Source organism: Carassius gibelio, chromosome B4 (assembly GCF_023724105.1).
Source record: "Carassius gibelio isolate Cgi1373 ecotype wild population from Czech Republic chromosome B4, carGib1.2-hapl.c, whole genome shotgun sequence".
NCBI lineage: Eukaryota > Metazoa > Chordata > Actinopteri > Cypriniformes > Cyprinidae > Carassius > Carassius gibelio.
In genome coordinates, this window is record NC_068399.1 from 24,244,679 (window position 1) to 24,533,036 (window position 288,358).

General features: G+C 36.6%; 19 protein-coding genes and 2 long non-coding RNA genes across 34 annotated transcripts; 11 read left to right on the forward strand and 10 right to left on the reverse strand.

Annotated features, from left to right (window-relative positions):
• The first annotated feature begins 15,388 nt into the window (after window positions 1-15,388).
• Window positions 15,389-26,528, forward strand: LOC127956573 (uncharacterized). Its single transcript, XM_052554604.1, has 3 exons — window positions 15,389-20,577; window positions 21,208-21,454; window positions 26,449-26,528. The coding sequence occupies exons 1-3, from the start codon at window positions 15,721-15,723 to the stop codon at window positions 26,526-26,528; spliced, it is 5,184 nt and encodes a 1,727-aa protein (XP_052410564.1). The 5' UTR covers window positions 15,389-15,720.
• Window positions 26,529-44,862: 18,334 nt separating this feature from the next.
• Window positions 44,863-55,530, reverse strand: LOC127956195 (leucine-rich repeat neuronal protein 3-like). Its single transcript, XM_052553973.1, has 2 exons — window positions 55,223-55,530; window positions 44,863-48,464 (listed from the first exon to the last, which is right to left on the reverse strand). Exon 2 carries the CDS (start codon window positions 48,137-48,139, stop codon window positions 46,019-46,021), a length of 2,121 nt encoding a protein of 706 aa, XP_052409933.1. The 5' UTR covers window positions 48,140-48,464; window positions 55,223-55,530; the 3' UTR covers window positions 44,863-46,018.
• A 21,088-nt stretch (window positions 55,531-76,618) lies between these two features.
• Window positions 76,619-80,664, reverse strand: LOC127956297 (uncharacterized). Its single transcript, XR_008153525.1, has 3 exons — window positions 80,480-80,664; window positions 78,693-79,113; window positions 76,619-77,154 (listed from the first exon to the last, which is right to left on the reverse strand). It is a non-coding gene; the product is annotated as an uncharacterized LOC127956297 (long non-coding RNA).
• A 132-nt stretch (window positions 80,665-80,796) lies between these two features.
• On the forward strand, window positions 80,797-126,176 carry LOC127956296 (uncharacterized). Its single transcript, XR_008153524.1, has 3 exons — window positions 80,797-81,123; window positions 83,592-83,701; window positions 125,018-126,176. It is a non-coding gene; the product is annotated as an uncharacterized LOC127956296 (long non-coding RNA).
• An 11,840-nt stretch (window positions 126,177-138,016) lies between these two features.
• tnni4a (troponin I4a) lies at window positions 138,017-142,771 on the forward strand. Its single transcript, XM_052553871.1, is given in 6 exon segments — window positions 138,017-138,031; window positions 139,073-139,120; window positions 140,134-140,265; window positions 140,420-140,509; window positions 141,153-141,323; window positions 141,594-142,771. Coding segments are annotated over 6 exon segments (543 nt in total). The 3' UTR covers window positions 141,681-142,771.
• A 4,217-nt stretch (window positions 142,772-146,988) lies between these two features.
• LOC127956451 (non-muscle caldesmon-like) lies at window positions 146,989-192,948 on the forward strand. 5 transcript variants are annotated; one of them, XR_008153567.1, is made up of 17 exons: window positions 146,989-147,150; window positions 168,350-168,446; window positions 175,620-175,763; window positions 177,144-177,486; window positions 177,571-177,606; window positions 177,685-177,897; window positions 179,374-179,471; window positions 180,767-181,037; window positions 182,139-182,279; window positions 184,519-184,562; window positions 185,250-185,325; window positions 185,439-185,576; window positions 185,708-185,803; window positions 187,262-187,330; window positions 187,615-187,658; window positions 189,424-189,460; window positions 191,531-192,948. XR_008153567.1 is itself a non-coding variant. In XM_052554351.1 (16 exons), exons 2-16 carry the CDS (start codon window positions 168,373-168,375, stop codon window positions 191,542-191,544), a joined length of 1,794 nt encoding a protein of 597 aa, XP_052410311.1. In that variant the 5' UTR covers window positions 146,989-147,150; window positions 168,350-168,372; the 3' UTR covers window positions 191,545-192,948. The 5 variants fall into 5 exon arrangements, 4 of the variants coding, with proteins under 4 accessions (XP_052410311.1, XP_052410313.1, XP_052410314.1 ...); XM_052554351.1 differs by lacking the exon at window positions 187,615-187,658; XM_052554352.1 differs by lacking the exons at window positions 146,989-147,150; window positions 187,615-187,658 and adding an exon at window positions 167,729-167,891.
• Window positions 192,949-196,716: 3,768 nt separating this feature from the next.
• Window positions 196,717-203,459, forward strand: LOC127956452 (troponin T, cardiac muscle). 3 transcript variants are annotated; one of them, XM_052554355.1, is made up of 13 exons: window positions 196,717-196,801; window positions 198,506-198,523; window positions 198,627-198,650; window positions 199,109-199,135; window positions 199,252-199,273; window positions 199,368-199,425; window positions 199,790-199,906; window positions 199,985-200,062; window positions 200,145-200,258; window positions 200,356-200,468; window positions 200,554-200,644; window positions 201,529-201,569; window positions 203,177-203,459. In XM_052554355.1, the coding sequence occupies exons 1-13, from the start codon at window positions 196,732-196,734 to the stop codon at window positions 203,220-203,222; spliced, it is 819 nt and encodes a 272-aa protein (XP_052410315.1). In that variant the 5' UTR covers window positions 196,717-196,731; the 3' UTR covers window positions 203,223-203,459. The 3 variants fall into 3 exon arrangements, with proteins under 3 accessions (XP_052410315.1, XP_052410316.1, XP_052410317.1); XM_052554356.1 differs by lacking the exon at window positions 201,529-201,569 and adding an exon at window positions 201,815-201,852; XM_052554357.1 differs by lacking the exon at window positions 196,717-196,801 and adding an exon at window positions 198,237-198,275.
• Window positions 203,460-205,903: 2,444 nt separating this feature from the next.
• Window positions 205,904-207,959, forward strand: arl1 (ADP-ribosylation factor-like 1). The gene is made up of 6 exons (XM_052554454.1): window positions 205,904-206,035; window positions 206,406-206,543; window positions 206,624-206,705; window positions 206,786-206,897; window positions 207,214-207,392; window positions 207,475-207,959. The coding sequence occupies exons 1-6, from the start codon at window positions 206,032-206,034 to the stop codon at window positions 207,503-207,505; spliced, it is 546 nt and encodes a 181-aa protein (XP_052410414.1). The 5' UTR covers window positions 205,904-206,031; the 3' UTR covers window positions 207,506-207,959.
• LOC127956499 (small subunit processome component 20 homolog) lies at window positions 206,859-214,208 on the reverse strand. Of its 2 annotated transcripts, XR_008153574.1 has the most exons (10): window positions 214,061-214,208; window positions 211,756-212,696; window positions 211,568-211,658; window positions 211,400-211,485; window positions 210,713-210,838; window positions 209,741-209,843; window positions 209,506-209,642; window positions 209,349-209,420; window positions 207,172-208,725; window positions 206,859-206,998 (listed from the first exon to the last, which is right to left on the reverse strand). XR_008153574.1 is itself a non-coding variant. In XM_052554458.1 (4 exons), exons 2-4 carry the CDS (start codon window positions 208,651-208,653, stop codon window positions 208,097-208,099), a joined length of 225 nt encoding a protein of 74 aa, XP_052410418.1. In that variant the 5' UTR covers window positions 208,654-208,725; window positions 209,349-209,444; the 3' UTR covers window positions 208,055-208,096. The 2 variants fall into 2 exon arrangements, 1 of the variants encoding a protein (XP_052410418.1); XM_052554458.1 differs by lacking the exons at window positions 206,859-206,998; window positions 209,506-209,642; window positions 209,741-209,843; ... (3 more) ...; window positions 211,756-212,696; window positions 214,061-214,208 and having other exon boundaries at window positions 208,055-208,198; window positions 208,364-208,422; window positions 208,590-208,725; window positions 209,349-209,444.
• On the forward strand, window positions 212,308-217,486 carry slc5a8 (solute carrier family 5 member 8). Its single transcript, XM_052554450.1, has 15 exons — window positions 212,308-212,703; window positions 212,837-212,902; window positions 212,980-213,031; window positions 213,470-213,537; window positions 214,069-214,223; window positions 214,634-214,774; window positions 214,866-214,995; window positions 215,149-215,237; window positions 215,736-215,845; window positions 215,930-215,997; window positions 216,080-216,166; window positions 216,720-216,892; window positions 216,962-217,065; window positions 217,144-217,232; window positions 217,339-217,486. The coding sequence occupies exons 1-15, from the start codon at window positions 212,362-212,364 to the stop codon at window positions 217,447-217,449; spliced, it is 1,785 nt and encodes a 594-aa protein (XP_052410410.1). The 5' UTR covers window positions 212,308-212,361; the 3' UTR covers window positions 217,450-217,486.
• lyrm5a (LYR motif containing 5a) lies at window positions 217,219-218,479 on the reverse strand. Of its 2 annotated transcripts, none has more exons than XM_052554456.1 (3): window positions 218,413-218,479; window positions 218,051-218,134; window positions 217,219-217,895 (listed from the first exon to the last, which is right to left on the reverse strand). In XM_052554456.1, exons 1-3 carry the CDS (start codon window positions 218,464-218,466, stop codon window positions 217,683-217,685), a joined length of 351 nt encoding a protein of 116 aa, XP_052410416.1. In that variant the 5' UTR covers window positions 218,467-218,479; the 3' UTR covers window positions 217,219-217,682. The 2 variants fall into 2 exon arrangements, with proteins under 2 accessions (XP_052410416.1, XP_052410417.1); XM_052554457.1 differs by lacking the exon at window positions 218,413-218,479 and adding an exon at window positions 218,274-218,390.
• Window positions 218,480-218,619: 140 nt separating this feature from the next.
• usp18 (ubiquitin specific peptidase 18) lies at window positions 218,620-221,994 on the reverse strand. Of its 2 annotated transcripts, none has more exons than XM_052554452.1 (10): window positions 221,612-221,994; window positions 221,405-221,498; window positions 220,533-220,669; window positions 220,373-220,452; window positions 220,130-220,264; window positions 219,750-219,845; window positions 219,427-219,576; window positions 219,203-219,343; window positions 219,072-219,115; window positions 218,620-218,922 (listed from the first exon to the last, which is right to left on the reverse strand). In XM_052554452.1, exons 1-10 carry the CDS (start codon window positions 221,691-221,693, stop codon window positions 218,826-218,828), a joined length of 1,056 nt encoding a protein of 351 aa, XP_052410412.1. In that variant the 5' UTR covers window positions 221,694-221,994; the 3' UTR covers window positions 218,620-218,825. The 2 variants fall into 2 exon arrangements, with proteins under 2 accessions (XP_052410412.1, XP_052410411.1); XM_052554451.1 differs by having other exon boundaries at window positions 221,405-221,501; window positions 221,612-221,990.
• A 604-nt stretch (window positions 221,995-222,598) lies between these two features.
• Window positions 222,599-225,063, reverse strand: pex26 (peroxisomal biogenesis factor 26). The gene is made up of 5 exons (XM_052554453.1): window positions 224,689-225,063; window positions 224,456-224,602; window positions 223,319-223,641; window positions 223,062-223,208; window positions 222,599-222,970 (listed from the first exon to the last, which is right to left on the reverse strand). The coding sequence occupies exons 1-5, from the start codon at window positions 224,892-224,894 to the stop codon at window positions 222,867-222,869; spliced, it is 927 nt and encodes a 308-aa protein (XP_052410413.1). The 5' UTR covers window positions 224,895-225,063; the 3' UTR covers window positions 222,599-222,866.
• Window positions 225,064-225,489: 426 nt separating this feature from the next.
• rhno1 (RAD9-HUS1-RAD1 interacting nuclear orphan 1) lies at window positions 225,490-227,132 on the reverse strand. Of its 2 annotated transcripts, none has more exons than XM_052554101.1 (3): window positions 226,975-227,132; window positions 226,502-226,697; window positions 225,490-226,425 (listed from the first exon to the last, which is right to left on the reverse strand). In XM_052554101.1, exons 2-3 carry the CDS (start codon window positions 226,679-226,681, stop codon window positions 225,733-225,735), a joined length of 873 nt encoding a protein of 290 aa, XP_052410061.1. In that variant the 5' UTR covers window positions 226,682-226,697; window positions 226,975-227,132; the 3' UTR covers window positions 225,490-225,732. The 2 variants fall into 2 exon arrangements, with proteins under 2 accessions (XP_052410061.1, XP_052410062.1); XM_052554102.1 differs by having other exon boundaries at window positions 226,965-227,101.
• A 301-nt stretch (window positions 227,133-227,433) lies between these two features.
• LOC127956970 (forkhead box protein M1) lies at window positions 227,434-233,430 on the forward strand. Of its 3 annotated transcripts, none has more exons than XM_052555301.1 (9): window positions 227,434-227,578; window positions 228,282-228,688; window positions 228,769-228,908; window positions 229,266-229,448; window positions 229,532-229,660; window positions 229,748-229,807; window positions 230,092-230,149; window positions 230,245-230,429; window positions 231,114-233,430. In XM_052555301.1, exons 2-9 carry the CDS (start codon window positions 228,319-228,321, stop codon window positions 231,891-231,893), a joined length of 1,905 nt encoding a protein of 634 aa, XP_052411261.1. In that variant the 5' UTR covers window positions 227,434-227,578; window positions 228,282-228,318; the 3' UTR covers window positions 231,894-233,430. The 3 variants fall into 3 exon arrangements, with proteins under 3 accessions (XP_052411261.1, XP_052411263.1, XP_052411262.1); XM_052555303.1 differs by having other exon boundaries at window positions 229,269-229,448; XM_052555302.1 differs by lacking the exon at window positions 227,434-227,578 and adding an exon at window positions 227,675-227,790.
• A 339-nt stretch (window positions 233,431-233,769) lies between these two features.
• On the reverse strand, window positions 233,770-238,099 carry LOC127956574 (cystine/glutamate transporter-like). The gene is made up of 11 exons (XM_052554605.1): window positions 238,033-238,099; window positions 237,010-237,147; window positions 236,786-236,911; window positions 236,350-236,449; window positions 236,206-236,250; window positions 235,989-236,112; window positions 235,808-235,905; window positions 234,960-235,077; window positions 234,738-234,887; window positions 234,479-234,656; window positions 233,770-233,964 (listed from the first exon to the last, which is right to left on the reverse strand). Exons 1-11 carry the CDS (start codon window positions 238,097-238,099, stop codon window positions 233,900-233,902), a joined length of 1,209 nt encoding a protein of 402 aa, XP_052410565.1. The 3' UTR covers window positions 233,770-233,899.
• Window positions 238,100-241,353: 3,254 nt separating this feature from the next.
• On the forward strand, window positions 241,354-247,015 carry LOC127956875 (phosphoacetylglucosamine mutase-like). The gene is made up of 13 exons (XM_052555130.1): window positions 241,354-241,444; window positions 241,914-242,122; window positions 242,232-242,416; window positions 243,223-243,290; window positions 243,482-243,615; window positions 243,697-243,892; window positions 244,759-244,916; window positions 245,005-245,088; window positions 245,176-245,274; window positions 245,408-245,527; window positions 245,634-245,756; window positions 245,831-246,004; window positions 246,082-247,015. Exons 2-13 carry the CDS (start codon window positions 241,916-241,918, stop codon window positions 246,169-246,171), a joined length of 1,638 nt encoding a protein of 545 aa, XP_052411090.1. The 5' UTR covers window positions 241,354-241,444; window positions 241,914-241,915; the 3' UTR covers window positions 246,172-247,015.
• A 209-nt stretch (window positions 247,016-247,224) lies between these two features.
• Window positions 247,225-251,738, reverse strand: ngs (notochord granular surface). 2 transcript variants are annotated; one of them, XM_052555131.1, is made up of 11 exons: window positions 251,475-251,738; window positions 250,761-250,929; window positions 250,533-250,682; window positions 250,324-250,443; window positions 250,146-250,241; window positions 249,597-249,731; window positions 249,390-249,500; window positions 249,176-249,286; window positions 248,569-248,693; window positions 247,650-247,901; window positions 247,225-247,549 (listed from the first exon to the last, which is right to left on the reverse strand). In XM_052555131.1, exons 1-11 carry the CDS (start codon window positions 251,654-251,656, stop codon window positions 247,462-247,464), a joined length of 1,539 nt encoding a protein of 512 aa, XP_052411091.1. In that variant the 5' UTR covers window positions 251,657-251,738; the 3' UTR covers window positions 247,225-247,461. The 2 variants fall into 2 exon arrangements, with proteins under 2 accessions (XP_052411091.1, XP_052411092.1); XM_052555132.1 differs by having other exon boundaries at window positions 247,225-247,544; window positions 251,475-251,737.
• A 969-nt stretch (window positions 251,739-252,707) lies between these two features.
• On the forward strand, window positions 252,708-259,381 carry LOC127956791 (cyclin-C). Its single transcript, XM_052554990.1, has 12 exons — window positions 252,708-252,886; window positions 253,395-253,501; window positions 253,667-253,751; window positions 253,880-253,949; window positions 254,031-254,082; window positions 255,072-255,127; window positions 255,623-255,658; window positions 255,731-255,822; window positions 256,838-256,905; window positions 257,052-257,131; window positions 257,204-257,322; window positions 257,959-259,381. Exons 1-12 carry the CDS (start codon window positions 252,855-252,857, stop codon window positions 258,011-258,013), a joined length of 852 nt encoding a protein of 283 aa, XP_052410950.1. The 5' UTR covers window positions 252,708-252,854; the 3' UTR covers window positions 258,014-259,381.
• A 625-nt stretch (window positions 259,382-260,006) lies between these two features.
• LOC127956202 (failed axon connections homolog) lies at window positions 260,007-268,508 on the forward strand. Its single transcript, XM_052553989.1, has 6 exons — window positions 260,007-260,454; window positions 262,619-262,754; window positions 262,835-263,031; window positions 263,185-263,402; window positions 264,612-264,728; window positions 264,832-268,508. Exons 1-6 carry the CDS (start codon window positions 260,195-260,197, stop codon window positions 265,116-265,118), a joined length of 1,215 nt encoding a protein of 404 aa, XP_052409949.1. The 5' UTR covers window positions 260,007-260,194; the 3' UTR covers window positions 265,119-268,508.
• A 1,257-nt stretch (window positions 268,509-269,765) lies between these two features.
• On the reverse strand, window positions 269,766-273,178 carry LOC127956299 (POU domain, class 3, transcription factor 2-like). Its single transcript, XM_052554138.1, has one exon. It carries the CDS (start codon window positions 272,942-272,944, stop codon window positions 271,928-271,930), a length of 1,017 nt encoding a protein of 338 aa, XP_052410098.1. The 5' UTR covers window positions 272,945-273,178; the 3' UTR covers window positions 269,766-271,927.
• Between the last annotated feature and the right edge of the window lie 15,180 nt (window positions 273,179-288,358).

Below are 288,358 nucleotides of genomic sequence, written 5' to 3' on the forward strand. Positions count from 1 at the left end.
GAGAGCTAGAGTAACCTGTTTTAACCACATTAGTTAAGTCTTGACCTCTTGGGAACGAATGGGACTCATTAAAGAGCTAAAAATCAAGATTGACTGACCATTTTTCTCAGTAAATATATTTCTAGAGGTGCTGCTGACATTAAATTTTCACCAGATGTTGGTAACAACTCAAATAATCCATACGTGCAAATAAAATAAAATAAATAAGTTCAGAAATTAAGTTATCTGTAATAGAATATAATGACCCAAGAAAAAAAAGTATTGTATATATGGTTTAGGGATGTCAAAGGCAAATGCTGTTTCTAAAAAAGAAACCCTGTATTGCTTTTCATTTATTTCTTTGTACTTTATTAATGTTTGCTTGAATGAATCCTTGGGGAACTGTGTTTGTTTACCTTCAAATACTTGCAGGCCACATTCCATTGTTTTAATTCAGCATGTTTTTTAGTGATATTGTGACAAAACTCAATTTCAGTGCATTAAGGTAACCTTGAAGAGATAATGTGAAAGGGACTTTTGTGTTGAAATAGAAAATGATTATTTATCAATTATTTATTTATTTTATTTATTTGAGGTATGAAGGTCTTTGCAGGTTAGGTTAAGTTTTGAATCCAGTACAAGGGGGAAGAGGATAGTGTTTATTACAAAAAGTGATTGTATGGTTTCAGAAGACCTATAGCACTGTTTTGTCATTTTTGGAAATTAATATCTGTGGTTAGAGTTGAATAGATTATACCTGCTTGAGTCTTTAGAAAATAATTATGTTTCCACCTTGCATTGAAATTCAAGTTATTAGTATTAGCTAATGCATTCAGCATCAAACAATTATTATAACAATGTACACTATTTTGCATCATTTACCAATTTATATGTTGTTTATTTTTTATGTTTTTTATTTGTTCATTTATTTTTATTTTGAAAAAATTAAGCAGCAAAACTGTTTCCAATACTGCTAATAAATCAACATACTCGAATGAATTCTGAAGGGTTGGAGTAATGACGCTGAAATTTAAGCTTTGCATCACAGGAATAATTTATATTTTAAAATACAATAAAACAGAAAAGATGTATAAACTATCTATCTATCTATCTATCTATCTATCTATCTATCTATCTATCTATCTATCTATCTATCTATCTATCTATCTATCTATATATATATATATATATATATATATATATATATATATCTCAGTGCTTCTTTTACTGTATTTTTAATCACATGAATGCAGCCGTTGTGAGCATAAGACACTTTCAAAAGCACTAATTTTAATTTATACAGATTTAAATGTCAAAAATGTATTATTATTTTTTTGTGTATGTATAAGTTGTATTATTAAATGCATATTTAATGCATTTAGCAGTAAAGTTTGTTATAAATTGTCCTATACTTTTTCTTTTTTAAACATAAGAAAGTAAGTCGCACAGGTTTGGAACGACATGGGTGGCTAAATTGACAGTATCACGCATGTTTTCCTTCCATCATTTTTCCTGTCATGAGATTGTGGTTTTTGTGTCAGTATACAGTCACCGAAGGCACTGTCCTCTCGGTTTCGCGTCCTCCTATAATGAGAGGATCTGTTGAGTAAATGCAGGCGGATGACAGTTGGTCTCCAGAGCTGGGGCTTCCCTGGTGTAAACAGGCTCTGTGTGATTCCAGGGGCCCGTAGACAGGCGCTTCATTACCATCTGTGTCCTGAGAGAACCTCCTTCATAATTAATGTTTCCATGATGGATTACACGCGCTGCCTCCGAACACTGCTGACTCCTACTCGTTTTTGTGTTTTTCAGCAATACAATTTAATTGACGTGTTTGCTTTCCACCTCCTCCTGACGACGAAGTGGTTTCGCGGGAGCATTTGATGATTAAAACGTCCCGTGATGTACAGCTCCTCTTTGTTAGAGGAAATTAGTTTAATGCTTTGCTTCACCCTAATGTTTTTTAAACAATGCTGGATGGTCCTGAAAAATGACACTTTATTGTGGACCTCATAGGTGGCTTCACCCAGCTTTTTTGCATTAATCAACAGCATCGTTACTGATGCAGAGAGCCGAGTCAGCAAAATCAAGCCTCCATGTTCACTCATGCTGTTCGCTGGCTATTTGTTCATGTCAAAGAATAGTAAAACATTGCGGTCTGATACATATGGATTATTATTGTAATGTGGCGTTAAAATAACTTCATCACGATTTTACTGTGTTTACTGTAACCCAAGAGGCTTATTGCTTTAATAAAGCAGCAGCAGATGTGATCCAGTGTGATAAAGACAACGATGTTTACAAATAGTTATATTGTAATTAGTAAAAAATATTTAATTAATATAAGGGTTTATGATTGCCAAGCAGCTTAGTCATTGATTTGGCATCAAACATGTCTCATCTAATCAGAATTTTGTGTCAAAATGAAATAAATATGAAGATCTGACAGTCTTCGTCAAAGAAAAACAAAGCTCTTGTTTTGTGTTGATGTGTGAGATCATTTGCATATTTTGTCAGTTGATCACGATAATTAAGAGTTACAATCTAAAGCATCTGTAGAGCAACCCTTTATTCTACGCTTTTATTTTCACAGTATTTTTCATTAAATTGGCAGATGTTTTCTTGTTTTTACGCACAGCATACAAACAATAATACAAGAAAGCATTATAGTTCACAAATATTTGTCACTGAAAATCTTTGAACCCATATACTACTGTCAACATTTCTGAAGTGAAATATAAATAATTATCGGGAAATTATATAATTTATTAGTTGACAGTTGGATGACGGACAATAAATAAATAATATTAAATAAAATTAATAATAAATAAATAAATTGTATTAAATGAATATTAAAATAAATAAATAAGATATACTTGATTTTATTTTTTATTTATAAGTTGTACATAAATATAAGGATAAAACGAATTGCTTCGTGGCAGTTTTGCACAGACCAATCACACTAATCAAACTTTTTTTTTTCCCCCACTGTTTAATTTTCACTATAATTTAATTCAATTTTCAATGTTGGAAAGTACTTTTTTCACTTGTTAAATGGCTCTGAAGCAGTTTGCTCGCCTTGTTTTGGCAGTCTCACACGCTCAATAATCCAGCCGGTTTCGTTTGCGTTCAGATTACACTGTGTGCATTGATTATTTAGCTTTTTCTCCGTCTCTCTGTCGTTCTCTCTCTCTCTCTCTCTCTCTCTCACCTACAGCTCTCTCTGATCATCTCATCCATCAGTGGGACAGAAATCCACTCAGTGCTGAGGTATTCTCAGCTTTACATATCTCACACCGGTTGTATCCTGATCTCTCATAAACGAGGTCTTTCATGTGTAAGGGGAATTCGCTCCTGTCAAGAAGAGCGAAAAAAAGATAATACAGCATGGCTTATCCATGCTCATTTTTCTCTAGCATTGTTCCCACTCATCTATAAAACACATTTTCTTGAATTCTCTTGCTGTTTGAGCTATATGACACGTGCCAGCTTTGGAAAACGAATACTTTGGATTCTCCCTGTACGATCCATCATCCCAAACACTGTTTGGAAGAAATGATGCACAAATCTCAAACTTATAAGTGCTCTAAATAAACAGTTGTTTGTCAAAAAGTGGCCTCTCACCATTTAAAGTCGACATTAATGAATTTACTACATGCGCATTCCTGGTTTTATTATATGTGATTCATTGTCTTTATAATTAAAGAGAAGACTGATGTTAAGAGAAATTGTAAATTGCTGTAAACGTAAATTATCATTTGTTTCACTATTTTCTTTTTCAGGTGATGTCAACAAGACCTAATTTTGGTATGTAAAGCTCTCTCTCCAAGTCGATTTCTACTGGATAAATTATACAATAAATATCCTGTTTCTTTCTGAAATATGTAGAGTAATGGAAGTGAAATGGTGTTGATCTACCAGACTTCACTCTAAAGAGTTTTGTTCTCTCAGATGCATTCATCTCTGTCACTAAATTGCTCCAAAAACTAGATCGTTCTCATTATAGTCTAAGAAGCTGTAATGATTGATGCAAAAGCTGGATTTTATTGCATTGGATGGCAAATTTACACTAGCTTTTAAAAGTTTGAGATCAGTAAAGTTTTTTTTTTAAAGAATGGTTTCATTCAGTTTTGATGCATTTAACTGATCAACTGAAGTAGTTAAGACATTTATAATATGAAATAAATTAATATTTCAAATTAGCTGAATTTCAATGCTTTGGATGGTAAATTTATAGTCCTGAGATGAGGTGTATATATATATATATATATATATATATATATATATATATATATATATATATATATATATATATATATATATAATATGTATGCATTCATATGGATGCATTCAGCTGATCAAAAGCTTGGAATCAGTAAGATTTCTTTTTTTTTAAAGAAATTAATAATTTCATTCAGCTACGATGCATTCAGCTGATTAAAGTGGCAGGAAAACCCTTTATTATATGACCTTTTTTAATAAATGAATACTTTTATTAAAAAAATGATGAATGTAACTGATCTAAAGATACAACAATATTAAATAAAATAATAATAATCATAATAATAATAATAATCATATATTTCATTTTTATTATACTATGTAGTAATACATAGAAAATACTTCTACAAAAAATAAGCATATTAAAATGATCTCTAAAGGATCATGTGACACTGAAGAATGATGCTAAAAATGCAGCTTTGACATCACTGAAATAAATTATATTTTAGAATATATTCAGATGGAAAACTGTTATTTTCAGCTAAAATAATATTTCACAATATTCTTGTTTTTACTGTCTTTTTTATTAAACAAATGCAGCCCTAGTGAGCATAAAATATATATTTTTAAAACCTAAAAAAATCTTACTGTCCTTGAACTCGTGAACACTTGCCCATGTTCATAAACAAAGATGAATAATTGGTTTGTGGGCAAGTAGTGCAGTCAAACATCAGCTCGACTCACGTTTAGTCAGCAAAGATGTAGTGTCCATCTGTGTTTTCGAAGGGTTTCACTTTCTGCTAAAGACAGATCAGGGTTGTAATGTTCTTGCATCACTTTTTGTCTCCCAACTGTCAACTTGGCTTTAGTCTGCGAACGCAGTCATAAAACAATACGTTGAGAGTTAGCTAATTTCTCACCTATTCCCAGAATGTAATGGCACACGGGAAGGAGCGTAAAAAAAGACGTGAGCGGGAGATAATTGACAGCTTGTGAGTAATGTTCAGCTGTCTGCATTGGCAAATGCATTAGGAAGAGCTTCATCCTGAAGATGCAGTGCACTAATTCGACGTACACGACGGCAAGGAAGGTTTTCATTTAAAACGAATTAGCATGTGTGATCGTCTCAAATTAAGCAGAGCTTCAGTTCTGGCATCACATTTTTCACCTGAAGCTGATTCAGACTGATAGCCTTAGGCGTTTTATACACTATATTCACCCTCTGACGTGTTTCTTTCCTTCCTACCTGTGTTTTATTTGAAACAATTTGTTCTGTTTTAATTAGCACATTGCATCACCTCAATACACAAAAGGGCCTTATAATTTGGAAAAGTTGTTTGATTTAATTTAAATGGGAACTAAATGCTTTTGATTTAACATCATCCTGTTTCTAGCTAATTCTGGGTTTCCAAGGCAACCCGTGGCAATCTGGGGCAAATATGTGTTGCTCTCAGTAAAGACCACTGGGATTCATTCAATTGCTTTTTAAGAAATGCCTCGTGCCCCCCACCCAAAAGGACAGGACTCATTTTCCAGATGCTTCTTTCTGTATGTCAGCTCTGGTTAACACAAGGTTTTGTTCTTGTTAAGTGTAAATGAGTCCAATTGTTTCTCGTACCTTGAGTCGAATCAAAGAACATCTCACATGTTCACCACACACTCCTGTCTAGCTTAAGCTTTGAATTTAGTGAGATGTATGTTTTTATTCTGCCGTTATATAAGCTATTTCTATTACAAAAGTGCATGGTAGTTATACATTTCTGTCAGAAATATTACAGCTCCAACAGCGTAAAGAATGAACTGTTGAATGACAGCAGACACATCTATTTCAAATAAATGCTGTTCATGCTCTATTTGAGCATCATGCTCTATTTTCTATTCATTAGATAATCTAAATAATAAAAATTTGCTAACTTTTGCAGTGTTTATAATAATGAGGAATGTTTCAAATCAGCATTTCAGAATGATTTCTGAAGGATCATGAAGACAGAAGTAACGATGCTTAAAAAAAAATTCTGCTTTACATCAAAGGAATACAATTATATTTTAACATACATTCAACAGAAAAAAAAAATCGTAATAAAAATATTTTACCATATTATGTTTTTACCATACTGTTGATCAAACAAATGGAACCTTGGTGAGCATAAACAAGACTTCAAAAACATGATATGTTTTTTTTTTTTTTTGGTTCTTTTTTTTGGTTCTTTTTTTAATTAGAATTTTTATTTAGCAAGGATGCATTTAATTGATCAAAAGAGGCAGCTATCATAAATAGATTTATATTTACAGTTATTCATCAAAATAATTTGTGGCTTCAACTAACTGACTGAATAAATGTTCGTAATTTATATATATAATGGCATTAAGGAAACATTTCAGAGTCTAAAATATTTCATTAAGTTATTACTTCTTCAGATGCATTCTTTTGTTAGAAGATCGCTGACAAAGTTACTAGGAAACGTTTGAAATTGCATTGGCAATGCAAGGCAATATTAAATATCACCTTCATGTTTATTTTTAGTAAAGTAAAAGAAAGCATGCAGCAATTTAGAAGATAATTTTATTATTTAATATTGATTATCTAACCATTAAAAGTTAATTTCATTCAGAAAACAAGTAGAATTTTGATCTAAATGAGTTTAATATGCATTTTGACCTACAGTATGCAGACACACCGATGTGTTCAAGGGTTAATTTCTTGTTTTGAAAGCAGTAGTGTTTTTTGATTGAATCTGTTGTTACCGCAGTAAATATTTGTAAGGGTTTTTCGGGACAGAGTAAACATAATTTTCAGAAAGCAATCTCTCATTGCACTGCAATTTGCACGAATACAAACATGAATTAAGTTTTGAGATTCTTGTATTAAATTGTCATCTCGCTCATGACTAATTAATCAAAAGGAACTCCTCCAATATTCTCTGTGTCTGATGGGTTTTGGTTCCGGGTGAATCAGCTGGAGAGGAGATCTCGGTGTTACCGCGGCATTGATCATATTACATTCTCTCAGGCCCCCAGTGCTCAGTTTAATTGCCCCAGACTAAATCAAATAGGCTTGGTCTCTGGAGGGGAAGGGAATTGCATGCGTCTGGGGTGTAAATCAAGTTCAGGTATAGGCCAGATGAGGGAGCTGGGGCAGGACCCGAGCCATTGAGAGCGGATGAACCTGTCACTGTCATCAAACAGTGTGACAGCTCGGCCTTCAACTTCCTTTTCATTGTCATAGCAGAAGAAAACAGAGCATACAGCTGCACATCTTACCTGTCACTTCAGTGTGTGTGTGTGTGTGTATGTGTGTTTGACTGTCTATGTCTCAGTGTATATGTACTTCCCAAATGCGTATGCAAAAATAGAATATATATATATTCACGAAACGTGGATTGTGTGCCTCTCCTCTTTTCCTCCGGACTCTGGGACCCTGATTTCCAAAGGAAATGCAAAATGTACTTTCATCAGAGAACATAACTTTGGACTACACAGCAGCAGTCCAGTCCTTTTTGATGCGAGACGCTTCTGACGCAGTCTGTTGTTCAAGAGTGGCTTGACACAAAGGAATGCAACAGCTAGAACTCATGTCTTGCATACGTCTGTGTGTAGTGGTTCTTGAAGCACTGACTCCAGCTGCAGTCCACTCTTTGTGAATCTCCCCCACATTTTTGAATGGGTTTTGTTTTACAATCCTCTCCAGGCTGCGGTTATCTCTTTTGCTTTCACTTTTTCTATCACATCTTTTACTTCCCTTCGGCTCCCTATTAATGTGCTTGGACACAGAGCTCTGTGAACAGCCAGCCTCTTTTGCAATGACCTTTTGTGTCTTGCCCTCCTTGTCTAAGATGTCAATGGTCGTCTTTTGGACAACTGTCAATTCAGCAGTTTTTCCCATGATTGTGTAGCCTACAGAACTAGACTGAGAGACCATTTAAAGGCTTTGCAGGTGATTTGAGTTAATAAGCTGATTAGAGTGTGGCAGCAGGTGTCTTCAATTTTGAACCTTTTCACAATATTCTAATTTTCTGAGATACTGAATTTGGGATTTTCCTTAGTTGTCAGTTATAAACATCAAAATGAAAAGAACTAAACATCTGAAATATATCAGTCTGTGGGTAATGAATAAATATGATATACTACAAGTTTCACTTTTTAAATGGAATTAGTGAAATAAATCACCTTTTTGATGATATTCTAATTATATGACCAGCACCTATACACATGTAAATATTTTCTTAAATCTATACTGTATGTGTATTTATATATATACATATAAATATACACTTTACACACATATATTATGTAAACTTTTATTTTGCAAGCATTAGCAAGCACTAATATTTATGCAAGTGTATGTGTATGTGTGTGTATGCAGTATATGTGTAAAGAAAGAGTTTAACAGCTGCATTGAGCAGTGGGCCGGTGTGTGCTGGTAAACTCCACATTAATGCTGCGATTGGCCCACAGCTGCTAAAGGTCCCTGTGGAGGTTTGCTGTAGGTGTCCTCGTTTTGCCAGATCGATCGGGGTCAGGCTTTACCCGGCATCAAGACTTCCCAAGTTACGGCATTAAACTTTCATTCTAATTGAACTTCAGCAAAGCTAACTGAATCTGTCGCTGTGAGCTGTCAAAAAGCATCAGTCAGTTAAATGGAGCTGTACGCTGGAAAATGATTATTAATACTCGTTTTTCCATGACCTTGTGGCAGGCTTCAACAGTAATGTTGTTTTTCACTTCTGTCACGCTGGGACTTTCCAGAAAAGAGCTACTCAAAGCTTTTCTTTTCCGGTGGTTTATATGCTGTTGTGTTTCACAGGGGTCTGACAAATCTAAATATAAAATTCCCCAAGTGAATACAATGCCAAAGGGGAAATGTAGCATTCAGAGAAAAGTGTGTTGTGCGATTTATTTACTGAATACCAACACTGACATGCGTAGTTTCAAAAACAGTGCTTTTTGAACTATTAAATCACATTCGTCTTTTATCATAGTCAAATATCTGAGTTGGAAAACATTTGCGGGGTGGTTCAGAGAGAGTTTATCCGTCTATGCTGTGATATATGAGGCTTCAGGTATCACTCCGTAGAGCCATGCGTGTGTGCTTACTCTGCAGAGTTTGCCTCAAATCATCCATCACCATCATTCATGAATCTGGAAATATTTGCATCCCTTGGCATTCGATGCAAATGTGCCTTTTCCCTATAATGTGTCTTCGTCCTCTCTTATATGTAATGTTTTGGGAATAGGGCAGGTTATGTTTGAAATAGCATACAATTATACAACTTATAGTGTTCCTCCATTGCATCCCATATATATATATATATATATATATATATATATATATATATATATATATATATATATATATATATATATATATATATAAATTATAATATCGTGAAGTAATGTCACAAAATAACTGATTTCTATTTGAATATTTGAATATAATACTGAATATATTTGAATTATAATTATTATTATCAATGTTAAAACAGTTGTACTGCTTAATATTATTGTGGAGATTGTAAAATTAATTTATGAAATGACTTTTATTCAGCAAGGATGCATGAAACTGATAAAAAGTGACAGTTAAGACATGGATAATGGCACAAGAAAAACTTTTTTTGAACTGTCTATTCATTGAAAAATCCAGAAAACATTGAAATGTATTATGATTTCCATGTGTTTCCTGAAAATAGTCTTTTAATATCAGGCGATTTATGAACTCTGTCCGTATATTTCAGCTCAAAGCCTCAGGGTTGACGGTCAGGGAAATATGTTGTGCCAGGGCTGCCCACCGCTGCAAGCTACGCTGGCTAATTAAGCACCAGATTAGCTAGTCAACACGCGTAGCTAACACTGATCTAAGTGCGGGTTTGGTTCTGTGCCTGTTAATGTTGGCCAGCTCTTTTCAAAATGCAAAAACCTTGTGCACATCAGTAGCTTGCGGCTCTAATTGCAGGTGTTCCCTAATGAGGCTGTTTTATTCACCAGCCTGACCCCGAGCACAAAACCAGCTGCCATGCCAGTGCCATGCCCAGAAATAAGGCTAATTTATGTCTGCTAACCGGCCTGATAACACAAGCAAACAAGTCGCTGTGCGATTAATTGATTGGTGATTCTACACAGCTGGAAATCATCAGGGAGACTCTATCAAAAGATCTGGGTGTTGTCAGTTTTAAGTAGTTGAGTCAGTTGGCCCCTTTGTTTCTTATCTTGCTGTCTCTCTCTGTTCATATCAGTGCAAGCTACAGTCGCTAATTAGTGACATCTTACGAAAAAATAACTTCGACTGCAGACGAATAATGTGAATTATATATATTTTTCTTACCAGAAGCTTTAAATTAAATTGCAAGTAAAAATTATATATATTTTTTATATTTAATGGCAATAACCAGCTGTTTGTATGTACTATTCACATACTACAATACTTATCATAACATTGTAGTTATTATAACAATACATTCACATTACACAAACTTAACTGCTGTATAATAATAATAATAATAATAATAATAATAATAATAATAATAATAATGTCACTTGTATTGTTTTACATTTATTGTGATGGTTCATTTAGATTATTATTATTATTATTAGGCAAGGCAAGTTTATTTATATAGCACATTTCGTACACAATGGTAATTCAAAGTGCTTTACATAAAAGAAATTAAAATAATAATGAGGAAAAATAATAACAAGAATAAAGCAAGCAATTTTAAAACTTTTTAATTTCTTTTTTTTTACTAATTTAAAATTAATTTAAAACAGTTAGAAAATGATTTTACATCAAATCAAATTTTATTAAAGTGTAAATACAGTGCAATCAGTTCGACAATCAGTACAGTTATTATTATTATACTGTACAACTATATTAATTCTATAATAATATTATAATTAATTACATTTATTATTAATAATGTTGTTGTTATTATTATTATTATTATTATTTTTATTATTATTATTATGTATGCTTAATTGAAAACATTTAACAAAATAATGTAAATAATAAAATAATGTTCAATACCCCACCAAAAACAAATGTGTCAGATACAGTATATATATATATATATATATATATATATATATATATATATATATATATATATATATATATATATATATATATTCTGTTTATTATATATTCTGTTTATTATATATTCAGTGATAAAAAATATATAAATGCATTATATCATTTTTTATACTTTTATTTCTTGTACAATGTCAAATAAATCAATGTATTGTTATTTTTAATTACAGTTACTGAAATGAATCGACCAAATTAACTAATTGGCTAAAATGAATCATATTTACACATATTCATGCTACACTGCTGTTTGTTTACTACGCCATTATTTGTTAAACAGGTGAACTCCTTTCACGCTACTTAAAAAATCTAGTTCATTAAATAGCACCTTTTAGTAACTCCCTGAACGGTGCAAACGGAGTAAGCGAGCATGTTTACTTGATCAGACTGTAACTGAGCACTCGATAGCTGCTGTGTCTCGTAGCGCTGCCAGTGTTCAGCTGAGAGAGAAAGCAATCAGAGCAATTAAGCTAATAATGCTTGGTGACATCAGCATTGTTTGAACATCTATACAAAATCACATCTGATTGGCTAGAGACCGTGGGCCCAGGCTTGTCTTGTCCTGTGATCTTTAGATGGGAGAGGTGCATAAAGGACATTGAATCAAATATCTCTCGGCTATGCTCTTGATTGCGTTATTGATGTGTTTAAAACAGCCCGATGCAAATAATGAATAGACTGTGATTGCGAGATGATGCTGAAACATTGTAGAATTGGTGAATAAGCTAATAATGGAGCGCTAGCAAACTTGCTAAAGTTTTATAGGAAGTCTCATTTGAGCAATAATGGATCCACAACATGTTTTTATTACACTGTCATCGCCATACCAGACTTATTTTTCATCCTTTTATTTTCCATCTGTGCCATTTCCCTTTTTATTGATCATAGTGCATGCCGCACATACAGAGACATGAGTCCGTGCCAAATTGAATCAGATAGCTTGCACCAGCCCCTCAGTGACATGGTATGTGGTTGAATGTTGACATCTTCACTTATGCGTGGTTTGTAGAAACAATCATGTGGCAAATCAACTTTAGTTTGGGTTTTGAAAACGTGGTACTTCTGCAGCCCTGCGGATTTAGCTGTAAGCTTTTACATCTTTTGGTTGAATCATCGGCATTGTGCTATTTAATGACCTGTGATGCAACATTGATTTTATTAGAACTGTCTAATTAATTTAGCAGATTTAGCCAATCATTATGAAGTACAGCGGGCTTGTAGCAATAAACACCCGAAGGCTAATTAACTGATTCAAGTGGATTTTTATTGCTAATTACACAAAAACAAATCTGTTGCTGCAAGGCCTTTCTTTTATGTATTTTAGTTTAATTAAAATCATTTTTTTTATTAATTATCTGCTTTTTGAGAAGCATCATTGTGTCTTTAGAATAGATCAAATTCTAAAAATCACAAGCCTAATTTTCGGTGTGACCATACATTTTGTGAGAGTCATGGCGTGATCTAAATGATCTGGTTGCTAGAGTTATCTTGATGGTTACAAAGGTGATCAAAAAGACTTGGCACCTTGTTCTGGGTGTTGTCAGGATGTTCTGAGATGTTGTTAGTGCGATGTAGGTGTTACCTTGGTGTTTTTGGGTGGATGTTCTGAGTGGTTTTTCTAGCAGGATTTGGGTGTTGCCTGGATGTTCTGAGTGGTTGTTATGGTGTTCAGGGTGTTATAATGGTGTTCGTAACTGTTTCTAGGGTGTTATGAGTGATTGTTAAGGTGATTTGGGTATTGTTATGAAGTTAATAGTGATTGTTAGGGTGATCTGGGTGTTGTCATGGTGTTCTGAGCAGTTGTTAGGGTGTTCTGGGTCCTGTTAAGATGTTATGAGTGCATGGTTGTTAGGGTTATTTGGGTGTTGGGATGTTATGAGCATTTGTTAAGAGTGATCTGGGGTATTTTATGATGTTAAGATCGGTTGTTAGGGTTATCTGGGTGTTGTCATAGAGCTCTGATCTGTTGTTAGGGTGTTATGAGCAGTTGTTAGCATGATCTGGGTGTTGTAAGGATGTTATGAGCGTTTGTAAAAAATGTAAAAGATTGGATGACCAATAATTTTCTCCTATTAAATTCCGATAAGACAGAGAGATTACTTATTGGACCAAAAAACAGTACTGAGAATTTTGTAGATTACAGTTTGCAACTAGACAGATGTACGGTTACTTCCTCTACTGTCAAAAATCTGGGTGTTATATTAGACAGCAACTTGTCTTTTGAAAACCATATTTCCCATATTACAAAAATAGCATTCTTCCATCTTAAAAACGTTGCCAAGCTAAGAAACATGTTACCTGTTTCTGATGCAGAAAAGCTAGTTCTTGCATTCCTGATCTCTAGATTGGACTATTGTAATGCACTGCGCGGTGGTTGTCCTGCTCAGAGGCGTAGCAATAGGGCAGGCAAGGCATGCAATTGCCTGGAGCCCCACATTTTGAGGAGGCCCCCGACATCTGACCATTGGAAAAATCAGAAATCTTTCTTAATATAACTACTCATGCATTTGCTAATATAAACATTAAGAAGACTTGTTCTTCTGGCAGCCAGAAGCGTAAAAAATGAGGAACAAAAATGAACATGCCAGTGGTAAATGATGGCGATAAGATTGACTAAAAGATAATTATATGACAAACTTATTTTTTGTTGTTAATTCCAGCTTATATTTGTTTATTTATTAAAACTAAATTTCACATTACTGCCAAAATATTTTTTTTCTCCCCATGGTAGTTACTGCATCATTAGAGAAAAGCGCAGAAGCAGAATACAGGTTGAGCTACCTTCTAAATGTTCTCAATAATAATAATCATAATAACAATAGTAATATAGGTAGAGCTACATCTGATCATCCTTCTAGCTGGTTTAAAATATTTTTGTTTTTGTTTTCACTTGCCCGACCGGAAAAATATAGCCTGATAAAAACATAGGCCTAAGTGACAAAAAAAACAAAAAAAAACAAAAAAAACAAGGCAAAACGCAAGAAAGATTCTTTTAATTTTATTAAGACGACAACATACAGAACTACATAATTTTGCTATAAGTATGATTGTGTAACCCAGTGTAATAATTTACGAAGTGTTTTTTTTATATATATACATATGTGCATTTCATAAATGTATATGGTTTTGGATAAGTTCCATGTTAATTAAGTTGATATTATTTTTATTTTTGTATTTTTATATTTCTTCTGTTTATCCAGTCATATTCACTTGTCCACGTTGGGTGTCCAATCTATGCTCTAGATTAAGGTGAAGGGGGCGGGAATAATTGAGGGCAAAGTTGAACGAGGAAGAATTGGGAGAGCACGAGGGAGAAGAGCGTGCGATCATCTGGTGTTATATTGTTTCACAAAATATATAGTGTAACTAATGCTATAATGTGTTACAATAGTTTATGTAGTTAAGGTGTTGTCGGAATGAGAACAGAAACTGATACTACAGAGACGGTTGGCGAGTCGTCAGCATGAGGATTCGTGGCAGTTTCAGATGAGGATGATTACAGATGACTTGTGAGCTAACGTGAGTGCTCGGAATTCCTTTGGCCTTAAGGAAATCGCCGCGATAGTGGAGTTGACGGACATCTAACCTCGTGAGGTGAAACACGCTCTTCTGATTGGATGGTTCAAGGTATTTTTATTTTTTTTGTTTGTTGCTCAGTGTTGAGTGAAGCGGTCGTTTGTTTATTTGTTGACCACAACGTACCCCAGCATCAAACAGGCCTGCAACGTGAAAATAACGAACTTTCATATTGATTGAGGTTAAGTGTGAGCTCATATTGCCGGCTTAGTATTTGTTTGAAGAGTTTATTAAGTTTGAGTAAGAGTTTGATGACTCAAATTTGAAGTATAACAACAGAGGGGAACAAATATCCATTTACAAAAAGAGTGAATGTGAAATGTGTACTTGATTTTATTGTTTTATTCATTTGTGTGAATTTGTGAAATTCATATTGCTTATTTAAATAATTTTATTTTACATTTGGAAAAAATCCTGAAACGTGATCATTTTACCTTTTATCCAGTAAATTGTTATTTACAGTCTACTTGAGTGTTTTCAGTTTATTATTATTTGAGTTAAAAAGGAAATATAAATATACATTGTTATTTCATTGATTGGTAAAACAATTGATTTATTTACAGAAGTTAAATTCTAATTCATTTTTATTTGAATTTATTTTAAAGTTTAAGGGACCCAAGGAACTAAGTAACAAACACAGTTACATAGAACAAGTTGAAGTGAGTAAATAACACTTAGCTCACAATAGTTGATAAACCAAAGTTTATTCATACGAACTCAGAGCGCACCATTATCTATCTATATAGGAAAGGGAAAAAAGCGCTACATAAATTGGAGGCACCGCTGGGATCCTTGCGTGTCCCATTACAGTTGTGTTGTAAAAGAAGAAACAAAAGTCTCCGTCTTCATCTAGTTAGCACAGTGTGACCATGACTGCTTACTCTATATATCCTGGTCTGGTGGATGAGCTTAAAGGATGGTGTCGAGGAGAAATGCTTAATGAGGCACATGCGCTGATGGTCATTGTCCCTGAAGATGTAGAAATTTCTCAAATAGAAGACACCCTCCAATCTGTTAAATGTCTGGGACGAGTGCGTGTGAGAGGACGCATGTACAACAGTAAACTGGATAGTTTGACTGTTTTATGTGAATGCAAAGAAGTTGTAGACTTTTCTAAAGTCCCTCCTGACATACTACCCACAGGCGGACTTGTAGCCTGGCCGATTGTCATGGTGACACAAAGTCCAGTATCCCCAAGTGCTCCCTCTAGGGCAGAGCATTCATCTACCGCTGTGGATGATGGCAACATTCAGGAATTGTTGGGTGCACATGATGGCTCGGCTGAGTCCATTATTCGTGCCGTGGGGGATCTGCTGTCTAAAATAGAAAAACCAGTTAGTGATAGCAGCAGTTATCGCCGCCTCCGTGTTTTTTCTGGGACTGTGCCAACTCCTGCCGGAGAAGAGCCTTTAGAACATTGGCTAGAACAAGCTCGTCTTATGGTTGAAGAAAGCGATTGCTCAGACAAAGAAAAAAGACGTCGGATTATGGAGAGTTTACGAGGGCCAGCCTTGTCAATAATAAAAGCTGCTCGTGTAACTACTGCTGATCTCAAGCCAGAACAATGTTTAGAGGCCATTGAAAGTGCCTTTGGTTCTGCTGAATCAGGGGAAGAGCTGTATATTGCTTTTCGGTTGATGCAGCAACAGCCAAGGGAAAAACTGTCCGATTTTTTAAAAAGATTAGAACAAGCATTGACCAAAGTCATACAGCGAGGTGGTCTGTCGGTTGCAGCTGCAAACCGTGTAAGAGTGGAACAGTTACTTCGTGGAGCAGTGGCTGCTGATCTTATGTTAGTTAATCTTAAACTGAGGGAAAGGAAGGAAAATCCTCCATCCTTTTTGGAGTTGTTGAGTGAGATTCGCAGTGAGGAAGAATATGAGGCATCAAGGGCTAAGCTAAACTCCACTGTGCATAAGATCCAGGCTAAAGCAGAGGTAGACGATAAGCAGACAGAAATCCAGACTTTAAAAACTGAGTTAAAGGAACTGAAAGCCATGTTTGCTTCTATGGCAGCCACCCAGCATGGAACTGTGAAAGAAGAGACATCTGCTGGTTCAAGTATGAAAACTACAACCTTTGAAAGTTGTCCAGACCCTGAAGTGACTGCGCTGAAAAAACAGGTCAAAAGATTGCAGCAGAAAGTTCAAAGTAAAAAGCCTATTGCCTCTGTGGCCTCCTTGCCTGTGGAGACTTCTAGAAATTTCCCTGGTACATATAAGCCAACAACGTACAGTGATTCGGAGGAATATTACTGCTACCGCTGTGGAGAAAGTGGACACTTCGCCGCAAAATGCAGAAATGCTGAAAACCAAGCAAAAGTTGTTCGAAGATTAATCCAGTCACTGAAAAAAGCCAAAAGTAGAGACTTGCTTTCATCTGAGCCAACATCCAGTACAACCAACTGTTCAGTAAAAAGGAGTGCTGTAGACATACAAAAGCAAAGGCACCTTCCAGAAGGCTTGGTTGGTCCAATGTCTGTTGTTCAGCTAAAGGTGAACGGACATGAATGTGATTCCTTATTAGACAGTGGTTCACAAGTAACCATCATCTTCGAAGCGTGGTACAAGCAGCATCTGTCTGATGTTCCAATTCACCCAGTCACAGGTTTGGCAATTTGGGGTTTAAGTGAGTCCAGCTACCCTTACTTGGGTTATGTGATGGTAGATGTTGAGTTCCCTGCCAAAATCACAGGAACTCATGAAACCCTTTCAGTCTTGGCCTTAATCTGCCCGGGACCATGTAGTCCAGATCAAACACCAGTTATTTTGGGTACCAACGCTAACCTTTTCAAGCGTTTGGCTCATTTGTGTAGAGAAAGTGCTGGAGTGGACATTGCACAGACATTGGGCATAAATGTGGATTCAGTTTCCGAAGAATTGTCATGTGACCCTGCTAGGATCTTTGGTGAAGACGAAGGAGTGGGCAGTGTAAGGTGGCTTGGTCCTGGCCCTTTGTCCTTGTCCCCTGGAGGGGATTGTGTGGCAATCTGTAATGTAGAGTTAAATGAACCATTAGGAGAAGAGGTTCTGTTGGTAGAGGCTTCTCCAGATGCCACTCTGCCAGTTGGAGTGTTACTGCAGCCCATGGTAGTGCCACATTCTGAAATGGATGTTCACCATTTTCCAGTACTGATGCACAATGAATCCCTGAAGGACACAGTGATTCCAGTAGGAACAGTGGTTGGTCACTTGTATTCTGCAGAACCAGTAATATCCACCCCAAAGACAGGAGAGTTTGATACAAACCTCATTAACTTTGGAGATTCCCCAATTCCTGAGACATGGAAGCAGAGGTTAAGGCAGGCATTGTCGGAAAGAGCTTCTGTGTTTTCACTACACGAGTGGGACGTGGGTTTGGCGAAAGGAGTGGAACACCATATTCGGCTATCCGATTCTAGGCCTTTTCGTGAGCGCTCTAGGCGTTTGGCTCCTGCGGATATTGATGATGTTCGGAAACACATTCAAGAGCTTATGAAATCTGGCATCATCAAGGAATCACGAAGTCCCTACGCCTCCCCTATTGTTATCGCCCGAAAGAAAAATGGAAGTGTAAGAATGTGCATCGACTATCGCACACTTAATGCTCGTACAGTGCCTGACCAGTATACTACTCCTCGCATTGACGATGCACTAGACTGTTTATCAGGGAGTAGATGGTTTTCCGTCCTTGACCTCAGAAGTGGTTATTACCAAATAGCTATGTCTGAAGAGGATAAGGAAAAAACTGCTTTTATATGCCCCTTAGGATTCTATCAATTCGAGCGTATGCCACAGGGCATTACTGGGGCACCCGCGACTTTCCAACGCTTGATGGAAAAAGCTGTGGGGGATATGAATCTGATTCAAGTCCTTGTATACCTGGATGACCTGATTGTCTTTGGGAAGTCATTGGAAGAGCATGAAGAAAGACTTCTGAAGGTCTTGGACAGACTAGCACAAGTGGGACTAAAAGTGTCATTGGACAAATGCCAATTCTGCCAGACCAAGGTCAAATATGTTGGACATATAGTCTCTGCCGAAGGCGTTGCAACAGACCCTGATAAGGTCAAGGCAGTCAGCACATGGCCGCAACCAACAGACCTTAAGTCCTTGAGATCTTTTCTTGGCTTCTGCGGATATTACCGTAGGTTCATAGCCAACTACGCTGCGATTGTCCGACCTCTTACTGAGCTTACGAAAGGTTATGCCCCTACCCAGCGAGGTAAAAAGTGGGAAAAAGATCGATCTAAGGCTTACTTGAAAGAGTCGGAGCCTTTCGGAGACAGATGGAACCAGTCATGCTCTGATGCCTTTGAGCAGATAATTCAGTGTCTTACTAATGCTCCAGTCCTAGCTTTTGCAGACCCCTGCAAACCCTACATTTTGCATGTAGATGCCAGTCTAAAAGGGCTAGGTGCTGTATTATATCAGGAGCATTCATCTGGTCTGCAGCCTGTGGCATTTGCTAGTAGAAAACTGAGTAATTCAGAGCAGAAATATCCTATACACCAGTTGGAATTTCTTGCTTTGAAATGGGCGGTCATGGATAAATTCCACGATTACCTATATGGAGCTAGATTCACAGTACGTACGGATAATAATCCACTTACGTACGTTCTTACGACAGCTAAACTCAGTGCCACTGGACATCGTTGGCTGGCTGCACTATCCACCTACGACTTTGATGTGTTGTACAGACCAGGCAAGAACAATACTGATGCAGATTTACTGTCCCGTAATATGGCAGATGAGGAAATAAGAGAGGGTTGGCAAAGCATCTCTGAGACCGATGTAAGGGCCATATGCCAGGAAGTTCATGTTGACTTAAAGCTCAGCAAATCACCTAGGTATGTAGAGCAACTAGCAGCCTCACCTGAGTGTATTCCTGATGTGTATGCTTTCCCTGTTCAACTGGAATGTGACTTCTTGGAGCAGAAATCCATAGCTGATTTGACAAGAGCCCAGAAGAATGATGTTGTCCTGAGGAAAGTAATTGAAGCTTTAAAGCAAGGGACGTGGCCTACTGAGGTAAAGGTGAATTCTGAGTTGTGGCTTATGAAACGTGAGAAGAATAGGCTTCTAATTAAAGAAGGTTTGCTTTTCCGCTGCAGTCAAACACCCTCTGGAGAAGAAGTTTCCCAACTTGTCCTACCTACTGAATTCAGGGAGGATGTGTGCAGGTTGTTGCATGATGATATGGGTCATCTGGGTGTAGAAAGAACCACAGATCTCATCAGGAGTAGATTCTACTGGCCCAAAATGGCCTGCGAGGTGGAACAATACATAAAGAATTGTGGGGAGTGTATTACTCGCAAGACACCATGTAGTAAAGCAGCTCCTTTGCACCAAATTACCAGCAATGGACCGATGGATCTGGTCTGCATTGATTTCCTCTCACTTGAGCCCGACTCAAAAGGAATAAGTAACATCTTGGTAGTCACAGATCATTTTACACGGTACGCCCAGGCGTTTCCCTCAAGGAATCAGACAGCTCGCACTGTAGCCAAGATCTTAGTGGACAAGTATTTTGTGCATTATGGCTTACCTGGGAGGATCCATTCCGACCAAGGGCGAGACTTTGAGAGTAATTTAATCAAAGAGCTCTTGCTTCTGTTGGGGATTCGAAAATCACGTACCACTCCGTACCACCCTCAAGGTGATGCTCAGCCTGAGAGGTTTAATCGTACCTTGCTCTCGATGTTGGGAACCTTGGGACATGAGAAAAAACGTCAGTGGAGTCAGCATGTGGGGTATCTGGTTCATGCCTATAATAGCACGAAATGTGATGCTACAGGGTACTCTCCCTACTATTTAATGTTTGGAAGGGAAGCAAGACTCCCTGTTGATCTTTGTTTCCAAACATCTGCTGAAGGAACAGGGGAAAGACAACATTTTCAGTATGTCGCCAAGCTGAAAAAAGATTTAAAAGAAGCTTATCAACTAGCCTCAGAAGCTTCAAACAAAGTGCATCAACGAAACAAAAGAGCCTATGACAGCAGCATTAAATTCCAGGTCTTGGATGTCGGTGATAGAGTGTTGTTGAAGAATCTGGGACTGAGAGGAAAACACAAGCTTCAGAGTCGATGGAGTTCTTTGCCATATCTGGTAGTTGACAAAATGCCTAACTTACCAGTGTATAAGGTGAAACCTGAACGTGGTGGAGGAGTCAAAACTATACATCGAGATCACCTCTTACCGATTGGACAGTCTGTGAGAATGCTGGAGAGTCCAGGTTATGCATTACCTGAAAAGACAAGAAAACATTCAAACTCAAACCAAACACACAAAAAAGTGCAAAAAGAAACCCAAAATCACTTATTTGAGATGACAGAATCCTCAGAGTCAGAATGTGAAAGGGTTAATGTGCCTTACCAGAAATATGTGCACAAGTTGCTGAAAAATAAGAGGACCAGGGACAGATCTCCTGATAGCGATGGAAATGAGCAAGAAGCTGATGATACTGGTCATGAGGAAAGTGATCAGGCTGAGGAAGACTGGACTGAAAATGATAATGTTGCTGAATCTGAGTCAGACTCAGAAGTTGAATCAGACACTGTGACTGTTTCTGAAAGGAAGTGTACAAAACCAAAAGCGGTTATGCCTCCTAGTCAGAGAGCCCATAGTAAGAGACCTGTGAAGCCTGTTATAAGACTCACTTATGACGAACCAGGAAGAAGTAGTGACCACCCAATTGAAATTGTCCATAGAGGGGTCATTATAAGACTAGGTCAGAGTTAAAATAACTAAATGAACAACCAGGTATAGACTGTAAAATTTTGATTTAAATGTCTGATGAGGACATTCAGACAATTGGAAAGGGGAGGGTGTAACCCAGTGTAATAATTTACGAAGTGTTTTTTTTTATATATATACATATGTGCATTTCATAAATGTATATGGTTTTGGATAAGTTCCATGTTAATTAAGTTGATATTATTTTTATTTTTGTATTTTTATATTTCTTCTGTTTATCCAGTCATATTCACTTGTCCACGTTGGGTGTCCAATCTATGCTCTAGATTAAGGTGAAGGGGGCGGGAATAATTGAGGGCAAAGTTGAACGAGGAAGAATTGGGAGAGCACGAGGGAGAAGAGCGTGCGATCATCTGGTGTTATATTGTTTCACAAAATATATAGTGTAACTAATGCTATAATGTGTTACAATAGTTTATGTAGTTAAGGTGTTGTCGGAATGAGAACAGAAACTGATACTACAGAGACGGTTGGCGAGTCGTCAGCATGAGGATTCGTGGCAGTTTCAGATGAGGATGATTACAGATGACTTGTGAGCTAACGTGAGTGCTCGGAATTCCTTTGGCCTTAAGGAAATCGCCGCGATAGTGGAGTTGACGGACATCTAACCTCGTGAGGTGAAACACGCTCTTCTGATTGGATGGTTCAAGGTATTTTTATTTTTTTTGTTTGTTGCTCAGTGTTGAGTGAAGCGGTCGTTTGTTTATTTGTTGACCACAACGTACCCCAGCATCAAACAGGCCTGCAACGTGAAAATAACGAACTTTCATATTGATTGAGGTTAAGTGTGAGCTCATATTGCCGGCTTAGTATTTGTTTGAAGAGTTTATTAAGTTTGAGTAAGAGTTTGATGACTCAAATTTGAAGTATAACAACAGAGGGGAACAAATATCCATTTACAAAAAGAGTGAATGTGAAATGTGTACTTGATTTTATTGTTTTATTCATTTGTGTGAATTTGTGAAATTCATATTGCTTATTTAAATAATTTTATTTTACATTTGGAAAAAATCCTGAAACGTGATCATTTTACCTTTTATCCAGTAAATTGTTATTTACAGTCTACTTGAGTGTTTTCAGTTTATTATTATTTGAGTTAAAAAGGAAATATAAATATACATTGATATTTCATTGATTGGTAAAACAATTGATTTATTTACAGAAGTTAAATTCTAATTCATTTTTATTTGAATTTATTTTAAAGTTTAAGGGACCCAAGGAACTAAGTAACAAACACAGTTACATAGAACAAGTTGAAGTGAGTAAATAACACTTAGCTCACAATAGTTGATAAACCAAAGTTTATTCATACGAACTCAGAGCGCACCATTATCTATCTATATAGGAAAGGGAAAAAAGCGCTACAATTGCATCTTATAAAAATTGCTGTTAATAGTGTTCATTGTCTGTTTGACTGTCTTTATTTTTTCCGAAAATTTCTGCCATATGCACATTAACTGACAGTCACCACTGATATACTACTATTAAATATTGTAGAAACTAAATTGTAAATTGTTCTGTAAAGTTGCTTTGCAATGATTTGTATCGTAAAAAGTGCTATAACAAATAAACTTGAATTGAATTGAATTGATCTGGGTGCTGTTTAGGGTGTGCTGATTGGTTGTTATGATAATTGGGTGTTTTTAGAGTGTTCTGTTGCTCTAGAGTTGCTCTAAGCAGTTGTTAGGGTGTTCTGGGTGGATTCTTAAGTGTCATAGGTCCCATAGGTAACCAATACTTAATTATCATTCTACCTACATACCCTGACATGCTCTTGCACCCCACACATTGACAACCCCTAAGGTAGCAAGAGGGTCTGGCTGCAGACTTGCACTTGCACTCTCAGACACTTGCACTTCCGTAAGTGACGTCACTTGCAGTCTTTATTTTTTATTTTATTGATTTTTTTTTTACGTTTTGTTTGAATTTCCCAACATTTTATAACAGTAGCCAGGTGGCGAAGACAAGAAAAAAATAAACTAAATTAAAATTTCACTTGCAATCGCTGCTTTAACTCTCTGCTACCTGCAACACTTGCAATCGACACAAATGGTGCTTGTTGCCAATAGAGACAAGAAGCTGTGGTGGTGAATAAACGCAACGCGCAAAGTTTCGCGTTAAGCATTTTTCCATATAGAATAAACTGTCTACAACTCGTTTATATCACTGTCTTTGTCAATTAAGCTACATTATGTGTTTTATTTATAATGATTTTCTATAGGAGGAAAACGCTTAATGTACAATTTAACGCACTTCGTTCTGTACTCATCTGCTTGTCTGAACGGAGCTGATCCTTTTAAAATCACTTAATGCATTTCATAATGCACGTTCATATTTGCTGGTCTGTGTATACTTTGAGTCAACAACAAGACATATAGGCTATGCCTACTGAATTGTCTTTATCATCTTAGTCTGTTATTAGGCCACATTAAGTGTTCGCATTGTGTTCATAGCCATCTGCTTGCCTTGTAGTACATTAAATAATCACTATATATCGAATTTGATATTTTAATTTAATTTAACGTATCCTAATACATTATGCCATATAAAGTGTTTGTTTTTTTCTACACGAGGAAAACGCTTAACGAAAAACTTTGTGTATAGTAGTAACGTTAGGCCTACGAATTTAGTTTTAATCGTTTATTCACCACCACAGGGTCTTGTCTCCATTGGCAACATGCACGATTTGTGTTGATTGCAAGTGACGTCACAGGTAGCGGAGAGTGCAAGTAGCGATTGCAAGTTACATTGTAATTTAGTTTCTTTTTTCTTGTCTTCACCACCTGGCTACTGTTGTAAAATGTTGAAAGATTCAAACAAAAAGTTATCAATAAATAGAAAATAAGTAAATAACAATAAAGACTGCAAGTGACGTCGCTAGCGGAAGCACAAGTGTCTGAGAGTGCAAGTCTGAGAGTGCAAGTCTGAGAGTGCAAGTGCAAGTCTGCAGCCAGACCCTTCTCTAAGGTAGGCCGACTCCACTTGCATTCATCCACATGATTTGTGGAGATGAGAGGTAATGTGATTTATATAGTTTAATTTCGAATCACCCAAGCCATGCGTTCCACTTCAAGCACTGGTTACACACCAGTGTTAGTTATAGTTAAGGTTGGAGGATTTGAAAAACTTGTAACCCCATGCTTCGGGTCACTTCTCTCTGTAGCTGTGCCCTCTCTCACACTTCTTCTGCTGTGTTCTTTATTTCAGTTTGTCAGTTTTGGCCCTCACTGACTGGAGATGGCAGCTTAGTTGATCTTCGTAGATGTGAAATGGAGAGCTGTCTGTCCTGTCTGAATGGCTATTAATGCTGCCCATCAAACCTGTCACGTGGATTTTGTTGATGCTGGCTTTTGCTCAGATTGCTTTTAGGGAACAAATCAGCTGCCTTTCCTGTTTTCAGTCTCAGTAGTAACATCAGTTCGTATTGTAAAAGGGGACAGTTCGTCTTTCTCCTCCAGCTTTTCTCGCGACGCTCATCTCAGATGACTTTTCAAACCGTTTCTGATTTGTGGAACGAGGTCTCTTTTATTTCTCCTCCGTGGCCTGTTTGAATGAGGCATTTTCTCCTTCTAAGCTACATGTGCGGTGGAGAGTGGAAACTCTACAGGAAGCTGGAGCTTTTTCAAATTTAGCACAGCTCAGGAGAGGTTTTTTTTCTCTATTTGATGTCCTGGTGTCTTTTAATGAAGCCTGACACACATTTTTCTTCTACTGCTTCAACAATCCCTGTCCTCATGAATAGCCGCTCAGATCGAGGAAGTTGAAAATTGCCTGTAGTGTCTCGGTGGATAATGTTTTCATTGAAGACACAGCCATCCAAATGACAGTGTGGGGTCGAGCAAGATTGGCTAATGGTGAGGTTACTGGCGAGGCCTATGAGAAGATAAAGGTCACGGCTCTGTGTGATCCCAATCTGCTACAGTACTGAAAGAATCACTTGAAGAAATTGAAGAAAAAAAGAAATTAAGCATTATATATATATATATATATATGCATTGTTACATTTTCTTCATGCAATTAAGCACATTTTAGTACTATTTCTACAGTATATTATAGGTTGAATTTTTTTTTTTACATTTTAGTAAATTTTTTATATTTTATAATATTTTTTACATTTTTATTAGTGCTGTCAATCAGTTAAAAAAATGAATTAATTGCATTTTTTTTATTCCCACCTAACAATTAAGTTTTTAAATATATTTTTATATTGCAATAATTTTAAATTTGATCTTCAAATTAATGTAGAAAGAGCATAAAGACATAACATGTTTAATATTTGTTTAATTAGCTAAATTACAAATAACTGTCTGCATTAACACACTAATTTTGCCTGCACTAATTTTTTTCTATTAAATGTTTTTCTTGTATGAATATGAATAATATGAATAATAATAGTGAGACTAATTTCAAGACAAACTTTTTTGATTCAAATTTTTGCACATTTTTTTTTTTTTTTTTTGAGGGGCTTTAGCCTACTATTTCCACTGCCCGATTTATTTATTTTTCTTGGTTGTTTATACTCTTCATTTTTATAGTGGTGGCATATTCCTTTAACATTTCTAGACTACAAATAGAAAACACTATGAAATGAGTCTAGTTTTCTTTGCCACTGTGGGGGCTCTTGTGGATGTTATGCATCGTATGCTAATTTATTTTCATTTGTTATCAGTCAGGTCTTCCCTCAAAGCTGTTTGGAGTTGTCTTTTGTAGAGAGAAGCTACTGTTTGTGCTGTCATAAGCATGCGCTTACGTGGGAGCCCTCGGCACTGGCTCTGACCCACGACCGCAGCGCATCAGCCGATTGATTGGCTGGATTCACTGTCGTTATCAGATGTTTTTGAAGCCTGTTCAATGTCTCCTCAGGGCCCTCCAATGATGCCCTTGTGCGTTGTGCCCAGAATGCAATCTGTGGCAAACAGCCCTACGCTCCCAGGGAGGATTAGCAAAGCCTATTTTCTCACGCAGCTTTCTGTTTTAACCGCAATCTTCAGAACGGGGAAGATGAAATATGTATATTTCCTTTATTGCATGAAATATTGCGTGCATTAGGCGGTCTGTGTTTGTTTACCTAAATATGGATCCATTTAAAAAACATATATGACCCTGGGTTGTTCAAGTAATATGATTGGGACCCCAAATCTGAATCTCAGCGCAATTTCCTCTATAAATCTATTTAAACTCCATTCCTGGCAGCACAGATCTCTTCTAGCACTGTGATCTGAGAGGCTTTCTTTTACCCTTCAACCTCCTGTGGGGTAACACAAGAGTCTTTTCTCGCACACAAACACTTGCTGTGGGCTCCAAGGACACACGGTCAACCTTTACAGTGGCGTTGACAGCTTTATAGCCAGAGTTATTGCCTGCTTAATACCACCCACCCATTTCTAGTGTTCTTTGCATTAACACTGTAATTAACACACCTACCCACATGGCGCCACGTTCACGTTAGCACCGTTGATTTAAAGAGCGAGGTTTCGGAGGTCATGCATCTCGCTCACGCTCAGAATCAACCTCCAAGGACCATTTGCGGCAAAGAGGTGAAGCTTTCAGTCGGAAATCTTATTTGAAGCCTCGCCAAGCACGCAAATCTTCGGATACCCGAGGCTGATTTCTCCCCGCGGGACCCACGTATACCTGCGAGATATGATTTATTCAGCATTGCCAATTTTCCCACCTGCCCCGCAGTTATTACAGTTTGCAAAAGCAGATCTCTGACCTATTTCCTTAAACAGGATTTGATCCATTTTATCATAACAGTGCTTTAAGAGCTTTAAAATCCTATCAGGAAGGCCTAACCGTAGCATCTTGGTCAGTGCGACACGGAGATCGTCCCATCAGTGCAAGCGTGAACAGACTTTACCTTCACCTCGGCGCCTCTGTGGAGTTCGGAAATAGCAACTCGCTCTCCCAGCTGGTTCTCCGCATGGTGATTTAGATTTTCAAGTCTGCGGGAGTTTGGTGGAGAACGCGGGCAGTGTGAAAACGCTCTGGGATTCCACTTCTTCATTTTCATGCTATTTCGAGCCTTTATTTGGTAGTAGCCTTTCACTCTAAGGCCATGTAATTTTCTTTGCTCATTTGAGGGGGCTCTCAACTCTGTAAGTGGGGGAATATATATCTACTCGAGTGGAGGAGGTGTGCTGGTATTGATTTCTCCTATGCACGTCTACAGGGATACTGGCAGATATGATAATATAGATTTCAGAACAGTGGTTGTATAAAGGTGAAATGTTTTATTTCTATGAGAGTATCAGGAAAAAACGGAAGAGTATTGATGGCTGTCAAACACATTTTAGACATTGGCTCCACTCCATAATCAACTCACTGGTTGAGCCAGTTTGTTTTAATGTTTCTGAATGTGACTCGTGTAGGCTGGCTTGGGAGGGTTAGTCTGATGCTAAATGAAGGTTGGCAGTTTTACAAGTATGGGTCAGTCGAAAGGTCAAATGCTTTTACAAATGCATTGGAGCACATGGGCCTGACTTGTCCAATGGTTGCTGCTTTCTCTGAACTGGACTAGGCCTTGGGGAAATCGTTCCTGCAAGCATTGCAGAAGGAGATTACAAGGTCAGTCCCCATGGAGAAGTGAGCTAAAGGGTAAATTAGCAGTAGCTCATAGATTGCCCAAACCTCATGGGGTTTAAACATGCACCACTTGAGTTACCAGTGCAGATTGTACATGCACTGCTGTTCAAAAGTTTTGAGTCAATTTTATATATATATATATATATATATATATATATATATATATATATAAACTTTAGATCAGGCAACACTATTCACTATTGAGTAGTTGCTTATTAGCAGCTAGCATATTGACTGTTTATTAGAACAAAAACACATTTTAATGCACGGCCATATCCTGGATCCTTTAACCTTATTAACCTTCTTTTGAACATTGTATTCACCAAGGAATTATACTAAACATCCATCCATCCATCCATCCAACCAAACCACCAATTTGGTTTTATTTTATTTTGTCTTTTTACTAGAATGAAGATCATTCAGATGAGAGATGTCTCTCAGAGCACTGTACTGAACATGATTATGGGTCTTTCAGAAGGTCTGAACCTGACCCGAGTGAAGGATTATACTTAATGTAACAAACATTAAGTATTATCACCATTAAAGTTGTTTAATGACCAGTAACGCCAGGATTAGGTGTGAAATAACCACTGTTGATAAAAACGTGATGAGATCACATAATCACAGAGCCGGAAATGAAAGACAGAAGGGTTAGAATCCTCCTAAATAGCATGCACTCATCCGTAACTCATCAAGCACACCATGAGGTATAAAGGATGTCCACTCTCGCTACTCTTTGGCCAAAGCACTAACGCAGCATTTAGTCCTTTCACTGGCAAAGCAATAACATCTCAGGGAAGCAGCAGGTATCATTTATGTGTACTTTTTATTTTCCTTCCTAATTTTTTTTTTTTTCCCTGCAGAGGCCTGGGGGACCCTGAAGTGGACAGTGGCCTGGCACAGCTATGGAAATCACTCTGTCATCATAATTCAGCCACTGGATCACCAGCTCCATTAAGTCAGCTTGCAGCTGTTGCTACCTGGGGATGGGTAATTGCTCTGCAGGAGTCAGCCCTGCCTTCATGCCTCATTAGGCAATTTTGCCTGCATTTCACTACCCCCTCGCCCCCCACCCGAATGAGCGAAGAAGCTCTGTTTCGCTTTCCTTCATCCAGCAGCGGAATACAAACCAGTCGGCCCCATCCCGAGATCAACCTTACATCAAATATTCACACACACATACGCGTCCAAGCGTAGATCTCTTCTTTACTCTGACAACAGTGCTAGATTCATCAGAGAACAATGACCCACATGACGATAATTCAGGCTGGCAGGACACAAGGCTTTGCCCATACGTGTTACCTGCACCGGGAGTTACACATGCTTTACATTATTCATTCAGTGCAATTTGCTTTGTATGGGAGATGAATGAATTGAAATGTTCAAGGGTTTGATGGGTTTAGACACCGTGCATTTTGTTCAGCCTCGGGATTGTTTATCCTTGGACTCTTTTGAAACCTGGTTTATCATCTGTTGAGAGACATAATGGTACTAGGACTGCACCATGTACTGTAGCTAAGACAATGCTATCTTTTTATCCATAGTAATAGTTATTCATTTATTTACATAACCATTTGTCCTTTGTAGGCTCAGTGCACATATAATTTTATTTAAATTTTTACAATGACTTGAAGAGTTAAGTCAGATATTTATTTCATTTGAAACAGACCATTTGAATGGTTTCACAGGAAGGAATCAAACTTACAAACTCCAGTGGCATTTTTGCCATTGCATATTATCAGAGATGTTACTAAAAAAATATCAGCTGTTATTAACATTTCTGTTTTGACGTGAGACTAGGAGGTATTGTGAAACTAGTCACACTGTAATTGTTGTGATGATATTCACAATGTTATAGCACCAAAAGATCATTGCAGAAATTCTGGTTATATCTTAACCGCAACCAACAGTTCAATTTCAGTCTAGATTCAAGAAGTCCAGTGATGTAACCAATCTCACAAGGTTTTATTTTCCAATCTAGTACCAGAAAGATGTAAAATCGTCTGTCTTCCGAGAGTGATTTCCCCGAATGGATAGAAGAGGCCCTTTGATTTGTGAGACAACTATGAAATTATTTTCTGAGAAATGAAACCGTCTCCTGGCCAAAAGATTCAGTATCTGACAAAAAAAAAGAAAAAATAGTAAAAAAAATCGCTCAACAATCAGTGATCAAAACTGGACAGAATCAAATTACTGCAGATCTCTCCTGCAGTTTCATCTGCCTCCATGGCAGGACAGTGAAGAGGGGAAAAGAGAGGAAAGTACTGGGAAAGAAAAAGAAACCAATGCCACAGAATAAAACCCTCCCTGAGGAGTTGATTAAGGAGCATAAAATTGCGTAATGTGGTAATTTCTAATACAAACGCGGAGGACAGGCTTTCAGGCGCCTGACTTAGAGGCTCGAGCAGAATGTGACCTGTAAGCGTTCTTTAAGTGTAATGATGCTCCTTAGACTTTAATGCATTCACTATAAATTTTGCACGTGGCACAGTTTGTTAAGATAAATGTGTGTGGAAATTAAATGAAAAAATTGCTGGTTCCTTCCCACTCACACGTATTTAAAAAAACTAATTTGGTGATCCTATGGGGTAATACAAAAATAAATAAAAATAAATACATACAAATTTTGCATTGAAACTTGCTCCAAATCTCCAAAATTGCTTGGAAATCCGGAGATGTCCCTGTGAGTTCAGCGTGTGAAGCATTGTGAAAAGATGGCTTTGTGATGTTGCTGATGTTATTAAGTAGGCAACCATAGATATACTGCATATGGCCTACATTCAACGCTCCTGGATGTTTTCGAGTGGAAGGGGTAAGGAAATTTAGGTTGTGACATCCCTATATGGCAAAACTGAACTTCATGAATATTAATTAGCTTGCACTTGCATTGATATGTAATCATTGATGTTGCCTAATTAATATTCATGAGCAATAGAAGTGTTACGGAATTGGAATCTTTTAATGTCCATTAAGAGCTTAAATGTCAACAAACGTATACAGATTAGATTCTAAATAACATTTTAATGGTTTAGATCATTTAGTAAAATATACTTAGAATTTGAAGAAAACAAAGAAATGATGTAACCTCTAGCCTGCGTTCACCTGCATGTTTATGATTGCATGTGTTCAGCTCAGTATTCAGACAGATCTGACCTCCTGTTACTCAGAGGAAGGGCTTTATTTTGAGGACGGCTATACAGCCCCCCTCCGCTCTAACGGCTGAGTCCTGTCACCTTTGATCTGAATGGCTCTCCATTATGTCAGAGTCTTCACATGAGCCTGGAGCTTCCCACAGCTGAGCTTCATCGGCCCCTGTGACCTGCTCTGGAGTATCTGTGTCATCTCTCCCTCACTGCCTCATAAGAAGCTTTCATGCACATCAGTCATGGCTTACAGATAAAATGTAGGCGTTGATAAAGGAAAATATATGGTCATGAAAAAATAGACTATAGGATCTCAAACAGATGTATAAATAAAATGATTTTTATAAGGGTGAATTAAAATTTCTTTTGAAGATTTCAGGATTCAATAATTATTTAAAACAGTCAATAATTATGTATACTGTATATATTTTCCTCCAAATTAATTGTGTGATGTAAAAACACTAATTTTAGCATTTAAAATAAAGATATTTTTCACACTTGCATTTACATTTAATTTAATTTTAGAGCAATATTTTTTTTTTCATGCTATGTTTCTTGCATAAATTAAATATGATTGTACATATACAGTACATTCTTTCATTATGGTAATGCAAGTTTGTACTAAAAAAGATTTAATTTACAAGCTACAATAATTCTTTTTCCTTAATTCACAGTATTTTATTTATTTTTTTTTGGAATTTTTTTTTAAAAAATATAAATTGATGATTTTTTTTTTACTACATTGAACAATGACCCTGTCATTTCTTTGTAAGAATCAACACATGATAATGTAAATAAGAGTGTAAGAGAGGGACTGTGTGTACAGTCATGCCATGATAGCCATATGGAGAAATGTGGTTCTGTCATTCTGTATCACCCATTATTGACTGGGAGATCTGCTTAGAACCCCCGACAGAGCTCCGCAGTGGCTGCTGGCAGCGTATAATAATGCAGATTTGGCTCTTTCTTCCACAGTGTCTTTTCTGTCTCACATTAGTTTTGCTAAGAGGCTGCACTGCTCGACAGGGTTCAACTTCCATGCATATACTTTGAACACACTGCTGAATTTTAACAGCTGCATATTTTATCTCCACATGAATGCATTATTGACAACCGAAGGCTACATATAGTATCGAGCATAATGTGGCAGTGTTTAAGAGAATATAGATCAATAGCAATTTCCTTGTTGGTTTAATTTCTTTGTTCACAATTGTGTGAGTGGTGTTGTGCGTTTCAGACAGGCGAGGATGTCTGAGGCATCTGTGATTTGCACAGATAATGGTTTGTATGTTTGAACGACAGTTTGTTAGATCTGTGCAATTACAGCAATGTATTTACCAGATGCATCAGTGGGTTAACAGCACTGTGAATTTGAATATTAATAAATGCACTCTGTCCAGCTTCTATACTGATTAAATGTTGACTTCTGACACCCACTGGAATTGAAATTTCTACATGAATCTGTGCACGTTTAAATAATACAAGCCGAATTGGCTTGATTTTTAGCTTTACTCAGTAAATAACTCCAATGTGCGCTGACCATGTGTTTCGCTCTGATGTGGAAAGCAGATCACCTTGCAACACCTGAGAGCCAAATCAGACCTGGGTGATGTGTTTGTACCTCGAATGAGAGCAGCGTTACTTAGACATTGCTGTCGGATTGATTCTGAGATATGAAATCGTGTGATGGCCATTTTGCTTTAGGGTTTTGAATGACGTGACTGGCTGTAGAATACATGGATCTTTTGCCTCAGTGAATATGATGAGTTTCTGTGAACAGAAATAAATGTTTTTTGATAGGTTTTGCCTTTGATCAGCTTCTTTAGTCTTCATATTACCATAAAGTCTCACATGATGAAAAGAGAGAAGTAATGAAAGTTATATCTGGCTAGAGCTTACAGGAGGTAAACCCTCTCAGTTTGACATAACCATGTTTTTGATATCTCCGAAGGCCAAATTTCACTATTCGTATCATCTGTAAGTGACGATAAAGGATAACAAGATGATTATAAGAGAGAGGACCGTTAGAGACTCAAGGTCTTGGTTGCTGACGCGCTTGGTCGCGTTGCCAGGGTGAGAAGACGGATGAAAGGTTCGTCCCTATGTGACGGCGAGTGCCTGGGGAAGATAAGCGCGAGACAACAAGAAATTCTCAGCCTGAAGGAACATGCAGGGCACAGAGAGACTAGGGACAGAGGAACATGCAGGTGTACCCCATTCATAAGCACCGCATGGAGCAACATGCACTCTTTTTAAGGTTTGGGGAACAAGGGATTGAAAAGAAAGATCAATATGGTTTGTTTTGTTGAGGCAGCTTGTTTATATAGAAGCAAACAAGATTATGAACAAACGAGCGAGTTGCACGCCCAACACAGGGCACCCCAAAAATATCATTGCATTCATAAATAAGTGATTTTTTTTTTTTTATGCCTCCGAAACTTTTACGCTCAGAAAGCAGAAGAAAAAGAATTTCAGATGGGTTTCTTCCAACTTTCAAAGGATGGGTTTTGCTGCATTTCTCTTTGAATTATTAGGTAATGCCGAGATATGTTTGTGTTTTTATCAAACTGTTTCATTTGCGCTTACCTGCTGTTTCCTATCACAAGTGAGCCCAAACGATATCCCGCCTCACACCCACTGTTTCTTCAACACCTCTCTGTTCAATAATACTGGGACCTTGGCCAAGATGAGGAGCGACAAAAACGCAAATCTTTAATTTATGAATCGCAAATAATTCATGCATTCAAGCTGTCAAGAGTCCACCTTGAATTATTGTGCTTTGTGTTTGCAGGGATGTAAATAAACCACAACGCCCAGGACTGATGTGCGCCCTTTTTGTCTTTCAAGTAGAAGATGTGTTTACCATTGGCTTCACGTGTGCCGTTTGTTCCCTGTTGTTCCCCACAGTTTTTCTTTGTAATCGGCATACAGGTTTGACAGCAGATCTCTTTGGACGGCATTAACAAGCTGGAGTTCAGATGTTTCTTTTGTGTCACTGCTGGGCTCCTTCCAGGTGTGTTATTGTGCTATTGATGCTTGTTGGGTTTCACCACACTTATGCTGTATACCAAACCACATTGATTTGTAGGACTGCTTGCATATAAATGGGTGGAACCTTATTGGATTTGTTGGTGGTGGAATCACAAGTCTTGACTGAACTGAAAATGGAGGGGTGTTTAAAGCTTCAAGCTAGTCTTTTGCGCTGGCGGCCAAAAGATCAATATTATATTCATGAAAGAAGATGGCTGTGTTGAGACATTTTCTCTGTGTTTTGCTTTTTTTTGTGTGTGTGTGATCTAAGCGTGGTTCCAAAGTTTGGTAAACAACAGTGATTGGTCCATTGGTCCACTTTGAGATCCACCAAATCTCCTTCAAGCACTGCTTCCACTTCGGTTTTGATTAGGACCTCTGCTTTAGTTATCTTCGGTTAAATGAAACCACAGGGTTACACTTTGTGCGAAGCACTGTTTTGATTGTACTCAAGGAGAGCGATAGTTACCTTCAAATGTCTGTGCCATTAAATCAGATGTGTAGCTAGCTATAAACATGTTTATGAGATCTAACTTACTCAGCAGATTATCTTCAAACATTTGCTTAGCTTTACAACAGATACTGAACAGAAAATGGGCCACAGAAGATATTTTAAATGATGTACTTAGGTTGCATCATAAATTGCGTTCTGAACATTTTGGAAATGTGAAAATGTGTGAAATGAATCTAGTGTAGCTAGAAGAATCTGTGTTGAAGTTTGTGTATTGTGTTTTCGGTCTTCCCCAAACATGCCATCACCAGCATACTGTATCTTCACAGTGTCTTAGAAATCTTACAGTGTTTTTTCACACATTTCGACCATGTTTTCCCAACCATGTGGGATCACTGTACAAGAATTATATGATTTTTTTTTTTTTTTTTATGATATAAATAATTGTTTTGAGTTTCTAATTTTCAAGGTTTTCCATGACCTTGGAAATCCTGCTTACAAAATCTTTTCTGTACAAATATTTAAAATAATCTGCAGAAAGCTATTGTAAATATTAATATTCATCAGTTTTCTCTTTTGATTTAACAGATGAACTTCTCCCAGATAACTGATGTCATCTTATTCCTGGAGACAATCAACTGAAGGTTCAACGTGGTGGAGGATAAATTTATAATTCTGTTAAACATGCCAATATAGAGCATTGGGCAGGGACTTCAAGCTTAATTGATGCAGTAAAAATGAGCATAAATGTCTTTATTGCACCTTTAAAAGCTGTTCCCAACAAAACTCTATGGTGCAGAGTGTTCAGTTAGCAGCTCACGGCCTCGTTCAGTCTCCTAAAGAGCCCCAGCGCTTCGGGGATGGCCTGACATTCTTGTGTAGCCCACGCCAGAATCAATACAACAAAGGTCATTTGCTATTCCAGTCATAGCCAGCTCCATTCCCACCGAACTGTATTTGATGCATACCAAAGATTCGCACAATGACTGCACTCCTCTGTCATTATGCAAGCAACATAGAGCATCTATTCAGCAGAGAATAATGTCATTTAGTCATCTGTCCACTTGAACTCCAGTTTAGGAATGAAGGGAATAAAGAGGTTGTTTATGTGTGTATAAGTGAATGCCGTTGCTGTTTCCTGAATATAGTCAATAAGTGAATTTTACAATGAACATTCTGTTTCTTTTAGAGGACATGCTGTGCGACATGTTGCAAGCTGGTAAGATATGCTGTGTTTTTGCATGTTTTGTTAGCTAAGAAGTTCGTTACATCACTGTTACCGCCTAAACTTAGTTCTCTCTCCGTGGGGATCAGGTGTGTACAAGTGTTGTTTCTCTAAGCTACTCTGACGACTTCTTCCACATGAACAGCCGATTCGCTTAGACATGATACTGATGTCATGCATCGAATGAAAAAGTAAAGCCGACTGGGGAGCAGCGGGAAGGCGAGGCTCTCACCATCTGTGCGAGTGACCTGCCAAACACAGGCTCATCATCATCATCACTCAAAGAGCCTACTGAAGGCACCTGACTACTCATTTGTCCATCTGCCAGTGCTGGACTGCCCTGGTTCTGGCACCCTTCAATTGGCCCACTGAGATGTCCATCATTGCAGCCAATCAACAGCGAAATGGAACATTGTTGCTTGATTTGTTTAGGGTGTGATACTCTGTTGGTAGAGGTCAGGATTCATCTAAGCTGATGGCACATAGGCATATTTAGCGTAGCTTTTTAAACAGTATCTTTTAACGGTTTCATGGTAATTGTAAAAAATACAGCTATTCTCTACAAGATGCATGTTCTAGGATCTAGATATTGAGTTATTTTTGCACTGAATTAAGTAATGGATCGCTAAATTACTTACATGGTCCATGCCGGGATGTATCATTATCTAGCATGCTATTGATTACAGGGCTAATTTAGCCTGACATATTGCATGAAATATAGCTCAATTCAATTCTGAATCCCCTTACTACCTTGTTCAGTTCTGTTTAGGTACAAAGCAGCAGCAGCAGCAGCGTCAGGTTGTTTGGCTAACGGCTAGCCTCGATGAATAATTCCCTTAGGGAAGAAAAATAATGTAGTGCTTGTTCAAAATAAGATTTCGATTGATTAGCTGACATTGCAGCAGGACAGGGTTGATATTCTTAAAAAAAAAAAAAAAAAACGTGTTCTGTGCACTGAGAGGATTATCACAGCCTCATGAGGGGTCTAAGGTTAGAGATATAATAGGTTTTACACACAAGTTCATCTGGATTCTGCGAAGCATCATTAAGTAAGCAAGGTCACAGGGTGCAGAGAAGAAAGTCGACGTCCTCATCATCCTAAATTGTTTAATCTGTCAGTTTCTTGAATCGCTCCTAAACCCCACAGACCAGAGTTGGGAAAATTATAAAAAGTGGATACAAAGGCATGGGTGGAGTTGCTGGTACACATTGACGTGGTGATTTCTGACTGCGTTATCATGATACAAATAAAAGGTTTGTTCATCCATGAGTGGAAATTGAGAAGGAATAAGGATGTATGCCTACACACATGTACTGTCAGAGTCAATCATTCCCGTATTTGCCTTTTAGATTACGATGAGGACGATATTACTGCTGCATGGTGCTGGGAAAACAAGAAAAGGTATTTTATGCTGTCAACTGAAGTGTGCAAATGAAAATGTCTCCAGTAGCTGAAGATGATTGAATCTGATGGCCAGTCAAAGTCCCCAAGTGTACTGCCTGATCAAACGCTATTGTTTTGCATTCCTTTGCTGTTTCCCATTCACATGTAGTTGATTCTGATTTGTAGATGTGAAATGTTTCGTAGGCCTGTCTGATACAGGGTAATTTATTTTTCTAAAATGTAGCTAAACAAGATTCAATCAAATGTGTATGATTCTTTCTTACATGTTTTTACAAGCACTATGGTCATACCATATGATGGTAATACTATGGTACTTTTTTGAAAATTGATCCCAAAAAATACCATTATTTTATAGTGAACTTAATGGTGCTCATGAATACCCTTACAAAAATACTTTGGTACTATTGTTTTTTTACTATGGTTTTTTTTTTTTTTTTACCCTGTTTTTTCAACATTCTTGGAAGTATTTTGGAGTACCACGATAGTTTTTTTTTTTCTTTGAAAGTTATTTATCAAAGTACCATGATATTTCATGATATTGATATAATTACTGCACCATTGTACCGCTACAGTGCATCTTGTAAGGTTATTCAGGAGTATTTTTACTCATTTCTTTCAGTTCTCATGGACAAAACTGATTTGTTTTAAGTCTGACTTCAAACAAATTGTTATTCTGTCATTGTCTATTTCTGCATTTTTCTTTCTTTCTTATTATTTTTTTGCTTGCTTGATGTGCATTTATGAACCTTGCCTGTCGATGGCAGCATTCGGTTCTGACAATGGAGCTAATTTCTACTCCCGGCCATCAGTATTTCTACATGGCTTACATAAAGGGCCACATAAATACGGTGCTGGCTTTGTTCTGCTGAGAAAGCACACTGCCTAGTAACATCACTCCAGATCGCTGGGATTGGTTTTGAAGTCCTTCAGCGCTCCATTGGCTTGCGGCTTACTGCTGTGTCGTGGTATTCAAAGCCTGTGCGTCTTTGTGACTTGAACTCTGGTGGCAAGTCATAGATCTGATGCTAGTTATTGCATCAGCATCATAGAATATGTCTAAGTAGAAAACTAGAAAAAGTAGGCCATGTACTTTTTAAATGGGGTGTTTTATAAGACGTGGAGCTGTACCAGTACATGACAAAGAGATTGTTTCAGAAAGTGCGTCAATATGATGTATTTCTGTTGGCGGATGTTGAGATATAATGTGGTTTGAGCTCATTTTGAAAAATAACCCCCTGGCGATCTTTCGTTCATGTAGTAGTCAGTTCAAACAAGGCAGATCTGAGAACAGCAGCTCCTGACAGTCTCTACCTGGAGTGGGATGCTTTGGCTTTAGAGACGGCCATGTTCCTGATTGATTCCCCTCATTGGCTCTATGGATACACTCACACACACTCCAGTTGCCCAGCACGTCTCACTTCCATCCTGTTAACCCACACTGAAGGTTGGGTTGGAGACACTTCTTCTATCTTTGGTGCTAACTGTATGATGGCATATATTAACATGCACCTGCAATGGCTAGAAAGCAGTCAGCTCAGGTCTGATGTTAATGATTGCACTGGCACGAGGCGCAAGGATCCATGTGTGATGAACCGGGCTCGCTCTGGTTATCACTAATGGCCTGAAAGACTTCAGAGAAAGGTGGACAGGTCTCATTAACACCAATGTTCTTCCAGAGGTGAAGTGCCTGGCAGACAACAGGCCTCTCCCTCAATGTAATTGAGATTGGCAAACGACTGTGAATCCTGAATCTTGAGGTACTGGTTATTTCATCTAATATAGGGCTGTTTTGAAAGGTCAAATAATTCCACCGAATGGATCTTTAAAGAGAATTTGTTTGGCAGCTATTTACATAATTGAAATTCAGAATTGTCTGTGCATGATTTTGAGGCGTCTTGTAGATTAACTTGATGGAACCGACTGATCATTTTTGTGAGTGCAGATAAGCACGTGGCACAGACTGTCACCAGACAGAGCTGCTAACTACCAGCATGCCTCATCAGAATTGCAAAATAATCTAAATAGATAATTAATGTTGAATGCAATTATCATAAATATGAAATTGCAGTGCATTTTTAGCTGTGATCTGCTATAATTTGGGGGATTCATTTTATTTTGGATGAATGGAAGTAGCTTAAAAGGCAGTGAGAGAGAGAAGAGTAAGGGAGAAATCAACAGAGGATAATGAACATCAAATACTTTTTTTCTGCAGCGCAGGCAATTGTTATTGTAGTTCTCAAGGAAGCGTGTAATGAACTGAGGGAATATGGCATTTTTAATCTTCTGGTGTGTCACAAGGAGCAGGGCTATATGGAATGCATAAGGTGTCAATGCACATGCTTCCAAGTTTCAGAGATGGAAATGAATGGCAGTTCTGATGTCGTCCCACCTTGCATAAATGTATTAAAGGGATAGTTCATCCAAAAATAAAAAGTTTGTCATTAATTACTCACCCTCATGTCATTCCAAACCCACAGGACCTCTATTCATCTTCAGAACATAAGTTAAGATATTTTTGAAGAAATCCAAGAGATTTCTGACCCTACATATACAGCAGTGCAACTATCACATTCAAGGCCCAGAAAGGTAGTAATGATTAGAGCTGTAATCGGGCCATAAATGTTAGGCCCGACAGGACCCGAGCCAGACAGGTTTCAACCCGAGCACGACAAGCACATTTTGATTGAGAGCTTTTTAAAAGCTGAACCCGTTTACAGCCCAACATTATTCAAATGTGTGCACACACACACAGCTCTTTTGCCTTTTGTGATTTATACCTGTTTTAACATAATTTATTCATAACTAACGTAGACTAGACCACTTGGAAGTTGGAATAAAGAAATTAAATAAGTCCTCTGTGACATCTTAACATCTCAGCACTCTTTTTAACAAATTAAATTAAGATCAATTTTAAATTAAGATGGGTATTTGTCAATAATTAAGATAAAGGCTCTGCCAGATTTGCTTCGCCACTTGCAGCTGACATTTAATAAAAGAATAATTCCAACATTAGTGTAAATACTCTGTCCACATTATGCATTTAAGATGAATGTTTAGTTATCATTTGAAAAACCTTTACTCACAGAGATTAAGCCTACATGTTTTTGTGGAGGAAAATTATTGAATCCTGTGCTCACTGATGGTGCGTCATTATTCACTCATTATTCTCATTATAAACATGGTCAAAACTTTTCCACACCTCAGACTTTGCTTTAGTTGCTGGTGCAACCAAAACGTAATTGCCAGAGACAAGCCTCTGCATCCTACACCTACTCAGCATCCATTTTCACATCTTTCTCTTCTTTCAAGCCCGACCCCGGCCCGAGTCTGCGTAAGATGATATAAATGAAGCCCAAACCCGACCGAACCCGTCGAGTCCCATCGGGTTTGGGCAAAGATCTTAAACTCTAGTAAGGCTATCATATGGAATATTTTAACAATGTCCTTACTGTACTTTTCACATTTTATGGGAATGGTAAAAAATAATAATAATTACATTTAAAAATAAATCATGATTAAGGGATTTTCTCAAAATGGCTACAAACTTTCTTTTTAGATCAGCTGTGACTTGTACTTTTTATTTCTATGTTTAATGTGACGTTATCGTGGCCATCGACATTGTGGTTTTCATGGACTGTGGGCATGACTATTATTTCATAAACACTATATGGATCAAAAACACTTAACACTTGATTTGTTCTTTATATCTCTGATAACCAGGTTACAGTGCACTCCATTATTATTGGCACCCTTGGTAAATATGAGAAAAGGCAGCTGTGAAAATAAATCGGCATTTTTTTATCCTTTTGTTCTTTCATTCAAAAAATCCACATGGTGCTTCTTCTCTCAGTTCACCAGACACTCATTTTCTACAGGTTTCAGGTCAGAGGACTGGGACAGCAATGGCAGAAGCTTAATTTCACCCATTTATGTGTTGATTTTTATATTTGTTTTGGATTATTGTCCTGATGGAAGTTCCAACCATAGCCCATTATAAGATTTCTGACAGAGGCAGTCGAGTTTAGATTTTTAATCTTTTTGGTATCTGATTGTGAATACATTATACCATGTATCTTAACATGGTGTCCAGGACCTCCAGCAGTAAAAGAGGCCCACAACATTAAAAATCCAGCGGTATATTTAACCCTGGACATGGGGTACTTTTTATCCCTGTTTGTACTAAACCCATCTGGTTGATTTGCTGCCCAAAACCTCTTTTTTAGTTTCGTTATTGGTCATGGGTTTGCATGGGTCTGCTGTGGGTCATTGAGCCCTGGCTGGTAGATATACTTGTTCTTGTGTTGCCATCCAGATACATTTTCCTGCAGCTCTAAAGTGATAAGTCGCATTGCATTTATGACATGATTGACTCTAATTGGCAATGAGCAAAGATTGCAGTATTGAATTTAATAAACAACTGTATCCAGGTTTTATTGACCTCCATGGTTTTTCCTCTGATCCAGGGGTCAGTACTTTGAAAATGATGCTGGGACACATGCAAGTTCAGCATCAGGCATTAATGGTGAAAGGCTCGGATTTGTTTTACATTGGTGTTGCATAGCAACGGTGCCTTAAAAGCTACCCTGTGTATCGTCAAGTTTGAGAAATGGAATACTGTGGATATTTGCTGTGTATACATTTTAAAATCACAAGGACCCCATTTACAGTATCCCTTAATGTGCCGTTATTATGTCATTCTAGACCGTATTGGTCTAAATTGGGCTGTCTCCATTTACTTGTGTGCACTCCAAGTATTTGCTGCTTTTTGCTCATTATAAAAGAATGTATAAGCTGGCATAATTTGGAAGTGACAAAAACACTAAAATATGGGATTATTATACAGGACTATATGGTTATGCATTTTTAGATACCATAGTGACATTTAAATTAATTCTGTACAAGTTTTTGACATAAATGTATGGCATGCTATTTTCATTTTAAAATTTGACCTCAGAAAAGTAAAATTTATCCCTGAAAAATCTATTTAATGGGAGCAAATTTAATTCCTTAATAAAGAATTTATATTTCTACAATAAATTTCTGACACTGGCCGTGACTATTTTTCTGTCCAGCACACATGTGAGAAATCTCATTTATTGTCCATCTCTTTGTGTGCAGACATGAGTGTGAATAGCTCATTAGCCCATCCATTGATTGGGCTTCTCAGCTGCATTTGTGAAATTCTTTTCCACAAAGACACGGGCTAAATGGCAAAGCAATCGATCAATAATCAGGAAAGCAATGATCCATGCCGGAATCTGAGTGCCAACTGGCTAAAAGGCTCCCTAAGGAATCTGACGTTGCCCTCATTTTCACTCTGAGGTCTTAGGAACAGAGGACTGTTAATGAGCCATAACAGGATTGACTGTTTTTGGTATGATAAATGTTACTGAGGTGAAACTTGAAAGATTGTCAAAATGAAATAACAGGTTAATGCCATTTGAAAATATAGAGATCGTATTTGTTAGCATTTTAACGGTGCATCCAAAGAACTACTCTGTTTTTGATGATTGCTCATCTGTGAGTAAAACTTTTTGTTAACCTCATGACAAATGCATCTGGTGGCTGTGGTGCTCTTATGGGCAAGAAACATATCTGTCTTGACATTTTGTCTCTCCAGGAAATGCATTCAGTGTGGTCACCACCCAGAATTTAATACTGCCTGGTTAAATGCAAGATTGTCTTTCAAGGGGGAATTTTTTTTTTACCTAAACTGCATTTTGTGTAAAATGTAGTATGTCAATAAATTACATAGTTGTTTTTATTTCAGAGTTGTACTCTAAATAAAAGATATTTCAGTGTGAACAGTGTAGTATAATTTTGTTAACATTTTAATTTTGCCCCTGCATGATTACAGGGAACTAGTTAGCTCTACATCACACATTGTTTTATATTTATTTTAATGGAGGTCGCGGCACAGCCTTATTTTGTGGGCCAGATAACATCAGGGTGAGCTCACATAGATTATAAGTGCTATAATTATCCAAATCCCGGGGTGCTTGTGAAATAAATTAAAATTATTGTTGTCATTTCACTTTTTTTATTGCAGCAGAGACCTGTAGCAAGAAAGGCCCAAGTACAAGTATGTAGTTTTTAATAGGGCAATAACTCTGATGTCCAGCTGGGTTTGGCTCAAAAACAAACAGAACTATTGGATGGTTAATTTCTCCTTAGTGAGACTACCTAAGCGAAAAAGACAGTTGTTAGAATTTTTTCCTGCATATGTTTTCAGGCATTATGGAATTGAATTTGTCTTAGACAGCGTAGGTAGCTTGTTCAACAAAAATCTGTTTAGTGAAATAGAGGAGACCTCATTGTTAGGCCCCTAAAGCTTTTAAAATCTCTCCTACTCCTTTCTTAATAAAAGTTATTATCTGGAAATGGTTTCAAATGCAGACAGATGAGTTCTTATATAATGTTTGATGGCCTTGGAGTTCTTTTATCTGTGTGAAGTACAGGGAAATATATTTGAGGATTCATCACGTTTAATTTTGTTTTGTCCAACATTGTGAAATGTTGCTGATTCCATTCATTCAGAATCTATTAGTTTTAAAATAGATATTTTGCATAATTAGTCATTGAGTTTTTACTTTTGTACCAATGCTTTCTATCTGTTGCAGGCTTATGTGGTTTGCCATACATCTGCTACAATGTAATTTTTCTTATGATGCAGTACAGGTATACCGTATGGTGACCTTGTCTGTATCTGCAGAAGCACCTCAACCTGCAATATGACTGAAAAGGGAGCGCAAAGGCTTGTGGATTTCAGTCTGCCTGAACAGTGCCAGCATAGAGTTTGAGTTATAATTTAGCTCTCCTTGTGTTTGACTGATAGCCGGCCTCTAAAAGGCTTGTCTGCACTGCTGAAAGCCTCGCTGATGTATGAGCATGACTGTCTGACAAATCCTCCGTGTCAGTCAGTGGCTGACGAGCATTTGTCATGTTTGTAATTTTTTGGGTTGTGAGTCTGTGCTGGATCTTAAATGGAGCAAATACAATGTGATTCTTTGCAGCTGATTCGGTTGTCTTGACTTGAACCAGGCAGTTCCCTCTTTATGCCAATGGAAGAATAGTTCTCCAGAAAAAAAAATGTTGTCATTTGCCAACACAAGTTTAGCAGAACGTCTAAGCTGTTATTTTCCAAACGTTTAATTTATTATTCATTGCTCATTTGCACTGCCACATTTTCCATGTTGACTTGTTTTTGTAGGCTTGACAGTGTCTATTCCTATTCACTTCTATTGCACCGGTAAGAGCACCTTGGAGATTATGCTAACCTTCTTTTGTGTTCTGCAGAAGAAAAGGTCCTATGACTTTGGAAAAACATGACAACATGAGAACATTCATTTTTAGATGAACTATTCCATCAAGACATGTTTGTTAATCATGGTAAGGCTTTTCCCTAGAACTTAGATCAGTAAAAATACTGATTCCACCATGAGAAGAAAAAAATGCTGACATTTATTTAGTTTTGAAATTACCTTGAGCACATTGGTCTCATTGACTAATGTGCTTAGGGTAGAACAGACAGCACAGTCAATGTAAAAATCGCTTTTTCACACTCAAAGCAAAGACGCAATGCTTTAAACCATGTTTATGCTAAAAATACTCAATATATTATTTGCACAAATTTGCATGTGAGGCTGGAATCATGGCTCTGTTCTCCAGGGATCTCTCAGGAAACCATTATAAGTAACATTCAAAAGTGTTTTTTTTTCTCACTCTCGCTATCTCTCTCGCTTCCTTTCTTTTTTTCTGGTCTAAGATTCAGGAGTAGGCACTTACCCTGTCATGATCAACCTTCTGCAATTTATGTCTGAGAGATGCTTTTAAAGTGTCTGCATTCAACAACATCCAGTCCTGAAGGTAATATAATCAAATATAATATACATTTATGTATATAGATTCCTTAAGATGTACATTTGTGTTTTATTCAGCAAATGACTAGTCTCGTTACTTAAGTTGTATCTTTCATACTGCAAGTAATTCACACTCGTTTGTACTGCCTGGCTACTGCACAGAAGATACCTGTTACATTTCTGGATAGAATATATAACAATTTTAGGCATGAAAAGACAGATCTGCTTTTAAATAGAAAAACAACATAATTCATCAAAAGTCATAATTAAATCATAATCACTGTAATCATCTATTCTACTAGATTTCCTTCTCAACAAACCCTCGGGTCCCTAACACACCTATATGGTTGTCGTACAGCACAGACGGTATTGCTTGGGACCAAAAGGACTGTTCCACTACTCTTTACACATTTAACAGTCAGGTATGAGAAAAAAAACCTTCCTGATATCTTAATATCATCTGTTTTCAGTGAATAGCCTAGAAATATCACACTGCATATTTTAGCAGCAAGTCTCTGCCTCTCGCTAGTTAACCACTGTTCCACTGCCACTTGCCACATCTGACAGCTCATGATGAGGGGCTATAGAGCTAGTTATAGATTTTTAGACATCCCTTCCATTTGAATTTGATGTCTGTATCAAGGCAAAAAGATAAATGGCAAGTTGGAAAAGCAAGTTCTCCGCTCTTGCCCTGTCAATTTGCTTTTAGTTTTTGTGGTCCTCTGCAAGTGCAGCTTAAAATGCATTGTCCAACACATTTATGACTGTGGCTTGCACCTCAACAGCAGCTGGCATTCCTTTCCCAGAAATCCAGAGCCTTGTAAAGGGAGACTGCTGGCTGGTCTCAGACATCAGAGCCATTTTGGAAGGGTATCGGTTCAGTTCTCCATAAATGCAGTGGTTCCTCATAAAGACATAAATAAGAAAGCAAGCCACTGAGATCCCAATGAAAAGCACACCAAAAGCAGCAATCAGCACCATGTCCCACCTCTCAGAGTCCTTTACGTCTTGTTCTAATCCTTTAGTCAGGACATTGACACATCTGCTGTCATGTTTATGATGGATGCTGTGAATGTCCACACACACTTTGTACTGTGTAGCAGGGCTGAGATGTGTGAGATTATATACAGTCACGTCAGATGTTACCCTAGCTGTGAAAGCCACAGTTGGATGGTTTGCAGTGGGCATTGTATACCACTTAATGTTTGGTGCCAGGCTACCATGAGAGGCATTCCAGGATATCAAAACAGAGTTGGTCTGTACAGATTCAATGTTGACATTCAATGAGTCATTGACAGGTTGTGGGAAGTATCCATTTACCTCCACTGAGACAGATTTCAGGTCTGCCCCAACAAGATTGTGTGCCACACATGTGTACAATCCAGCCTCGCTCTCAGTGATATCATAAATATCGAGTGTGCCTTCAGGGTGCATGTAGAATCTTGCAGAAACAGCATTTGGGATCACCCTTCTCCCTGACGGAGTCACCCAGTATATGTCTGGCTCAGGTTCAGCAAAGGCACGGCAGTGAAGAGACATAGATCTCCCTCTTTCCACACTGATTTGTGTGGGGAGGCTTTCCGAAGAGATGAGAGGCAGACAGATTTCCATCATCTCTCTGAAGTGAACCTGCCGCACATGCTGACCTTCATACTCTGGAGGTTCCACACAAAACAGGGAATCAGGCTCCATGAAGCGAATGTTTGTCTTGTTCATGTTCATCCATCGCACAACACAGTCACAGCGGATGGGGTTAGAGTGCATGCTAACCTCCCGGAGATTTGGGAGGGACTCTACTGTTATCCTGTGGAGGGCACTTAAAGCATTGCCATTTAACATTAGAGTTTCCAACCTCGGCAGCCTATAGAAAGCATTTGGATGTATGTAGGAAAGTTTGGGGTTGTTGGTGGCTTCGATTTTGGTCAGTTCTGGGAGGTTGTTCAGGGCAAAACTATCAATGGACACCAACTCAGGCATGCTGTTAATGCCCAGCTCCTTAAGATGGAGCATGTCCACAAAGTCACCCCTCTGAATTCGCCCAATGGGGTTCTTATTAAGATCCAAAAACTTGAGGCTCTTCAGATGCCTGAGAGCACCATGGGGTACCTTAGGGAATGTATTATCATAGAATGAGATACTCTCAAGATTGTCAAGGCCCAGAAGTGAGTCATCTGGTATCTGTGACAGGTTCATTCTAGTAAGAACCAGGCTACGAAGGTTTCTCAGAGGCTTGAAGTTCATATCCTGAATAGAGAGGACAGGATTTTCCCCAATCATTAGAATTTCCAAATTTGGTAAGGGCTCAAACCATTCGCTTTTTATACTCTGAAGTCGGTTGGAGTTGAGGTGAAGTCTCAGCAAACTCTGAAGTCCACGAAAAGCCTCAGGAGAAATGAGGGAGATAAGGTTATGATTTAAGTAAAGCTCCTGAAGGTTGGTCAGTTGAGAAAGGCTGTTGTCTTGTAGGGCGCATATCCAGTTCTCCTCCATGTGTAGGGATAAGAGTTGAGGGAGGTGGCCAATATTGACATCACTTATTGATGACAGGTTGTTTTGGGAGAGATCAATCTCAGTGATGTTTGGCAGGTAATCCAATGGGTGCTCAATCTTAGCAATGTTGTTGGTCTGCAGTAAAACGACTTGTGTATCAGATGGCAATCTCATGGGCAGGTCAAAAAGTCCGAGGTCATTACAGTCAACAGTGGGAGCCTCCATATAGACAGAGCTAGGGGAAAACCAGGGTCTAATCTCACATACACAAAGTTTTGGACAACTGAATCTCTCTTCTGTAGCAAGAACCAAGGTAGTCACTGCAAGACCCAGTAGCAAATAATCCGTGAATGATATGTCCTTCATTTTGGCACAGTTCCCACCAGTTAGTAGTTGGTTCTTAAAAATTTTGTGGCAAAAGCACTTCACTTCAAAAAATAATCAACCATTTGTGGTGATCACTTCAATCCAACAGAGGGCCTTCCCTAGGCCCTGACTGATGTGCTGTCAACAGATGCGATGTCCCGTCTCCCGTAATTCAGACTGAAGGTGGTGTATGCAATTTTACTGGTTGGGTAGATAAAGGTAAAAAGGTCACCATCAGGTAGCGGTGGTTTCAGTTAGGCAGAAGCAAGGTCGTTAATTTCTTTTAATAATACAGATGATGCCATCAACAGCCTAATCCACTTACCTGAAGAAAATAAGAAGAAAGAGATGAAAAATATTAGCATATAATTACCGGAAAAATGCAAGGGCATCACTAAGGCAAGACAGAGGCATGCTGACATTTACAAAAGCCACATTAAAGCCCTGTGATGTCTGCTGACATTTTATTCAGCAGTACCTTGCACGCTAAGCCTTTGACATACGGATATGCATGTCCTTCACCTTGGATATTATTTTGGGATTCTGAAGCTGAAAAATGAGTGAATTATGAAGCTTAGTATGTTTGACATATAGGCATTAATAGGGTTGCTTTTTTTTTTTTTAAAGGTAGATTCGCCAGACGCAACTCACCATGATGAAATTTTCTATCCATATACAAAAAACATTCTCGCTATACTCCACTTTAGTGAAAATATCACAATTGGCTATAAGCAACATATACCATGCCCTGAACACAAGATATTTAAATGGCAAATGGCACATTAGGTCTCAACATTACTTTTAAACAAAATGTGTTATTGTTCCACTGTCAAAATTAACTCTTTGGTGTACTATGTGGAATGCTGATGAAAAATCAGCAATTATGTTAGAGCTGTCCGTATCACCAGGGTTACTATGAAATGTGCCATAGCCAGAATGCAAGCAAGCAAGCAAGACAGACAGAAAGAAAGAGTCTGTTCCATCACACGATCTATCATCCCTCTTTTCAACTTCAGTGCCTAAGGAAGGTGATGAAGTGAGGATACCACAGAAAGTCTTCAGTAAGCTTCACAGATGGAGAAACCCAGAGTTCATCCCTCAAAGCTCTGTGGAGGTGAGAGTGTGTTTTTTGGTTGAGTAATTGAGGGGGCGAAATATGTGATTTTCCAAGGCAACAAGATTATTCATTAATCCAAACACTCAGAAAAAGCTTCAGTACAGGAACCTTTATGATGAATAATATTTGCAGCAACAAAATCTGTTTGAAGTACATTATATATAGGGTCTTCCCCAGATCAGCTGATTTCTGTCTGGGTCGGGGGTTACTGCACCTGTTTTGTTGTCTCTCTATCACCAAAGTGTACTTGTGTTGTAAACAGAGATGCTAGGAACTACACTGAATTGTCCCATAGACAACAACCATCACATTGTTAATAAGCCTAATGAGGACTTTTAAATTTAGGTGTTTATTACACCTCATAGATGGGCCGCTACTCTCACAGTGGTTGGAAAATGGCTGTTTGACAATACCTGTGTCAGCCATAAATACTGGAAAATGCATCTAGTTTTCCTGACTGACACGAATGGCCTATTTTCCTGACGTGTTAAATGGAGCACTGCTCCTACAGCACCTGCATGTTCTCTCTAACAGTGCAGGTTCACTACTAATGCAGTACGTAAGCATGCTTGTCTGTTGACAGCATAGCGTTAATGTGCAATAAATGAAACTGCAGTTTGTTTTTATTCTAATCTTTAGTCTCTTCTTTTAAATTGTGATAGTTCTGGATTCCTGATTTTCCAAGATATTAAGAGTATTAAGATATTAAAATTATGATTTAGTATTTAACAAATGTTTGGAATTATGATGTATTTAGGAGAACTGCTCTGGCGACCCACGTGCAATGTTTTAGCCTTCTTTATATTTTCTGTTGTGCAGGAATGTTTTTTCATCTTTCCCTTTTAGATAAGGTCATGCTTTTGATGCAGGGCCAGAGTTTCCGTGTTCAGTGATTTCACATCGTGAACAGGACCATTTAACAATGCATAATAAAGGTGTAGTTCAGTGGGGCATGAATAATTTTGCACTGCTATGAGTGTGTTAAATCAAGGTTTCCATAGTCAACAGCATCCTCTGCAACTGTTAGATTTCTGTACATTATTTCAGAATGTAATTATTTGGCTACATTTAAAAAAAAAAAGATTAATGGAGTTATTTTAGTCATTTTAAGACTACAAAATCGATACACTATCCTCCAGAAATAATCATGTTACAGCACTAGTTTCTGTGATGGTAAATAATTTCTTTTTTTAGGGGGTGTTATGGCTGGCTCATGATTGTGTTGTGGAGGCTGTTTCTGTTAAGAGTATCTACAGAAAACACTCCCAGGAGAGGGAGCTGTACACTGATACAACTAAACCTGTATTAACCTCCACTGACTCTGTAACTGCAATAAAGGTATGGCGCACCCATAAAAATTTCCAGTCAAAGACAAATGAAGGAAATTAGGCTTAACCCTGTTAAGTGTAGGTGAGAACCTACAAACGTAAGAACTTAGAACAACACCGTTGCTCATAGAGCTTAAGTGCCAATACCTTGCATAGTGTGCCACACTTTTAGAGACGGAGAGAAATGCAACTAATACCAGAGAAAATGGAATTTCAAGATGGATGCCTCTAATCACTGTCCTGATGTACTGCAGAGTCAGTCAACGAAATTGGAGAGAAGAGGAGTCAGAGAATCATTCCCGCTATTATTTGTCAGACATGATATCACAGAGCTAGCTAGCATCATCTTGAAAATATAGTGGCATGTTTGAATAAATGTGTCCAGTGGGCAGAAGCCCTACTGACCCTGGGAAGTAACTCAGGCTGAATGGTGGCAGCCCGGCTCCTGTGTTTGCTTTGGGCTGAGTTGTTTGAGATAGGCTGTAAATCTTGGGCTGGGGACTGATAACTGAGCTTGTGGTCCCCTTAAACCCCAAGTAAGTGCCTCTGCAAACTGGAAAATAGCTGTTTTTAAATAGGGATCCACATACATTAATGCTTCAATCTTTAAGAATCGGCTAAAAACACATCTCTTCCATCTTTTTTTGACCCTCTAACTCTAGCACTCTCTATTCTAATTCTAATCTTTATAAGAAAAAAAACTTGCACCTTTTAGACTTGCACACTATTTCTAAAAATAGCAAATACAATAATGTATTTTGATTTTATTGTTTTATTCCTTACAGGTCTCAAGCCACCTCTTCCTAGCCACTCCATCTCCAGGTTATTTTAAGCTAATTATTATAAGCACTATAAATATATATATATATATAGGGTTAGAACATAAAAGTAACATTTAACTGACCAGCAAGCTTACATGGTTGTTTGAAATGCATAGGATCCCAGGTGTAGGTAGCTGTAGGCTTTCTTTTTGCAGTTAAACTTCTGTCAGACAGATCGCATGTACAGAAAGTAGGGCAGAGGTGGAATTGCTTCCTGTAGAAATAGCCTTTTGTATTATAGAGATGATTCAGAGGAAATATTGTTCAAATGGTCTTGAGAATTTTTCTCGCTCATTCATACAAATGTCTACAGAAAGACACCCCTGCTCTTAAACCTATGCTCTAGCTCCTCTTTGTGTTTCACTTAAGCTCTTATTTTTCCCCTCCTGTCTTCACATGCTCTGTGTAAGCTGTTCTCTCAGACCAGAAGAAGACGCAAAGGGTCTAGGTGCCAGCCAGTTTGCATAGGCTTCACAATGGGTGGCATAGTCTGTTTTGATGCTCCTCCCCCTGCCCTGTACTTCACTGATTTGCCATTACACTATTTTCAAGGTAAGGGAAGAGTCCATTAAACAGGCGTTGCTTTGCAATGTGTGTGCATAATGAAGTTTCCAGTGCAATGCTCAAGGAATGTTTCCCTTTGCACCTGCTCCTATGTGCTCACAAAATCAGCACAGAGTCGACATTTAATGCAGAATCAATGTTCCAAATTAACCGATGGACCCCACAGGTTACAGCTTTTCCACTGCCGTCGTTTGTTTCCCTCAATTAATTCAAGTGTACGTTAACAATTCTGGTATTTTGTTACTGATTGTTTGATGCTGATTTGCTCTATTAAGAAAATCTAGTTTGTGCTTATATAAATTAAGCTGAAGTAAATATCAGCGCTTGCAAGGCAGAAAAAGAACAGTGGTGATGTACTAAAGCACAGGTTTTAATATTTGGTTCTATTTAAATGAAATGCCAGATCAAAGCCACTTTTGCTGTTGTCATGACACTCAGCGTGCATCTTATTTTATTTATTATTTATTGTCTCTCGGCTGTGCATGCACCCTCAAATCAAATGCAAAACCATCTTTACCATGAAAGATGCTTCTGAATGTCTGTGATATTTGATTGATTCGGTTGCGTCGCGGTGTCGTGTCGACTTCAAACTCTTACTTATTTGATTACTTATCGTCAGTCACTTCGCAAATAGTTGCAAGGTGGAAGGACAAATCACAATTTGTTTAGCAAATATTAGAGTGGATTTTGAATAGTAAACATCAATTACCTTTTTTTTATTTTGATATTAGGCTAAATACGTGGGGAAGAAAGTAAAAAGGGGTATATCAATACAGTTCTACCATGCAAGCACTAATTAAATGTATTTATAGATATATAATTTAATAACTCCAACTTTACATTCTCATTGAGTTTTAAGAGTTTTCCAGAATTCCAGAAGGTTCCGAATATGCTCTATGAAAATTATGACTCATATCGTTATAACCACATTGGTCATCCAGAGACATGTAACGTTGCTATTTGCTCTAACATGCATAACCCAGCACTAGGAAAAAAATACCATGCACAATGAGCAGAATAATTTCTTCCCTAAACTACACTATACAGTATATGACAAATCTAATTATGGAAACCAATCAAATCTCCCCAGGGTACAAATACAGCATTTCACTCTAATTGGGCCTGATTGATTGAAAGCATGTTCCCAACAGCAGGTGTCAGTCATACTATTGGTGTAGCGGTGTATGGTTTATTGTGTTATAAACATCTCTAACTTGACTTTTTAGACACAATGAGATCCCAGTTCTCACAGTATGTGCTCTATACTGCACCGGATGCCTCTACTACAGGTATAAGTCTAATCTAAGAACAGATGGAGAGCACAGCAGTGCTTCTCAGATGGTTCTGCTCTGTTTACTCGTGAAAACACAGATAGCATATGCTGCTATCATATTCTCTTATTAAAGTCTATATTTTGAAACAGAACTAGTCGAGGCTTTTGCAACAATGAGACAACGTGGAGTGTGGCGACCTTTTCAACAGACAGACAGAGTGTTCCCTGCCTTAGATCTTTCTTTTTTTTTCCTTATTTGTTTTAGACATGGCAGGTACAACTACACAAAAAAATATATAGCTCTAAATGTAAATTCCTCATGTTTTTGCATGTCTTCTATATTAAGATATTATATTAACATTTTCATTAATGCATTTGACAAAGGACCAAAGTGACCCTCAGTGCAATCAAGGTATGCTTTCAATGAGAATTAAACCCATGATATTAGTGTGGCTAGCATTATGCTCTGCCAGAACATGAAAGCATTTTAATCTTTCATTTGTTTGATGAAGTGTTAAGCTAATGAAATGCTACACTTGCTATTTTTCAACACTCATGTTGTGATGTTTTGTTTCGAAGCCCACACCACTTTGCAGTGACAATGCAGGCTTGCATAAATTGGATTTCAAACCACACATCCACCATTGATTTGTGCTTCAAACTGTTTAGTATGACGCAACGATCAGAGAAAGCAATTTTCCAGCACCTCGTCATACAAAGAGGTACTAAGATCAGTTAAACACTCCAGTGTGCTCACAGAAGCCGCGTCTGAGAGATCCTTAATATCAAGGGTTTTACTTATTGTCTGTTAATTAGTGCAGCCATCGAGTGGCCCATGTGATTACATCTGTGATTAAGAATTGCCTGCTCAGGTTTTTAGACCTCTTAGGAGTTTGGAGAGTTTGGCATGAAAGAGACTCCAAGGACACAAATTGGTTAGAGTGTATTGTCTACCAATAAGCCACAAACATTTTCGCTTTGCAACAAGTCAGTGGCCCGGCATCAGTGAGGGGCAACTAGTAATGGCAGTCCCAGGCCCTGTGATGGTCCCACTAAGGTCCTCTATGGGAAAGCCCAATCTTTCTATATTTTTATTTTGCCCGTGAAACCAAGTGATCTAATTGGTATCTGCTTGCTAGTAGAGGATCATATATGGATATTTATGTGATGCATTTTTTTTATATCTAAATACTTTAATATTTTTCATTTTAATAATTGAACTGAGTTACCCCAAATATGTGTTAAAACAATGCATGCATTGCAAACACATAAATACTATTTGCAATCCGTAAGACAACCTCTGACTTGTGGTTTAGAAAGTGCAATGCCAGTCTGCAATGATTCCTAACCGCGTCCATATACAAAGAGATGTGGGAAGACAAACTCGCTGGTTGTGTGATTAACAGCTGGGGTAAAAATGTCATCATCTGCATAGGAGGTGTTTTGCTGTGGACTGTATAAATTAGGCTGAAGCAATGCATGCAGATCAGACGAATGGTTCAGAATCACAATGCCTCCATTCAAAGTGATATACATTCATTTAACGATACTTACTGTACAGTGGATGCTCGAGGCGACTGCATTTGAAATTCATGTGCTATAGGGGTGCTGTAGAACATCTTGGACGGCAACAGGGTGATTTAAGGGACATTGAGAACAGCCAGATGCAAGACTGCCTGTGGCTATTCGTCCAGGACGTGCCTTGTGTCCAAAAAAAAATATGCATGACAAACTGGAGCACTGACTTCCCAGCAACAGGAATTCTGTGCTCCAGGTTGGCATGGCTATTTATTCGACTACCTACGTGCTTGTTATCCATTTCCCTCCATGTCTGCTTCTTCACGGTCGTTTTGCAGTAAACTAATCACTCTGACGCATATTCTCTCAACTTGAATGTGGATGATCATGCAGTAAAAACCAACTAAGGTTAATATTTATCAACCAAATAGATGAGGTGGATCGGAAAATGTTCAAACTTACCGTTTCAACATAAGTCATTCCGGTCAATTAAGCGGCATGTATTCCGTTCATCTAGCGCAATGCTCCAGAGAGCGGAAAGCCCGCGCCACGCAAATGAAAATAAGCGCGCGCCGTCTTCTTTTTACGCAGATGGATAAATAGTAGCGTGTCGCACTCCTAACGTTAAGATTTCGCCGTGCGAATGAGGCAAAATCCACCAGGTGAGAGCCGTCTGGAAGCTTTTTAGAGCCCCTCGCACTGACAACCTCCTCCTTCCTCCGCGTTCAGAGGCGCATCTGCAGCCGCTCGTTCGGTTGTCACATTGACATGCCGCTGTCTGCCCAGCGGTCATTAATATCGGAACAGCCCCTGAATCTCCAGAGATCAACCAATAGGGGCGGGGCGGAGAGAAACTCTCGCAGCTGATTGGCTAAACAGCCGCGTCTGTCAGACAAGAACAGTTGAAAAAATAAGGAGAGGCAGAAGAAAATGGATAGATAATATGTTGATATTAATTTCTGATTGCGTTTTATTTTGGGGTTGTTGTTGTTTTGTTTTTCAGATTTTTTCTATGAGAAAGAGTATGAAAGATTATCGTGTGTTTATATAGTTTTTAAATTAATATAACCTCACGTTTAAAGCATAATGTGGAGGCAAACAAATGCTAGTTGTCACACTCCAGTGAATATTTCTCAGGGTTGGTTTATTTTTTTAATTTAAGTTAATTTCAACAGGTTCTCAGTCTTGACTTACAAAATCAGTGCATATTGTTATTGTTTGTTGCTGTTACAATGAAAACTTAATCAAAACCATGTAGGATAGGCTTTTTATCTGAAATTACACTGTAATACACTGAGATAATTAAAGATCATTTAAATAAATCATTCATGAGACTGCAGATATACAATAAAATAACATACAATTGTTTTGTCCAAAAAAAATGCTTATAATTATTAATTGGCTACAATCATTTTGTTTTTTAAATAATTGTATCATTTTCAAACATTTAAAAGATGTGAAAACTTGGGTAATCACAATGAGATTACCTAATGAGAATGCAGAAAAGGTGTAGCAACTTCATTTAAGGACCAGAACTGCCCACCAACAAGAATTTTGGGACAAAATAAAAAAAAAAATCTGGAAGCTGAAGGTTGCCTTTGCGTGTATCCAATTCTTTTGGTTCTTGTTTCAGGAACTCTGACAGAATACATCCTTCTGCTGTGACCCTGTTTTTAGGGATGAATTCACTGTGAAGGTGCTTTCCTGAAACGGGTCTGTCTTGCTTTACAGCCCATGCACAGGTCCTTCACAGCTCACCCTCGGGACTGCACACACCTTGAGAAAACAGGGATATAACTCATAATAAAACTCCCAATAGGGTCGGACACTGAACCATTTTTTTTCTGTTCTGGCATCAGGAGACTGGTCTGCCGAAGAAAAAATGTGCATCTGCTATAAAAGCATAAATCTGGGTTTTGGTTGATGTCAGCAAGTACCAGGTTTTTCATTTGTCCATGCCCCGATTTATGAAAAAATTTAGAGAAATATTAGGAATTTGTGAGGCGGTTTCGTCGTGGCATTTCGCTGCATCTGTTTTCTGACAGACAAGGCCTTAGAGGGCATTTCAGTTTATTGACTACAGTCCCACAGTTATAAATATTTTTACAAGAAACTTAGAGAAGATGGTCTTACAGCCTCTGACAAAGACATAGAACCTGTAAAGTTTTCTGAAGAGCCTTTAACAAAAGTAATTTTAAATCTAAAGCGTATTGATTCTGAAACCACCATTATAGCCAATACTTGCACTGTTGTAAACATTATTATTAAACTGTTTAAAACTGATTTTAATTTATGATAATATATTTATGTCTAATGGATTCGATGCTTGTCAGTCATAAACTGCCCATGCCAGGTTATTGAACTATAAACTAGTGTTCCACCAAGCAATAGTCAACAGAAGTCCTTTTTTTTAACTGCATATGTCTCTCCTGATTCAGGTAAGACAACCTTTTTTTTTTTAAGAAATAAAAGAACTTGTATTTTAGCTAGAAATAGCAGTTTGAAGTTTAAAATTTTTAATGATCTTCATACAAACATGCAGGTTTTCGCTTTACAAGATGTAAACTGATAAACTGGAGTCATGTGCATTACTTGTGGATTATTTTGATGTTTCTATCAGCTGTTTGGGCTCTCATTCTGACAGCACACATTTGCTGCAGAGGATCCATTGGTTCTGTTCTGATTTGTGACTGAACAGAGAAATTGCAAGTGACTTTTCTTTTTTTTTTTATCTCATGAGAAAATTAAGACGAGATCACAAGAAAATGATTCATGACCTCTAAGGTCTTCTGTATTATTCTGATTATTGCAATTTATATAGAACTTCTATCCTTATTAAATTACTGTTGCAGCCGTGTTATAAAATAAAAATGTACTGTGTTAAAGCAATGCCCTTTTGATATGTATACAGTAATAGCTGTTACACGATCTACAGATAAACAGTCTAATTTCTCATTATCCATTGCATCAGCACATTGCTTTGCAGTTTGGTGGAGTTGCCGAAAGGCTGGACAAATGATGCTCCGTAATATAACGTGAAAGTGGCATGCCTGCAGAGACGCATGAGGTTGCCTGGGAATACGCCTCTCAAGCTGTAGCAGTTCTTGTGGTATGGGGCTGTCTGTGCCTGCAGTGCAGCTAACAGGCTTCCCAGGTGGGGGGTTGTTTAGTTAAGACTGATGTAGGGACATCCTGCCACCAGCCAACCACACACAACATCTCACTCTCCTCATTAGGCCTCCACACTCCCATGATGCTCAACTTACTTTGCCAAGTTAAAAAATAGCTAATTTTCGCTTCCAGTGTGCAACAGAACCAGTGACTGTGTTCTTTCTTGCCTGCTTTATTGCTTTCTTTCTTTGTCTTACTTCCTTTCTTTCAGGAACCAGGTGCACTGCGAAATTTATTTCACCTATTAAACGCTGCATAATTTGTAAGTAAAAGAGTGAAAAAGGGTAGATTTATTAGCCGGTGATTACAAGCTTGTGTCAGCACACTGGCTAGCCCTGCAGTTTAGTTTATGTATCTCCAATAAGGCATTTGAAGCTATTTAAACATCCTTGTTAAGAGCACAAACGTCCTGAGAGGCAGCTATCAAACATATCCAGCTTTCTTCTGTTAAAGTCAATATTATTAATATTCTCACCAGCACCTGTATAACACCATCATCTCTTCAAGCGTTGCTCTGAATGCTACAAAAGCTGACTGGATAAAAGGATAGATTTATTTTTTTTGTTCCATGCAAAAAAAGCAGAGTGAGATTGCAGTTTTAGCTGTGGGATGTTCAAGGGTCTCTCTGAGGAGTTCTGTTGTCTCCCCTGGTGTTCTGAATGAGTTCCCAATAAAAGTGTTGAGGTTGACCTTCCTTATCTCAGCCGATCATGAGGGGAGGCTCCAGGAGACCGGTGCCATATCTTGGAGCTTCGATGTTGGGAAAAGGGTGGTATACATAAGAAAAAGAGAATAGAGAAGAAAAGGCTTTTTGTTGGAGGTGGCACCCTGGTGTTGTGGAAATGGACAAGTGTGGTGACTGAGCTTGAGTTTCAGATCTCCTTGCATACACAGACTTCAAAAGCTCAGTAACAGATTTATGACTGGCTTTGGCTGTCCATTGTTGAAAACCATTTTTATGTGTGTGTGCATTTCTGTGCAACAGAGGCAGAGTGATTTTGAAATTGAATCCTGGGATTTCCACCCAAGCCTGTATAGCTTTTACTTCTTATGAGATACAGTACAGCTTGATGGGATGGTGCATGTTGAATTGTGCTTTGATAAATTGCCCTGTGCAACTTCTGCATGGACGCCCTGAGTTCATATCCAATATTTCAGTTGAATATTACTCAGTATTTCTCTCATCACAGTTCTCTTTCATCAATACCTTTTTCTCTTGATGTTTCTCATATATCTGGTCTTTGATTAGTCCCTCTCTTTTCTAGCTGAATACTGGTTATAGTAAAGTAGGTATGTATTCCATTTAACTCAAATGTAATCTTTCTTATTTTAATACATTTAAAATTAATTAAAATATCTCTTCTTGTCATTTATTACCATATTTTGACAAAATACATTGAAAAATCTAAATAAATAAGGTATGTTGCCATAGGTATACATTTTTTTGTAAAGTTTATTAAACAGTTGTCATGGCAGAACCGGTGTGTGTCTTAGTTTTGAACAAATCGGTTAAGTGATTCATTCAGTGACTCAATTATAAAAAAAAATTACAGTATCAAAACAAATGTCTTATTCTTTAATATATATCATAGGTGCTCTTAATCTTACCCCACACCTAAACCTAACAATTAAATTACTAACTATTAATAGACAGCAAATTGAGTTTACTGAGGCAAAAGTCATTGTGAATAGTTAGATAATAGTGAGAATTGGTCCCCAAACTAAAGTGTGACCAAAACACTTCTCATGGCTACTTTTACACTTTTATAAGTGTGCGAATTTTTTTAGAAAACAATGTAAAAATGGAATATATATATATATATATATATATATATATATATTTTTTTTTTTTTTTTTTTTGTTTCATTTTGGAAAACAGATTTTTATCTTGTACATTTAACTGGATACATGCAGCATTTTGTTTATAAACCTTTCTGAAGCTATGAGTTTAGAATTCAATGCAGGCAGAACAATTGCAACTATTATACTGTGTGTTTTTATACTCTCCAGCCATATGTCAGTTTGCTCAATAGATGCATGAAAATGGGGGCATGCATTGTGTATAACACTCAGCCCAGATGTTGAAACCCTGCAGATCAATGCTCTATCAATTCCCTTTGATGTGCTGGAAACAGCAACAATTTCATTTTCAATGGGAGAAAAATGGCTGTAAAGGCCGTTTCTGAAGTGCACAGACATGGCAACAACCTTCAGATTTGTTGATTAGACTTTAGCAACGATTGTGCTGGAAAAATCTCACTCAGAGTATCCATTTATGACAAAAAAATGAATAAAATACAAATCGTTCAAGCTTACTAAAAGGAGGAATAAGAAACACAATAATTTGGAACGTGTGGGAACAGTCCAAAGTTTTTGCATGAATGCCATTGTGAAATGAAAATTTTTATGACGTTGGAACTATAAGAACAAACGAACACAGAGATGTGGCAGCATTGTGCCGGCATCTGAAATCTCCCTTGTTACTCTTTTGTTTCATTATATTCCTTTGTGCCACCACAGTGAATGACTGGTACTGATTATGCAAATGAGCCAGAGGAAAGAAGCATGGGTAATTATCACAGTTGTGGATAGGCTTTGGGGAAAATGCTCCCTCTGCATAGAGACGCTATAAGAAGAAAAAAAAAATGTTCAGAGCTTTGCACCAGAAACAGCTTCGGAGTAGCTACCAGTAGATGTATGTGGTCTTTCAATGAAATGCATTGGTAGATTTCCAGCCCATATCCTCTCTAATAAATAAAATAAAATACTGTTTTTAATTTGAGCTTAAAATGCACATTTTGTGAAAGTCCTATTGTCATGTTTTATTCCTAATTTGAAATCTATTATTTAAATGTAACATTGACAAACCGTTGTTTTTTCTTCCTCCACGCAGGTAGTTTAAGGCTGTAATTTAAGTTTAAGATAGTTTTAAGATTTAAGGTAGTTTAAGAGTGTACTGACTCACCTTTAAGGGATGGAAAATATTACAGGTATCTTAAAATGGCAGCACTATAACAACAATGAAACAACACACACTAAACTATTTTACAAAGTTTAGTGTCTATGCTGAAACTTTGGTCTGGGTGCTAAAAGATTGACCTATATCATTATCTGTGTCACTGGAGGATGTCTGTTTATGGAGGAAAGCCTCTCTCAAACTGTTATACTAGTGTTAGAACAAACCAACCTGAAAATGTAGAAACAGAGGGCTAAACCGCTGTGACTGGGTTAACAGAGGGCCAGCGCAGGTCTCCCTTTCCATTTAGTAAATGTAGTGCCTTAGTTTGTATGTCAGTTTGTCTCCTGGTCCTACTGTGCGCAAACTACCGTAATGCAGGTCAATAGGCGGAGAAGCTACTCTGGTGCTAAATTGGAACCTCTTGAAATTGGCTTCTGCCCCTGTATTTAGCCCTGACTCTACTGCGGTGCACATGCTGCACACCTAACTGAACATCGTCTGTCGGAAATTGAATGCTTTTTTTTTTTCTCAGAGTAAAGTTTGGTTTAAAAATACCCCCATTGTTCATGGAAAACAATAGCCGCAGATTTGCGGCGGGTGACAAGAGATGACGGTCCAGAGCTTTCTGAAAAGCACAAATGCGGGTCTCTGCAGAGAACATGCTCACATAAATCATGTCCTGAAAAGAAGCTCCCTTGGGAAAATAAAAGTGCATTTGTCGGGGCAGTCAGCAGAGTTCATAGCTCACGGGCAGGCGGCCAGAGTCTTGTGCTGCAGCTCTTGCATCTGATCGCATATCAAATGGGATTATGACATTATGCGCGTTCCTCAGCCCTGTATTTTTAATTGAATTACATGCTCCTCTTAATGCAATAATCTCCCGAAGATCCACTGCATAATGTTCAAATCAATGATAATAAAATTAGGCCGTTTCTTTTTGTGAGTCTTGCGGGAGCGACTCAAGATCTCAGACGTCGGATTGCGCCAGAGACGCCGATGCTTGCATAAAGCCATGTGTGAGATGACACCCACGCTCGGGTGAAACACGTTCCAGAGATTGATCTGAATCATTGGGGCTGTTAAAATGGTGATCCTCCCGCATCTGTCCATGTGACACCGTGGTGACTGGTTTTCAGAGAGGGGACCGCGCCATAGGGAACCTTTTGCACGCTGACAGCCAAATAAAAGGCTGGCCGAGGCTCTTTGCCCATTAACGTCATCCCTGAGAGCAGATTGTGTTGCCACGCAATTATACTGCACTGATTCTCAAACAGCGGGTTTGGTTATCATTAATTCATCAGCTCAGAGATGGAGCCTGGCTGGACAGGCACATTTACGCCAGCTGTAGTGTGGGGAATTTACTTTCTTTGGCTGCACAGGCTATTATTCATGTGCATTTTTCATTTATTTGTACAGAATTTGGATTGTTGCACACACATGTTATTTTCACTTTTTATTGTGCGAGGAGAGAAGGATGCATGAGATACAATTTGCACCGAATCCCAAATTATGTTAAAAAGGACATTGCAGAGGGCTAAAATGTTTTTACACAGTAGAGTAGACCAGGACAAGTTGTCATGAGGACTGTGAGCTAAATTACACAAATGTCTTGTTCATTTCATACACCTTGACTGTGGAAACTTTTGCGATTCTATGCAAACTAAATTCCAATATTATGATATTTCATATCAGTGTCACATTTTGTAGTAGTATTTGTCAAATGGGAAGGTTGTCACTTGTCACATATGTTTTGTAATAATGTTTTCTTAATAATGGTTTGATATTTTTACATGTTTGCGTTTCCATTTCTCCACCATTTTGTATACCACAATTGTTTTTCTGTTTAAAAAAAAAAAAAAAAAAAAACTTAAATAGACTGTAATTTGATGTTTAGCTGCAGGTTCCAGTTGTGACAATGTCTGTTAAATGAACTGCGGTTTTTATTATTTATTTATTTCCTGGATAATACCATTGGATATGTGCAAAATAATTTTTATAACCAACACTTTTAGATGTACTGTATGTCTATAAACATGGACTTTCAAAGATAAACCTACCATCAGTGAAAAGTGTGACAGCTAGCCCCAGTCTTCCCTATACATTAAATGCATCTAGAAGTTGCCATTTAATTCATAAATAGCAAATATAAACTCTTATTTTTATTCAAATGAAGTCTATTTCCTATTTCAGTTTGGCATATTCAGTGAGTAAATTGCTTTTAGTTTTACATTAACAACTCATTCCAAAGCTGATCGCCATCATTTTTGTCCTCTAGTGAATCATTGGTAAATAACCTACAGAATAATATAGAATCTATTTCCAATCATCAGTGCAGACTCCAGCGAGCTGAATCACTGTCTGCCGCCTCCATGAGCAGCTGTCCGCAGTAATGGAAACTTATCAGTGACTGGTTGGAGATGATTTTCGCAGGCATCAACTTCATTGACAGCCACTCAAGCGTCAAGAAAACAGCAGTCATCATGTGACACCCGCAGAAAACAACCTAACGCTCACAGCTAGTACTGACGTTAACGTAACGTCAACTACTATAGGGAAGCTAACAAGCTGACATTAGATGTTCAAACATCCGTAGCACACAAATGTTAAGTGAAATAACACAAATAACATCAGTTTTGAAATAGAGTTGGGAAACAATTAATCGCACCCAAAATAAATTTTTTTGTTTACGTGAAATATGTGTGTGTACTGTGTATATTTATTATGCATATATAAATACACACACATGCATGTATATATTTAAGAAAAATATGTTTTAATATTAAATATAGTACTGGGCGATGATTAATCGCATCCAAAATTAAAGTTTTTGTGTACATATAATATATGTACAGTGTATATATAAATACATACACACGCATGCATATATTTAAGAAAAATATGAATGTTTATATATTAAATATAATTATATATAACATAAATTATATGAATATAAATGTATACATGTAAATGCATGTAAATATTTTAAAAACATATACTGTATGTGTGTGTCTTTATATATACATAATACATATATAAAGTACACACACATATAACCAAAAATGTTTATTTTGGATGTGATTAATCGTTGCCCAGCACTAAAAGTATTTATATATAATATAAATTAAATTAATATAAATATATACATTTAAATATTTTCTAAATATACAGGTGCATCTCAATAAATTAGAATGTCATGGAAAATTTCATTTATTTCTGTAATTCAACTCAAATTGTTAAACTTGTGTAAGACCAATAACAATAAACAAGTAAATAAATAAATAAATTTTTTAGTGAATTGTTGGCCTTCTGGAAAGTATGTTTATTTACTGTACATGTACTCAATACTTGGTAGGAGCTCCTTTTGCTTTAATTACTGCCTCAATTCAGCGTGTCATGGAGATGATCAGTTTGTGGCATTGCTGAGGTGGTCTGGAAGCCCAGGTTTCTTTGACAGTGGCCTTCAGCTCATCTGAATGTTTTGATCTCGTTTTTCCTCTTGACAATACCCCATAGAGTCTCTATGGGGTTCAGGTCTGGTGAGTTTGCTGGTCAGTCAAGAACCAACACCATGGTCATTTAAACAACTTTTGGTGCTTTTGGCAGTCTGGGCAGGTGCCAAATCCTGCTGGAAAACGAAATCAGCATCTTTAAAAAGCTGGTCAGCAGAAGGAAGCATGAAGTGCTCCAAAATGTCTTGGTAAACGTGTGCAGTGACTTTGGTTTTCAAAAAACACAATGGACCAACACCTGCAGATGACATTGCACCCCAAATCATCACAGACTGTGGAAACTTAACACTGGACTTCAAGCAACTTGGACTATGAGCTTCTCCATCCTTCCTCCAGACTCTAGGACCTTGGTTTCCAAATGAAATACAAAACTTGCTCTCATCTGAGAAGAGGACTTTGGACCACTGAGCAACAGTCCAGTTCTTCTTCTCCTTAGCCCAGGAAAGATGCCTCTGACATTGTCTGTGGTTCAGGAGTGGCTTAACAAGAGGAATATGACAACTGTAGCCAAATTCCTTGACACATCTGTATGGCTTGACCCCAGCCTCAGTCCATTGCTTGTGAAGTTCACTCAAATTCTTGAATAGATTTTGCTTGACAATCCTCATAAGACTGAGGTTCTCTTGATTGGTTGTGCATCTTTTTCTTCAACACTTTTCCCTTCCACTCAACTTAACTCAACCACAATTAAAAAAACTAAATACTTAAACTACTTCAATCTGTGAGCAATTAATTTATTTAATACACAAGTTTCACAATTTGAGTTGAATTACTGAAATAAATGAACTTTTACATGACATTCTAATTTATTTAGATGCACCTGTATACTGTATGTGTGTGTCTTTATGCATAATAAATATACACAGTAAACACACTTTTATTTTTGATGTGATTAAGCACTGCCCAGCACTATTTTGAAATAGCTGAAGAGTTGAAATCGAGTTTAAACCATTTCAAACCAGTGTGACATGTTTTTTCTCCCATGTTCTTTTTTTTTATGTGCACCAATGATTCATTTATAATAAAACTAGGCATCTTTATTGAGAAAAGTAGGGTAAATTTTAATTGCATGTCGTCTTTAAGCCACCTTCTGTGCTGTTTATGTAAAAATCTGAAACTCTGCTATTAAGAAAACATAAAAAGAGAATTTCCAGCAGGGGGGATTTTCTCTCTGTGGACTTTTAGCAGGCCAATTTTAGTGTGATTGTGCCCCATAATTGTATTTTTCCTGAATCAATAAGTGACAAGAACGATTGTTAGCGTAGAAACAAAAAAATCTGAACTGCAACTAAAGATGAATATAAAATATATGGCAAGCTTTTCCATTTAATTAAATCAGCCCTTAACAAGTTCCATAACGTCCATTAAAACAGTTTTTCAGTCTAGGGAGAACAATGTGGGAATCTGTGGGAAACAGTGATGGCGGAACGTGCTCTTTTTATCCGGTCTGACTGTACAAATGGACCTCATTGTCTATGGAGAAATTTGATTTTCTGCCATGCGCCAGCTCTACATAAACTCCTCTCTGGGGTCTGATGCCACCATGCTCAGGCTTATCAACAGCACTCAGGGTGTGAGATTGAGTTCTGGCGCATATTAAACCATGGGGAGACCAGGGACGAGAATCAGAAATACAGCATAATCCCTCTAGAGATCCTCCTCTCACATCTGCTTTCATCTGGTACCGACTCGATCCTCTGTCAGAAAAAACTCTAAAACTCTAAAAACTCTTCCCGATGAGCATGGTCTTCTGAGTGTGTAATTTGCTCCTTTATCTCCTGTTCAGAGCTGGCCCCTAAAATGAAGTCATTATCATCATTCCTTGCAAAGCTCAAGCTTGGTAGGAGAAGCCGTCCTTCTTGGATCCCTAAAGAGGCTGGATAAAGGAGCTTCGCTATCGGCTCTTCGGAGTGAGATGGCTAAAACCACACATGAGCTCAATCCACCTCCCTGCTGCACTCCTGCTAAGCTGTTGCTCGGCATGTTGGAGAAAAAGTGCTACAGAACCTTCACATGCTCATGGTGCTGTTTTAAATAGTATATTGTGCTCGAAATGGCACACGAACATACTACTCTTGCTTTTTTTTCTCAGTATACAATTAGGGCTGTTGTTAAATTATAATTTTTAGGGTTTCCCCACCTCCAAAATTCCAGTTTATCCATTAAGTATATAACAAAGCATACTGCCATTAATACTGTATCCCACAATGCACTGTGCTTGATCTGATCTTTCGTTTAGTAGCATCAGCCACAATCAGTCAATTTTCTTGGCTCATCATGTGATTAAATTGTTAAGTTAAGATGTGTTTGCATATGTTTTGATGTGTTGTGTTGTGTTGTGTTATGTTATGTTATACTGCACAGCAAAATACTTTTTAATACTTTTTTTCTGTTCTATTATTATTATTATTATTATTTTACTTTCTTAACCAAGATAAATTTAATAGACAAGCAAAAATAAATTCAGATAAGTCTTTTTTTTTTCTAGGAAATGCATCAAAATTAAGTGAGTTTTTGTTTGAAACAAGAAAAAAATATCTGCCAGTGGGGAGAAAAAAGTTAACTTGTTTTAGCTTTGAAATAAGTTTTATTCTCTGAGTCCATTTAGCAGATATGTGTCATTTGTCTTATTTATAAAGTATTTTCTCTTAAGAAAATGTATCTTGATTTAAGAATAAAATGAAAAAACTAAATAAATATTAAAAGCAGAAAACAAGTTTTCCTCTTTTCCTTTATTTACTTTTTGTTTGTGTCACTCAGATGTATATATATATATGGCAATAGCAGGTTTTTCTTGCATCAGCATGGTAGAAAGATAAGTGATAAATTTGTCTACATAGCCTGTTTCCTTCCTACAGAGAAGAAACACATTGTGGTTACATAGTTCGTCAACCGCAGTGTAAGATGCTCTACACAGAGACAGCATGAAGTAATGCCTCATTTATCGCGACCCAAGAAAGTCACATGATATGTATCAGCTGTGATATACAACAAGAGAGAATGTTGGAGATATGCACATGTGCTGCCATGTGTGAATGAGACAGCGTGAGATTATTTTTTGATAAACCGATGATGATGATGATGCAATGGAATCCCGTGAGGCTTTACCTCATTTCAAAGATAAAAACATGATTGTAAATAAGACTTTTTCAGGCAGAAGTTCGGCGTGGGTGAGTCAGAACAGACAGCCGTGGGGATGGAGATGGAGTGTTGCATTGGAGGGAGAGAAGGAAAGAGGGCTAGCAAGCAGTGAAACACAGAGCGTCGCACATTAAGCATCATGCTGATGAGACGCCGCTGGGTTGCTTGTGGATTTGAGGTTGGCAGCGGGGCCTCCACATTTACCCATGCTCCCTTGGTGATGAGCATAGCTGGAGATGTGTGATTGTCATGGTTGGGCAAAATGTACCATTTGGCTCACATTGAACTGATGAGCTGAAATTTAAATTACATTTACCAACTGGAAATTAATTTTATTACTTGCCATTCATTTTATTAGGTGCACCTGTTCAGCTACTCATAACGTAAATATTAAATTAAATTTATGCATTTAGCAGGCTATCAATTTTTACCTATCATGTGCTCCCAGGGAATCAAACCCTCAACCTTGCGCTTGATATCGCAACTCTCTACCAGTTGAGCTACATGAACACATTACAATCAAATTCAAATATCTAATTAGCCGATCACATGACAGGAAATCAATGCATTTAGGCATGTAAACATAGTCTAGACAATCTACTGAAGTCCAAACCAAACATCAGAATGGGGAAGAAAGGTGATTTAAGTGATTTTGACCATGGCATGCTTGCTGGTGCCAGATGGGCCGGTCTTAGTATTTCAGAAATTGCTGATCTACTGGGATTTCCATGCACAGCCATCTCTAGAATTTACAGAGAGTGGTCCAAAAAAGAGAAAATATCCAGTTTGCAGCAGTTCTGTTGGCGAAAAATGCTTTGTTGATGCCAGAGGTCGGATGGGAATGACCAGACTGGCTCGAGCTGATAGAAATGCAAAAGTAACTCAAATAACCACCTGTACAACTGAGGTATGCAGAACTCTCTGAACGCACAACACATTGAACCTTGAAGTGGATGGGCTACAGAAGCAGAAGAGCACACTTAGTGCCACTGGCTCACTAAAATTGGACAATAGAAGATTGGAACAAGCTCACCTGGTCTGATGAGTCTCTGTTCCTGCTGCTACATTCAAATGGCAGGGTCAGAATTTTGCCAAAGGACATGATTATCAAGAAAAGTAATCATTTCACATTATAGACCAATTACTCGAGCTATTCTCATTTTCAGAGTGTGGCACAAAACATCACCTCTGATGTTCCTCTGGTGTGTACCGCAGCTGCGCCACTAATATGGCGTGCAAATTTTCAAATGAACTCGTGTACAGTGGGCATCTGGCCCAGATTCACGCTGGGATACTTATCCTGTCAGGAATAGAGAAAGAAAATCATTGTTTTCAGATGGGATGATAATTCAATCTGTTTTTCTTTTCCTCCGTTCCCAATCGCCACATCCGTGAATGGAGCTTTTGTCCAATCTCCGGCACATAAAGTCATCCCAGAAGCACGTACAGCCCACGAAAACGTGTTCTCTTTGAAATGTCATTGCTTTTTAACAGCTAAATAACAGTGCTTTTGCAATAGCATGTTATTGCTGTTCTGCTAGTTGGATTTTTTTTTATAGAATATGTTGCATTACAATAGCTAATGGTTTTGTTTATGGCTGTATGTTGCAAGGTCTCCGCCGTTGAGAAAGAATAGACCCCCCGGATACACACAGGAAGGAGTCATAGCAGTAATTATGTTTAGGATTGAATGTGAATTATATTTCTGCATAGCTCACATCCACTACACACTGACTATTAACGGTCAATGAAAACGCACATATACATAAACAGAACAACCAGTTCCACTAATATAAAAACCACTCGGGAGATGTTACACTTTCATTTCTGCAATATTGCTTTCTTCCGTGTTGTTTTCCTGCATTGTTTTACTGAAGCCTGAAATATTCGGTTAATTTGTCTCGCTGGCCCTCTAAATGAAGATTAATGTCATGCTGGGCATCTAATGAGCACCATAACGCCGTTCCCATACCACTGCAGCGACAGAACGTTAAAATTTACAATTATTGGCTTCAATTTCAGCAATTAAGCCCTGAACTTAACATTTCAGCAGATAAATTAGTAATTATAAAGGGATGGAGCTCAATTACATAAACATAATTGACATTAATGTATGCGCTTGTGAGAACACAGACTATGTGAAATATAGAAGATGTCAAGCTTCAGTTTTCCCTCATTTTAAATATTGACATTTTATGAAGACTAACCATTGCACTTTAAAGCAGACGTCACTTTTCATTTCTTGACTAAAACAGGCACTTGAATGCAACATTTCATCCCAAATGTAAATTGTTTCATAATATCTTGGGGACGTTTAGTGCTCAGTCTCACAAAGACTTTTTTTAAAGCACATCCATCTATATATACAGTACAGTGAAGTTTCTAAATTTGCAGAGAGAGGGCCGTCTGAAGCACAAGCTTTGCATTGGTCTGGGTTTTGTGCCAAATCGCAGATCTGATAGCAAGTGCCAGTGGTTGGCAAACAGTTTGATTTGAGGTGACTTTGTTGCTTAATGCTATTCCTGGAGATGGGTTATACTAAAATGTAGTACATTTTTGTTTTCCCATCATATCTGTCTGAAAGTATTAAACAAGATATGAAACTTTTTTGTACTGGGGTACTACTTTCAATAAAGGTTAAATACATTTGTTAACATGAACGAACAATGAATAATACTTCTAAAGGATTTATTTATCTTAGTTAATGTCAGTTTTGAATTAAATGCAAGAAATGTACGTCAGCAAGTCATTGTACATGTGAAGGCTGTCACTCAGATTTGTTGTTGCTAGTATAGTAATTCAGAGTAAATACAGTTATTTGGATGCCCTGTCAGCAAACTCTGTCTCCTCCTTTTCATCCAACAACAATCGCAGGAGGTGCTGACAGAGAGATACATTTCCCTGTCTTGTTAAAGTACAGATAATGAGATTTGGACACAATCGCAATGCAAATCTAACATGTTTGCATAGCAAGTGCTGCTTTTGTGGATTTAATGATCTTAAAGATGGGGTTAATTATACACTGTCATATGTAATGCATATCTGTGTAGGTTGCAGGGAGGAATGTGCAGTCATGTCGTTGGCGCCTGTTTTGCAAGCGCCTGTCTTTGAGGCCAACTGTAATATTAATGCGAATCTGTGTGGCTGCTGCAACATCATTATTAACTGTCTCGTCACATTTGCAATTTGTTTATTATCCCCTTAATGCTGATGTGTCGAGATAGAGATGCTGAGCCGGTGCTAGACCATTAGCCGTGTGGTAATAAACTCTCTCCAGCTCTTAGGTCAGAGTGTTCATGCTAGTTGAGGGAAGTGAAATTAAACATTTAAGAAAGGCTGTCAGTGCTAATGGGAATATGTTCCTGCGCGTGTGTTTCTATGTTTCGGAGAAAGGGCTTGTGGGAGCAGCGTTTTTTATTTACTACTCGTGCGCTCTGACAGGTTAAGTGATTAAATCCATGCCTCATGCTGAGGGACAGCATATCCCTACAGAGAATCTTCCAGACAACTTAGGCCTACATTTCTCCAGGCTGAGGACAGCTCACTTACTGGGTCCCCGTAGTGGGACACATCAATGGCAATCAGCAAACCTGTCTGCGCTTAAACCTTGACAATAAGCACTTGTCCTGATCCAAATAATCCCAACTGCTCACCAGAAACATCTGGACTTTCAGATATAGTGAGAGTAGCCTATTAACGTCCCTTTCCTGGCATTTATGGGGAACTTTCATGCGCCGTGAAGAAGAAGACTGGCGTGCAATGTGCAATGTGGCCTATCATGATTTCAACTCAAAAATAAAAAAATTGTTTGCATTAATTAAAAATAAATAAATAAAATATGAATATATAAATATAGATGGAAACTTTAAGCTTGCTGCCTTTGAAAATAACTGAAATAAGCTGAAGTACTAAAATTGCTCAAATTAAAACAGCAAGAATATAAAATACAGTTTAAAATAGTAAAAAAAAATGACAGAAAAATCTGAATTAATAATATCATAGTATAAAAAATTATACTAAAATAACACTGACTATAATAAAATAACACTACAATGAATTAGCAAAAAATATATATATACAGTATGGTGTTTTATGCTTAAAATCAATTAATTGCCATTGGCTTTATGTTGTGTCTGTGTTTCTTATTCTGCTGAGATATCCGTAAAAAATTTATTGGATTTGTAGAAACATACAGTTTTAACTCCAATTTTCAAAATGGTTTTGCATTGATTGAATTGTCTTTGTCAAACCTCTTACTGAAGAATGTTTCAAAAAGGCAGATGGAGGAAATTAAAGGATTTTCAGCTTTCTTTCAGAACCAAGGCTGTCAAAATTGCACAGTCACTGTTGAGCTCTTTTGCATTGCAGATTCTATCTTCCTATTTCAGTATATTGTTTTCAGAATGTATAATCTGAGATTGTGAACTATGATAAATATAGTACTGGTATACTACTGACTGTGGCCAAGAGACACAAATCATTCATGAGTTCTCATTAGAATGATTTTTTATGTGGTTGCTCTGATGTCGTTTGTGCCATATAAGGTCAAGCCGTAGTGAAGTTTTGAACTGTTTGCTCATCAGTAGCAAAAAAATAAAAGTATCAAACCAACTCAAAAGCACCACTGAAGTTTCAAAACACCACGGGATCCTCCGGGGACATGGAACACATTTTACGCAGTCTGCATTTTAAAAAGCTTCAATCTAATGAGGAAGGAATTAATTCAGCTGGGATTTTTGATTCTGCCAGGCCACGATTAATCCCATCAGTAAACAAAGCAGAGGTCATCTTGTTTTGGAGAACTCCAATTAGACCCTAATCAGCACTAATCAGACAAGCTGCTCGCCAGAATCTCGCCACATCGTTTTTGCCTTCCAGAGAGCTTTGGCTCTTCTCTTCCTCCTCTTTGCTGTTGTGTATTCCCTGCCCTTAGCACTGAGTGTGGCCTCTGCTCTGTGATTTCGTGTTCAAGGAGTTAGAAGGAGAAAGAAGGCTAATTACTAACACTGTGGCGTGTAGGCACTCATTAAATAAATAAAGATTAAAGGAGAAGGTGTTCACAGACCAGAGCGGCTTTAGTCCCAGCTTCATTAGCAGCAAACTTTCCCACACCAGCAGAATAAATAGTCACGCTTTCCCTAGACTTGCAATGGACGGTTTATTTAAAGGCCCAGCTCCTCATTTGAAATATTTCAGACACTGCAAACATCTGGTAAAGTACTCTATCACATTAGAGTAATGTGTTATGCAAGACCATACTAGACTAGCCTTTTAAAGAATTAATAAAATAAAATATCAATTAAAAAAAAAAAAAAAATTAAATGTTTAAAATGAAAAATATATATATATATATATATAAAACAAAAAAGAAGTTTAAGAGCTTTTTCATGACAAAGACTTTTATGTATAGTATGCCTACGCAGAAATTGATTTTCAAAAACAAATGATCCCTTACTGGAGTAAAAAGTGTGTCATCTAGCTTCATTCGGAGTGAAAAATAGTGACAGCTTTTGAGCATAATCTCACATGTATATGTAAGATGTTGTCAACTTCAGCAGAACTGTCTGGCAGAGTGTGAATGTGTTTGTCACAGCTATTTACCATGTAGGGGAAACCGGGGGCAAATGTAACATTCTTTACATTTTTCATCATTTCACACACTATACTACAAATCTCCTGCCATCCTTTGGTATACAAAAGTGAGTAATTGTATAGTTAATGTAATTTTGAGAAATAATTTGGAAATGTTTTGCCTTTAGAAGATGGTGGAGATCTATGTGTGTGTGTGTGTGTGTGTGTGTGTTTTAACTATTTAATTGTATTTCATACGTGTCTGGGGGTGTTATTGTTATTAAGTGCCGTACTATTATATTATACATACTTTTTAACTATATCTTTAATTTAGTACTAATTACATACATTGCCCTCTATGAGTATTGGACAAGTAAAGACAAAATTGCTTTCTCTGCTGTCTGTCATCAACTACTGTTGTTTTTCTCAGCCAATCAGGTCGTCTTTGGTTGCTGATGTCACTGGTAGTTTCCAAACTCTTGATTTCTGTATGCCCTTTGTTTTTCCTCTAGTTCTAATTGACTTCCTCTTTTCATTTAGCATCCAAATTGCTTGCTTTTCTTTAAGAGTCGGCTCTCTCGTCTTCATCCTGGTTTGTGTGTGCCATCGTCGAATGCAAGACTTAAAAGGCAGAAGCAATGGCTATAACTGATAAGACACATTCCCTGCTTTTATTATCTGAAGAATGAATGCAACAGGACACATGCAGCAGAACACTTAGAAAGATCTGTGAGGAAACTGTTCCAATACTTCAGCTCACATCAGATAGGGAGATGAAACTCTAAAAGTGCTGATCTTATTAGGTGTTAAAACATCTTTGTGTAGAATCACCCAATAATAAAATGTGACATTCTGTAGTTTTGTCTCATGTTCATCTTTTAATCATATTTACAGATTTCTTGACTCCACAGCAAACAGAACAATTTGTTCTTTACTGTTCAAATACTTATGGAGGGCACTGTAAATGTGGGTGTTTTAAATGTTATGTTTTATACATACTCGCGTGTGTTTATTATTATTATTGTTATTATTATTATTATATTTATTATTATTTTATACTTGTCTGTGGCTGTGTTAATATATTATTATTATGTGTAGTAATATAACATATAATTATAGTTTGAATTGATTAATTATTTAAATGTTGGTGTGTTATAAATGTTATATTTTGCGTACATACTTGAGGGTGTGTTATTATAATTAAACGATTTGTAATCATTATTTTATTTTATTTATATAAAAAATGTAATATTATGGACATTTAATTTAATATTATGTAGTTTTTATATTTATATACATTTTCTGCGCATGTGCTGAATTAGTGTAGTCACTTGTGTTTTTGATTTAGTGGTTTCTGTTACAAACCCCCTCGGCCTCCATTACTAAAGCAACAAAAAAGACATTGCTTTAGGTATCTCAAAAAAAAAAAAAAAAGATCTGAACCTTTGGGGCTGATCAATAATCCAGATCTACTTTATTTATACTTTGATGTGTTCATCATTCATTTCAACTTTACATCAATTCTGTAAAATTACAGTGTGGTTGCAAGGAGCACTCAAAGTTATTGCCTCCAATGAATGCACCAATGTGGATTCATTAATTTAACCAGACAACACGGTTTGCTCCTGCATACAAACAGAGAGCACAGGAACGTTTTCTCCCAAACAGACAAGAGGACGATGAGTCAATGTTTATGTACCGTCAGCGATGTTGGCAAACTCTGCCTTTCATTGCTATGCAGTTAAACCTGGCACGCTTTTTGTGAGCACCTCAGCATAAAGGCTGATTTGTGCTCGAGGGGGTTTGGCAGTTTTTGGCAGGCCATTGTTTGAAACATTTGGTGGGCAGTCACTTTTGTAGGGGTAAGCTTGATGGGACAAGTTCTCATTTGTTTTATCTTTATTTTTTTGTGGAGCAAGCAAAACTTCCTCATCATATTCGCTCTTTAATTTGACTTTTTTGATAGAAATGACAGTACAAGCCCCAAAAATCATTTAAGGACTGAACAGGATAGGACTGTTGTCCCCTCACGGCTAACTGTGGATCTAATTATCATCTACTTCAGCTATTTGAGGAACTGCTGCTGTGGTATTTGCATACGTTCTTTGGGGAGACTAATGCTCAGATGGGGAACGGGAGAATTTGTACATCCTCCCGTAATTAAAACATGATTTAATGTAGCACAAGGATGTCTATAATACCTGGAGTAAGCTATCTGTTAGCTTCCCATTCATCTCTATGGCAGTCGCTCTACTTGCACTGGATTCCACAGAAATGCATGATTAGAGATGTGCCATCTTTGCTAATGGTAGCTCGTTTTTGCTGCCAGGATGTTTTGAGCCATAAATGCCATGTGACTAAAGGTCTTTGTGCCTTCAGATGGTGTATTTATGACATTTGATCAACAGTGATGATCAACTCAGCCATGCTAACCAACCAAGCCTACATTTACACATTTTGCAAGCACTTTTGTCCAAAGCGACTTTGAATAACTTTTCAGGTTTCTCCAGAAATCGAACCCATGAGCTTCGTGTTGCTTGTAGCTTTAATGCTTTTGTCGTCTAGTGACTCTTGAGGAAGTTTCACCAACTACTGGCCTGGCATGCATAATATAGCATTTTTAGGCATTTTTTGCTGATAGTTTTGACAACATTGACATCTGTATGCAAAGCTTTTCTAAAAAGCAAAAGAAAACGTTTTAATACATTATTGTTGTCTAAACAGGCAGTTTATCCACCAAAGCATATTTTTCCAGGATGGGGGATGGGCAGGACAAATATCTCCAACCATCAATAACTATGGTAAGAAATTACATTTTGTTGGTTTTTGAGTATTTATGTCTTGTACCCGATGACATCTCCAGAATACACCATCTTAATATGAAAAATAATGTTTTGGAGGAACATTTTGTTCACCATAGGTCTAGCTAAACGCTGCATCTCCACAGCTGGCCTGTCATTTTAAGCTTGCTAAAAATATCTTCCTAAAGGTACAAGGTAATTTGTGACTACACTGCCTTGCAAATATTAAATGTAATACCTACTTGAACACGAAACTGTGAAAAAGTAGCTTCAATATTTATTTGATTTTATTGATTTTACATCAGTTTTCACTCTCTGTTTTGAATTGTGGTACTGTTTTGTGCCTTGCTTCTGAATTCAACAGCTTTCCAATTGAGATATTACATTGAGAGTTTTCCTAGTCATCTGGACTAGACTAACTTCTCGCTAACTACAATGACCTAGATAACTTAAACATATTTTAAAAAAACCATTTTTAACAAGTCTCACTTTAAGGCACTAGCGTGTTACACAGTTACATAAATTATTCATTAGCTTTACAATATTAATGTATTTGGCATTTTCTTGCTTTTAAGATCCGGGGTAAAAAAATCTGGGGTGGTTTGATGAATATTTATTTCATAAGCTGTCGAAAAGTATGTTTTTTTGATGTGTGTAAGGAGATCTTTCAATCTACTGAACAGGTGTTTGAGCACAAACACTCATCCATCATATTTAGTTTTATTATTATTATTCATAGAAAATGTGCATTTGAAAATCTGTTATACCCTTGACCTTGGCACACAGAAATTATTATTCCTTGGCAAAGGCATCAGGTAAAGTGATTTCAACTTTGCATGCAACTAAGCATCTGCGTTTTCCCTCAACATTGTAAAAGCCGATTTGGAATCACAAATATTTAATATCTAATACGCAGATTAAATCAAGCTTATGCCACATGTGACTCAGTGGAAAACACAGTGCCATGATTCATCCTGATTGCATTACAGGAAAGCCAATGCGAATGGAATGGTAACTTATAAAATCCTTTTTATCGTTATTCACCACGGCCCTTCAATTTATCGTCGTTCGGAGGGAAACACATGAGTGATTCCCTGGTGCACATGGCCTTCCTTCCATGAGGTGTAAAAACAGATTGAAATGGAAATCGTCTGGATGACATGGATCAGTTTTGAAATCTGCTGTTCTGATGGCGGCTGAGAGGAAGGTGATGAGGAAGAGGGTGCTTTTGTTATCTTCCATCTGAGGAACGGCAGAAAACAACAAAAAAAGAGAGAGAAAAGATGTGTGTTCTCTTCAGTGTGACAAAGGAGGGTGTCGTGGATTGACAGTTTATTTTAGAGGCCACTGACTTTACATACAGCAGGAAAATGAAATATAGAGCTTTTAGTGAAAATCCCAGAGGGCCGTTGCTCAGAATCACCTTATCTTGGCCTGTATAATGTCAGACAGGAGATTCTGCTATTTTCTCTCAAACAGTGGTGATTAACTTCACTGTTGTGACAGGGCGGATGGATGGGTTTACATACAGTACCATATTTTGAATGCAACCACGGACTTTAGTTCCCGCTATACTCTCAGCTAAGTTCCTTCTGCTCTTTGGTTGAGGGTAATAGGAAAGTTCAAAGTATCCTGGCACTTTTACAAGCTGTTTCAAACTCTTGAAACAAACTCCAAAGGAACTTCACTTTTGCCTGATTTCATTCCATTTAAATCAACCTTCTCTACACTTCTCTGAAAGATAGTAAGATAGTAGGCCTGACATGGGAATTTGGCATTTTGTTCTTTCTCCTCTAAATGGTCTAAAGAGGTCAGGAGTCAAGTGTTTTGTTCTTCGATTTTACCTGAAGTGCAACAGGGCCTTTACAGTTTGGTCTGGCGTGTGTGGAGAACATCTAAATGCTCTGTGAACACAAATGTTTAATTCATCTTTAAGTATCTTATTATAAGACAGACTATAAATATTTCAATTAAATCTTTGACAGTAGGATTGACATTAGTATTTGTCATTTTATTCTTCAGAGAGGTTGAGTATTTAGAACAATTTCAATGTCAGAATTGATTTAAATCAACAATTTTCCACATTTTGATTATAAGCTTGACCCGTTTTGTCCTGGTTTTGTTTGAAATGATGCCATGCCAGTTAATTCTAGTATATTCTCTTCTAGTATCATTGTAGTACAGTATCTCATCCTAAGAAAATCTAGATTTTTGACAATTTCTTACATTTTGATAGGCTTGACTTTGGAATTTGGAGTTTTGTTCTTTCTCTTCTAAATGGTCTATAGAGTTTTCTCTCTTCGCAGGGGTTGAATGTTGAAACAAACTTCAAACACACTTTTCACCAATTTGTTCTTCGATTTTGCATGAAGTGGAAAACATCTGACAGTCTTCAAAAACAAATATTTAATTTAGTTTTCAGCATTTTATCGTAAGACATAAGACTTAATATTACATTTAAATTCCATTCCTATTTTCTTAAGTTTGATAGTAGGCTGGATAGTTGGCATTTTGTTCTTTTGTCTTCTAAATGGTCAGGTGGTTGAGCATTTAGGGCAACTGCAACATGAAATGTTTGGTTTAAATCAGCATTTTTCTGCACTTTAATAATAGACTTGACTTTGGAATTAGGCTTTTTTTTCTCTCTCTCTTCTAAATGGTCAAGTTGGTTGAGTGTTAAGTGCAATTGCAGCATCAGACTATAGAAATGTACTGTAGACTCTAAAGTCATAATCTTAAATGGGCCTACATAAAAATAGATTTCCAGTTTGTTTAATTACCTGCAGTCCTAAAAAGGTTCATGTTCCCCATTAGTTCTGGTGGAATCAATTGTTTCTCACATGGCCAGCTGTGTTTAAGCAGGGCTTTGCTGTTCCACTGAGTCAGCAGAGCCACCTCCGTCAAGTTTTTCTCTGTTGATATAAACCTCTGCTGAATCCAGCTTCAACTTTCATTAGTCGTTGTCGTTATTTCCTCAGCTCTTACATATGGCATTGTGGGATATCGGTTTTTATGGCAGGTCATCTTTCATATCCCATTTCCTTCGCCATTTGAAGGGAAGTTCACAGTCTAGTCAGATTCATTTTGTGTTTGAATATTGATTTTCTTTTTCTTTCTCCTTCCGAAGAAAGCCTCTTAATGTCCTTTCTCTTGGCAGTAATTTTGACACTCCGCTGCTTGTCTGCTTGATTAAAAGTGGTCCTGAAAAGGAAAAAAAAGAAATGACATTATATAAAATAATTTCAGATCCAAGACAGCTGTGTCACATTGGGCAATAAATCCATCTCGGAGAGGAACTTATTACCTGGCTACTGTATGCTACCAACAGACTTACAACTGCTGCATTTAATTTAGTGCAATTGTATTCTCATAAGCATGTGTCTTATTGAAATGTTGGATGTCTCATAAGCCCTGTGTGTGTCTGTGCGTGAGATTCCTGATGGAGGATCAAAGGTATTGTCTCATATTGTCAGCCAGCGTGAACAGAGACATGTATTCCCACATGATCTCTCCAGAAATAGCACAAATGCTCATGCTGCAGAGGGCACCTAAGGGTGCATTTGTAAAAACCTAATTTCATTTCTAGGGTTCAGTACTTGCTTCTATTCTACTTGCTGGAAATCCTGATGCTGTGTGAAAAGTTTAAATACAAAGATCTATTCTTGCATCCTAAAAATGGCCAACCACTAACTGGGGAGGATATTTCACTGATAGATGGACAGACAGATAGATTGTATTTTATGTCTACATTTATTTAATTTATTATTTTCAAATATTTTTATATTATTTTTTTATTTTAATATGTATTTCTTGTTTTATATTTTTACATTTATTGATTTCATTTCTACATTTCTACATATATTATTATATATGTATATACATATATACATAGACAATATATCATACATATATTTATCTTACATTTATTATTTATACGTGTTTCTTACATTTTTACATTTATTATTTTTAATCTTCTTTTAAGAATGTTTATTATTTGCATCTACATTTAGGTTTATTTTATTTTATTTATATCTTACATTTATTTTAAATCCACATTTATCATTACGTAACATTTGTTATTTTAATGTTACCTTTCTCTATTTACTAAAATGCATATATTAGGGGTATATATATATATATATATATATATATATATATATATGGGTATATATATATATATATATATATATATATATATATATATATATATATATATATATATATATATTAATACAATTGATTCCAGTTTTTAATTGTTTTTTATATATTTCTTTTCATTTATTTAGATGGAATAGTGTAGTTTCTAAAACTTTCCTCCATCATTATTAAATTGAGAAATTATTCCGAATGGCATAAAATAATTCCCCAGGACATTAGCATTGCCAGTTTGTTATGCAGCAATGTAATATATATATATATATATATATATATATATATATATATATATATATATATATATATATATATATATATAAAAACACTTCTGTGGAATCAGAAAAGAACAAGAAAAAAAAAATCATACATTTAGAACGATATACCCCGAATCCCACTGGACTGTCCTCAGTACCTTTCAAGGCTGAATGAGTGCAGAAGACTCTCGGCGGACAGCAGAGGAATAAGAGAGCTGGACATCTATGGGATCGGCCTAACGGTGCATGAAAGCAGAGGGTCTCAGCGGCTCTGTATCCCGGCCAAAGGAGCGATGTTGATCAGAAAGTCACTGGAAATGGGTGAGAGAGCTGCCAGACCGTCTGCCAAGAGCCCAAGCCTGGGATCAGGGCCTTCACGTCACTGGGTGGAACAGCAGGCTATTTGCTGGCAAAACAAGCTCTTTTCACAGCCTGTCGTAGATACGTGGCTGTACATGGGACGCCGGCAGCTGTTAAATAAGGTCATGGCAGGGACGTTCTCTTTTTTTTTCCCCCAAACACAAAGTCAGGCAGGACAGTGTACGGGAGTTAGTTTCTAATGCTGAAACTCTTGAGCTGTGCGAACAGTGAGCGGACGGCTTGACAGCCGAGGGAAAGGATGTCATGCCTGGGCTGTCGGGGAGATTAAGCAGCCGACGAGGCGAGTTTTGGGTGTTTACTGTGACAGAAGAGAATCTCGGAAAAGAACAGCCTGGAGGAAGCTCTTCCGAGAGCCTCTTTGCACCCGCAGATCCCGAGACGCAGCGTTGACCCAGGCGTTAGCCCACACTGCTGGCCCGGGGTAAAGAGATTAGCAGGTTCAGTGTAATTGATGCCGGTGTCTAAATCTATTTACCAAGGTCGACTAATGACTGAGTAAACAGTCTGATTTTAGACTACTATGCAAATTTCAATTATATGTGGTGTAGTGTTTGAAACTGTACGCTTGTAACTAAGATTTGAGCCTGGTTTTGTAGTAATGTAGTAATATTGTTATATTTATTTGTTTATATTTATTTCCCCTATGTACCAAATGTATTATTGTATGTACAAGTATTACTCTATTACTCTAATACATGTGTTACATGTTTTATTTTAAATCTACATTAATCATTGCATGTATTATTTTTGCATTTCCTTACATTTTTATACTTATTATTATACATCTACACTAATTATTATTTTTAATTGTTATCATTTTTATAGTTATTTTTTTTTTAATATATTTTAATATGAACTAATATTAATTCCCTTTATATTTTTACAAAATAATTTTTTTATATGTATTTTATAAAACAACTAATTTTTGATTTTAGTATTTTTATTTATTTATTGTATCTCTGCCAAATATTGTCCCATCCTAACAAACCGTACATCAATAAAAGGCTTATTTGTTCAGCTTTCAGATGATATATAAATCTTAATTTGAAAATAATTGAACCTTATGACTGGTTTTGTGGTCCAGGGTCACACATGTGGTTACTCTCTTGAAATAAGCAGCTATCTTATAACTGTTTCTGGGTAATTTCTCCTAAAAATTGTCATCATTTTACCATGAAAATATGGATAGTCATTCATTCTTCAAATCGCCAGTTTGTCATTTTTATTTAAAAGTTGCCTCTGTCGTGTGTCATTTTCAAAATCTACTATTTACCACAGTTTTGCAAAATAACAAGCACTTTAGTAAAAATCAGCGAGTAATATTGAATCTTTAATCATTCTGAATGCCGCTGGATCTGCCTTCTCCAATCTAACTCCATCACATGTCCATCACACACCAATCCCGGAGATTGTCTTCTCATTCTCCCTGTTTAAAACCACTGATCACATACTGAAGAATCTGTCATCTCGGCAAGACTGACGGTAATATTTATTATTCAGATGTTCTAAAGAGGGTAAATATATTCGGTTAGCATTGTATTCAAAGGTTTATTTTTCATGCCTGGGAATAAGACACTAGGTATTTATTTTGGAGTGCATCTTTACATTAGTATTGCTCATCGATCCCACGTCTGCACCAAGGTCAGTCTTTGACTAGGACTCCAGTCTTTCTGCGATCGGAGGCACTGGGGATTCAGCAAAGGCTAATTGTTGACTGAGTGGGCAGTTTATGAAGCGTTTACATAACGGAATGTCAATAAGCATGCGGGCAATGTGCGAGTAATGTTGATGTTGTTGTGTGTGTTTTAATTGGCTCCTTCACTGAAGTGTTTTTGGAGAGACTGCCAAACCTAAAATAACCACACAGATCTAAATAAAACAATAAAACATTTTAGAAAAAAAAAACTATTAGTAAAAGATCAGAGGCTTGGCTTCAAAGAGAGGTTGTGTTTGTTGTTTGAGTTTTTGAGGGAAAAGTATAGAAGTGCATTTGCCGTTGTTAAGACATTAGTTTTATTCATACATATTAATTTAATATATTTAGTAAAATATTTATATTTTTAGATATATACTTATTATTGTTCATTATTAAATATATTTTAACAATTATCATCATATGAGAAGATGTTAGTTTAGTTAGATATTATGAATAACCTATTTTATTATTACTTATTTTTAATATTTTAGTCTATTTTTACATATAATATATACTTTATTTTTACAAATATATATTTTTTTAATTATATAATGAAATGGTATTCATTTTTCTTATTTTATTTGTACTATAATGAAATGTATTTAGTACATTATACGTTTGTATATATTGATGTACTTATTACTGATTATGCATTACTGAATATAATTTACAAATTATGATCATGTGATAATGTTTATTTATTTGTTTTAAATAACCTATTATGAATTTAAAAATTATAATGTCTTTTTTATGTATAATTTATGTTTTATATTATTATAATTAATACATGTTATGAAAATATATTTATTATACTTTTTATATTATTATAAACATATTTAGAACATTATTTACAGTTTTATATATTTAAGTACTTTTATTAACGTATAATTAGTAATTATTTATTAATTATGCAAATTAGTTTTCAGACGTGTATTTAAATACAGACAGTAATATCAGACAATAATTTGCGCAAATATGCTAAACCATTTTTGGCATATTCAAAAGAATATAAAAACCTGGGGGTTTGTATAAAATATTGCATTAAATTTCATCATAAAAGACTTAGAATATTAGAAATTGTATTTGGTTTAGTATAAGTGTACTTGTCATGTTTTTGAGTTATGGCTTTGTATGTGTTTTTGATGTGGTCGTGCTATAATATTGTCATGGCATTGCTCATCTCTACTCCTCAGAACAGCACAGTGCCACAGCAGGCTTTGTTGAGCATGCCACAGCAGAAGATGCGCGAGGAAGGAGATGACTGATCACAAGACATACGTTTTCAACAGCGGGCCGCTAATCAGTAAGTGAACTCCAGGTGAAATTACTCGTGTTGGCTTTCTTTGGGCACAATGCAGTGGTAATGTATTCAAACTATTTATTTTTTCCATGCAACTAAACTGTGAGCCACAACTGTCCTGTCCTTCAGCTGTTGTGCAAAATTATTGAACCTGGGAAAGTAGAGTATACTTCATTTGTTAAAGAAAATGAAAACAATGCACAAGTCCGACATAACCTCACTAAATTGAAAGCCATAATTCAATACCCTGCTAATGCTATGTTCCTTCTCATTTGTTTTCTGTGCTAGTGCATTTATCCCCCAGAATATAAAAGCATATTAATGCACAGTTTGAGATCTGCTGCTTTGGGTGTGTATTTGATTGAGATTTGTGGCACGGCGCTCGCTGCCAAGTAATAACATTACTGTTTTTGCCGCTGCATTAATCTGACAGTGTGTGGTTTCCATCATGCTAATCGGAGAAAATTACTTCCCTTCCATCTTCAGTTACTTAAAGGTTTTTTCTTATTAAACATATACATATGTTTTATTCATTGTTTACAGTCCATTGCATGTCATGTTTGTGTGCGGCTCATTTTCTTCTCGAAAGTGAACACCTAGAAAAAGTATCCAACTTTGTGGCAGGAGACAGCTGTTATCACAGTAAGATGTTATTGCATTGTTTTAATCTGTAGCCTAACTAACTTAATTTCTTCTGGTAAGCTCAGGGGGGCTTTTAGGAATGATGTGTGCTCAGGATATCAGTATCACCAACCCGTAAGCGCAGACTGATCCAAATCAGCTGCAAAGATGCTTTTCCATTACAGACGCTCACCTCTGACTCACAGGGAAGACACTGAAACTGTATTTTTGTCTCTCGTCATGGCCATGGTAACTGCTTGTCTATTAAGTTGTTGAACAGGAAATGATGTCATCAAGGATGCTAAACAGTGTCAATCAGTGTTAGAATTACTTTTTTTTTGTTTGATATGACTGATAAAACAACATTTGTGTTTGTTTATACAGCCACACATGTTCATATGCAATTCCTAAAGGAATAGCTCAGAAATAAAGATTTGGATCCATTGTAGTGAATGGCTGCCGTCAGAATGCGAGTCCAATCAGTTGATAAAAACATCACAAGTTAAAAATGTCTTAATGATGGAGTTGTTTCTTACAGACTTGCCAATTTTTGTTTGACAAAAACATTAATTGATGGACTGGTGTGGATTTTTTCCGACCATTATGATGTTTTTAGCAGCTGTTTGATTTCTTATTCTGATGGCATCCATTCACTGCAGTGGATCCATTGGTCTGTTTTGATGAAGAAACAAACTCACATCTTGGATGGCCTGAAAAAAATTGGGTTGAACTAATCCTTAAAATACAACTATTTGAGAAGCCCTGTTTTAACCCATCCTACATTAAGTGACGGTAGAGTGCAGTGATATTTATTATATTCTTCTTCATGTGCTGTAGCACCACTTTTTATGATTGATTGACTTTGAGTGATGTGCGCAGGAAAGAGAGATCCCCTCAGTGGAATAAGGAATAAGGGTGTCCATGCACATACTCCACACTCAATGCATTATTCAGACTGTGACGGAAGTGACAGTTGTCTCTTTTCTCTGAACAAGGCAAGCTGTGGTGTTTGTCGAGATTTATATTGCTCAGGTAATTAAAACATAATGTGTTACTTCTGATTAAAACATGAATTCACTTTGCTGGGTACAAGAGTAAATGCAGTCAGAGCATGATAAAAACGGTTACAAAATTTGCAGTTTACAGTAATTAATTACAAAATGAAGACAAGAATGTTAAGTGACAATGCATTTCATATGTCTTATCAAGGATGTATTCGAAATGTAATGCACTGAAGCCACAGTGAATTGTGAGCATGAATAGGATGAATTTTTATATTCAAATGTACTGTATTTAACAGTCTTGAAATACTGGGTAATGTATACAATTGTTTTGAAGACTCCTGATATTGAGTTTTAAATCTTGATTAGTCCCACGCTGTTTAAGCTATGGATATGAATTATACATCAAATCATGCTCCTGTTTTACAGTTTTTGTCCTTGCAAACGCCAAAGCAGGCAAAAAAGCCTATAAACGCACATCTAAAGAACAACTCGAGCCATAACTTGAGATAAACTTGCATTTTTTTTTTAATTTGATGGTATACTTGTATAACCTACTAGAAAAGGCAAGCAAATATTAATTTTGAACACCTGAATTAGGAGAGAAATATGCACAGATCAAACACTGTTTAACAAGCAAAAACCAAACTCCAAAACAGTTTTAAACAAATGTATTGGTGGATTTTGATGCAAGAGAATAACAAGGGATGGACCTTTTCTCTGGAGGAAGCATTACTATGGATTATGGACTCATATTTTGGCTGAAAGCATAGGATTAAATTTAAAACACCTTATTGATGGATTCGTTTTTTTAACTTTTCACAGCACAAGACACCTTGTTTAAGATTAAATACTGATATGTGTATGTGCAACAATCATTCAATTCACTTCAGGCTAAATACAATAACTGTCCTACTACATAAGCCTATATAATCATAAAATATAAAGCAGGTTGCATATGGGGTGCATTAACAATGAAAAAACCCAGCTGCGGTAACCTCAAGTGAAAAATGAAATGGTTTTCTTGAGTATTCTGCCAAGATCCTAATTGAATGGCATGTCCTTTTGAACTCAAATGTGTGTTTAGCCTTGAGTTTCTCAGTTCGGTGTAGAGCTTTCATCAGAAGCGCTCGAAGGCGTTCTCCATTGACTGCGGCGAACAATCGAGGTGGAAAAACGCAGCGGTGCTGTCATGTACCACAGGTTCATGAAACATAGATGTGATGACTTTGAAAGCCGGGCTCTCTGAAAAGGCTTCTCTTGTCCGTGATTCATTCTAACGGGCTCCTCCGGGGGCCACTCTCTTAATCTCCTTGCAAAACATTGTTACATGTTAAAGGACAAAATGTGGCGATGGGAACGGTTTCCGGCCATTCATTCTGGGTTCAACTGCCTTTAAATGCCATTTAGAAGTCTTGTTGTGCATTTCGTGAAAGGTCGACATTGCTCATTGGGCAGAGAAAGCGTGCCCTCCCGTGAGATGTCGTCCCGGGGGACTGATGGTTACTGCAGTGCTTCAGTGACACACATATCTGCACTAGCACAGGACACTGGAATGTGTCTCCTGTTTTGATAAATGAGGCCTCCAAACTCTCTGTGATTCAGCAGTGTAAGTCATTTTCACAATGCAAGTAATTGCCTCTTTTGTGCCTTTTGCCGTGAAACTATGATGGCAAATGTTGTTAGCGTTGGCCCTCTAAAATGTACACAAATTGAGGTGATGCTGGGAGGTTAGCAGGGTGTTGTTTTTATTCCCCAAAGGATTGGAGAGGACATCCACCTAACTGGATGTCAGAAACACATGTAAGATGTTGATCTTGCTTTGTTAGTTCCTATAAAACATTAAGAAAATGAGTTGATATATTTATAAATAATATTACAGGTACATAATATTGGTACATAATAAATAAAAAAATAACTGTTTAATGTTATATGTTGTGTATTTTATATATAACATACAGTGTGTCGTTTGGCATCCATTGCACAGATAAGTGAATGTCTATTTAATTATACCATTTTAATTTAATGTCATTTATATTTATTTATTTTATATAATTTTTTATTTGAATTTATTTTTTGCCATTATAATCCTAAAAGTCTTTCTGCATCCTTTGCAAAGATAAGCAAATGCATATTATATTTTATAATTATTTTTATATTTGTAGTTTATTTAATTTTATTTTTTACAGTATAATCCTGTATTATGATTCTTCTTCTCACAGTATTGCATCAATACTTATAGTCTGTTATTATATTTTATATTTTTGAGGGCATTTTTATGTTTTTCCTTTGCAAAGATAAGCAAATGCTTATTTAAAGTTACATTTAATTTTAATTTTTAAAATATGATTTCATTTTAGTTTTATTGTTTTATCCTTTTTTTCCCACTACCCTTTTATATTATAATTTTTCTTCTCATTATACACTTTGCACATTTGCTGCATGTTACTGTTATAGTTGGCGATTCCCAGCCCTAATGCTAACACTTTTATTCCTGTTTGTGTCTATTTTAGTTTTTGCTTGTAGACAGATGTAAGTATCCAGGTGTCCTGTTCTAGCACAGACGTCCCATTTGACTCCCCAATAGAGCACTTAGAACTGAAAAGCCTTTGATTCATCTTGATAACTCCTGACATGTTCGGCGTCTGCAGACCTTTCTGCTTTTACAACAAAATGCAGATCCTCCACTTGCAATGTCACCGGTGATAGATGAACAGGTAAAAATGGTATTATTGGCAGACCAACAATGACAGCGGTATATTTAAAAACATCTCTGGAGAAATATAAAGTATGCTTGCTCCCAAGGACATCTCAGAGCAGGAGCGAGGGAGGGGGGGAGGGAGGGAGGGATTAGAACTGAGCAGAGAGGAGAGAAATTGTGGGCAATCCGTACGTGGAAGACACAGAGGCTGTAAATTTAACCGAAGTGAAGCATATTGGGCAGCGCCATAGTCAGCCATCATTCCAGAGATTGCATCCTTCTCTCTTTTCATTGCAGCAAAGCACACAGTTCATTGCCATCTGCACGAATCTCTCACATTGCCACTTTGCAGGAGATTGGGTGAGCTCATAAACCACCGGGCGCCATGATATCTCAAGGGTAGATGACGGGAATTGGAATTGTGCCTCCTTGCTAAAATAAATGGGCTAATAACATTGCTATACCAATGTTTACTCACGCTTTCAGAAGTTAAAGTGATGTGATCCTGCAAATGATAACTGAAGTGTGAATTACGAACTGAAAACTTTGCTTTAAATGACTGCAGGAAGTGGGACTGTTAAAAAACCAGTTTCTGTGGAATGTTTCATCTACTTTTTGGTAAATAACTATAACTGTTTGTTTGGTAGCATTGTAATGGAAAGAAATTGAAGAAATTGCAGTTGCCCCCCCCAAAAAAAACCTTGTAATCATATCACATCAAACAATTTAGGGTGAAATAAGAAATTTAAAACTGTAGAAACTGTTTTAGAAGTTTAAGTTTTAATCATTACATTATGTTTGATGGTAGTGTGTGCAATGGAAAGAAATTGTGGCGAGGCATGTAAAAATACAGCTTTAGAAACCAAGAAGCAGCTGTTCTATTGAATGTCATGCCCATTATGTCTAAGCTGACAATGTTCCCACCCACTTTTCAGATCACCCTTATGCCCTTGGTAGCAAAAAATGCAAATGCATTATTATTCACATGTATGCAAATTGTGATTAAGTCATCTTAAAGGAATAGTTAATCATAAAAAAATGAAATCATATTTAGCTACTTTCCATGAAAATTAGTAGGAAACGGTCAAAGAAAGCCATGTTTTCAAAATGTTTGCATGTCCCATTAAAGGTTATAGTTACTTTTTTTAATTATTTACTTTTCATTTACTTTAAAATTGTTCCAAACCTGTATAAGTTTCTTTCACAACATTAAAGAAGATATTTTAAAGAATGTTATTAACCAAACCGTTTGACAGCAGCCATATGACTTCCATAGTATTTATTTCCATACTATGAAAGTCAGTGGCTACTGTCAGCTGTCTGGCTAATAACATTCTTCAAAATATCTACTTTTGTGTTCAACAGAAAAAAAGAAATGAGGTTAAAAGATAATGAAGACAATAAACATTTTTGGCTGTACTGTCCCTTTAAGTTCCTTGAGATGAGCTGTTCATTATGCATGCTTGCAAAGTTACTTGACATGGGTCCCAGCCTCTCCATCAACAGATAATTACCATGGTGTGAAATTTTACTGGTCGCCCACTCTGAATCCATCATACCTAGCTTAGCATTTTCAAAAAGCATTTGATACTTGCCTCACTTTAGCCTTTCAAAGTGGCTCTGCTCTTGAGAGATGTTAATCGCACGCGTCTCTCCAGTCATCGGTTATCGAGGTGGGGCGTTAACATTGATTTCCATTCAAGCAGCTTGGAAATCACGTTTCCTTCGCCCTGGTGTGCCCTACAATTATGAAGAGCCAAATACGGCATGTTTGCGTCTTCCTGGAGAAGAGGATTTAGAGTGAGTGTCACTGAAGTACAAGAGGAAAAGCTGACCAATTAGTGTACTGTAGTGAGCTGTGATGATAAGCTGTGTGATGGGACTTCATTTCCTGCCTTTGAGTGAGTGTCGCGTGACAGCGAGTAGATGCTCATTATAACCAGATGGATCCTTTATTGCTGCTCATCACACCAGTGCTTCAAACAATGTGAACGGCGAATTTGTTTGGAGGAGGTCATTTGGGCCAGACGTTGCTGCAGGCTTGTGTTCATTTCCAGATTCGAGGCCTATGATACTCACGCCTGTCCTCTTTTTTTCTGATCTGTTCACCCAGCATTGTGATTCAGGGCAGAGGTGAAATGGCTGCTGGGATTGTTTGAGACAGATGCTTTGAGGACATTCAGGTAGGTAAATAGATTGTTGATGTTTGTCCTTCAGAAGCAGCTTCTTTATCATGAATTTAACTATTCAGTGCAGTGCTAAAGGAGAGACGTTGTAAATCAGAGAAGTTATTTTCATGTGCAGTGCAGTAGAGTTAAAGGGGAATCTGAGGCTGTTTGATCTGAAATGCAAACTTTATTGTTGGTCTGTTTTCATCTTGTACTTTTAGGTCCGAAGCTGATATATGTTGTTCGTCATCATGAGTGAGTTGTAGAGGCAGGCTGTTTAGCACTTTTTACTAACAATGGAAGAGTTCATTTTTATAATGACAATATTGTAAAATAAGCAACCTAATAAACATTTACAAAATCAAATTAATCTATAAAAAAAAAAAATCACATTACAAAAAATTCAAATCCCAAACTTTTTGACATTATTAAATTTATTAATTGATTGTTGGATATTTCAAAAATTAAAAAAACAATTCATAAATCATCTTATGCATGATTTATTTTTAATCAGAGTAAACAACTTTGTTGATTGAATTTCATAAATATTTTCATTTTATTTTGAGAATGTAAATTAGATTTTGCATAAATGAATCAGATTTTGCTAATGTTTTTATATTTTAAATGTGAAGTGCATGAACTAATGTTATTTTCGTATTGTTTAACTATTATAGTATTTATTTGTTTATGATTAATATATTCATATTATTTATTAATATTTCACATTAGATTTATACATTTAATTTCAGCAATTTGACTTCTCTTTTTTTATTCACCTTTAATTAGTACTCAAAACTAAACTTATTTTAACTAATTTTAAAACTTAACACTGAACATTTTCTTAAGTTTAAAAACATTCTTTTTTTAAGAAAGTGGATTAGATTATGCATTTACAAATCAGATTTTGTAAATATATTAATATTTTAAATGTGAAGTTCATAATCCAGTGTTATTTTAATATTATTTCTGTTTTAAGAAAGCATTTATTATTTCATATTTGATAAATCTTTTAATAAATATGATTTATCAATATTTTAAATCAGCTTGCTTTCTTATAAGTTAAATTTTTAGAAATGTTACTGAATGGTTGAAGAAAAAAAATGATTTAGCTTTCCTTTATCTTTTATTTCCATTTCAGTCATTTTAGTATTTACATTTTCTTACATTTAAGGATTTAATAAAAAATGGTGTATTTTAAACAGTAAATAGAAATGAGCAATCATGCAAGTTAACAATAACAGCACTGAACTGGACCCCAGACCTCCTGTATGAAGTTGAGTGTGTCAAAACTGCTTTCAAACTCTGACAACAAAACTTGGATGTCCACCATAAGTCCTAGTATGAAATAAATTGCACACAAACTTCAATTCCGTATCAACTTGACATGTGGTGGCTCTCAAACACCAGCTAAAATGATATACGGCTGTACGAGAGCTTATCTGTTCTTTTTCACACGACTGGCCGCTCTATTTGTTTGTTCCTCTTTCCTCTCAGTGTCCATGTTTGAGTGAGTATCGGCATTGAGGAACAGACTGGATCCGTGTCTCCGCACAGCAACCTACAGCCTTGAGTAATGGAGGCCATCTGCTTCCAAAGAGCTCCGTCAGCAAAAAAGAGTCAGCCGAAAAGATTTCAATTATCAATATACCATTTAATACATCGCTGCAGGCCGAACAGTCTGGCGTTCAGACAGCGCGAGATGGAGGATGTTATTCCTCAGCTACATGGGTGGATTCTGCAACGCGGCACATTGGGGTTCAGAGCTGACTCTCATCTATAACACCGTGGATAAATGACCACGTCTGAGGAGAAGCAAACATCTCTGCACCTTAGCGGACCGGTTAGTGCAACTCTGTTTACTCACACAACAAACCCAGCAGTTTTTGATCACGACAAGGCGGTGCACGGTAGATACAGAGGCTTGAAATTGAACGAGTTTGATATGTAAAGTAAAACCAGTTAGAGGCTCTATAATGGTGTGCTGAACATCTTTTGATGCGTTCGTACATTTCTAAACAGATCTCTTCTAAACACCTGCTGAGATGAACAAAAGCTCTACAGAGAATTATAAATATATACGCTCTTTTTCAAGATTACATTTGCACTTGGAGTACTAAGAGATGTCTGATGATGGTAGATTCACTTTTTCCTTCTCCTGGCTTTCTGAATGAGAGAGCAACCCAATTACACAAATGACAGAAGACAACAGTGCCATTTAGAGAGTGTTGGCGCTCAGTGAGACACAATGAAATTCTGGGAATGGTTTCACTATGTCCCAAGATTGCATATATATATAAACTTTGTGTATATAAGCTGTCCTAATACATTTATTTGGAATGGAATTGAAATCGATAGATAGATAGATAGATAGATAGATAGATAGATAGATAGATAGATAGATAGATAGATAGATAGATAGATAGATAGATAGATAGATAGATAGATAGATAGATAGATAGATAGATAGATAGATAGATAGATTATTCTATCTGTTTTCTTTTTAACACAAGCAAAAAAGGCCTCTAACACTACTGTAGCTTGCGCTATTCTTTTTTCTTTTATATATAATAAAAACAACCTTGCTACGTGTTCTGCATTAATCTAACTGAGACTTGTCATAACATTTGCATATCATTGCTCTTTTTGTTGATTTTGATTGCTTCCATTGTATTCACTTGTTGGTGTCTGCTAAATGACTAAATGTAAATTTATGATAATTCTTGGTTACAGTGACACTAATAGTTCTCATTTCTGCCAGGAATGCAAAAACAAGCGGGAGTTAATTATATTTTGATCAGAATAACAACACTGTACATTCAATCATGTTTGCTTACATATTTTTTGATCAGTGCTTCAATAACTTTACTAAAGTGCACACATTAGGCTATGTATTCACATGTTTACTTCATATTTTATTAAATAAGAGACTGAAAACTGGAGTTATAAAGCTGGAAATGTATTACTCCACAGGAATAAATGACAAAAAAAAAAAAAAAAAAAAGTTATTTTAAATGTTAATAAAACTTTCTTGTTTTTACTATAATTTTTTTTTTTTTTCAAAAAATGCAGCCATGGTGAGCATAATAGGCTTTAAGAAAGATCTATATACATTTTAATTTAAATATTTGTATTTCATATTTTAAATGAATATTCAAATTTTAAAAGTGACAATAAATGGAAGATGAATGGTAAAAAGGGGGAGGGGGGATGCCGAACCAGTGAACTTTGATTCTTTTCACTCAGAGTATAAATACTGAATATAAAGATGGAGTCTGAATGGAATTGTGGGTATTGAGACTTGGCCCCGTGCCATTCTATAATAGTCAGCTGTGCTGTTGTTTTGAATTGTTTTTGTTTTTTTGCATTGGCTCTGTCATTATCCATCTCTCACGTCTCTGGCATTGAGGGGAGGTTTCACCTTCACAGTGAATATACTCAAGGAGTCTATTTAAGTTTGATATTGCACACCAACCAAGATACAAAGCACAGACTTACTCTTTCTGCTCACCTTCACTATGCTTTTCTTTCAGTGCTTCATGTGACCAATATATGAAGGCTCATATATTTTACATTACCGTATATATCATAATTTCTTCTTTCTGCAGAAGAGTTTACACCCGAATGCATCCTTGTCAGTACAAAAATTTCCATTAAAAATGCATTGTTTTTAGCTGAAAGCTGTAATAACGTGACATGAAATTTTAACATCCAACAATAAGACAAAACCCTCTGGAAAGGTTTATAAAAAATTCACAACATATAGACCTGTACACTTCACTATGTTTGATGGTAGATGCCATGCTTCAAGTGCATCATATTTCCAATTTTTCTTTCTTTTTCAATGTTTTCTATTGGGGTCAGCAAATAAATGGTATTGCATTTATTTACGTATTTACTTTGTGTGAGAGAGAAATAAATGCATTTATTCTGAATTAAATTGAACTAAGCGATGATAAAGAATTTAAATATTAAGATTTCTGTTTCAAATAACTGAGAAAAAAAAAAAAAACAATTCCCTTACCATTCTCACTAAAATGCTGATAACCAAACAGTTGCTGGTAGCCATTAACTTTCATAGTAAGGAAAAAAATACTACTGAAGTCAACTGTATGGTTCAAAATACCTTCTCTTGTCTTCAATTGTAGAAATATTTATAGAATTTATAATTAAATGTTTCCTAAAGGGATAGGGATAGGGATACCCAAAAATGGAACACAATTAAGATATTTTTGATGAAATCCGAGAGCTTTCTGACCCATAAAGAGCAAATATACTACCATGTTCAAGGCCCATGAAAGGTAGTAAGAACATCATTAAATAGTCAATGTGACATTAATGGTTCAACTGTAATGGTATGAAGTTACTAAAAATATTTGGTGCACAAAGTCTATGCTGGTCAGAGAGCTCTCGGATTTCATCAAAAATATCTTAATTTGTGTTTTGAACAAGAACGAAGGTCTTACAGGTTTAGAACGACACGAGGGTGAGTAATTAATGACAATTTTCCTTTTTTGGGTTAACTGTCCCTTTAAACACCACATTTGAATGTCAAAATGATTAAAAATCCCTCTAGAAAAGTTTACTAAGTTCACATCATACAGACCTGTAGCTTTTTAACATGTTTGCTGTTTGATGCCATGCTTCATATTTCCAAAGCGGCTATGATCAGGTTTTCCCCAGCATTTTCTCTTCCAACATCTGCTCCAGAGCCTCAAGGTTAGATTTGCCTCTAGGGTGTCCGGGATTTTTCACAGCATATGTTGTTTATGAGCAACTTCAAAACCAGCTGCCCTTTCCTTGGAACAAAGCCGTAAAGTTTACGGATTCGGTGTTGATCAGAGATACCAAAATGTCAGAGTCAACAGTGCACAACTGTATTACAACAGTGTTGTTGGGATTTTATTTATTACTTTCTCCTTTCAGACAAGGTTTCCAGTGAATCCCACTTGCATTTCTGTACAAAATGAGGCTCATGCATAATGGTTCCTGTTGGTCTTCAAAGCAATTTCAAGACAAATGATGGACTGCGCCGGTCTTTAAGCTACTGTCAGATAACTGTAAACACTGAGGGACATGAGGGACGTGTTTCTAATATACTGTATGCCAATTTGACTTTCTTCTTCTCCCAAGGACAGATTACCACCTGCTGAAAAAAACCCTATTTTATGTGCATGTTTATGGACAGCTGGACTCAGGAGACAAGCCTGATTGATGGCTGAGAGCTCTGGGGAAAAAGCTGCCCTACCCTCAGACACGCCTCTGGATCCATTTATCACAATCACTCACAGAAAGATGGAGGCATCGGCAGAAAAAAAGAAAAGTGAGACGGTGCTCTACGGACAAAACTGCGACCGGTCCACAGGCGTGCATCACGGAGGGAGGCTGAGAGATAATTGGACAGTTAGTGGAAGAAAACACTCCACCGAAGAGACAGTTTGGACAGGGAACACGGATGGACAGATGGATGGAGAGGAAAACTAGCAGACGAAGAGTATCAGAAGTGCAGGAAGCCTGCCCCGTCACTCCTGGGAGTCTGTTATTTCAGGTGACCACTGCCGTTTCTCAGTTCTCCTACAGAATATGCCGCTTATGAAGGTGAGCTGAACGCTTTCAGATGTGTCGGAGCATTTTCATAGTTTGGTCTCTTGGACATCCCGATCATTTGAAATGCAATTATGCTAATGGAAGTGGAGTTGAGGGTCAGCACGGCACTACTCCGTGAACGCTCTTCACCCTTGGAGTAATGAGGCTTAAAAGCATATCATCCCCACACTTTAATAGATGCGAGGTGGAGAGTTAGCAAGGCCCACGTCAGACAAAGAGCTTTTGAAAGTGTTTACCAGTCACAGCTGTATATGAGGTGCAAAGACAGGTCAAATAGACTTTCATTGTCTTACCTTCACTGTCCTCGTGCTGTACAACATACAAATTCCAAAAAGGGTTTCAGTGATACAATAGAAGAACCATTTTTGGTTCCTCAAAGAACCTTTCATTGATCAGTTCTTAAAAGAACAGTTTTTCTTAGCGTGAAGAACATTTTAATAATCTAAAGAACCTTTTATTTTTTTGGAGTGGAAAGTTTCCATGGAAGTTAAATGTTCTTCATCAGGCCACCAGTGCAAATAAAGCTATTTGAAAGAGTGTAATTGGAAATGTGACTATGTTTATTTGAAAGCCTGGAAGTGTCTTGGATCCTGGATCTTCCCGCCTTAAATTCACAGGATTGGTCGGGCTGGTAGGGACCATACTGTATATTTAGAGGAAACAATCTGGCATATGAGAAAATATTTTAACATAGAAAGAAATTACACTCTTCACATTTAATTTACACTTTCTTTACACTTATTTATTTATTTTTTCATCTTGATGTCCACATTTAATATCACATAAAGTTTTTTAGCTGTAAATAAGTGTTACTTGGCTATTTCCCACATTGGAAAATATTTGGATTAGAAGCAATTTTCACTCAGATATTGCTTGTAAATTTATTTCACAAATAATACAAAGAGGGACCAAACTGAATTAAACATAAATTCTTTAAGTAGAAAAACTATACAGGAATGTTAGGATAACTGTATACTGTACAAAAACATAGCATTTTCTTTGTAAAAGTACTCCAATAAAAACTGTGGTTAGCACTTTATTTTACAGTCCTGTTCCTCATGTGCATACTATGAACTTATTATAGTAATTACAATAACTATGTAATAACTAGGTACTAACCCTGAACCTACCCCTAAACCTAACCCTACCCCATGTAGTTACCTTGTGTTACCAGAACTTAGTACACTGTAAGTACACTATAAGTACATGTTAGTACACGTACTGTAAAATAAAGTGCAACCAAACTGTGTTTACAGTGCACAGGTATGGACATTATCCAGCGTATTCAGAGGCTGGAGTTAGTATAATTTAGAATTTTGTATATTTATATTTAAGATTCTTCTTTTCAGTTTATTTTTCACGTCATTATTATTGTTACTTTTAGTTTAATTTTAGTTGAAGATTATTTAGTTTTTATTTCAGTTTAAGTATTTTAGGGCTGCTAAAGATAATGTGATTATAACTATTTAAAATCTATTTATAAGCATTTAAAATCATTAAACGACTTTAATTTTCTCAACACATTTTAGTGTTACCATCATGTTTAATGCAGGCAGATTGTAAAGGTTTCACATTTTATAAAACAATGTATTAAAAGCGGAAAAGAATACTGGCAATTATATATAGATTCCACAGTTTTGTTTCTGTCTACCTTAAATTAAATAAAAGATTTATGCCAGAAACTAGCACCCCTTGTGGCCACAAAGAGAATGCATTGCGTTATGAATCCCAATGAGGCACATTCTATAATGCAGTGCAGCACAAAAATTTTAGCTTGCGTAACAGGAAACAAAGTATGTTTCAGACCCTAATTTTTCTACATGTAAATAGCCTCTTATGACTGGATGACCAAACTCTTTAATTAGGGAATTAAATCTTTTTTTTCCATTCTTGAGCTCCAATATTGTTAATGCTTTGCTGGTTTCTCTGTTTTTATAACCTGCTTTGTCTTGTGGTTTGGTTAATTAGTTACAGTAAGTGCAAGTAAACAAATATTTACTCTCATTTCAGTGCTCTGCGTCTGTGGCCCAGATCGGCTGTGCTGAGCATCACAAAATACTGCTGCTCTGTATCGGAGTTCTTTAGAGATTAGCCGTAGCCTTCCTCTACATTACTCACACATCTAAAGTAGAGGAACCGGCTCCCTTAGGGCCCACTGTGCACACACAGCGATAATTAGCTTCAAGTGTTCTATTCTGGGATAATAGAGGAGCGTGTCACACCAGACAAACCTCCACAGCCAGCCAAAAGCACACCCCCATCGCTGTTTGAGTCCTAGCGTGTTGAAATATATGGGTACAACACAGCAGGCTACGTTTGAGCTCTCGGCGTCGAGTTTTTCCTGCTAAGTCAACCGAGGTCGATTCTGAAATAATGTTTAATTGTTTGCCCCCGGAGGATGTTAATTAAGGAATTTAATTTGATATGATATCCACACAACCCTGAAAGCAGGCCAAAAATGGAAGACTTGTGGATTTTCCTGCGAGAGAAGCCGGATGCGGCGTATTACAGTCGGATCGAACAGCATTCTGATGAAGCTTGAAAACACAGATGGTGACAATTAAAAGACAGCACTAACTTTTGTTATCGTCTCAACCGCCTGACAAGTCTGTGAGTGATGTTAGATCAGAGAAATGTGATCGTCTTTGAAGGTTTACACAGAGTACTGTAGACTGCAGTGCTGAGCTGAAGTGAGGAAGATAGTGTGCCCTCGGTCAAGCTCGCTGGACCGAGAGCATGATGCCATCTGGAGATGTGAGGGCTAATAATTCGGGTGGCCAAAGCATAGTTAGGAGGATGAAAATGATGCTTCAGCAGGTCACATACAGTCTGGCTTCACTATATTGTTTTAGTTTCACTAGATAGTTGAGGGTTCCTAGTTGAGAAATGGTTTAAAGGTCCCGTTTTACGCGCTTTTTTGAAGCTTTGATTGTGTTTACAATGTGCAATATAACATGTGTTCATGTTTCGTGTGTAAAAAAACAGTATTTTTCACACAATTCACCTATCTGTATACTGCTGTTTTCACTGTCACAAAAACAGGCTGATGACTTCCTGTTCTAAGAAGGCTCTACTTCAGAAATACGTAACGAGTTCTGATTGGGCCAGCGGTACCTGTGTTGTGATTCGACAGCAGCTGAGAGCACACTGCCCTCCTGCTAACGTGATTGGGCTAGAACGCACGTGCTGGAGATGTATTTATAGTCACAGGAGCATTTTTATTGACGAAATGCACATGAAAATTGCATTCGTTTTTTTGCACAGCCCTAACATCTAGTTAACAAAGCTAAACAGCGTTGCCCTTTGTGTAAGAAGTTACAGAAACTGTTAAACGCACCAACTTAAATAATAAAATACACTTACCGGTTGTGGTCCATAAACAACGCCTTCTCCAGAAAAAGAGGGAACTGCTCCATCTTTCAAGAATAATCTTTGTGCAAATCCGGCATTAAACTGATTTAGATTGAGAAAGTTGTCCTCAGCAAGCTGTCCTCAGCAAAATGAGCTGCACATAGTTTTACATGTGCATTATAATTTTCGGGAACCGAGTTAAACATAAATGGTAACCATTAATCTCAAAGTACAGCGTTCCTGGGAAGCCCAAACAAAGATGATTGGACTCAAAACAGTGTTTCAACGACATGGCGACAAACACAAACAGCTCTTCCTTCTTCTCCGTCGGAGCGCAACAAGGCCACGCCCCCTGTTTGTGAATTCATGTGGGCGGTGGTTAGTCAAAAAACTGTTTTAGTGACGTCATTTCTGCAGGAACTGGAGGGCTGTAGTCCAAACGGGTCGTTTTTTGTAGGCAAATTCTGTTAAATCAAATATCTCGCTTGGCATTGAACTTTGAGCTTTAGAATTTTACAGATATTATTTATACTCTAACAACAACATTACACACTAACTAAAGTTTAAAACATGGAATCACGAAGAAGGGGACCTTTAAGATTGATGGATTTCTGTTTATTGATGCTCAAAAAAAAAATCTGATTATCAAACATGAATATGAACACGTCTGAATATGTTTTTAGGGTAATGTTCGGAGTGCTTTTAAGAAATGAGTACAATGACATTTTTAATTTGTATAAATTATATAATACAAAATTAAATGTTATTATAAAATTATTATTATTATTATTATTATTATTATTATTATTATAAAAATTAAGTAATACAGTTGTAATTAATTCCTAATTATTAAATAATAATAATAATATTATGATTATTATAAAAAGTAATATAGTGCTAATTAATTCTTAATTATTTAATTATTATTATTATTGTTGTTGTTAAATATTTTAATGTAATATAAATATAACATAAACATTTTTATGTCCCAATTACATAAAATAACTGAATATGTGCTTTGGGGTACTTTTTAAAATTATATGATTTATAAAATATTAAATTATATAATAATAATAATAATAATATGAAGTAATGTAGTTTAATTATTATTATTGTTATTATTATTATACCATACATATGAATTAATAGTTGTATTTAATTTGTAAATATTTAATGTTAATAATCATAGTAGTAGTAAATGTATTGATGGAATATGTGTTTGTAAAATAAATCAATTATTTTTGTAATTTTACATTTATCTTTCAAATGATACATTTTCATTCATATTCTGTTTATTTCACTTACTATACACCATGCCTACACTGCAGCAGAATAACAAAAGATCACTCCTGTTCCACTGAATGAAGCTGTCTACACTATAACACAGTGACATCTTTAGAGGTATTGTCACTGCATGCAAATTTTGTTGCTGAACAAATGCTTGTCAACGCCAAATAATAATAATAATAATAATGCTTGAATAAAAATGCTCAAGCAAAAACAGCATGAGTGGAATGAGAAAGTTACTAATGTGTCACTTTCCATTAAACATACCAACATAATATAATTGCACTCAAATTATATCAAACGGTAAGTGTGTCAAATTATAATTAAAATTATAATTTGACATGCATACTATAAATGTTTCCTCACTTTTTACAAGCACGCTCTTTCAGAGGCACTACCAGCCATAACGTTGAGGACATTGGAAGGACGTTTAAAAGTGTAATTCTCAGTTTATTGCACTCATTTCTTGATCTTTTGCTTCCTCTCTCCCTTTATATTTTATATATAGGTGCATGTACTCCTACCTCATTGAAGACTGTTAGATGTGATCTAGCAGTTCAAGAGTGAAGCTCAGATAAAATCTTATTAGCACAGTCGTCCTCACTTTACCCTCAATAGAAGTGACATAGCTGAGAGGAAGTGAAACACGGGTCAGTATCCCGCAGCAGGAATTGGCCATTAATCCCCAGCAGCCAATGAGAAACACCAATAAAGCAGCTTAACTTTACAAGACTCAAGCTAACTTTTACACTCGCCGACTAGGACGAGCTAATGAGATCCAGAAACTTGTGCAACTGCAAAGGCCACTTAACTCGACTTCATCTTACGTCACTTTTATCTCAGCTGTCAGTTCTGCTCGGCTTGGTTCATTGATGTGAAGTTTAATGTTGTGGATGGGCAGGTCAAATTGCTAGCGTTTGTGCAAAGCGAAAAATTAGTTGTCATTCATTTCACTTTGATTAAATTGGCCCTGGCGTCGCTGTGTTCATTTAATTTGGGCTAAAGTAACTCGTTAATTCACACGTCTTCAGCTGCTGTGAGACTCTTCTCACATGTAATTATTGTGGTAATAATTAATAATTTTACTTGAGTTGGATATGCATTGAGCATTGCCTATTGAAATCAAAAATGCTTTTGAGAAAATGTGTGGCTCCCTAAGTAAAACTTATTTTTTTTAAAATGCAATAGACTGACCACCCAGCTAACAAAATATGTTCTAATAACATTTAATTATAAATATAAATATTAAGAATGTTCTGATGTTCTCATTAATTTATTTTTTTTTATTTGTAAACATTCTCTGAACACTCAAAACATACAGTTTTTTAAAATGTTTCAATTTAAATGTTTCAATCGACGTTCAATGTTACTTTTGAATGTTTTCTGAATGTTCTGGAAGAAGTAACATGTGAAAATTGCTTTAAAATTGCACCTGACATTTTTTCAGCTATAGCTAAAAACTCAAATTTCCTCAAATTTCCCTTTGAGGTAGACATATGAGGGGTGTTATGATCATGACGTCCTGGGTCAGGCTGAAGGCACAACGGTCGCCCAGGGAGGGATTTAGCCACAAGCGCTCTGCAGCCTGCCAAAAGCCAGTGGTACTTCAATTTTGGGCTTCAGCACAGCTGCAAAGAGCTGAAAAGCTTTTGAGAGCCCCCGAACACTAATCCTGATGAAATCTCACTATATACAGACAGATAAATATACTGTAATTTAATACACATAGAGAACATGACTGTACAAGGCCATTTAACCATGACTGATTGTTATGTTTCCATGTCAAGAGCCATTTATTGTATTACCCCCTTTATTATGTTTATAGTGAGGTTATGGACACTCAATTGCATTAGACACAGCATCATCAACACGTAATATTACATTTGACACGCTGTAAATCAGAAACCAACATCTGACAAATGATGGTCATTTTTCCATCTCCTAAACCTCCATCTCCATCTCATCTGCAGTGTTGAGTACGTTTAATTACTGGGATTTACGACACAATGTACAGTAAATCAGTCGTACCTCAGTCAATTAGCAATTAGAAAAAGATAATACCTGGCTCACAGGGAGTGCCAGGGAAGTCTCCAGCCATCTGGGATGAATGGAGCATCCGGGGACTGGCCATAGAGTTTTTGCTAAGTCTAAAATGGAGCATTCTGGGTTTTTCGCTGGATTAGAAGGTTTGTTGAAGGGAAGCACCAGGCATGAGGAAATTGTGTGCGGTGTGTCAGGAGAAATGTGTATTTCATCTGATAAAGTGTTTTTACTGGATTGCATTAGTAATGCACTGTTGCTTATCCACCTTGGTGCTGGAGAATACAAACTCTTAACCTAGAGGAATGAAAAAGTTTTTCACGCACACAGACAAATCACGGCTTAAACTCAGTACAATTCAGTAGTTTAAATCTGTACTTTTTAATATTTCCAAAACACTTCCTATATCTGCTATTTTATTACACAAACAGATAGTCTTATTCAAAACTAATGCAAATATTAGCAACATTTAAAGCAGTAATCTTTCTCTCCAACTAGATTACTGAATCTGTAAATTGAATATGCAACAGTATTCTTATGAATTTTACGTTAAGTAATTCTACCACACATACACTTACCTAATTGCATAGATAATAAAACAAACAATACAGAGTTACTAACAGCATCTAAAATGTAAATCATTCATGTTTTAACAGCTTAATGGATGTATATGTTTTCCTCATTGATAAGTATTGAATTCATTGAATTAGGCGCTTGATACTACTGTATTTATGACATTTGAGATAATGGAAGCACATTTAACGAGCACATTTTAAAACCTTACAACCTTTACTCATTTAACGATTACTCATCATACAATATTTATTTTTTGTTTGCTGTGGGACACAAAATTAGTTTTCTCAATATGCAAAAATTATCATAAAATACACTAAAACATGAAATTATCATAAAAGTAATAAAAATGTTATTCATGCACTGTTATTCAAATATGATTGCTTGATTGGGAGAAAAAGACCCAAATTTATTCAACTTTGTTCATATTGTCCATTCAGCAGTGACTGCAATAGTCACAATGTTTCCATTTCAGATGTTGTTAATATGCATCCACATTGTACATTTTGGTATCAATCCAAACATACCAAAAAGTATAGCCTATGTTTTTGCTAATAAATGTTACGACAACTAAAGTTTAATATCCGGAGCAGTCTGATTCATGAATGAATCATTCAGAATTGTTTTGTGAACTGGATCAAATGAGTCATTGAAAAAATATGACTCAAAATATTAATTCATTCTTAAATCTGATATTGCATGCACAAGTCGTATGGACTGTTTTTTTTAATACATCCTTTGGTTAAGCTTTTTTGTTGTGCTGCATGTATAATAGACTTCAGAATTTGGAATTGGAATCACATTAATCTTTTTTTTTTTTATGTAACTGTTTCTTTAAGATGGACTAGAATACCGTGCACACTGCTAGCAAGCTCCTTATGACAAGTTTTAAGAAAGAAAGTGCAAATATAATTAAAAATCAATGACAAGCACCCTGTAGTTGGAGAAATTAATGCAAAAACTAAGAAGAGAGAGGTTGCAGCAAGCGTTTTGATTAGCACAACTAGCATGAAGCGCGTAGCTGATGAACTCTTCCAGCCGTGTTCGAAGCTACTGGGATTATCTTCACAGCTATTCTCTTTAAAGGAACTTCTCACAATCTGATTTCCCATGTGTAACTGCTTAGTATTCCATCTGAGAAAGCCGTGGAATTTTAATAAAGGTGCATAAACCAAGCTCTTTCTTTAATGTATCGATAGAGTTTGTTCAAAAGTCAGTCTGTCGCATCTTAATAGCTGCAGCTCCACTTCAGAGGTCCTTCCGCAAAACCTTCTAAAACCTCTTAAGTCCCCTTTCCCTCGTGTTTGTTTTTAAGCATTGTTTCCGACTTTGAGCGAGTTCCACGGATGTCGAATTGACAGGATGAAAGGCCAAAACCTCAGAGAAGAGGGCTGGCTCATCCTTCAGCCCTGCAGCGATGGCTCAAAGGGGATTGTATCATTCATCTCCTAGACTTGACAACATTAATTTATCTGCCAGTCATTCCGGGAGCCTGAGCCACTTTGATGAACCCCCTGAGTCTCAAATCATTAAGACAGTGTCTCACAAAACTTTGCAGCATTTAGTGCATAACAAGAGCACATCTCTAAAGTAATTATCCTGGACAATGGCACTTTATCATGCCTTTATGCAATTACGCATTCAAAAACACTTAGCAGAAGGAATCTGAGGGCCCGTCCCTCTCACTTTCACCTTTCATTCCTGTTAGATATAAAGCAAACAAATGAAATGTAATGTACTAGAAATGCACAACTACATTATTATATTGCTCTTGCCAGAAAATTGCTATGTGATTTTTTTAGGTGTTGTAAGTGGTTTTGCCATGCATTTGTTGGGGTGTTTGTTGGGTAATTGCATGCTACCATCTAGCAGCAAGTCTTTTAATATGAATTATATATGTCTCTAAATATAGTGGTTACACTGTTTAAAATAAAGGTTATTTATTGGTTCCATGAAAAACTGTAACCTTCATGGAATTTTTCCATTACAAAAACGGTACTTTATAGTGCAGTCTGATTCATGAATGAACCATTCAGAACTGTTTTCTGACTAAAAATAATGAATCATTGGACATTACTTGCATGAGTCTTATGAACCATTTTTATAGTGCTTTTGCACCCTTTTATGAATTTTGAATGCTTTGTTCCTGCATTTGTTGTGTTGCATGTAAAGTAGTCTTCAGAATTTAAAATTGTACCTTAAAGAAGTTCCATAGAACCTTTTTATTCTACAAATGGATTTATATAGTGCAAAATGGTTCTTTACATTCTTAAAATATGGTTATGGTTTTTGCAGCAATGCCATAGAAGAATGCTTCTTAGTTCCCCAAAGTAGCCTTCAGTTATCGGTTTTTAAAAGAACCATTTTTTTTCCTGTGTGAAGAACATTTTATTCAACTAACAAAGTTTTTCCACTATAAGGAACCTTTTGTGGAATGTAAAGGTTCCATGGATGTTAAAAGTTCTTAATGGAGCCATCGATTACAATTAAGAACCTTTGTTTTTCAAGAGCGTGAATAATTGAAATGTCCCTAACACTAATAAAACAATGATTCTTTTAAGATCTGTTCATTGAAAGGTTATTTGGGAAAACTGTAGTTCTATAGCATCGCTGCAAAAACTCCCTACATTTCTACAGGTAAGAGTGTGGTTTGCTCTGGGTGGTTTTCAGGTAGTGCTAGTCATACCTAGTTGTGCTTATCAAGAGTGTGATGCAATTTTAATACATTTGAAGTCCAGTGGTTTCAGTTATACACTGAAAGTCGATAGTTAGTGTAAGGGTTTAAGTATTTCCAATAACTTTTATATTCATGCATTTAATAGACACTTATTCGAAGCCATTGCATTCATAGTATACTGTAAATTTGATCATGCATTCCCTGGGAATCAAACCCATGACCTTAGCATTGCTACAGTATCTAATGCTATTCTGTTTGAGCTTCAGAAATGCTTTGTAATACTCTCCACAATAATAATATTAGTGATGCTTATGCTGAATTTTTGAAAATATTACTCTGCTTAACTTTCACATTCATTAATTCTATCCCATTTCTTTGCATCAGTCACTGAAGTGGGGGGGGGGGTGTAAAACTGCAGTGTGTCTCCATAAAAAGGACTTGGCATGGAAATCAGGCTCCTTTCCTCAGGGGCTCTGGCCTGTTTTAGATGATAATTGAAAATGATGTAAAAATAGTGGTCTGCTGCAGACACAGGTCATATCTCAGAGGAAAGGGCTGGCATTTGGCCTCTCGTTTGAATGTCTGTATAATTAACTAGACTTTTGCATTTTATAGCCAAAATATAAGTGGCGCTTGCCTGCACAAATCTCTCCACCACAGTGTTAGTATTGGCAGGGAATTGCTTTGTGGTCGCTAACGTGTTTTTTGTATGATTTTTAGCAACTTGCTATAAGTGTTCTTGGGGGGATTTAGATTGTTGTTGTGAGTTAAACAATAAGATTCCATAGTTAACTCAAAGTTTAAGCTTTAGTAAACACTTCTAATTACATAAGCCTTTAATGCAGCATTCAAACATGTGTCTTAAAATGTTTTGGCATATTCTGAAAACCGTTGTGGCCTCAAATTAACGCATTTTCATTACTTGTGAGGAGGACTAACATGTGAAATCATAACTTTTCAGTACGCTGAAAACTGACAGCAGATGTTTTCTTTACACTTCACTGATGATAATCAATTCTCAGGTTCAAATCATGAGAGGAGTCAACGCAACATCAGAGCGCTATCACCAATCAGCTGTCAGCGCCGCAGTCGATCTTACAATGTGCTTAGTTGCTATGGACACAAGAGAACCGAGTGGACCGGTATGACACATGCCAAATCTGGAGCAGACTGAATGTAACGGGACTCATCTCATACTCAGACGTGCATTGGTAATTGTCATTAAGGCATCAAATCATTGTTTTACACAACCATTCTTTTAAATATTTCTCAAACAGACCCCTGATCATTTGCATAAGGCCAAAGAAAGATAAAGCCGCTTTGATTTTTGCAGTGATCGCAGTAAGGTGATTGTATCAGCGTTTGTTGGGATTAGCAGTAATGAAGAGGATCAACAAGCATGTAATCTTCTCTGTGTTGTAATTAAGCTACAAAGGAACACTTGATACTGGGATGTTGGGTTAAAGACGCAATTAACATCATATGACAGTCAGTAAATTTTGAAGAGAATTTTATTGCTCAGAGGATGTTCTTTCATAACTCAGGAGTTGTTATGTGACTCCTAGTTATGTTTCATTCAATGGGATACAAAAGAAGATATAAAAAAAAGAAATGTCAAGGTGTCAGTCCATGCAATTAATGTCAGTGGGGTCCAGTGTTGTTTTGAACACCATTGACTTCGATGTTAATGGGAAAAACTGTTGAAACCTTCTTCAGTATCTTGTTTTTGTTTTGGTCTCACAGAAGAATGTAATTAATGACATTTCTCCAAAATTCCAAATGAGACACTGACATGTTGAGCCTGGGACATCAAGCCGATGGTTGTCTGTCGGGCTAGTTTCTTTGGTGTGTTCCACTCGTCTGCTCTTATCGAGTTTTGCTGTTGTTGAATCAGCATCAGGGCCGAGTAAGTGCTCGAGAATATTGCATTCCAATAAGAGAATTTTTCATGAAAACATGACTTGCTTAAAATTAAGAAAGTTATTAATGTAACTGATTTGGTTCTTTTCTAGAACTGTTCAATAAAATGTTCTTTGGGGAACCCATCAAATTATTTTTTTATTTTTTTTTGGCATCGCTAAGGAAAGGGCTTTCACACGGCGTAGTTCTGGGAACTGGACAGCATGGTCTGAGAGAACCAATCTCTTCCTTGGGCCAGTTTATGGTTGCATTCACACCAGCAGCAAAAACTGTGAAGCGGTGGACAGTGAGATCTTTATTCACTTCATTTACAAACATCAACAACCGGTGAATGGAGGACACCATGTTCAGAGCTGTTTTTGTTGTGTGTCATGGGTTTCATGATAATGGAGATGGAATATAAATACACAATTTACGTGATTGAAAGAGCATGAAAATCGGACCAATTTGGCCAATCAGCATTCGCTTACATCCCCCTTAAGGGCTAATTTAGTTCCCCAAAACAGAGTTCCTGGAATAAAAACCATTCCTAGTTTCTGCAGTGTGAACACACCAAACAGCGAGAACTTCCACCAATAGTTTTAGAACTATGAAAAGGTTCCTTCAGCGTGAAATCCCCTAAACTCCCTCTTGGAACCATTATTTTAAAGAGTGTAGCCAAAATCTTGATTTGCTCTCTAGGAGAACCAGCTGAGATATTCAGGAGATTAATTCTACTCTGTTTTGACAGTTTTGGACTTCTTGTCCCGATGAATTCACCAGTGACAGGAGGTACTGTTGGCATTGCATGAGGGAGGATCTACAACATTAATGATTCTGTACTTAACATCACTGCCTCGTCGGAGTGTGGATCAGACTATTCACTGGCAAATTCCTCTCCTCTCACTCATCATTTTGCTGTTGTTTGTGAGTTCCGCCGTCCGCTTGTAATTGTTCTTATCAAAGACGAGATGTCTGATCACGTGTGAATGCCTCAAAAGAAGAGAAGGCGCAAAACCGCCTGGGACCTTACAGCCGGAGCAATACTCCAGAGTTTCATAAGCTTTTGAAAGTTTTTTAACAGGATGATTTCAACACTGCCTGCAAGATCAGACAAACTTTGATGTCAGAAGTCAGAACAGAGTATCGCATCAACAAGCGCTGTAATCTCCAAATAAAACAGCCAAGGCTGACTGGGGATAAAGCCAGAAGGAATTTCTCGAAACGACTACCATTTGTCAGTCGTCGCACAGTTCCGGTCGCAGCAGGGACGCCCATCGAAGTGAAGCTTGTAGACAGGAAAAAGAGGGTTCGATTCGTATGAATCTGAATGATTTTTCTTCTTTCACTCTTACTTAATGCAAGTTTCAAAATGAATCACCTCAAGTTTCTGGATCGCTCGAGGGGCTTTTGTTCTTGTTCTGCAGTGAAATGGCAACTGCAAATGTTCTCAGAAAAGTGATTTGATTAGATGAAGCGAGCTTAGTGGATCCAAACGTACTCAGGCAATGTCTCAGTAGAAGCGTTAAGGTCAACAGTGCATCGCTTAAGAGTTTTCTATTGACAGACACAGCCATAATGTCCAAATGCAATAAAATAGCCCTTTAATTGTCAGTTAACCTGCAAGATTAGGTTATTTATTACGAGCCATTTAGCCAAGCGCTGAGGCCTCATCTGTCTACAGACCATTTGATTCTGCAGTCGCTCATTAATTTGAACGTATAGCATTGTAAGCAAGTCCAACTGCGAGCGGAGCTCAGTAAATGTGATTATGGCTTGCGGGGAATGCAATGATAGCTCTTTATTTTTTATGCTCCATAACACAGAATTATGTGCTGCTTACTGAAATCATTTGCCGGGATATGAGGACATCATCTCGGCTTGAGCTGTCTCTTTGTTTCTTATTATTAAAGCAAAGGTCAGAGCTGAATCTGGAAAACTGTGACAATGCCGATGTGCGCCTGCGTGTGTGCAGTGAGGTATTGGATTTAAGAGTGTGTTGTCGAACTGTTTGCTGCGTGTGCTGTTATGAACTGCAAACACTCGGAAGGCCTGGGAAGGCACAAATAAGAGATGTTGGGGAGACTGCTGCAGTAAGTCGCACACATCAAGCGTGAAGCCAGACCACAGTGCACAAGTTGCTAGGCAACACCTTGAGGTCGCTTCCCACAGCTGCTGTCCTGATTAGTTAATTGTGTAAGTAAACAAAATGTTGAGTAAAATCACCAGATTCGCCATCCAGCACTGAACAATCCGGCACCTGGCACCACAAACCAATTTCTGGTAGTATCCAGCCACAGGAGCTGTAAAATGTCTTCATAAAAAAATTCTTGAAACCAGTGTGAAGTTGTTTGATTGGCTTAGGTGGTCTAAGCAGGTCCAACTGGCCTTCAGAGGTGACTGACTGAAAAGTGCCTAAAACCCCAAACCAATTTCATCCATCCAATTCCAACCATCAAAAAAAAAAAGGGCGAAAGATGTTTGCTTTGTCAAGTTTTGTAATTAAATATTAAATACATTAAATTTTTAATGACTTATTGACTTAATTGTAATTCCCTTTATTTGCATTTTACCCTTTTTTCATTTTCAAAATCCTCATTAAAATAATGCATCTTTCTTTCTTATTTATTTGTTTCCCCCTTGCTTTCTTCATTTTACTAATAATTCCCTTCACATTCCCTTTTGCTATCATAAATACTTTGCAATTTATAAATACTTCCCAATTTAATCTAATTACATTTTCGTAATTTTTTATATCATCCTTTTTTCATGACAGTTAAGTGCATTTAACTCCACCTTAAGTGCATTGTAATTTATTTTTTATAAAATATATGTTCTTATATTTTGACATGTTCTTTTTTTTAAGGTACATTTTAGCCTTTCTGCCTTTATACTCATAGGACAGTTCGATTAGAGAGAAGAAACGGGGGATAATAGGATTGAGAAGAGTCTGAATTCAAAGATTGTTTCAACACAAGCCGAGGTGCTGCCCACAGTGCTTTGACTGGACCTGTCCTTGACAGATTTTCTACATTGTCAAATTACACTTACTCTATACAGACCAATAATTTAATGGCCAGTGTTACAGAGAAGAGCGTATTATCCGTGTTATTTGAATGAGGAGGCTTTCAGCTGGTGGCAGCCGACAGTTCACTGTAATTTCACCTGCTAAAGGTCTTGCCTGTTCTGCAGCCTGGCTCCCTTGAGAAGGCTCTCCATAGCAACCGGTCTTTGTTAGTTGCAGACATGTAACTCTGTTCACAATGAGAGCAAATGAAGGATATTCAGACAGCAAAACACGGCCAGCGACAGCTCGCCCCTATCTGATATTCACGCTCCAAGTTTAACTCCCGTTAGTGTGACTGAATCAGAGAGCTGTGGTAAGAATAACTAATGGCCAGATGGAGCACCGTTGATCATCGCAGTCTGTTCGATTCCCATCACAAAGACAAACTCCGTGCCTTCAAGTATAAATGCATTAATCACTTGTAACACAAATGCTGTCGATGGAGATGTCTTCACACACCATTTCTTGATTAGACCGCAGCAGGATGGCGCTAATGAAAGCCACGTCTCGAAGTTTCTCATCTATGTAAGACATTATGCCTACTGTTTGTTTGACATAATTAATATATTTGTGAATGCCGTAATTTTACTTCAGCGTGAACTGGACCTTTCATAGGAGGATGGTCTTTGAAGCGTTCTCATGAACTGAGAAACCAAAAATTCCCTTCATCTTTTGACATATGCGAGATGCTGTACAGTAACAAGCTGTGGAACAGTCTTTGCATTACCTTCTTTCTGGTCCCAACATTAGGAAAGAGTGGATTAATTTTATTTTTAATCAAGACCCAGACCGTGTTAGTAAGAAATGGTCCTTTGATCACTTCATTTTACTGCGGATTTGTTTACAAACAAGGCACAATTCGAAGAATCTTCAGAGAGATTAAAACTAAAAGGTGATGCTGTGTCAACTGTATTGGATCTGATAATAATGACACACTGTTTTTAAACTGTTTTTTATCACTGATCACTATTTCTGTGTCTGTTATTACAGATTATTTGATATGTATTGAGTATTTATGACAGCGGCGTTCATCTATGTAGGATGTACTGTCAAAAATACATAACTGTTAGCCAAATCGTAGCAGTGTGCATTTACTTGAGAGTCTACAGTCCTCCACACCTATTCACCAGCGTTCTGATGAGGGGGTTAAAAACATGACAGAAAATAGCCTATTACTTCTACATTTATCTTAAAATATTGATTACATTATAAGGGGACTTCAGAGAATAGTAAAAAATAATAATAATAATAAAAAAGCAGTTCATGACCCTTTTAAGTGGTGTTTATGGTATGGACTGCATTCATGACGCAGTTGCACAGAAACTATTGACAATCAAAGCGATTACTCTCCCAGACGCCCCGTTGCAAAGTGCAGCACAACGATCCTTTGACTTTTGTTGAGGATGACCTTTGCTACAGAGAAATCCAAGCGAGGACTCACCAGTAACCTAATTAATAGGAAATGTCACGGGAGTAATTACAACCCACCATGTGAATCATCATGGGTGTGATGCTGCTGCGGGGAAAACAGGTGACTTTGAAGACTTTCCTTTTATTTGGCTGTCCAAGAAAATGAAAATACTATATGCTAGAGATTTATCATTGGATCGTCGCCTGCTGAAACTTTTGAGTCCAAATGGACCACAAGATGAGTGTCACTGGAAATGTAAACAGTACTGTGACTGTAGCTCGGTAGTAATGGTTATACTTTTGTATTTTGAATATGGTACTAATGATTACCATATTCATATACCTTGGTGTCAACATGTTACTCACAGTTACTTTAAGGCAAAACACTACTCGCAAAGTACTGGTTTATGTTTTTATGTTTAAGGCTCTTTATTGGAATCTATGGTTCTCTGATACAAGTCTACATGTATATAGATTGTGAGATAGCCTTTAAAACTTTAACCTTTAAGAACTTTTAATAACACAAAAGATGAGTTTGATGATGTTGGCATGAAAAAGAAAAGTTTAGACTTAGAAAAGTTTGAAGTTTGAAGGTTTTACTCTGAGAAGTCGGAGAAAGTCTATAATTTGTTTTAGCAGATTGTTAACATGTTTCTAGCATGATTTAGCACATTGCCAGCATGATTTAATACATTACTAGCATGTTTCTAGCATGATTAATACATTTCTAGCATCTTGTAGCAAGTTGCCTCAATGATTTAGCACATTGCTAACATGACTATTTCTAACATATTTTAACATGTTGTTAGCATGAAGTAGCATGTGTTTCTGGCATGTTTGTCAAGTTTTAAATGTTAATAGTTTCATCTAGCATGTTTTAATGCTTTTTAACATATCGCTAGCACAAAAAAAAACGTTTCTAGCATTTCAACATATTGCTAGTATTAATTATGTTTCTAGCATGTTATGTTGGCTTTGTCACCCCAACATAATAAGTAATAAAGACACAATTGGGATATATTAAGTTGCTAATTTTGAGATATAAAGACATGTCTTGACAAAGTCACATTCGCAAGAAATTAAATCACAATTATGTAAATCACAGTCACAATTATTTTACTTTGTTCTAATATCTGTCTATGTTGTACTTACATAAATTAAACTGGTAAAAAATGTGTAGCCTGAATGCACTGTAAGTCGCTTTGGATAAAAGTGTCTACTAAATACATAAATGTAATGTAAATGTAAAAATAAAACTAATTTCATTGAAATCAGTTTACATTTAATGTAACACCTCATTCTTTGTAGAGATGTAAACAGTGCTTGGTGTGAAACTAAACATCTGTCACAATGTCTTGACACATAACCTTGCTGGCGGTCGGGATGATTTGGACATGAATTAACATGAGAGTGATTTACTGCTTGATATTTTATTGCAACACGCCTCATTAGAACACATGAGAATGATAAATCATACAAAGTACTCAGTAGACTCCGTCATGTTGGATTTTATGAGGGTTTTTGTTTGTTTTATCTCTTTTATTCGGTGTCCTTAGACACTTTAAAACTCAAGGATCCGAGACCAGGATTTTATTTAGCACAAGATCGGTGATGGACGGACAGACTTCAGCAAGACAGATGGGCAGATGTGGCTTCACAGCAGTATGTTCATTTTGTTCTATATTTCAGTTGAAATGAGCTTTTCAAGTGTTTTTTTTTTTTTTTTCTCGTCTCATTTTTTGAAACTGTCTGTGCTTCACATCTGCTGTGGGAGCTTGAGAATATTCAGATTCTTTATAGAACAGACCCAGACACTCGGATTCTGCTGTTCGCTCCCAGGCTTTGAGATATACACAGCACAATGCATGCTTACATTAAAGTCAGTATCATCTAAATTACTTTATAATGAGTACAGCAAAAGTTAGAGCCAAAATGAAATTACTTATGAAAGTATGTCATAATTCACACTTATTTTCTACAAGTGTAGAGGAGGACAGATTCATAAATTAGCTGAGAGGATGTTTGAGTAAACAGCTCTGTCCTCTTTCACACTCATATCTGAAGGTGTACAGTATTTCAGCCAGACACTATTCCCGTCTGCCTAGACTTTAACTTTAGAAATGTCCATTTCACCTTTGAAGGGACATTTTGCTCCCATATGAGGGACAATTGTACCCATAATCCTGTGCTGACCTTTTGTTCATAGATTGTCTCTATCTATAATTACTTTTTCCCACAATGTGGTGGAGTTATGGGGGACAGGGGGTTGGTGTGGGTTCAATGGCGGTAAATATGTTATATAATCCTGAGTTATATAAAACTGAGATAAAAAAAAAAAGTAAAAGAAATTGTAGGTTTTTAAACCATGCAACTAGACAAACATGAGCTTAAACAACTTTTTAAAGGAAGGCTCCAGTTTCGATACAAGTTGAGTTCAATTGACAGCACTTGTTGCATAATGTTTTATATAATATAATATAATATAATATAATATAATAGATTTTAGTTTGACTATTTTCTTTATTGTGTGTGTGTGTGTGTGTGTAGTAATAAGATTTTTTTATTATGTAAACTTTATTTAATTGTGTGTGTAGCCATATATGTGTGTGTGTGTGTGTGTGTGTGTGTGTCTGTGTGAATGCACACAGTTGTCTCATGTCAACACTAACAGTTTATAATATTTAATGCAATTAATCTTGAGACATGAAAATGTATTTATTTTAAATATATTTATAATAATGTGACGTCATTTTAAAGTTAATATAATATAATTTTAATATTGAAATTTTGTCGTTTAAATTTTATATTTTGTCACACACACACACTTTATTATCATAGTAGTGCATAAAAAATATATCATATTTAGTCTTAAGCCTATAATATCATATTTAATATAATATTTAATCTTAAAAGTTTCTAAATAGTATTTTTTAATAATATATAATATTACATTTAATAATTTAGATTTTCTTTGTATGTGTGTTTTATCTCATGTTAACATTTAAAGTATATAATATTTAATCTTAAGGCTATTTATTTATTTATTTATTTTATTAAGCAACAATCCATTATTTTTGACTTTGACATGGTGCTACAAGTGCTTTCAGTTCAGCTCAATTTGCATTGAACCCTTTAATGTTCCCTTAATAGGCTTTAATAAACACTTAATTTTTTCAGTCAGTTCACATTGTTTTAACATTGTTAGACTTGCGTTCCAGTTCACCGTTGTTTCCAGATTATTTTTTCTCTGCAGCTTGCCGACTCCAAACGACACACTGTCCTTACCCTCTCCGAGCTCAGCTGGAGGGATGTTGCTGATACCCATGATGCTTTAGGTTACGACTGAGTGACAGATGCTGTAACACTGGCAGAGGTTCAGTGAATTGGATTAGCATTAAGGATGTTTGAAGCTTCCCTCTTTTTTAATTAACAGAAACCTCTGACAAATATTTCAAAACCCTCGGCAATGACCGCAAGCTCATGAGAAGATGAAATAAACGTGTGTGCCGTAATGTTACTCTGGCTACACATGAAAAAAATTCTATTTACCGATCTGATCTCAGAAATGCAGGATCCTTTCGGCTCTGCTTGTGCTGTTTTACTGTGCGCATCTGAAATCAAGCACATCGAAGGGTCAAAAGGTGCAGCAGAACCAAGCACACACTCTGACAGCCGTGAGAAACATACTAAATGCTCTCACAGACGGACAGACCTTTCCTCACCTCCTCAACACCCTCTGTGAGTTTCAACATCTGCACTCTGTGTTAATGAACTGATTAGTCCGAATGAAGAAAGGATAGTTTGTAGCGCTCACCATGCTGCCAACTGTCAGCGCCGCTAGTCAAATGAGCGCTGGAGATGTTTGGACTCTCTGTCACTGTTGAAGCTTGAGTGGATTTTAATTAGCGTGAAGATGATTGTACTGATTATAACATGGGTGAGAAAAATCGCTTTTTGTTGTTATTGCTGTAGAAATTAAAGTGGGATAAAACAATAATTGGCAGATCCCCAGAAATATTAATGTAGGACAATGTGAAGATCAGAGGATCAAATATCTTTTTTTTTTTTTTTTGTACTTCTGTATTTATATTTATGCATAATTTTTTTTTATTATTATTGAATTTAATTTTCATTCACACCTGAATTTTAAATAAAAATGTAGCGTATTCTAAAATGTTTAATGTAATCCCGATCAATTGAATGAAGCTGTGTTACCTTGATACAAATATATATTATGTAAACACATACTTTTATGTTGAATGCAATTAATTGCGATTAATAAATAACAGCATCATTTATTTTCATATTGTGTGGATATTTTAGGAGCTAAAATATGGTCACTATTTCTAGTCGTGTTCAGTTTCCAGGCCTACTGTATTATAAATCACCGTTTTACATTTTTGTAGTTCTTAATTACTCTTGCAGTGTGACGAATGACTTTCATTTGAACAGCAGGATTAACATTTAGTCATGATTGTCTAAAAGTTTCCTAATTTACCTAAAATCACTCTAATAATAAATAATGTAAATAAAATTTATGTTAATTCTCATATATAACAAACCCACATACAAAAACCTTGTGCACATACGGTACCAGTCTAGAAATTCTTATTCTGAAATCTGATATGAAAACCAGGGACTATTATGCATTGAATTTTAAGCTCACACATTAACCGTCAGTCACTCTTCCATTGTAATGCAGGTCCATGCTCCCCCTTAATCTAAGTGAGAAATTAAACAGTGTTTACTTTGGCTTAAAAACTAACTTAGTCATCTTTTGTTCCCATTCATTAGTGATGGCAATTTCCTTTGTGCAGATGAGAGTGAGAGAGGATTGATTAAATTCTGCATTAAAAATGAAAAGTGTGCGAAAAGAAGGTCACAGAGTGACTTTACCCGCTCTGAAGGGCTTTACAACTTTGTACAGTAAGAAGATACGATTCTGTGTATATATATATAAATCAAACAACTCTTGATTGATTTCTCCTGAGGGAGGATTATGAATGAAATAAATCTGTCATTGGACATCCATTATCACACTGCCTATTCAAGTTTATTGGGTTAACAAAACTTAAATGAATCATACAGTATCTCTACAGAGATATCTTATTCTATCTCTATATCTAGAAAAAGTCTCTACAGAATTAATCATATCTTTATCCTACAGCACCAGCTGTTACATAAGTGAAAAAAAGCACTGACATCTGTAGATAGACACGAGGAGAAAGCATCATGGGAATCTGGCAAATTTAGAAATCGGAGCTTTGCTTTTATCACATTTCTCCTGCTATACTCAAGTCGTCTCTCTAAGCAAGTTAACATGATAATCGCAGCGCACGTATGACTGATCTGTCTTTATGTGGGATGTCTCTCAGCAAGGTAATTCCCTCGACTTCCCTGTGATATCGTGGCATTTGTCCAGTCTCCTTTCAGGAATGAATGACCAATCATTTCCTGTTGTGACAGGCATTTAGATGAATGTGATCTTGTGCTATGGTGTCATCCGCTCTAATGGAGTCACGGTAATTATTGCGCTCTAGGGAACGTGATGTTTTATCAACAGGACTCTTGATAAGCTGTGAAGATGCACCCTGCAAATAGAAGCTGACGTCAGGGGTATTATCTAAAAAAGCATCCAAAAAAAAGTGTATTAAAAAAATATTTGGCTTTGCAGTACACCTATTACTTATGGAAAGTCAATTATATTGGGGTCACATGAGTCAAATTCAACATTTAATTGAGGCAAATGCAAAAAGCATCCATTTAAACCCTGGTTTGTCCTTTGAGATGTAACTGTTTACTTTTATCTGTGTTCTTTAGTTGTTTTAGCAACCCTGTTTATTGTCACAATTGAATTTCAATAGTTTCATGCCTCTGGCAGCCAGTCATTTGCCACAAAAACACATTGTGGTCGACACAAACCATATTTATCTTTGGGTGTGATCCTGTGTTGTTGCTTTTAACTTGTGGTTTTATTTTCCAGTTTTATAGGATGAATACATCTGATGAAGACAAGTTTCAACCTGTCCACGCCGGCATCCGGCTACATTGACTGTAGCTTCTGCCTTGTATCAGATGAATTTGCACCAGAAATGCAACCTATGACTTCAACAGCAAAAATAATAATAATAATTATTATTTAGAGCCTCCTCCACAGTTGTTTTTTATATCCTATCCCTGCACGATTATACAGTATTTAAAGGTGCAATTATTATTTTTTTCTGCTGTCATAAACCCTGTAAAAGCACATTTGACTTACTACTTTTTCAGAATTCAAATAAAATGTTTATATATTTTTTGAGGTATAAAATTCAGAGATAGATGAATGGATGCAAGATTATGATAGATAATCCTAAAGCAGTCCATGCACGATTATATGGCTGGTTGCATTTTATTATTAGCATTGGGTTTTCTGCCAAAACAGGGTTTAATAAAAAAATTATAATTTTTATGTAATCTGTATGTGTGTGTGTGTGCGCGCGCGCGTGTGTGTGTGTGATATGAGAATATATGGCCATCAACCTCCGAAATCACTCTAGAATACGAATTAAACACTCTGGGTTGCCACTAATGCATTTTCCCTGTCTCTTAAGGCTAGCGTCAGCCAGCAAAGGGAGCCAAGTATTCAAGCTCAACGCTTTGAAAGCATGGGTCGACGTCTCAGCTGAAAAGAGTAGCTTTAGATGCTAAGCCCGTCCAGGAAGCCTCAGAGCACACTCTCTGAATCCCACCATTAACGTCCATGGATAAAGGTAACAATGATTCACGCTAAAGCCGATAGCGTCAATCGGCAGCATTCGTCACCGGTGGCATTCGGCTGTCAGCGCAGGTGATTCATTATGCTTAGCTGATTTTAATTAGCTTTCCTTCCACAGCTAATTGGTCACAGATCGTAAGCAGAAAAGAGTCTGTGCCTCAAGGCGAGGTGTTAAGACGACTAGAGCGCTTATATCAAATCTGATTTAAGTAATAAGCATTTTCAAAAGGCCAGCTGGCTATCAGTGGCAGGTACATGTCATGTGACCTTTTTAAAAGGCGTGCGTGGAAATGTAGCAGTAAAGTGTGTTCTAGCTCTCTGTGTTTCCTCCGTTTCTGTTGCCTCTTTTCTTCTATGAATTCAGATGAGCTAGATTTTGCTTTTATTGTGAGAAGAAAGCAATATCAGTACAGAGGCTTGTGACAGCTTCAGGAAGGCGAGTTATTTGTGAGTATCTTATCAGCAGCTGTGGCAGCAGACGTATGGCGTGACTTTATCTGTGACAGAGGAAGCCATCACGCACAAATACACACAAACATGTGTGTGCAGACACATGAAGTTCAGACTTCAGTGCTTCATGTGTGTCTGCACCTTCATATGCCGCATCTGCCGCTTGTATCATTGCTCTGATCTGTTTACTTACAGGAGAACTTGGAAGGAGGAAAAATGCTTAGAGTTTTCATTTTGAGCACAAACGTGCTCGTTGCAAATACAATGTAAAAAAAAAATCTGTAAAATATACTGTAAAAAACAGGCAGCTGTGGTTGCCAGAATGATACCGTAAAAATACAGTAACACCGTTTTAAGTTTAACGCTCTTACCTTATATTTACAGTTTAATACCGTAATTTAACTGATATAGGCTAATGTAAATATGCCAACTTATTGAAGTACTAAAATCTGTTTTTTACCTTTGTAATAAATTAAGCAGGTGGTGATGAGAAAGTAATGTTATGAAACAAAGCCCATTACAAGCAGATTTTAAATAATAAGATACATGGAAGGTGTACAGTGTCATTAACACAAGCACCAAACACCATCATGGTAAGACTCATTAAACTGAAATATGCAATAAACTTTAATTTAACAACATTATATGTAACATACAACCCTAATAAACATAACACATAAGAAAACAAATAAAAAGAAACATAGTTATTTCAAAGAAAAAAACTGCAAATTCAAACAAATTTTGAAATGCAAAGCAGATAATTTGGGGAATGTCAGTTTGTTTTTTCCCTGTAAATTTTCCAGGAAATTACCGTTAACCATTTAACAGGTTTGTATTGTAGCATTTTCACAGTTTTTTACAGTTAAAATCACAGTCATTTTTTACAGTGTAGCAGTTCATTAGTAGTCTTTATAATTTCAAATGCCTCAAGTGTGTGCTCAAAACCTGGGTTTTTGCGTGTCTAGAACAATATAGCCTGTTATAATTTAATGTGTCACCCACTTCATGGTCCAACCATTGCATAAAATGGAGATGCATATACTGTATTGCTGAGAGATTGTTTTTTCATAGCTGAAGAAACACAATTTAAAATTTGTTTCATTCTGTAATTTTACTAGTATGCATATACTATTATAGTATTTATAAATGTTTAAGTATGTTTTCGATCTTCATTTTAAGCTTTCTGTTTTATTTTTTGACATATCTGTATAACTTTTGATTTATTTTTAATCATACTCTTGGTTTCTATTTATGCAGTGCTGTGCTGAGTAGCCCTGCTCACCATTAAATCTCATTGGTCCAAAATCTCACACCACATAGGTGTTTATTATTCAACATCAAACATCGTCTGATTGGCTATGATTGTGTCCCATCAGACAGACAAATTTAGTTTAGGAAGAAAAGTTTCATGCTGAAATCTCCAATCTTGGCAGATCTGAGAATAGTTTAGGACATTGTTGAGTTGTCTCCTAAAACTTCACAGAGTTTGCCAGAGCTTTCTTACTCAGGAAAAAAATCTAAGGAACAACAGTCTCCGGTTACTTTTCATTTCATGTCATTGTCTAAGAGAAACAATAGAGATATTTAAAAATATATCTCATTTGCGATTTTTCTGTCCTATGGGGTGGACACCTTAAATAGGATTTGACTAAATGAATTTGCCTGAGATGCTTTGCTCTAAGCATTTTCAACAAAACTATCAGTGTGCTTTGAAATTGTATAGCCCTGAAAGCACTAAGGATATCGCTTGCACCATTTATATTGCATTACAAAACTGGAGACTGTGGGTGTCAGAATTGCCTTCAGCCTGTCTGTTGTCCCGGCCTACGTTGCTCCGAGAGATGGCAGACGAGGTAAATTGAACTGATCTGTGTTGATTAAGGTTGAATGGAGGGCAGAAGAGAGCAGGGACTCGAAGGTCACCCCCTTTATCTATAATCACATCACAGTGGAGCTCTACTGGTGGATCAGCGTCTCATAATTACTCATTATTCATGAGTCGGTCAGAGAGAGAGAGAGAGATTCACATGATGTACTGGTCCCTTGCGATCCTGAAATGGCAGCTACAGGAGATGTTTAGTTAGAATAATGACATAAATGTTAATCCTGCTGTTCAGACGGGTAATGAACTACCTGTGTTTGTTCCCAGCTGTTAAAACACAGCCAACTAAAATGCAGAGATTAAAGGTTAAAAACACCCTTGCTCATCAAAATGTTCGGCTTGTCCCGTGGCCTCTTTTCCATGTCTGCTGGATCATGCAGTTTTAGGGGATCAATATCCAATCCTTCTTATTACAGATTAATCCCTGAATATCCCAGCTTCATTAAAACTATATCTGACTGTTGCTATGTTCAGAATGCAATGCTGTATAATACTTAGCATTCTGAACTAACAATAAAACAGTTGCATGCAATTCAGTGAGTGGCACCTCTAAATTTATGCATTTTTTAAATTGCAGTTTGCAACCTGCAAACCTAATCTAGTTGTTTAACAAAGCTGGCATTGTGCATTATGAATATTGTGGGCTCTTTGTCAGATTGCAAGTTGCTTCGGATAGAAATGTTGGCAAAATGCATAAATGTAAATATGCTAGCAATCATACCATTTACTACAACGCAAAAGCTGATAGATCTCTGCTGATTCTGTAGCCAATGAGCTTGCTTGCTCAATTTTTTTATTTTTTGGTTCAGTGTTTGCTGTAAGCTTGTCCTGCAGCACTAGTTTCTATGAAATCATCCACCTCCCCAGCACCACCTGTCTAGATCTGCTAGAGGATTTATTTATTGTATATTCGTGCATCAGCAGCATATTTTACATACTCAAAGCAGCATTTCTGTGTATCTGTTGGCAGTAGTAAGTCCAACCAGCATCGGCAAATATATCTTGTTCATGAAAAAATCTAATATATTAACATGCTATTTCAAGAGTTGTTATAATTGAATTGATATTCAGTGTTTTAATTTGTTTTGAAAGGGTTAACCTCTTATATTTTGCTGTGTTCATCATGAAGTGATAATGTTGGTATTCTGGAATATGAGGGTGAGTAAACAGACAGAATTTTAATTTTTTGGGTAAATATATCATATGTGTTCTTCTAAACCTTTTTGTTGTACAGTACATTTTATAAAGGGTATTAATATTATATCAGTTCAATGAACATGCTTCTCTTGTGATCATCTGAATGTGCTTTTAATGTGGAAATTACTCCAAGGACATTCTTGTTTGTACAACCGATTGCATCAGTGATTCCCATATTACGTTCCATCATAAAACACGATTATCAGCGCAAAAGGAACGAACCGAAAGACCATGGTTAAAAAAAAGAGTCCTATTTTTTCCTTTGATAAATCCTGTCTCTTTCAGTTGGGGGTGTCTAGAGAACCAGAATAGATAGAAGTCAAATTCATCATCGCCTCATATTTCATATAGAGTTCTGCTGCAGTGCACACAGTTTATTACAATGCTTCATGAAGCTGTCTCCTCAAAGTGCTCAGAGAGAACGAAGTTCATTCAAATGGCTTTGATGCCGATCTGAAATTCAGTTGCATTGTGTCAAAGAAGAGCCAAGTCCCAAGATGCCTGCTGCTTGAAGCACCATCCTTCTCTATTGTTTTTTCTCTAACCGTTTAAGTACTATTGTTAGCTGTTTGGAGCAAAAACAGTTTTCAGTTCTAAAAAAAGTAGGTAAAATCGAGGTTAACGCAACATTGCACTTAGTTTAATGAAGAACAGAGAGAGAAACGGCACATTGTGTCACTGCTCCAGATTCGTGTTGCTCACTCACCTTAAGCGTAGCTCTTTTAGAGAAAGACAAGGAGCAGAAGATAAAGGTGACAGCTAAAGATATACATTGACGTGATAAAAAAGTTAAGTCTTCTTCTTCTAAGACACATTTCCTTTGGCACTGTGGCCCCGGCTGTGGAGCCAAGGCAGTCATTATGGGTGAAAAACTGTCCCAGTTCAGGGCCCTGACTTTATTGGAATTGCTCGTAAGTGTCACTACGTCACACTTGTCCCCCGAGGTGTATTACTCTATGGTGAAATAAGTGCTGGGTGATAAAAGAAAATTCTCTATAAGTCGTATCAATGCCAGAGGGAGCCCGCAAATGCAGAAATGGCACTGCACAGTTGTACGGACAATATATTGGCAGAAATAAATTTGACTTTGAGCAAGCCAGTGGAACACAGGTTTTCTGATCAGAGAATGTTTGAGCTTTATGAGCTAAACGAAGCCTAAACCAAGAACTGAATAAGAGACTGTTCAATTAATAAAAAAAATTCCAAATGACATTAGATTCAGTTAATAGTTCCATTCCATCTCAACAATGTCCTAAGCTATTCTCAGATCTGCCAAGATGCCCAATAAATAGTGGGTGGGTAGTGGGCGGGTGTTTCTGTTCAACAATCCAAAACATGTTAAATAAAGTACGTGCATCCATAATAAAAACGTGCCTCACATGGCTCCGGGGGGCGGGGGGTGGTGTGTTTGGGGTTTATGAAGTCCTGTAGTGGATCCATGCGTTTCTTGTAAAAAAAAAAAACCATATTTCAAATGTAATTAACACTTTTCTATCCGTCATACGTGGAAGCAGTTCTGGCGAATGATGTTGGACGTTGGCATTGCATGATAAGTGACGAACGTGGAAAGAGAACAAAAATAGCCAGCCATGAATTAGAAGCACAAAACAAGGATTTGTAAAGAAAAATGTTGGAGGATTTTGATATAATCCAAGAGGAGACTGCTGAAGTAAGGAAACTTTGCTTCCTTAAACAAACAAACTTGTGAGACTAGCATATCTCAGAGGTTGCAAGCGCATGTGTCCAACGTCATCTGCTGGAATGTTTCCGCAGACAAGAGTCACAAGAAGTGAAAGAAAAGTGTTTATTACTTTTGAAATATGGATATAAAAATCAATTAAATAATTATTAAATAATAAAATGTTTTACGCATTTAGTTTGAAAACTCCGGGGTTGCTTTCGGAAACAATGGCGTGGCTGCCCACGTTGATGACTGTGTAACCGTATCTCTTGAGTATGTCGCTGTATTTGTTTTGGCATGACTCCCAATTGACATTTTCGGCCGCCTTGTAATCATTAGTTACTTTGAGTAACAATTCCACCTCAGCATCTGTCCACACAAAGACATCCTTGCATCATGCTCATTGTTGAACCTGCCAGTGACTAGCCAATTGACTTTGTGTTTACACTTTTACACGCATGCCAAGTGTGCATGAATCAAGTCAAGTGACATGCGTTTTCAGTAGTGTAGACTGAGATCGTTTCTGAAATGCAGCTAAAATGCCAGTGTAAACGCAGATCATTTTAATTCTAAAATGCCGTATTAAAACAAAAATGCACTTGTGTGAACTGGGTCTAAATTATAGGTGAGCCCAATTATTGCATTTATTTTTTGCTGGCTCCAAACAAATCCGTCTGAAAATGTCTGTTTGAACAGATTTTGCTGTATTTATTTTAAATGTGTTTATTATTGAAGGTATTTTTCATGATTTGTTGATGATACCTAATATGTTAGCTAATGTTAACAAATTGAACCAATTGAAGTGTTTACATGAGGAATAATTCTAGTATCCTGCTTTTAAGGGGGATTCTGTATTGTATAATAGGAAGAGTCAGAATTTGTCCCATGAGTTTTGTGAACATGGAACTTTCTTGGCTATAATAAAACACTGTTTGGAGTTTCTCCTCTGACAGGTTGAAGCAGACAAATGAGAAGATTCACAGCCCACCTGAAGCCCAGGAGAACGCCGTCTGAGCAGGCATACCAGCAGAGGCCGCTACTAATTATCAAGATCCTCTTCATGAGTGACATCTGCCTCCTACCCGTCTATTAGAACATCACCAGCGGCTTGAAGAAAAAAAACAAGGAGAAACCACACAACAACAGGGGCTTCCACTATGCTTTGTTAGCTCAACATTGTCACTGTGAAGGTGGTATCTGTTTTGTATTTTACACAATTATTTATGTATTTTTAGTGCGTGAATTCTGTTGTGGGCTTATGGTGCGATAACTAAGGTCCATCTGATGACAGATGCGGTCTGGTTTATGATGAGAGGCTTTCTAATTAGCAAGATCAATGCAGAAAGTAATTTATTCAGGGTCATAAGCTAATTGGTGCCAACTTAACCCTTTCATAATCACATATGAATTTCGTAAATGTGCTTTCAGATTTGTTTGTATAATGTACTCTCTTATAGGGTTATTTTGTTATTTTAAGAAATACGAAACCTCTTTATCTCTTAATAGTAACAAAATATGAACTGAAATCCAAATTCAGCTGCAATTATGCAGCATGGTGACTAAACAGGTGATTAATTCTTCATCTTCTGGCCTCCTGATGTAAGTAATACTGATGTTGACTATGGAGACTGTAGGCATGGTGACGGTTCGTCTGTCGAGCGGCTGCCCATTGATGACCTCGTCCGTCTGAGGCATCTGGCGCTCAGTGATGCGCTTCTTCTCTGTCTCATGCTCTATCAATCCCAATGACGGAACACAGCACCAGACTGGACCCGCATGGCCATAAGAGGTGCTGGAGTCAACCCGATCGACAGCCTAGCTCACTTCTCTGGTCTAAGGTCAACACTGGGGTCACTCAGCACCTAGAGTCACCCTGGGTAATGCTGGATTCACTCATGACATAAAAAATCCCTGGACGTCTTTTCGATTGCCTTTGTACACAAGGACAGGTTCAGTCAAAAGTTAATGCAAAATATCCTTTGAAAACCAAAAAAGCAGTGCATGCTATTTTATTGCAAATTAAATAGCAGTCCATTCTAATTGTTGTGCATTCTTAACAGTATTAATTCTTGTAGTACTTAAAAATATTATGTATGTTAAAGTAAAACAAACTATTTGTAGTGGCAACTAAATAGCAGTCCATACTGGTACGCTCTAAATATGTAATGTAAGTACATTCTAAAAATAAGTGCATAATGGCTGTAGTGCAGACTAAATAGCGGTAAACAGTTGTTGTGCATTCTTGAAAGTAGAATATACAGTATGAGTGACAGTACAGAGTCAGACCAAAAGTTTGGACACACCTTCTCATACAAAGAGTTTTCTTTATTTTCATGACTATGAAAATTGTAGATTCACACTGAAGGCATCAAAACTATGAATTAACACATGTGGAATAATATATGGAATTATATACATAACAAAAAAGTGTGAAAATGTGTCATATTGTAGGTTCTTCAAAGAAGCCACCTTTTGCTTTGATTACTGCTTTGCACACTCTTGGCATTCTCTTGATGATCTTCAAGAGGTAGTCACCTGTCCTGAAATGGTCTTCCAACAGTCTTGAAGGAGTTCCCCGAGAGATGCTTAGCACTTGTTGGCTCTTTTGCCTTCTGTCTGCGGTCCAGCTCACCCCTAAACCATCTGGATTGGGTTCAGGTCCGGTGACTGTGGAGGCCAGGTCATCTGGCGCAGCACCCCATCACTCTCCTTCTTGGTCAAATAGCCCTTGATGCCTTCAGTGTGACTCTACAATTTTCATAGTCGTGAAAATAAAGAAAACTCTTTGAATGAGAAGGTGTGTCCAAACTTTTGGTCTGTACTGTATATGCATAATTGGTAGTAGTACACTAGTTGTAGTGATTACAAGTAATGTGTATTTGCAAAAGTAATGCAGTTTATTTGTAGTGCTAACAAAATAGTAGTCCATACTAGTACATACTAAATAGTAGTAGTGCATACTGTTTGTAGTCCATATTTGGGATATGGTACATTCTGAACAAACTTACTAGAAAGTTGCACTCAGTTGTATCCTTTGAAAACCAAAAAAGTAAAGTAGTACATACTATTTACGGCACAAACTAGATGGCAGTACATGCTAATTGTTTTGAAAATAGAATATACTGTACAGAACTAATAATATAATGTACATATTGTACAAGGTTACGTAATGCGCTATTTGTAGTAACAACTAAATAGCAGTCCATACTAGTCCTTAGTACATTCTAAATAGAAGTGCATACTGGTTTAAGTCCATATTTGGGAATAGTACATTCTAGCTATATACATACTAAAAAGTAGCACTATACTTCTATTCTTTAAAAACCTCTAGTACCCTTGAAAACCAAAACAAAGTAGTTTGTAGTGCAAACTAAAAAGCTGTACATGCTAAGTGTTGTGCATTCTTTGAGTAGACAGTACTGGTTATTTACATATTTGCTAGTAGTACACTAGTACTAAGAAATAATGTGTATTTGGTGAAATAATTAATGCAAGCATATTCCGCGGTACATTCTAGTAATTTTATTTATAAAGCACATTTAAAATAAACCTTAGTTGGCCAAAGTGATTTACAATATATTGAGAAAGAAAAATAAAAGCAAGTAAAAAAACATAGACACATTACACAGATTTACAAGCACAAAAAAAGATGCATTTTTATTTGAATTCGGCTAAACAGTTCTGACAGGTAATGTCAGGCTGTTCCACAGCTTAGGGCCAGATACTGAAAAAAGATTTCAGGCAAGAAAGGTGACAATTTTGGGATTTACAGTAAGTGACCTAGAAGGATTGTAAGTAACAATTAAATCAGAGATATTTAGAAGCAAAGTTATTGAGAGCTTTGTGAACAAATAACAGAATTTTGTAGTCAATTTGATATTGGACTGGCATCCAATGCCAAGTACATAAGAATTGTGTGATATGATTTCATTTGCAGCTACCCATGAGTAGAAAGGTAGCTGCATTTTGAACCATTTGATAATAAAAGTGGTATGATATCCCAAATGTACTCAGTTGATCCCTGAAGTAGCATATATAAAGAAATTAATAATGGTACTAAAATTGATCCCTGGGGCACACCACATGTAAGGTGAGCCATCAAGAATGAATTGACACCTTAACTGACAGAAAAAAAAAAAAATTTGACAGAAAAGATTTTGAAACTGTACCTGAGATTCCAATCGAGCATTCAAGCCGAGATTAAAGAATCCTATGATCCATGAAGTCAAAAGCTGAACTCAAATGTAACAGCACTAAAGCCATGGTATCACCAGTGTCTGTGATCATTAAAATATAATTGAAAATGTTAAAAGAGAAGACTCAGTGATCTGAAGGGTTTTATTAAGCACTTGTGGTGTTAGTATAATTTAATTGTGTTTGGAAATAGTACATTCTTGCTAGAAAGTTGTATGAATATATGTTTCTGAATATAGGTTTGTTGAAAAGCTACTAAATGGTGTGCAGTGCAGGGAACAGGAGTCATTCTGCCCTCAGCTCCTGCAGGAAACAGCCATCAGATGCAACAGGGTGATGCCGCTTACAGTTTCCATGGAAATCCAAGTTAGTAGACCACATGCAACAAGGTTCAGTGGCTCAAAAAATCTCAAATGCTAAAAAGATTTAACAATCTGCATGCAGTTAATTCTCACAATGCTGTCAACTGTTTGCTTTGTAAATGAATGCCTATTTCAGTTCAACTCCCCCTAGTTTACTATATACTTTTCTAAATTACTATTCTTGAGTCATGCAGCTGTGCTTTATGTCACTGTACAGTTGCTAAGCTGAATCATCTTGGTTGCATACAGTTGTTATTTCCATTGCTAATTATTGCAACACTTATTTTTAACAGTGTTCAGCTGATAATCTGCAATGTAGATGCCATAACTACACTTTATATCTCTACAGCATATTCATAAATTAGCCATGCTTTCTAACAATATTTTTCCCAGTAAACATATAAACGATAGTTTCTTTATACTGTAATAGGCAACTTATATTTGACGTCACCGCTCATGACAGTTTGTGGTAAAGGGTTTGGGATGAGACTGAGATAAATGTAAATGTTATACTGTAGATTTCTCCAGGTCTTATTATAGATGTTGTTGTGCTCATTGTTACTGTTGTGCAAATATGTCAAACTCTGACCCCTAGTGGTGGATTGTGATATAGGGGTTACTGTTTGAGAAGCTTAATATTAACAACAAGAGGGATGATTCACTTTCAGTGCTGTAGAACATTATGTAATTTAAAGCACTTGTATTGAATAGCTGGTGATCAGTAACATGGCTGTACGCTCTAAAAGACAAACCTTGAGACTATATTGCTTTTGGTGACCATTTGTGCTTTTTTATTTATTTTTTCTTCACTGTATGCAATATTTTTGCACAATGTGGTCAGATTAAACCAGATTTACAAACCTGTACATTTGTTACATAGAACTATTTTTGAATGTGGCTAAGAAAATTAAAATAAAGACAACATACACGGGTTAGGGTTAAGGTTAGGGTTAGACTTGTTACTATAGCCATACATTTCCATTTAATAAAAGAGCTTATCATGTAACCCCCGGAGGAAAAACATGATTGTTACAAATTGGAGTATCCGGATTTATATCAGGAATTTTCAAATATACCTTGATTTGTTTCCAGACTTTAATTAGATTTGAAATAACTGTTTCCATTTATATATTTCGCATCAATTTTGATGAGACTATTAAGCAGAGCTGTTAATGAAGTCTTATTACAAGAAGCTTCCTCAATTGCTAACTATTCAGGCTTGTCACCTATCCCCACTGAACCAATCTTTCTCCACCACGCTAAAAGTACTCAAGTTAGCTGCCCAGTAATACATATTAAAATTGGGAAGCCCAAACCCTTCTTGATACTTAGGTTTATTTAGATGTTTCTTGTTAATGCTAGCTGTCGTCTTGTTCCAAATGAAGCTGGATATAATAGATTCTAGCTGTTTAAAATTATAAAGGGGATGAAACAGTGCTTGAGGTTTAATACTCCCACTGATAATAAAATGCCATGTGCTTGATGTGTATTTGCAGGTATCATAAGGGAAAAAGTGAATTTTCTTTCATCTGATCCACATTTTTCCCAAAGCTACACTCCACAGCAGCAGTGGATGGAGGGCAGATGTTTCTCTCAAGAGCTCAAATCCCTTTAGCATAATGATCTAGTGCAGCTCCAGCTAAATATTTGATAGTCGGCCCAGTGTGTATATATGTGTGCATTTGATGTTTGTTTGGTCCTGTCACACTGGGCCTGTTTGAGGTCAGATAAAGGCTGTTCCTGATTCCACAGGAGGGAAAACACAACCCCGGATGCTCCTCATGATAGGCCGGGAGATTGTTTGAAAAAGCCCCAGTTCTGATAAACACCCTGAATATGAGTTACCAAAAAAAAAAAAAGCATGTCAAAACACAGCAACAAGTTCCCGCTTCTGTCTCCTATCAAGAAAAACATGTTCTCTCTGCCCCGGGAACGGGTGCTCTCATCCGTGTTAAACAGTCGACTCCCCCCTGAGAGCTGGGGTGAAGACAGAAACCGAGCCTGTATCCCGAAGGCTAACCACTCGCTCGCATCCCGCAGAGAGCCAGTGACGCCATCCGCGACTCACCAGCTTTCTCTGATCACTCGAGCGGAATGCAATGGATCTTGCTAACCGTAACCCGTTTTTCAGCAGCGCTCCTGAGTTAAACGATACCACTGGGTGGCATTTTCTAGGCCGAACGCTCTCCTTGGGTGTTTGATATACATATAAACTCAGTGCTGCTGCTGTTCAGGCATTTCTCCCACTACAGTCTGTTCAGGATTTTACAAGTGATTTGTAATGACTAGAATGCGTGAAAAGAAGAAGATTCATCAAGACCTCCTGCATGCTGGGAGATCACTGACATTACAGATGTAGTACTTAGAACTTAATATTTGCTGAATTAATGCAATATATTTGTGATGCCAGCTAAATAGGACTCCATATTCCATGTGTGTATTAACTACATGGTTGTATGGTTGTAGTCAATATTTTTCAATATACTGTATGTCAGTTAATTAATAATAGTCTATATTTAGTCAAAACTTATAAATAGTAAATTTTAGCTACATTTTATACATGCTAGTATAAATTGTATCATTTGAAAACCAACTTAAAACAGAAATCCTGCATGTAAATACCATATAATCCTATATTAGTACCTTTTTGTCTCATGCATATACTATTATACATTTTATTGATATTTTGAATTTGTTTTTACTTATAGATTTTGTTTTCATTTTAAATTTACATTTTTAGTTATTTTGTTGTGTTTGTCATTTTTCTAAATAATTATTATAGTTTTTTCTTCATTTTTATATCTGTTTGATCATCTTTTTTATGTATAGGTTTAGTATTTTTGTTGTTTAATAATTTTTTGTTCCTTTTTTAATTTTTGTTTCAGTATGTCAGGTTAAACTGAGTGAAAATAAAAAATGTTGCTTTGGCAACCAAATGAAATAAAAGATTTTAATTTGTTTCAGGTATTTGTTTTTCAGTACCAGTATTGTTTTATTATTATTGAGATATTATTATAATTATAGTTTTAATAAATATTTTGGTTGTATAATAAAAAAATATATCATTTTTCATTTTAATTTTGCTTTTAGTTTTGTAATTATGTTTTGTCATTTTAAAAAAAATCCAGTTAATTTGTCATTTTAGTATTTCACAAACTAAATGGAAATGATAAATACTGCTTTGGAAAATAGCAGAAATAAGTTACTTTTTTATATGTATTTTTAGTCAACAGTTTTCACTTAGAAATTGGCAACAAATTTCATAAAAATAATTACAAGGAAACTGCAGGTAACACACAGAGTTAAATGTGAAATAGTATTTTCTAAAATGCATTCAGGTTATCTTTGTTTTACTTGCAACTTTGAAAAAATATATATATATATTTTAAACTGTACAGACACTGCTGGGTGGCATTTCCTTGGCTGAAAACCAGCTTTGGGTGTTTAATATGCAAGCCTATGGACTCGCTGCTGCTGTTCAGGTGTTTCACCGTGCTATGATTTACAGCCTGTTCAGGATTTTGCAAGTGATTTGTAACGGCGTATGCGTTAGAAGCAGATTTTTCAAGTCCTCCTGCATGCTGACATTTTGGAGCATGAAAACCCTCCCGTCCCATCCACGTCTAACCCTCTCGCTTACAAGTGATTAGCGACTTCATTACCCATGAGCCACTCCGTCACTCTGGATAGGCCTGTTTTGGGCAAGTGGATCCCGGCGGTGATGTACGGGGAGTGACGTCAAGCTGATTGCTAATGGGGTGGGCATTTGAGAGCAATTTTCCCGATCTGCGTAGGGTCGCTGGGGAATCACTTAATGGGAAATCGTTATGCAAATCCAATGTAATTAAAACGGGAACCACATGACTCAGAACCTAGAGTGTATGTGTGTGTGTGTGAGTGTTTCGTGGGTTTTAATTTGCATCATTAAGCAGCCAAATTAGCAGTAGACAGAATGAGCAGCTGATTATTTTAGGTTCATGTCTGATAATGTGTTGGTGGGGTATAAAAGGGCTATAACAATTCCAGGACGTTCAAGCTGAACATTATTCGTGAAATATTCTTGGCAGCAAAGGTCTCTTATTTTGGAGTCACTTAAAAGGGAATTATTGCATGCATTAATGATAGTTTGGATGGGTTATTATGCTGTTGGTTAAGAAGCCGCACACAAAATTATCATAATGAGTGGGGCACTCCCACAGTGGGCTTGAATTGACATTATTACCCAAACCAAGAGTAAGAAAATCACTTTAATTCACCGTAATAAGATTTCCTGGAGGACAATATTGTTTCTGCTGCAGATCCGTTGGTTGCTGAGGTTTACTGCTGTTTTTTAAATGAAAAACACGACAGCATTTGCGTTCATCCAGGAACATGCATATAAGAGCTGATAAATGAATGTAAACAGATCTCGGGTTTGTATATTCTCGTAGGAAAGAAACATCGTAAATGAGATCTTCTAATTGTTTCTTCTTGACAGCAATGAGATGGAAAGCAAATGTACTTTTGTTCAAGTCCAGTGCTTTTGTTTTCTTGATGAAAGTTAGTTATTTTGCATTTGTCTCCTTTAAAGTTCCAGACAAGATCTTAATAATGTTTGCCGGATTTGCATATTTATGACAGAAGTATCAAATGCTCAACAAGGCTGCATTTATTTGATAGTAAAATACAGTAAAACAACAATATTGTAAAATATTATTGCAATTTAAAAGTAACTGTTTTCTATCTTAATATATTTTAAAATGCAGTTTATTGCTTTGATGCAAAGTTGAATTTCCAGCATCATTACTCCAGTCTTCAGTGTCACACGATCCTTCAGAAATAGAAATATTTTTGTGGAAACCATGATGCATTTTATTTAGGATTCTCGAATAGTCCAAAACAGTTGAAGAACAGCATTTATTTGAAATATTAATTATTTATAACAGTTTGTTAATGTATTTACTGTCACTTTTGATCAATTTAATGCATCCCTGCTGAATAAAAGCATTAATTAATTTAATTTAATTTAATTAAAATAAATCAAATCATACTGACACCAAACGGCAATGTACAGTATGTACATTGAACCAGTCTTATGTTGCTGGGGTATATTTGTAGCAAAAGCCAAAAAATATATTGTATGGATCAAAATTATTGATTTTTCTTTTATGCCAGAAATCATTAGGAAATTAAATAAAGATCATGTTCCATGTAATATGCATTGCTAAGAACTTCATTTAGACAACTTCAAAGGCGAGTTTCTCAATATTTAAATTTTTTGCATCCTCATATTCCAGATGTTCAAATAGGTGTATCTCGGTCAAATATTGTCCTCCTAACAAATCATACATCAGCTTTATAATGTATACATCTTAATTTCCAAAAATGGACCCTTGTGACTGGTTTTGTGGTCCAGGGTCACATATGAGAACTCAATATACTGTAGGTTTACAGTATATTGATAGGTAGGTAAATCTTAACTCAAAACTGAAGTGGTTTCTGTCATACATTCAGCCTCTGATTCATACAGTTTTCCTCTGGATTTGTTTAGATAGAATATCATCTAATATAAAACAGTAGAACTGATTAACTAATGACTTTAAATGTGTGTATTTCTAGTAGAATACTGTCTAGACACCCAGTAGATCATAGTAACCTTTCAGATCCCTTTTACAGCCACCCAGCTGCTTAAACTACAACTTTATCTATTTTTGATCAATATTCTCAATCTGATCAAGATTTTTGTTCAAAATTCAGTTTTTTTATTATTATTAAACTTACCCACATTCCAGTGTTATAATTTTTTGTGTTTGTGTGTGTGTGTGTGTGTGTGTGCGTGTTAATTATTATCAAATGTTTAGTTGTTGTTTAAATATAAAGTCTCTCTGTTCTTTCATTTGACATATTGCATGTTCAGATATTCATACAACAAAATATTCTTGGAGTCATGAAAATATTACTGAAAATCATAAAAAAATCTGACAGCAGCTGGCAACTTTATACATTAAAACAAAAAAAAGACTGGCAGGGAAAGAGTTAAAACCAGGTGTAAACATGGCCTCAGAACACCTCAAGCTACATCAGGTCAAACTAACCTTGAATGTCCAATTCAAAGTTTGTCTTGACACGTCGTTTTTCCGGATTATTACTGTAGCTTGATTCTTGCATTGTTTGAACCGTCAATCTTTCAGTTACCAGCTTAGGTCATTAACCGGTATTATCCTCGAGAGTTTGAGGGCTGGGGTCATGTTATCAGCGATGACAGTGAAGAGCATGATAGAACCGAGTGAAAACCAGTCCTCCTAAAAATAAACGCCGTCATTGGCGCGTGCTGCGGTGCACATGTATTCACTTCACCACAAACAAAAGCACATGAGCGATGCGTCATGGGACGCTTGCGGCTTGTGTTCACTCCATCTCTCAGTGCCTGTCAACAGCTGCAGCTCTCATACTCCAGATTCCACCAAAGGTGGATGTCCTTCCACTGTCCCCTCTTTATGAACGCAAAAGCCAAACCAGGTTTGCCACGTAATCCATCGCTGAACCATAAAATGCATTACGGGGTCATGTGTTTATCGATCTGAGGCTTTTAGACCAAAAGTTGCCCTCTCAACCCCGATATAGTGATAAATGTTCTCGCTGTGCCTCTTTCCCCGCTGTTTTTATGACTTAAATGCTATGATCCATTTTCAAATTCTTCCAAGAAGTCTCGAGGTGATATTCACCTGTAATTAATGCCACGCTCGACTGAATACTAGGACTCTCGTTTGAGATTCAGGCCTCTGAGCATTGGTGAATTATAGCGTGAGACCATAAAATGCTCAATTAAACAGTTATGTGCATTTATATCTGACCGTAGGACACCCGGAGCCTTTGTTGTCTTTGGGGTGGCCGTGAGAATCTTAATCACCTGAATATATGAATTCTAATGCATGGGAATTTGTCTATAGCATTTTCTGTGCTAGATCAGCCATTAATGTGGTGTTTAACCAATTCCAGAACAATGGTGTGCCAAAAGCTGGCATTCATGGGAGGCGCTGCACTCGGAGTTATTTTGGTTGGCCATTCACATGTGAGAGGTGAGGCACAGATCAATCATTGAAATTCACACTACGCCATCCTTGTACCATCACTCCTCTTTTCACGCTCCTGGTCTTCTCTTCAAAGGTAAGAACCTTGCATTGATGCTTTTTATCATGACTAACAGTCTGCCGTGGTCCACTTCAGAAGTGTTTTAAGTTAGAGAGCAGAGAGCGGTTGAAGAGTCTCTTTAGATTTGAGCAAATGGAAGTGTTGTTCACTTCCTTTGCTTGAGTTTTTGTTTATTTTTGCATATTTTCGGTAGGATTAATGACACTAGGGCATGCAGACTAATAGTGTGGGATATTGTGAGGTGGATGACAGGGTATTACTGGAACGACATTCTGGAGGGACTTTGTTGGTTGTAACTGTATATTGTGTGAGATGCTGCCAGTCTCATCTGTCTGTCAGAGATGACCAGGTGTTGTGGCTTTACACCATCATAAACATGTTTATTTACTTGTTTATTGTTAAGGCAAAATGTTAATTTATTTATATAAAAATACACTTTTCCCCTATTTATTAATTTAACCTAAAATGTATTTATTTAAAAATGGATCTAATTTATTTTAATGCATATTTTTGTCAAAAAAGTTAAATTAGTTACCTAAGATTATAAAATTAAAAGATACATTATTAATTTAAATTAAACCTAAAATGTTGGTGATTGACCATTGTGGTGGCTAAGTACACTTATTTACTTAATTTACTGTTCAATAAATAAATATATTAATTAAGTTAAAAAAATTGATATATATTGTTAGGCAAAATGTTCATTTATGTATTGCGCAATTTATTTTAAACATTTCTTTATTTATTTTCCAATTATTAAAATTTATTTTAATGCAAGATATATTGTCAGGCATTTCTGAATAAAAAGTGAAGGTAGTAAAATTAAGTCTGTGGTGACTGCTGAGACTGATCATAATGGTGGCTAATTACATTTCACATAGGAATGGACTTTGTTTGAAATGAATTTGAAGTAAAATTAACAGGAACATAATCTGAATTGTAAACCAAATAAATATTGTTGGAGGAAAAATTTACGTCGGCAACCTGCACAATTTCAGATTTTTAGTTCAAAATAAAATTCTAAGGAGTAAAAATATGACTTTTTTTCCCCCTTGCAATACTAAAGTACTGTACTGTTCACTCCTGTGTATTGTCATACACAAGTCCTGAAGAATGTCAAACATGAATGTCAGGTCAATGACTCGACTGTTTCTTGCCAAAGTCATGCCAGATATATCAAGGACGTTAACATTAGCAGGAAAGCTGTTGAGCCAACAAGCTGCTGAGTGTTTGTCATTTACAGCCAATATTCCCCTCAGATTATATATTTCAGATGACAGGGGGAAGGTGGGGAAGTTGTGGCATAATGGTTAGAGAGCTTGACTCCTAACTCTTAGGTTGTGGGTTCGAGTCTCGGGCCAGCAATACCACGACTGAGGTGCCCTTGAGCAAGGCACCAAACCCCCAACTGCTCCCCGGGCGCCGCAGCATAAATGGCTGCCCAATGCTGTGTGTGTGTGTGTGTGTGTGTGTGTGTGCAGTGCACTTTGGATGGGTTAAATGCAGAGCATGAATTCTGAGTACGGGTCACCATACTTGGCTGTATGTCACTTCATTTTTCACTTTTTATATTTCACTTTGATTGTGAAATCCAGATTCAGGATGCTTCTTGCATCTGATTCATTCCATGCACTTAAGTTGCAGTAGATTTATCCTCACTAGATGACTTTTTTCAAACATCACAGGGTTAAATTCACACTAAAACACAGTCTAAATTTCCTGTCCTCATGCTTTCTATCTCTGAATTCCTCCCTGAGCACCATTTTCCCAGAGGAACCCCATTAACCCCTGCTCACAGCGTTTAGTGAGACCGTCAAGGTCACTGTTTTCTCCACGGGGCCACAATGTCGAGACCCCGATCTCTTTGAACCGCAAGCCGTAATGAATGTATCTTTGAAGATGCTGAGAAAAACGGCTGATGCACACAGAGAGATAGTTTATTATATTGGTGGAGTAAAGGTCATGGTTCTTCCGTGTTTGAGTCGCGGCAATGACCGGTATTAAAGCAAACCCAATGTCCGGTACAGTGCTGTGAACTGTCTGCATACTGGAATTGCATTAGTGAATCTGTAGCTTTTGATGTCAAAGGACGGCAGGTTTCTTTAATGCATTTAAACACTCTTTGTGTGGCGTCACTCTTAATCCCAGACAGTTGTTTGGCATTTGACTAGTGATGCCTGACGTGTGCAGATATGAATGATGAAGTGCTGAAAAGTGACCACAATTATTTTGGCTGTCTTTCAGGTCACATGGTGTATTGCAGTCATGTCTGAAGGGTGAGTGTTATCTTTATTAGACCACTGACCCTGTCAATGTCATACTCATCCAGAACTGCTTATTTACACCAGGTTATGATTATAAACTGTGAGTCAGGGTTATTATAGTTAACTAAAACCAAATGAAAAACTTAACAAATAAAACCACACAAAACAAATGTTACTTGTAATTTACTAGTCATTTATTTATAATTTAATTTATAAATAATACACAGACTTGATGAAATATTAGTTGTTTTTTTAAATAATACTACAGTATGTAGCCACAGAAATAAATCTGTCTCTTTTTAACTCATAGATAATATCAATAATACAAATGTTATTTTATATTACAACCCTATTTATTTACTTACCAAAAACTACTATTTTTGCTTATGTAGTTTCTTAAAATAATATAATATGTATAAAACAATAAGTACCGTAATAAATCATAAAAGAAATCATACTAAATTGCCGCTGAACTTTTTGAAAACCATAGTAGCTACATAGATTAATCTAGATTAATCTAGAATTAATCTTAAGAAATATTTACATTTTCTGTAAAATATAGATAATGTTTTTTTTTTTTTTTTTTTTTTTTTTTTTTTACATGCAATGATGTCTTTACAGACCAGTAAGTGAGATCTCATCACTTGTCATGACAGTTTTGACTCACTGGTGCTCCTAATTGTTTCCCTTTTAATGGTTTCCATGCTGATTAGCAACAATTGAAAGTAGCAGTGCATGTGGTGGAGTCTCTATATATTAAAGTCCAGTGACCGCTTGAATGGATGACCCTAATCCAGCTCGAAATGGTTTTCAGTTGATCAGTATTTCTGTAAGGACACTGAACAGCATGTTAAAAACTAATCTGCACTGTACATTTGCTCCGCTCCGCTTAAAAATACACTGAGCTACTGAGCCCTCAATTTGGAGATTCTAACAGTAATCAGGTCAGGCAGTTAATGCATGCACCACGGCATGTGTAGATTAGACCCGCACACAGGACTATCTTAACAGAACCGCAGACTATAATGAGCTCGGCTTAACTCTCACTCTTCTGCAGAAAAAGGCCAAATCCAAGTTCTCAGCAACACGCAGACTTCTGCTGAAGGTGGGTCAGAAACAAAGCTGAACATTTACAGTACGATGACTCTGACTGTGTGTGTGTGTGTGTGTCCCAAAGCTCAGTAAATAGTGTTTGTGGGATGCTGTTGTGGAAAAAAAATTCAGAGTTGTAAATAAAACAAAGATAATTGGAGTATATATAAAATAAAATAAAAAGATTTAAATCTTTTTTTGAAATTTTCACATTTACTTCAGTTAACTCACTTTTTATTTTATTTTTGTTATTATTTGTGAAGTTTAATAGTAATTTCAGAAAATTCTTTCAAAATATTTATGTATTTTTGTAATGTATTCTACATAGATTTTTACATTGGAAATTAATGGGGCCAATTTTGGAAAATTTAAAAGCAGAAATGTTTATTTCTTTATATATATATATATATATATATATATATATATATATATATATATATATATATATATATATATATATATATATATAGGGTTATTATAGTTGACAAAAAAAATGACTATTCACTGAATTAACTGAATCATTTATTATTTTCCTTTATCTTAAATGATGCACTGATCAAAATAAATAATTTAGTTTGATTTAGTTTGTTTCTAGAAGAACAGAACAAAAACAATAACGAATTAAAATGACAAACACAATTCATTTTAATGTGTAAAGTGTAAATGTAAAGATTAGATAGATAGATAGATAGATAGATAGATAGATAGATAGATAGATAGATAGATAGATATCTAGAGAATGTGTGTGTGTGTGTGTGTGTGTGTGTGTGTGTGTGTGCGTGCGTGCGTGCGTGCGTGTGTGTGTGTGTGTGGATTGCGACTTAAGAATTGTACTCAGAACTGCTTTTATGTGTGTTTTTGTGCCTTCCACTGATTTGCATTAGTAATTTGCATTAGTGACTCAGGTGCTAAAGTAACACTGAAATCATGTGCAAATGTTCAGCACTGTCACTGGACACAAGTGAAGAATGGTGTATTTTGTACTTACCTGACACCTCTCTCACCTTTTCCCCGGCTGACCCTCAGAGCAAACTGCTGAAAAAGGCAGAAAGCTTGCTGGTGAAAGAAAAAGAGCAGAAAGAAGTGGAGAGAGAAAACACCCTGAGGGAGAGAGCGCCGCCCCTCAAACTCTCTGGCCTGTCCGTCCAAGAACTGCAGGTGCAACACTTTACTGTTGCAGATATTTACATTGAGAGCTGCCACTGGGCCAGATGGCTGCGTTCCAAAACATCTCTCAACATATCATGAGCACTCGTGTTCATGCTGTTTGCATTAGTGATTTGAGTTGATGTATCATCGTCGGTCTTTACAGGAGCTTTGTAGAGATTTGCACCACAAGATTGACATTGTGGATGAAGCACGGTATGACCTCAATATAAAAGTCGCCAGAAATGAAGCAGAGGTATGTAAATGAAAAATGAGGTATGAAAATAATTATATACCATGAACTTGGAAGGGGGATTTCTTTTTCTTTTACCAGATTTGAAATCTGTCTAGTTTTAGCCTTTCTTAAACTTATAAATAATATCAGTATTTCACCTTTCTGAAAGAGTATATTTTATTAATTCTTTCATTCATTTATTAATTTATTCATGTTTTAATTAATATGTTTGTTTGTTGGTTGGTACGATTTTAGCTATGTTTTAGAAGGCTGCATTTATTTGATCACAAATACATTAAACAGCAATATTGTGAAATATTATAACAATTTAAAAGAACAGTTTTCTATTTGAATATATTTGTTGTAATGTAATTTATTTGTGTGATTAAAGCTGAATTTTGATGAATATATAGCTCAAAAGAATAGCGTTTATTTAAAACAGAATATTTTGTACCTTTATAAATGTCTTTAATGTGACTTTTGGTCAATTTATTGTGTCCTTGCTGAATAAAATATACATTTCTTTCTAAAAAAAAAAAAAAAAATGTTATCCCAAACCTTCAAGTACTTTGTCCTTCAGAAAATATACAATGTTGTTAAGGACTTTTCTTGACACAGACACAAGATTTATTAACTGAAGCTTGATATATTTGTTCGTTACCAGATTCTCTCATTAACCCAGAAGATCTATGAACTGAAGGGAAAAATGAAGCGGCCGAACTTGAGAAGGGTGAAGAAGTCTGCAGATGCCATGCTGGGATCGCTCACAGACACCAGAACTATGAAAGCTGATTTCAAAGCCAACCTCAAAACAGTTAAAAAAGAAGAAGAAAAGGTAACACTCCAGCTCACTCTCACACGTCTGGCTGCTATAGCACAGGCCGTGCTTTCAGCTCATTTGCTCAGATGTGCTGTTTCTGAAGACACGGTTATTTTAGAAATCAAGTGATTTCTTTAAAAGCCCGGTGGTGATGAAATGTTGGCATTTAAACCGCCCCGTCTGTCTGCCTGATGTGTGTTGCCACGGTCCGCCGCGGCCGTGCAACCATTTGAGTTGCTCTCATCTCTGTCTTTCTGTCTCACTGAAGCATTTTCTGTCCATCAGAAGGAAGAGGTCACAGACTGGAGGAAAAACGTGGAGGCGATGTCAGGCATGGAGGGCAGGAAGAAGCTTTTCGATGCCGGACAGTAGACAACAGAGAGAAAAGAGGTTGCAAATGATAAAGGGGCATTGGCATACAAAGCTCATGTTGTTTGTTTGAATTTTAATCACCTTCAACATTTTATGGTCAATTATTCATTTATTCTGTCAACCAGCTATGGCTTCCATGCAACATTAAAGGAATAGTTCACCCAAAATATTTTGGAAATTTACTAACCCTGAGGCCATCCAAGATGTAGTTTGTTTCTTTAACGGAACAGATTTGGATTAATTTAGCATTCCATCACTTGCTCACCAATGGATCCTCTGCAGTGAATGGGTGCCGTCAGAATGAGAGTCCAAACAGCACCACTCCAGTCCATCAATTAATGTCTTGTGAAGAGAACGTTGTGTGTTTATAAGAAACAAATCCATCAAGGCATTTAACTTTAATCCATCACTAATGGCCAAAATATGTCTGCATAATCCACAATAATGCTTTCTTCAGTGAAAAAATCCATCTTCTGTTCTCCTCTCGCATCAAAATTCACTAACATGTTTGTTTAGAACTGATCTGGACTGGTTGCACTCGTAAATAGTGCTTGGTCTGTGTATATTTCTCTACTGATTCAGATAATCAGCAATATTATGGAATTTGTGATGTTTTTACCAGCTGTTTGGACTCTCGCTCTGACGGCACCCATTCACTGCAGAGGATCCATTGGTGAGCAAGTGAAGTCCCTTATGCTCACTAGCAGCATTTATTGGATAAAAACTACAGGAAAAACTGTCATGTTGTCAAATATTACAATTTAAAATAACTATTTTCTATTAGAATACATTTTAAAATGATAAAGGGGCATTTTGATAGAAAGTTAATTTTGTTTGTTTGAATCTGATTCACCTTGAACATTATTTTATGGTAAATTATTCATTTATTTTGGCAGCCAGCTGTGGCTTGCATGAGATATTAAATTGTGATTTGCTGCGATTAAAATGTGCAAGCGGCGTGCTGTCCATAGAGAGGGATCAGATAATAGAACAACCTCATATTCACATCATATCATATCAACTGTGTAAATATTTGCTTCATATTCAGTGTTGATTGAAACCAATAAAGCTACTGCTTACCCTCGGGTGAAGAGCTTGATTATTTTATTACCTGTTTGAAGTTTACAAACAGAAAATAGTTTAATTTTTAATAAAAGATTATTGCGTGAATTAGGACGTTGAAGTCCTTTATTAAAATATCAAATATTTGATTAAAACATGCTGTAATGTCAATGCCACAGGAACTGCTAGTCGAATACCCAGTTTAAAGCAGTTCTAAGTGTTGACCTACAGATGGCGCTCTGCATTTATACTACATCGACTGAAAACAGGCATTACATTGACACCAGGGGGCGACAAACTCACAGACTTATCAGCAGGCCTCAAATGAAGCCTTACATCAGTCGTAAAGTCACAAGAATACCATTGTAAAAAAAAGGGGGGGGGGCACTGTATCCTCTATTACAAGTCAAGTGTTATAGTTTTTATCTCAAATAAAACATTCTGTGTGTGGACAGATGTAGTGGTGTTTAGAGAAGGAAGTACAGGGAGGCGAAGGGAAGGAATTTGGGTGGCACTGTATCCTCTATTACCAGACAGATGGCAAACCAACACAGATATAACATCTGTCATTAAGACCTGGGTCAGCACATCCACTTCGGCAAAGTTAAAAAGGTTAAGGTCAGAACAGAGTCTTTAAATCAGCAGCGTAAAAAGTAAGTCTGTGATTTTAGCTGAAGTAGACCAGTGAATCAAAACCTGCGGTCTGGAGCTTTAGGATATGTGTACGTTTGTATATGTGGATATGAGTTGTTAACATGAAGTATTACTTAACATAGAAGAACAAAATATATCACATATTAATTTTATGATCTCAAATTATTGTCAGGCTAAATAGAATATTATCATAGAATTATTTATTTTATATAATTTTTTTCGCTCAAAAACAGCTAGTAGATTTCACAAATGATTACGAAGAAATGGCAAGTAACACTGAATTAAACATGACACTTTGAAGTTAAAACACTGTAAAAGCATTTTCTTGTAAAATGCACTTTAGCATTTTTTTGCTTTTTTAATTAAAAAAAATTTTAAAAAAGGTTTGCACTTTACCTTTTACATGCATTTATATTTTTACCAAATTTATTTATTTAATTATAAAGCTAGATAGATGGATGGATGGATGGATGGATGGATGGATATATAGATCTATCTAGGAGTGGTGGTGTTTGGACTCTAATTCTGACGGCACCCATTCACTGCAGAGGATCCATTGGTGAGCAAGTGATGGAATGCTACATTTCTCCATAGATAAAGCAACTTTTTCATTTTTCCAAACACATCAAAATAATGAATAATATTTTGCTATATTTAGAGCTTTTCTGGATACTCAAAGCGCTTTACGTGAAAGGGGGTATCTCCTCATCCACCACAAATGAGCAGCATCGACCTGGAAGATGCGACGGCAACCATATTGTGCCAGAATGCCCATCACACACCAGCTTACTGGTGGAGAGGAGACAGAGTGATGAAGCCAATCAGTGTATGGGGATGATTAGGAGGCCATGATGGTCAGAGGCCAATGGGGAAATTTGACCAGGATGCCTGGGTTACACCCCTACTCTTTTCCAAAGACATCCTGGGATTTTTAATGACCACAGAGAGTCAGGACCTCTGTATAACGTCTCATCCGAAGGACGGAACAAAGAAAAAATCTATTATAAGTTATTTTGAAACCTTTGTGCATAATCTTAAAGCATGCAGTATCTTTTTACTATCCTATTAATGCAGGTTTCTCATTTTTATGATTAGCAGATGGATTTGGTTTAGATTGGATACAGATGCCGTCTCTTTGGCAATGTTAGATGCACATTGTTCTTCCTCCCTGGAAAATGACTTCCAAAGGTTCACTGTATCCTGCCGCACTCTTTTTAATGCCAGGAAGGTTTAGGATCAATGTGAGAGAAGTTCAGAGATCAAGGAGAATTATCAGATTTTTTAGTAACGTCCTCAGTCAGTTCACCGAGTTGATAACCGAGATGCTGCACTTCATCTTCTGTATATTAAATTCAACAGGTCATACCTTGTACAGTTCATTATTTATAGTAGAAAATGTAAAAATGTCTCGCTTGGTAAGTTATTAAAGTTTAAATCTTCAGTGTCCACAATCACGAGGCGATTGGAGATGAAGAGTCATGTGAAATCACATCCTGAAAGATATAAAGCAAAGCAGATATTAGCACCCTGGGGTTCACCTACAATTCTCTGTGATGTGAAGCTCTCGATGCTTCAGATGTCCTGGTTAAATCAAGTTCATGTACTCCCATAGAGAGAGACAATCTTCAGATATTCCCTTTCTTAGAGCAAGTTTAGGCAAGCGGCTAATATGTTCAGGAACTCGTTTTTATATCTGAGGTCATCTGAGGTCTTTCCCTGATGTTATAAACCAAAGCACACTATAAAAGTAAACATCTGAGATCTTCAGGCAAATATAGTGCAGGCAAAGCCCTCAGATCAAAAGACCAAAAATGTCTGGCAACCTCTCCTGTGTAACCAAATTACAGGCAAAGCAATCAACATTTGACTGCTCTTGGTTTCCAATTCATGGGAAAATACTAGGAGATATTCTGCTCACACTTTGAGGTAAAGCACTTGAGCACTTCAGTTTCACCAGACTCTTGTATGTAGAACAAATAAATCCTAATTTTCCTTCGATGTCGTTTGCTTGATTTATTTGCCAGAGTTCAAGAATGCAATTTTCAGCCATTCTTTTTAATGTTGCCAAGACACACACACGCACACACCAACCTCCGATCTAATACTGTGGTTTGATTCTCACACAATACACTTAAACACACATTTTTGGTCAAAACATCCTTGAATGTACCTCCATATAGAGGCTCAGCCTTTTATTTTCTAGGTAATTAATAAATGACCTCATGAAATAAATACTTTACAGTTAACTTTCTATTGATTAGGCAACATGATTACTGAATTATCATTTGGATTATTGAAGAGTTAAAATAGCAGGCCACACAATTATTCTATTTAAAGCTGCAGTAGGGAACTTTTGACGCTCTAGCGGCTAATAAACAGAACTGCTTGCGTCTTGCGAAAGAACATCGTAGCCGGAACTACTTCTCTCTGTTTATGTCTATGAAGAATCACAAAGGTACTGGGTTACTCCGCCGCGGTACCCCCCGAAGCAATCTAAAATAGTCTGAATATAAACACTTATTATAGGTGCACCCTAGTGATTCAGGACAAGCTAAAAACACGGTTTGGAAAATGGATTCATGGGGTACTCGCTTATTATGTTCATTTTTCTACATTTTGAACACAAACAAAGTTACGGACCGCAACTCTGATTGGTTGTTTTTTACCGGGAGCGCATGACTTTCTGCAAATGGCAATAGGACCACTGGGAGGAGCCAGAGGAGCTTGATTTTTTTCACAGATTATCTGTCTCATATTCTACTGTCAGGACATAATGACAGGTTTAATAAATATGTAAAAAATATTTTTTTTACAATAGTTCCCTACAGCACCTTTAAATTAATGTAGGCTAATAAACGAGTTAGGTCAGAAGTAATCTAATATCTAGTAAAAAAGCAGTCAGCTTATGTTACCTAAAATGTGTAATGTAATATATATGTTATTATCTACTATTTTAATTAGGTTAAATTAAACTGTTCTTAATTTAATGTCTTTCGTATCACGCTGAGCTCACTCTCGCAACTGGTAGTAAGCTACCTAAATTACCTTGAAAATACCTCAGATAAATGTAGTATTCATACAGTAGGCTACTGTAAAAAATATTATTGGAGTTTTCCTCTTGTTATTAAAACCGACTTGTTTGTTCACTGTCTGTAATGGACAATTTTTCTTCGCGGAAGCGTTAAGGTAAACTACAGATAAATAATTTATAATCAAATCATCGTATTTATTTATTTAGCGAATGCCATTTAATAAGCGGCATAACAGTATCGTGTCTTTATCGCAAAATAAACCCCTTCAGTAGGCTACGACGTGACAATTGTTTGGTCAGTGTAGATGTCAAATATCAGTTTTCCCATTTCAATTTAAGGGATAACGTACATAATAAAACAGGATATGGTAAGTTTCAAAGTGAGGATTCGGGAACTTGTTTTATATATGTATAATAATAATTTAATAAGAATACTATAATGCAGAAGTGTTCGCTTATTCCTTGAAATGAATGTTATTTAATCGTGTAACCAGTGCTTTAGACGAGTCTGGATCTGCAGCTTGAAGGCCTTCACTTCGGCGGGTGAAGAAGGCGGAGGTCGGATGCAGTGAACGGCTTCTAAAGGGAGGAGCTTCCCAAACTCAGAGTCCTGTTACAGAACGCTGGAGATTTTGGGAGAGAAGGAACAGCTCAAGTCATTTTCTCTTTGCAGGTTTCTCCGCACATTTAAAGGACGCGCACTTCGTTCGCCTCACCGCGCAGGTGAGTTTTACCGTCACTAGATGTTTGGATGCGAGTTTACTAACTTTATGCGCTTTTTACGAACTCTTCCTCCTTGCTTGATAAAACATTAACCATTTGTCGTCAGTCTCACTGAAGTCTAATGTTAAAAAAAAAAAACGTGGCTTATATTGCATGAATTTTATAGTAGCCTAGGCTATGTTGAATATTAGGCTATATCTACATTGGCACTTAGCTCTTAATCTGTGATTCATCTTTGGGATACATATTAATATAGGCTACTTGTGCAATGATGCATGTTGATTGTTATTTGAGTGTTTGGAAGTTTATTTAAGTCTCTTAATCCCATTTCTTGTCCCCTTTCTTTCCACACCCACCATTTGCATACTTCTTCATCTTATTTACAAATCAGCCTGGATTTCTTTCCTATACACAAGCCAGAATCTCTAGAAAAAGGCTTGGGTTGGTTGACAACTGCCAAACATATCTAAAAAAAAAAAAAAAAAGGCATTTTGATACTCTGTTGACCTGACTAGATTGGTTTTAAGTGTGCTTTGCTGCAATAAAACATTTCATCGAACTCTTTTAGGGATCTTCAGGTTTTTTTTCCCATCTTTTTGAGGGATTCTGTGTAAGTAACCTCTTCTTAAGCATCCTCTACATAAATAGGGAGCTACTGTCCCATGCCTAGATTTAGAGATGCTGCTGTAACCCATTAAGATTCATCTTGGTATCATCCAAAACGGATTTAAAGTTTTCTCTGGCTGCCCGCATCTCCACACTCTCTTCTCAAAATATTTGTGGCATGGAATCACCGGCCATGAACATTCTTATATTGTTTAATTCATGTCTGTTGTGGGATTTGGGATGGAGCTGAGGGGGTGGGGGGGGGGGGGGTTTAGACTGGATGCTTTGGGAAATTTCTCTTCTGGGAACCATTGAGAGTGCTTGTTTAACTAAAGCGATGCATTTATGAAGCATCTTGATTGTTGCTGTTTGCGTTTTGGCACTGAACCCGTAAATCCCGACCGACAAAGAATGCAAGCTCTGTACTTATTGCAAACTATTAAATTAATTTTATGGCCCCATTTATTAACACAACCGCACAGGCCAGGCTTCTACGCCTACTGTAGGGCAGCTGCGCATTCGGCTGATTCAGTTTACAATGTGCATTCAGCTTAGTACAGAATCTGTCAGATTGTGACACAGGGACCTTGTTTTATTGCTCTGACCTTTAGATGTACGAGTTAGAGCTTGAGGGAAGATCTGAACGCAGAATGATTGAGTGTTGTGCCATCAGAATAGGAGCAGGGACAGTGAAGTGAGCATGGTGGAGCCAGTAATTGGCCATGAAACGGGATCTGATAACTGTGGTGTTTGGAAAATATGTGGGGAATGCCCTCGCCTTAAAAGGAACTGACTGAACACGGTGACAGATGATTGGAATATTGTCTGGAATGCAAAACAGCACTGTTTTCCCCCCATTTTGCACTTTTTCTATTTTGGCTCCCTCTTTGTTGGGTTATGGGAACAGGCTGCCTGTAGGGGTCTAGAGGGTCTGTCTTACAACAGACCTGTCCAGAGCCACTCATGTAAATCATGAATGAATAAAGTCACAATGACCTGAGAGAACTGAAATTCTTCCCTTGTCATAAACACTATCTACTGCCAAAAGGATGACACCGTAATCCAAGGAGAAAGACGTAGTGTTTTCCTCCATTTAGAAACCCAAGGTTGTTTCTCAATGAGGAAAAGACTTGACAGACGTGAATTGCAAATGAAATGTGGTGTTTTAAGGCACATTAAACCATGTGAATGTTTATAATGGGATAAAATAAAAGCCAAAAGCCTATTGTCTGTAGACACCGTTTGACTATAAGCCTAGTATTTGAGATTTTTGTCACTTAAATACAATAAGCAACTGTTTTTATTATAATGTCAAAAATACTTTATTAGTAGATGATTGCAGTGTTTTAGTATTTATGACAAGTGTTAGCGAGACTTAATTCTCCATGTTTATTAAAAGAAAAATCCCACTAATGGGTAATGTATATGAGTAGTTATGATATTATATGAGTAATTATATGTATGATGGTAACAGTATCTATCAATTTATAAGTTATTTTACTGAGAAAAAAGTGATTTTGTGTATTACACAGTCATGTAATGCCAATAGAAAGCTTTTTGTAACAGTATTCCATTCAAAAGTCTTTTTTTTATTTTATAGAAAATAAATGTATACGTTTATTGAGCTAGGATGTGTTAAAATGATATAAAGTGATGGTAAAAACTTGATCCTGTAAATTGATCCAGAATAAATCCTGTTCTATTTAACTTTTTTTTTCTTTTCTTTTTTTTAAGGATCCTTTCAAACAATTATCCAAGTTTTCAAAAAAATCTCAAGCAGCACAACTGTTTCAAAGTTCCAAAACTGATAATAAATCATAATATTATGATTTCTGAAGGATCATGTGACACTGAAGACTGGAGAAATGGCTGATTCAGCTTAGTTTGAATCGCAGGAATAAATTATATTTTAAAGTATATTATAATAGAAAACTAAAATGTAATAATATTTCATATTTTTGTTATTTCATATTCTGAATTTTTGATAATAAAAAATGCAGCCTTCATGAGCATAAGAGACTTCTTTTAAAAACTGATCCCAAACTTTTGATATATTTAGAAGCAAATTCTAAGATCGTTCTAGCATTCTAGCAAGTCTAGCATTACAGCTGCTGAACATTTATATAAAAGAGTTTAAAACTTAAGACTTAAACATTAATATAGCATAAATATGGATTAATTCTTGTTAATATGGCAGGTTGTGATGTTGCTTGCCACCTGTAAATAACCTACAATTACAGAGTGCTTTCTCCGGACACGTCAAAACTAAATCGCTCCCACTATAATCAATGGAGCTGTCTACACTGGAGGCACCCGTCTGTAAAACAACATGCTGAGTAGATTATAGTTTTCTGTTTGGTGTGAGACTTCATCTGCAGACACATTTCTGGTGTCACATGGTTTACAGTCTCATACAGCCCCGCCATGTTTGGCCATTCGGACACTCCAAATTGAAATACTTCTGCTTCTTATCTGCTTTAGTCTACATTCATGGCCTTGTTTTATCAAGAGCAGAACATTTGCCAAAACTCTATTTGAATCCCTCAAATGCATCAAAACATGTAATTATATTGAGTTGAGCTGACAATTTAATTCGCAAGTTTGCATTATGGAGGTTCTCATTAAATGTGCAAAACAATTTTCTAGATATGAAACTCCCAACCCATGACTGTACTGAACTCACTTATGGTTATCCACAAAAAGATTTATGCACATGTGTCATGCATTCTCTTTCTGTTTTTATTGCCCATTCGTTCTTACACTTGGGAAATACAAAGCATCCTCAAAGTCATTTTGTAAAGCAAAGCTGACATAGTGGCTGTTTTAGATAACTCTTGTGAGGTGTTTAATTAACTTTTTGTTAGCATGATTGACATGCTGCAGAAAGTTCAGGAGATGAAGCTCTCTAACCCTTCCCCCTTCATATGTTCAGCTATTCCTCTGCCGCTTTGAATCTGATAGCCTGTAATTTTAAAGCACTGGATCCAGGAACCACAGTTGTGTAACACTGCAGCGTTTCTGAGCGTTCTCAGAACTTCTGAGCTCCAAACCAATGGTGAAACACAGTGAAACGGGGCATTCCTCAATCGTGAAGTCAGAGCCGTCTGAAACTTTAGCTTGTGTTTATTTAGGTCCCTGCAAATATGCAATAAGTGCCCCAGATGTTTTGTTAGTAATATATAAATCTGAAATTCCTCCCGCCTTTTACATTAAGTCCTTCTGCAGCAGGATCCCATGTTTTTTTTTTTTTTTGGCTGTAATTTGACTTTGTGGTCTGTTTGTTGTTCTTTATTGAGACGGCAGGTTTCAGTTGAAAAGTCTAATGGTGCCTGGCCTTGGATTTTGAGGAGATCTTAAGAACACTAGGCTTGTGGTCAGACCGCTGGTTTGTCAGGATTTTTCAGGGGTGATGGAGCCTAATGAATGTTTTTGCTTCTCCACTCTTCTACATGGACAGAATTGGATTTAAGGGACAACACTTCAGTTGGCAATAAAAATGACAACTAAGAAGCTGCGATATTGATTCATTGTCTAAATATGGGCAATTTTAGAATAAGGTAACATTTACCATATTAGGGATATAATTGTTGTTTTTGCTTGGCTGCAATGCAGAGAAAAGAATTGTAGCCTGGCCATATAAAGCTGAAAATTTTGCCATCCTTATTCATCCTTATGTTGTTCCAAAACTCTATAATTTACTTTTGTATGTGTAAGTCAGTTAGGTCCCAACAACATTGACTTTCATTGAAGACATTTTTTTCAAAATTCAGAAGAAAGAAAGTCAAGCAGGTTTAGAACGACATGAGAGTGAGTTAAGTGATGACCAATTTCTTATTTTTAGGTGATCTTTCCATTTAAGACTAAGCAGAAGAGACTGCGAATTGGTAGCATCATCAGTGGGCAGTTCTGTTTAACCATTTGGATTATTATTTTATCCAAAGTCATTTACATTGCATTAAAGTTGTGCATGTTATTAGTTCATGCATTCCTTGGGAATCAAACCCATAACCTTCGCGTTATGTTTGAGCTACAGGAATGTTCATTGGTCTGAATGAACATGCAAGTGGTAAGTGGCAATCATTTAATTCAATATTCATAACCAATGCTGAGTGCTCCTCCACTTTTCATATCTTTCTTACATCCCTGAATATATGCCATCCTTCAAAAACCATGTAACATCAAGTTTTCAAAATGACCATAATAGTAACGTGTTAGCCAATATGAGTTTTTATTTTTTTGCAGCGAGCTGATTCTCATCTGCAAAAACATGGACAGGAAATGTCTCGGCGAGCCCATTTTCCCTGTCCTCTGCCTCAGCCGACCACTAAACAAACAAAACTAATCAAGAGATGTCCAGCACATTCCATTAGAAATCACACCATGAGAGGGAAATGAAGAATTAGGGGGCATATTTAGGGTAGGCCATGATGCAGAAGCGAAAGAACGCATGAAAATTGACGTTGACTCTAGCATGAGGTCATGTTGATGTAGGTGCTTAGCAGAGGCCCGTGTTGTGAGCACGAATGTGCGCCAGCGCTCCCATAAAGGTGTTGAGGGAGAGCCAGCGAGCTTTGATTTGACAAATGCCGATTCTGCTGAGGTAAGGAGTGCTTTAGCGAGCTGCTAGTCAAACTGTCCTGACCTCCTGAACTAAGAAAGCAAGCACGCTTCTCTTTGCCGGCTCACTTTGTGCTCTTTCAGCCTTACATGGTCTGATCGTACATGCATCCTTATCACGAGCCAAGCTGGGTCAAAGAAAAAAACAATCTTGAGAGGTGATGTTACTGCTAGCATGATGAATTTGAGCAGAATTGAGTAACAGATGACCTACACAGGCTGCCAAAGAAAAAAAAACTAACTGATTATGTTGAAATCATTAAAATAAAAAACAGAGCAAAATCCCCTCAATACCACAGTGGTATGATTTGACGCTAGTCTTATTTCCCTGTCTATTAATTCTTTAACAGACCTCAGTCTTTATGTGTGCGTCTGGTAATGGTAGCAGTGGTAATTGTTTAAGAGAGCCTTTATAGAGTTAAAGCTGCAGTAGGGAACTTTTGACGCTCTAGCGGCTAATAAACAGAACTGCTTGCGTCTTGCGGAAGAACATTGTAGCCGGAACTACTTCTCTCTGTTTATGTCTATGAAGAATCACAAAGGTACTGGGTTACTCCGCCGCGGTACCCTCGAAGCAATCTAAAATAGTCTGAATATAAACACTTAGTATAGGTGCACCCTAGTGATTCAGGACAAGCTAAAAACACGGTTTGGAAAATGGATTCATGGTGTACTCGCTTATTATGTTCATTTTTCTACATTTTGAACACAAACAAAGTTACGGACCGCAGCTCTGATTGGTTGTTTTTTACCGGGAGCCGGTATCTGTCTCATATTCTACTGTCAGGACATAATGACAGGTTTAATAAATATGTAAAAAATATTTTTTTACAAAAGTTCCCTACAGCACCTTTAACTCTTTTTTACATACTTGCGCACTCGCCTCCTCTTTCTTTCCACTTCACATGACATTGTGTTCTTCTGAGAGAGCCAATTAGAGCTGATTAATGCCTGAGATCACATTTTTGCAATAGCCAAAAAAACATTGTATGGGTCAAAATTACCGATTTTTCTTTTATGCCAAAAATCATTAGGTTATTAAGTAAAGATCATGTTCCATGAAGATATTTTGTAAATTTCCTACCATAAATATATTGAAACCTAATTTTTGATCAGTAATATGCATTGCTAAGAACTTCATTTGCACAACTTTAATGATGATTTTCTCAGTATTTCGATTTTTTTGCACCCTCAGATTCCAGATTTTCAAATAGTTGTATCTCAGCCAAATATTGTCCTTTCCTAACAACCATACATGAAAACTCATATTTATTCAGCTTTCAGATGATGTATAAATCTCAATTTGGTTTTGTGGTCCATGGTCACGTTTACCTGCACGCGTTGAATGAAATGCATCCTGGCTGCTTTACATAAGCGGAACTACTGTATACATCGCTTTGTGGTAGTGCAACTCAGCTTGAATTTGTAAGTTGAGAAGCACTGTGGAATGAGTTAATTTCTTCATCAGCAGACAGCTGGCACTGTTTCAGATGCAGAAATGCGCTCTCATGGTATGAGTTTTTAATCAGCAATGCTCTGTGTGGAGACAAACTGGCATTCAAGAGACTCTTACCTCATAAGAAATGTGTTATTAATGATTCCCCATTACAATCGCTCCTCATACTATTAATAAACATCTCAGGTCTGGCTTTTTTAAAGCGGATTTTATTACCCTTCAGCTGGAGTCCAAACTAGTGTAGACACTTTCCTGCTGTACTTTGCAGGGCTAGTGATTCTAAGTGAGCAAAAAAACCCCCCCAAAAAAACAGGGAATTTATTTGATACATGTCCCAGTAGTGTGCAGAATGTGTTCAGAATAGACTTAATGTGATTCAAAAAATATACGTTGCATTTATAGTAAGTCATTTGCATTGGTTGTGTAGTGGAAGCACTGTTCCAAGATCTAGTGAACTGCCAACTTCAGTATCAAAGGCTGTTCCAAAAGGTTTGTAATGTTGTTAATATACCACATATTGACCAAATTCAAAGGCAGCATTGCACGTCAAGAAGGCAATCCAAATGTGTCTAGCTTTGTGAACTGGAAATGGACTTCCATAGTGAACATTTAGAAATGTTCACAGATACGTTCGACCATACAGTACATTCAGCTTTTATAATGGATCATTGTGCATAAGCATTTGACAAGATCTCTTCGTGAAAGACCAATGACTGGCAGATCATTGTGCTACTTCTTTTCTCTCCTGTACGGTAGGAAGAATTAAGTGCAAATTAAATTAACTGAAATGTTTAGTATATATATCAGGGGATTATTTTAAGAACTGTTCAATAAAATGCTATTGGCAAACCAAAAATGGTTCTTTATTGTCATTACTGTAAAAAGAAAACCTCTAGGCTCTGTTATAAAAAATCATCAAAGAGAACATGATGAAAAATGTCATTTAATATCAAAAATTGTTGACACAACAGATCTTCTATGCTGTTAGCTTAGCACCATACTGATACAAAACGCAATAACCTTGTGGATTATGAGTTTCAGTTACCATGCTGCCTTAATAGTAAATACCTATATAGACAGTCTACAGCAAGGCATGTTTTGGAACAGGGTCAACAACCAAATTGTGGGAAATTAGCATTCGGTGACGCTGAGGCCAAAACAATAGCAACAGCAAACAGGCCCTTTGTTTATTTCTTCTTGGCCTGATGCAAACAAAATGGGGGATGCAAATTGATAGGGAGTCAGTCGTAATTACAGACTCGTTATTGTTAATCACTGATGCACACAGCATTCAAACATCTCTTTAAAAATGGGTAAAAGCAGTTGTGCGTGTCTCCTTGAGTGATGAAATACTTGAGAGGATTTGATGAATGTGATTGAGGTTGCGTGTGTGTGTCTATAGAAGGCCTGCAGACCTCATTAAGGTTTGCTTTAATGAACCTCTGTAACAAGAACAATGGCCACTTGTTGCAGTCTGTATGATGTGTGTGTATGTGTGTGGCTCTAGCGCCACTCAAGTCTGTGACAGGCGTCTGCGAGACCACCGCAGATAATAACGGCCCTCCATTAGTTCAGGTTAGACTTAATGATGTGGAATTGACTCGGGCGCTTCTGAAACGCAATAGCGAGTCACTCAGGATCTGTGTCAACACAACCAATGTCAGCAGCCTGAATGGGTGCTTGTGTGTGGCACAGGTGTGTAAAAGCAAGGGCCAACGTCGTTTTGGAGTGACTCCAGTGGCGCTTGGGTTTGTGAATTAATCTCATTTCCAGTTTGGCCATTAGCTACCCTTAACCCGGGAACCTGAAACCACCCCATAGCTCCAATATTCAATTATTTACAATTTCATGCTTGCCTGAGATTTGTGTTTTTCTTGTAAATGTAAAGATTATGCAGCAGGAGTCCTTTATACTGAACTCTGAGGTAATGATTTATGCACTTTTTTTCCCTTAAAAGGCTTTGCGGAGTGGAAGGGTACATCGAGTTGAGCTGCATGACGGAGCGCTTGCACTTAAACATTTCTAGTCTTGACTGTGGCAATACTTCACTCGACTAAAATAGAGGAATTTATCATAAAGCTTGCAAAATCATCCAAACCCATGTATATATATTTGACTGTGTGCTTGCTCGAGAAAGAGAGATTTTTCTTGGAACTGGCCCGTTGCAGCCGCAGTGAAAGAACTTTTTTTTTTTAGGTTTTCCTGAACGAGCTGTACAGCCCTGTGGCACTAAACATAGCCACGGTTATTGCCAGACAATGTCTTATACACGGCGACGTGGCCAGTGTGAGTGACACTTGGTGTACGTGTGTGATATACCTGCATCTTTAAAGGTTGAGCTGCTGTCTGTGTGGGCCACACAATCCATGGCCTCTGACAACGCTGGCCTGGAGCCATGCTAATAATAACAGCCAGCAGAAATATGCACAGAAGAGGGGAGATCTGGTAGCGTAGCTGGAACAGAGAGGAGAGGGGCACGGGAAAGGGTTCTACACTCAGGAATGTGTCATCTAAGGAGTCTCAAAGAACAACGGATTTTGCTGTGAACATGCATATCTTTGTAATTATGATATATTGTATATCATTATGTATAAACGTCCTTTAATATTGTGTGTGTGTGTATATATATATATATATATATATATATATATATATATATATATATATATATATATATATATATATATGATAACTAAAAATTGATAGCCTGAATTCACTGTAAGTCGCTTAATGCATAAATTTAAATTTAATTGTATATATGTATATGTATATGTATATGTATATATATATATATATATATATATATATATATATATATATATATATATATATATGCACACACCCATAAATACATACGTATGTACATACATATCTTAAACTTGCATTACTGAAATTTACTTATTACTAAATGTTTTTAAATATTATTGTTAGTATTACTATTATAAAAATGTATATAATATGCATATAATATTGATTTATAATTTGTAATTATAGATTACTACTACTTCATATACAATCTTGGTAGAAAAAAATATTATAAATAAATATGAATTAATTGTATTATTATTATTATTACTTTTATTATTATTTTAGAAAAAAATAGCTTTTAATATTTACTCAATCTTGACGTGCCTTGGCATGCGCTCTGGATGACTATTTGTTAAAACATTTGAGCTTGTGTTCTGCAAGTTTGCTCACAAAATGCAGTTTCTTCTCTCCAACTCCTGAATGATGCATCCTTGAGTAATGCCTTCCAGTGACGTCATCTAGCTCGTGTTATTATAATCTTATTTCTGCTATCTCTCCTGAGGAATGCAACGCCCTTCATTTTTCAGAAATTTCTTGCCAATTAATGGTCTTAAAATCTCGTGCACTGAAGAAGAGTACATTCCATTGTCTGAGTTCTGGCCTATAAAACAGCCACATTGAGGAAGATTAATACTGATGGAATGGAAAACTGGATGGAAAAATGTCACTATCCATGCCGATAACTCCTCGGGGAGTGAATGTTTTCGCACAGTTCAGAGACTTAAGGCATAAACAAAATAACATGACAGAAGCTGGTTTCTGAGGATGGAGGACAAGGGGTGAATGTTGCACACACGCATTGAGTTCACGCTTTATGCTTTAGGTTTGTATTGCTACCATGTAGGGCACAACAGGAAAATATTTCTTGCATACTGATGTTGCCTTAAATCACTGGTGGTTTTACCCATAATTTTTCTTTCAGTCTTGTTGCCATTCTTGTGTGCAGGGTTCCATAGACACACTTTAAAAGATGCATCAGGAACTTCTTAGCTTTATGAGAAATACATTTTTATGTTCCATTAAATGTTCCAGCTGTAATATATACAGGAGAGTGCTGGGTTATGTTAATTGCGAGAGAAAAAGTGAGCAGCTAAATGCAGCCTCTTCCTAATTGAGGCCCTCATGTTAAGTCAAATGTAGTATGTGATTGATATTTAGCAAAGCCTGGTGTTTTTAATACCTCAGACTGGTGTTCAGTAGATGGCCTGGATGCAGAAACAAGCTTTAAAGGATAAGTACACCCAAAATGTAATTATGTGCTGCTCTATGGAAATTAAAGCTAATTGGATCTGTCTAAAATGCACATTTAAAACCACAAAAGTAGTCTGAAGGACTTGTGTGTTGTATTCCAAGTCTTATGAAGCCATACAAAAGATCCAAGTTCCCCTTGTCTGTATCTCTCTCCCAAAAAAAAAAAAAAACGGATGCATCAGGGTTAAAGATAAAATGGGGTTTTCAAGCATGAAAACAATAAAAATGTAATACAGCTTTACATTTGAATATGTACTTTTTGTAATTTTATTAAATTATAAAATGTTATATATAAAATAATATCATAAAATTAAATTTGGGGTTGTTCATGCAACAAGCAGTTATTATATGACTTCAGAAGACTTGCAATGCAACGCACAGGTTGTATGTACTGCTTTTATTATAATTTTATATTTTTGCAGTTATAGCTTGACTGATCCAGTCCCCATTCACTTACATAGAAAATAGCAGTTTCTTCAGAAATTCTCCTTTTGTGTTCCAGAGAAGAAAGCCAAATGGGTTTTAAATGATGATGAGATAAATTTCCTTGCAACAATTTGTCAGTTGTCAACATATGATGTAATGTACATGATCGCTTTTATAAAATGGTATCGTGCATGACATCACACTGAGCTCATCAGATCCAAACCCGGACGAATGAATGCTTAAACACTTAAACCCTGGCAGGCGTCTTCTCACATGCTTTGGTGATCCAAACAGGTCATGAAAAACATTATGTGTCATGATAAAGATGCTAAATGCATTTGGCTTCATTTATTCTGCATCACACTCAGCGTAGACCGTGAAGCACTCATCAAAAGCTCACTGAGATGCATTCTGCTTTGAGGTATTTTCTGTCACGGCCATCTCCGTGGCTAGATATTTGGACAAGAATCTTTTTTCCACTCTGGTCTCTCGCAGTTATGTAAGAAGAGACTAAAAACTAAAACCGCTCAATCTTGGAGAAAAATGCTGGGAGGGAAAAGCTTTTTTCAGTTTTTTTCCTCAGCAAGCCAAGGATAGTGTAGAAGAGGGATTAAAAGTGGTTTGGGACAGCTAGTATGCTAGGTATGTTTTGTTGTGTGATGCTACTCAGACGTCACGTAGCGCTATCATTCGGAGTGCAGATAGAAGTCCCTTCACTCTCTCTCCGTGGTCAGCGAGTTTGAGCATGAGGCTCTATCTGTCTACACAGCATGTGAAACCCTTGGGTTTTTCTTTTTTTGTGCATGTTGCTTACGGGAAAGAGAGCTTTTTTCCTACCATATTTGGTCATGTGGAGCCAAGCCAATAGGCAGCAGACGTTTGATGCCGTACAAGCATCTCAATTTGGCCTTTTTCCTCTTGCTCTTTTGTTTTTTTTTTGAGGAGCTTGCATGCCGACACTGGCTGATAGTGGTGCGATCTTTGGACGTGCATGAGAGGACCATTTAAAATCAGCATTTTAAAATGCATAACATGAAAGCGTCTCTGCACCTGAAATGCATTTTCAGAAGCACAGCTGCTGTTGTGCAGAAATAAATGGCCCTTGGTTTAATTAGTTAATGCCTATGAAAATTGCCCATTCAAAAGCGGAAAGAGAAACATTTTTCCAACATCCTGAACCCATGTGCTCGTTTTTCTCATGTTCAATTCTCTGTGATGGAAAAAAGAAAGTGTACATTTAAGGTGAAAGATTTGGCAAACTAAATGATTTTACATATGCAAATATACATATATTTCTAAAAATATAATAATAAATAATTTGTATATATTAAATATATAAATATGCGTATATGATAATACATTATTTCAGTAATAAATAAAATGCTGTATTTATAAGTAAGAAATTATTATTTTAAACAATATAATAATTTTTATAGAATTTTAAAAGACAGTTTTTTTATTAGGTATATTAATAATAGTCATCATAATCATATAAATACTGTGTGTGTGTGTGTGTGTGTATATATATATATATTATATATATTATATATAAATTATTATTTGTGGGTGAATTTTAAAAGATAGTTTTTTTTTTGTTATTTATGCAAGTAATGTATATTATTACTATTATTAATCATTACTATTTGAACCTAAGTCCAGCAAAAACTGTAAAAATTTTGAAATATGTTTACTATATAAAATAACTGTTTTCTATTTGAATATATTTTAAAATGTAAATTATTCCTTTTGGTTTCATAGCTGAATTTCAGATCATACATCAAAGATTACATTGTTTACTTATTACAACTATTGACATTTACTCTGTATACCAGAGCCTGTAATGGAATAGCATTGTGGGTAATTGAGCAGTTTAAATGTATTTGGTGTTTGTGAGGTAGAGATTCACAGGACATGCAGACGTGTCGGGGAATGCGATCCATTGTCTGGGAATGCAGGAATCTCCTTTTCCAACCTCAAGTGGAAATTCAATGACTGAGGCCTATTTTTGCCCATGCTTGAATTTTTTATCCCCTCCTTCCCATTTTTAAAACCTAAGAGATAATGTACAGTCAGCGAGTCATTATCGCAAAATAAACCCTGATGTGGTGATCAGGTTCCAGACACAAAACCAAAGTGCCTTGCATCACCCTGAAAGGGTTTATTTTGCAATTAATGACTCGCTGACTGTACACTTATCCTGTATGTATAATATTTTACCAGATGCTATCCAAAGCAATTCACTTTTCATTTAATATAAATAGTTTTTTTTTTTTTTTAAATCAAGCTCATGCATGAATTCCCTGGAAATAGAAACCATGACATGCTTGCAGCATTATGCAAAGGCAAAGCTTTTGCATAATTGATGCAAGTGAAGAAATATTCTTAGAGATTCATCTTGAGCAACAAATTCAGTGTCCAAGCCCAGGTTAGGTAGGTAGCGTAACCAACTTTTCTTCTCCTCTTTTCCCACTGACGGTCATGAAAAGCAGTTGCTACTCTTCCTGCCAAAATCTTTACTGGATTTATAGCGGCACATCCTGCTCTTTTTCTCTCTCAATCTTTGTCTCTCTTACTCTTCATTCCTTCTGTTTCTTCTTTAAGGCCCTAGGGTTATAAATGTGCTAATGCATCAGAGAGTCCAAAGCGAGCTTTTGGTTATGTGGAACAGGTCTTCAATAAGCCAAACATTGCCAAAGAGATCAAACCAGCATTTTCGCATAATACAGCTCATTTTCCATCAAGATTACTATTGCTATTGTTGATATTGCAGGACTAGAGCCTTTTTTTACAACTTGGGGTACATTTCAGAAAGATTTTGAAAAAATATGCTGGGAGGGAAAAATATGCTTGAATGAATGGCTTCATCGGTGTGTAAATCTACAGTATACCAGGGATAATTTAAATTTACAGCATTTTGAAGTTGGTTTTGCTCAACCCAAATTGTGTACTGAAATTTGCCACTAGTTAAAACTTACAGTACATTTGTAAGCATGTAACTAAGGGACATTTTATATTGTGACTAACTTGTAATCTAAGAGTGGTGGTTAATTGTTGTTTGAAAATGCTGTTGAATGTATATAAAAAGATTATATGCACTTATAAGACCCCCTCAATCTGACTTCTTTAGTCTAGCTTTAATTAGGGAGGCCATACTCTTAAATCCCCCATAATTTGCCCTATATGTCCAATCTGGATTTGATTTATAAATAAATGTTCCATTATTTCAAAAGAGTATGTATATGAAATGTCAACAGTTAAAGGCAAGCAAACATTTGTATCAAATATTAATGATGCATAATGATATTCAGTATAATAGTCAAAAAAAGCTTTTTTTTTTTTTTTTTTTTTTTGGTTTGCTGTTGATGATGTAAAAAACAAGTCTAGAAACTGCACCAGACCATCTTTTTCCCCTCTAAAATCTCTGAAGCACAGCATGTCGTCTGACCTTCAGCACATGGACACAGCTGTTAATAGGGATTGTTTGTCCATCACATAGTGTTGTGATATTGAACATGAACCAGACCTGGTCTCCTGCCATCGCTGTCCTGACACTGTCCTGAGATCTGCGGTCGTGTGCCGCCCAATCAATCAGCTGGCTTTATGGGACGGCTCCGGCTGGCCTCCAGTCACTTTTATTGGTGCTCTCAATTTCCTGCGCATCTCACCGAGCACACGCTCCCATAGTTCAGCACTAGGTCTGTAGGTTTGTCATCACAAATGCAGACAGACAGTTAGAGGAGCAGTGTGGATTTCATTCTCCTGGCTCGGGTTTGAGACCGTTCTTGATCTCTTTATTTCTCCTGGTTTGTTGAGTGAACACAGAGGATTGAAGGGGAATTCGATTCTCTATTCTCTTGACTCTCTTGATTTGTTCCTATCCATTCAGTGACTGGGATGTTTGAATTTCTGAAGATGTGAATTTATTTGAAGGGCATGAAGGTTTATTGAAGGTTAAATTCAACTTAAAATCCCAAATGCAGTTAATTTACCACAGGAAGCAGGGTTTCTGTGAGTCTTGCCACAAATTAAGGCCTTAAAGAGGTCTTAAATTCATAAAGCCGTGGCATTAGTATTTTTTGTCTTGTTTTTCAAAACAATTATCTAAACATCCTTAAATCAAGGTGTGTTTACTGGAGATTAGGGCTGCACAATTAATCAAATTTCTAATCGTGATTAGATAATTATGGATGCCACAATTACGTAATTGTTTAGTTTAAGTATAACATTATAATTAATAACATTCATATTTTTACTTTTTCATAATTTAAAGAAGAAACCAATCCGATGTATATAAAAATACAGCATGCAGTTCCACCAAACAGTGGTATAAACATCATTCAATGTAAATTATGTTCATCATTATTAATAATCGCAATTACAGTTTCAATGGAATAGCCCTACTGGAGATGCAAAATGAAGATATCAAGTCTTGTTTTCTGGAAACTGAACAAACTGAAGTGAGTTTATGCAATAGGGAAATTTAGGGAAAACTGCTTTTCTTTTAAAATAATTAGATTTTGAGCCCTCACTTCATTTTGATTCACTTCTTATCTTTTGCCATTTTGTTTCAAAATTTATTTTGAATATTTAGAAATTTGCATTGGACAACACAAAAACACTGATGAAGAAACTTCACTTTCTTGCAGTGTGATCAGAAGGTACAGTTAAACATATTCCCATATTATAGATAAGATTTTAATTTATTTTTTTGCACAAATTAAAAAGTAATGGAAATCTGTTGAAAGTTGTATTTTTAAACTGTGTCTAATGACACTCTTTCTGCTATCTTGACATTCACTTTCGGAAACCATATTGACATATTGTGATCCCTTTGATGTACTTTTTTTTTAATTAACTAATAACTATCAGCTGACTATCACAATCATCTTGATAGACTTTACAGATCTAATGATACATCAAATGGTAAATACACTTCATATGATCATGAATTAAAACTAAGGTAATTCACAGTATACATTTAAAAAAACATCTGTGTTGGTTCAATTTAAAATCTTGTTCAAATGATGTGTTTTAATACTGTTTGTGTGGAAATCAGCTAAAACATTTCCAGGAATACAATCGGATTAATAAATTTTTTTTTAGTATAGTATAAAAGGTTCTGATTGAAGTTGTAGAGCATCTGTCAGTGAATCCAGGTCGAAATGCTGACTGTGCATATCTGGCATACCTGCAGTGTCTTTAATGAGGTGTGTGTGTCTGAGGCTCTGATAGGCCGCTGACGCTGCTGATTTCTGGGATACCTGGCTGCAGAAGCACGACTTTCCCACTTTTTTAAAGCCTGAGAACATTTCCACTGTGATTTCTTCTGCCTTAGCATTACATTTTGCTAGAAATGTTGCTGCAATGCAAATTGAGTCATAATTCATGTTACGGCATGTAAAGTTTTTCTTTGCATCACAATCCAAAAATTGCATTTTCTCACACATTTCACTTGGAAACAAATTACATTACAGAATGGGTTATGAAAGCCATGTTGATGTTGAAATGAATTTGGAATTGTCCCATGTGTTTGTTTACTTTGGCTGCATGGTATAAACATTGTGAACTAAAAGTGCAGTCAGTAGAAGTGCACTTCATGACATTTTGATGGTTACACATAGATTTACTTTACTTCTTCCTGTAGGGAAAAGGCCATTTTATCTGGTACTTAATACCACGTTGTTTCATGGTGAAATATACACCATATTACAGTAAAATGCTTTTTAATGCAACATGTCTGCGCAGTTCCTCCATTTGTTAAAATCTTGGCCAGAGAAGACTGAATCTGAATCGTCCTCCTACACCACACTCCCGCTGCGGCCGCGGAGAGTGTGTTAGCATAAACTCTGATAGCGAAGCCAGTCTATGTTAATGGACCTATATTGAGAGACATGCAAATAAGGGCGATGGTTTATGTTGGCAACACTCCGCTTTCTTCTTGAGCAGTAAATTAAGTCTCTCTCAAGTTGTCCAGAGTGGCTGGGGTCCAAAAGACGGTGGGTGGTAGATCCAAACATTTAGTTATTTAATCCTTCTGGCAGCCAGGTTGTGGATCACATCAGCTTTGGCTCTGGTTATAAAGAACACTCTTTACCTCAACATTTATCTCAGCGAACTACGAGCATCTTGCTAATGGTAGATTGTTCAGGTTAAGTGTGTTGACGTTAATGAGTTTGTAATTATTTTTTATTGCAAAGCGGGTACAAGAAATTGCCTGCGGTCAGAGGTGGGTTACATTTCAGACTGTGAAAACTGGTATGTTACACAAAACATTAATGATTCACCAACACACATTATTCCATTTGATATAGTTTAGTGTTGTATATTATATAAGTAATAATATTTATAACATTAAAGGGGTCATATGATGCAATTTTAAGCTCTCCACGCCCTCTTAAAATGCCTCGTTTAAACACGCCCCCACATGTCTACGTCACGATGTGGGAAAATTTGCATAACGCCACCCAAATGTTCACGCCAGGAAAGAAGGCATAACTTTGTTCCAGAGCAGTTTAACCCAAAGCATTAGATGTGTGCAAAATATTTTACAGAGGACTGTTTCTTGAACGTACAGTGCTGGCCGTTCTGACTCACTGTCTATAAGTACGTTTACATATGTAAAGGATTTGCCACTGATGATTCAAACATGGGTTTTGAGTTGGTAGAGCTTGTTGTTTGTTGCTTGTTGTTTGTCGTTTATCTGATCATAAATGCAGACATGGTTTTATGTTTATGTGGTGCAATGCAATGCAACATGTAAAAAGACAGTATAAGTCATTATAATCACTAATTATGTACCCACTGGATGCAACAAATGGCTCATTTGTAAAGGATTTTATTGGTTTTGTCTTGTCTCGCCCTGGTCTGACCGGGACACGCATCACGGTATGGCAAGGGGCATAACATTTCCGTCACACACTTGAGGCATTCAGCCAATCACAACACACTGGATAGCGAATAGGCCTGTCAGAGCACACCTCTTTTCAGAACGATGAGCTTGGTAAAAAACTGTTTTTCAGAAAGGTAGGGCATAGAGGGGAAACAATAATGTACAGCATGTGGAAAATAAAGTTTTTTTAATTTCATTACACCAAACACACAAAATAATGTTTTTTTTATCTGCCCTTTAATTGACCCCTTTAATGATTTAACATTATTGTAAAAAGTAAAAAAAAAAATGTTTGAAAATATGTGCCTTAACAAAAATAGTTTTACATTTTATACATTTTCATTTTTAGTTTGATTTAGTTTAGTTCAGTATTGTCTATTACTTTATTATAATATTATTACTGTATTATGTGTGTGTGTGTATATATATATATATATATATATATATATATATATATATAAAATTGAATAACCTGTTTTATTTAGAAAAACAGAAGTAAAATGGGTTACATGCATGTGTTTCATGTTGCCATCTTAAATTTCAAGCACCACTTGAGCAAAATCCCAAGTAAAATAGACTACAATTTTCCATTTGTCATCCTTTTTAGTTTTTCTTCATCAGCTGCTCCCTTTTCCCTACAGAATTTAAAGTGAGCCAACTCTGAATCGTTCATGTGGTTTGGCACAGGCGTCCGTGTGTACATTCACGACATAGAGAACATCACAGACAGAGGCTCTAAGACTGCATTCCCATGGGTCATTGCAGTGATGAGGTTTGATGAAGGGTTAAGCACCGTACTTACGAGGAACATAGTAATTTAGCAGGTAAATGTGTTATTACAGCCATTACAGCGCGTGCTCTCTAAACAGGAGGCGTCTCCCTGCTCGCCGGGGGGAGCCAGACCCCCGTTATGAAACACTGAAGAGGGAAAAAGTGTAGCGATGTGAATCTAGGCACACGGGTGGTCCACGAGAGGAAGAGACAAATCCATTTCTACATTCTTTCTCAGAAAACAAGGCCTTATTGTCAGATACCACTTCAGCGTGCGGCGCTCGCACACACCAGCACAGCAACACATACACAACCTGAATTTTCAATCATAAATGTAGCATGTGAGGTCAGCGCTGATTCAATTTGAGTTGATCGTACACCGTTGTGACAGTTTTATTGAGCTGAGTCAGTGCTGTTTGCTCTTGGGCTCCGATATGAAGAGCAGCCATGCTCCTGCAAACAGAAGATCCAGCTAAAGATAGACCGCATTCCTGCGGTTTGTGAATGCGGGCGCAGCGGTTCTGCCTGATAAGGAAGATCGGCTCGATCTCGCGCTCGCCGTTTCTCGCTTACATTCCTTGCGTCCCCTCTCCCGCTGCTGTTTTTGTTTTTGTCCGTTTCTCTCTCTGTCTCTCAGAGTTATGTGAATATGGAGGAGGGGTTTAGGAGGAGAAGTGTTTCCTGTTCTCTTGTATCTGAGACCCTCTTTCTCTCTCCATTCTTGCACACTTTGTGTGTTAGGGAACCAACAAAAAGTGACATTGTTAACTTGTTCAGTAGTGGGACAGTAGCTAAGCTGTGTGTTGGTTTTCCCAACCACAAGCCACTTTTTCCCACAAGAAAAATGCAAAACTGTTGGTTTTGTCACATAGTGCAACCAAGTTAGCTGAGGAAATGTCATTGTGTTGTTCAAGTAGCATTTCAGCTGTTTCAATCATGGAAATTAAGTAATATTTTATTATATATATATCATTTATTTTTTTATGTGTGTAATCATGTTTTTGCATTTAAATTTATCTGTCGTAGTTTGATGCTGTCACCTTAATATTCCCAATTGATTGATTGATTTTATTTTATTTATTATGTGCCAGATGAATTATAGCATTTTGATGAGAATAAAAAATCTAATTCCATTTATCTATTAGAGTTTTGTTAACATGATTTAGAATTTTATATATTTAATATTTTTTGTTTGTTTTGACCTTATTTAATTCAAATAAAATATAGAAGAATATGTCAGTTCTATGACATCACTGCAAAAAAAACCTTGTTTTGGAACCTATATATCTAAGAGTGTATTTATTTTCTGTAATACTTGCCCCTTTACTTTGCTTTAATGTAGCTAGATGTAGTTAACTACAGTTTTTTAAAACCTATACTTTCAAACAAGTATCAAGCAAGAAGTCTCCCGAAATTTTGTTTTTCCTGTTTTCTGCAAGCGAATTCTAACCAAACAGCAACAGTTGCATGATCACAAAAGAGAAGGAGGGAACGAGCAAAAAAAAAAAAAATGTGTGCGTATATATATATATATAGGAATGGAATGGAATGGGCAATAATTGGGAGTCAGGAAGGGAAAGAGAGAGAGAGAGGGACGGTGTCTGAACAGGATAGAGAGAGAGAGAGAGAGAGAGAGAGAGAAAGGAAAAGGGGGAGAGAGGGAGGAGGCAGACCCATCGGCCGTGATTGAGAGTTGCACCATAATGGGAGGGAGAAAAATAGAGGAAAGTAGGGAGGGTGAAAAAATGGGAAAGGAAGAGGCCGGCTTTGGCCCTCTCTGGTAGCTCCAGCTGCAACGAGAGAAAGAAAAGTGTCTGAAATACTCTTTGTGCTGGAGCGCTATTGAGACCAGAGAACGAATTTCTGCTATGTTTTGAAAGCTAAAAGGTTCCAGAGGTTATCATCACTGAAGTGAAGGTAGGCCGGACTGGAAATGGCCCGTCTGAAGCATCACAGCGCTGAGATTAATGACAACAGCTCTGTATCTCCTGGGTGGGCTCGGTTCCTCCGCAGCATATTTAGTCAGAGTCTTTCTGCTTGACTGAGTGGACATCCTGTGCTTACATCCTTTCCTCACCCATTCTTTCTCCCTCTATCTTTTTTTTCTTTCTTCATTCTTCTCCCTCGCTCCCCCACAATTTCCATTTTAAGTGGTATTATGAAAACAAACTTGTGATCTGTTTGATGTCGGGCTGAGAAAAGATCGACTGTAAATGTCTTGCATATGGGAATGCCTGATTTTTGTGTAAAGGTTAACCAAATACTTTGCAGCAGCTGTGGAATCCAGACCATATTCAGTAACGGAGGGGATTGTGTGCGTTTCTATAAGGTTCATGCGTGAGACTAAAGGACACACATGTTCTGTTGTTTTCCAGGGTCACGCTCTCAGGATTGAAGCATGGATGATGATTTTGAGCGGCGCAGGGAACTCAGGAGACAGAAGCGGGAGGAGATGCGTCTGGAAGCTGAGAGGTAACTTGGGCGTCTTTCTTGCAAACTCTTCAGCCGTTTTGCACCGTAAACCTAGGGCTGTTATTGGGGTGAGATCATCAGATTCATTGTTCACAGCTTGCAAATTGTCCGTTACTGTTTGGCCAAATAAGTCTTTGTGCAATAGTGCAAGATTTAAACATGCTTTTTGATGTTTTTTTAACATTTCTACTTCTACTTTATTTTTTATACATCAGATGGTATTAAAGAAGGCAGTTGTGAATCATCATATACTTACCCTTAGTTCGTTCCTATATGATTTTCTTACAAAATAACAAGGATGTTGACTTTTTTTCTATGTTCTGCAAGCAAACAGTGACCAAGAGGGGAAAAAAAACTATGTAAAAGTGGCCAGTTTAGCAATATTCACTGTGTTCAGGGTACATGAACTTGAAGTTTTTTTGCATGGATTATCTTTTTTATCTTCTGCAGTTCTTCAGTTTGATATCAGTTTTGGTATCATGGGATCAGATTAGGTTACCTTTAATATAATGACATCTGAATGAGTAATGGTGGGAGGGAAGATTTTCAGTTTATAACCAGTGTTGGGGAAAGTTGCTTTTAAAAATGTCTTTCAAAACTAATTGTTACTTAGAGAAAGTAATGCATTATATTACTTTTGCATTACTTTTTGTTACCTGAACTGGGTTTGCTTATTTGTTTTTTAATAACAAATAACCCAAAAGTTATATTTTTGGCAACTCTAAAGGCCATTTTACACCAAAAATGAAGTTAATATGCCTCTGCATGAAGAAAGTGCATCTGCACCACACACTGAGGATTATGCTGTTTTTTTTGGTCATTTTTGACAGCATTCATCCCAGTTGATTGTCATTTGTGCAAAACAGAGCATCCTGAACATCTAGACTTCACAGAATTTGAACCAATTTACAGTCATTTAAGATTCATAAATATGATGTGTTTCCAGCATTCTTAAATCCTAACTTTTTAACTTTTGTCCAGTTAGCTTCCTACCCATCTAAAGAGATAATGAATGGTTCTCTTTGTGGATAAATAAGAAGAAAAATTTGCCTGCTGTTTTTTGAGTCAGAGGTGAAAACAGAAATGGCTGTTTTAATGTTTTTGCGGTCTGAAGCTTGTACTTCCAGCTCGTTTTTCTTTTTCTCTGATGATGGAGTCTGCTATTAAAGCAGAAAACTGGTGTTAACATAACAAATGTTAAATGTCAGTGGACTGGCACATTCGCGAGCCTCTTGACCATTTAAGGCAAAGCGACACTCCCATAACCACTGGAGGCACTGACCCAAAAAGCTATTTTACATCAGCGCTAGATTATCTCAGAGCACTGTGTAGTTCTGCAAACACAGACAACAGCTGTTTCTTGGACATGTATGCCGCTGTCAAAAAGAATTATAGGCAATTGCTAACGAACATGCAAAATGAGATTATTATCATTCCAGCAGAGCGTAGGATGGCATGAATCAGCTTTTAAATCGACGTCTTTCAGCAACAATTATTTCTGTTACCATTGGCTTGGATGTTAGACCAGAGTTACATGGTGTACAGTTCGTTTTGAGTGTCAGCTTCCCGTCTGCAGCGAACTTCCTGTTCCTCCAAGCATGTTACCATGAATGCTTTTCTTTTTCATGATTTAAGATTTATGGGATATTTTTCACCTAATCTTAAGGCGGAAGCTCAAAGCCGATGACGCACAGATTAGGGGCTATTATATTTTACAGCATAGCATAAAACGAATGCTTTTTTTGGCTATATGTTATAAACCTCTGAAAGGCTAGAATTGTGTTTTCTATGCCAAGTATTACATTTGGCAGAAAGCTATCAATGCAACCCGTTCAGCTGTGTGACACAATGTGATCTTGTGTTTATGTTCTTGTGGAGTCATTTCAATTTGGCCCGCTCTTCTTCGCCTCCTTGAGTTAGTGATAAAAGATGAAATCGCTCTATTAAATGGCTGGAATTATGCAAAGATGCTGTAACGATCAATATTTACTCTTTGCCCGTAATTGAAGTAGTCAAAGCCATGTGTTGTCTTGTTGGCCCTGTTCATTTTGGCCATCATCGCAATGCACGGCGGACACAAAATTCAGTTTACAGTGTACATATGATAAGCGCTGTCACTGTGCCAAATGGCTCTGCGTTAGAAATGTTTACTGGCAGAGATTTGCAAGGCTCTCCATCTTTAGACTGTCTTCTGTGCAAGCCGTGGGACAGCGGGCAGGCAGATGTTGGCTCGGCACTGACGCGGAAAAACAACGAGAGTCCGATAACTTTAATGCACGCAGGAGCAGCTTGGCATCCGAGTCCAGCTGCATTTCTATCAGGCGATGATGGCTTGATGTGCACCAGTCCTTTTCATCTGGAAGACTTGCCAACGTTTCAACTGCTGAAAATGACGAGCGTGTGAGAGAGACGGAGGCTGTGTGCTCTGACTTTTGTCTGTATGTGTTACTGTAACTTGGTGACAACCTAAAATGTGCTACTCTTTTACTTTACATACAATGCTAAGTCTCAAACAACTTTACAACTGACCACAGCACTGTTGCAGTTCTGGAGAAAAAAGTCAGAAATGTGAGATGTAAAGTCAAAATGTATCCTTTTTTTCTCACAATTCTAAGCTTACATCTCAGATCTTTTTTTAGATTTAAGTTTATCAAGTTTATATTGCAAGTTTATATCCTACAATTCTTGATTTATATCTCACAGTTGGCAGGAAAAAAGTCAGAATTGTGAGATATAGACTCATAATTGTGAGGTAAAAAGTTTTAAGTCTTAATCCTGTGGCAGAAACGGGCTTCCATATCATTCCCATAGACAAAACATGCTGTTTGGAAACATGTTTAAAAGTTACTGCAAAAAATAGTATATTGATGTATCTCCAACATTTTTAACCCAATGAGCTCCATTCTGTTTTGTTAGTCTAAAGAGATAACAAGTAATCACCTTATTGCTTTTATAGCCTGAATGTTAAAAATCAAAGGAATGGCACATTTGTGAGCCATTTGACCATTTAAGGCAAAGTTTGCAGTGAAACATTCAATCATTTAGTAGCAAGATATCCTCTACTATGAATTCTGCTTTGTTATAGATATCAAATAACTGATACTTATTACTTTTGAATGGACATAAATTCTGCACACCCCGAATTTCTGCTGATTTCTTTGATGTCTGTTTTGCAAATACTCCTGTCCCAATATTTGAATTAAGAGCCTTTTTGCTGAATGCTGGTGTATTGTGGTATCACCCATTTCCAATTTATCTGGCCAAAAACATCATCCATAAAGAATGAAATGCGAGTATTCATTTTACATGAAGGTCAAACGAGCCCTTCCTGTTTAAGTGGGCGGCTCACGGCTGGAATAGGCCACAAAGTGAATGAGACTTTGCCGATAGTCAAACATCTGGCTCTTTGAGACTATAATGACTAGATCATAGATCAGGTCTGCTTTGTGTTTAGTGAATAGCTGGTCAGAGCCGCTTCTGAGATGACTGGCACTGTTGAAGGGTCAGAGGGTTCATGCTGTTTTTAAAGTACTATGTATACACGCACACACACACACACATACACACTTCTGTGTGACTGCAGAGATTTTTCCCAAGACAGGTTGATGCATTCCAGCTCCAGTCGGGACACTGATATTCCGCATACACACACAGGAATGTTTTGACGGCTGGCTCCGTGTCCCCGTTCACCATGCTGACGGAATGTTCTGACTAATGATTACCAAAACCTGCCATTCCTGTCCAGTCCTCTGAATCTATTATACCATCAGCTGCAAAATAAATTCATGTTTCCATCCATGCTGAGAATTTAGTTTATGCTGGAAAAATCGGAATATTGCATTTTAAGCAATTTGGGACTGAAGTAGCGTTTCCAGCTGCATTGTTTAAAATAACATTCGTCACTTTTAAAGAAATTGCCGGAGAAATGGAAATGCCAGTGATTTTTTATTTAATTTTTCATTTTAAGCACATTTTGACTGTCCAGAAACAACAAAATGTAAATAAAATAATAATTTAAAAAAGCATCAATTAATAAGAATACCTTGTATAGTTTGCTGTCAGTAAGACTTCATATGGATGAAAGGATTATGGTTTCCACAAAATATTAAGTAGCCGTTTTCAACATTTATAATAATAAGAAATGTTTTTCAGCAGCTAATCAGCATGTTAAAATGATTTCTGATGGCTCATGACACATGAAAGACTGGAGTAATTCACCTTTACATCACAGGAATAAGGTTTACATTTCAGAGTATATTAAAATAGAAAACTTGTTCTTTTTTGAGCAGTTTTAGCTGCTTCTGTGCAGTTTTCTCTGGAGTGGAGACCATCTTGGCACCACACATCTGTGCTGTTCTCATGAGAGGCCAGGAAGAGCTCAGGAAATAACACCCATCCTCAACGAATGGCCCATTCCAAACACACTCTCTCCGGCTGGTAGAGGAAAGGCCCGCTTGAGGGTATACATGTGTTCGAGGGATGCTGTTACAGAAAGCTACGAGGTTACAGGGCAGAAGTGAGAGCAAGTGATCCTCTGCTGTGGTCAAATACAGAATGGATGGATCTGTGGCGTTGGAGGCAAGTGTTGGGTCAGTAGGTGAAGGAAAAAAGAGAAGGCCGAGCGTGGGAATAGAACAGTTATTTGGCAGGGTCCATATATTTCTCTCTCCCAACCCCTGTGGAGTGTCTGTGATTGCTCTCCAGAGCCTTTGCCCTGTGCGCAATGTTTGCACTGACATTTCTGAGATGTTTGGACCACAAGAAAATACTTGTCAGCTGGATACGTCCGTCGCCTGATTGTGCTCTGCATGTTGTGAGAGAAAATTAGCTGCAAAATTAGCTGCATATCAATTTCATTTCCCACACTGCTTCCAACACTGAATCCAATAAAACATGACACACTCCGTGTAGCTCTCACTGCATGCGCTATAAAATAATTAATTCTACATGGCTGAAAGATGTGGTTCATATGGAAAGCATGTTCGCCTGATGTCTTGGTTTACATCCCATATGGCTACAGGTACCAGAGACATGCCAGAACAGAGTTACAGCAGTTCCCTCAAAACACTGCAGAGACTCTACCGAAAGTTATTGCAGCATGTTTTTTCTGATTTATTTTTGTGGTTATGGAACAGGGAAGCATTGTGCAGTCTGTGCAAGATAGGCGGTGTTCCCTGGAGGGATATCAGATCAGAGAGTCCAGACACGATGCGCTGGAAGGTTAAAGCAGATTTGAAGGCATTCTCTGCTGTTTTGAATGCTCCCTCTGGATTGCATTCATTTTTAGATTGAGAGAAATCACTTTGAATTAAAAGTTTGATGTGTTGTTAAAACATACTGTAACCTTGATCTAAAACCTGGTCCAAAACGATTTAGTTTTTTGAGTTTGTCCATAAATCCTTGGATTCCCCTTGTCAGAAAGCAACAAACTGTTATTATTCTGTTCATATGATGGCATTGAAGTGTTTTTTTTTTTTTTTTTTTTTTTTTTTTTTTTTTTGGAAAATGATCATGAGAAGCTGTTTTAAGTGGACCTCACGGGAACAAAGTGAACAGTTTGATATGGTTTATACTTCAGTACAAATGTGCTTGAGTTTGGCTGATTGGTTTGTTAACACAAGGACAAAGGGAGAGAGGACAAGAACAAGAAAGACAGAAAGAAAGAACAACAGATCCGGCAGGAATCCAGCTCTCTATATGATTTCACTCTCCCCAAGGTTTTCCATGGGCGTTAGCGGAGCGCCACATTCAGTTCTGTACACATTCCTGATCACAGCACACACCGAGGAAGGGCTCTTTGTCCAGATTAAGTCTTTCACTCCAAAATAAAAAGGACAAAAATATATATATAATTTGCTTAAAAAAAATAATACATTTATTCAGTAAGGACCCAGTAAATGCATTTATTATGTAACAAAAGATTTTTATAAACACTGTTCTTTTGTTCGTGAAAGAATTAGGGAAAAATGTAGCACTGTTACATACCAAATACAAAAATGTATTTGAAAAACATTTATTTTGTGCTAAGTATACTACAAATACATTTACATATTCATGTGCTTAATATAAATACCCTGCAATTATACTTTTACCAAATTGGTGTAGTTAAAGTCTGCAAAATTAAAACAACAGATTTTGTCCACTTAAATTGTACGGAAGTAGTGCTGAGGTCCAAGTAAAGATATACCTAAATATATTTGACCGTGCTAAATTGGACTGTGCTAAAAAATCTTTCCTTTAAAGACTTGTATTACAGAGATCATACAATATTAACAGTGATATATTAATATTAATAGTGATAACAACTGTTGCTGTCAAACTAATTTTGTTTGCATACAGTAATATATGTGTGTGTTCTGTATATATTATGTATATATAAATACATACAGTATATATTTAAAAAATATTTACAAGTCTATATTTATATATTCATAAAATGTATATATAAATATATTTACTATATAAACATAACATATTTTTCTAAATATTTTGTGTGTGTGTGTGTGTTTGTATTTATATATACAAAATAAATATACACAGCACACAAACATATATTAAGTAAACAAAACTTTTATTTTGGATGTGATTAATCATTTGACAGCACTAATTAAAACTTGTTTTAGGCTTAATATGAAGAAATGTGTATTTTGCAATAAAGAATCCAAAGAAAGTTTATATTATATTATAAATTATATTTAAAAAATATTAAAACAGAAAGTTATTTAAAATTGTAATAATATTTAACATTATAATTTGTTTACTGTATTTTTGATCAAATAAATGCAGCCTTGGTTATATCAATGGCATTTAAAATTTAAAGTCCCAAGTGTTTGCAGTGTAACCTACAAAAAATTTGAACTGGTTGAGAATCTGAGATAAAATATCAGCAGGAGACTTGAGAAGGAAGTGAAGAAAACTTGTCAGAGAGTTGTGAAAACTTTATTTAGGTTGCACGAAAGTCCCCTGGCTATGCCGAACGCCACACTGCCGTCAGGATCCTCTCATCCACTGCCAAAGCTGAAACACACACACACACACACACACACACAAACGGCTGACAGCCAGTGAAAGTTCATCCTCAACAGCAGCAGCTGTGACTGTGTATGCCAAGGTGACACAAGGCCTAACTCTTATCATCTCTTACCAGTATAACATCTAACTGTCTCTATGTAGGATGGCGTATCGCCGAAGTGAGGAGGATGAGGAGGAGGCCGCTCGTGAGCGCAGACGAAGAGAGAGACAGGAGAGAATGCGCAGTAAGGACAGCGAGGATGTGGCCTACCAACCCGAGACCCCGGAGCTCAACAACAGCCACAGGTAAAACACAGACACTTCTGGAGTATTACACGACAGGAATACTGTGGTTTTCTCTGGTGCTTTTGTGGGCAGCACTGATAAATAACTTCCTGTAACAGGTCAGCACTGCGGAAGCCGTGACATGTTCAGACACTGAGGCTTTGTGCAGTGAATGGACACAGATGATGTTCAGACAAGACCAGATTGTTCTCTATGTGTGAGCAGACATAGCTCCGGCTATTGTCCGTAGTGCTGACGCAGGGTAAACGTTTGCCAAGCTGTGCGGTCAGACTACATTAACCTACAGTGGCAGGCATATGGCAGTCCACGCTGCTCATGCAGATCTAGAAAGAAAAAGGGAGTGCAGATCCACTTTAAATCATAATTTCACATGTCCAAGTTTGCTGATGTGATGTTTGATGATACTCTGGATAAGAAAGGAATTTACATTCTTTAGGGTTGTAATGTGGCGTAATGACCAAATATCCATTGATTTATTTGGCCCTGCTGGTAATCTTATAGCTGCTTAAGTGTGGTTATATGCAATTTTGGCATCTTATTTTTTATATTTTATTAATGTTGAGGTTTGTGAGAATTTTTATGTTTTTAAAAAAAGTCTTATGCTCCCCAGGGCTGCATTTATTTGATCAAAAATACAGTAAAAACAGTAATACTGTGAAATATTATTACGATTTAAAATAACTGTTTTATATTTGAATCTAAATATATTTTTGCCTCTCAAGAAACATTTAATATTATTAGTATTATTATAAATGTTGAAAATAGTTATGCTGCTTAATATTTTTGTGAAATCCATGAAACCTTTTTTTTATTCATTTATTTAAAATAGAAAACTGTTGTATGAATGCAAAAGTATTTAGTGTTACTATAGATCAATTGAATGCATCCTTGCTGAATACAAATAATAATTTCCGACCCCGATAGTGTCGACACATTAAGAAATATTTATACATTATTTCAAAATATAAATAACTTTGTGGCCTGCTACAGTAAAACAGATGTTTTTGTCATGTGTTAGTTTTTCTAATATGTGTCTAATATGTGTTATTTATTTTAAAATCGACTAAACTTAATAAGTAACAAAATGTTGTCTAAATATACAGAAGATTTAACTATAAACTACAACACAAAATATACTGTACAAAATGAATATAAGTGGCCAATATTTTGAGATTATTAGCATCAGCATAAGATTAATTTCAACTAGTTAAGCATAATCATATATATATATATATATTTACAATATTTAAATATATGTACATATTTGTCAGGTGTGTCCGAGTGGTGGTTAGCTAATATCAGTCAAGCACTGGTCATGTGTGCAATAATTTAATTTGTAATGATTTTGTCATCTTTTCTTCTTATGCTAATTCTTCATAGCGTGATGGTGACAGAGAGTGTATCCACCTCAGTGGTGACCTCCAGCGGGACGGGAGAGGGGGACGATGAGGAGCAGGCCCTGCTGGAGCGCCTGGCCAAGAGAGAGGAGCGCAGGCAGAGGAGGATGATGGAGGCGCTGGACAGACAGGAGGAGCTAGAGAGCAGCCAGACCTCCCGCCACAGCCTGGAGGAGAGCAGCGGAGGCCTGCGCCGCGGCCGGAGCTACGAGCCAGAGGAGGAGCACAACAGCAAGGAGGAGGTGAAACAGGTGGAAGAAGAAGAGGAGGAGGAGGAGGAGGTGCTGGTGGAGGAAAAGCCTCGGAGGTCTTATCTGAGAGAACAGGTGTGTATTTCTTTCCCTTTTATGGTTTGTTAGACCTCAACACCATGCTTTGTTTTATGGCATTTCAACTTTATTCACCTGTAGGAATCCGTTGAGGAAATATCTAAAATACCTGAGGAGGTATGGTGATGAGTGTTTATCTTTTTTTTCTTCTCTCATTTAACACAACAAAGCATGTGACTGCAGTTCCATTCATAGGACAAAAATGAGCGAGACGCAGTGCCGTCTTCTGAAGTACATGAGGTGCTTGTAAATGAAGACGTTGATGATTCGGAGACAGAAAATGGCACCGCAGAGGGTGCACAGGAGGAAAAGAGTGAGATTGAGGGATTGACAGAGAATGGAGTGGATGAAATGAGAGAGACAGAAAACTTTGAGAAAGATGAGGTTTCAGAAAATAACGAGTCTCTGGTAAGAGTTGAGTTGCATTTGAAGGACTGCATAAGGAGGATGGTTTAGATTTTGGGTGAGAAATTAATAGAAAAGATAATTCGCAAAGACCTCATGAAATTAGAAGTTGAGTTTTGTGACGTTTAGTGCGTGTGCCTGTACTTTGACCCCTCTAATTAAAAAGAAGGATTATTTTTTTGGAATTTTTAGTTGCATAAAGAACTTGTAACATTCATGCACTCATAAAAATAAGGGTTCTAAATCCGAATTTTTCACTGTGATGCAATAATAAAACCATTTTTTTTTCTCAGTGTGAAGAACATTTTTAAAAAATCTACAAAATAAATAAAATAAAAATGTTCATTATAAAGAAACTTTTGTGGAGTGGAAAGGTTCCATGGATGTTTAAGGTTATTCATGGAACCATTAGTAAAAATAAAGAACTTGCACAAAAGTTGCACCAAAGGTTCTTTATAGTGGAAAAGGGTTTTTTAGATTATTTAGATGTTCTTTACACTAAGAAAAAACTTTTCTTTTAAGAACTGTTCATTGAAAGCTTCTTTTGGGAGCACAAAAGGTTCTTCTGGGACATCACTGCAAAAAACACTCCATTGAAACTTTATTTTTTCCAATGTGTGAGTGTGTGTGTTTGTGTGTTTGTGTGTGTATGTGTGTGTATATATATATATATATATATATATATATATATATATATATATATATATATATATATACATACACACACACACACATATATAAACTAAAAGTGGCAACACTAGCATTTTGAGTGCCCATCATATTCTCATGACATCATAAAGGTCAGGCAGGTTCAAAGATTTCCGCCTCATTTTCCAAGTTGAAAGACCAGTGCCTTTTTTCACTGGGTATTTTAGAACTTTCCAAGTTGAATGGAATGTAGCATTTCTATCTACGGACAATATTGATTTTGTTCTCACAGGCATGGATGTTTTTGGCCAATAAAAATCATACCTAATACAGTATGCCTCCAGTAGCAAATAGCAAATCATGTAAAGATTATTGGCTATTGAATATAAAAAGGCAAACCTTACAACTTCCTGTTTCAGTTGGAAATATGCCAAACACAAAAAAAGAAAACTGCATTCATCAAGCCATTTCATGGGGTCTTTAACAGTTTGGTATACACCAGTCATTTCATGACTTAGTCTTTTAAAATGTTCCTCCCCAAAAATCCTAAATCACTCCAGGCACTGGTTTGAGCACAGTGTGTCGTGTTCACATTAAAACAGCGCTGGTTTAAAACCTGATCCGTGTAATCAATAGTCAGCGGTTGCACACTGTGTGTTCACTGCTTGCTGCATGTCTTTTGGGAATTGATGGGAAGTGTGTGTGTGAAAGCATCACCATCATTTATCCAGCAAGTGAAAACAGCACCCACATTTTGTTCTTCCAAAACTCTTCCACACACACACGTGCGTGTCGCATACACACATCACTCAGTTCTGATTGTGTGTGCAGATGGAAGAGGAAGATGTGATGAGGAAGAATAAACAGCCCAATGGAGGAGTGTGCGAGGACAGCACTCCCAAACACAAGAAAGCTGAGAGGACTTTCAGGTCAGTGCTCATATAAACATTTAATGATTGTGTTAGGATGGTCCAGGCTTTCTTTTTCCAAACAATTTAGAGTTCCCAGAATTCCACATTTGGCAGCCTGTGATCTGTAAATCACAGCATGAAATTGATGAAATAATTTTTAATTTTATTGTATTATTTATTTGACTTTTTTTGCAGCAGCAGATTGAACACATAAATAAAAATTCTCCACATTTAATATTAATATTTAATATTTAAAACATAATACATATTTTAATATTTAAAACATAATACATATTTACATGTGTAATAAATTTATTTACATATGTAACATAGTTCTCTGTGTAATATATCCACTTTTATTTGTTTTTTTATTTGTTTCTTTGAAGAAATATACAGCGCTTGCAAGACCCAATATGCATTTTTCCTGCAACAATTACTTACAATCACATTTATATATATATATATATATATATATATATATATATATATATATACATATATACATATATAGTGCCGTCAAACGATTTATCCGTCATTGCGATGAATCATATTCAAAATAAAGTTTTGGTTTACATAATATATGTATGTGTGCTGTGTCTATTTATTGTGTATATATAAATACACACACATGCATGTACAGTGTATATTTCAGAAAAAAAACATGTCATGTTTGTAAATTAAATATATTTATTTGTAATGTTAATTATATGAATATAAATATAGACATGTAAATACATACTGTAGGTGTGTGTGTTAATAAACACATAATTAATAAGCACATGCATATATTAAGCAAACAAAAATGTTTATTTTGGATGCGATTAATCGCGATTAATCATTTGGCAGCACTAATAAATAAATATCTTTGATATGATCCCCGTGGTCACATCTAAATATTTATCTGATGTTTGTTATCTAAGGGCAGGAAGTTGTTAAAAGCACTTAAAAACACCGTCGACATTGTGTACAGGACATTAACATGAACACACAGATAATCACATTCCACTTGTCTTGTTTGTCTGTTTTGACCTTGTTGAGATAAAGTGGGTTATTTAGATGTGTTTAGCTCTATTCGCTTTGCGTGCTGGAGTACTTGACTCTAGTCACCTGATCTGCCGTGTCCTGTGGGCTGTTCTCAGCTGTAACTGGAGAATGTGTTACCTCAGTCAGGGCTGTGCTGATTCACTAAGTCTGTGTGTGAACAGGTTGGGTTTTCTTTCAACATAAAGAACATGGACACGTAAAGCTGCTGACAGGCCAATATAACCTGTGTAAGTAACCAACGGTGCGCTGCTTGTGTGTTTGTGCAACAGCCGAGGCAGCTTGCGCTCTCCTGAGGCACCAGAGGCAGACGAGGCAGACAGCGAGGATGCTCGCTTGGAGGCCGAGAGAAAGCTGGAGGAACTGAAGAGGAGAAGAGATGAGATGGAGAGCGAGGAGTTTGAGAGGATGAGGCAGAAACAGCAGGAGGCCGAGGTGGAGCTGGAGGAGCTGAAGAGGAAGAGGGAGGAGAGGAGGAAGGTGCTGGAAGAGGAGGAGCGGCGGAGGAAGCAGGAGGAGGCCGAGAGGAAAGCCAGAGAGGAGGTGTGTTCACTTAATGTCAATGATTCATTTCCTGGTCAGAGGGCTGTTTCACAGGCGCGGCGGAATTTGCTTCGGTTCGCTTTTCTGTGAGTGAAGATCTTGTCAGCAAAATTAGGTCACTTCTGTAAACACTACGTTTTGAATAGCATGCAACTGTACTTGGATGTTTTATGGATGTTGTTTTGAGAGTTTAAAACTTAAAAACAGTAAACAGAATCTTTATTTTACACAAAAAAAAAAAAAATTTTTTTAATTACTAAATAAGACAACTTATTTAAAATTGTAATAATAATATTTCACAACATTGCTGTTTATACAGTTTTTTTGATTCAATAAATTAATGAAATGAAGACTTGGTGAGCGTTTGATGCTTTTTTTTTGATAGTTTTTTTTATCTTACCAACCCCAAACATTTAAACAGTTTTATGCTATACATTTCACTCATTACTGAAAAAATTATAAAAATGGTTTAGTCTAATACAAGAAAAATGGCTATTGTACCCAGTATTAGTGAGTACTGTGTGCTTTTATGCTTAGGGTATCATAATGTTATCTTAGCTTTAACAGTAATTTGATATTAGGCAACCTGTGGCTGTGGTGTCAATTATCTGTGAACTCTTGTGCTCACAGTATCAGTATTGAACTCCGTCGTAATTTAAATGAATTCCACATCATTTGCATTAACATTAGTGCGATCACACCCAGTGTGAGTTCAGAAACACAGCCGTCCCTCCTCGTGGAGGCTCGCTCCTAGCATTGTCATGCAAATATGTTCATTGTTCCTAATGAACAGAGGCAGTAAATGAAAAAAGGACTAATTAGAGATTAGAGGGCCCCGTGCTGATGCTAGCGGGCCGTGCCAAAAACCGTGGTGTAAATAAAAAGGCTTCTTTATGATCCCCCAGCTGCTGTGGAATGCAGGCGGCTGCCAGTTCACATTACGCTTCCGCAGAGAGACCGTCTTGATTCTGTTGTTCATTTGTCTCGTTATCGTTATCAAAAGGACATGTTCTGGGATCCCAAGTTAGTCTGCTGGTGGTGTTTTTGTGTGTGCCGTCTCTCTCTTTGAGGTGATGAATGTGCATTTATTTTTATTTTTAGGAGGAAAAGAGGAGGATGAAGGAGGAGATTGAGAAGAGAAGAGCAGAGGCGGCTGAAAAGAGGCAGAAAGTGGAGGATCCAGTGGACGGAGAGGGCAAGAAGCCTTTTAAGTGTGTCAGTCCCAGAGGATCCTCACTGAAGGTGAAGCTGTCCTCTCTCTCTCTCACACACACACACACACACACACACACACTGTCCCAATGAAAAAGCAATTATCTGCCAAATCTTGTAAACATGAGGAGGACAACAACTTGATGATTGTGCATTTATGCAGCTGGTATGCACTGAAGCTTGTTTGTGCTAGTTTAAAGGGAATAATCCTCTTTGTTACCCTTTTCCCCAAAATAACATAGTTACTAGAGTTACTGTTTGTACATAAAAAGTAATACGTTAGCCACCTCTGTCATCAGAATATGAAATTAAGCTTAAAAAAGCTTCTGAATGAGATCTTGTATGAATTTTATAATTTATATAATTGTAATGACAAGAATGGATATGAAATATTTTTCAATTCTTGAATAATTTGTTTTTATTTTTAAATACACAATGAATATATTATTAAAAATTTATTTTAATATAATATATCCTAGAGTATCATATCCTATGACTGTGAAAAGTTATTATATTTTTATTAAATCCTTAATGATAACTTTTCTAATTTCCTGAATATTTTTATGCATTTTTAAGTATACAATAATTATAGGCTGTTGTAATGAATATGCAATAAATATAAATTCAAATTAGATTAGATTAGTTTCAACTTTATTGTCATTGCACATGTAAGTTACAAGGCAACAAAATGCAGTTAGCATCTAACCAGAAGTACAGAATATACAAGGTCTACAATATGTTACAAATGTACAATAAATATACAGATGAGGCAGTATTATGGACATCATTTACAGATTTTAAATACTATCAGCATGATATACAGATAGGTGTACTATGAACATACTATACAGATGAATTATGTAAAAGTGTATGTACACTATAGGCAGACACTATAAACATGTGAACATCATTTATACTAATATTATAAATCATATATAGTATAAATTATAGGTTAATTATTATATATATATATATATATATATATATATATATATATATATATATATATATATATAATTTTATATATATATATATATATATATATATATATATATATATATATATATATATATAATGTAATATAATATAATATAATACAATATAATGAACCTAAAATGTATACTTTCTCTTATAAATGTAAACATTATGCATGCAATAACTACTAGGCCATGTCACTGACAGATCTCAATCTTATTTATTTATTTATTTATTAATTCACAAATAAATGTAGTAACTATGGTATTTTGGTGGACAGTGTGTTTAACATGGATAAAATAAAAAGTTTTATTATAAATGACATACATTTTTGTGCTATCTACTTTGTAATATCTTTGCTGAAAGGAAACCCTTTCCTCCTATTCATCATGCACAGATGATTCGTTCACAGATCTGCTTTGTCATCATGTACACTGTATGTACTGCATGCTGTGTGATGCATTTGTGTGATTCAAACTCCTATTTTGTGGGTAGACTGATTAGTTTAATATCATACCACATTGTACCATACCATATATTGTATCACATCACTATATTGTAGTTGTGGTGCTTTTTGATGCCATACATCTCATTTCCAAATTCTTTTCCTGGTTCTCGCATGTTTGAATACGGGTTTCCTGTCATCAGTGGTTTTTCGAAGACAGTTCTTTTCTTCTCTTCCCTTTAGAATCCATCTTTTACAAAAAAAATACAAAATGGCGCAGTTGTGTTTCTGTGAGCTGCGCTCCTCAAGACGTGAACTCTAGGGGGACGCAGGAAGACCATTAGACTAATAGGATTACTGTAACCGCATTCTAACGGAGCCGTTTCAAACATGCCTGAGAATGGGGAATTTCCTGCTGAGGAGTATTTTAGGAACTCCCACATTCAGTTGGGGAGAAGGGAGGGGGGGATTTTTTTTTTTCGTGATGCTTTTGGGCTGTGTATGTGTGTTGTCTGTGTGGTTTTTGTTGTTGCTACACAGGAACACTTTCCCCCTTCTTAGCCCTGTTGTCATATATCATAAACACAGGCCACGGTTCCCACAGAGAGAGAGAGAGGACTGAAAAGGGCCCTGCTTTCCCTGGCCTCGTGTCAGTTTCATACTGAAAAGAACAGGCTAGTCTCTTGCCTCTTAGAATAGCCAAGTCCGACAGACAGTCACATCTGTGTGTGTGTGTGTGTGTGTGTGTGTGTGTGTGAGTGTCTGTGTGTGCGTTTTTATGTGTGTGTTCCTCATGACCAAAGCAGTGACCTTTCTTAAATCTATCCATTGTTTGATTTCTCTTCCCAGATCGGTGAGAGGGCAGAATTTCTCAACAGATCAGCACAGAAGAGGTGATCGCTTCTACTGTAACTCCTCGCAGACCTTTCTTGAAAACATGTTATTCAGCTTCTATACACAAATGTTTCCATAAGGGGCCAAGCTATAAGATTAATTACATCAATTAATAATCTGAAGTATTCCGAGTACTTTTGGGTTGGATGAAGAATGTTCTGCTTTCAAAACAAGTTAAGCTCTTTCGACATCACTTGTGGCACATTGTTGATAACCACAGACAGTTATGTTGACTCGTCCTTCATTCAATGATCTCAGAAAGCAACTGTTTACATTTTGTTGTTAGCACATAACCATTTGCCTTGAACAGCAGTCCTGCCTCAGACAGCTTTACTGCCCAAATAAATGCTATTATTTAGTAAAATTAATGATATTTAGCAAAAATAGGAGGGGATCTGTCCATCCATCCATCACCATGTGCATCTATCCGAAATGCACTCTTATCTATCTATCTATCTATCTAAATATCTATCTATCTATCTATCTATCTATCCGTCTATCTGTCTATATATCTGTCTGTCTGTCTGTCATTCTCTCAATCCGTCTATCCATCCATCACAAACTATTTATAACACTTGAACTAGTGATTAATTGTAATTTGCAGTCTACAGTCTTTCATTGTGAAAATGATGCTTACAATTATGCTGATTTGTACGCATGTGTGTGTGTGTGTGTGTGTGTGTCAGTTCTGTGAAGGCATCTCACGCACCTGTGGTGTCTAAGATTGATAACCGATTAGAGCAGTACACCAGCGCCGTACAGGTGAGGCCTACATCATCCTCTCTCAAACTGAACACAAGCGAAAGATAAATCTAAAATAAATGCAGGACACCAGAAGACAGCACAGTCTAATCTCTGCCTTTCCCTCCATTCAGGGCAACAAAGAGGTCAGATCTCCCAGATCAGCTGCCATAGATCTTCCCGTGGTGACAGACGGTATTCGCAACATCAAGAGCATGTGGGAGAAGGGGAATGTCTTCAGCTCTGGTGGGAGCCCGGCGTCCACCAACAAGGTGTGTGATGTTCATTCATATAGATGGGAGGGGAAAGGGACACCCCACTTGTTCTCTTGGACCCATTTCCTGTCCAACATAACATTCTGAACTTTAACCTTGAAGGGAGTGTTTTGTTCCGCCCTGTACAGGATGCAGCTGGGATAAAGGTTGGCGTGGCCGGCCGCATCAACGATTGGTTGAATAAAACTCCAGAGACGGGCAAAACGTCAGGAGGAAGACCCGCGGTAAGCCTTTGACCCTGTCCGTCACACCCCTGATCTCTATGTGCATTATATCCTAACACGATGAGTCTTGTTATCTGGTGCCACCTAGTGGTTCTGATTCAACCCGAAGGGAAAAAATACAGATCACTGAACTAAAACAGATGTTAAAAAGCATTAGAAAGAGATTCATGGGTGCATTTTCAGAGTAATTTCAGATGTTTATATGTGCATTTGACTATTTCTGTCATGTAATCACATTGAAGTCATTAAAGGAGTGGGTGTATTCAGGCTTTCTCTTACGTTCCTGTCTGCTCCGGCATGTCTGCTATCCTTCATCGCTGATTGGCTGTTTATTTTAAAACTCCGGCTTCATTGTTCAAATATGGATGTAATATGAAAATAAGCTATATATATATTTAAATGCACAAATCTGTGTTAACTTAGAAGTCTAGTGTAGAAGTTTGAATGTTGATATGGGAATCTGAAGTCAAAAGGCACATACAGTCACACAACTATAAATACTGAACATGATCACAATAACCATCCAGAACTAGATTTGTCTATTATGATGTAAAAAATATGCCAGTTTAATTACAGACTTCATAGCCTTAGTTAAATGAAGCAAATAATTGTCATGAACATCTAAATTCAGTCATAATAAGTAGTTACAATTAAAACCGAAGCTGTTTGGCATTTTAAATTTCATCTTTTTACAGAATAAAGAGCTACTGTGTTAATTTCTGGGTACTTGTTTTTTTCTCATCCGGGGGCAGCATTGTTGGTTTTGGTTTCTATTAGCCAGGATACGGTTACACAGGGTGTTTACACCTCATTTACACTCGCCCATAGTGTTTACCATAATGGGATTGACCATTGACCTGTTGCTCAAGTGCAAAACCCCCAAATGCACATTGGTCACACTATCCCTTACAGTTTAATATAACTATTTAATAATGACAGACAATGGACAAAATTGACTTTTTTATATTCATATATATATATATAGGATGAATGAATAAACTTTACAAAACATTATCATATCTTATATAGTATAAGATATTTTCAAAGCGTTCCAAATACTTAAAAATAAAATGCATTGCTTCATAATTACTATATTATAACTGTCGTATACATGTCATATTAGTCAAGTTGCATTGTCTTGTGTCATATGAATGGTGCGTCTCACCTGTATCTTCATGGTTTTTCTGTCATTCTCTCTTTCTCTTCCACTGTTAGATTTTCCTTTGCTTCTTCCCCTGGGCTTCTTTCCTCTGCTCTCTCTTCTGCTCTCTCTCTCTCTCTGCTGAAGATCAGGTATGGAAACATCCCTCCCCTCCAAGCATGCTCCTCTGCCATAAGGACACTGGCATCCCTTATGCCATTTCTCTCTGACTGACATGTGTGTGTGTGTGTGTTTACATGAGTTGAGTAGTTCAGGGCCATCTCTCGACTGATATTACACCCCTTCCCCTCCTGCAGGACCTGAAACCGGGCGATGTGACCAGCAAACGCAATCTATGGGAAAACAAAGGGTCCTCTGCTACCAAGGTAACCAAACATCTTTTTGTTTCCCAATCAGCCCGACTTGCTCTCACTCTCTCTCTCTCTTAGTTATTTATACACATAACATTTTTCATAATCCCCTAGAGAATGAATTAATAAAGCACTTATTTGTCCAAACAACAGGCTGTGGGTTTTTTACAACCCTTCAGGCATGCCATTAGGCCTTTGGAGACAGTTACAGTCATAACACACTCTCTAGCGTGATATCTGCTGTATAATTGCAGAGAATAACATTGCCATAACATTGCCTGTGTGTTTTGTGTTTTAAGCCGTCCCCTTGCTAATTGTCTACAGATCTGACCACCTTGAGGAGGTAAATGTTACTCTGTTGCACAGGAATGTACAGTGTTTGATGAGCCACACTTCACGCATTTATCACAGGATGGCTTAGGAACTGGCTTTTTTTTTCTTTTTTCTTTTTTTTCGTTTCTTCACAGAGCTTCTCTCGCACCTTCACTCTCTGCCACAAGAGCTGGTGGTTTGTTTGCAGAAAGGAAGTGCTTTAAAATCACCTCAGCTTCCATTGCTCACTCAGACAAACAGTTTAATGTATCTAATAGGAGATTATTTTAGGAAACAGAGAGATTTTTCAGTACAATGTCCTCATGAAATGAAAAAACCTGTGACATCGCAAAGAATCCTGTATATGCAATTGCAAGTTTTGCATGTGAAAACCTTAAAGAAATTATTAAATTATTCAGGAATGTGATCAGAAACTATGGATACTGTGAATCAGAGTTAAAGGGTTATGACAGTAAACTGCAAAGAGAAAGGCCTTTTTGTGTAACATCTAATGTAAAATTTCAACAACTCACAATGGTACTGTCAACTTGTTGCATCTGCTGACCTGAATTATTGTGTAAATTAATTAACATTGATTTACCCTCAAGCAAATCTATAGGTCAAGATTTATTTTTATTTTTTATTTTTTTTGTGAAGGAAAAAATAATGGGTGGCTTGTTTTAATATTATAACTGAATTATTATTTATTATTAGATATTAATTAGATATTAATTTATTATTGAATATTATTGAAATATATAAAAAAAAATATTAAATATATTATATTATATTATTTCAACAATAATAATTAAATCTATATTTTAAAGATAATAAAAATGTAAAATTCCATTTAAAACTATCCAGACACAGCAGACTTCCATAGACGCTCATTAAAAATGTGCAAAAGCTTGTTGGAATGAGGGCAGGGCAGAGCTTAGCGAAGAATCTATTTCACCTTTCCTCTCTCTTCCATTCTCTCTTTTTCCCGCGTCACCCTTCACCCCTTAACAAAGGACTGCCTATTGTGAGAAGATCTATTTAAACACCAGCTTGGGATCCAGTTGACCAAACATGGCGGTCATGCACACACACACACACACACACAGACGCTCACGGGTCATGAATAGAAACCAGTTCGAGTCGATCCCATCGTCTGAACCTGAGAAGGCATTCCCATGAGCCCTGTCCTTCATATTTTTATATCCACAGATCAAACAGATAATAATGGTAGTCATTCGGAGCGGGCAGCTCTACCCTTGGTTGGGGCACAATAGAATTCACTGCTGGACTGTCAGCGAGGTGTCAAGATCAGGCCAAGGCCACGGTTAGCCACAGACTGCAGTTTTGGCCCCGAGTGCTTAAAGGACTGGTAAACGGTGACGTAAAGAGCCTAATGAAGGGAAATCTGTGGTCATAACTGCACTGATGTTACCAAAACCAGCAGTGCTGTTTGGTCAGGAGTGGAAGGAATGAGGGTTTCATTTGAATGTGAATCTGGAAAAAGAGCGCTGTATGAAACCATGCTAAGCATGTTCCTGTCATTGTACACGCAGCATGGCGGCCACAAGCGCTTTCACTGATGACTTTTTGGAGCACACAGGCACAAAAGATGTATGTTAAAAAGGAAATGTGAAATAAAATGTGAAGGCATAAGTGGAATAGCAGACGGATGGGCTGGGAAGCACATGATTTAGCACATTAGATTGTATTTATGTTAATCTTCTTCTTTCTCTCTCTGTTTCTGTTTCTCTTTCTCCCGTTTTTCCATCTCTCTTTTTGATTTCAACCTCACCCAGGTCACAAGCAGAGGAGAGACCAAATCTGTCACCAATGGTAAGTGACGACAAGATAAAATGAATTTGTGTAAAGTGTCTAATTTCCAACAAAAGGCTATTTGTCAGCTTAAAACTGCTGTGTGATGCTATACAGTCACGGGCAATTATAACGTATTTGATGCTTCGTATACTTTTATGATAAGTAAGGTTCATTAAGATTTCACACTGGTCTAGGCTACCAAGTGTGTTTGTGATTTCTGCAGGACTTAAAGAGGTCGTAAAACATCTTAATTCATCCTTCTACAAATTAAGGTCTAAAAAGGTCTTAAATCAGAGAGAAGGTCTTAAATTCATAAAGTAATGGCATTAAATGTTGCATGCATGGCAGAAAATTTGCTCTTCCTCTATATTTTTGTTTTGTTTTCCAGTTCAAATGTCAGAAATTGTTAAAACAAGATACATTTGGATTGAAATTGAACACTTAGTCTTTTTTTCTGAGAAATTGAATAATACTGAACTAAATGCTTAAAACAACAATAAACATCATATCTGGACATGATGAGTCTTGTTATCTAGTTGTGAAAAACTAGCTTTTCAAGTAAATGCATCTTGATTTAATATTATACATAAAAAATATTTATACATTTACATTGGAAAAAAGAAAGATTCTCTTGTGAATTGAATTACAAATGAATGGAGATCTGTTGGAGGATGTATTTTCAAACAGTGAAGCATTGCTAATACAAGATTTTTACATTTAGAGACCATATTGACGTGTTCCATTCGATTTATTTAAGAATTCATTTTAAGAAGTCTTACATTTACCCTTGTAAAGCCTGCAGAAAAGAGCATTAACATCATAAAATAACATAATAAAAAAACAGTTAATGTTGTAGTTACATTTGTGGTAGTGTCCATTTACCAATATAAAATTGTACACAACTGTGGACAGAAATGTCATTTGAAACCAAGTGATCATCAAAATGTCCTAGTGCATTTACCTGAATGAGTTTTTAGCTTTTAGGTTTTAGACAACAAAAAAAGCCCAAAGCTAGCCTGGTTGGAACACTTTGTGAGATTCATTGTGCCTGTGTGTTTGCATTATAGCCTTTATATCTATCTGTGTCCCTGAGGGGTCACAAAGGTCAAAATGAAGTCTTGCTGTGAAGGGCACTGTCTGCCATATTGCACAACACCCACAATTCACTCTGCCAGAAGTCCCTGCCAATGATAAATCATCACTGCAGGCACGTCGTTCACCGGCTGCCTCTTTGGCATTGTTTTCTATTTTGAATAGCAGCCATTTGTTCCCCTAGAAGAGGACGTGGTGGCCTTCGGGTGTGCGCTTTAGCCTGGCCTGACGTTCTGCTCGTCTCAGTATCAGGCCCTGGATTCTGGGCGTCTGTCAGTGCCAGCAGGGCTAAAGCTGCATGTTTGTCACATTACTGTATGGAGCGGTAGAAGATTAGCGAGCCCGCATGCCGTATGCCAGATGTCATGAAAACTTAAATCCTTCCAGCCACTTAAAAATGGTCCGACGCTGCACATTTAAGATATTCTTTGAGCTATTTTTAGCTCTGGAGCTTGGAAAATAAAAGGGTGTAGGTCACATATACACAAATAAGTGTACAAAGATTTTTAATTGTCTCAGATTCTAGATGATGATCATTCTTTAATATTTTGTAAATTTGGGTCATATTTGACATACTAGGGAAGCAATTATTTCACTGGTTCTGAAGAAGGCTGAATTTACATGATAGAAAATGCAGCAAAAACTTATTTTTAAAAAAATATAAAAATGTAATTTATTCCTGTGATCAAATTTGAATGTTCATCATCATTGATACAATGATACATTACTTATAATGATACATGTTACATCATTATACCTTTATAAATTATCCTAATATACTGATTTACGGCTTAAGAAACGTTTTTATTAATAGTAGTATCAATAATAAAAGCAGTAGGGCTACTTACTTTAGTCAGTATTATTTGGTCAATAAAATGTTATAAACAACAGCCTTTTTTGTGAATTCAAAGTTGTTTTTTTATTTAATACATGCACAGTCCTGCATAGCATATTCAGTTTGTATTTATTATAAATTTCTCTTTCGTCTTTTAACAGGAATGGGCCATTAACCGTTCAAAGACGCCAGAGAGGCAGGGACCAAGAGAATGCACAACATTCCTTTTTTTTTTTTTTTATACCAAAAAAATACAAGCATTTTATACTGCCAGGAAGATCTATGTGAGTAGACACAGTATAAAAGAATAAAAAAATAAAAATATAAAAATATATATTTTATCACTGTATTCACAGGTCACAGGTATTGCACCATCATAACATAAACGCAATGCCTTTGCATGTAACTTCTGGCTGTGAAAACAAGCAACAAGGTTATTTGTTTCGATTATATAACAATTATATAACAGCAGCCAACTCAAAACATTACAGATTCCTTGAAAAGGAGGACGAGGAGTTGCATTCCGAACTGTTTTTTTTTTTTTTTTTTTTTTTGTCAAATCACGTTCATTTTAAACATGTTAGTTACCCTTCTCACCTGTTAATTTATAACTAAAGCAAAGCTTCACATTGCATTTCATGCCTGTTCGCCAGTTCCAAACCGAATATGAGCACCTGTAGTCTAGCTGTATTTTGTACTTTTTGTCGTAATGACACTTTTTTTTTTTTTTTTTTTTTTTTATAAAAATTGTCTTAATAATATATGTTAGCACATAGTGAACATTTTTGTAATTAACTATATATTTTACTGCTTGATACAAAATGGTCTTTGCTTTTGCTCTCAATATTATTTTATATCAAAGCAAGTTTTAATTCAGAAGAAGTCCATTATAGTCATACCGTTAGCATTATTTCATTATCTTTGGCTTTTTTACTCTTGGAAACACTGGTCTGAAAGTTCTTTTTGACCATCTTTTTGTAAGTGTTAAGCATGTGGAATAATCGGTATTGGTTAAAAACATTTAAACTCGACAGAAAGGGAAAGTGCACTTTTTGGCTTATATTTGACTACATTTCACAGTTTTTGCATATAAGGCCTTGGTTAATACGAAACCATCCAACGAGAAGGACGAAGTAAATTCATGTTTAATGTTCAAGTGTATAATTTTTCTTCTTTCTGTTGCAATCATTCATACTAAATTGCAACACGGATGTCGTCGGCTTTCAATGCAGCGCTAGTTGGCAGAGCGTTAGTAATGCCGTCATTTAAACGCGTATAATTTCTGACATCTTTTGTCAGACAAAGACTATCCAGTTCTGCCGCCGTAGCTTATTGCTAATGTCTCTAAATGTTCAAAGTTCCTGTATTCTGCTTGTATTTTTTGACAATCAAGTTTTTTACCATTTTTTTCAACACTTATGTATTGTTTCAGAGTAACACTATGCAAGTCGCACCACCTTTAATTGCAATTACCTTGTTACAAATATGACTGTTTGTATTCTATAGTTCCATACAGAGCAAATGTTTCAACTTGTAATCATTGTCTCAGTGACCACAATAAAGAGACCAATGAAAAACACCTGTGATTGTGTGCTTCTCAATACTCCAGCAGCCATATATCACATAACTGGCATGCCCCACTTCCTCTAACAATAGGCTCAGCTCTGGCAGCCAATCAGAGCAAAGCAGTGAGGTCACATGATCTGGCAGGTCTGTATTAGGTGAGCCTTGGGTTAGTTTGAAACTGTATGCTGCCCGGACCCTCGAGATAAGACCCCATCTCTTATTCTTCCTGGTGAGATCTCAGGTAAGAGGCTTCAGATTTTATTATCAGATCCAATTGACAGTTTCTTCATAACTAAAATCAACAATTTCAATTGATATTGATAGTGGGAAGTTTCCCATAATGTGTGAATCAGGCCTGAGGATCACCCTCTTCATTCCTTTGCATGGCGTAGTCTGTGCAATCATCAATGCAATGCTTGTCTTGTTCGCCAGAGGGACTGGACTGGTGGTTTGCATGCTTTGGGTTTTTACCTTAATGCAGCTTAATACAGACTATCAATGGCAACATTCCTGCCACTTAGCCTGTGATTTTCCAGCCTTTCGGATGGAGTACGACCGGCCCTCGCTTATTAATGTAAAACGCACGTAACTCCAAAGTGAGACGGTTAATCTGCTGCAAAGACTTGGTGGATTTGGTCAGAGATGCTGCGCTCAAGACCTCTGGCTGCCGCTGCCTGCTCTCATTATCACGAGGACTTGATTTAAAATCAACCCTTATCCAAGATGATCTCTTTGTGAAGAGCCATCGGTTTGAGTGCCATCAGACAAGATAGGCTGAAGACCCCAACAGCTATTGAGCTGCAAATATTGAGTGAATATAAGATGCTTAAAAACATGTTTAAATGTATGACCTGCTGACCTCTGGACCTTCAGCAGCTACAGTTTGAATTTACACACTTTAATACAATGAAAGATTAAACATAGTTTAGGATTTACTTTGAAACAATTTTCACTCAGAAACTGATGGTAAATTTCACAAATAAATGCAAAGAAATTGGTCATCTGTTTTCTCTGAAACTTAGAAAAAAATAAAAAACTTTTTGTCTCAATTGTGAAAATAATTTACTTTCTTATAAAAATTATATTAAGATATAATTTTTTTTAGTTTCATGTTTTTCTTGAAAAACTTGCTATATTACTTGTACTCCTTTTTGTTGCCCATTAAAATGGCATTCACATATTTTTAATTGTGACTTGGGTCTAAACATTATAAATAAAACAATATGTCATGTTTCATTGAATGTTCAACTGGCCATTTCGCTGTAATTCTTTGTGAAATTTACAAGCAATTATGAGTGTTGTTTATTTCTTTTCTCACTTTGTGGGACAACTATATAATCCTAATGAGTTTCATTAAATTTAGACAGGTCTTTGACGTCATTAGAGGCTGTGGAACAATGTCCTGCACAAACAATGTGCTTCAAAAATAGATGCCAAGGACACACTCACTCTTGATTTACACAGAGAATGAATGTCAGGCCTGGATGAGATCAGCCAAGTTCATTTTCTGGCAAAGTGTGGAGCACCTGTTCCAAACTGTTTGTTACAAGCGAAAATAGCCTCCTGCACTCATTAATCACATGTTTTATAGTGTGATTTATTTCTCTGTGGATAGTCTTCAGGACAGCGATGCTGTTTTTCAAACCTTGTTAAACACAGTTATGAATATGAATACTTGTTATGGTCCAACTATGTCGAACATGAAGATTATTGTACTCTGGGATAAGGTTCACTGGCAGAAGGATTTGTTTTACAGTTAGTACATGCTGAAATAAACTGAAATTGAATAAACTCATTAGACATGCATGTATGGTCCTTTTATAACTGAAACTCATTTACTTTATCAGGAATCTACTAGTCATGTCTGACACAGAAGAAGTCATGGAGGAAGAAGTTCAGTACGTATGAACTCGTTACTTATTGAATTTGAATGGAATACTGAACACTGAAAAGTATAGACTGTTGAACTTAACAATAGTTAAGTCCATAGCTGATTTTTGGCTGTCAGACAGTAAGAAACGTTTCTAATTATATATCAACTTAAGCTTGGTTCGGTGATTACAAACTGTACATGGCCCGTAATCCTCAGCACAGTTGTCTAATTACACTGTTGACATCTCATAGCATCTCATGTTACTATGGCAACGACTGACACGTTTGTATTGCAAGCTCTGTTATTTAGCCTCTCAGCGGAATCTGTATTCTATCTCCATGAAGAAACTTTAACATCCATAAAACCTTTTCATTCCACAAAATCTTTAGATTTAGATCTTATTTTAGATCTTTAGATCATTAAAATGCTCTCTGAATAGTTCTTTGGGAAATTGGGTCTTCTGTGACATCACTGCGAAAACCTTATTTTGGAACCTTTATCTTTGAGAGTGTTCTCTATATATAGGCCTACTAACATAATTGAAACAGCAGTAGCCTATAGTTGCCACATGCGTGTCATTGAATTGTTTTACATAAAATGTCTTAAAGTTGAATAGTCCGATCATGTAATAGTAATTGTCGGAGCAGAAATGGTTAAATAAAAACAGTCCTAAAGTTAGCATTATATGTGGGATATACAATTCTGTGCTCGTACTGTATACAGCAGAAATAGTGAAAGTATGCCCTAAGGTACAAATCAAAAAAAGAATTGTACCTTATTTACCTTATTATTTAGGTTATAAAAATATTGTGGGAACACTGTTGAAATGTTTCTAAAACACTGACCTGTCCAGGTTACACGCTGTGATCATAACATTATTTAATGATTAGAAAAAATTTTCCGACAATGTTTTACGAACTTTTTGCCCAAAATTAAAATGTTATATGAACATTTATTTTGTATACGTTCTTAGAACATTAAAATCACTAGGTTTTTTTTTTGTTTGTTTTTTTTTTTAGTTTTTTTATCATGATTAGAATGTTTTTTAAAAGTTTAAAAAATGTTTCTTATAACATTCTACTTTTTTTAGAACTTTTTAAACTGTTATTTGAACCTTTCTTTTTAATATTCTATGAACGTTTTCTCTCAACATTATGAGAACATTCATCATGTACAAATAACATCATAACAACATCCAAAAATGTTCAACAATGTTTTCTCTCAATAAGAAAATGTAATCAAATCTTAATGTTATAAAAATGCGCACTTTAAAAATGTTTTGTTCTCATATTTATTTAGAACTTTAAAAAAATGCTAGTGAAAGTTGTGAGAACATTCCCTTTTGAGTGACAGCTTTGTTTTTGAGAGTGTAACTCTGTTTCATGTATCATCTTTTTAATTGAATTACCTGTTTATCCTTTTCTTTTTCTCTCTTCACCATGTGATAGGGAAGGTAAGCCAATATAAGATGAGTAGCTACTGCTCAAAGCATCAACATTAGCCTTATTCATGTACTAATCACTAATTATGTCCTCATGGAAACGGAGGATGCATGGTCCAAAGGAAGTTCTGCATGCTATTGTGCTATTTTAGACTGTGATCGTTTCACTTGGCCAATGGAGTTGAGTTACTCAAGTAACTAATAGAATTTGTGTAGAGTGACATTTTAATATCAGGTATGTTTTGTGTTTCCTCTAGTCTCAGATGTCAGTTCCCATATTCTGTCCATAACAGTTTATAAATAGAATATTTGTTTGCAAGTATTTTGTTGGTCCATATGATCACGCAAATGGCATTAGATTCTGAATATGAACTTTCTGGAAATGTCATTCTCAAGCTGTTGGGTGCATCTCAATGTTCTGACAAAGGTTCAAGATGATCTGTTGACTTGATTCAGCATCTTGATCATGCAAATGTTCCTTTATGCTTCTGAATGTATTTGCTACTAATCTTTATTATGTTCACACTGTAGTGGAGGAAACCGAAGAGGAAGGTAAAACCGTTTTCGCTATGTGTTGTGTTGCTTTTCCTGCATGAGTTTAAATTTAAGATTAACTCCAAAATATGATTAAATTAGATTTTGATACCACATATGTGACCTAAAACCATTAGAAAACCAGTTGCCTTTTCATTGATTAGAGTTTTTCACATGCATGCATGTAGATATTTCAGTTTATTTTCACAGTTAAAGCTGCAGTCAGTAACTTTTGACGCTCTAGCAGTTAATAAACAGAACTGCTTGTGTCTTGCGGAAGAACATCGTAGCCGGAACTACTTTTCTCTGTTTATGTCTATGAAGAATCACAAAGGTAGTGAAGTGAAGTGAAGTGACATTCAGCCAAGTATGGTGACCCATACTCAGAATTTGTGCTCTGCATTTAACCCATCCGAAATGCACACACACAGAGCAGTGAACACACACACACACACACACACACTGTGAGCACACACCCGGAGCAGTGGGCAGCCATTTATGCTGCGGCGCCCAGGGAGCAGTTGGGGGTTCGATGCCTTGCTCAAGGGCACCTAAGTCGTGGTTTTGAAGGTGGAGAGCGAGCTGTTCATGGGTTACTCCGCCGCGGTACCCCCGAAGCAATCTAAAATAGTCCGAATATAAACACTTATTATAGGTGCACCCTAGTGATTCAGGACAAGCTAAAAACACGGTTTGGAAAATGGATTCATGGTGTACTAGCTTATTATATACATTTTTCTACATTTTGAACACAAACAAAGTTATGGACCGCAGCTCTGATTGGTTGTTTTTTACCGGGAGCGGTCCGTAACTGCAAATGGCAATAGGAGCACTGGGAGGAGCCAGAGGAGCTTGATTTTTTTCACAGATTATCTGTCTCATATTCTACTGTCAGGGCATAATGACAGGTTTAACAAATATGTAAAAAATATATTTTTACAAAAGTTACCTACTGCAGCTTTAATTCACTTATTCATTCTCATTTATGCAATTATTTATTTCTTCCTTCTTTCTTTCACTTACTCTATCATTACCCCTCCTGAAGTGGAAGGTAAATTTTTCATGACATATACTAATTGGATTTAGTAATGTATGCACCAGTTATTTCATTGTTCACTCACTTTTTAATTGTTTTAGTGATGTTTAGTGTGTTTTTTAATCCACCACAGAATAAAATAAATAAATAAAAAAGGTCATTGTGAAGTTTTTTCATAATTCAGACTTATTTTCCCGCAATTCTAAGCAAGTCAAAATTGCAAGGAATTTAGAGATTTTTATTATTATTATTATTCTGTGGCAGAACCAAGCTTTCATACTTTAGCAACTTCATTGCATTATTTTGAGTAAATTAACCTTTTTTTAGTAATTAAAAAATTAATTATAAGCTTGCATCATTTGTGGTGATTTTCTACATATAAATACAATCACCAATGCAAGGTGTTTAGTAATTCATGTAATGTTTTCATATTAGTACCAGCCCCTGAGGAGGAAGGTAATCAGTCCCTTCTTTGATTTATTAATTCAGTCGTTTAAATGTTTTGTGATTTAAAAACAATAATATCATAGGTACAATGTCTTTAAAGCACTGCATCAACGTGTTTTATCCAAAAAGAATACATAAAAGAATATCTGCTCCTGATTAACAGGATTTATGTTGATATGTCTAAAAAAAATTGAAGCTACAGTTTTTGTAAACTAACTGATGTGCTGTTCTTATAATAGAGCCTGCCGAAGTAGAAGGTAATTATTTCAGTTCTTATTAATATTATGGTTATTTGTATTTACAAGTGTCTGTAAATCTTCATTCTTTTTAACCACTTATAACTATCCCATATCTGAACAGAGGAGCCAGAACCTGAACCACAAGGTAAAGCTCCTCAGGTTTATAATCTTTTATAGAATGTAGATTAAGAATAAAACATTTAGCAAAGGTTTCCAGATATTCAGATTCTCATTTTTGGGCCTGATGATGGAGGGGGGCCACGAAGGGGTACAAAATGTGATAATCTGAATCGAATGTTTAGCACCATTGCAACTGCATGATGTGTCATTGTGAAGTCTGGAGGACAGTCTGTTTATTAGTAAGGTTTGTATGTCATGAAGTAATATTTCAGTTCATTTCAAGCGCATGAGTGATGACTGTTGCTGTCAGAACATTGGGTCGTCATATTCAGCCGGCCATTTGTTTCAAAATCAAAACATTTCTTTAGTTCTGGATCGCTTCGTATTCCAAAATATATATTTTTTTCTTGAAACACTTAAAATGAGTTCATGCAAATAGTCTTAATGTGAAATTGTGTCTGTTCATCTGTCTTCATCTAACAGAAGCTCCAGTGGAGGAGGAGGCCACAGGTAACTGCTCCAAAAATCACACACACACATTTGATTGATTCTCTGGGAATCTGTAACACACTTTCTGCATCATATTCATAGTGATGATGTATTTTGTATATTTTTTTTATCCCCAGATGAGACAAAACCTAAGCCAAAGTATGTTCTGCTCTGATATCTTTCTTTCTTATGTTTAACTCTATATGTGAATACTGCACACTGTCAGCATTCATGACTAACAATTATTTTACAGATTCATGCCAAATATCGCAGCTCCAAAGATTCCTGAAGGAGAGAAGGTGGACTTTGATGTGAGTTTGGATTTGAATTACATCACTTCCTGTAGTCGCTTCAAAGTGTTTGGAATGAAATACTGGTGTCTTGCTTATACTACACCGTATTATGGTAACCAGCACATTATTAATGATAAATATTTTCAATAGTATGTGATACATGACATTACATTTTCCATATGATTTTATTATGTGAATTTTATTTCTGCAAGTATCATCTAAGATTGTAACTTTTTTTATCCAATGTAGTGACCAAGACCTTTGATTGATTGAATTTTCCATTAAATTTATTAATCTACACGATCTGTAAAATACAGATGCTATTATTGGTACTTTAGAGTTGTATGTTAGTGTAAACATTGCTTTCATGCGTGTGTAACAGGACATCCACAGAAAGCGTCAGGAGAAGGATTTATCTGAGCTTCAGTCTCTGATCGAGGCTCACTTCATCCAGAGGAAGAAAGATGAAGAGGAGTTGATCGCTCTGGTCAACAGAATCGTAAGTCCTGGAAGAACTTATCTAATCCAGTGCTAAAGTGCTAAATAACTTGTGAGTGACAGTGTTGCATCTGTGCAGGAGAAGCGTCGCACTGAGAGAGCGGAGCAGCAGAGAATCCGTGCAGAGAAGGAGAAAGAGAGACAAGCCCGTCTGGCTGTGAGTGAGCAGCCATTTACCTCCATAATACTGAGTGCTAGCATAGACATGTAGAGAAACTCATTCCTTCGTCCCTCTTCAGGAAGAAAAGGAGAGAAGAGAGCAAGAGGAACAGAGGAAGAAACAAGATGAAGATGCTAAGAAGAAGAAAGTCCTTACTAACAAGACACACCAGTACGGAGGAATCCAGCAGAAGGTCTAGAACTGGAAACATGTTATTATTACATCACCATGCAACTAGCGCAGAAGTAGCAAGTTAAAGTGAATCAAACACTATCGATCTTGTCTTGCAGGGCGAGGGCCGCAAGGGGGCGAAGAAACAGACGGAGAGAGAGAAGAAGAGGAAGATCCTGGCGGAGAGGAAGAAGCCACTCAACATCGATCACCTGTCTGAAGATAAACTGAAGTAAGCCGCCGCCGAACATGATCTCCACACAGTCACATCATCTGGGGGTGTGGCCACTGACGAAGCTTCTGATTGGTTCTCGCAGAGAGAAGGCCAGTGAGCTCTGGCAGTGGATGATGGAGCTGGAGGCCGAGAAGTTCGACCTCAGCGAGAAACTGAAGAGACAGAAATATGACGTAAGTGCTGACATAAAACAACGACGAATAACAGATTTGAATCACTGTCAATATGAATTTTGTATGTTGTGTTTTTGTTGCAAATAACCTTCCTTTGGCCCTATTGAGCCAATTTCTAAATTTCCAGTGTCAACATCAGCTGTTCATATATTTAAGCTAAAATAAATAGATTATAAAATGTTATTTAAAAAAATTTAGTCAACTTAAAGTCAACATTAAAATTAAGTTAATATACCTTTTCATTCACATTTTTGGTGTTATTGTGAACAGTTAATTGGTTTTCCATCCAAGAATGACAACAGCCAAGCTCTGACATACAGAAATCACTTTTCCACAATTCAATAAGTTCCCACTAATGTTTTTACAAGTTGAATGCACATGAATATCACCACAAAATCATAATTAAAACTTTGGATTTTCTTTCAGTTTTATTTACATTTCTTTATAATAATAATAATAATAATAATAATAATAATCACGTATACAAATGTAAAATATATCAGCATTATACAATTATATTAAAATATATAACAATTAAATTTACAGTACATTCCTAAATTGGATAAAAAGCTTTGCTTTTGTATGCAGAAACACTGTGCATTTATTAATAACTTAATGTACAGTTCAAAAAAGTTGAATTTTATGCAGTAAAGATACATCACCATCTTGCTCTGACCAAAGTTATCTGAATGCAGCTGATGCACATGAAAACTCATAAACATGATCTACTCTGGAGGTAGCACCAGTTTATTCACATTACGGAATTAAAATCATTTGTGGATCATCTTAATTTTAAAAGACTTCGTCTGTAAAATAGTTCCCACTTGGGCACTGTGAAAAAGGCGTCCAAGGCCTGCCTGTCTAAAACTGTGACTTGCTTCCAGATGAATGTTCTCCAGGCCCGAATCGTAGAGCAACAAAAGTTGTAAGTAACTGGCTGTGAGGGCGGCCACCTCACTTGCTGTGTAGCCTGCTGTCAGTAACTGTTGTCGGTCAGATTTGTGTCGGGTCTGGGCTCTCGATCGGTCGCCGCCGTGGGTGAAGGGAGGTGGCGTGCTTGTGGCTGTAATGAGGCAGCGGACGTCTGTGAATCCACAGGTTTCCCCATCAGCTGGTCATGTTGAAATTGTCTTTTGTGCTCAGCAAGACTTCCGTATGTGTCCCTTACAGGTCACTCAGCTTCTGGCTCGAGTCAGAGATCACCAGAGGTAAGTACCCTGAGCCACACTGCTCACTTTCCCCTGGTTTCAGCGAGGTCTGGGTGAGAGGAGGGAAGCAGAGGAAGTGTTGCAATTAAGCAAACCAAGACAAAGCCATTTTAGTTTGATCTGCTTGACAGACCCTGCTCCTTTCAGATCCCAGGCCCAATGAAACCATTCGATCTTGACCGGAGCGAGGCTGGAGCATGTGGTCCAGCTCAATCCCAGCGTCAAACGGGGAAACGTTTAGGATTTTTACACTCAATCCTAATAGGACCAGTTCAAGTGGCTCCTTCAATACTTTATTTTCATCACCAACACATACAGTACATGACTTTATCCACATAAACTGACAGAAACATTCATATATGCAGATTAATATATAAATTATTAGAAATGTTCACCCAAAAATCCAAGATGTGCATGAGTTTGTTTGTTTGTTCATCAGAACAGATTTGGAGAAATGTAGCATTGCATCACTTACTCACCAATGGATCCTCTGCAATGAATGTGTGCATCTTGATGAATATGTTTCTTGCTTTTCACCTCTCAAAATTACAACTGATGGACTGGAGTCATGTGGATTTCTTGTGGATTATTGTGCTGTTTAATCAGCTGTTTGAACTCTCATTCTGACGGCACCCATTCACTCCAGAGGATCCACTGGTGAGTAAGTGATGTAATGATAAATTTCTCCAAATCTGTTCACTTTAAGAAATAAAAACATCTATATCTTGAAAGGCCTTAGGGTTTCAGCAAATTTTCATTTTTGGGTGAACTGTTCCTTTAATATATTGATTGGACACAAATGAGAGAGACTCCAGTAAAACGGTAAGTTCAGAATGAATATTTTGCCTCTGGAGACGGAATCTGTAGCCTGAACGAGAGGGTAAGAAACACATTAGGCCAAAACAAGACTGAAACATGGACTGCATGCGAATGAGTGATGCTTTTTTCTTGCATGTGTTTGAAACGTGTCTCTTCTAATCTTGTCTAAACTGATATTCTGATAATGTTTTTTAATTTAGTTTCCACTTCACTTGTTTTCAAATGTGTAAAGACAGGAATCATTTTGGGTTTATGGTTGTAGTTTTAATTAATATTCATAGATTTGATGATGAATATTAATTAGGGTATGCTCCGATAGTCTGTGTAATTTGCAAGTTAAAATTTAAATGCATTTTCATTAGAAAAAAAATCATTTAAATAATTTCAATAGCATAATGTCATGCTCTGATTTAGTAGATCAATTGACTGATGAAAGGATCAACAATTATCTCAAAAGTTTTTCTTTTTTATATGCAGGTTTGATGTTGTTTTTTTATCTTTTCAGTGCCAAAGGTCGTGGAAAGGGCAAGGTTGGTGGCAGGCTGAGGTAAACGTGCAGCGAATCGGGGCACCACAGAGATCCAGAGCACTTTGTGTCCTTCTTCACATATGCATTTGTAGTCATAAAACCATTGTCCTGTTTGATTGTACATGCAGAGACAGTAAAGTGACATTTTTTCCTGATGTCCAGTTTTATTCCTGATTTTTTGTCTTAGACACACAAGTATTTTGCAGTCATATCATTCATTTTATCCCTGCAACATTAAAAGAGTCAAACTGCCTACAAAGTGTCCCGGTGACTCTTTCTTACAAACTTATCCATTATTTTCCAAAACCAGTTTATCAATCACTATTCCAACACATGCAAATGTAATTCATAAGCAGTGTAAAGGAAAAACGTGCAAAGCCAATATGATCTTAATAATTACTCTTTTCAATAATTATGAAACCAATGAAAGTCATCATTATATGAAGAGGACCTGCTTAAACAAACAAAAAGCATTCACTCAATGTAGTGTCTTCCTTGAGAAATGCATTTTGATCTAAATAAAATGTACTATAATTTACTATAATATTACTACACTACACTACACTATACTATACTATACTATAATGAATTACTATAGTAGTATAATTCACAGAAATCACAGGCAGGTGCAACCCATTTTATTTCATTAGACTCGATTTGCAGTGGTGTAATTCACAAAAATCCCCACCGGAGGGCACATCCCATTTAAGTTGAAAAGACTCGATATATGGCAGTGTAATTCACAAAAATCACCACTAGAGGGTGCACCTCATTTAAGTTGAAAAGTATTAATTTGCAGCTGTGTTATTGTGTTATTTACAAAATGGAATGAACAGACGTTGAATAGACGTGATTTGAAGTGGTGTAATTCAACAAAATTGTCATAGCAGGACGCAACCTATATAAATTGATTAGACTCGAAACGTTTAGGATTTTTACACTCAATACTAATAGGACCAGTTAAAGTGGCTCCTTCAGTACTTTATGTTCATCACCAATAGATACAGTACATGAATTTGTCCACATAAACTAACAGAAACATTCAAATCTGCAGATAAATATATACATTATTAGAAATGTTCACCCAAAAATCCAAGATGTGCATGAGTTTGTTTGTTCATCAGAACAGATTTGGAGAAATGTAGCATTGCATCACTTACTCACCAATGGATCCTGCGCAAAGAATGGGTGCATCTTGACGAATAGGTGAAAAGCAGCGTGTTTGTAAGAAACCTCTCAAAATAATAATTGATTGACTGGAGTGGTGTGGATTACTTGTGGATTATTGTGATGTGATGTCTTGAAAGTCCTTAGGGTGAGTACATTTTCAGCAAGTTTTCATTTTTGAGTGAACTATTCCTTTAATATATTGATATAGGAGGGCGCACCCCATTTAACTTGAATAGACTTGATTTGCAGTGGGTTGCAAATTTTTGTGAATTACACCGGTGCAAATCCAGTCTAATTAACTTAACAAACGGTTGCGCCCTCCGGTGGTGATTTTTGTGAATCACACCGCTGCAAATCCAGTCTAATTAATTTAAAAGGGGTTGCGCCCTCCGGTGGTGATTTTTCTGCATTACACCGGTGCAAATCCAGTCTAATTAACTTAACAAACGGTTGCGCCCTCTGATGGTGATTTTTGTGAATCACACCGCTGCAAATCCAGTCTAATTAATTTTAAAAAGGGTTGCGCCCTCCGGTGGTGATTTTTGTGAATCACACCGCTGGCAAATCCAGTCTAATTAACTTAACAAACGGTTGCGCCCTCTGATGGTGATTTTTGTGAATCACACCGCTGCAAATCCAGTCTAATTAATTTTAAAAAGGGTTGCGCCCTCCGGTGGTGATTTTTGTGAATCACACCGCTGGCAAATCCAGTCTAATTAATTTTAAAAGGGTTGCGCCCTCCGGTGGTGATTTTTGTGAACTACACCGCTCCAAGTCCAGTCTAATTAACTTAAAAAGGATTTGCCCGCCTGTGATTATTTTCTTGAATTACACCTATACTAATTGCATCTTATGAGCTTAAATGTGTTGTGTCCTGTGCTGTGTTGTGATTTTTGTGAATTACACCTCTCCAGATCGATTTTACTGAACCTAAATGTATTGCAACAATTCTGTGGTCATTTTTTTCAATTAAAGCAGAAGGGAATTTGAGCTCACCACTGTGTTGGGTAGAGGTCATGAGCTCCTTTTACACACATTTGAAAAATAAATAAATACAAATAAATTTTCACAATTGTCTAGGCACAATTAAATAAATATAACCAGATTGAAAAACATGGAAAATAAGCAAATATTTAGATTTATAATGTTAAAGACCAAACTATGGAAGTTTACTAGAAATAGAGGATGCCCTGGACTTTATTTTTATATGATAGCAAAATGTCACATTCACAAAGCACAGTGCCTTAATTTTAAACCTAATTGTAAAATATTCACTTCTGATTTATTTTTTCTTTTCTCATCACGTGAAAGAATCTCATCCAGTAAAAAAGCGTTAAACACATCCGATCTTGTAGAAAAATTAATACATTTAAAAAGTAATAACTTGTATGATTATGATTTATTTATTTCTTTATTATTATTTTTACTTAATTCTATTTACATTTTTATTGCATCCTCACGTGTTCTTGTTCTAATGTTTATGTGAATCTCTCTGATATTGTTAATAATAATTTTAAAAAACCCCAAATATTTGAGCTCAGAAGAGCGTCGAATGTGCGCGCGCTGGATCGTTCACGTGTATGTGTGACACGTCATCCAGCAGCTCGAGCACGGAAGTGTTTCCATCAGAAAGACAGCGTTACTAAAGTATTTCATCCAGAATGGGTAGGTCTGCGTGAAATAAGATATATGTTGTTGGATGTAATGGACAGTTCGTTTTAAAACGCGACTAATACGAACGCTTTTCTGTGTGTTTACAAAGGGAAGTTTGCTCATCACGCATTGGTTCGCCTTGTGACGCTAGTTTGTTTGTTAGCTTAGCAGATATCAGAATTAGCCATGTGATCGAAAAGCTCGTTTTTAAAACACGTTTGACTCTTTTCATAATGATTGTAGTGTTTTATTCGAATGTGTGTTGGGTGTGATTGTTATAAGCGACATACTTGTACTATGATTCTGAGATAGACTGAGCTAAAATGGCATTAGTTCACCATTTTCTGTTCAATAATTTCATATAATTCTATTGTTTTTACAGGGGGGTTCTTTTCCAGCCTCTTCTCGGGCCTGTTTGGCACCAGAGAGATGAGAATACTCATTTTAGGTTTGGATGGAGCTGGAAAAACCACCATATTGTACAGACTTCAAGTGGGAGAAGTGGTGACCACGATTCCTAGTACGTGTTTTTGATGTCTTTTGCACACAACTTTACACATGAGACGAAGTGTGAGCTAATTTGTTATTTTTCGAACACAGCAATTGGTTTTAATGTGGAAACTGTGACATACAAGAACTTAAAGTTTCAAGTGTGGGACCTCGGTGGACAGACAAGTATCAGGCAAGATGTTTTTCATTTGCTTTATTTTACATTGATTAAGAAATAAATTGAGCTAAAGTTTTAATCTCGGTCTTCCACAGGCCATATTGGCGGTGTTATTACTCCAACACAGATGCAGTGATTTATGTAGTGGACAGCAGTGACCGTGACCGAATGGGCATCTCCAAATCTGAGCTGGTGGCCATGCTGGAGGTTGGTCAGATTGTTATGCTGCGTTTCAAGTTGAAAAATCAGAAAGAGCTTTATTGCCAAATATGCTTGCGCATACAAGGGATTTGTTTTCGTGACATAAGCTTCCAGTACACAGAGACAACACACAGACAAAAAAAAAAAAAGTAATTATAAAGGCAAATATTGCAAAATCGTATGAACAGTTGTGCTATAAATGATAATGGAATACAATAGAGTACTTTTGTGGAAAGGATGTTAAAAGATCTGCATGAAACCAAAGATGCCAATGAAATACCTGTATTTTTAAAGAGTTAAAGTCATCAGCCTTGTCTTTCAGGAGGAGGAGCTGAAGAAAGCCATTCTGGTGGTGTTTGCAAACAAGCAGGATATGGAACAGGCCATGACTCCTACCGAAGTGGCTAACGCTCTCGGTTTACCTGCACTCAAAGACAGGAAGTGGCAGATCTTCAAGACGTCTGCTACTAAAGGCACAGGCCTGGACGAGGCAATGGAATGGTAAGAGTTTTACTTTTTGACAGTTTAAATAAAAATTCTTTGCATTGTATTTACTAATACCTCCTGTTCTTCCATATTTCAGGTTGGTTGAGTCACTGAAGAGCCGACAGTAAATGCAAAAGCACAGAAAAATCTTATAAATAGGAACTTCAGAGACTTCTTATTGGGGGTCCTTTGGACCAGTGACTGCATTCTTCCTATTGTGTGAAGACCATCCTATTTTCCCATTTAGTACAGAAATGTTGAGTGGCATTGAACGGACTCTCCACGAATGAACTTCTCCTTTTTTCTTCTCGTCTCTACTGATGCTTGTTTTCGGTAAACTGTATTCACTACGTTTGTAATTTCAGAAGTGTCTGCTTTTTAAATTTAGCCTAGTTTCGGAATAATCACTGCAGCTCGGTTTGATATTATTTGGGTAGATATTTAAGACTGGCTGTCGTTTGTATGATTTGGATTTGTATTGGCATATTTATATTTGGACGTGTACAGGGGCGTGCACTCCTGCATTATGGCTGTGAAATAAATATGCAGTCAACACGTATTACATTATGCATATAACATCAATGGCTGGGCTGGTTTTGCAAGTTTTTTTTTTGTTGTTTATATAAAAACGTTGCAAAAAAACACATACTGATACACATGGTGAATGAATCAGCTGATTATAGCCAAGTTTTTCGCTGATGTGGCTTTGTTTCTTTGCTTTATATCCTGTACACACATGCGATTTTCTGCTTTTTGGCCTCGTTTTTCTTTAACCGCTTCTTTACCTTCTTTCTGGCAGCAATGTCAGGATTTACATCAGCCTGTGAAGGGAAATCATGAATATAATTAACGTTTAATTTTTACTTTGGTTGTAAAGATGCGTAACCTGGAAATTAACAAACAAATGGTTTATTTATAGTTGTCTCTGAAGACTAGAAGAACAACCAGTGACACACTTTAGAGCAGCATTCAGAAACATGTTTTACCTGCATGGCTTTGGCTTTCTTGTGTGAAGCTCGTCTCTGAACGGCTTCTTTCTGCACTGCTACAAAAGTCAGAGAGAACTAGAAAAACTAGTTTACCTTTGCAAACTTTTGCTTATCTCGGATCCCTGAGCTGGAGATCCTTAAATCAGAGGATGTTCCTACCAGCGATCTATCTGTATCATTCAGAGAAGTCAAGCATAAACAGAAAGACTGATTTAACGCCCACCTTCAAAGGCACTTTCGGTGCGTCTGTTGCTCCTCAAGCTCCTGGTTCTTATATTCCTCTTCATTCTCCTCCATGTTGTCTGTCATTTCTTTCTACTCACCCTCCTGTTCTTCAGCTGGATTTGTGCTATCAGACTCTGGTGAGATGAGGTAGATAGGCCCCATAAAGTAAGTTCTTAACCACCTGATTTGACTAAAAACGAATGTTTTTAGTCAAAAGATCTTAACGTATGATAAAAAAACAGAAAAATGAAATATTACAATAAAGTTAACATTTTTTATCTTCGATACAATTTAACATTAAAAATGGTTAATTAAAAATTAAACATTTAGACATTTTTGTAACAAAGTCTAGAAAATAAAATTGGAAAATAATGAATACAATCAATACAGCTTATAAAGGTATACTGAGATAATACTGTGAATCAACGACTTAAACAGATAAAATGAATCATGATTTATGTTTCTCAAATAAGATTTAATTCAATTTAATTGAATGATTTATGATTAACTAATTAAAATGTAATTTATACAAGTAAATAACATACATAATACAATTTATACTATTAAATATTAAAAGCCACCTAGAAGTCTAGAAAACAAATGAAATAAGTCAGGTAAAACTTTCAAATGTATTCATTAACATGACGATTAAGATTTCTGATGTTTTTTGTAATTAAAAAGAATTACATAATATACTTAAATGATTACTAATATATAATTAGGCAACAAAAACACTGAAATTGTTATTATTTCCTACCTGCTCTCCAGCAGAAATATCCAAGAACGTTGACTAAAGTTGGTAAGAGAAGGACAGGACAAGCTCTCTCATCTAATGGTTTCGAAACAAAACAATCATTAATTCAGTTTAATGTAAGCTAAGCTGTTACTGTTTACCTCAGTCTTGCTCTTCAAACCTTTTCGTATTGTATCCAGTATGATGTAGTGCACAATCTCGTTCTTCATCTGCCTCTGGGCATCCGACTTCACTGAGCTGCGTTATTACAGCTGACAAACACATGGTGGCGCTGTCTGCCAGAGACATGTCACCGATCTGTCTCGGGAACACACCAAAAGCATAAAAAAATGAATGCAGGTCAAGAAGCAAAAAGACACAGAAAAAATACATGTAGAGGCTAACAGTAACATCACCTCTAGAGAATGGAAAGTGTTGTGCATGACAGCAGTCAGGTATCTCATATCTCATCTCTCTTAACGTGCTCGGTGACCAAAGTGAATCTCATCCCGATGGCAGCTATCACAGGAATAAATTACATTTTTGTTTTCAACTAGAAAACAGTTATTGTAAATGGTAATCATGTATTAGAACGTTACTGTTTTTCCTGTATTTATCATCAAATCAATGCAGCCTTGGTGTTCTACGAACATTTAAAAAAATCTTAATAATTCCAAACATTTAACCTGTATCATTCATTTATTTGGCATGAAAGTGAAGAGTAAGTGATTGATTTGTACTTGAGCAGTTTTAGGTTTATGAAGGTAAGGCTGAAGTAAACCAATGAGTGTTAAACTTTTTCAGTCACCAAATACTGAACCTGGAACAGAATTAAAACCATCAAATCAATCATTTATTTTTATGTTTTACTTCACAGTATATGATACAGCACAAGTTCTCAACTTGGTGGACTGCAGATCTTTTCAAAAAAAGATAACTACTGAAGTACCCATCAAGACCTGTTCACAGCAAGAACGAAAACGATGTATTAAATGCTCAGGTTCTTTAAAATCAGTGGATTTAGATTTGAAAATAACATTCTGAAAGTGATTCCAATGATATAGTTCCTGTGTCGTTATTATGATGTGGAATTCGTAATTGTCATAGAAAAGAATGATTATAAAAAATGTATGGTTATTGTTATTTGGGTGAACAGCCTTTTAAGGTGCCTCTGTGTATAAATAGATTTATATGGAGATTCTATGATAGGATGTTGAGGCCCTAAAACCTATTGCCAACCCTAGAGCACATCCACCCATATAGTATACTGAAAGAATATATAAATAACTACTAACTGCAGGCACATAACATTAACATTCAGAGAAGAAAACCCAGTAGATGATAGAGCAATTAAATCATTAATATGCATTGTGCATCTAAACACAGACCTCATAAGTATGGGAGTGAGCTGGGTTCTATGCGACGGAAGTACCATGGCTCCTTCCTCTGAGATGTTGAAACGGACAATATCATCTTTAAAGTGCTTTTCATTCAGAAGTCTCTCCAGGTGTTCTCTGTAAATGGTGACAAATTGAGAATTATTGTGGACCTAAAACAAAGCCCTGGGGAATACCGCCATTGAAGCAATGTTGAAATAAATTCTCAAAGTGTTCCTGTAAGCCAACAGATTAATAAAACCCCAAATATAAAATAATAAAAAAGTCCACATAACTACAAAATGTTAAAAAAATTAAAACTAAAGCATTCCTACTGCAAGTTTTAGGTAGGAGAAAAGCCCTGATAACAGGCTTAAAATTAGATCAGCGAGGGTTGCCTCTAGTTTTTTTTTTTTTTTTACTGCATTAAATGACAAAAGTGTCTCAAAGTAACCCAGAGATGTGAAATGAATATCATAATAGACTAAAAGACTTCCTGAGGCAATTGCTACATTCCGGTATCTCAGCAGTGAAAGTTAGTAAGATAACCAAAAAAGCCTGTTGGAAGATACCATCAGTCTCTGCACTGGATATAAAGCATTCTATTCAGAAACTGACCTAGTTACTGTATAATACAACATTATTACAGAAAAAAAAACTAATTTGGAAAGCAAGAAGAGAAGGGACAGTGAGACTTACTTGTAGCCCAGTATGTTTGGGTCTTTGTATGTCATCAAACAGTCCAGTGCTTTTTTCTGGATTTGTTGGTCTTTATGGCACAGAAGCTGTGGGATAGAGAAAAAACATGAATCTCAGGCAGCCATTAATAAGTAAAATGATCTTTCACCTAAAGATGGGAAATCATACTTGGGTGTACAGTTCACTTAGTTTTGCCTCCATATATAAAGTTTTTGGATTGGTGAATTTGGAAAAGACCTTCAACTGTGCCATGAGCTGCCTGTAACAAAATAAGGACATATGTTGACAAGAAACAAATGAATACTAATTTTTCTGTTATATTAGGCATGCACATCTAGTCTGTGAAAGTACGTAACTAGAACACAAAGGCGAATGTTAGAAAATAAGATAATCTCTTTCTTGACTGCTGATTTTCTAGGGATCTTCTTCCCTTTCTACCTCTTCACCCATTTCCTGCTCTGATGAGGAGCTGATCTTCTTTATGAGGTCCTGTGTGGGAGCCACCTGCTGGTCAGCTGGGTATAACTCATTACTCTGAAGGCAGAGAAACCTATAATTGGAAGTAATTAATCTATAAACAGATACACAAAACATTAGTAATATTGGAAGGTTAATATCATTAGGCAGCTTTTGTTATTAATAGGGAGTGAATTATTTAAGTTCATAATTGTAGAGTATTTGTATCTATTTGGGAGCACTGCAGTATAAGTAAGGAGGAATGAATGTGATGGGGCGGGACGATGACAAGCATGCAGCTCCAGGAACAATCACGGTGAGTAACTTTGGCTTAGACTCTCTGACTAAATAACACCTCTTTCTGTCATGACTCAAACTCTGAACTAACAATCAGCTTTCAATGAGTAAATTCCTGATGCTCACTGATAATATTTAGCCAAAAGAGCCTCAAAGCCTGCCTTGTAAAATCAAGAGTCTCTCTTAAAGAAGTTCAGACGTGCACCAAGATGGCAAGTGCGGCGTCTTTCAGTGTGTGGGACTATGTGGTCTTCGCCTTAATGCTGGTGATCTCAGCAGGCATCGGGGTTTACTACGCCTTCAGCGGACGAGGTCAGAGCAGCTCGGCAGACTTTCTGGTGGGTGGACGGAGTATGACGGCAGTGCCGGTGGCTCTGTCACTGACAGCCAGCTTCATGTCAGCCATCACCGTTCTGGGGACCCCGGTGGAGGTGTATCAGTACGGAGCCATCTTCATCCTCATCTGCTTTGCTTATTTTCTGATGGTGGCTGTGAGCTCTGAGATTTTCCTGCCAATCTTCTACAGACTGGGAATAACCAGCACCTATGAGGTGAGATGACAGGAAAAAATGAAATAATGCATAAAATTTTTTTTATTGGTAAGTGAGTTTATTGAGGGAGTTAAAATGTTGCAATTATACATTAATTCTGTAACTTATGCAAATTTTTTTTCTTTGTTTGCAGTATCTGGAGATGCGTTACAATAAAGTAATTCGACTATTTGGGACAGGGCTGTTTATCATACAGACAGTGAGTGTTTGCTTGTTATGATCTCTCTTATTAAATCATATAGTGAATTCAGTGTACTATTTCGCATCTCTTCTCAGGTGTTATACACGGGTCTGGTAATTTATGCTCCGGCTTTGGCTTTAAACCAAGGTAGGATTTTTTGCACTTCTGTAATTCTTACAAACAATTATCCGAAATTCTAGATTAATCTTATTCTTGAAGCAGTTTCCTCTTCTTTCACTTTTAAAAATAAAGGTTCCAAAAGGAGAATTTTACGGCAATGCCATTGAAGAATTTTTGTTTCCCCAAAGGACCTTTAGTGAGCAGTTTTTAAAAAGAACTATTTATTCTTAACATTTTAATAATCTAAAGAACCCTTTTTTCCACTATAAAGAACCTTTTGTGAAATTGGAATGTTCCATGGATATTAAAGGCTCTTTATGGAACCATCAATGCCAGTAAAGAAGCTCTATTTTTAAGTCTGAGTGAAACGGCTTTATTGGTGAAGTGTATGGTGTAACAAGTATGCTTGATAGTGCACAGTGCTGTCTGGTCAAGTGAACTCTCTCCCTTCTCTCCTCTTCTCAGTCACAGGTGTAGATCTCTGGGGTGCCGTCATGTCCACCGGAGTGGTTTGCACTCTCTACTGTACATTAGTAAGTTAGAAGAAGAGTAGTGTTATATTGGTGTCAATGGGTTTTATTTCAGGTTTTATTAATGTTTTTATTTTTATATTTTCTATAGTAATTATTTTTATTTCCAATTGTAAGTATTTTTATGCATCAAGTTAAACTACACAATACAAATGTTTCCTTGGCAACTATCTGAAACAAAACAAAAATAATATATATATATTCAATAAATTTTATTGGATTTCAGTTGACATTTTTTTCAGGGACAATAATTAAAATTAAACAGAAGACTCTTAAAAATAAATGTTTCAAAAGGGTGTTTTTACAGTGATGTCGTAGAAGAACTTTTCTGGTTCCCAAAATAATTATTTTGAAGAGCATTGAAAAAAAAAAGAACCTTTTTTGAAAGTTTCCACGGATGTTCAAGGTTCTTCATGGAAACACTGAGACCAATAAAGAACCTTAATGTGTAGCAACACTTGTTAGAATTGGCATTTTATGTATATATATATATTAAAATGTGCATCATAAAGAACTGTCCCTTTACCCTGGTAGGGCGGTCTAAAGGCAGTGGTGTGGACGGATGTATTCCAGGTGGGCATCATCTTTGCCGGGCTCTTGGCTGTCATCGTCCAATCAGTGCTGCTGCAGGGCGGGATCTCCACTATCATCAGTGACTCCGCCCAGGGTGGGCGGCTCAACATATGGGAGTAAGTTATGACATGACTGACAGATACTGGAATGGATAATTAAAGGGATAGTCCAGAGAAAAATGTAAATTAATACTGTCATGATTTTCTCATCCTCATGTCGTTCCAAACCTATATGAGTTTCTCTCTTCAGCGTAACACAAAAGAAGATAATGTTGGAAGAATGTTGGAAACTATACAGTTTCAGCTTCCAATGACTTCCATTTTATGATCAAGATATGTAATGGAAGTAAAAGGGAACCAAAACTGCTTGGTCACCAGCATTCTTCAAAATATCGTCCCTTGTGTTCAGCAGAAGAAAGGAACTCATACAAATTTAGAGCGACATGAGGTTGAGTAAATAACAGAGATTTTGCCTGGACTATCTCTTTAAACGTTTGTCTTTCTCATGCTGTGTCCGACCCTCTCAGCTTCGATCCAAACCCTCTGAGGAGACACACTTTCTGGAGCATCACAGTGGGAGGGACGTTCCTCTGGACCAGCGTCTATGGTATCAATCAAGCTCAGGTGCAAAGATACATATCATGCAAGTCCATGTTCCATGCCAAAATGTGAGCACTGCACAAATCATAAATCTCTAATTCACATTAAAAGGAATGCAATATCTGAACCACTTTTCTCTGTGTTTTTGTCTCTATCCAGGGCTTTATACATTAACTTGGTATGTCTTTGGGCTATATCGTTATGCTCTGTATTTTGTGGCTTGTGTCTATACTCCTTTTATAAGAACTGTGATCCATGGACAGCAAGAAAGGTGTCTTCTTTGGATCAGGTACCAACCACAACAATGCATCTCAAATGCAATAAAAATAACTGTGCATGTGCGTGTTAGAACATAACTCCCGATAACATTTAAATTCCTTTTTTTGTTCTTATCAATTTGAAATATGGTACATTAATGTTTGTCTATATTATATGCAATAAGCTTATGCCATACCTGGTGTTGGACATCCTGAGTGAATATCCTGGCGTGCCTGGACTGTTTGTGGCAGCAGCATATAGTGGCACATTAAGGTTTGTTCTCTGTTAAGACAACCAGTTCACCCAGATTCATCATTTACTTTCCCATAATGTCGTTCTAAACCCATATGACATCCTGTGGAACATAAAAGAAGATATTTAGAAGAATGTCCAATCAGCTCTTTGCCATACAATTAAAGCATGACTCAAAAAAGGACTATAACTCTTGTGCTATATTCTTAACTCTATTATAATGTTCTGATAGTATTGTGAGAGTTAAATGTAAAATCAGGAAACACTTTACAGTATAGTTTAATTTGTTAACATTAGTTAATAAAATATTTACTTATCTCAAAAGATCTTCAAAATAATGGTTATTTGAATATTATTCACACTAAGAAGAATCGTTATTTTAAGAATTTCACCAAAAGGTTCTTTTGAGGAACCTAAAACATGGATTAATATGTGAGTGAGTTAAAGACAAAATATTCATACCACATTTATCAAATGAACATTTGTGAGCATGTATTATATCATGTTTACTGTCTACAGTACAGTTTCCTCCAGTGTAAATGCTTTGGCTGCAGTAACTATTGCAGATCTGATACGGCCATACCTCAGTCTGTCAGAAAAGCAGCTGTCCTGGGCTTCAAAGGGCATGAGTGAGTGAATATCTTCACTTAGAGCCCATTAATGAATAATTAATAATTCCACCTAATGAACTAGATGATATTCCCCAATTACAGGTCTGTTTTATGGTGCCGTGTGCATCGGAATGGCTGGTGTTGCATCTTTAATGGGAGGGATGCTACAGGTGGGTTACTGATGAATTATGTGAAATTACAGGGCGAATGATGGAATAATCCTAATTTTTCTGTCTGTTTTATCCTCAACAGGCTGCTATTAGTATCGTAGGAGTGGTTGGCGGACCTCTACTAGGCCTTTTTTCTCTTGGCATCCTGTTTCCTTGCGCTAATGCAAAGGTTTGCACAAATTTAATATGCAATTAAATTTTGCTTACATTTTGCTCACCACCAGGCCATCCAAGATGTAGAGGAGTTTGTTTCTTCAACAGAACAGATTTAGACAAATTTATCATTACATCACTTGCTCACCAATAGATCTTCTGCAGTGAATGGGTGCTGTCAGAATAAGAATCCAAACAGCTGATAAAAACATCCCAATAATTCACATGACTCCAATCCATCAGTTAACATCTTGTGAAGTGAAAAGCTGCATGTTTGTAAGAAACAAATCCAGCGTTGAGTTTCAACTTTAAACCATTGCTTCTGACCAAAATATGAGTTCATAATCCATAAAAAAATCATCCCTCCAGGGAAAAGTGGACGGTAGTGGTGTGGATTATTATGATGTTTTTATCAACTGTTTGGACTCTCATTCTTACGGCACCCATTCACTGCTAAATCACATCTAAATCTGTTCTGATGAAGAAACAAACCCATCTGCATCTTGGATGGCCTGAGTCTGAGTAAGTTTTCAGCCATTTCAGGACAACTAAAAGTGTGGCTGTTTTAGGGAGGTTTAGCAGGGTTGATATCTGGTTTGGTGCTGTCACTGTGGGTGTGCATCGGGGCACAGATTTACCCTCCACTACCAGAGAACAGCAGACCGTTGTCTCTGGTGACACACGGCTGTAACTTCTCAGGTAGCACTAACTGGACTGCAAATACAGAGGAAAATCTAGAAAGGTGGGTTTGCAAGAATCAGTTGAATTGAAATCTATTGGCTGGTACATAAAACGATCCATTTCTCCACAGGCCTTTCCTGGCTGATAATTGGTACTCGCTCTCATACCTGTATTTTGGCCCATTGGGGACTGTGACAGTCATCACTGTGGGTCTCTTTGTCAGTATACTTTCAGGTATGCGACAATCTGATATGTGAAGCACTCTGCTGTCTTCGTTCAAAGCAACTGACGTTTTCTGAGTTTCTCTCCAAGGCGGCAGACAGATGAAAGTACAGTCTGGGCTTATGATATCAAAAGAAGATCTCACCTTCTACAAAGCCTACAATGTTCTCAAAGCAAAAGTGAGTATATTCTTTAATTCGAGCATATATACAAATATACATGTACAAATATACTCACACTATTCCCATCACTTTGATCATTTTTTTTAATTATTTGCACTAAAAGGTTTCCGGTAGTGCAGGAAAGTTTGACCTGGAGCAGGAGCTGGACAAATCCTATGGAAAAACCAACTTTGCTTTCTGTGATGTAGAGCATTCTACACAAACACCTACTTAGAACATCATAAAACTGAAATGCCTTTAACTATACATGCATATGTACTTGTCATTACGAATAACTGTCTATTGTAAATTTAACAAGGACTTAGAAGTAGTAAAAAAAAATGTTTATGTCCAAATATGTTATAGTACAACACATCAAATACAAACAATCAGAAATTTACAGAAAATAATGATTTAACCTTTTGACATATACACTGTACAGTCTGGCACGTGTGACAGATACATGGATCAATGCTCTGGTTCACAGTAGCGTTTCTTCATTGCTCTGTATTTCCTGAGGAAGTAAAGTGCCTCGAGTTCTTTGATCACAAGGTCTCCACGGTCAACCAGCTTTTTGATTTTCTCAGGATCGGTGATATCTTTGTTCTTCATGAAAGCTGTTTTCAGACGCTCCCTGAAGTATGAAGTGCCTTTTGGATAATCCCGCCCAAGATACAGAAGCTGTATAAAAAGAAATGCATTACCCAAGCAATGGATAGTCATCAGTAGGAATTTCTTCCTTCTGTATTTGCTTCTTTTGTGACTTGGCTGCCATGCAATGTTATGTCCAGTAAACATTAAAAAGAACAGACGAAAATGAAGAAAAGGCTGCTTACATTTTTGTACAATCTTAAAACTTCACCTCTCAGTGGATTACTCATTTTAATGTCTCTCTTTTTATCCTGAGGCAGACAATAAACCTAAAACAAACAGAGAAGAAACAATAATACACCACAAGGTATTGTCTATTATGTTTAATAGTGTGCAACACACAAATGACACAAAAAATTTACTGACATTCTACTCAAATATAATTCTCCTCTTATTGTATTGTCATACTTTATAGATTATTAAGGTGCTAAAAGCCGATTTAATGAGTGGATAAAATAATCTTCAGATCGGTAGTAAATGTTTCTTATATGAAATATGGTTTATGACAACGTTTGCTCAGCTACAAGATCATAACAAAGGCGCTTACCAGGACGTGCGGAGGAAATTCCATGGCATGGATGCTTTCCAAAATAAAAGTCATGAAACGCGACAGTTTTTTTCAAAATAAAAGTCTCATTGTGGCCTTGAACCAATCAACTACGTGGCCTGTAAACTTTAGACGTTTTTTTAACTCGAGAAAACATTATATTTTTGAACAGTATTTTACAGTAAGAACTTGAGATAAAAGACAACATTATTTCAAAACATATTTTTATTTAACAATATCCATACATTTCATAAAACATTCTCTGAAAAAATAGCATAATTTTTCCCAAAATACTGTCCTATAAACCCCAATCAACATGAAAATATACTGATATACATTATTCAACACCTTTCTTCATACTTTCACCCAAAATTTAAATAGACTTTGGTCGTAATCTTGGAATATTCTCTGAATTAATTCATATAGTGTTCATTAAGTGCTGCAGTGTTCCCAACAGTTGAATTCCGGCTCTTCTTTCTGTACAGAAGCAAGTAGGCTGTAGACCATTGTCTAAAAACAGCATGAAAAATTATAATTAAAATCTGGAAGATGTCTTTGAAGAAATGCAATGAGAATAAAGTAATTATTTTAAACATTCACATTTTTGTTTTAATTTCCATTAAAGTGTCTAAGTTTAGAATTATTGATGCTTAACATACCGATGGGACTCTCCATATGTTTCCCGCACTTCTGCCCATGTGGACTGTGATAAATAAAATAATTACATATCAATATTGGTTAAATTTCAGTCTTAACTATTTAGTTAAATAAGTCTGTCACTATCTCTTACTTGTCGCACGCAGCTATCATCAGCATAATACCACTTCTGATCTGAGTTGATGAAAGCGGTGTAGTGACCAAACATGGCAGTTCCTATGTGCACTACTACTGCATAGAGACTGTAACACTCATCAGCCTTAAGACCATCAGCCTAAAACAAGCATACAACAAATTAAGCATATGACAATATTACTATGACTGCAGAGTTCTTTACTAAATATATGCTAAACGTACATTTTCTGATTGTGCAGCAGCAAAAATTTCAGTGCTGAATGTTTCAGGAAAGGTGACTTCGCTGAAGAGTTTACTGGTGAAACCACCATTGTTTCTGAATCTTTTCAAGTGGACACACAGAATCGGAGGCAATGAGACAAGCTTCATTTCCTACATGACCAAAAAATAATAATATTAATTAAAATCAAAACAAATAACTTGCAATGCAGTACACTATGTGCTGAAATCAGGGTAAATCTTTCTTGGATTTGCTGTATTACCAAATAAAAACGGACTGCAGAAAATCTATTATACTATTAGATAATAACAAATAAAGCACACACATGAGTGGATGGCTGCTTTTCATCACACTGGTCACAGTAAAACTTCTCGCTGTCCGGCAGCTTTTGTAGCTTGAAAAAAGAGTTGATGCAGCCTTCCTAAAGAACATAAGGAAAAATAATAAAGCATGATTGGTGCAAGATCTTCTACATTACAATGTACATTATTGACGCACAAAAACTTAAAATGAATGTAGATTCAAGGATGTTGGTAACCAAACAGTTGCTGGTAGCCATTGACATCCATGTATTTTTGTCAATTGCTACCACTGATTGATTACCAACATTCTTCAAAATATCTTCTTTTGTTTTTAACTCACACAGGTTTAGAACAACTTGAGGATGAGTAAATGATGATTTAAAATTCACTTTAAATTGTTTACCAGGGTGTTTTCTCTTTCCCAGATTGCCAAAGGAAGACTGAAAAGAGAGCTGGGCGCTCTGTGAATGAATTCACACTTTGAACACACCACCTGGGTCTCTACCTTTATCTCATATAGACTGCGGATCTCCTGAGCCTGAAAGAGTAAATGGACAAAGAGTTTAACATAACCGATTATTCTGGTTTTCACTGACAGTATGCTGAACAAAATCTGTATCTGTATCTATTTTTAAGGAGAACCCACCACAGCAGCATCAGGCATCTGCTTCTGACTGAGATTTAGGATGATGTGGAATATTTCATCTGCATCTTGTTGAGTGGACGCTACATCAGAATGACAGAATAACACCACTAAGCCACATTATTTCTGTAAGTATAAGATTTTAGGGTGATATGACGCATACGTCGGATGGCTTGACGGTAGAGGCAGTTGAGGAAGTTTTCGTGTGGAGCAGAATGTGATTTGTCCCTCATGGCTTCCAGGGCTTTCCTCAACTGCAGTGGGACGTTCCTCTCATCAATCCCATCTGATGGATGCCATCTTTGAAGGAAGAGTTTACCCAAAAATGTAAAAAATAGTTGAAAATTTACTCCCACCTTTTAGGCTATCCAAGATGTAGAGGAGTTTGTTTCTTCATTGGAACAGATTTGGAGAAATTCATAATTTGCTCAGTAATGGATCCTCTTCAGTGAATAGGTGTCATCAGAATGAGAGTCCAAACAGCTGATAAAACATCTCAATAATCCACATGACTTCAGTCCATCAATTAATATCTTGTGAAGTAAAAAAACAGTTGAATCCTCAATCCATAATATTGCTTTCTCAAGTGAAAAAATAAGTAATCTCATCAGAATCAGCCGTTAAAAATATGCACAGATCAAGAAAGAAAAAACAGTTCTAAACAAATATGTCAATGGATTTTGATGTTAGAGGACAACAGGAGATGGACTTTTTTTTTTTTTTTTTTTTTTACCAGAGGAAGCATTGTTATAGATTATAGACTCATAATGCTTTAATGATAGATTTGTTTCTCACAAGCACATCATTTCACTTCACAAGACGGAAGTCGTGTGGATAATGGGATGTTTTTGTCAGCTGTCTGGTTTCTCATTCTGACAGGACCCATTCGCTGCAGAGGATCCATTGGTGAGCAAGTGATGTAATGCTACATTTTTCCAAATCTGTTCTGAGGAAGAATTGTTTTTTTCTGGATGTCAAAATTAAGCATGGCTAGTTTCAAGTACGCTGCTTATTCAAAAGACAGAAGTGCTTTACATGTTCAGTATGTCCAGGAGTTCCGTGGTGGCAGAAAAGGACTGAAGCAAAGCATTAACGCAGCAGGACAGACTGTAGTTGAAAAGGCCCCTCACTTCTGAAACATTAGATCATTATTAGTTCCAGCACTTAAAAATGTTCAAAAGACTGAAATGACAGTAGTTACATTAAGAGTTTTGTCTCATTAAACATATGTGATAGACCTACCATAATTCAATGATCTTCCATAATTCAATGATGAAGAGCGGTGGAGTGATCGAGGATCCATTTTACTGTAATTCTTCCCCATACACAGACATACAGTATACGACTGCAAACGCTTCTCAGTGTTGAATGGAAACTTATTTTGTCAGCTGACGAAGTATTTACCCTCTTCAAGACACTCCAGCTCGCGTTACTCGTTGCATAACAATGAGTTTCATACAGACATAAACAGAAACAGCTGATTTAACTTTCACTTTCAATTTACGCTTCAGTTTCTGTCACAGACACGAAACTCACACCCGGTTCAGAATAAACGACTAGGTAACATTTTTTAAACAACTTTCAATGGTATTGTTATTATATTTTTTAAAAACAAGATGGAATCATTATTTTTAAATCGATAGAAATATCAGGACACAATACACATTTTACACATAGGTTAGGCTATTTATATTTACTCTACAGGCCTATATATATATATATATATATATATATATAGCTTTTTTTTACCATGATGCATATACGACCATGGTTTATGTTAATATTTTTTATAATATATTTGTATATTTTGAGTAAAAAAGAAAATATTAGCGTTTTTTACAGTTGTGTATGTATTCATTCATATTTTTATTTATTTGTTTTAGTTATTTTAGTTCACCTTAAAATAAAAATGAGAAATGTTGCCTTGGAAACTAGCAGACATAAAACATTTTTTTTTTTTTTTACATTCATTTTTAATCACAATTTTTTTTTATGGATTTAATTTTAGTCAATAATATCCCAGATAAAAACCTCTGCCTGTATATTCTTAATAAAAGAGCATTTCAAAAGTACATATTAATAAAACTTAATACTAGTCTTAACCATGAATATTCAATGTGATGTACATTAAATAGTTGTTTATATATATATATATATATATATATATATATATATATATAAATAAATTTACATACCGTATCTGGAGCAGATCCACATGAACTCATAGAATCAAAGACATATTTGCATATTTATTATATAATAATATAAAATTTGATCTGCATTTAATACTTATCTCCACGATACAATCCATTTTAAACAGGCTATCAGTAGTTAGATATAATTCAGTGTTTTTTTTGGGGGTTTTTTTTTTTACCTATAATGCAAGTAAATACACCAATAAGAGATGCCCATGACAATCACAGTATGCATTAAGTATTACAAATCAGTGGCAGCAACATTGTTTCACAGTTAGTTCCAGGATAACTCCATTAAAACTCTAAATCCGGCTGTTGGTTCTGTAATAAGGTCCAAACATGGTGTTCCACGTCTGCTGAAGGAGTCCATGCAGGCGGAGCAGCCATGGGAAAGCTGAGGGAAGGGCTGGAGGTGGAGAAATTGTAGAAAAGAATTATCATTAATTAAAGTAACTGTTGTAGATGCAATGCATAAGAATGGCAAGCGGATCTCTTACCCGGGTCTATACGGACAAGAAGCAAATACAACAACATTAAAGCCAGAAAAACTCTGCGCAGAGAGATGGATCTGATTCTCACACTGGCTACTGAAAGACCTCGATATAACAACCTCATTATGGAAGTCAGCCGCTGAGTCAGTTTATCTGTAAATCACAAATTGCATCAATTATCAATTCTACAATAAAATGATCTCCTCATCAACCAAATTACATTGCAATTTTTTACTTTAAGCACATTAATAAAAGAAAGTCACCTTGTTTTGAAGCACAAGTTGTTGTTGTCAAAGCTACAGATTCAGGATTTGTAGAGGATGATGTTGCATTTTTCTCATTGTGAATGTCTACCAAACTCCGAGCTGCTTGCCTCTGTTCATCAGTGAAGGCCACCCGACCCACATCAGTCTCCAGCATCTCCAGAGCTTCAGTCGTGTGACCCATCGGCACCAGTATGTGGAGGAAATACAGCTCAGCCACAGAGGTGAACCCTGACTGACTCATGTTACCAGAGCAGTGCAGCCAATCATAGACCGCATCCTTCATCACGGCCCGCTCATCCACTTTCACATAGAGAAGAATACTGTGAAACAGTTAATATAGCATTAGGAGTGATGTAGAGTATTCACCCATAGTCAAGCGCAGTTTAACCCTATAAGGGGCATTGTATGCTGGGGAATATATGCTGTGGCTTGCGTTTCAGAAAATCAATGCTTTTTGTAATCTTGACAAAACGCAGATCGTTGGAAAGGTCTGGCAGTCAAGGTTCCATATTTGGTTACTGTTTTGTAACAAAAGTGATACTGTGATAGAAAACTGCATCAAAAAAATCAATTTGGGTGTAACACAATGGTTATTTTTAGCACCCAAACAAAAATCACAAGAACCATATTTTTGTTATATCAACTTCAAATTTAGAACATAAGTCTGCTTTGATTTTATAGCAATTTTAGAGTGCAACATATTTTATAAAATATTTATTTTATATAAAATATAGAAGTAATATACCAGATTATCTTTACTGTAAACTTAAACTTTTTTTTAAAAAATGCTTTCACTTCAGCAATAATCTTAAATTAAAAAAAAAAAAGTTTTTAAGAAGAAACTAACCTAGTTATTCCAAAGCATTTAGGAATTACTACTATTTTGTTAGAAGCATTGATGAACAAGTATTCTGTTTTCAGTGAATGTATATCCCAAAAGGTGTGACGTATCTTGGGGATACAAACATTATGATCAAATATGAGAGTAAAGTTTTGAAGAAAAAATAAAAATCATGATATTGTACTATTTGAGTTCCGATAAAATAGCAATAAATTAATTTTCTGATGTCCCTTTACAATTTTGCACTTTTTAGGGTTAATGTAATTTGAGAGATGAATGCAGATTCTTCTGACCACATTTGGATAATCTTGGCAGGAATTTTCTCTGTTTCTCCATACTGCTGCAAAACCCAGTGCAGAACTCCACGCCACTGATTGAGCTCAGCCAATGCCTGAATCCCCACTATAGTCAATGCTGCTTTCAGTTCTACATACTTGAAGCTGGAAGGAAAGATTTAGAATAAGATTTGAAATAACTATGATGCAAAATATAATTTGATTATAACACGTAATATATAAAAACTCACCTGCTGTCCTCCTGTTCTACAAAAGCGGCCAAACTTTCAAGCCCTTTCTCGCACGTATCCAGAGCAGCCTGAAAGTCTTTCTTTACCATCAAATATTCAAGGGCAGTGTCCACCGGAGCGGTCACGGGACACGCGGGTGAGCTGGTGGGCCGAACCGAGCCCGAGCCGCGAGCGCCCGCCAGAGACAGCGACGAACTGCTCCTCATACCGGACTGCTACTGACCGTTTAGTGCATTACAGGTTTAATAGCGAAATAAGAAATGATTGAGAATAATACAACGTGAATTCTCAATGTCATTAATTAATTTAGGACACTAACGTCACACGTGAAACATAGCCATTCTGTAAACAAAACCAGCACTTCCGCAATGGACGACGAAGAAAATACCCGTCAAGATAAAAGTCCGGAGAAGTAAATATGTATATAAAACTTAAAAACAAATAATAATAGTAAATACACAAGTACGTGTGTGTCTGTCTGTCTGTGTGTGTGTGTGTATATATATATATATATATAAACTATGGTATTAAGTAGAGACAAAAAATATTTTAAATATAAATTATTATATTTCTGAGTTAATATTGATATATAATTTTATATATTAAATATTTTGATATTGTATGACCCTTTTATATTTTTCATATACATACTTTCTCATAAATATTTTATACTCCTTTTATATTTTTCATATACATACTTTCTTTAAAATATTATAATATAAAATCTAAAAATATTTGACTTTTCCTGCATGCAATAAGTTAAACAAACTCCCTTTGGTTAAAAATAAACAAATAATAAAAGGCATTTGACAGATGTGTATTTGACATTTAAGTACATAATTCATTAACGTACAACAGAGTACAAAGGTGCTTCCATCAAGTAAGGCTGGGGACAAAAAAATTACATCTTTAATTCTTCTCTCCTGAAGTGTTCATATATTACATTTTCTAAACTGTACAATTTCCTAAATCTTAACAAATGCATATAGAACAGAAAACTACAATATGGATCAAATTATTGATGTATCTGTTAATTTAAGGTTTTTAAGTCCAATCACTGACAACTCCAGCATCTGCTGGAAGAAGCTGACCTCTGTCAATCAACAATTTCATCAGTCCTTTCCTCCGTCTCCATGTTACCTTCAGCCCATAGTCTTTCTCAGGTGTGTCCATAACCAGGATGCTTGAGTTCTCAGTTCGCGGAGGAGTTCTTGCTTGATTTTGGGGGAAGAGGAGATGTTGAACATTGGATGGAGGCGTGCTGGAGCAATGTGGCATTTCAGGCGTCTCTATATTCAGGGGTTTGGGAACCAAGCTTGTGTTTGGTGTGTGAACTGAATCCCCAGTCATTCCATTTTTGTGTAATTGCACATTCTTAGAAACTTCTGAATGCCTGGAGGTGGATATAACATGTGTAGCCATCCTCCTCTCCACCCCTTTTCGCGGAAAGCAAGTTCTTCTTGGAGTTTCTCGAAGGTCCTTACTATGACTGTCCGAAGAAGCAAGCCTATCATTCTTTGTCCGTGAACTTCTAATGTTTTCACACTGGTGTTGTGAACCTGCTGGGGTTGCCTCAAAGGACAAGGGAATATATTTGCAGGCCTTTGCTCTTTTAGTATGACAGAAACCCAAAACTGGGGCCTTGTTTGAGATCCTCGTAGCCATCTGGTTATTTCTCCTCCCTCGACCATCTCGACTAAGCGTTGTGGTTTTGAGTGAATTAAACTGTGGAGACACCTACAAACAGAAAACATGTTTCAGTTTCAGTATTCACTCATAAAATGAAAGTAAAGGTTGTAAAGCAAGCACATACCCAAGAGGTACATGGTGCACCACTTCGCTGTTGTTTCTCTGATATAAATGACTTGGGATGAATGGCACTCCGTAGTTGTGGTCCATACTCGTGCTTTGGTCCGTTGATGGGCGCCTCCACGAACAACAGCTGAGATTTGTTTGGCTTCAGTAGTCTCTTCTTATGAGAATTGCGGGGCATTAGAAGACATGATATGCTGCAAAGGAGGAAAACAAGATGACATGAGGCAGAGAATTATTACTACTGCTGATATGTCAGTGTCATGCAAGCATACACTTTCAATTCTTTAAGACAGATACAGACTACCAACATATTTAGAGGCATTAAAACCATTAATTCTACAAGATTTCATTTTATTCGAATTTTATCGTATGTTTGTTACTGAGACATGGTAGCCGTGCTATGAGCTATGAAGAAAGTGCGCTTGTTTATAAAAAAACATTTTATGCAATGAAAACTTAACTGATACTCACGGATTGCTTTGTATTTCTTCTCAATCGCATTGTATTTTTATTTATATTTTTTGGACCATGTACATGTACACACTAATTAACCGTCTGACTGAGGTTTGTGTGAAAGCTCGTCCCCCCCATTTACACACACTTCAGTTCCTCCCGGAGAAATATAAACTGGTTAGATAGCATAGCAATGGAATACCACAAGAGGCGGGGCTTGGTGGCCCGGATGTTGTTCTGATTGGTCAGCTAGGATGAGTTCAAATATCAAATTATTATTTTATATTATTTATTGTGTTTTTAAAGTTCCAATATTATTATTTTTCATTAGCGTTAGTATTCATGCGTAACATTTTAACCAGACCAGTGATCGCGCTACTTACTGCACCTAAAACAACACTCTCCGCTCGATGGCTCCGCCCATGTTTAGCCACCATTGGGCTAGGCGTGATCACGTCATAGCGCTACACTGCTCTGCGCCAAAATTCAAATCTCATCAAATGCGCACAGGAGTCTAAGGAACTGAGTTTTTCATTCATCCCCATTAAAGTACATTTTATCACTCAACACTGCCAGATTAACGCCAATAAAGCACCGTCTGCACGGCTGACATGATATGAAGGTTTGATCCGCTTCCTATTATTTAATTTGGGTTGTATTTTTAATAAATTAGCCGTGTACTGTAGGTTATTTGGATAAGTTAGACGAATCGGCCGCATGTCAGATAAAGGAAGATCGTTTAAACATAAATAATTTACTGTTTTAATTATATTAAATATGAAGACGACAGCAAGCTCTAATGTTTAAAACGACGATGAACGCTTTAAGATAATTGTAAAAATAAAAGCACTTTTATTTTATTTTTTACATTAATATTTGACAAACCTGCTATTCACGAAATCTTTTGCTTCTGAACGATCTGTCAAACAAAACTAATAACAATAATAGTAACGATGGGTCAGATTGAAAGTAATCAGTTTGTAACGGTATTTTATATTCTAGAACTAAAATCGTCATTCAAGAGTCGTTAGACAAAAAGTTCGTTTATCAGCAGACCTTCTTATCGGTATATTTGGCCAAGATCTGCAAATATATATGATATTTTTTACGTATTTAATATATATTTTACGTGCACGCATTTCTTTTGACACTTAATCTGCTTTTGAATCAAGATTGTGTTGTTTTATTGTTTGTATGAGTGATTTCGCGAAGCGTCTAACGTTAGTTTCTTGTAATTGAATAGTTCATATGTGTACTGTATTTAAGATAAAAAAAAAACTTTTAAGTTAGATGTAATTATGACCTATTGTGTGTTTTATATGCAGACAGTCATCAGCCAGATATTTTTGCTGTGAGCAAACAATGAGAGAGAGCCCAAGGAGACCCATTATCCTGAAGAGGAGGAAGCTGCCATTTCAGAAGAGTGGATCTGATGCAGGGTGTGATGAGGCAGATGGGCCGTGCTGCAAGACCACCCCGACCCCGTCCATCGCCCGCTGCTTCCCCGATGGCATCCGCATGATGGACCACCCCACCATGCCGGACACTCAGGTGGTGGTGATCCCGAAAGCAGCCGATCTGCAGAGCATCATCAGTGCCCTGACGGCCAAAGGAAAGGAGTGTGGCCCTCAGGGCCGAAACAAGTTCATCCTGCTCAGTGGCAGCACCAGTTTGGAGGAGAGCAAAACCCTTGGGTGTCTATCTACAGAACCCAAGGGCGATCTCCAGAAAGGTGAGGGATGAGGCTAAGTCTGAGCTTGTTGATGTTTTGAAAAATGTGTTTTCTGAAATGTTCTTTTGCTGTGATATCAGTGAAAAAGGAGACAGAGTGCTTCCCACTTGATGACAGTCTGACCAACATCCATTGGCTGGGAAAAATGAGCTCTGATGGGCTCGGATCTGAGTCAAACCAAAAATGCACCAGCACAGACAATCCAAGTGACTGTCATCAGGTACACAACGTTAAAGTCGGCATGAAATTAAATTCACCTTCACTATTTTCTAAATGCACATTATAGATCAGAGATGTCTAAAAGTTGTTGTTTTTTATTTGGTTTGGAAATTAGAGAAAAAAAAAACATGTTTATCTTTCATTCTAATTTATGATTTAGCATTTTTTGTTTAATTGTTGTAAATAAAAAAACTTGATGAACTTGAATAAATAATAGTAAAAAATGTCATATACATATATATGATTAAAATTGGTTGACAAATTGGTTAATAAATAATTTTTATTTTTTGTACATTTCTTCTATATTTTGCTCTTTCTTTTTATTTTCATTGTTAAAAATAGTTTATTTTCTTATAAGCAGCCCAAAGCTCCAGAAAAGGAAAAGGACCCTCTGTCAGAGAGACCCCCATATTCCTACATGGCTATGATCCAGTTTGCTATCAACAGCAAGAAGAACCGACAAATGACCCTGAAGGAAATTTACACCTGGATCGAGGACCATTTTCCGTATTTCAGAAATGTTGCCAAACCCGGATGGAAGGTAGTGTGTAAAACTAGTATAGTTTCAGTTTACCCAAACCTCTCTTGTACGATTTCTGAGTGCTGATTAAATTATTTTGCTAGAATTCCATACGTCATAATCTCTCACTGCATGACATGTTTGTCCGGGAGACATCCCTCGATGGAAAGATCTCCTATTGGACGATTCGACCAGAAGCAAACCGCTGTCTTACTTTGGACCAAGTATACAAGGTGTGTATCACTTACTGTGCTATAGTGTTCATATGTGATTTTGTGCTTCAAATGTGGTCATCTTTCATTTCCTGGCTCGTCCCACAGCCTTTGGTTGGCCCAGTGACCCCCACTTGCCCTCAGATCCCACAAGTTGGTTTCATTCAAGTAAGACCCCTTTTCCTCCTATTTCATCCTCTCATGGCAGATCGTCAGGGCGTAAGACAGGGGCCAGCCTCTCTACTTCTCCAGGAATCACTTATTTTATTTCAGGGACAGTCAGACAGAAGGAAGAATGTTCAGCTTGAGATCTTCACTTATTCTGTTCTTTTAATCATCTGAGAGTCATCAAAAAGGCAGACAGTATTGAGACTGCAGCTAGATTGAATGCCACACTTTATGTGAAAGTAAAGGAAGTGTCTTTTTTTTATTTATTTTTTTGTGGTCTGTAGCAACAGAAGAGAGGTCCTCCGGAGCTAAAGAAAGCCATACCTGCCATGGGCGGCACAGGTGAGTGTTGTCTGAATGAGAGGGATGAATGTCTCTGCATGTGTGAAGAGTTTGTTTCCTGACAGTCGTTTTATCTCGTTATTGCTCGTCCTCAGAGAGGAAGATGAAGCCGCTTCTGCCTCGGACTGACTCGTACCTGGTTCCCATTCAGCTTCCTCTGGGTGGGTCGCTCTTCCTGCCCTCCTCCAGTCCTGCGGCTCTCGCCACTCCTCCACACGCTCCGAGCTCCTCCACTCCCCGCTCCAGCGGTGCGAGCAAGAGGGTCCGGATTGCCCCTAAGGTAAACCCTAAATGTTTATATGAAAGAATCTCACAAAAAATGCCCTAGGTCATATTTCATCAAAAGAAAAAAAAAGTTATATTATAGAAAAATTACACCTATTTTTTTTTTCTCAGTGGTGATACTGTAATATATATATATATATATATATATATATATATATATATATATATATATATATATATATATATATATATATATATATATATATATATATATATATATATATATATATATATGCAGGTTTTTTTTTGAGTAATTGTAAATGCAGTACAGCAAACATGACCATTATGTGTTAATACTTTGCTATGGATGAGATTTATTTATTATTTATTCATTTATAAAATGATTTTTTCCATAATTATTTGGTTGCATGTTATTCACCCATTCATTTCACATTGGGAATTACTACTGAAAATCTTGCTAAAATCAGACTGTGATGGTCATTCATTTACCTCTGCTGACTTCCAGGTGGCTTTGGGCTTGTAAACCTTTTTAGAGCAGTCAATAAGGGTTTGGATTGCCCCTAATATAAAGCCTGTTTATTTTAGTCCACTTTAGTGCAGACAACAAATCAATTATGGTGTTTTTTTAATTTTTAATTTGACAATTCATATCTTGGAAGAAGTGTGTAGAAATTAATTAGAGTAAGTTCTGGTTTAATACTTGTGTGTGTTGTGAAAGGTCTCACAGAGCAACGTGAGCTCGGTGGTGGTGTGTGCGTCCAGCTTTCAGGACATAAAGGAGGAGCCTGTGAGCATGTCTGTGACTCCTGAGGCTCCGGAAGCTCTGCCCTGCAAAACCAGACTGCAAGAAAACAGCAGCTCCCGCCGCAAACAGCGTCTAGTCCTGCCAGCCACCGAGGAACCCGTCCTACTCTACCCCGACAGCACTCTCTTTGACTCGGGCGTGGTCTCCGATGTCTCCACCTTCCAAGACACTCACGATCTAGAGCCCCAGCTCTCCTGTAAACCCAACCCTGACAGCCCAAACAGAGAATACACTTTTAAAACGCCCATCAAGAGCAGCCACCCTTCCTCATCCACACCCAGTAAGCTTCCCACAGTTCTGGAGCCCTGGAGGATCACTCCAGTCAGGAAGGGAGGCGTGCTGGATTTCAGCCCAATCCGTACGCCCAGCGGGCCACAGCTCACCCCGCAAAGGCACGGACACACGCCTTTCAGCTTCAACATCACACCTTTCAAAGAGTTGCCGCTCTTCAGCTCCCCTCGAGAGCTGCTCACCTGCTCCAGAACTTCTCCAAGACGCTCCACTCCGACCTGCTCCAGAGAGCTGCTGCAAGAGGGTGCCGCCAACCGTTCTCTCACCGAAGGCTTTGTCCTGGATACCATGAATGACAGCCTGAGTAAAATCCTAGTGGATATCAGCTTCCCCAACCTGGAGGATGATGACCTCGGCATGGCAAACATCAGCTGGTCCCAATTTATCCCGGAGCTGAAGTGAATCCCAATTCCTTTATCCGAGCTGCTTACATTTCCTTCACTGCCTTTGATTCATATTTACTTGCAATTGATCTCTTAAGAATTTTCTTAATTTCTAATGCTATTTCACTGCGTTTTACTGTACATGTTTGTGTTTTTTATGTGTAGGCCTTTATTTGCGAACAAAACTGTTAGTGACGAATGTACTTCGATAATATTAATTTGCACAAGTTGTAATATATAAATATGAGTGTGTGTGTGTGTGTGAGAGAGAGAGAGAGAGAGAGTGTATTATACGTGAACATACAGGTTTACCAGATTAATTAAATTACACTACCCAATTTTACAGCATTTCTTTGTTTTGGATTGATTTTGAACACCTTTGATTAGCCAGATAGACTGACAGTAAACATATTTTAAAGAGAATTTGGGGACAAAATAAACGGCCATTCGAATTAAAGGGATAGTTAACCCAAAAATGAGAATTCTGTCATTTACTCACCCCTCCACTTGTTCCAAACCTGAGTTTCTTCTGTTGAACACAAAAGAATGTGTTTTGAAGAATGTTGGTGGCCAAACAGTTGACGTAGCCATTGTAATATTTGGTTACCAACATTGTTTAGAATTTCTTTTATCCTCAACAGAAGAAAGAAACTCACACAGGTTTCGAATGACTGGAGGGTGACTTAATAATGACAGAATTCTCATTTTTGGGTGGACTGTCCCTTTAATGGTGGTCTGTTAATTGCAGATGGTCATGTAAGTGTTGCACTGTACTAGAATTTGCCACTATTCATCTGGAGAGAATGGAGCCATTTATAACATCCATAATGTGTTTTCATGGTTACAAGCATTTCAGAATAGTGACTCGTCTTTGCTGCTGCTTTTTGCATTCATTTGTTTTTGCTATTAGGAACGATTTAAGACTCTTCTGAATGTTGGATATGATCAAGATGAGACTTCAAAGAGATTTGTGATGAATTACAAAGCTTTTTATGTTCATTTGCATATAAAGAGTAATTAGTGAGCAAGCACAGAGTTCCTAAATGCTTAGTAGACTACCATCAAAATGTAGCTGTTAATTCATGATACATTCATATTATTGCATTCTTCCAATGTAAAAACAGCAAAATGTCAAAAATATACAAAAACTAAATGATTGACAGATGTTACACAAACATTAAAAATTAAGTACTATTTACTAATAATTGTACATTGATGCACAGACATTTAAGAAGCTGTCAAGTGCCTTGATACTTGGATTCTGTAAGAATTTAAGGTCATGTAATAAAAATCAACTACATTTCTTAACTATTTTCACAAATATTTTGGTGATACAAACAAATGTCCCATTCAGACCCGTTGCCATTGAAATGAAAAAAAAAGAAAAAGGATGTACTATTTTTGAAGACTGTATTAAAATATAAAAGTTATCTGCTTTTTTACTGATGTAGCAGTCTTTAACCAGAAACACCCATGTCATTTCCAACAAAGCATACAATTTGGTTTCTCTTCCGTTTGTATGTTCTTTTTGAGAATAAAGGGATGTTTTGTACAAACATATTTGTGAATTATTACAAAATGGTCCTTAAAAGGATAGGTCATAAAATGAAGCCATCATATCTCTTCCCATGAAGACTTGCATTAAAATGCTTCATTTTAGGCCATTTTTGGATCGTCAAAGTTTTTGTTATATTAATGTTCAGAAACATCTCAGATCTCATGAAAAGTATATTTGTTTATGTTTTGAATATTAACCAAAGTCTAATGGATTTGGAATGACATGAAATCATTCTTAAGTGAACTATCCCTTTAACCCAACAGTGTGACTTCCCAGGACATAGTACTGTCTTTGATTTGAATATAAGATAGATTAAAATATAAGTGATGCTTGCAATAATGGATAGGGTGCAAGGATTTTGCGATGCTGATGCTATGTTGGTTAGGTCTAATAGTAATAGCAAACACCACTCAAATTAATTTTGATGCCCTTTGCAACACTCAGGTCTGTAGTTTGGTGAAGCTCCATCAGTATGTCTGAACTTCCTGCTGAGCCACTTCCAGGAATATCTGCAGATGAAGGCTTAAATAATCTGCACAAGAGGAAGTAGAGGTCAATCATTGGATCTTTTCTGAACCTTTGTAGTAGAGCCATATTTATCTATTGGAATGAAATCCAGGCTTTGAGGAATAGAAATGCAGTATGATCAGATTTTTTTTTAAAGCTGACGAAACATCTTTCCATAAAAAGGCTTTAAGTAGACAAAAACTAAAAGTGAGTCCCATTGTAAAGATCCCTTAAAGCCTTGTTTCATCTAAAATCTATAGCAATGGATGTTTAGCTTTTACTTTTACAGAAATTAAGCATGGTTTTAGTATAGCAAATGTGTGGTAACCTTTTTTTGGCCTATTTACCATTTGTATCACAAAAGTTTTACTATATAAATGTCATGGTTAAACTATGGTTAGTCTAGCAAACGCATGCTATTTTGTGGTTACCATGCTTTAACTTTAGTAACCATGTTCTTTTTGTTATTGTTTTTTGCAGTAAAGCCATGGTTAATTTTCTTTAGGTTAATAAATGCATTTTGTGTTAATGTTACTCACTGAAGGTTTTTTTCCAGCGTTTGGGTATGCATGACTTTTTGATTGTCAGGTAATACACAGGTACTCCTGATAATGTGAGGGCACAGCTGCCGCCTGTATTCCAGGGGTCCGAATACAAGGACAGGCCCACGATGAAGAAACACACTGTGGTAAAGATCACCGCAACTGCTAGAGGGACCTGAACACAGTCAACGCAATGTTTAATTAATACAGTGGCAAATTCCTATGAATAAATCGGTAATGAGACATTTAAATGGACCTTGAATGGTCTGGGATGATCTGGAAATCTGTAGCGGTGGATGATCATTCCTAAGGTGGCCAAGGCAATGAAGAGCCAACGGGAGAAGGATGCAAAGTTGATCAGTTGAAAGATCTCTCCTCTCACCATTATGATGATCACCAGAGGATACTACAAACATCAGGAGAAACGTAAACAGGTATTAAGGAACCAGGAGAAAAGGATGAATGGATGTGATTGTACCAAACATAGCACAGCTGGCAGTGGTGTCTGTCTGCGGATATGGATCATGGAGAAGATAGCCGGTAAGTGACCCTCTCTGGCTCCCACAAACAACATCCTGCAGAAAGAGTCATAAAATCTTAAAGGAATAGTAGTCCCAAAATTTTACTTTTGCTGAAAAATTACCCTCAGGGCATCCAAGATGTAGATGAGTTGCTGTGCGTTTGTAACAAACAAATCCATAATTAAGGTGTTTTAACTTTAAATCGTTGCTTCAGGTTGATAGTCCATAATTCATAAGAATGCTTCCTACAGTGGAAAAGTAGATCCTAAAATCCACCCACTCATTTGTTTAGAACTGTTTTGGACTGTTTTTTTGCTTGTAAACAGGTTTAACAAGTGCATATTTCTCTTCTGAAGACTTTTTTTACATTTCATTTTTGTTTATTTTTTTTACTAGAGAATGCAATGGATAGAAGACTCAATTTTACCCAATGGTTTAAAATGAAAACTGACTTAATTATTATTTTGTTTACAAACACACAGCTTATCACTTAAATTTTAACTGATTGACTGGAGTCCTGTTGATTATTCGTTTGAGCAGCCATTTGGACTCTCAATCTGACAGCACCCATTCACTGTAGAGGATCCATTGATGCGCAACTGATGTAATGATACATTTCTCAAAACAAACTCATTTACAACTTGGATGGCCTTAGTGAGTAAATTTTTTGCAAATGTTCATTTCTGAGTGTACTATTCTTTTAACTTTTAACCGGTCAAAGTCAAAGACTACTACAAAGATAAAACATACCTTTAGATCCAAATCATCTTTTGCCTTTGTGTTTCTAAGATCCTTACCTGGGTACACTAAAAAAAATCCTCCATTAAGTGATCCAAGGCAGGAAAGAGCGACTAATACTGGTATTGCTGGAGCTACACCCTGCAGAGCCCGACTTGCAAATGTCTGCAGTATTAAGGAGAGCACAGTCTTGACATTTACTCTCCAAACTAAAGCCTGTAATATCATCTCCAAAGACCTCTACTAACCACTGCCACGGCATCGGACATCAGTAACTCATTTGCGGTCATCATGGTATAGTAAGCCACATTGACCAGCATGTAAAACATGGTAACAGTCACCATAGAGAAAATGATGGCCAATGGGATGGTTCTAATAGGAATATATAAGAACTTTTATATAAAAAATAAAAAAACACACATGCTGTCAAGTAAACTATTTGGCAATGTAAGAACTTCTGAATACCTGTTTGGATTAATAACCTCTTCAGTTATGAAATTCAAATAAAACCTGTAAGCAAAAAGAAACACTTTTACATTATATTGGATATCCCTTCATTGAGTTTTTTTTCTTCTTTTTTTTATGTTTGACTCTGCTGCTAATACCCACCATCCACCATATGCATAAAGACCTGAATAAAAGGCCAGAGGCAGTTTGGTCAGAGATAAAGAATCTGTATCAAAGTCATTCTGGAAATTTTCGGTTTTCCCTGAAATAGATAAAAATTGAAATATCAAGTCTATTTGCTCCCTCTCGTCTAAAAAAAAAAATAATGTACAAGAATAAAACCTTTGAAAAGTTTAAGAGATTTAAAATGATACTTTTTGCATTCAGTTCTGTTTGACAAGACTTTAAACTGAAGCTTTACGAATTGTTACTCAAGACTTGATCTAGATTGGTCTCTAAAAAAAAAAAACGTAGCCTCTTTTCAATTTCTAACACAGGTTTATGGAAGTAAAATGAATATATGTTTTGTTTGAAAAATTCCAGAGTAATCCTAAAGGAACACTGTATTGCAGAAGATAAAACAGCAGGTGTCTCTCACCATTGACCAGAGCCATGATGCCTGGGATGATGATCAGAATCAGAGCAAACATCTTGATGAAGGTCAGCAAGACCTGTAAACGTGCTGCCATCGACACACTCCAGCAGTTCACTGCCACCACAAATACTAGGCAGAACAGATCATAGTTTTACAACATCATATGTAGGTTTTTTGACAAATTTAGATTACTAAACTAAAGTAATCAATAAAGTAATGTCACTCACTGACTCCCAGCATGCTGACGAGTTTGACCAGAACTGTTGGAGCAGCACACGGCATGAATAATGGCTCCACCACATACTGACCAAAAGCCAGAGACACGTATGTGGCCACTGCAGGTCTGAAGTGACATTTTGATTGGACTCACTCCGGTTCTGTAAACACAGCAAAATACAAACACTGCATGCACACACACTGGATTGAAAATGAACTCAATCCAGAGTCGCAGGAAGGCAGGCAGGGGCCCCAGGGTCTCCAGAAGGTAAGTGTAATCACCGCCTGATTTCCTAAAGCTCGTGCCCAGCTCAGCATAGCATAATGCTCCTGCGAAGAACATGCTATATGTCAAAAAATGGATTAAACTTGGATTGTTAACCAAGAGTTGACGGTACCCATTGACTTATATATATATATATACTATTATACACAATGGAATGGTTACTGTTAACTGTTTGGTTACTATATAATTCTTCAAAATAATTTATTTTGTGTTCAACATAAAACAGAAACTCATAGAGGTTAGTAAAAACTTGAGGTTGAGTAAATGATGACAGACTTTTCATTTTTGGGTGATTAATAATGGACAGGTGAGCATAATCAGTAACTAAGGCATGTTAAAGGCTAAACTAAAAGAGCAAGATGCAAGAACAAAAATACATAACCCTGACAAATACTTTTTCCAGGATTCCTTGATAAATAAAAAGAACAGCATTTATTTATTTTGTATATAAATATCTGTCACTTTTGATCAATTTTATGTATCCTTGCTAAACAAAAGTATTTATTTTTCTTGTAAATCTTGTTTAGCCCAAACATTTGGATAGCAGTGTGAAATATTAAGCAGCAAAAAAAAAAAATGTCAACATTGATGTTAATAAAAAAGATCAGAATGATTTCTGCGGGACACTGACACTGAAGACTGGAGTAATGTGGCTGAACATTCAGCTTTGAAACAAATGAATAAATGAAATTCTACAAGTATAATAAAATATTAAAAAGTTATTGTAAGCACTGAAGATGTTCCTCACCGAAAGTGGAGAGGATGCCACACAGAGCCCAGACCAGCAGGGACAATCCCACACTGCCTGAATTCATCAACACTCCTTTGGGGGCAATGAAGATGCCGCTGCCCACCACAGCGCCGATGATGAAGGAAATAGACGGCACCAGGCCTATACTCCTCCTGAGATGAACTGCATCGTCTTTCACTGTCTTTTCTGTTCCTTCATCTGACACTTTATCAGTGGCCGACTATCTTTTTAAAACCCTCATCTCTCAGTGGCTGATTAGCTCTTAAAGAAAATATGCACATAATTTTCACAAAAAAAAAAAAAAAAAAAATTATACTACACAAATAAGAAGACATATGAAACACTTTCAAAGCAGATATTCAGTAGGAGTGATGTTCATCACATACTTAAGATTCTAAAAGAGAGTTTTCATATCAGTGCCATTTTTTCAGTGAACTGTTCATAAAAGACCCACTTTTTTCTTATACTCTTTCCACTATAAAGAGACTTTTCCCAGCTAACAGGGAACATTCTCAGAATGTTCTAGCAAGGTTCTCTCAATGTTTAGAACAAATGTACTTCCAGTAATTTTAATAGAACATTCGTTCAAATTTCACATTTAAAAATAAAGATTCCAAACAAGGGATTTTGCAGCGATGCTATAGAATAACCATTTGGGATTTTTCAAAGAACCTTTCAGTTCTTAAAATAACCAGTTTTTCAATATAAAGACCAATTCTTCATGGATTCAAAAGAATTCAAAGTTCTTCATGGAAACAAAGATGCCAATAAAGAAATATTATTTACTCATATAGAATCACATTAAATCACATTTGGTAAATATAATAAATATTTCAAAAACAAATGCTAATTTTCATTTAAGAAAAATATAAGACACATGAATATTTTCTCTTACTCACCAGTGAGAAGTTGTAAATAGTGCGACCAGTAAACTTTTCTCTTTTCTTCTTTAAGCAGCTAGTTTTACAGCTCTTTTGAGATGGTCCTCAGCAGAGCACAAGATCCAGGGGGTGTTGATGGATCCAGATTTAACTCCTCCCACCTTTCATATACCTAAACCTACATGTCTCCATCCCCTGATCCCCAAATCTACCCATCTTCATCCCTAAAGCCACTCATCTTCATCCCTAAACCTACCAATCTCCACCCCTAAACCCAGTCATCTTCATGCCTAAACCCACTCATCTCCACCCATAAACTTACCAATCTCCACCCCCTAGATATGGATACAACAATGTCCCCTGGATCTTGAGTTCTGGAGTGAGGGGCTATTGGCTCCTTGTTGGAGACTCACCATCCAGCTCAGAGCTCAGGCCAGGAGCAAAGCCAGCACTCTTCTCCAGATTCATCAACACCAGAAATGAAAGCCTTTTAGACAGGGAAAGCCATGTGCCATTGTGCTGCGTATTTGTGTAGGTAAAGTGGACGCAGAGGGATGCAGGAATCTACCACGAGGACCTCCTCTTCTTGTTGAAGAAGCTGCAAAATATTTTTTTCTTCAGCAGCAACATAAAAACAAACAAAAGTTGACTACAGAGAGTGCATAAAAATCCATGAGGGTTTTTGTTAAGTTTACCACACAGATTACTGAAAGCTCTTAGAGTGTCAGTTTGTGTGTGCAAGGGTCGGTCCTAGTTGAGAGGGAGCTTGGACAGGGACCACCAACTCTCTCTATCTCCTTTTTCTGTATCTGGCCGTCTACTTAATTTTGTCAGATATTAGACTTGTGTGTTAAAGTTTCTTTTGAAACCATGAAGGGTCTCTGTTGTGTTTTTCATTTTCTGTTGTACACTATGTGCCATGAAAGCACAAAGTTTGTTAAAAAATGACAGTGCATGGGCATCTGAGAAGCTATTCCTTAACAGTGAAATGGGAACAGAGTTACAACATCTGCAGCAACATTTTTTGGAATATTTTTACACAGCTGATAATGAACCGAAAAAATAAATAAAAATAAAAAACCTTTAGGGCTAAAAAACTATATATAAAAATTTATTTTAGCATCCTCACTTTAATTCAGTTCTTGAAATTAAAGACATTAAATTAATTAATTAATTAAAATGTGATGTGACTGAGTTTGCTGAAATAAAGAATGCATTATCATAATTGTATAATTTACAATAACTATTATATCTGTGATTAGAAATTTGAATTGATCAATAAATATTTTTTTATTTTTGTTATTTTTAAATCCAATATCTCGGGAATAACAATGAAAATTCTCAGTTAGCACACACTGCAAACATTTAATATAAATAGACTTTAATCTGTGGGTTAAGCGAAAATGCATATGCATCAAGTACTTATTAAATATTAACGGTGAGATTTATACTTACCAGCAGTTTGTTTCTTTTTCAGGGATTGATTCTTCCTGTAGAGATTATAATTTGGTTGTGAAAAGCATTTCCCCTAAATTGCTGTACCTTGTGAAAGTACATCTCAGGTATAATTCAGCTGTCCGACAAATTCCAAATCTTGTTATTGGAGGTATTAATATTATGGATATTAAGTGTAATAACTCACATATTAGGAAATGTATTAACTGTGATGTCAGCTGTTACCCAAAAGCACTCATAAAGTGGAAACAATCTTTTTTTATACCCTCCACTGAGAAAATATGGTTGGCTACTAATACATTTTTACTGCCAAATAAGGCAAAGGAAGTACATTTTAAGATAATACATAGGTACTATCCTTGTAACACATTTATTAATAAGTTTAGAAAAGATGTCTCTCCAAAATGTTCTTTTTGTGATTTAGAAAATGAAACACTTACACATTTATTTTGTAACTGTAAATATTCTGAAGACTTTTGGAAATCGGTAACTAGGCTGTTTTTTGATATATTTTATAAAATAATTAAAATAGACGAATCTATGATCCTTTTTTTGAATTGTAATACTGGATCAGATGTAGTTGATAACACTTTGAAGGTGATAATTCTTCTTGGGAAGTTTCATGTTCATAAAGCAAGAATAATGTCCATTACTCCCTCCTTTAAATTTTTTTGTAAAGAACTTAAAATATTTTATGACTCATTGATTTCAACTTCCAGGAACAAGAAATGTATAAAAACATCCCTCATATTAAAAAATGTCATTTGTAAATTGTAATTCTTTATTTTATTTTTTATTTACTGTCCATGATGTATATCTGTTATATGTATCCCCCTTGGTTTGTTTATGTTCTAATTGGTGTTAAGTATTTGTTTGCTTGTTTCTGAAAGAGAAAAAATAAAATAAATTTAAGCTGAAAAAAAAAAAAAAAAAAAAAAAAAAAAAAAAGCATTAAAACAAAAAAAATATGCATCAAGTTCCTGAAAACGTCATGAAAGGAGGCGTGGCGACATAAATCGCTGTAGCCACGTAATCCGGGAAGTAGGAAGTGCTCTAGTCACAGAAACAGACGAGTGAGTATAAACTTCATCAGCTATGTTCATATTAAAATTATTGAATCATTTGAAAAAACTGCTGTATTTAGTTTGAATATGTCTTGTTTTAGTTTGCATGCCCGGATAATGTGTGCAGTGGTGCGATTAGGAATGTCATTAATTTCAGACTGAAAGAAGTTATTATTTGTAATAATTGAGTGTAGTAATTGTTAAATTGTTAAATTATTACAATTTATAATTCTTTAAAAAAATCTTTACTTTGGTTTATCTTGGGATTGGTTTATTAATTATTGTTTTGGTTATTGCATTTTATGTGCACCATAAATCACAAACTGCTTTTGAATTCTTAATGAATTTTTCTGTAATAATTGTTATATACATGCTTTAATGTCAATCACAGTGGGTGATCCTGTTATTAAAGTTGTAAAGAATATCATTTAATCAGAATGAATGAATCAAGCTTAGATGTTTATGTGTTTGTTTTCAGAGATGGCTCAGTTTGAGGAAGTATCTAAAAAATCAGAGCTGCATCCGAAGCCGGAAGACCTTACGTTGCAGTATGGCACAGCTGGATTCCGCACTCACGCCAAACATCTGGATCACATCATGTTTCGCATGGGCTTGTTGGCAACTTTGAGGTCCAAAAAGACAAAATCCACCATTGGAGTCATGGTGACTGCTTCTCATAACCCAGAAGTAAGAAACGCACCCATCTGTGTCCACATTTACTGTCATAACAATAGAATATTTCTGTGTCGTTCACCTTCTGAGAATGTTCCTGCAATGTTATCCTCGTCATTTTCAGGAAGACAATGGGGTGAAGCTTATTGACCCCATGGGGGAGATGGTGACAGCGGTTTGGGAGGGATACGCCACACAACTTGCTAACGCCGAGCAGGACTCTCTCCTTAAAGAACTGAAGGACATTATTGAGAAAGAGGACATCGACATGAGCGTGCCTGCATGCATCTACGTCGGCAAAGACACCAGGTAGCCTGGCTTCTGTTTACACAGCGGGACAGTTAACAAATGTTCAAATTGAAAGCTTAAGTACATACAGAGAGAAGTTACTGAACCTGTAGATACTTCATAGTGGCCAAGCCAATGTATTAAGTCAGAAAACAGAAGTTTCACTGTCTGAAAATGTGATGGAATAGCCAGTGTAGTTGATTGTTAATCATCATCAGGATTGATTTCATACACATATAACATACATATATCTTATTTCATTAACAATGTAAAAAGCAACACTTTCACTGCTGAATTTATAATTAGACATAAACAACCTGTTAAAGAAGTTTCATACACGAGTACAGTTGTTTCGAATATTAAACATATTGTACAAATTATGTTTTTGAGTTTGCACTACTTTCCTTTCACTACTTTAGATATAGATCTATATTTTGTATTTGTTCTTGCAATTATTTTTTTCAAAGAGACCCTGAATTAATCTGTCAATTAAATTAATCTGTAACAAAAAAAAATTATGAAAGCAAAAAGTAAATGAATGTGTTTTATAAATTATCAACCAGATCACAAAAAAAAAATTCAAGATAATGGCAATTATTATCCCAATCTTTCTTACAAAGCATGAGAAAAATCATGATAAGATTTTTTATTTATTTAATTCCGCAACAAGAAAAAAATGTATATTGTAAAGCAAAATCATTGATAAATAATATGTTTGTTGTTGTTTTTTTTGTTGTGCTCATCTGTAGCATGTAAATTGGTTGAATGTTATGCATAAAATGCATAATTTAAGTGTAGTATTTTATTTCTCTTTTTGTTTTCTTCAGGCCAAGCAGTGCTAGTCTCTCTCAGGCTGTACTGGATGGCGTTTCCAGTTTGGGTGGCAAAACTCATGGTATGGTTATGGATTTCAAAACTTTCATTTGTTGACCTCGATTATTTTTTCCTTAAAGCTCATTTGAAGTTGTCTTGCATTTGCATTCTTTTTCAGATTATAAGTACAGCTTGTTATGACAGTACAAAGGTTGATGAATTGCTCCGTTGATTATATTGTGACAGATTGATGGGTGTGTGTTTCTCTTTAAGACTATGGTCTGGTCACCACTCCCCAGCTGCATTATATGGTGTGCTGCTGCAACACGAACGGCTGCTACGGCAGTCCCACTGTTGAGGGCTACTACCAAAAACTCTCACAGGCTTTCCTTCAGCTCACCCAGAACGTAAGCGAAACATAAAAACAGCCAACATTAATGATAGTGATTATTTCTAGCATTAATTGCTTCCCTATTTGTATTCCATAGGCCTCAAACCGCACCGATGATCAGAAGAGGCTTCTGGTGGATGGAGCCAACGGCATCGGGGCATTGAAAATGAGAGAAATGGAGCCGTTTCTTCGCTCAGAACTGCAGGTGGTGCTTTCGAATGACGGCAGTAGTGGGAAACTCAACCACATGTGTGGAGCAGATTACGTCAAAGTCCAGCAGAAAGCGCCTCAAGGTCTGTCCGAACTCCTTGAGGGGTGAAAACACATGGTCCTGTGAACTGCACCTCTGATCCCAGCAGGGAAAAACCGTTTTATATGTAAACGTTGTAATATTTGTGTTTGTATTAATCAAAATAGTTTATTTTATGATATAATGATAGAAACCCTACACTACTGGTCAAAAGTGAGGAATAATTCTGATTAAAAAAAATGATTTGATCAAAAATGCTAAATAATATTGTGCAGTATCTGTTTTCTATGCATTTTAAGGTGTAATTTATTCATTTGATGCCAAGCTTCATTACTCCAGTCTTCAGTGTCACATGATCCTTCAGAAAACATTCTAATATGCTGATTTGCTTTGTTATTATCAATGATATATGTTTATGTAATCAATGTTTATACTTCTTAATATTTTTGTTTTATATTTTTAAGGATGCTTTGATGAATAGAATGTTCGAAAGGACAATTATTTGAATGATAAAGTTGTAACATTGTAACATTATAAATATCTTTACTCTCACCTTTATCAATTTAATGCTTTATTGCTTAATTTATTTACCTATGCCAAACTTCTGAATGATTGTGTATCACATTTTCCACAAAATCTTTAAGCAGCAACAATTTTTTTCAATATATACAAATGATAAGAATAGTGTAATGAGCACCAAATCAGCTATTAGTATGATTTCTGAAGGATCAAGTGACACTGAAGGAAAAAAAAATCAGCTTTGCCATCACAAGAGTATATTAAAACAGCAAACAGTTATTTTAAATTCTATTTTTTTTCTGTATTTTGATCAAATAAATGCAGCCTTGGTGAGAATATAAGACTATTAGAGAATATTAGAGAAATCTCTATTTTTTTTTGTCTCTCCAGGTATGAATATGGGAGTAGGTGAGCGCTGCTGCTCGTTCGATGGTGATGCCGATCGCATTGTTTTCTATTACACCGACTCTAAAGGCTGCTTCCATCTGCTGGATGGAGACAAGATCGCTACTCTCATCAGCACGTACCTCAAAGAGCTGCTCACACAGGTTCTACACACTCAAACACGGTCTAAAATGAAAACGAGCACATTCAAAAATGAATTCAGACATTTCTTTCTTCTGTGTGTGTGTTCAGGCAGGGTTGAACTTACAGATTGCTGTTGTTCAGACAGCATATGCCAATGGGAGCTCAACCCGCTACTTGGAGGACGTCATGAAGGTGAAAGTCTACAAAACATCTCCTTTAACTATTGTATGTAAACTCAGTGTTCGTGAGATATTAAGGTGAGCTTTGACCTCTCCACAGGTCACTGTATGCTGTACAAAAACAGGAGTGAAGCACCTACATCATGCGGCACAGGAATATGATATTGGGGTGTATTTTGAGGCTAATGGACATGGAACTGTGAGTTCACTGCTAAATAATTACATTTTATAAATAAGGTAGAAGCTAGCTTTCCAGTTTAGAGACTTTAGAATCTATATTTTTAAATTAGTTAGTACACCGTAACCAGTGTTTTTTTGCTGTTGTGTTGCAGGTTTTGTTTAGTAAAGCAGCACAGAAACAGATTCAGGAGCTGCTGAAAGACTCGAACACAAACGATGAGAGAAAGCGAGCGGTGAAACTCCTGGAGAGCACCATCAATCTGATCAACCAGGTCTAGACCAACACAAACACCATCAAACTAGATTATCACATGTCTTATTTCAACTATTTGATTCAAACTATTTTTCAACTCTTAACTCCCTTTCTCTCTTCTGCAGACGGTGGGAGACGCGATCTCGGATATGCTAGTGATTGAAGCAGTGTTGGCCATCAGAGGGATGTCTGTCCAAGACTGGGACGCAATTTACACAGACTTGCCCAACCGCCAACTTAAAGTCACGGTGTGTGCTTGTGTGTGTGTCTGTGAGGCGTATGAGTTTTTGTGTACAGTATATTTAACTATTATACTCTGCAGGTGTCAGACCGGCGTGTTATAGATACAACAGATGCAGAAAGGAGGGCCGTGACTCCAGAGGGTCTGCAGGACGCCATCGACTCGCTTGTTAAGAAATATAAAAGCGCTCGGTCCTTCGTTAGACCGTCTGGAACTGAAGATGTGGTCAGGGTTTATGCTGAGGCTGACACACAGGTACACATGATCATTATGCTCATTATGTATCTCAATATATTTAATTGTAAATGTATATCTTCTGTGGTTATGTGCAGGAAAACGCTGATAGTCTGGCTCACGAGGTCAGTCTGGCTGTGTATCGTCTCGCTGGAGGAGTCGGAGACGAGCCAAAACCTTTACATTAATCAAGCATTCATGCAAACAGTCAGTCTGAATCCATCCAGGAAATGTATGAAAACTGTAAATGTACAGTAGACTAGTATTTGTTGCACAAACAAATGTTTTGGGAGATGAAAAATGTTAATAGTTTACTCTTTGTACTGTATGAATGACCAGCAATCTTTATAAATGGAAGTGTATGATTATGTTAAACTGTGATCTTTGTGAACCTTTGTTTACACTAATTTCATTACAGAATAATCAAGTTTGGCCCTTTTTCCCAATTCATCTGCCATTTTGATTTTAGAAGAAAATATCTTTCAATAGTTTTGGAATAGATATTTGAATGTTTTTAAAATAAGCCTCTTATGTTCACCAAGGCTGCATTTATTTGATAAAAATACATTACAAACAGCAATATTGTGAAATATAAGTATGATTTAAATATCGAATCTGTTTTAATATGTAATTTATTCCTGTGATGTCAAAGCTGAGTCTTCAATGTTACGTGATCCTCCAGAAATCATTCTAATACTGATTTGCTGCTCAAGAAACATTCGATTATTATCAATGCTGAAAACAGTTGTGCTGATTAATATTTTTGTGGAAACCATGATAATTCTTTTCCAGGATGAAAAAAAGTTCAAAATAACATTTACTTGAAATAGAAATCTTTTGTAACGATGTAATATTCAGTATGTATCAGTTGATCAATTTAAATGCATCCTTACTGAGTAAAAGTATTAATTTCTCTAGAAAAAAAACAAAACAACAAACTTTTCAATAGTAGTGTATGTGCAATCAGTATTGGCCAGCTCTCTAATAAAAACCTTATTGTACTAAATAAAATAGAGATTGGGTGAATTAGAACTTGTGTAAAGCATAATGTAGCATTATGTGATTTTATACCAAGGTGTCTCTTTTTTTTTTTTAAGTAACCGCATGGGAAAATATTTTCTCAACATCGTCTCTCTGAGATTTCCTGTAAAAAAAATTATATATGAAAGCATTGCTTCTCTGTGTATGCCATATATGCACTTCAAACAGAAAAACTGCACTAAAATAACCTCAGGCACTGCTGCTATGCAATCAAACTTTATTTGTTGTGAAGAATCAGTTGACACATGGTTAAACGCTTAATGCACCCAGTTACAGCCGTTTAGTCTAAGCACAAAGCAGGTAGCAAAGGTAAAGAGACTTTTTGTGACATTGGTTTGTCACAGGTTTTGATAATGGAGTGTGAGTTCTGAGCAACGACAACTCTAAATGAATAAACGTTGATATGGAGGTTTGGAGTGAGATCTCATGACTCTGATTCAATCGTTCTCGTCTGCAGCACCAGAGATAGTGATGGTACGTTCTTGTGTGTCGCTTTGAAAGGTGTCCTCGTCTGTCTTAACTGTTCTGCAACCAAAGAGAGATGGGAATTAGCTTCTACAACAACATTGAGAAACAGGGAAAAAGTATTGTTTTGTAATGTTGTGTTGGAGTGGTATACTTGTACCTAATGAGGACGGTCTTTCTCTCCGTCATCTCCACAGCCTGCTCGTGAGTGAACTCCTCCAGAGACTCGTGATGGTTGTGGTCAACTGTTGTGCTGCTGGAGAGCATCTTCTCAGAGGCAGCTGAGCTCACTGCTCCACTGTGGGCTGCTGCTGCCCCAAAAACATCGCTGACCATTCCTGCGCTCACGCTCATGAGAGACAGACCGCTCACCATACTGGACAAGCGACTGTCTTCTCCCTCTATCAGCTTCCTGTGAAACCACAGGCAAATCAAACAGGGTTAGACATGGGTAAAGTTCCAAGGATTCTGAACTATGTGTATATGGCAAAGTGATAACCATTTTAATCACCATATTATGGAAGTCTATTTATACCATGGGATAAAAAATATGACAATTTTTATTTCACGGTTTCCCACAATTTTGAAAAAATAAGTCAGAATTGTGAGAAACTTGCAGTTCTGAGAAAAAAAGTCTGAAACTTGCAATTGCGAGAGAAAAGTTGGAATTGTTACCTTTTTTTATTTTAATTTCATGAAAACAAAAATTGCAAGATGTAAGCTTAGAATTCTTAGGGGAAAAGACAGAATTTCTAGATTTAAACTTGTAGTTCTCAGTGGAAAAGTCAGAATTATTAGATATAAACATACAGTTGCGAGAAAACAGTCAATATTGTAAGATAAAAAAGTTGCAATTAACTTTTTAATCGATTAATTCCTTGTTGAGAAAAAAAAACTGCAAGATGTAAACTCAGAATTGCCAGAAAAAAGTCACAGTTCTAACGTTTTTCTTAGAATTTAGTTTTTATCTTGGAACTCTGAGGTTATTTTTTTTGCAAATCTGAGTTTACATAAAAAAAAAAAAGTCAAAATTGTGAGATATTATGTATTTTTCATTGGAGTGGATGAAGTGTATGTACCTGTATGTGGTGATTTCAATCTCCAGCGACATCTTAACGTTGAGCAGATCCTGGTATTCTCTCAGTAGAAGTGCAATCTTCCCCTTAATAGACTTCAGTTCCTCCTTTAGAGTGTCAATACGGATCTATGACACAAATCAATTTAACAGCATGCATAAAAGAGTAGACAAAATGTAGCTGGATGACCTAAATCTCCATCGATATTCCGATATACACAAATGATGGACACTTGAATAGAATAGAATAGATTTTATTGCCCTATTTCTGGGAAATTCATCTTGGACTCTTATGACCTGGCCAGAACACAATACAGTTAACATAACACAGTACAAATGATCAATAATTTATGCTTAAACAAATATATTGCAAAAAAACTACAGTATTATCCATCCAGTTTCTATGCAATATTTACTAGCCATTAGTCTAGAGAAGAGGATTTGTGAATAAAAGTGTAGCAAAGAAACTATGCTGATATAGGTCCAGATTACATGTGTTTTTTAATGGTTGTCAAGTAATCACTTTTCAAAATAAGTACATACTTAGTATGTGATTTTGGATGCAGCCAATGTGACATGTTCTCTTTGCAATGAAGGGGGTGTGGCTTTACCTGTAGCTCCTCCTCTTCTTTCTTGTGTCTCTCCTGTGCTTCCTTTATCTGGAGCAGCAGTGCTTCATTCCTGTTCTTAAGAGCGTCCAGTTCTCTCTGTTTATTCTGAATCTGAAAACACACGAGCATTATCAGCCTTAATTTATAAGGCAGTACCGTTTGGTGCTTTTTTTAAAATAAAGAACAGGACACAAAAACTGTCCACATCCCACACCTCTCTCTTGTAGGCTGTGATTTCCTCTCTGACGCTCCTCGCCGTTTCCACGTGCCGTGATGTTGCTTTGTTTAGATCTTGAAACTTCGCTTTATACCAAGCATCCATCTCCTAGTGAACAGCGGTCGGGAAAAAAATGAGCATACTTGAACAAAAGAGTTAAGTTTGAGGGATATTGAAGTATATTTTTTGTCCCTTCCTGATTACCTGCAGGTTTTGAGCGGCGATACTGTCATATTGAGCCTGGATCTGTTTGAGGGCAGATGCCAGATCGGGCAAAGAGAAGGCCACATCTACTTTAGCCACTGATCCATAAATCTGAGCCATCAGCTCCTCGATTTCCTGACATACAGAAAATGTGGTTAAATCAAAACTTTTCAATTATTAACTATATTAATGCAATTAAATACCCAGTGATTGGCAATAAAATCATATAACAATTCAATTCAACCCTGATTATATTACCAGCACATTTAACAACAAAATTGTACATTTGGTACACTGTAAACATTTTTTTCTTTTTTAGGTTTTTAGGAAAAACTAAATTCATCTAAAATTATATTAAAATGACTTTAAAAAAATGTAGTTAAATCTTATATAACTTAAAAATAAAGTTGTAAGTAGTTTAGTTTTTTGATATGGTAATGGAAAAACATATGTTGCCATGACTTTTATATTTTATAAATATTATTATATTATATTCTATAAAATTTTGATGCGATTTATAATATTAAATAATATTATTTTGAAATGCACCTTTTTGTGAATCCTCTGCAGGAACTCAAGCTCCACTTCCAGGTTTTCCAGCCGTTTTTCCAAGGCAATTCGGGCGGATGTGGCTGCATCCACATCCTAGTAGACAGAGAGAGTTTGAACCCCAATCATTGTGTGAAACCAAGTTATGTTACACTTCCTGTATTACATTGGACCTTACCGGTCTGAAGGCTTCAATTTCAAACTCTGCCTTTTTCCTGGCCTCCACAGCCTCCTCGTATTTCACCTTCACCATTTCCAGCTGACCTGCCATGGCATCCTTTGCTGCTACCGCCAGATCCTACAAAAGCAAAGGTAGAAAGTAATGATCAAGTTATGGTCTAAATGTGTAAGCGAGTAAGTCATAATGGCCCTGTGGTCATTCCTCACCCGCTGGACTTTCATCTGGTCAGCAATCCTCCTCAGCTCCCTCAGCTGGTCCTCATAGAGCAGTCGCAGACCAGACGGCTTCACATGGTGGCTCTTAATGCCATCGATTTCTGCCTCCAGCAGCTTGTTGCTCTGCTCCAGAGAGCGCACCTGTAACAAGCACACTCACACTCACAGGCTGCTCTTCAAAGCAGGGAAAGCAAAAGAGAAGATGGAGAAGTGTCTTACCTTCTCGATGTATACAGCCAGGCGGTCATTGAGGACGACCATCTCCTTTTTCTCACTGGTGCGTGTGCTGAGGAAAGCTTGGTTCTCAGCAGCTGCAGCGTCCAGGTCCACGGCACCTCCAGCGACCCCCAAACCCATGCCCAGACACAACGCTCCCATACTCACACTGCTGTACAAAGACACAAAACATATATTTACAATGCTAATTATAGTAAAACTTAATATTTATTTGCATATTACAAAATACAAACAATTTGACAAATTTAATGATTAAATATAACAATAATGGAAATTTATTATTATTATTATATTTTAGTCTATTTTAGATAGTGTTATTGTTATTGAATATCATTGATATATAATATTTTGAATTTTAATTTAATTTTTATATTTCTAGCTTTGTCTGTTTAGTCAAAGTTTTAATATTTTTGTGTTTTTGCCATTTGTAGTACTTTTTTTAAATAGGTTTTAATTTTAGTTTATTTCGTTTTATTTATTTTACTCCAACTTAAACTAAACAAAAAGTGAGACCTGTTACCCAGGCAGCTAGATAAAATAAAAATAAAAACAATTATTTTATGTTATTTAAAGTATATGTAATTGTAGTTTTAGGACTAGTTTTCTTAGTACATCGACCTAAAGTAAGCAAAATTAGAAATGTTTTAGCTGAAATAAAATTAGTGATGTTATAGGCTACTTTATTATGAGGCCTACCTGGTCATGCGTGATTTGCGGGTCCCGGAGAGCGCCCTGCGAGAGCAGCTGGCGGAGCGGTGGCGCACTGCTCCTCGGGTGGGTGAAGGGCTGGAGACCCGCACCTGAAGCGTGGACGCGGAGCTCAGGCCACCCTCGAAGTGACGGCGGTAGGAAGACATCCTGTCTGGGCTGTGACTCATGGTGAAGCTGGTGGTTCCTCTACAGAAGCGTTGTGTCCCATCCCTGATGACGGGGCTTTATACCTGCTGTCCTGTCCGGAGGAGGAATGTCAAACCTCAGTCTGACACAGAGTCAGTTATCTGACGGGACACCGCGAATAGATGCACCGCGGTAAAAATAGACGAGTGAGCTCTCCTGATGAAGATGGCAAGCCTGAGAGTTTCATTAATGAAATTCTCTGCTAGAAACTTGGAAACTGAAAGTACTATAGCACTATAACTATTATATATGCCTGCATATCTTATAAAAGTGCCATGAGATAGTATTTGTTACATTTAAATAATGATAATAATACAGTTAAATTCTATTATTTACCATGTTTGTTATAATATGCCTATTTTTTTATTAAATTATATGTTATGCAATATTGTATTATATTCTATTTATTATTTAAAGTTGATTATCATCTTTTAAATTTTCATATGTAGTTGGGATATTCTGTTCTATTCTATTTTATTCTATTCTATTATGATTTACATTGTCATTTACATTTACATTGTCATATCATGAGCTATATATTGTATTATATAGTTTTAAATAATAAAAATAACAATAATAATAACAACAACAGAATACAATTATATTATCTACAATAATTATATAAATAATTTATTTATATAATATTATATTGTATTATATTAAATTAGTACAACAATTATGTAATATGAGTTCTTTGTTATATTATTTTACTATTTAATTATTATTTAAATTTATATTATATATACTTGTCATATAAACTTGGATTATATTATTTTACAATACTTTTATTTCATGAGATATATATTATATTTTATATTATATAGTTTTATATAATAACAACAGTAACATTTTATTATCTCAATATATTATATTATATTATATTATATTATATTATATTATATTATATTATATTATATTATATTATATTATATTATATTATGCCTTTTAATAGCAGATAGGCCTATACGTTTATTTGTATGAAAAAGAGAAGAGCGCAGGACTCGATCCGGACCTGAGGCGTAAATGTGTTTCCGCCCGGATCGTTTTAATGAGCACATTGAAATTCTACGGAGTGTTTTTGGTGTGGCGCTTCTCATCTGATTAGATCAGAGTATCGTCATATTTTAACACATTTTAACATCACATTGAGGCTTAATTTTCTACCTCAGTCACCTCAAGATGGCAGGGAACTTCTGGCAGAGCTCACATTAGTAAGTAGAGACGCGTTTGACGACATAAATCGGGAACATTAAAGCGGTTTCTAGAGGTTTTGCTGTTGCTGCGAAGCTGTACGAGAAATAAAAACATTACAATTCATGGATTTGCCAGATTAAAGCAAAATATTTACCAAATATCGGTTAATGCCTTGTTAATGAATAGATACTAGAATAAATGTATTTTATTCTCTGAACAGTATAGATATTTGGATTATTAGCTTTAGCCGGCTGGCTAGTGTCTCTGGACTGAAGAAACCATAGAGAAATTGAATTTACGAACTATGAGCATAAATGTGGATTATTCACGGCACGAGTTCATTTTCATCTTTTTAACTGATTTTAGGATTTCAATTATTAAAATTATTGTGATGTTTTGATGCTTGTATGAAGTTTGGAAATTAGGAGTATATAAAAGATTCACTATAATGCTGCTGAGTTGGTATGTATGCTATTTTTTTTAATGATTTCTGAATTTGAAGTGTCTGATGTTTGTTCTCATCAGTCTGCAGTGGGTTCTGGACAAACAAGATCTGATGAAGGAGAGACAGAAAGATCTCAAGTTCCTCACAGAGGAGGAATATTGGAAGCTACAGATATTTTTTGCCAATGGTTTGGAGATTATTTGTTTATAAATATAAATACACCCCTGTTCTGAATTAATACATGAATGCAGATTTTCAGGTTTAATTCACCTGTGTTGTATTTAAGATGTCTAAAGGAATAAACTTTGTCCAAAAAACACTTTAAATAGTTTAATTTGTCATCTTGTGGTAGTGATTCAAGCTTTGGGGGAACACTTGAAACTCAGGCAGCAGGTCATTGCCACAGCAACGGTGTACTTTAAGCGTTTCTATGCCAGGTGAGGGGGTCGTTGCCTTGGTTACACTCTTCACTTCCTCTGTAAAATGTATACTTGTCTTCTGGATTGATGGCCATTTTCAAGTGCACTTGCATGAAAGTAAAAGAAAGCTCTTGGCTTGTTTCCAGGTACTCTCTGAAGAGCATAGACCCTGTGCTGATGGCCCCCACATGTGTGTTTCTGGCCTCTAAAGTAGAGGTAAACTGTCTCAATATGGTAATTTCTGCTGAAAGATGCATGCATTCAAATCTTAATGAAATCAAATTCTGTCCTTAACAGGAATTTGGTGTTGTTTCGAACACGCGCCTTATTTCTGCAGCAACGTCTGTGTGTAAGTCAACTCATCAAACAGTTTCAGATATTACATCTTCCATAGTGTTTTTGTTTTCCAGTACAAATGTCTACACATGCTTAAATTAAGATTAGTGCTGTCAAATCGATTAATTTCATGTTATATAAAAGTTTGTTTACAAAAATGTCTATACTGACCTGTACACTGTACACATACATGCATATATTTAAGAAATATATTTAATATATATTTATATTTATAATTTAAATATAAATTAAAGTTTGTGTGTGTATAGATAGATAAATATTTGTACGCACAAATATAATTTTTAAACACAAGCTTTTATTTTTGTATGCAGTTTATCATGATTAAACGATTAAACAGCACTAATTTAGATACAAATGGAAAATGGAAAAACTGAACAAAATTAAGAGTTTATGCTTAAAACCAGGAGAAGTATTTGTCAGTGGGAAATTAAAACCAGTTTTCCCTTTGAATGAAGTCAATTTCTAATCCCTTGGAAGATATTTGTCCTGGTTAATAAACTCACTTCATTTTGATCAGTTTTACTGTAAACAAGACTTCTTATCTTCTATCACTTTTTTTTGCGGTTTTAATGATCAGACGGTGTAGTGAAAGTAATTTACATGTATAAATGAATGACAAATCTTTTGAAGGTTGTATTTTTGTATAAGTGTTGCAGCCCATCATGTGCTCTCTAGACATTTACATTTAGAGGATATATTGACGTATTATACTACATTCTCTTCGGTTTATTCCTTAAATATTATTGACTTGGTCTTAAAAAAGACATAAGCCTTACATTGACCTTTATGAAACCTTGAGAAACCCTGCAAGCATAAATCAACATTTAATTAAACTTTTAACCATATAACCACATAATGACCAAATATCTTCACTATCAGTACGGTTTAGGAATCTCAGATCACAAAAAGCATGCTAACTTGTCTTCTTCATGTGACCTTTTCATACTAATATGGAATAAATCTTTTTTCTTTTTGTTACAGTGAAAACAAGGTTCTCTTATGCCTTTCCAAAGGAGTTTCCCTTCAGAATGAACCATGTGAGTCAAACGTCTGTGCGAGTCTGAGCCTTGATATTTCTTACTGAGAAGAGTTCCTGTGGAAAGAATGACTTTGCTTAATATCAGGATTTTGGAAATCTGACAACGTCACTAGAGATCTAGATAATAAGTTCTTGTAACTGTCTGATTCATATGATGGAAACGCTGGCTGAGAGGCTGTGATTATGTGTGTGTGTGTGTGGTGATGATGCAGCCTTCTGTCATGTCTTAAGTGTAACCAAGTTTCAGGAGTGACATTCCTCACACTCATGACACCTTCGTAGGAAAGTCTCATTATGGTGATAAATGACTGTTGGTTTTTGGCAGCTCATGTCTCGGGCTGGTGATAAGTGCGGTTATTTTTTGGGAAACATCTCAGAGGTCTGGTGGAATGTTTATGGATCATCGTAATGGGAAAGATGATAATTAGTGCACATAACATGTTAGCTAGCACATTAGATCTCACAGTGAACTCATGCTTCTCTCTCTGTCTAGATCTTGGAGTGCGAGTTCTACTTACTGGAGCTCATGGTTGGTATTGATTCATCTCCTTTAGGTTGTTTGTTTTTGGCATCTGTTCATGGATGTTTGGTTTGGTTTCAGGACTGCTGTCTGATCGTGTACCACCCTTACAGACCGTTACTGCAGTATGTGCAGGACATGGGTCAGGAGGACATGCTGCTGCCGCTGGCTTGGTGAGGAGCGTGTGCCTTCAGACCGCATGAAAACACACAGCCACTGTTCATTGTGCTTTATAAGTCTGTTAGAGCCATCCAAGTGGGTGGTAAAGAAAACATTTAAATATGAACTTTATGTTTAGAAGTTTGATATGAGACACTTGCATCTGTCTCTGTCCGCCCTGTTTTCAGTGTAAGAGCCATTTGTAACATGAATGTGTGAGGCGTCCAGTGTCATGTGCTTCCAGCAGTGCTATTTTAGTATTAGTCACTGCTGTATTCGCTTATATTTTTTTACATTTTAATTTTAGTTCTTTTATTTTTCTTTTATTGTATGCATTTGTCATTTTTATTAGATTAATACAATATTAGTGCTTCAACTTATGCTTATTTGAGTTAGTTACTAAGATAACATAACTAATCTTCAGTTAGCTAAGTTTTTCATCTAATACTTTTGTTTTATTTTAGCCTTATTTTATTAAGCTAATTTCTGTTTTTTAAGTTAAAGACAATCCTGGCTTCCAGTTATTTGAATTGAACAAAAACACTTTTTTATGTTGCTTGACATTGCAAACTACTATTTCTCATCATATTATTTTAATTATAAACATATTGGTTTGTAGCACAAATAATTTGACCATTTACTGCATGGTTATTATAGTTGATATAGTAATAGAAATTAATAGTTAATAATCTGAAATAAATTATTATATTAGTACCAGCTAGTTGCCAAGCCAGCATTTATCTTTTTAATTTAGTGTAACTTCATGTATAAAAATCACTAAAAATGAATAAAAAGTATAGCAATTTAAACAAACAAAAAATGACAGATGCACAACAAAGTTTCTAAAGTGTTTAGATGAAATCTGCAATATACAACTATAATACATCTCAATCTTTTGATTTTTTTTCTATTTATTTACCAGTAGCAGCTAATGAATCATAAGTATTGCACATTTACAGAAAATAGCATGCTTCTGTGTTGCAAAGTAAGCTGAATAAGTGAACGTGAGTGTCCTGTGAATGTGTGCAGGAGGATAGTGAACGACACCTACAGGACAGACCTTTGTCTGCTTTATCCTCCGTTCATGATAGCACTGGGTAAGAACAAACCTCCTACACTGAATCCAACAGGTCCTATGCTTGCAAACAAGCAGATGATCTGAATGACTGTATAACACCTTGACACGTCACATTTATACACTGGGAGCAGAGTTACAGATTCTGTCTCCCTCCTCCTCCTCCAGCCTGCCTGCATGTGGCCTGTGTGGTGCAGCAGAAAGATGCCAGGCAGTGGTTCGCTGAGCTGTCTGTTGACATGGACAAGGTAACACATGTTCAGCTGTAAAATAAATGAATGAGTGCTGTGTACATTAACACTGAAGCTTTTCTGGCACAGATCCTGGAGATCATCAGGGTGATTCTGAAACTCTATGAACAGTGGAAGAACTTTGATGATAGGAAGGAAATGGCTACTGTGCTCAACAAGGTGCCCAAACCCAAACCCCCTCCTAACAGGTACGACAGACATTCCTCACTTAACAAAATCACTCAACATGTCCTGGATAAAATTTCAATTATAGGATTATAGTACAGTTATAGATTTAAAAAAAATATATATCTTAAAGGGTTAATGTCACAGCTTTTATGCATTTGCTCTGAATTTAACATGGTTATGAATCCCAATGATATTTTAGTATTATTTATAAAATTTTATAGTATTTATTAATATTTTTAATTTGTTATTATGTTTATATGTTAACTTAAAATTTATTTTATATCTATATAGCTTTAAATGTAGGTTAGTTTTTTCTCATTTTCAATTACATTTTTTTTAAATGTACATTTTTCATCCAATATTTATTTTTTATTTTATATGTACTTCGATTACTAAAGTTTATATATATATATATATATATATTTAGAAAAGTAGGAAAAAACCCTTTATTAAAGCATGCTTTATGTATAAATAATTTTAATTTCATTTGTAGTTTATTATTTCATTACATATTATTACATTTATTTAGGTTAGTTGCCATTGCCAAGGCAGTATTTGTAAATTTAGTTTGTATTTTATTTCAGCTTTATTTATTTATTTTTTTTTTTTCCTCACCTCACCTCAGTGCCTGTATTTTCTTGCTTTTCGTACAACAGTGAGACTGACCAGAGCTCAAATGGGAGTCAGAACAGCTCGTACAGTCAGTCCTAGAGCGGCCCCTGCTGGAGGATCTGAGGCGGAGCGATTCAGAGAGGCAAACACAGCACATCCTGGCACACCTGATCGCTGCTTTTCACAAGCACATCGTTTTATGACTGGGGAAATTGATTCCTGGCACACACATCCTCTCTTTCTCCTCCTCTGGGTTTTTCTAGCAATCAGAGCAGATAGAATGATGCCACCTCCTTCCTTCCTTCCTTCCTTCCTTCCACCAATCAGAGGAGCCCATGTCAGAATTGTTCACCAATCGGAAATCTGCTTTGATGTAAATTTCTTGCCAAGCTTAAGGCTATAGTCTTGAATGTTATAGTCTTGAATGTTAGGGACACACACACATACAAACGCACCTCATTGGGTATCTGCTTAAGAGGGGTGCTGTTTTCCCAGATCTTGTTAGTCGATGGTCCTGACTTCCTTGAAAAGTCCCATGAAGCTTTCTGTCAGTGGACGCTCTTTGGGAACTAAGAAAACTTGATTTTTTTTCTGTCTGAGAGCGATGGAGAGAGTGTGTGAGTTTAATTGCAAATGTATTTGTATGCGTGCCTCTCGTTGACCATATCACAGTTTGTATTCCTCAGGGAAACAGATCAGTCCTCTTTACAAAGTGGCTGTCTGTAAACTGATTGGCCACAGGGCTATGTGACGGCGATCTTTTGAACCCTCGTACTGTGTAATCAAATCCTGATTGGATATTTGCCGTGCGTTTGGATGTGAGTTAGAATGCACAAGTGACACGGATAGTTGAGCTGATCACTCAAACTGCATTGTAAATATGCTTCCCATATATAGCCCTTGACTTTTTTTTTTATCATTTTCCTCTTATTATAAATTTAGTGTATGATTATGCTATATGTGTACTTGCCATAACCCAAATGCTGTGTTTTGCTTTCATTCTGTTATGTTGAATTGATGTCTCTGTAGCTGCAGCACACTGAAGCATCCATCACATTTAATGGGGGACAAGTTGGGTGTGGTTATCAAGTCCATCACTTCCCATCATCTGCATCTCCACTGAAGTCATTAGTTTGAGGGACACATAATTAATTGTAGAAAGGCCTCAAAAGATTTTACAGGACTTACATGTTTGGCTGTGTTTTGAATGGCATTTTTGTTATTGGCTTTGTCTCTCACTGAGATTCTTTGTTAAGCTGTGCTTCAGGAGTGTTGCCTCATCTTTATTGAGTGAACTTACATAAATGTGGCCCCTCTCAGTCATGCAGTGTATGTATTATTTGCCTGTAAATATATTTGATGATGTGAGAGTTGCGGAGGGTGAGAGGTCTTGGAGTGTTCTTATTCGTCTATAATGGAGCTCAGAAGCCTTATTGAATAAAGCTGCTGGTGAAAACAAAAAAAAAAGTTTATTTGAAACTTATTTCAACTTTTGCATTAGCAGCTACCTGAAGCTTATTTAAGCTAGTTGCCAATTCAACAGTTCTCACTTGCATTTAGTTTAATTTTATGTAGGATGAATTCAGGTAAATTGGTAAACGTCTCTTTAAAATGACCAACAAAAAGGTCCCAATCGTCATGAATTGACCTACTAAAAAAACCAAAAAAAAAAACCTATTTAGGTTTATTTTACCAAAACAAATAATTAAAATATAAATAAAAGTGACAAAACACAAAATTTATAAACATGTACAATTAAAATGAAAATAAAAAATATAAATAATAAAACGATTTAAATGTTTTTTTCATTCTTTCTTTAAAATCTCAATGATATTAAAATAACACTGATTTAAATAGTACACTAAATAATGATCCTTTGTTCGTGTGGTTATTTGCACTATTTTTGGGAGCAAAATAATGAAGCTTTTACAAATTACCGAAACATAATTTCATATTATGACCTTTTAAGAAATTGTTGTTACCAAACTGTTATGACAGCAGTGGATCTGACAAATGAGAGTGGAGAATCTGCGCGTTAGCCCCGCCCCCGCAGCATCAGCATCCCCGCCCCTGGTGACGTGCCGCGCTCAGCTGTGCGGTAAACAGCGGAACGAGCGGCGAGCGGCTGCGGATTGATGCCGACTCCAGCGCGCGTCAGGAGGCGACATGTGTCCATAGAACCTCTGGTCCTCCTCCACCTCCACCCCCACCCCGCGGCACTGATGAAGCCTCCTCTGCCGGAGGAACAGCGGGCCGAAGGGCGGATAGAGGAGAGAGAGGATGTACTGGCGCGTCGGCTTCGCCTGGAGCCGCTCCTGCGCGCTTGAGCTGGGCCTGAACAAGAGCTTCTCGCTCGGCTTGAGCGGCTCCGAGGAGCATCTGTCGCTGTATGGGTACATCATTGCCTACCCGCTGCAGGAGTACGGAGGGATCATGTCTGCTTTAGGATTTGACTCCTGGTGGAGAAAAACGCTGTACATCACCGGGGGCGCGCTGCTCGCCGCCGCTGCCTATTTACTACACGAGCTGCTTGTCATTAGGTATCTATCTATCTATCTATCTATCTATCTATCTATCTATCTATCTATCTATCTATCTATCTGTCTATCTATCAGTAGTAATAGTAGTAGTTATAATAATAATAATAATAATAATAATTATTATTATTATTATTATTATTGCTGTATATGCAGGTATTAGCCTATATTTAATATACATATTTAATTAATCATTTTATTAGAAGTGCTGTAATTATTGTAAGTTTTATTGTAAGTACTTTTATATTTTTAAATATGGCATAGGTATGAATAATAATTGGTGGTGGTGGTGGTAGTAGTAATAATAATTGCCATATATGCAGTACTTATGAATATATAATACATATAAGCACAACATAGAGCAAAAACGTTGGATGAAAATATTTTATAATATATAATAAAGCACAAGTACTGCTTATATATACTGCTTATATATAATACTACTACTACTATTATTATTACTATATACATGCAGTGCTTGTGCTTTTAATATATATAACTATTTATGGAAATATATTATAAAATTATAAATATATAAAAATAGATATGTGTGTGCATGTGTGTGTATATAAAATTCTCCTTTGGATGGAGTATGATGGGCATGTACAGGAAAATATTACCTAAATTAATAACTTGGAAAATCAGGTCAACACAATGCAATGCAGTCCATTGATTATCCTCCACTGAAGAATGAATACCTGCTAACTGAATTAATTTTGAGCAGAATGCTATTTATTACCTCGTCTAAAGCCTGCGTGTTGACATGTTGATGTGTGCTGTGTCAAGGGCACGGTTGCTGGAGCGTCTCTGTGTGCAGGCCTTGAGGATAATGTCTCCTTGTGTTACTGTGTTGTGACAGAATGACCTCTATCGACCCCTTGTGAGATGGTGTAAATAGTGACCCGTCAATATAGTGGTCAGAGCCAGTTGAGTTTAATTCTATGCTTTAGCTTTGTCTCTGACCTTTGCAGAAATGGAGGTGCTGTTAGTCCTCAGCAAGACATCTCAGGTTACACAAGGCCCTGGGAAAGGTTGATGGACTTGCTGTTATTCCACAATCCTTCACATGAGCTATTGATTCAGACATGCATTACACAAATACAGTTTAAATATTATTGATTTAAGATCAAACACGTAATCATTGGTATGAAACTAAAGAGAAAGCGAATGACTATGATGCTTTTAATGAATTTCAGCACTAGGGAAGTGGACAGTGACTAAATCCTGCTGATAGAGAACACTAAAGACTGAACTTTCAGATTGACATAAAACATTCTGGAATATTTCTGGTGAATTCTGCAACAAGTTTTAGGATTTAATTTAATTTATTTATTTGAACTTGGTTTAAGAATGAAAAAATCCCATAGACATTGTTCAGAATATCATAGCAATGAAAAATAAAACTAGTTTTTATTGCCTTATGTAATTCTATTTATTTAATATTATTTCTTCCTTAAGCAATAAAAATAGATCTTATAAGGCACCCAGAGCTTTCCATTTTGGATGCTGCTTTATTTGGTCATCCTGCTCACTTTTAAATGTTTTTGGTGCATTCTGAAACACAAAATAGATAATTTTAGAATTTGATTTACTTGGTTTAAAATGCTAAAATACTGAAAAAATGTTAATTTTTTTTTTATTTTTTAATTTTTTAATGAAATTCTGTAGATGCTTAAGGAGGTACCCGAGCCATGTGTGGAGACCATAATATTATAGAAACCAACTAGAAATACATTCAAAACTTGAATTTGATAAAATAATTTTGAAATGTTTCTGTCAATGTCGATACATTTAGAATATGATGAAGTTGGTTTAAAAATTATGAAATGTAAAAAAAATCTAGACACTTAAGGTGGTAACTATCTAGAGAGCTGAATATTAAAACAACCAATCCGAAAACACATTAAAACAGCATCAAAATATTTGTTCCCCCTGCATAATTCAATTTGGTAATAAAATTTCTCCCAAAGTAATAATATGATTTCTCCCATTAGTATCTAATGGGCCCAAAGCTTTTCACAGTAGATGCTGCTGTATCTCGCTCATTTTTGGAATGTTTCTGGTGCATTTGAAAACAAATGTAATATTTTTAGGACCTTTTAGTGTATTTGTAAACTGTTTGATCTCCATTCTTTTCTAATGCACTTCCGTATTTGCTGTCCTGCAGGAAGGAACAGGAGTTGGACTCTGAAGATGCCATCATTCTGCATCAGTTTGCCCGGCCCAAAACTGGAGCCCCTAGCCTGTCCCCCTTTTGCCTGAAGATAGAAACGTACCTGCGGATGGCGGACCTTTCCTACCAGGTATCCAAATATATGATGATGAAGATATGTTGTGAAAAGAGATGGATGGTTTTTAAACACACAAACTATTTTCTCCACAGAACTATTTTGATGGGAAGTTGTCTCCTCAAGGGAAGATGCCGTGGATTGCGTATAATAAGGAGCAGGTGTTCGGGACAGAGTTCATCATCGACTTCCTGGAGGAGAAGCTCGGCGTGAACCTCAACTCCAGCCTGAGTCCTCAGGAGAAAGCCATCTCACGCGCCATCATTAAGATGGTGGAGGAGCACTTCTACTGGTGAGACTGAGCTGGGGTTTTTCATGTTGTGGTCTCGAACAGCCTTTTTACCTCATCATTATATTGTTAAAAGACAGGCTTCCATAAGTGGATTCCAACTTGTACATGATAAACTGGAAAGTTGATAATCTAATGCAATGTGTTTTGCTATAGGACGATAGCATACTGTCAATGGGTGGACAATGTGGAGGAGACGCAGAAGATGTTAGCCACAAACGGGCCGCTGAGTGACCTGCTCAGTTGGATCTTGAGTCAGGTGACCGGCAGCATTGTGAAGAGAGAGATGTATGGCCACGGGATCGGACGCTTCTCCAAAGAGGAGGTTTATTCTCTGATGGAGAAAGACATGCGCACTCTTGCCACATTCCTTGGTATGTTTTGAACATCTGAGGCACAGTTTTGTGAGCTTTAATGAAAGGATTTGCTGCATTTGAGTAATTTTTCATATATAATATTGGTCATTCTAGATCCCCCTTTCTCAAATCTTACCCTGGAGGTCCAATGCACTGCAGAGTTTAGCTCCAACCCTGGTCAAAATCACCTGCCTGTGATTTTCTAATGGTCCCAAAGACATTGATTGGCATTGATTAGCATTCTCAGGTGTGTTTGATTAGGGTTAGATCTAAACTCTGCTGGAAAGTGGATCTTGAGGTCCAGATTTGAGGATCCCTGTTCTAGATGAATCTCAAGAGTTCAGAGCTTTTGAAACGGGTTACAAAATAATGCGGCAATGGATCTGTGCTGCCCTCTAGTGTCTAGTTAGCATAAATCCTCCTTTCACACTGCAAATGATTTTCTTTCTTAATATTTTTCTTAATATGCAGTACATTTTGAAACAAGATACAGTTCACTTGAGAATCAGAATTACTTAATTAAATCTTGTTTCCTGAAATATGTGAGTTTATGCTTAAAACAAATGGGGGTAATGAAAAAAAACTTAATTCTAAGGCAAAACAAGATTCTTGTTCTTATACCGTTTTAAGCATAAACTTAATTTGATAAAATTTTATAAAGAAAACAATACTTGTTTTTCAGAAAACAATACTTAATAATCTAAATTTACTATTCAAATAAACGTTTCTTGATGCATAATCATGAAAAGAAACCTCTTACTACAGATGGGTTGCTTTGAAAACCCGTTTCCTTCGTGGGATAAAAGAAAAGGAAATCGTGACTTTTTATCTCACAATTCTGACTTTTTTTTCTCTCAATTCTGAGTTTATATCTCACAATTTTGATACAAATGCAATAAAAAAGTCAAGTTTCATTTTTTTTTAGTCCGTGGTGGGAAAAAAAGAAATAAGAAAAAAAGTCTGTGAGTTGTAAATTGAGAATTATGAGAAAATTGCAAAATATAAACATGCAATTCTCAGAAAAAAAGCCAAATTGTAAGATATAAATTTGCAATTGCATAAAAAAAAACATCAGAATTGTCGAATATAATATCACAATTAACTTTTTTATTTTTTAATCCGTGCTAGAAACAAGCTTCCATAGGCACCTGATCCATATCATAGCAACAAACCAGAAAACACATTAAAAAACATACAAAAAGTTTAATAATATAATTTCTCCCACAGGCAATAAAAAGTATCTAATGGGCCCGAAGCTCTCCACAGTAGACGCTGCTGTATTTGGTCATCTGGCTCAGGCTATGTGGACTCTCCCAGGAACGCGTCCGGAGCAGTTAATCAAAGGTGAGCTCATTAACTCATTTTTTTTTCTCGCTTTTTTGTATGAAAGTACTGTCATATAAATTTATTAGCGCATTAACTGACTGAAGCTGTTTCATCGGTACAGGTGAGTTCATCAATCTGGCCATGTACTGTGAGCGAATCCGCCGGAAATTCTGGCCAGAGTGGTTTGTAGACGTCGACGACCTTTACTACGACGGACTGAGCGAGGAGCCGGATTCTCCATCCCAGCTTCCGGATTTGGGTCTGTACTCGCGCAGCGGCAGCTTCCAGGAACAGGAAAACTCTCTATCGCACCACGACACGCCGTCACCAGACAGCGACGCCACCGGACACTCTCTGTTTGACTCGGACATGGACACCGAATGCTCGGACATGGAACAGTTGAAGTGAAAACCACACCTCCTTGATGAGGCATCTGCACGGGCCCCGCCCCCTTTGTTCTCCTACAAGCCTTTTAGCAGGAGAAGGGCTGGTCAAATAAAGATGTGGTGAAGTGGCAGTGGTTTCCCAGACTCTGCGTAAGGGATGGCAATAAAGCAGATGGGAAAGGTATTCTGACACTTTTTAATTAATGAGAAAGAGGATTTTATTGAATGAGGGAAGGCCAGTCTATAGAGAATCCAGGAAGAAAACAGAATAAAAGAGTGAGAATGACGCTACAGCTGAATCACTCGTCCTGCGGTGTGACATCATCACTGCGCTTGAAATCAGCAGCATGACATCATCTCATGTGACCACTCCCCATTCACCGAATGTGTTTGTAGCTAAAAAGCACTTCTTACATCCTGGGGTTTATTAGTATATGGGTGGACAGACAGAAAGAAGGTTTTTGGGTGATTATTGAAATGTGTAGATATGTGACTGATGAAGACGGAATCATTTCTAATCTAAAATTCATGTCCAGTTTTATTCAGTCGAATCTACAAAGCTAAAAACGGAAAATGCAGAGCGAGAAAGCTGAATTTCCTCAAACCACTGCAGCATAGTAGAATTCCCAAATTGATGATCTTGCCATTTTGATTTTTTATGGCCAATTATGCAATGCATTAATGAATAATTCACCCAAAAATGAAAATTCTGTAATTTAATCATCCTTATATCATCTCTAGTTTATATGACTTACTTTATTCTGACAACGGATACATTTTAAACAGTTTATGATTTTTATAGATTTTTTTCAAACAATAAAAGCATACAGTGACCAGAGTCTGTGAAGATATAAAAAAAAACATTATATATATATAATTTTTTGGAGTATCATATTTGATACATCGGGCATTTATGGTTTCATGGTTCATATAATATGATATACGAGCATGTGGAGATCATACTAAATTTTCTCTAGGCATAACAGACTATTTACATAAAATGCATATAAATATCAGTTGTCGCTCAAGCTGGATGTATCATATTTGATACTCACATTTTAAAAGTTAAAGTTATTTTTATACTTACAAAAAGACGTGAACCACAACATTTTGGGAAGATAATAAAAGGCCTATTACTTTCTAAAAAAATATAAATTATGGATTTTTCGAAAGAAAATTGAGCATGTTGATAATCTAAACGCATATTTAACATCAGTCATATCTCATGTCTCATCACTACTCCCTGCATATTTGAATATTGACAAATTACAACACTATTGAAACAATTACTACATTAGATTTTGGCTGAATTATTCATATAGGCACAAATATTGTTAATATATTATTATAAAATGACAAATATGGCCAATTATTTGTTTCTGTTTCAAAGCCTCTTTTCAGTAACAAGATTCAGATTCTGATTGCAGCCGCACTATTTAAATCTATATAAAGAGAGAGACTAATATGTGTGTGCAGATGTTACATGTGCTAAAAATATGACTTGTGTTTGTCCAGCAGCAAACATTTTAGATAGGGATCTGTGATTGTGCAAGAGCGCCTCCTGTGGGCAGCATCATGACAGAAAACACTGGAGCAGAATAGAACAAAATACCCTGCTAAATGCAGCCATTACAGGAGACAGACAGCTGATGTGTGTCCATATGAGTCATCGTCACACATGAACACACTCGCAGAAATGATCTCCCAGGGGCTGATGCGCAATGAATGAGACTTATGTTTTTTTCTGTTCCATAATGAGTTAAAATCTGTATTTTGCAGTGCCATACAAACTTCCTTCCTGTTGCCGCAAATGCCCTTTTAATATCTTGAACATAATCCTGCATTAAGATGCCGTCTATGTAGAGCACTTCCTAGAAAAAAATGGGAAGTGTCTTGCCATTTTTACGCCCTTTAAATGCAAATGTACTTATTTGATGTTTGTTTAAATGCAACGTTATTAATAAATGTGTAGGAAAAAACGGTTTATTAAACATCAGATTAATTAACTGGTGCTTTGTTAGAAATAAAAGGTTTGCATGCCAGTAATTATTTAAATATACCAAAGACTTAAAGCAACAGTTCACCCAAAAATAAAAAATTGCTGTGAATGGGTGCCGTCAGATAAAACATCACAATAACCCACGAGTAATCTACACCACTCCAGTCCATCAGGTAATATTTTGTGAAGATGGAGAAAACAATATTGTGGATAGAGGACTCATATTTAACCCGAAGCAACAGTATAAAGTTAAAAATGTCTTAAAGATAAGCATGTTTGTTACAGACGTGCAGCTTTTCACTTTACAAGATGTTAATTGATTGACTGGAGTGGTGTGGATTACTTTTGGATTATTGTGATGTTTTTATCAGCTGTTTGGACTCTCATTCTGACGGCACCCATCCACTACAGAGGAGCCAATGGTGAGCAAGTGATGTAATGCTACATTTTTCCAGATCTGTTCTGATTAACAAACAAACTCATCTACATCTTAGATGGCCTCAGGGTGAATACATTTCACACAAATTGTAATTTTTGGGTGAACATTTCCTTTAAAGTACTAAAATTGGCAGCCAGTCTGAGTAGCATCATATTCGTTCTGAAGATGTTTGTTTGCATTGTTCTTGATTTAAGACGTGCCTGATTTAAAAAAGAAAAAGAAAAAAAAATTATATATATGTTTGTTTGATTATTTATATATTTTTTAAATCTTTTTTTCTGTATGTACTATGTGTTATTCCTGGACTACTTGACCTTTTTTAATTTTCACTTGTGATTTAATTTATATTTGAAAGTATTGCAAAATATTATTTATTGACTTTTAATGAGTTTGATATGTTTTCATATCTGTAGTTGTGTTTTAGTTAACTCTGAGAGCTGTACGTTTTACGCGCTGTTTGTTTGATTATATTGAATGAATTTCAGATGATGCTCACCAGGCCAGAATTCATGGCTTGTCTTCAAAAACTCACTACAAGCGTTACAGACTATTGCAAATGAATTTTTTATGGTTCCTTGTTGAGCCTTAGTTTCTAGCTACTTTTATCATCCATACATGACAATCTTGTAGTTATTTTCCTCCCAAGACATACAGCCAAACTCATATACCAAAAGTGATGGAGATATGGCAACCCAAAGTTGGAATAATGTTGGAAGGGCAATACTAAAAGTGCACAATCTCTGTTTCCTTACAAGTGTGCCGATTTTAGAGCTGTATTACAGAGTCTGTGTTGTGTGTATCATGACCCTGTTGGATTTATGGATTTATTATGGGCTGCACATAATAATGGGGAGGGAAGGGTTGTGTACATGAACTAATGATCACCGTAACATAAATGAACCAAAATTGTCTAGAGAATGTGTTAAAGATAATAAAAATAATTCATGAAATATAGCTGTATTAAATTAACCGATTCTGGTTGTGTGGTTCATTATTTAACTTAATATTCTTTACTAATAGATACATGATTTAGAATAGACTATAGGCCTAGTCGTGTGTCACAAATTGTTGCTTAGAGAAATAGCTAAATAATTGTTCTTTTTTTTAATCAAAATATTGTGTTTGTTATATGTTATTAGTTGTATTTTAATTATTTACTAATTCAGTTAATCTAAATTAGCAATTAACATTTTTACGTAAAAGCGGAAGCAGCCATTGTGAATGTGCGAGGCTTCCGGTGTTATCACTTCCAGTTATTTTACCCTTACAAAAACAATCTATTTAACTGCTTTATATTGCAAACTGGTATTTGTTAGCCTATAATATATTATCGTAATCATAAACCAACTGGTTTGTGACGCAAATTAGTTACTTTGCTATTATTTTAGTAGGCTAATGAAAAGGAAGTCTCGCACATTCAAACAAAATAACACGACGTTACTTCCGCGTTGCAAGGTATGGTGAACACTTGCCTGTCCTGTGTGCCAGATTGTTGGAAATCCAACATAAGATTTAGAGAACATAGATTTTTTAAAATTAATCCAGTTTTAAAGCCGATATTCAACCTTAAGCAATCCATAAAGTTAGTATGTGCTAACTGCTTCAAAACAAGAACTTCCCAACGGTAAGAACTTTCTCTCAAACACAACCTGGTCAGGAAAAACAGATAAGTTATTCACGCTACAAGACTCAAAATTAATATGATTCACAACCAGTATGCAACGACTTAAGACTTGCACGTTACCAACACCATAACCTTTACAAGGTAGGACACCGTATGCACTAACAACATTACAGACAAAATGAGTGACTTCAAACGGTAGGCTGCATTTATAAAATACACTCAAGCTCATATTGCATGACTTTGTGACTGTATATTTGTCTAAACGGAACATGCAAACCGATAGATAACTGTAATAGGATATCTAACTTTCATGAATAGCTTTTCTCCAACACATTATATTAGTCAACAGATGGCGCTCGCGGCGCACTCTCACAAATGCGGCTTTACGCAGTTTTTCAAGGCAATGAAAATTAAGGCCCTAGGATTCACTATTCATTATATACACACAGTAAATAAAATTGACATCTAGTCTTTTAGTCTTTTTCCTAATACTGTACATTGATGGAGCAGTAACGAAAACTGGCCGATGATATTGAAAAGACCGTCTGATAAATAGGCCTGTTATAATGCAATAATTGGCTATATTTGATCATTTAAAAGCTAATTGTTTAAAATCTATTATTACAATATCACTAGAGGTAGTTTGTTATTTTGCTTTCATAAATGTAAAGCCATTTGCCAGTTTTAAATTTAAAAATAAGTCCTATTTAGATCCAGAATAGCATCATAAAATATTCACGTACTTTTCCGATCTCTTTCGGAACACGTTTGAACCCGTCAAATCCGTCTTCATTACCAGTGAAATGGCAAACATTTGTCTCCATGGTCACGCAGAAATCGAAGCGAAGGAATTGCAACGGGCTGCGATGGATCTACAGCATCATCTCATCCCGAGGCAACATTATATTCAGCAGCCTTGATGCTCGAATGTGTGAAATTGTGAATCCATTTAGGATCTTCATGCGCAGGACACAGATTGATGAGAGGCACTTCTTTATATAAAAACGTATTCATTTAATGACAAAAGGCGTTTAAAAACTGTGCAATTTTTCTGTCAAAACCAAATACATTACTGGTCTCAATAGGGCACACTGACAGCTTGTGCTTTGGCAGTGCCAGGTTAAGTGCACAAATATACAAGTATCCACAGAGCCATAGAAAATGCAACTGAAAAATCCTCGCACAATGTCCTTGTTTTTCGATGCAGGCCATCAAATCAGCGTAACACAGCTGGTGTAATATTTCCCGTCAAACAAAAGGAGACAAATTTGGGATAAACAAGAAACACCAAAGAGCAAACAGATACAAACATGTTGAGACTTAATACATTTAGTTGACGCACAAAATCACACAATGTTACTATAGCTAGTAATAATGGGCAAGATGAACTGGCCTCTGTTAGTCTGTAATTATTATTATTATATTGTCTTCGTTGTTTTTAAATCTTTAATGATGACGAATGGTGAATGATTACAAGCAAGAACAATTTGCGTTTATTATTATTATTTTGTCGTCATCAATGCAGTTTTTACATCTTGTCATTTCCACAAAAAGCGTTTCCAGACAAATGACTGAAATTAAATAAAAGCTTGGTTTGTTGTTATCTTTAATATAAAATATCATAAATTAGACAAGCCCGTTTTGGTTTCTTTTAGATTTCCTAGATTAGAAAAGGCTAAATAACCAAAAATGGTTTCAATTAAGAGGAGGAAGAATCTTTATAAACAAGCCACTGTCTCAAATCATGAACGCTTTTGGTGCACGCTTGTAGAAATTCACTCAAAATGCTAAGAAAGCCCAAACTGGGTGGTTAATTATAAAGAGCTGGTATCCATTAATTTTATTTATGAATATTTCGATATGATCCACAAAATTCTGCGATTCTGGGTTTTACTGCTTCCTCAGGCCTCTGTTTTGCACCAGCTGTGTGAATGCGTGATCTGCATGAAATCAGGTTGCTTTGCCTGTGAAAGACAGACACACAGCAGCACTTGGCAGCCTTTGTTGTGACCGAAATGAGACTTTTAAAGAATTGGTCACGTTTGTATTTAACAGCGATACTCTCAGATAAATTAATAGTATGTACATGGTGTTAATAATAATAAAATAACAATAATAAATATTGTTATAGTTGTTAATTTTTCATATTAGGAATTTTTGGATTTTTTTATTTATTTAAATAATTTAGAAATATTTAGTTTATTATTATGATTATGGTTATTATTATAAGGTTATTTATTGCCATTCATATATAAAGGCGAATGAAATATAATTTTATTCAGTAGGCCTATTAAAAATTTTTTTTATTGTGACGGAAAGAATAGTAATAATAATAATATTAATAATAACGAAACATTTTCCATTAATATATGGAAGAGAACGCACAGAAGACGGCACCGGATTAATTTCAATCAGTAAGAAACCTTTTGTGGTCATGAGGGGAAGATGGCGCGCCCCTGACGCCTTTTTTTCACAGCTTTCGGTTAGAAGTGATATGATGCTTTCACAGATCCCCGGACTTAAAAAAAAAGAAAGAAATATCTTAAATAAAATAATATTTACGTTCCACTTTTAAGTTCAGCGCGGTGCGTAACGCCTCAGAGCGTGTTTTCTGGCGCCCGCGCCTGTATATTGTTCGCGCAACCACGCGCGCTCTCCGCGCCCTCGGAGGTGCCACACACAGAGACACTTCATCACCGTCGGTCCGCCCCGAGCGGGCTTGTGACCGGGACAAAGAGACAGTCGTTTATGTTTCAGGCCGCCCCTTTCTCACGGAACAGGTGTCTGTGCGCCGTGGTGAGGCGAGTCGTCCTCGTACACATCCTCGTTCCCGGGCATCGGACCGTTTTGGGGCGTCATTCGCTTCTCCTTCTGCCGCCGGTTGCAGAACCAAACCCGGACCACCTCCTTCTCCAGCTGCAGGCTCTCCGCCAGCGAGTTGATCTCCGACGCGCCGGGTTTGGGGCACTTGAGGAAATGGCTCTCCAGGGCCCCTTTGACACTCACCTCGATAGAGGTCCGCTTTTTCCTCTTCCTCCCCTGCGCCGCGATCTTATCCAGGCTGGTCGGGCTTCCCGAGGTGGAGTCTGCCTCCTCCAGCCATTTGTTCAGCAGGGGCTTGAGTTTGCACATGTTCTTGAAGCTCAGCTGGAGCGCCTCGAACCTGCAGATGGTGGTCTGTGAGAATACGTTGCCGTAGAGGGTGCCCAGCGCGAGCCCCACGTCCGCCTGCGTAAAACCCAGCTTGATCCGGCGCTGCTTGAACAGCTTGGCGAACTGCTCCAGGTCGTCTGAGGTCGGAGTGTCCTCGTCTGAGTGCAGGCTCTGCGGATGACCGTGCTCGCTCAGATGAGGGCTGTGGTTCTCCTCATGGTGCATCCCCGGCTCTCCGTATCCGGACTGAGAGTAGATCAAGCTCTGACCGTTAGTGCTGCTCATGCTAGGCATGGTGGTGGCGCGCCAGGTGCCTGCCTCGTGATGCTGCTGGCTCTGCTGCCCGAGATGCGCCTGCCGCGGCGAATGCTGCAGCTCCTCCACCGGCTTAATGTCCTGCTCGCCCAGCGGGCTGGCGGGCCACGGCGACCCCTCTCCCCCGTGAGACAGCGCCGCCGTCAACCACTGGTGCGCATGGCCAAGCGTGCTGCCGCTGCTCTGCAGGGTGGTGTACTCGCTCTGCAGAAGGCTATGCGCGTCTCTGTAGGACTGCGGCGGCTGCGTCTGCTGCATGCTGCCGTGCTCCGAGCTGGATGTGAGGATGCTGTAGTGGTTGGACGCCGCGGTCGCCATAGTTTCCACAGCTACTCTGTGCCACAGGCGGCTCCCCAGCCCGCCAGAGCCGCTAGGACGCAGAGGCGCGCACCTGAGATCCGCCTCGCGCTGCTGTCGATTGGTCAGAAGCGCTTGACAGATGCGGCAGCGACGCGTTCATTGGTCACAGTAGAGTCGACACTGAAGCCCCATCCCATTGCGCTCCACTGAAAACAAGCACAGAGGGATCAGCAGTGACAGGGCGCAATGGGCTCCAAAGGTATCCAGTCTGGCTTTCGTTAACTTTTTCTTTAATTTTGAATGCTTCACAATTTAGTAGTAATAAGATGTTTACTTGGCTGTTACTTAGTACTTCCAGTAGAATTAAATAATTAATTTTAGATGAATTTTGTTGTTATTGGTTATCTGTTAGTGTTTTGTTAAAAAAAAGGAATACATTTGTTTTTAATATTATCCGCGAAAACTTGCATAGGAAAACATTTTTAAATATATTATTACCGAGTTTATTATATATCAAATAAATGATAAATACATTATAGTTAAAAACCTAATATTTTATATACTTGTCTCTCTCTATATATTTATATATATTTGCAATAGTAAATGTATCTAAAAGTAAACCTAAAAATAGGTTTTAATAGTTATGTTAAATATTTCTTGTATACAGTAATTTTTAGTTCAAATAAATAAATAAACATTAATTGATAAAGACAATACAAGAGTGCAAAACGTGTATGTATATATATATATATATATATATATCTCTTATAACTGGATAAACAAAATTATCTTCTGCAATAAAAATTAATTAATAAGGTTTGTGGGTGCATAAAATATTTTATAAAATAAAAAAAAAAGTCTATTAATCATAAATTCAGAAATGTTTCCTGGACTTTAAAATATCACCATCATTTCATCTTTTTAACATCTGCTTGTTTCACAATACTTTGTCAACTTAATTTATATTTCAAAAATTAGTTTTCTTCATTAAAGTTCAATTCAAAATGGTTAAAAAGGTGCAGTGAGCTCACAGCTGTTATTGACACTCTGGTACCAATTAGTTTTTTACTTAAAAAAAAAAAAAGGAAAAAAAACAATAATAGACTTCCATGAAGTGTGATGTTAGCCATCATTACAGTGTATACGTTTATTAATTGAGTATCTGAGCATTAATAATGATTTTCAACATTATAATAATTCTGTTTGTTTATATTATTATATGGTTCAAATAGCAGCGCTCTGTGTTGTGATGGGATTTCAGGGTCTCTCTGTGTCTCTCTCATGGCTCAAGGAGGGGGCATATTTCTCAGGACCCTGTCCGTTGCCATGGCGAGAGGTGAATGAAACAACGCCGCCCACGTCACAGCTGCTCGAGCCTTTTCTCTCTCTCTCCCTGTGCACATAAAGCCCATTTGAAAGCCTGAAAAGCGCACACAGGGCAGCGCAGGGCCGCAGGGCCAGAGAGAGGTGAATGGCAGACTCTACCTCCACCCCAGCCCTGGCCTTTTGTAAACATTCACCCACATGCACTGTTCACCACACATTTTTTTTTGCACTTATTTATAATGCATCTCTGTGTGCACTGCAAAAAAATACATGGTAAAAAATATATGGTAGTAGTAGTATGTCTAAAAAAGCATGATGGTCCAGTGATACTTATTTTGAGTGCCTAATGCTCATGAGTTTTGGTGAAATGCAAGGAGCAGTCGTGTTAATTGAGTTGTAATTTTAAGATTCAGAAGCTTTAACACAGTTGTGCATGGCCAAGCAGAAAACACATTAGCTTAATAAAGTAATATGCAAACTATGGGCTGTTCAATTACACATCCTAATAACGCATAAACGATGCTAGACCCGTTAAAGGGACGAAAAGGCCTAGCGTTATTATTATTAAACAGTTATCTCTCTGGTATAGTTCCTCCAATCTGCGTTTGAGAGAATAAGAATTAGTGGGGAATAATCTGAGTAATAAATTAGCAGTAATTATATCGACCCTGTGCTGGAGTTATTTAATTTCTCATGGCTTAATTAGATAGGACTGTTGAGTAACTAAATGTTCCAATTCAAAACATGATCATCATGGGGATTTTTCTTTTTATACTTTTTTTCTTTTCTCCATAGCAGGAATAGAACAGTCTGGTAACACTGAATAATACCTGTCCATGGTTTCATGAAGCCCATAATTTATTATAATAAACATTTCTACTGAATTTTTGTTGTTGTTTTGGCACAGTAACATTTTTTTATTCAGAAATTGTTAGTAAGGCTATACATAGTCAAAAAGAAGTGGCCAGTAACTACGAAATACATTTTCGAAGTAAAAAAACTGAAATGGTATCTTTGTTTGGTAAAACATTAGTAATCTTTGTTAGAAAAATATTTGAGCATTTTTCATTGCTTCAGTATTTAGCATTTTCAATAAAATGCACTGAAAACAAATTAATTGCAAATTATGTCATACAGTACATATATATCATTGTGTTGTGTTTTTTGTCAGTCTGACTGTGTGTGGGAGGTTTGTTTGGGGTTCACCTGTGGTAGATATAAGGGGTGGAATAGCTCCTACAGACCCTCATTCACATGTAATTAGTCTGCACAAAGGGCTCGTTAAATCTGTAATCCCACATGCCTCCTCTCCCTTTGATTGTGTTGGTCAGCTGTGAGCGAATGGCTATTATGCTTCTTATAAAAGAGGGGCATTTCAGCTCTCTGTATTAAGGCCCCCACTGAGCACGGCAAAACTAGGGTCAATAGCACCCCAAACACAGTCTCCCACACATACATGCAGCAGAAACACCGGCTCATCACATTAGTTCAAACCCTTCAGAAGCCACCTGTTTCAAAAACATTTTGGTGTGAAAGTGAATCTGAAGAGTACTGTTTTTTTTTATGCTTGTGCTTGCAATATTTCATTGAACAAATGTTTAAAATCTAATACATTTTAAAACCACTTCTTTGAAAACCCACGATCAGATATATTTTTATATTAAATATCATAGCTAAAATAAGGTTCTGTATACTTTACGCTCAGTGCATATATATATATATATATATATACTTTTAAATCATATTAATAATAGTAATAATAATATTTCCCGCTTGCTTTTTCTCCTCTTACACCCAATAGCTCTCTAATTTTTATTAGGTAGTTGTTTAAATATGAATACATTGGAAGCCCGGCAGGTACATCCATTATTACAACAAATGCAGAACTATATGTATTTTTCAAAAGGGTTTTGGATTTAATAGGGTTATGATTAAAGCTCCAGCATGCTTCTATCCCTTTCTATGGTCTGAGCATTCAGATTTTAGCTCCATGTCTGCCACGATGTTCCTCTGATTTAGAGAATTTGTGAGGATTATGTGTTTTCTGCCTGATTGTGACAAACATTTGGCGCTGGTTGGAGTGAGTGGGAGAATGACACTGCATCATCAGATTAAGAAGGTAATCCAGAGGTGTCTGTGTCTTTGGCTTTGTGTGGGAGGATATAATGAACACACTAATTAGGGGTATTATTTAGATAATGGGTGTAAATCTTTGTCTGAGAAGCTTAGGCAGTTATGATAAAACTGTAATGTGCAAATCCAAAGTCATTAAGATATTTAGTTGATTGTCCATGATCTTTGGAAGGCGGCTAACTCGCAGCCTGATAGCGCTGATTGATTCCCCTGTTCCCTGAACTTTTATGACTTGATGGAAATAAAACTTAAGTCTCTTTTTCTCCTTGACTCAGATGCAAGAGTTTAGTAGTTTAATGGCTGATTGGATTTTACCACCATTGCAACAGACCATTAAAAATCCACATGGGTGTTTTGCTCGTTTTGCATCCTGATCTATTCTCTGAGGATGTGAGAGTATAAATATGTCATTTTTCAGGGTCGCCGTGGTTTAAAATTGTCTTCCAAATGCAAGCACATGACCTTTTGGTATGTATGCTTGAACCTCAGTGTCACAACAACCTCATGATTGTAGCTAGCAAGTTAAACATTAAACTTGAGGATACGCTGCCTCTGATTGTTCAGAAGCTCAATTCATTGGTCTGATGTTTTGTAATATTCACTGTCGTCCAATACAACTCTAAATATCTGAAATTTACACGACTGAAATGGGTAATACAATCGTAACTAGTGCCATCTTTCATCTCAGTTAGAGATTGTACAGAACACTTTAGCATATTACTATATTGTATATTACTGTAACATTTTTGCTGCTCCTATATTATTTTTCATAATTACTAAAATAATGTAGTAACATTTATGGAATTAGAGAATATATAGCTAAATTAAAACTCAGTATTTCATGTTAATGGAACCAGCTGACTGTACATAATTTTTGTATTTGCAATATATGTATTTCAGCATAGAAATGTTCTTATGTCTGCGCTGATAGCCTCAGGGTTGGCCTCAGCATCTTACAATTCGAATAATTTAGAACAATAATATTCCGTTTACGTGAAATTTAATACAATTTTAAAATATTAGCATCAAAACATCTTCAGTGTTCTAGAACATTTGATACATATACCATTCTAGAGCATTACAAATCTAGGTTCCAGAACATTGCAGTGATCTAGGCAAGTAAAGTTCTGTTCAACATGGACATATTAATGTATAACTCTCTTTATATATGAACTCCAGCATCAGAACAATCCCATGATTCAAGAACATTAATACACCCCTCATGAACCTCAGAAAACTCTTCTAGAACAGTAAAATCTTGAAAGCCCTCGTGGATCGATATAGATGGGCTAACCTCAGATTAAACCCAGATTTCAAGGCTGGTTTGTCTTGCTGGGGATTTATATAGAAGTATATCAGTTCAGATCAATACAGCTGTCTGAACTAGGGGTTAAAACGGCTGTTAATCTCTCCAGTTGAACACTGATGGCCACACTCACAGCTGAAGAAGAGCTGAATCTGTGCATCCAGCACAGGTTAACACAGTAAAACTCCAGTCACACAGCAGAGATGGAATAAATGGAAGATGTGTGTGTGTGTGTGTGTTTAGTTGTTAAGGTGCACTAAATGGTCCAACTACACATTAGAAAGGAATAATACCCCTTTGTTTGGGCCTTTGTTTTGTGCGTGTAAGTGGGGGTTAAAATAGGTCTGAGTATATGATTGTTGCTTTAAATGCATGATTAAAAATGTTTGAGACAAACATCAAATTCATCTTTTTAATGCACTTTTTTTTTCTTTATCCACTCAAGCCTCACTAAATTGTTCACCACGTTTAGGTCACTTTCCCAAGAGCCTGTCTCCCCCTTCCTGAACAGATACAAAATAGAGAAAGAAGGGAAAAAAGAATTGAGTGGTTTAAGGCAGGACACCATCTGTCCTCCGCCATAAAGGACCAAGGACATCTTGAAGTGTTTGTGTGTGTGGAAGTGGGAGGGTGGGATTGTGAAGTGGTTTGCTGGCCCAACAGAGGGGCTAGAGGTGAGAGATTTGCAGAATGAAGGGGTGAAACAGAGAAAGGCTGAGTGGCTGCTCACAGAATTCCTGCTAAGAGTGAAGCGTTCTGCACTGGCACTGGTGCTTCATTTAAAGCTGCCTCTATAAGTGAGTGTGTGTGTGTGTGTGTGTGTGATTAGCGGACCCCCAATTGTTAGCGATCTCCTAAAGCTGTCTCTTGCAGCTGTGATCCCCACGACCCTGTGGCACCATAGCAACCATTTAGACCTCCATCCTCTCCTAAAACTCCCTTTACTGTCCAGTGTCATGCTAAAAAGGCCTCATTTAGGAAGTTGTAGTCTGTTTTATTAGATTTAAGTAAACATATCCACATTCAAAACACATCTTGGCAGTTGATAGATTGAATATAACGACACCCTCTCAGTTATTACCAAGGATTCTGATTCTGATTCTAAATGTGTTTTCTAATGTTTATAGAATTGAACTGCTGCTGGTGTGTCTTAAAATTAATGTTTACAGTGAGCGTTCAGCTGCTCTTCTGTGTTAACAGCCATGTTTGAAGAAACCTGCTGCCTTTTTCAGCTCGTAATATGAGACAATGAGGAACTTGAAAATAATGCAATTTCTGTATGCTTGATTAAAAACCCATCTTTGCCATTGACGATGTTAAAATATCAAATTGAGCTACACTTACTATACTGTAGAACCACAACAGATTAAAATGGGCACTCCTCAAAATACTTTTTTGGTAATTTATTCCTTGTTTGTTATTGCCTCATATTTTGATATGTTTGTTATTGCCTCATATTTATACTCTGATCATTTTTTTAATTATGAATACAATTGTTATTCTTTTTTTGACTCGTTTTGATTCAGATTCTAACTCTTATTTTGATTTTGTTGCTGATTGATTATCACTGGTTCTGATTGTAATTTTGACTCGTTTTGATTCAGATTCTGTTCCTGATTCTAATGCTGATCCATTGTTTATGACTACTATTCTGATTCAAATTTTGAATCCCATGTTGATTCAGATACTAATACTGATACTTTGATTATGACTTATATATACCCTAATAGACTATGGGAATTCAATATTTTTTTGTCATAAATATCTTGTTTATGACTTGTTTTTATTCTAATTTTGAATCAGATTCAGATTTAGACTCTGAACCTTTGATATTGATTCATATTCTGATTCAAATTTTGACTATGATTTTGATTCAGATTCTGTTACTGATTCTAATCCTGATCTTTTGATATCTGCTATCTCAAAACCATAAGAAACTTTGTGAAGTCATTAATAATGTATATTTATAAATATATTGTTTGTTTATGTTTTGATTCTAATTTGAAATCAGATTCAGATTCTTTGGGTGTGTTCTAATTTTGGGTGTGATCTTTGATTCAGATTCTGTTCCTGATTCTAATCCAGATCCTTTGTTTATAACTCATATTCTGATTGAAATTTTGTCTCTGATTTTAATTCAGATTCTGCTCCTGAACCCTTAAAACCAAAAGACTAATATGGAAACTTCTTAAAACATTGTTCTTCTATAAATGTCTTGTTTTGATGACAGTGATGGCTGATTTTCAGTAACTATATCTTGAGCAAATACTATATTTTGGCAGAAGCTGTAGTGTTTATGGTAATTTTTTAAGGGGAGGACAGCAGAAGTGAAAAATGCCTCTGCAGCGATACAGTTTGTCTTCATCAAACGGAAAGAAATAAAGATAAATTGACAAAATAGCCGTAACAGAAGGGGAACAAAGTGCTATGACATGCTAGTGCCATTCGACTATACAAAGCAATTCATGTACACACACACACACATCTAGCACTTCCCAGCAGTGGCTAATGAGATGTTTCTTCTGCTCAAAACAGTCAGAGTGTGTTTAATGAAAAGTGGTGTGTGTGTGTGTGTTAAATGAAAGTGTAATTACTTTGTGTGTATTAACAGATGTGCTCTGTTTGCCATGGTCCAGTGCAAACGGACCGAGGGCTGTTTCATGAGATTGTGTGTGCTAATGTGTTGTCTACGATGGCTGTGAGAATACTTCATAAATTCATTTGTGTGTCTGTGGAGGTCAGCGTGTCTCATAACGACCCTCACTGTTAGCAATAAATGCTAACTCCTTTTAATGCTAAAACCATCCTATAAAACACCCCAGTAGTGCAGCACCAAGTTTTTAATGTAAAAATTATTAAATGAATTATCGCTCTCTTCGGGATAAATTAGGAACCATGGAGGTCGGTGTCCTTCTAAAATACAAATTAATGCAAACAGAAATGCGGCGCTTGAGGCTTCACTGGAGAAGATGCATGCATGTGTTTGTGTGTGCGAAATTTCCTGTCACCGTCAACCCGCAAACATCACACACTGTTTTTCTGGAACGTTCTGCTCTCGTTTCTGACTGTTTGTTTGTGTGCTTGAATGTTAATGAAGTGGGAGCCTTGCCGCTGTTTACAGGCTGGAACAGTCGTTCCAGGAGTCTGACCTCCTTAGAGGGACACGTAACACTTTGTATGTGTGAATGAGGAATGTGAGTGCGTGTGTGTGTATTTTTGTGTGTAATTATGTGTGTTTCAGAATGTGTATGTGTGCGTGTTGGTCTCAGGAAGGGGAAAAAAAGAGGCACTCACTGCTCCTATTGAACTTGACCTGCAGGCCTGATCAATGTAGCACAGCGTGTGACGGAATGAGAGAGCCGACTTATTACCCTGGAGAAAGAGTGAGGAGAGAGAGAGAGAGAGAGGGGATGGAAGGCAAGACACTTTAGTTAAAGGCAGGATCTTGAGGGGGCATAGAGAGTGAATGAAAAAAAGTGTATTTCTCCTTTGCAGAGTCTTTGTATTTTCATTACTCAGAAGAGAACACTCTGTACTGAGGTTCATTTACACACAAGAAAAGCTCTTTGATCTGTTGTAAATCATGTTTAAAACTGCTGAGTTTGCCCCAGATTAGCTCTCTTGTTTTAATATCTTAGTAGAGCTGAATTTTGGGAAGGACTGGTCGATGCAGAGTTTTTTTTACCACCTTCTTTACATTTAGTATTCTATGTGCATCCTGATTGATGTAATTTTCATTTTGTTTTGATTTATATTTTGTTGTGTGTGTTTAAGATTCTTTTTGGGCCTGGAGTTTGATACAGATTCTTATCGATCTTAATCCTGATTCAGACTCTAATTCTTATTCTTTACCTGATTCTAATCCCGATGCTTTGATTATGACTCATATTATAATTATAGTCTTATTTTGATTCGGAATCTGATTTTGATTCATGTTCTGACTCTTATTCTGTTCTTGATTCTAGTTCTGATACTGACTTTTATCTTGACTCTGATTTTAAATCAGATTCGTATTCTGTTCCAGATTTTGTTTCAGATTCTTATACTCTTTTTCTGCTTCAGGATTCTAATCCTGATCCTGACTGATTATGAATGGTAGTCAGATTCTGAATTTGAGTCCTAATTTGATTTTAACTCTGATTTTGAGTTATGATTCTTATTTCACTTCTTATACTGAGTTTATTATCTCTTCCTGGTTCTAATCCTGAAACTGACTTTGATTATGATTAATATTCAGAATTTTGTTTTTATGTCCTAGTTTGTATCTAGACTTGTATCTATTTGTATCTAGATTCTGAGTTTGAGTACTATTTTGAATCCGACTCAGATTTAAAGGGGGGGGGGGGGGGGAGAATGCTATTTCATGCATACTGAGTTTTTTACACTGTTAAAGAGTTGGATTCCCATGCTAAACATGGACAAAGTTTCAAAAATTAAGTTGTACGTTTGAAGGTGTATTTCTGTTCCAAAAATACTCCTTCCGGTTTGTCACAAGTTTCGGAAAGGTTTTTTCGAGTATGGCTCTGTGTGACGTTAGATGGAGCGGAATTTCCTTATATGGGTCCTGAGGGCACGTCTGCCGGAAGAGCACGCGCTCCCGTATAGCAGAGCACTGAGTGAGAGCCATAGGGGTGAGAGCACAACAGGCATTCGCTGATCAGAGCGAGAGCGTCGCAAAATGTCACAAAAGGAGTGTGTTTTTGGTTGCCAGGGCAAGACAACCCTGCACAGATTACCAAAGAAAAAACAGCATTAAGGGACCAGTGGATGGAGTTTATTTTTACAGAGCATCAACGGAGTTGTGCAAGTGTTTGTGTTTGTTCCCTGCATTTCTAAAATGCTTGTTTTACAAACAAAGCCCAGTTTGACGACGGATTTGCGTATCGTTTATTTCTTAAGGATGATGCAATCCCAACGAAAAAGGGTCACGATCGTGTGTTGGAACCGGTGAGTAAAACTGCTTAAAATATCTCTGCCTCCTTGTTAGTGCGTCCACCTCCCATCGGAGACCCGGGTTCGAGCCCCGCTTGGAGCGAGTCGTTGCTGCTGCTGCTCTCGTTCGGTTTCAGCCTTCACAGCTGTCACAGCTTCCAAACGCTCTCAACACAAAAGCCTACTGGCGCTCGTGATTCTTTAGCTCCGCCCACACGTCACGCCTCCAGGCGCTCGTGTTTTTCCGGGAAAAATCGGTAAAGACTATCTTTCTCTTACAAATATAATTAAACTAAATACTTTTTGGAGTAATGAAGGATGCAGTACTAGTCTATTGGTACTCAAGATTAACAGGATATTGAGTGAAAACGAGCATTTCACCCCCCCTTTAATCTAGATTCTGATCCAGATTAGATTTTTTTTTCATTCTGTACTTGATTCTAATCCTGATCCCTTAATTATAACTCATTCTGATTCAGATTTGTAGACATATTTTAAAATATTTAATAGAGCCCGACCGATATGGATTTTTGGGGGCCGATGCCGATGCCGATATTAACTCGAAAAGAGCCGATTTATAAGCCGATATTTTGATTTTGAAAATAAACTGGATATTAGACCCATTTCCTATAAGCTGCACTTACACAACATTCAATAGCAAAATATCTGCCTGTTCTATGTATATGTATGTGTATGTATAAACCATTTTCCAGAAGGGATTATGTTAAAAAAAAGCCTTAGATTACGGTCTCAATCACTAAACAATTGCACATCAAAAGTATATATTTTTTAATGATCAAAAAACAGTCTGGTTTTAAACATTTAACACTTTTACTTTCTTCCAGTTGAAGCTGGTTTTAACAGTCTCTGTGTGTACTGTAAATAAATTATAATACTAAAGTTAAAGTATTTGCAGAAGTAGTCCCACACTTTGCTGCTACAGCATTCACCTTTTTCAGCCATCTGTAGGGCAGAAAGAGAGACAAAGAAAGAATAAGCATGTGTATTAATAATATCACCATATATCATTACACATGTCATCATTAGAATTATAATAATAATAAACAGGGATCTCCTACATAGGCAAAAATTATATATATATATGTCAAGCAATAGGTATTAACCTCCTTATATTTAACACTATTATTTCAACATTTTCCTGTTATGTCTGTAAAGCTGCTTTGAAACAATATGTAAGAAAAAAAAAGAAAAGAAAAAAGCGCTTGTTCAGCTCACATTTATTTACATGTCCCATCTGGTTTAATCATTTCTGACGCACCTACTGTAGTTACTGTAACTACACTATATTTGCTCTCACAGACACATTCACAACGGACCCGTTTATCTTCTCCTCTTCTCTTTGTGCAGTCTGAATAAAAACATCGTCATGCGCTGGCGAACGTAAAGTTAGCCTACTGTTACCGGAAGATTACGGAATCAATTCGAAGTTGAATGGTTAACGTTAGTGTCATGAACACACCGCTGTCAATTTTGAGAAGAACCACCTTCAAACAAGTTAATAGCAAGCATTCAAGGGGCCTGCTAAAAAGGAAGCTATATTAGCGTTAGAGTAACGTAACCAGCCTGAATTCACCAAATTGTTCCCTGGACCTGAGGGTAGCCTCTTCTTCCTTGCTTCTCTCTTAATTCTCATCAGCAGGACTAGCGCTATCGCTCGCTTCTTACAACGGGACAGATACATGTTTGCTGCTGACCGAAAGGAGGAACAACAGACTATGAAAGAGCTCCCGCTAAAAGTTTTTAAAACTCCGCCTACGCCATAGCGCAGCGCAGCACAAATCGCGTTGTATCTGAAGGGCAATGCTAAACCCAGGGGGCAAGCGCTGTGCATACCGCGTCCTGTGTGAAAGGCCCATTACGCGGTCATTATGTGGGAAACACACCGCAATAGAATAAGAATAAGTTAAACGCTAACATTATAGTTCGACCTCTTATTAACGTTCGCGCTCTTCCACTGATAAACATGGTATTAGCTTTGTGGCTAATCTAATATAGCAATGCATTAGCGGCTGTAAGTGATGTTACAGAATATTTAGAAGTGATAATGATAGGACCGTTAACTAGAACTACCACACCGTTTTTATATACAGTGTATGAACTAAATCTACAATCATTTCACATGACGAACGACAGACTCACCTGGGTGGCTTGGCTGATCGCTTTCTTCTTTGTGGATTTCTGGCGCTGTTGCCACTCTGGAGCTGCAGACCGCCCACTGGTGGGCAAACTATGCAACACTCATAACATGACTGAAGCATGAGACTGTTTCTCATGTTTCATCGGCCGTTATGAACGCCGATGCCGATTTAAATGCAATTAGCTCATATCGGCCGATAATATCGGCCGGCCGATATATCGGTCGGGCTCTAATATTTAATAATTTTGAATCAGATTCTGATCCTGAGTCGTATTCTGATTCTGTTCCTAGTTCTAAACTGGATACTGACTTTGATTCATATTCAGATTGTGATTTTAAGTCTTATTTTATTTCTGACTCTGACTATGATTATGATTCTTTTTTTTTTATACTTCAGATTCAGATTTTGAGTGTTATTTTAATTCTGACTCTGAGTTTGAGCCTGATTGTTTTTTATTCTGCTTGTGTTTCCTGTTTCTAATTTTGACACTGACTTTGTGATTCAAAATCAGATTTCTGATTTTAAGTAGTATTTTGAATCTGACTCTGATTTTGATTCTGATCGAGATTCTGAGACTGATTTTAATCCTGAGTTTGTAGTTTAAGTCTGATCCACGATTTTTATTCAGATTCAGAATTTGAGTCTTGTTTAGATTCTGACTCTGCTTTAGATTTAGATTCTAATCCTGATTCTGATCTGGATTTTTATCTTATTCTTTTTCTGATTTCTGTACCTTTTTTAAACTATAAAGCCAAACTGAGGTTAATTTTTGTAGTACCAGAGCAGCAGAGGATGATTCACTGTGTTAATGGTTGCGAGAGAGATGGTCGATCAAGGCAGAACGATTCACCCATAACTCTGCACATCAGGTGTGTGTGTGCTTGTGTGTGTGTACATAGGGCACTGATGCACAAACTAGCTTCTCTCTTATTATCTTCCCACAGCAACAGTGGCCTGATTGTCATGGTTGCAGTCATGGCTAAGGTCACCGATACGCCTGTCTGGGGGCGTGGTGTAAATCAGAGGTTGTGCTTTTTATCAGAGGTCCCCGTTCTGGGTCCCGACCCTCTGCTGGCCTTTGGCCTGCTCTCACCTGTTTGCGGTCGATATATCTGGAAAATCTGATTGATTGCCACTCAAAACTGCCACAGGAGCAATCTAAAATACTGTACACGCTCCATATTTGAATTTCCTGTGAGGTCACAGACACAAGTGCATGTGATTATATATGTTTCTGAATAATATATGTCGCCCATCTGCATGCAATGCGATTCAAAATCAATTGCACGGCGGCCAATAGTAATTGATTTGGCTTTGAGAGGTAGGAGGCTGTCCCACCCTCAAGATCCCACAAATTTAATTTGGAATCAGAGGGCAGAGGAGAGGTGAGCGACTCAATATCTCATTAATTTTAGCGACACAAACATCACAAATACCCCAGAAATAGACCACCCACCACCACTACCCCATATAAAACCTCGGATCTCAAGAGTGGGACTTATTGAAGACCACTTGTCCAAAGTGAATCCCCCCATGCCCTACTCTCCTCGCATGCTGGCCGGGTAATGACTTGGCTTGAGTTTTAATGCCTGCCGCTGCCACCGGGAAGACAGCGAGCACCTTTTTTATTGTAAAACTCACAAAATAACCCTGGCATTTTTTAGGAACACTAAACGTTAAATGCTCACTGAAAATTTCCATCAACCTCCCGCTCCCTTCACTCCTGTCTGTTAGGGAGTGAGGAGGAGAAACGGAGAGGGAAAGAGTGTGATGGAGGGAACGCTCCAATGCTCAGAGTCACATTGCCCCCGAACTCTAACCTGTGATAGATTGGGTGCTCCTGCAGCGTGACAGACGAGCGATTGATGGAAGGAATGGTGGATAGATGAAGGGAGAAGCAGAAAGAGAGAGAGAGGGGAAAATAGAAGGGAAAGAGACTCAAAGAGGTTGTTTTCTTCAATTGTGTTCAATAATGTAGATGTGAGTTATTATTTAAACTCATTATCACAGAAAAAGGCACAAATCTGTGGTGTCCCTGGATTGGTTTGGTACCCTTTTAAAATGTACATATGTCCCTTATTTACCCATTTTAGTAACTTAAAGATACATATTTGTACCCAAGTGTTAATATTCTGCATAAATGATTTGTACCTTTTGAAAGGGTCCCCAGCCCATTAAAAACAAACTGAATTGATAGCATCAGTTAATGCAGAAGAATTATAGACATTTTTTTCACTCATTTTCTAAATAGCACTTGAACTTAGTTATTTGAAGGTGTTTCAAGACAAAATTGGGCAAATTAACAAACCAAAAGTAGTTACAAAGAAATGCCAAGCTAAAATTTGGATTCAACATTAAATACATTTGATTGAACTATATTCCTGTAAAACATGGTCCGATAATCTTCCAATTTAATTAATTAATTAATTAATTAATTTTAGTTTAGAGGTGTTTTTAGCTCAAACAGGGGAGAATAAAAAATATATGTTTTAAACGCAATGTAAGCTGCTTTGCTTTGAAATGTATATTGAAAATATATTCAAGCTGTAAAGTTGTCAGACCATTCTCAGAGAAACGTTTAGTTATGAGTTATGTACATTTTGAAAAAATTTACGGGTTTTCTTTTTTTTCATGATTATAAGAGCTGAAAAATCTTCGTGGACAAAATGAGAAGTGATTATCACACTTTTGAAACAGATTTATGTTCAATTTATTTAACTAACAGACAAGTTGAAATCACATTCTATAAAGTCTAAAGCTTGTTTTAGACGAAAAAAAAACAAGTAAAACTTAATTTCTGTTTTGCTAGTTTTTTTTTAAGTACAATTTAAGTATGGAATTAAGCAAAATCTATTTAACTAAGTATATTCAAAATTATGAAAGAAAGTAAGTAAATTAACTTTTTGCAATACTCATTTCACACATAGTTTGTAAACTTTACTCTAACAACATAGCACTGAAAAAAATGCCATTAAAGCATGTGGTTCACTTATAAACATGTACGCAAGCAAGTAGACAGCTCCTTATTCTTTTTACGGAAATATGTTGACTCAGTGTAACCAAATGAACACAAGAGACCTGAATACTCTGCACATGATAGACAATGATGGTAACAATCAGAAAAAAGTGTTTGAGTATACCTAACAACAAAAGCAACCATATAACAGTGTAAATACATCTCAAAAACAGCAAAAAAAAAATACCTTATTAATAATTCATGCCCAAGTGCATGATGGGAACAGCAGGATCACGACTTTGATATCTACTTATCTTTGTAAAAATATCAAACAATTCCAAGTAAAATATACTTATAAGTTTACATTTCTTAATTTCTACAAGCTCAAGAATAAATAAAAAAATGTAGTACTAATATTGAGTTTACTCTTTTTATTTAATTCTTGCCCGCACTAAATTACTTAATGTAGATATTACATTTGTTTTTCTGTATCATTTACTTCACCACAAAATCATATTTATCAGTGCACTTAAAAAAACAATCATAATCTATTTATCTACTGATATATATATATTGAGTATTCATGATCAAATGAATAGAATTCCACAAAATATTCATAA

Bases quoted from the DNA above. Each gene is read 5' to 3' on its own strand.
- LOC127956875 (XM_052555130.1), top strand. From the start codon at position 241,916: ATGGCTCAGTTTGAGGAAGTATCTAAAAAATCAGAGCTGCATCCGAAG. The intron at 242,417-243,222 runs GTAGCCTGGCTT...TGTTTTCTTCAG, and splicing joins TACGTCGGCAAAGACACCAG to GCCAAGCAGTGCTAGTCTCT. The intron at 244,917-245,004 runs GTTCTACACACT...GTGTGTGTTCAG, and splicing joins TCAAAGAGCTGCTCACACAG to GCAGGGTTGAACTTACAGAT.
- LOC127956970 (XM_052555301.1), top strand. From the start codon at position 228,319: ATGAGAGAGAGCCCAAGGAGACCCATTATCCTGAAGAGGAGGAAGCTG. The intron at 229,661-229,747 runs GTGTGTATCACT...CTCGTCCCACAG, and splicing joins CTTTGGACCAAGTATACAAG to CCTTTGGTTGGCCCAGTGAC. The intron at 229,808-230,091 runs GTAAGACCCCTT...TGTGGTCTGTAG, and splicing joins CACAAGTTGGTTTCATTCAA to CAACAGAAGAGAGGTCCTCC.
- LOC127956451 (XM_052554351.1), top strand. From the start codon at position 168,373: ATGGATGATGATTTTGAGCGGCGCAGGGAACTCAGGAGACAGAAGCGG. The intron at 182,280-184,518 runs GTGAAGCTGTCC...TTCTCTTCCCAG, and splicing joins CCAGAGGATCCTCACTGAAG to ATCGGTGAGAGGGCAGAATT. The intron at 185,804-187,261 runs GTAAGCCTTTGA...CCCCTCCTGCAG, and splicing joins CGTCAGGAGGAAGACCCGCG to GACCTGAAACCGGGCGATGT.
- LOC127956452 (XM_052554355.1), top strand. From the start codon at position 196,732: ATGCTTCTGAATGTATTTGCTACTAATCTTTATTATGTTCACACTGTA. The intron at 199,274-199,367 runs GTATGTTCTGCT...ATTATTTTACAG, and splicing joins GAGACAAAACCTAAGCCAAA to ATTCATGCCAAATATCGCAG. The intron at 201,570-203,176 runs GTAAGTAACTGG...TTATCTTTTCAG, and splicing joins ATCGTAGAGCAACAAAAGTT to TGCCAAAGGTCGTGGAAAGG.
- LOC127956573 (XM_052554604.1), top strand. From the start codon at position 15,721: ATGACTGCTTACTCTATATATCCTGGTCTGGTGGATGAGCTTAAAGGA. The intron at 20,578-21,207 runs GTGGGGTATCTG...GTGCCTTACCAG, and splicing joins AACGTCAGTGGAGTCAGCAT to AAATATGTGCACAAGTTGCT. The intron at 21,455-26,448 runs GTAAGAGACCTG...ATGTCTCCTCAG, and splicing joins TCCTAGTCAGAGAGCCCATA to GGCCCTCCAATGATGCCCTT.
- slc5a8 (XM_052554450.1), top strand. From the start codon at position 212,362: ATGGCAAGTGCGGCGTCTTTCAGTGTGTGGGACTATGTGGTCTTCGCC. The intron at 213,538-214,068 runs GTAAGTTAGAAG...TTACCCTGGTAG, and splicing joins GCACTCTCTACTGTACATTA to GGCGGTCTAAAGGCAGTGGT. The intron at 216,167-216,719 runs GTTTGCACAAAT...TGGCTGTTTTAG, and splicing joins TTCCTTGCGCTAATGCAAAG to GGAGGTTTAGCAGGGTTGAT.
- LOC127956299 (XM_052554138.1), bottom strand. From the start codon at position 272,944: ATGGCGACCGCGGCGTCCAACCACTACAGCATCCTCACATCCAGCTCG.
- lyrm5a (XM_052554456.1), bottom strand. From the start codon at position 218,466: ATGACTTTTATTTTGGAAAGCATCCATGCCATGGAATTTCCTCCGCAC. The intron at 218,135-218,412 runs GTAAGCGCCTTT...TGTTTGTTTTAG, and splicing joins AATTTCCTCCGCACGTCCTG to GTTTATTGTCTGCCTCAGGA. The intron at 217,896-218,050 runs GTAAGCAGCCTT...CTTTTTATACAG, and splicing joins TTTTAAGATTGTACAAAAAT to CTTCTGTATCTTGGGCGGGA.
- usp18 (XM_052554451.1), bottom strand. From the start codon at position 221,693: ATGGGGAAGAATTACAGTAAAATGGATCCTCGATCACTCCACCGCTCT. The intron at 221,502-221,611 runs GTAGGTCTATCA...CTAATGTTTCAG, and splicing joins TGGAAGATCATTGAATTATG to AAGTGAGGGGCCTTTTCAAC. The intron at 219,116-219,202 runs GTAAGAGATAGT...TATTTATCACAG, and splicing joins ATGATAGCTGCGTGCGACAA to TCCACATGGGCAGAAGTGCG.
- LOC127956499 (XM_052554458.1), bottom strand. From the start codon at position 208,653: ATGAAGAGGAATATAAGAACCAGGAGCTTGAGGAGCAACAGACGCACC. The intron at 208,423-208,589 runs GTGGGCGTTAAA...TGACTTTTGTAG, and splicing joins CACCGAAAGTGCCTTTGAAG to CAGTGCAGAAAGAAGCCGTT. The intron at 208,199-208,363 runs GTAAAACATGTT...TTCCCTTCACAG, and splicing joins AGAAAGCCAAAGCCATGCAG to GCTGATGTAAATCCTGACAT.
- LOC127956202 (XM_052553989.1), top strand. From the start codon at position 260,195: ATGTACTGGCGCGTCGGCTTCGCCTGGAGCCGCTCCTGCGCGCTTGAG. The intron at 260,455-262,618 runs GTATCTATCTAT...GCTGTCCTGCAG, and splicing joins CACGAGCTGCTTGTCATTAG to GAAGGAACAGGAGTTGGACT. The intron at 262,755-262,834 runs GTATCCAAATAT...TTTTCTCCACAG, and splicing joins TGGCGGACCTTTCCTACCAG to AACTATTTTGATGGGAAGTT.
- ngs (XM_052555131.1), bottom strand. From the start codon at position 251,656: ATGAGTCACAGCCCAGACAGGATGTCTTCCTACCGCCGTCACTTCGAG. The intron at 249,732-250,145 runs GTGCATTTCAAA...TCTGTATGTCAG, and splicing joins TGCAGAGGATTCACAAAAAG to GAAATCGAGGAGCTGATGGC. The intron at 247,550-247,649 runs GTACAAGTATAC...CTTTGGTTGCAG, and splicing joins AGAAAGACCGTCCTCATTAG to AACAGTTAAGACAGACGAGG.
- LOC127956791 (XM_052554990.1), top strand. From the start codon at position 252,855: ATGGCAGGGAACTTCTGGCAGAGCTCACATTA. The intron at 252,887-253,394 runs GTAAGTAGAGAC...TGTTCTCATCAG, and splicing joins TTCTGGCAGAGCTCACATTA to TCTGCAGTGGGTTCTGGACA. The intron at 253,502-253,666 runs GTTTGGAGATTA...ATCTTGTGGTAG, and splicing joins ACAGATATTTTTTGCCAATG to TGATTCAAGCTTTGGGGGAA.
- LOC127956574 (XM_052554605.1), bottom strand. From the start codon at position 238,099: ATGAATTCAGGCAGTGTGGGATTGTCCCTGCTGGTCTGGGCTCTGTGT. The intron at 236,113-236,205 runs GTATTCAGAAGT...TATTCCTATTAG, and splicing joins GAGGTTATTAATCCAAACAG to AACCATCCCATTGGCCATCA. The intron at 234,888-234,959 runs GTACAATCACAT...TGATGTTTGTAG, and splicing joins TGCCAGCTGTGCTATGTTTG to TATCCTCTGGTGATCATCAT.
- LOC127956195 (XM_052553973.1), bottom strand. From the start codon at position 48,139: ATGAAGGACATATCATTCACGGATTATTTGCTACTGGGTCTTGCAGTG.
- pex26 (XM_052554453.1), bottom strand. From the start codon at position 224,894: ATGAGGAGCAGTTCGTCGCTGTCTCTGGCGGGCGCTCGCGGCTCGGGC. The intron at 223,642-224,455 runs GTCAGAAGAATC...ACTGTTTCACAG, and splicing joins GCCAAGATTATCCAAATGTG to TATTCTTCTCTATGTGAAAG. The intron at 222,971-223,061 runs GTAAGAGATCCG...CTCCACCTCCAG, and splicing joins TCTTGTCCGTATAGACCCGG to CCCTTCCCTCAGCTTTCCCA.
- rhno1 (XM_052554101.1), bottom strand. From the start codon at position 226,681: ATGCCCCGCAATTCTCATAAGAAGAGACTACTGAAGCCAAACAAATCT. The intron at 226,426-226,501 runs GTATGTGCTTGC...TTCTGTTTGTAG, and splicing joins GTGCACCATGTACCTCTTGG to GTGTCTCCACAGTTTAATTC.
- arl1 (XM_052554454.1), top strand. The intron at 206,544-206,623 runs GTACGTGTTTTT...TTTCGAACACAG, and splicing joins AGTGGTGACCACGATTCCTA to CAATTGGTTTTAATGTGGAA. The intron at 207,393-207,474 runs GTAAGAGTTTTA...TCCATATTTCAG, and splicing joins CTGGACGAGGCAATGGAATG to GTTGGTTGAGTCACTGAAGA.